This window comes from Phascolarctos cinereus, unplaced genomic scaffold, assembly GCF_003287225.1.
Source record: "Phascolarctos cinereus isolate Bilbo 61053 unplaced genomic scaffold, phaCin_HiC Scaffold_5;HRSCAF=322, whole genome shotgun sequence".
In the NCBI taxonomy this organism is placed as follows: Eukaryota; Metazoa; Chordata; class Mammalia; order Diprotodontia; family Phascolarctidae; genus Phascolarctos; species Phascolarctos cinereus.
In genome coordinates this window covers 33,302,531-33,590,888 of record NW_027555958.1, presented here as the reverse complement: position 1 = coordinate 33,590,888, position 288,358 = coordinate 33,302,531, and the positions used below count along the sequence as shown (strand labels likewise).

Here is a 288,358-nt window from a genome sequence, read left to right as displayed (position 1 = left end):
TATTATTTTTTTTAACCTGTCTTTGCTTTCATTTTCTGTATATTTCTTTTAAAAATTTAAGTTGGTTGGTGAACTCACTGTGCATCCACATCAGTCTCTTCCATTTTTCCTCCTCAATGGAATTGTGTCTTCATCATACGTTGTCTTTTGCTATTACCTTTGGTGGGCACAAATGCTGAAATATCTCTCTAATTACAACCTAAACTTAGAAGTAGTATAAGGTATTGTTGTTTGTCCTCATTCTCAAAGAGGACCATGACATCAGGGAGGTGATGCCATGATATGCAGGTGAATTGGATTTAAGTGAGGGAGGGCTATGCAAAGTCACCAATCTTACTTTCTCCTCTGGAGCCATCTGGATCCAGTGGCAAGATATAGATCAGGACAATTGGCAATGGCCTGGATGCATTGGAAGACCTTGGCCTTTTTAAGCTAAGGTCTTTAACAGGTCTCAGTTTGACTGAGACAGTGCCCAGTCGGTGAATGAGACTAGGTAAGAAAAATGAGGCAGAAAATGGCCTTTAATACTAGAAAAAATAATCTGTGAGGGGAAGACCCTCAGGGTTTCTGGCCAAAACAGAAACAATTGCTATTTGTAGAGGGCCGGCTTTAGGGAGTTGGAGAGATTAGGCCAGCCCCGGTCTTGCCTGTGGATTGTACTAAGCCTGACATCTGTGAAACTCAGGATGTCGGCTCACCACCCCCCTGTTCCGTCTGTTGAGAACAGGATGCAGGAAGGGAGGAAAGGGATGGGGTACAGGACAGGACGCAGGAAAGCATGTAACAGACAAGGTACAAGGAAGTAAGGAAATCACTTAATTAGGTTTGTACTTTTCATGAATAACAATGTTACTGTTGCTTGATCCAGTACTCTATAAGCCTGAGCCCTCAGATCAATAAACAGAGTTTGTTCTTCACTGCTCTCACCTGGCCCGTGATTCTTTCTCTCTTCACACTCTGCCAGCATCAGATCACAGCTGGGGACGAAGGCTCTCCTGGCAGCTATTTACATTCACTCTAAGCCAATCAGGGCTCAGTGACCAAATGGAGCTTGGTCTGAGACCTATTACTGACCAATTAATGAGAGCCAAAGTGATTTGAGTTGAAGGCATGGACCTTAAGAAGGACATCTAGCCCATCAACCCCAAGATATCTTGCAAGGTTTCAGTGATCTAAATTTACATTCCTTTGGGCAGAGCACCTACAGGTAAGGGTATGATACTCTATGTGGACAAGATAAGGCATACCACCTAAAGGAAGGCAGTAAGAATTGAGTCGGCAGAGAAGAAGAGAAGGTATTCCAAGTGGGAGAAAGCAGTGTGTTACAAATATGGGGAAATACTGAAACATCGGAAAATATTGAAAGTTGCAAAGAGCAGGCTTCTGCTCCGTGTAAAAGAAAATCATTAGGGCTATCCAAAAGTAGAATGGTGTACCTCAGGAAGTAGTGAGTTCTCCCTCATTGAAGGTATTCAAGCAAAGACTTGATGACCATTTGTCAAGGATGCTAAGGAGAATATTTTTGTTCGGGTTTGTATAAACCTAATGGAACTATTTGGCCTTTAAAGTCCCTCCCAGTTCTGCATTTCTGTTATTTGGGGTGACAGCAAAGGAATGAGAAGAAAGGGAATTGAGTTGATCAAGTGGCTGTGGCAAGAAATAGCAAATGAAGCACCCAAGTGTTCTGTAGCTACTCAGGAAATGCAAAAGGACCTGAAGGAGAGCACCCAGCACATGCTGGAATCCTGTGCAGAAGATCTATGGGGCCACATGGACAAGAGCTATAGAAAATCAAAAAAAAAAAGCATGGATGGGTTGGGTTCAGCCCATATGGAAGAAGTGCCGAACTAATGAGATCATGGATCCAGATCCATTGGAATATTGAAGAATTCAAAGGTATGTTGATTATCCAACTAAATTGCATTTTCTCCCAGTAGAATATAAGTTCTTTGAAGGCAGGGATGCTTTTGTCATTGTGTCTCTGCCTATGGGTAGTAAGCCCATCCTAAGCACTTGAGAAATGCTTGTTGATTAGTCTAGGATTGATCTTCAAAGCCTCCAGCACCTTGAACAATGATAAAAACAAAAACAAAAACAAAACAAACTCAAATCTACCCAGGCCTTAAAGTCTGCACATTTCGTTTGAGTTTCACAGTAACCTAACAAGTTAGGTAAGTACTCTTCTGGCCACTTCCAGAGGAGGACAAAGGAGCACAGGGCTAGAGTGATTGTCAAGGGTCCCACAGCTAGTAAGTGCCTGTGACAGGGACTGGCCCCGGATCTGCCTTGCTCTGGGTCCCATGGCCTGTTCACTGTCTCAATGCTGCCTCAGAATCTGTTCACGGTAGTCAGCCAACAAGTGATTAATTATAAAGGCAGCCCTTACTTTTCCAAACGGGTCTTTAAACTCAGAAAATAAAGAAGCTCCTATTTTTCTTCTAGGAACAACGTTCTGATATTGTAGCGTCCTAAATAGATTTGCCAGAAAAAGGGATTGAATAAGTTTATCCCTAAGGTCACTTCCAGCTTGAAGTTCATTTATAATTTTATGTTCTTCATCAATGACCCCCACATCTGATAGATCATATGCATAGCTAATAACATGTCATAGGGGGCAGCTAGGTGGTGCAATGGATAGAGCACGGGCCTTGGATTCAGGAGGACCTGAGTTTAAATACGGCCACAGACACATAACACTTACTAGCTGTGTGAGTCACTTAACCCCGTTGCCTAGCCAAAAAAAAAAAAAAGTCATAAAAGCAAAGCCACAATGACCTTAAACCTCTGTAATAATTTAAAACAGTAAAATTGTGGTCTAAGTTCCATAAAATAGTCACAAATATAATATATACATTGAATCTACAGAGTATGTGTACAACCCATAAAAAAATTGAGTTTGGCTAGCACAAAGTTGGTGTAAAATGGATTGCCTAGTTCCAGCCAAGCTATTGATCAATAGCGTCATCTTGAACAAGTCACTTCACCAATTCTGGACCTCAGTTTCCTCAGCTCTGAAATGAGGGAGATGTACTAGATCAGGAGCCTCACCTTTTTTGTGTCCTGGATCCCTTTGGCAGTCTAGCAAAGACTATACAGTTTTCCCTTCCACATTGCGACTTTCCCCATCACAGTTTCACTATACCGTGGGTGGCATAATATTAACAACCATATGAACAATTGGTGCAAATCACTAACAATAAGTGAAATGAAAATCAAAACTTCTTCGAGATTCTACCTCCCAGCCAGCAAGTTGTCAAAGTTCTGGAGTGAGAGGGCTTGGGTTCAAATCTTGTCTCTGACACTTATTACCAGTTTGACCTTGGGCCTCAGTTTCCTCATCTGTCAAAAAAAAAGAATTGGCCTAGATGGGCTCTGAGGTCCTGCCTACTTTAGAACTATGATCCTATGATTACTAGATAGTTTGAGTACTTTTTAAAAGTGTCTATGAAAAGTCTGTGTTTCTTTGAGAAAAGTTTGTGTTCCTTTGATTTTTATTCATCAAGGAAGTGGGTTTGAATGGGTATATCAATAGGTTGGCCACCATGATGAATTTGTCAACCACAGGTTCTCTGAAAGATGATCTTAAAAACCATAGTGGGCATGTGATCTCTGTCAGTGGGGTCCATGTCCATATATACCATTGTAGATCTTTAATGCATCAAAGATATATTTACTACAAAGATCCCTTTTCAGTCTGTTTCTTTAAGTCTTAAATTGTTTTTTGCTGTATAAAACTCCTAATTATAGTATAGTCATCATATCACAGATATGAATCTGACATCCAAGATACATAGGGAATTAATACAAATATATGACAATTCCCCAATGGAATTCAAAGGAAGAATTATGAACTATTAACAACCATATGAACAGCTGGTCCAAATCACTAATAATATGCGAAATGAAAATCAAAACAGCTCTGAGATTCTACCTCCCAGCCAACAAATTGTCAAAGATGACATTGAGACTAGTCAGTGTTGTAGAAAGACAGTCACTCTAAATTTCTGCAGCCATCCTGGAAAACAATTTGGAATTATGCTAAGAAAGTGACTAAAATGTCCATACTCAAGAGAATTCACTGCTTTTTACACCAAGGAATTCAAAGACAGAAATGTCTCTTATATACAAAAATGTTCATAGTAGCACTTTTCCTAGTATCAAAGAAGTGGGACTTTATCAGGTGCATGACAGTTGGGGAATGGCTAAACCATCATGGTGCATGGATGTATTAGAATGATACTATGCTAAAAAAATTTTTTAAAAACCCCACTTACTAGCTGTGTGACCCTGGGCAAGTCACTCAACCCCAATTGCCAAAAACAAAGCCAAAACAGTAAATGTTAGAATTCAGAGAAGCATGGGAAGACTAACTTACATGAATTGAAACCAAGGAAGCAAAATCAAGAGGACGAAATGCACTATGATGGCAATAATAATAACAATAATGTAAATGCAGGGGAAAAAGTGAACACTAGATAATTGTAATGACCAATCTTGTCCCCAGAAAAGAGTTAAAGAATTATATCTCATTCCATTACAGAGGTGGAGAACTATGGATATAGAATATTGCATATACTGTCAGACAGAAGTTGAGGTTTTCATTTTGCTGAGCTGCTTTTTTTTCTCTTTCTTTTTTAATCTTTGTTGTGATGAATGGCTCTCTGTGTAGGGGGCTTTCAGAAATGAATTTATATAAAAACAAAAGGTTCAATCAAAATAAGATAAAATTGAAAACACAAGGCAATTACAGTGTAGTGAAAGCCATCAGTTTTGCTTTTAATTATTTCTTCCATTTATTCCATAGATAATTTTTCTTTCCTCTGCAATTGAGATAAACATATTATTCCATTTTTGTGGTTGTTTTTTATATTTTGGTCATTGATGCTCTTGGATTTTGTGGTATAAGACTTCAGTCTAATCCCATTTTCTGTTCTACTGCTATCCATTTTTTCCCAACCCTTTTTATTGAAGAATGTTTCCTTTCCTCTGTCAAACAAAACTCTTTTGTATGCCTTAGGTTCTAATTATGGATTTTCTGTTTTGTTCCATTAATATATTTTCCCATTTTGTATCTAGTATCAGGCTGTTTTGATGATTACTGCTTGCTCTACAGTATAATTTATAATATAATAAATGATCTAATTGCCAAATCCAATAGCCTTATCTCAGTTCTCATCCATCTTACCTCTCTACAACATTTAATTCTGTTGAGCAACCTCTTTTCCTAGATACTCTCTCCTCCCTGGGTTTTCCTGACACCTCTCTGTCCTGGTACTCCTCCTACCTGTTTGACTGTTCTTTTTCTCTCTCTTTTGCTGGATCATCATCCATGTTCCACCCCAACCTCTCCCTTCTCATGGGTGGATTCCCTGGCTCTGTTCTGGGCCCATTTCTCTCCTCTCTCTACCTTCTCTCTCAGTCATCTCATTAGTTCCCATAGGTTCAGCTATCCTCTCTATTGGAAAGACTGCCACATCTGTATGCCCAGCCCAAGCCCTTCTCCTGAATCCTAGTCCTGTATCATTTAACTGCCATCATCATCTACTTAACTGGATGACAACAAGCATCTCAAACTCGACATGTGCAAAATGAACTCATCTTTTTTCCTTAACCTTTCCTTCTTCCAAACGTCTCCATTTTGTTAAAGGCTCTACCATCCTTCCGGCCAACCACGATTGCAACCTTAGAGTCAACTGGTCACTCTCATTCACCCCTAAGTATCAATGAATGGCCAAGTCTTATACATTCTACCTCTGCAATATCACTTGTATCCTTTCTCCTTCTTTCTGCCCAGAGTCATAATCCTATTTCAAGTCTTTATCATCTCTCCTATGGAATATTACATTAGCTTCCTGATTATTCATCCTGCCTCCTTTCTTATTTAAGTGAGAGAGAGGACACACTTGGTTCCATACTCTTTGCCAGATCAACTCCAGAAACTCAGGGAGAAAGAGAAAGACTTTGGAAACCAGATCCCCTACAGCTTACCCCCTAGAGACTCTGGGGGAATTTCCTCTTGGGTGACCTTGGGGTCTCATGCCATACCAGCTCCTTTTTCCCATCAGTGAGTTCCTTCCTGGGCTTCCATTTTGGGAAAAGGCCTGGGCCAGCCATGCTTCATTCCCCTCCCTGTCATGCTTCTGATTTTCTGGGATTTTGCCACCACAACTCAGCTGCCTCATCACCCCATACCTTTTCTCAGCTGAGAGATCATTGTGCACCTACACCTTCTCCCCTCTCTGATTGTCAGCTTCCTTTTTATGTGTTGTGCCCCTTTTAGAATGTCAACTTCTTGAGGACAAGAACCATCTTTCTCTTTGCTTGTATTTGTTTCCTCAGCACAGTGCCTGACACATAGTAAGCGTAGCATAAGTGCTTGTGGCCTGTTGCCTACCTGCAATGTCTCCCCTCTCCAGTCCATCCTCCACATAGCTGCCAAACTGATTCTCCTAATGCGCAGGTCAGTCCACGTCGCTGGCCTTTAGTGAAGCTAGGCTCTGACCTTACTCTCCCAACCCACATCAACAGGTCAAATTCCTCAAGCACAGCTGGCTATAGCCAGCTCTCTCAGAGTTCTAGGGATACCCCTGAGGGGGCAGTAAGGTTATTCTAATGCTATTGGCTCAAGCACCGCTTCCAGTATGTTCCCCTAGTGTCATTGTCTTTTGTCAGTTAATATTGCCTTGATATCATGGACACCAGTGATTTTTCACCCTACCATCAACTTAACTAACGACAAGAAGCTTTCACAAAGTGCTGTTTACTGAAAAGGTATAGCAGGTACAAAAATGCTCCCTCCCCCTCCCCAGCCCAAACCTGGGCACAGTCTCCCTTCTTCCACCTGGGTCCCTGAGGAGAATGGGTTCAGATTTTAAAAAACCACAAACATTCTTCCCACCACCAAGTTTACTCCCTGGTGTAGCATAGCTGACCCATGTGTCACTCCTTTGTTTCCTGGTAATGGTGTCTCAGATGCAAAGTAGGTTTCACTACTAGACTAGGTCAGGCAGGTTACTCCTCAAAGTTGACTCCCTCTTTGGGCTGATGGACCTCTGGTGGTTCTTCCAACCTCCCCCAGCTTTCACAAAGCCCTGTTCCTAAGGAAAGAAGACATAAACAAGTGGTGACCCCTTTCCAGATACACACTTGCTTAGGAGGCCATGCTCATGGGGCAACCTGGCTTTATTTATCAATCCTTTATTTTTCATATCATTTTGGCTCAAATTTTTCTTATCTTCCTTGTATGCTTTCTTTTAAAATATTCCTTTTTTAAATATATATTTTTTATATTTTTTTTAGGCAATTGGGGTTAAGTGACTTGCCTAGGGTCACACACCTAGTAAGCGTCAAGTGTTTGGTCTGAGGCCGGATTTGAACTCAGGTCCTCCTGACTTCAGGGCCAGTGCTTTATCCACTGCACCACCTAGCTGCCCTATAATTTCTTTTTTCAAAAATTTATTTATTTATTTTTATTTGGGGGGGGCTAGGCAATGGGGTTAAGTGACTTGCCCAGGGTCACGCAGCTAGTAAGTGTCAGGTGTCTGAGGTCGGATTTGAACTCAGGTCATCCTGACTTTAGGGCTGGTACTCTATCCACTGAGCCACCTAACTGTTCCTATAATTTCTTTAAAGGCAAATTCAACTCATTAAGTTTTTCTTTTTTCTCTCCTGTTAACATAAGCATTCAGGGCTATAAATTTACCTCTGAGTACTTTGGCTGTAGCCCATAATTTCTGATGTTGTAGTTATGCTGTCATTATCTTTGAAGCAATTCGTTATTGTTTCCAATAACTCATTCTCTAACCCAGCTATTATTCAACAAATCATTTTAAATTTCCATTGTCAACCTGCATCTTTTGATTGCATTATCATTGCTCAGTTCTAGTTTTCTTACATTATGAGCTGTAAATGTGGTGTTTACATTTTCTTTTTAACTTTACTTATCACTTCTCTATGATATAAAACAGGATCAGTTTTTGTGAATGTCTACAAGAGCAATCACGACAAATATTTATTGTGCATCTACTGTGTATAGGGCGTTCATTGTGTTGGGTTTTAAGTTAGATTCAAGGTTTGCATAGGATGGGACCCTAAATATGATCTAGTAGGGGGGTAACAAGCAAACAGGTAATAACAGTAATATTAATAATAGTTAACATTTATATAGGGCTTTAAGGTTTGCAAAGTACTTTACATATTATCTCATGCTATCCTCATGACAACCTTGTAATATCATTATTCCCATTTTGCAGAAGGGGAAATTGAGGCTGAGATTTGAGCTGTAATACAAAACTGTAAAACAATGATTCGTGTATACTTAAGGGGAGTGAAGAATACATCCTCTGCTTTCCCCATGAAGTTCCATTAAGATTGTTTCCATATGTGTATGCTTGTGTCAATATGGTCTTTGACATAATAGACCCAGGTGCAGTTTGGGGTGAGGGGGAGGAATCTCTCCTAAAATCTATCTGGATTGTACCCCAGCCTAAAGAAATCCTAGTAATACTCGTGTCTACCTGCCTCATCTTGCCTCCCACAAGGACCCTCAGCTCCTCTGTAAGCACTCAAGATAACAAGACATTAAATATGGGAAAGATTTTAGGTACACAATAAACATACAGAAAGGTTGGACCTGAAGCTATAGATAGTTAAGGAAACTTTCCTACCTTTCCTATGAGGAGTGTGTGTGTGTGTGTGTGTGTGTAGCTTCTCAGGGATGAGACTATTTCCCTTTTGCTACAGTGCCCAGCACAATATTGGAGAACTTAATAAATTCTGGTTGATTGATTGATTGATGACTCATAGTACCAGTGAACTGATAGGGCTGGGCTGTTTCTCTGTGCATGTGATGCTTTGCAGCACCTAACTCTCTGGAAAGGACAAGGTCCACAGGCTGGCTCTTCCCATCATGCCTCTTTGCCTCATTGCCTCTCTGGGCACACTGATTCTGTATTGCACCAGCGTTTTTCTCTCTGCTCTCCCTCCTGTCACATTGCTCATGTCCAGGCTCCATCTCTCTTCACCAATGGCTCCCATCCAAGCATTGTCTGGCACTGGCTCCTAGGTGCAAGATGGCTCTCTCTAAGGTCCCTGTAGGTATGCAGACCTTTCTTCAGGGCCCTGAGGTCTTCGTGCTCCTTCTTATCTGAAATTGGCCCCCTTGAAGTTCCCTGTGAACAAGGGAAGAGGAGCTTCCCTGAATGAAGGGGGGAGGGGCTTACCTGTACATCCACTATGGATCACCTTTAGTCTTTCTAACAGAATGTCTATAACTTCTTTTTTTCTTATCTTTTTGTTTGCTTTATCACAATCTGTCAGCTGTGTGCTGAAAACTCAAAGGATCACAGATTTAGAGCTGAAAGAGGCCTTAGAAACCTTTGAGTCCAACCCCGCTCATTTAGCAGATGAGTACACTGAGGACTGGAGAGGAAATGACTTGTCTAGGGTTATGTAGATAGTAAGTGTCAGAGTCAGGATTCAAACTCAGATTTTTGTGACTCTAACTCCAGTGATCTATCTACTAAGCCACCCAGCTGCCTTAACTCCTGCTACTAATAATTTCCATCAATTGCTTTGTATAAAACTAATAGCTTTTCTGTTATAAGTTTAACATACTAGGAGACAACAAACAAAAATTAGAACATGGAATATATTACCTATCAGACCTATGGATAGGAGAACAATTTCTGAATAAATGGTGGAAAGAGAGCATTGTGAGGTATAAAATGGATCATTTCAATTACATTAAATAAAATGCTTTTGCACAAATAAAACCAATGTAGCCAAGGTTAGAGGGAAAGCAGAAAATGGGGGGGGGTTAATAGTTACTTTCTCAAATAAAGGTCTTATTTTTCAAATATATAAAGAACTTTGTCAAATCTACAAGAATATGAGTGATTCCCCAATTGATAAATGGTCCAAGTAGATAAACAGGCAGTTTTGTGATGAAGAAATCTGAACCATAGATAGTCATATGGAAAAATGCTCTAAATGACTATTAATTAGAGAAATGCAAATACAAATAACTTTGAGATATCATCTTACACTTATCAAATTAGCTAAAATGATAAAAGGGGAAAGTGATAAATGTTGGAACGGATGTGGAAAAATTGGGACATTAATTCACTAATAGTGGAATCATTTTGGAGAACAATCTAGAATTATGCCCAAAGAGTTATGAAACTGTGTATACCCTTTGACCTAGCAATATCAGTATTCGGTCTGTTTCCCAAGGTGATTAGGGAAAAAAAGGAAGAGAGCTTATACATTCTAAAATATTTACAGCAGCTCTCTTTGTGGTAGCAAAGAACTAAAAATTGAAGGGGTGTCCTTCAATTGGGGAACAGCTAAATGAGTTGTAGTATATGATTGTGATGGAATACTACTATTCTGTAAGACTGGATGAACCAGTTGATTTTAGAAAAAGATGGAAGGACTTGCATGAAATAATGGAAAGTGAAATAAACAGAACCAAGAGAATGTTGTATCAGTAGCAGAAATATTGTCATAAGAATAACTTTGAGTGACTAATTCATTCTGAATATCATAAATACTGAAATTAACTACAAAGGACCTATAAAGGAAGATGCCATCTACTTCTAGAGAAAGAACTGATATAAAGAAACATGTATAGTAAGTGTGGATTTGCATGTATATTTTATTACAAACACATGTATATATATACATGCATGTATATATACAACATATACATGTATTGCATATATTTTATTAAATATCTATTTATCACATATATATACACATACATACACACACACACACATACATATTTGTGTCTAATGGTAGCCTTCTCTAGGGCAGGGTGGAGAGGAAGGGAGAAAAAAAAATAAGCATACAGCAGAGAACGAAAGAAAACTTAGAAGGAAGCACAGAAAAGTAAGGTAGCTTTGAAAATGATTAATAGTATTTGTTGCATAATTTTTAAAAAGTAAACAGTATAAAATAGAAATTCATGGTTTTATATTGAATCCTCTTTTTAAGTTATGCTGTGTACATGAAAATATTCTTTCTTGTGTGTCTTTTTGTATTTAAATTCAAAATGGATAAAAAATCCTAAGATGATAAAAAATAAATTTAACATACTGTAATATCATTTCATATATAACATATTATATCACATTCTATCATATTGTGTTATATTGGGGCAGCTAGGTGGCACAGTGGATACAGTGCCAGGCCTGGAGTCTAGAAGACTCATCTTCCTGAGTTCAAATGTGGCCTAAGACACTTATTAGCTATGTGACCCTGGGCAAGTCACTCAATCCTGTTTGCCTCAGTTTCCTCATATGGCAGATGAATTGGAGAAGGATATGGCAGACCACTCCAGTATCTCTGCCAAGAAAACCCCAAATGGGGTCACAAAGAGTCAGATGTGATTGAAATGACAACAACAAATGTTACATTATATTTTGTTACATTACATTATATTCTATTACATTATTTGGTTCACAGATATTCCAGATTTGTATGCTCTTATTATCCATGGCACCTTTAAGCATAATATAATTATAGGGATTTCTAGTGAGAATTCAACTTCATCAAGTATCGCAGCTGAAACTGCAGATTTTTTTTTTGAGTTAGCTGTAACATAATAAATGCTAGCTCTTGCTTTCAATTTAATCTGTGTATCTCTTAGATCACTAGATGGATTTACTGAGGACCACATTTTTATTGGATTCTCTTTTAAAAAATTCATTCTGTGATCCATTTTCTCTTTATAAGAGAAAATTCATTTCAGGCATCTGCAGCTAGTCCGGAAGCCTCAGGGTTGGCATATGGAGAAGAGATGAGCATTCGCTGTCAGCCTGGTGTCTCCTGGGACTTCTGTCACCACCTGAGTGACATCAGACCCCTAGGGTGGGGACAGGCATGTGAAGTCCAGCATTAATGTTGCTCAGGGTCAGCTCCCATCCACATAGATTGCAACAGACCTGCTGGTTTCTCCTAAGGTCTTTGACCTGAGCACCAACCTCATGGGACAGGACATACTGGCAAAGATCCTTTTACCTCTGGGGCCACTTAAAGTCCTAACTAACAGTATGTAAAATTGTGAATGGGCCTGTATGACCTCTTTGCTAGTCTATCACTATTGGGGCAGAACACAGTCTACCACACCTCACAGGAAAAAATTTATAGGAATAATAATAATAATAGCTAGCATTTCTACTATACTTCAAGGTTTGCAAAGTGCTTTACAAATATTAACTTTTTGTATCCTCACAATAAACCTGAGAGGTAGGTACTACTGTTATCCTCCTTTTACAGATGAGGAAACTGAGGCAAAAAGAGGTTTAGTGGGTTGCTCAGTGTCGTGTAGCTGGTAAGTGTCTGAGTTCAGATTTGATCCCAGGATCTGGAAGGGACATTAAAAGTCATGTGGTCCAACCAACCTCATTTTCTGGATGAGGGACTGAGGCCCAGAGAAGCTAAGATATTTGCCGAAGATCAGACAAGTAGAAGTGGCCAACTTGGGATTTGAACCCAAACCCTCCGACTCCAAATCCAGGGCTCTATCTACTGCACCCCAGCATAAGCAGAAGGAGAGGCACCTACGGGAGACCCACCCTCCACTGGGGACCTCCAGGTGTCATGCCAGTTTGGAGTGGGGACAACTGTACTCAGGTATAGACATCTTAGAGATCGGCCCGAATGGGCTGGTCTGGGTCACTGACCCTCTTGATTTCCAAATTCTGGCTTTTGTGACAGTCCATCATGGCAGCCCAGCCAGAATGCTTCGCCACTCTGGAATGTGGGAGATAGCAAAGGCAAACCTACCAACAATAATTTGTGATGGATGTGACTTTAGTTGGTCTGGTTGGTGAACTGACAGTCCTCTGTCTTTATCCTATGGTCAGTGTAGACAACGATGGGCTGCCCTACTTTCTCAAGACCATCCCTCCATGCCTCAGAGGCATGCTCTATGCTTTAGCTGTTAGTTGGCAGTTCCTTGTCACTGCAACACTCCCTGTACTCTCCCACCTCCCTGCCTTTGCTCAGGGCATTGCCTGTGCCCAGAATATCTTGCCTCTCCCCTTTCACCTGTCAAATTGTTATCCATCCCCTAAAGTTTATCTCTGATACTGCTTCTTCCAGGGAGTCTTCAGTATTCCCTTCACAACTTGTCTTTCCAGTCTTGCTATGAATGAATCAGTGAGTGAGCAAAAAAGTATTTACCAAGCACTTGCTATGGTACAAAGCACCATGCTAAGTGCTGGCAATATATAGAAAAGTGGGTTTTGTATCTGATCTCAAGGAGCTCACATTCTAATGTAGGAGATGGCACATATAAGAATATTTGTTATGTAGCTTTTATAGACTCTGGGAGTTCTTATCCTAGCTCCCACTCACACTGATAAATTGGGGCCCCCGAGAGCTCAGAGCTCCCCCTCCCCCAGAGTTATAGGGATACCCCTGAGGGGCAGTGAGGTATGTTTCTAAAGCTATCAGCTCAAGGCCCCATTTTGCTATGTTGTCCCCAATATCATTGTCAATGCCAGTTAAAATCTCTAAATCCCTTATTGGCACCCCAGTATGTTAACCTCAATGACCTTTTACAAAGGGATATTTATTGAGGAGAGAGCAAGAACAGAGATTGTAAGGTACTCCCTCCAATACCCAGGGGCACCTCAACGCACTGGGGAGAGTGGGTTCAGACTTGAGGCAGTTGGCATCTGTGTAGTAGTCACCCTGTGAGTTTACTCCCAAAGGTAGCAGAGTTGATGGAATTGCTCTCTGTGGGCCATTGCTTGGCTCCCACTCCTCAAGGCTGCATTGATACCCTCCCCTGGTTTGGCAGCCAGCAAATTCTGTCATTGACTCCTGTCATTGGACCTTTGACCTTTCAAAACTCACAAGGTCATAGCCATTTCCAACAAAGCAAAGAAGAGGTGCCATGTCTTCGTGGGCCATCTCCCATGAAGAGGCCTCTTTCTCCACCTCCATTGCCCACCACCATTCTCAGTTTTGGCTCAGCAGCAAAGTGGTGTTTTCTTTTTTTCTTTTCTTTTTTTAGGCAATTGGGGTTAAGTGACTTGCCCAGGGTCACACAGCTAGTAAGTGTCAAGGGTTTGGCCTGAGGCCGGATTTGAACTCAGGTCCTCCTGACTTCAGGGCCGGAGCTCTATCCGCTGCGCCACCTAGCTGCCCTCAAAGAGGTCTTTTCTTCACCATCAGGAAAACAAGGGAGATAGTTACAGAATACTTGCCTAGTCTCTGACATCTACATGGCACACTGCAGCAAGCCAGGCATGTGCTACATGCTCAGAAGGGCTGGCCTCCATTGGCCAGTCCTCATTATAGCCCTATCTCATTATTGTAACATACATTACTCTCCTCCCCTTAGTCGACTCTACAGTCAAACTGGTGTTCTCTCTGTCCCTCACACACAGCTATCTTCTGTCTCTGTTTGAGCTGTCCCTTGTGCTCAGAACATTCTCCCTCCTCCCCCCTTAACTCATAAAGCCAAACCCCTGACTTCCTTGAAAACAGCTCAGACACTAATCCTGTGTGGAACTTTTCCTGATCCACCCAACTGCTAGTGCCCACCTTCCCTAAATACTTTGTGTTGATTTGATATATAGTTATAGGGGTACATATTGTCCCCTCTAATAGATTAGAAGCCTCTAGAATCCTCCCTTTCCTTCAGACTCAGAACTAGCAGTAAGTGTCAGAAAATTTTCCCTGTTCCCCTAACTGGCTTGTTTTTAACTACCTTGTATTTATATGGTGTTTATTCTGTATATTTTTGTTCTATATATATTTACATATGTATATATTGTCTCCCCCATGTAAGCTCCTTAAGAATAAGAACTATTGGGGGGCAGCTAGGTGGCACAGTGGATAGAGAACGGACCCTGGAGTCAGGAGGACCTGAGTTCAAATCTGGCCTCTGATACATAACACTCACTGGCTGTGTGACTCTGGGCAAGTCACTTAACCCCCATTGCCTCACCAAAAAAAAAAAAGAATAAGAACTGTTTATTTTTTATTTGGTTTCTCAATATGTAAGTAGATGTTTAACAAATGCTTATTGTGACTTCCACTTCCGGGAGCCAAGATGTTGGAGTAAAAAGGTAGTCGCTCTCACTCTCCCCTATCTACCTCTGAAAACCCAGAAAATATCACCCCAGAAAAAACCCTGGAACAGCTGAACCAGAAGAAAGACGGGGAGCAGCAGTGCAGTACCCCAGGTAACTTGAGGGATTAACAGGAAAGGCCCCTCTTACCCTGGAAATGGGGAAGCATCCCAGCCAGCTAGCAGAAAGCCACCCTTTAGCACACCAGGAGGAGATCCTGGTGCTTTGGCATTCTACAGCAAATGGGTCTCCCAGTGCTTCAGCAAAAATAAGAGAAGCAGCACTACAAAGGGCCTCAGGTGGATAAGCACCCTGCAGCATTCATCTGAAAGGGGGCTGAAGAAAGCAACCTAGAGTCACCCTAAAGTTCCAGCCTTGCTGATTCCAGCCCAACACCAGGTAAGCTGTCAGAACCCAACAGCCTCCAACTGTCAACCAGGAGGAGATCCTGAAGCCCAGGTGGTAGAGCAGGCAAACACCAACACCTGGACTTGCAAGTGCCTCAGTGAGGGCGGGGGAACTGGTTGAAACCAGCTCAAAAATCCATCAGGTGCCTTGGCACTCTACCGCAAAGAAATAAAGGAGGCAGCACTGCAAGGGGCCCCAGGCAAATAAACACCCTACAGCACCCATCTAAAAGGAGCTGAAGAAAGCTAATGGAAAGGAAAAGCAGGCAACCTAGAATTTCCTGAAAGTTCCAGTCTTGCTGATTCCAACCCAACACCAGGTAAGCTGCCAGAACCCTACAGCCTCCAACTGCCAACATAAGAGGCCCCAGCACACAAAGCCAGTGACCAAGATCTAGGCTCCCAACACAAGAAGCTTCGGTCAGTGCCCTCTGCTCCCCAGCAGGAGAGCTCAATCTCTTTAAAGGCCAGGGAATAAAGAAACACCATAAGTAAAAAGAAAAGTACCATAGATTCATATTATGAGAAAAGTGAAGATCAAGACAGAAATTCTGAAGAGGACAACATTGTCAACAAACCCATATCTGCAACATCAAAAGGGAATATGAACTGGTCTGAAGCCCAAAAAGCCTTCTTAGAAAAGCTGAAGAAGGATTTTTAAAGTCAAATGAAAGAGGTAGAAGAGTCCTTAAAAAATACAATTGGCCAATTGGAAAAAAAGTACACTGAAGAAAACAAGTCCCTAAAAAACACAATTGGCACACTGGAAAAAAAGTACACTGAAGAAAACAAATCCCTTAAAAATACAATTGGCCAATTGGAGAAGGAAGTACAAAAACTAACAAGAAAACAAACTCTTAAAAACTAGAATTGGACAAATGGAAGCTAATGACTTTATGAGAAAGCAAGAATCATTCAAACAGAAACAAAAAATTTAAAAAATAGATGAAAACATAAAATACCTCATCAGTAAAACAACCGACCTGGAAAATCAATCCAGGAGAGACAATTTAAAAATCATTGGACTACCTGAAAATCATGATGCAAAAAAGAGCCTGGACAGTATCTTTCAGGAAATCATAAAGGAAAACCGCCCAGAAGTCCTAGAACCAGAAGGTAAAATAATCATAGAAAGAATCCACCGCTCACTACCTAAAAGAGTTCCCAAATTGAAAATGCCAACGAATATTATGGCAAAATTCCAAAATTGCCAGATGAAAGAGAAGGTGCTGCAAGCAGCCAGAAAGAAACAATTTAAATAGCATGGAACCACAGTCAGGATTACACAGGACCTTGTAGCTTCTACATTAAAAGACTGCAGGGCATGGAAGATGATATTCCATAAGGCCAAGGAGCTTAGATTGCAGCCGAGGATCAACTACCCAACTAAAATGAGCATGATTTTTCAAGGGAGGGGATGGATATTCAACAAAATAGGGGACTTCCAAACCTTCCTGATAAAAAGATTCAAGAAAGGTAAATGGGACAGAAAGATACGATATGTTAATAAGGGTGAACTGTTTACATCCCTACAAGGAAAGATGATACTTGCAACTCTTGAGAACTGTATTGTTATTACACCATGTTAAAGGAGTATACATAAAGGGGGTGGATATTGGTTGACTTTGATGTAATGATAAAAAAAAATCTAATCAAGTGGGTTAAATGGATCCAAGTAAGTGGATTAGTCTGATCTAAGAAAATGTACTGAGAAAGGAGGAGGCAGACAAGGTCAAATTACATTACAAGAAAAGACACAAAATCCTATTACAGCAGAGGGAAAGAAGGGAGGTGGAGCGATCATTGTTTGAACCTTACTCTCATCAGATTTGGCTCAAGAAGGGCATAACATAATCAGTTAGGTAGAAATCTAACTTGCCCTATAGGCAGTAGGAGGGAAAAGGGGAAAGAAAAGGGAGGGAAAGAAGGGAGGGAAGAAGCAGTAAGGTAAAGGGGAAGAAAAGGGAAAGGGATAATAAAAGGGAGGAGGGACTGAAGGAGGTGGTGGTCAAAAGCAAAACACTAGTGAAGGGGGAAAGGAAAAGGAGAAAGAAAAGCATAAATGGGGAAAAAGGATGAGAAAAGACACAGATAGTAATCATAACTGTGAATGTGAATGGGATGAACTCTCCCATAAAAGGAAAGGATTGCAGAATGGATTAAAAACCATAATCCTACAATATGTTGTTTACAGGAAACACATTTGAAAAAGAGTGACACATACAGGGTAAAGGTAAAAGGCTGGAGCAGAATATATTATGCGGGTAAAAAAAGCAGGGGTAGCAATCCTGATCTCAGACAAAGCAAAAGCAAAAATAGATCTAATCAAAAGAGATAAGGAAGGAAACTACATCCTGCTAAAAGGCACCATAGACAATGAAGTAATATCATTACTAAACATATATGCACCAAATGGTATAGCATCCAAATTCTTAGAGGAGAAGTTCAGGGAGTTACAGGAAGAAATAGACAGCAAAACTATACTAGTGGGGGACCTGAACCTCCCCTCTCTGACTAGATAAATCTAACCACAAAATAAACAAGAAAGAAGTTAAGGAGGTGAATAGAACATTAGAAAAGTTAGGTATGATAGACCTCTGGAGAAAACTGAATGGGGATAGAAAGGAATATACTTTTTTCGGGTACATGGCACATACACAAAAATTGACCATGTACTAGGGCATAAAAACCTCACAATCCAATGCAGAAAGGCAGAAATATTAAATGCATCCTTTTCAGATCATGATGCAATAAAAATTATATGTAATAAAGGGCCATGGAAAGATAGACTAAAAAATAATTGGAAACTAAATAATCTAATCCTAAAAAATGATTGGGTCAAACAACAAATCATAGAAACAATCAATAATTTCATTCAAGAGAATGACAATAATGAGACAACATACCAAAACTATGGGATGCAGCGAAAGCAGTTCTTAGGGGAAGTTTTATATCTCTAAATGCTTACATAAATAAAATAGAAAAAGAGGAGATTAATGAATTGGGCATACAACTAAAAAAACTAGAAAAAGAACAAATTAAAAATCCTCAACTAAACACCAAATTAGAAATATTGAAAACCAAAGGAAAAATTAAAAATTGAAATTAAGAAAACTATTGAACTAATAAATAAAACTAAGAGCTGGTTTTATGAAAAAACCAATAAAATAGATAAACCTTTGGTTAATTTAATTAAAAAAAGAAAGAAGAAAACCAAATTACTAGTATCAAGAATGAAAAGGGTGAAGCTACCACCAAGGAAGAGGAAATTAAAACAATAATTACGAATTATTTTGCCCAACTATATGCCAACAAATTTGACAATCTTAGTGAAATGGATACATATTTACAAAAATATAAATTTGGCCAGATTAACAGAAGAGGAAGTAAAATACTTAAATAACCGCATCTCAGAAAAAGAAATTGAACAAGTCATTGATGAACTCCCTAAGAAAAAATCTCCAGGGCCAGATGGACTTACATGCAAATTCTATCAAACATTTAAAGAACAATTAATTCCAGTACTATATAGACTATTTGGGAAAATAGATGAAGAAGGAATCTTATCAGATTCTTTTTATGATACAAATATGGTGCTGATACCTAAACCAGGAAGAGTCAAAACGGAGAAAGAAAATTATAGACCAATTTCTCTAATGAATATAGATGCAAAAATTTTAAACAAAACATTAGCAAATAGATTACAGCAACCTATCACAAGAATAATACACTATGACCAGGTAGGATTTATACCAGGAATGCATGGCTGGTTCAATATTAGGAAAACTATCAGCATAATTGAGCATATCAACACCAAAGGCAACAGAAACCACATGATCATTTCAATAGATGCAGAAAAAGCTTTTGACAAAATTCCTATTAAAAACACTAGAAAGCATAGGTATTAATGGAGTCTTCCTTAAAATAATAAATAGCATCTATCTAAAACCTTCAACAAGCATTATATGTAATGAGGACAAGCATTTTCAATAAGACATCAACAAGGATGTCCACTATCACCACTGTTATTCAATATTGTACTGGAAATTAGCTTTAGCAATAAGAGAAGAAAAAGAAATTGAAGGCATTAGAATAGGCAAAGAAGAAACAAAGCTATCACTCTTTGCAGATGACATGATGATAAATTTAAAGAATCCTAGAGAATCAAGTAAAAAACTACTTGAAATAATAAACAACTTTAGTAAAGTTGCAGGCTATAAAATAAACCCACATAAATCATCAGCATTTCTATATATTACCAACAAAGCCCAACAGCAAGAGATAGAAAGACAAATCCCATTTAAACTTACTGTAGACATTATAAAATATTTAGGAGTCTACCTACTGAAACAAACCCAGGAACTCTATAAACACAATTACAAAACATTTTTCACATAAATAAAATCAGATCTAAATAATTGGAAAAACATCAGTTGCTTATGGGTAGGCCGAGCTAATATAATAAAAATGACAATTCTACGTAAGCTAAGTTACTTATTCAGTGCCATACCAATCAAACTACCAAAAATTATTTTATAGAGTTAGAAAACATAATAACAAGATTCATTTGGAAAAATATAAAAGGTCCAGAATATCAAGGGAACCAATGAAAAGAAATGCAGGGGAAGGTGGCCTAGCAATTCCAGATCTTAAATAGTGGTTATAAAGCAGCAATCATCAAAACTGCTTGGTACTGGCTAAGAAATAGAGTGGTGGGGACAGCTAGGTGGCGCAGTGGATAGAGCTCCGGCCTTGGAGTCAGGAGGATCTGAGTTCAAATCCAACCTCAGACACATAACACTTACTAGATGTGTGACTCTGGGCAAGTACTTCACCCCATTGCCTAATCCCCCCCCCAAAAAAAAATAAATAGAGTGGTGGATCAGTGGAATAGGTTAAATATGCAAGAGACAGTAGTCAATGACTATAGTAATCTATTATTTGGTAAACCCAAAGACCCCAGCTTCTGGAATAAGAACCCACTCTTTGAAAAAAAAACTGCTGGGAAAACAGGGAAAGAGTATGGCAGAAACTAGGCGTAGACCAAAATCTCACACCATATACCAAAATAAAGTCAAAATGGGTTCATGATTTACATATAAAGACTGATACTATAAGCAAACTGGGAGAGCAAGGAATAGTTTAGCTATCAGATCTATGTAGAACAGAAGAATTCATGACCAAACAGGAGATAGAGAACATTACAAAAAGCAAAATGGATAACTTTGATTACATTAAATTGAAAAGTTTTTGCACAAAGCCAATGCAACTAAGAAGGAAGGTAGAAAATTGGGAAATAATTTTTACAACCAGGCTCTCTCATAAGGGCCTCATTTCTAAAATATATAGAGAATTAAGACAAATTTGTAAGAATACAAGCCATTTCCCAATTGATAGATGGTCAAAGGATATGAACAGACAGTTCTCAGATGAAGAAATTAAAGCCATCTATAGTCATATGAAAAAATGCTCTAAATCATTATTGATTAGAGAAATGCAAATCAAAACAGCTCTGAGGCACCACATCACACCTATCAGATTGGCCAACATGACAAAACAGGAAAATGATAAATGTTGGAGAAGATGTGGGAAAATTGGAACACTAATGCATTGTTGGTGGAGTTGTGAAATGATCCAACCATTTTGGAGAGCAATTTGGAACTATGCCCAAAGGGCTATAAAAATGTGCATACCCTTTGACCCAGCAATACCACTTCTAGGGCTGTATCCCAAAGAGATCATCAAAATGGGAAAAGGACCCGCTTATACAAAAATATTCATAGCAGCTCTTTTTGTGGTGGCAAAGAATTGGAAATTGAGAGGATGCCCATCAATTGGGGAATGGCTGAACAAGTCGTGGTATATGAATGTAATGGAATACTATTGTGCTATAAGAAATGATGAACAGGCAGACTTCAGAAAAACCTGGAAAGACTTGTATGGTCTGATGCTGAGTGAAGTGAGCAGAACCAGGAGAACATTGTACATAATAACAGCCACATTATGCAATGACTAATATTGATAAACTGAACCCTTCTCAGCAATACAAGGATCTAAGACATCTCCAGAGGCCTCGGGATGGAAAATGGTATCCATATCCAAAGAAAGAACTATGGAAGTTGAATTGCTATCTTTTTTTTTCTCTTGTGTTGACTTTTGTTTCCTCTTTCCAATGGTTCCTCCTATTGGTTTTAATTTTTACTTGTAACATCACTAATGTGAAAATATGTTTAATAGGAATGTATATGTGTAGCCTATATCAGATTGTGCGTCATCTTGGGGAGGATGGTGGGGAGGAAGGGGAAGAAAAATTTTAAACTCAAAAGCATATGGAAGTGATTGTTGATAATTCAAAATAAATTAATAAAATAAATTTAAAAGAAACAAATGCTTATTGTTTCTTTTTCCTAAAGTTATTGAATATTGGGTTTTTTTTAAATTTTTAGGCAATTGGGGTTAAGTGACTTACCTAGGGTCACACAGCTAGTAAGTGTCAAGTATTTGGTCTGAGGCCAGATTTGAACTCAGGTCCTCCTGAATCCAGAGCCAGTGCTCTATCCACTGTGCCACCTAGCTGCCCCTCGAATATTGTTCTTGAGATGGGCATGTCTAAGCTTAGAGGCAATTTCCTAAGTTCAAGAGGTCCCGAAGTCCTGAGTCCCAATAAGCAGAGATATTGGGAGGCGAGAGAAATTTCTGTATCATAGAAATCAACCACTGACAAGACAAGGAGCTCAGGTCCCTAGAGTGGCATGACAAAAGACAAAGTCTGAAGGAGACAGTACAAAGCCGAGGTAAAATGTAAAATGATTAATTATCAGTATTGTGAATTGCTTCATGTTTAAATGAGGTTTCCACCTCCTAGAAGATTATTACAGGAATTATAAGTTAAGTTTTGGTATTTTTTTTAGTTCATTTCAGTTATGCACACTTTAGCATCTTTGTGTGTATGAAAAAATGTTTTGGGCAGCTAGGTGGCACAGGGAATAGAGCTCTGGCCTTGGAGTCAGGAAGACCTGAGTTCAAATCTAGCCTCAGACACTTAACACTTACTAGCTGTGTGGCCCTGGGCAAGTCACTTAACCCAAACGCCTCACCAAAAAGCAAAACATATATATAGATGTAGATATATAGATATAGATATATATTTGTCCCATACCTGATCCATATGGTACATGGAGGACCTTAATTAACCCCCTTTGGAGAGAGCTGGGCATAGGCCAAAACTTAAACTGTAGGTAAATCAATGTTGGGGTGCCAGGATGGGGATTAATTGAGCTGAAGAGTATGAGGAAAAGGAGCCTAGCCCCTCCCTTCTCATTAGATGTCAGACTCCCCTCATTAACCTAGCATAGAGCTCACATGATTGGCTGCTTGGTTGATGTATGTCCTCTGTTCTCAAAGAGGACCGAAATGACATCACTATGTTGGAATCGAGGTACAGTGTGTCCAACTCTGGCTGCTCAGACCAATACAAGCCCAGAAGGCTCTACCGCAGGTCGGGCACAAATAGTCTACATGAACATTTGGAGTGGAAATGTCTAAATTTGTACATTGTGTGTTTTTTTAAGCTAATGCAATCCTCCTTCTCTCACAGAGCACAGCACCTTCTCTGAGGCAAGCACACCCTTCTGGGAAGTCCTTTGCCAGTGTCTCCTGTGTCACAGAATGGATTCCAAAGTTCTTCAGAGAGACCTTGAGAGTGTCCTTGTATCACATCTTCTGACCACCAGGGGAGAGCGCCTGCCTTGTGAGAGTTCTCCATAAGCCTATGCCAGCTTCACAGTGCTCTCTTACACTGCTGCCACTCCAGAAACAAAGCTTCCAGCTCCAACTTCGGTAAGCTGGCTTTCATTGGCCGACCTTGTTTTACTCAGGGCTGCTAATTCAGTGTGATGCCTACAGCAAGAGCTGTTTGTCTTTCAGGTCTACTGGAGTTAGTGTGCACACATTCTGATGGTGAGTGGAATCATCTTTGCAAAAGCTTTTGTCCTGTTGGGTGAGATCCCCACCTGCCATGGTAAACAGGCCAGGTTTGGGGGAAGCAGACAATTTTAGGGCACCATTTCTAGCCCCTTAATCACACCAGAAGGTAGGAAGTGGGGTCCTTAAAAAAGGTTGCTCAGACCCTAGAGGCTGCCAAATCACACTGCTGCTTCTAGTAAGATGACCCTGTGGCCTGGGTCACCGTGTGCAGGGTTATAACTACAGCTCCCATTGCATCGGTGCCTACTGCTTCATCATTTGCCTATCACCACAGGACTTTGAGGTAGGTAAAAATGGTAAAATGGTATTGGTGATATCTTTTGATTCATACACAATCTGGATTTAAGTGAGGCAGAGTTGCATGAAGTTGTTGGCCTCTCCCTGCTCCAGAGTCTTCAAAGTCCAGTGACAAGACAAAAGTCAAGAGGACTGGTGAGAGCTCGGGATACAGCAAATGACCCTGGTGTCTTCACTGTCTAACCAAACTCTAAGCACTCCACTGCCTTCATGGCTGTTGGAGCAAACTGTCATCATCTGCAAGGGAAAGTCTTCGCATGCTTGGGGTAGATGCCCTCCTAGCTCACTGAGCCTGTTGGTTACCTTCAACCTGGTTTAGCCCATCTGCCCAAACTGTTTGCCCAGATGCAGCCTGTGCACATGCCACAGCTTCGTGGAGCCACAGGGGAGAGTTGGGTAGATCAGGTGGACACCAAAGGTGGTTGAGCGGCCCTCACACCAGAGGTGCTAGTCCTCCCCAACACACTCTATGCCCCAGCTCTGTACATAGTAAGCCCTTAGCAGACAACTGGGTTTTTGTATTTGTCTTTGCATGAACTCCAGCTTAATTCTCAGTGACTTTTTGTTTACTCTCTTTCCCCTGAAGAAAAATTTCCCTTGGACTTTAATCACGTCCTAATCATGTTATTGGTCTCATCCAGAGAACATAAGCTTTTGAGGGCAGAACCAGTATTATTTTTTTTTCTCTTTGTATTCCCAGAGCCTCATAGACTACCTGACACACAGTAGGTAACAACCAAAAACCGTGGTTGAATTTGTTGAGTTAAATTCTCCTACGCCCCCTCCTCACTTATTTGTGTTAACATCTACATTGCTGTAGTCCTGAGCAAGGTCACCAAACTTTGACTGGAACATAGAGTATGAAAAGAAGCCACTTGGCAAATGAGTCTGAAATGGTAGGTTGGACCCAGATAAGAGAGGGCCTTGGCTAAAGAATTCCAGAGTATTTTATGGCCCTTGCAATTAGGGCCTTTTGCATTTCACATTACTTTCTTTTATGTATTCTGTGTTCCAGTCAAACTACAACACCCTGACAAAGCTGACATTCCGTTTTCCACCTCAAAGTCTTTGTACAGGATGTCCTGCGTGCCCTGATTACATTTCTTCCTTCCTGCTTTTTAAAAACCTTAGATTCCTTCCTTCTCAAGTGTTTTTCTCACTTACTGATCTGTGCAAATGTTGTACCCCCCACTGCCATCCTAGTAAAACATCATTTTCTCATCTGCAAAGTGAAGGGTTTGGACTCAATGACTTCTAAAGCCCTTTCCAGCTCAAAATCTATGGTTCTACAATCCTGGAGGGCAGGAATTGGTTAGTTTCTGCTTTGGCTTTTGTATCTCTTGTACCAAGCACAGTGCCTTCAACACAGCAGACACTTAACAAACACTCACTGAACTGAATCAAATGGAGTATGTCATGGGGAGCCAATGAAGGTTCTGAGTAGAGAAATGGCATGATCAGACTTGTGCTTTAGGAAAATCACTTGATTAGGCATGTGGAAAAAGAGGTTGAAGAGGGAGAAACCAGCTAGAAGGTCATTACATGAATCCAGGAAGAAGGTAATAAGGGCCAAAACTAGGGAATGGCATTATGAATGGAAAAGAGGGGAAATGGAAAAAAAATGCCACGAAGATAGACTAGATAGGACTTCACAATAGAGTCACTGGGGAAGAAGGAAAGAATTGAAGATTGAGATTTTTAGGCTAGGTGATTAGGAGAGTGAGCAATGATAAGAAATGGTGAGCGGGTAGATTTCAGAAAAACCTGGAAAGACTTACATGAACTGATGCTGAGTGAAGTGAGCGGAACCAGGAGAATATTGTACACAGTAACAGTAACAGCACATTGTGCAATGATCGTCTATGAATAACTTAGCTTTTCTCAACAATACAATGATCCAAGACAATTCCAAAAGACTCATAATGGAAAATGTTATCCAGAAAAAGAACTATGGAGTCTAAATGCAGATCAAAGCATATTATTTTCTCTTTTTTTTGTTTGCTTTTTTTTTGTTTTTCTTTCTTGTGGTTTTTCCCTTTTTTTCTGATTCTTCTTTCACAACATAGCTAATGTGGAAATATGTTTAATATGATTGTACATGTATAGCCTATATCAGATTGCTTGCCATCTTGGGGAAAAGTAAGGGGAGGAAAGGAGAAAAAAATTTGAAACTCAAAATCTTATAAAAGTGAATGTTGGAAAGACAAAAACAAAAGAAGAATGAGCAATAGAATTAGGGAAGTTAGGAGGGCCAGGTTTTGGAGAGACGGTAACAAATCCTATTTCATACTTGTTAAGTTTAAGCCTGAGGTTTTGTAGGAACTCCAATAATAGGATGTCCAATAATAACTGGACTTGGAGCTCAGGGGAAAGTTAGGGAGTTACAGATTTGGGATTATCAGCATAAAGGAGAAGAGATTGCTAAATGAGAGAATGTAAACATGGTAAAAGCTTAGCAAATGCCCCACCCCCTACATCCAAGCTGTTGCCTAGGCCTGTCAATGGCACCTCTGCAACATCCCTCAAATTTGCCCCTTTCTCTCCTCCGACACTGCCATCACCCCATCCCCTGGTAGAGAATCTCATCACCTCACCCCTGCACTCTTCCAATACCATGCCCGGCTACAGGTGTCTTCCCCATGACAACCCATCCTCCATTCAGCCACCAAAGTTCACATCCAACCGTGTCACCTTCCTACTCAGTAAACTCCAGGGGCTCCTTATCCAGGCTCCTCTTGCTTGGTGTTCAAAGCCCTTCCTAGACCCCTTCCACCTCCCCAGTCTTCTTACACCTTATTCCCCACAACATTCCCTTCAATCCAGTGGCATTGACCTCCTGGCTGTTGCTTTAGCCAAGACCCTCCATCTCTCAGCTCCCAGCATTTTCTTCATTCATCCTCCATGTCTAGAAGGCTCTCTCTCCTCACTTTCACCTTCTGTCTTCGCTGGCTTTCTTTGAGTCCCAACTAAAATCGCATTTTTCACTAGAAATCTTCCTTAGCCCCACTTAATTCTAAGTCCTTCCCTCTGTTTATTTTATTTCCTTCCTATTTATCCTGTATAAAGACTTGTCTATAATAGCTGTTTGCTTGTTTTCTCCCCCATAAGACTGTAAGCTGCTTGAGGGCAAGGTCTCTCTTTGGGCTTGTTTTGTATCTCCAATTCTTATCACAGTGCCTGGCATATAGTAGGCCCTTAGCAAATGTTTATTGACTGATTATTATTGACTGAATCAGATAAGGGCCAAGGACACAAGGACAGACCCTTGAGGGATGCCCATACATATGGGATGGGAAAAGAAAGGGGAATCAGTGAAGGAAACTGAGAAGGAACAATCAGAGAGGCAGGACATGTTGTTGTTGTTGTTGTTTGTCCTTCATTCTCAAAGAGGACCAGGTTTCTTTCTTTTTTTTTTTTTAAGGCAATTGGGGTTAAGCGACTTGCCCAGGTTCACACAGCTAGTAAGTGTCAAGTGTTTGGTCTGAGGCTGGATTTGAACTCAGGTCCTCCTGACTTCAGGGCCGGTGCTCTACCCACTGTGTCACCTACCTGCTCCCCCCCCCAATTTCTTTTAAGGAGCACATTGAGAGAACTGACAGAGCACCCAGCAAATTAGCAAAGAGAATAAAACATGGGAATAATTACTGTTGGAGGACTGCAAAAAGCAGGCGCTCGAATACACTCTCGGTTCAGCTCTTCTGGAAATCGACTTAAAAGTGTATTTAAAAAGTAACTAAGGGTTTGTTTGCTGTCTTGGGGAGGGAGGAGGAAAGGGAAGGAGGGAGAAAAATTTGGAATTCAAAGTCTTACAGAAATGAATGCTGAAAACTATCTTTACATGTAATTGGGGAAAAAAATACTAAGTGAAAAAAAAAAGTAACTGAGGGCAACTAGGTGGTACAGTGAACAGAACAGCAGCCCTGGAGTTAGAAGGATCTGAGTTCAAATTTGATTTTTTTTTAAAATTTTCAGGCAATTGTAGTTAAGTGATTTGCCCAGGGTCACACAGCTAGCTAAGTTCAAATTTGACCTCAGATATTTATTAGCTGTGTGGTCCTGCGCAAGTCACTTACTCCCAATTACCTCAAAAGAACAAAACTGAAATGTCCATAGCCTTTGACCCAGAGATCCTACTGCTAGGCATACACTTCAGGGAGCTATATGTGGACAAGAGAAGAGAATACCAAGGAGCAAGGCATCAGGGTTGTGTAATACTGCAGAAAGGTCAAGGAGGCAGAAGAGGCCACTGGTTTGGCCACTGGGGGATTACTGGTGGCCCAGGAGACATTTCTTCTAGCAGAGTGGAGGAAATTAAAGCCAGATTGAAAGGACTGAGTTGAGTGTCTGAGTGGACATATAATGGGGTCAAGATGAATACTAATGCTTCCAGAAGCTTAGGAGAGACAGACAGGTTGACATCTGGGGGGCAAACAAGATCAAGAGATTATGCAGGAGACCCAAATGTGTTTATAAATGAAGGAATAAGAACAGTAAGCGGGGAAAGATTAAAGATAAGATAGAAAAAAAAAAGATGATGAGTGAACAAGGTCCCAGAGTACTATGATCCTATGGTCCTTCTTGCCACCTCTCTGACCTTGGCCAAATCCCTTGACCTTTTGGACCCTGTCCTCACCCTGCACCCCCAACCTCCCATGTAGAAACCTTCAATGGCTCCCCGCATTGCCTCCAAGACTAGAAACAAAATTCTTAGTCTAGCATGTAAATCCAGTCTTACTGCACAGTACTCCCCTTCACATACTCTCTGGTCCAGTCAGATTGGCTTTCCCACACTATTTCCCAGACAAAACACTCCATGCTTTTGCCCAAGTGGTCCTCTATGTTTCCTAGCTTTCCCTTGGATGCCTACCTAAGGGCTTTCCCCCAGTTACTTAGCATTCCCTCCTTGAAATGACTCTGTTTACACACTGTGTTTACTTCTATGTGTAAATGTATCTTCTGTAGTAGAATGTAAACTCCTGCAGGACAGGGACTGTTTCTTTTTTTTTCATGTATCTTGCCCCTAGCATAGTACTTTGCACGTGTTATGTACAACAAGTAGAGACAGCTAGGTGGCACAATGGATGGAGCATTGGGCCTAGAGTCAGGAAGACCTGAGTTCAGACCTGAGTTCAAACCCTGCCTCAGATACTTACTGGTTATGTGACCCTGGACAAGTCACCTAACTCTGCTTGCCTCAGTTTCTTTAACTGTAAAGTTAAAGAAACCTACCTACCTTGCAGGATTGTTGTGAGTTGAAATGATCAAATGAGATAATATTTGTGAAGTACTATATAAATGCTTATTCTCTTTCCCCACCAATATATACTTAATAAATGTTCCTTGAAATCAGTTGAATTAATTGTGACGATCAGTGCTATCATTTATCTCTTGTTTTGGAGCTGGGAAGACTCAATGGAGGTTAAATAACATAAATTTATCTTGGTCCTGACCAGCATGATCTCAAACATCCTATTGCTGAGAAGAGGAATGGAAATGGGAGTTATTCAGAGTTTGGAGACTAACTGGAAAGATAAGGGAAACATGTGATGGTCAAGTTGGGGAAAGTCTAAGTTAGAAATAAATGACCCAGGGGAGGGACAAGACTGTGAAAGGAAACAAGTCTCCATCTCTGTTCCTTTTCTCCTGCTATTACCTCCCATGTAAAATGGTCTGGTCTTCAGAGACCCAAAAATCTATACTTCCTATACAGAATTCAAGTCTCTAATCCTTTATAAAGATTAACCCTACTACGTATATAACACAAGACTTTTTAATGAGAACTGTCAGTAATTATTTGTTAAAGGAATGATCAGTTAATTGGCTACTAGAGAAGGAATTCTTAACCCATAATCCACAAACCCTTCAGGGAGGTCTGTGAATTAGATGGGGGAAAAAAATTATATCTTTATTTCAATATACAGTTATCCCTGATACATTGTGACTTTCCCCAATGTAGTTTTGATGTACCATGAGTTGGCATGAGAAATTAGATAGGAATTTGAGGGGAATTTTGTGGAAGCCACAGACGACACAGAGCCTATGACCAAATACTTAACCCAAATTTTACAGTAAGGTATTATAAATACCCCATAAAAGAACAAGAAAAAATTCAGACTTCTCTGGTATGAAGGAAAGACCAAAAAATTATACTCTGCATACCCCTAACCCTCTCGATGTGGAAGGGATAACTATTGGTTTGCTTTGCAATCTATGCATTTTGTTTTATATAGGCGATGCACTGTACCTGGAGTAGGGAAGCCCTGAGTCCAAATCCAGCCTCAGACCCTTACTAGCTGCGTGACCTTGGGCAAGTCACTTAACCTTTGTCTGTATCAGTTTCCTCAACTACACACACACACACACACACACACACACACACACACTCTTTAAGTTTCTTTTTATGTGGTCTTTCTCCATTAAATTGTGAACTCCTTAAGGACAGAGACTGTCTTTTGCTTTTCTCTGTATCTCCAGTGCTTGACAGAGTGCCTGGCACATAGTAGGTGTTGAGAAGTGACTTTTGCCTTTCTCTGTATCTCCAGTGATTGACACAGTGCCTGGCACATAGTAGGTGTTGAGAAGTGACTTTTGCCTTTCTCTGTATCTCCAGTGATTGACAGAGTACCTGGCACATAGTAGGTGTTGAGAAGTGACTTTTGCCTTTCTCTGTTTCCTCAGCGCTTAGCACAGTACTTGGCACCTATTGTTGTTGGGTTGTTTCAGTTGTGTCTGACTTTTCATGACCCCATTTCTGGGTTTTCTTGGCAAAGATCCTGGAGTGGTTTGCCATTTCCTTCTCTAACTCATTGTACAGAAGAGGAAACTGAGGCCAACAGGGTGAAGTGACTTGCCCAGGGTCACACAGCTAGTAAGTATCTGAGGCCAGATGAGTCTTCCTGACTCCAGGCTCAGTACTCTATCCACTGAGCCATCTAGCAGCCCAGCCTGGCACCTAGCAGGTGCTTAATAAATGTTTACTGACAGACTACTTGACTTTCAAAGTTCTCTATAACCTGGCCCCTCCCTATCTTTCTAGTCTTCTTTCACCTTATTCCCTCCCTCCATGTACTCTTCAATCCAGTGATAACTTCCTTGCTATTTCTCTGTTCTCCACACACAACACTCCATCTCTCTGGGCATTTTCCCTGGCTGTCCCCCATGCCTGGAATTCTCTCTCTCCTCTTCCCTGGCTTCCCTCAAGTCTCAGCTAAAGCCCCGCCTCTTCCACAAGAAGCCTTTTCTAATGCTCCTTAATCATAGTGCCTTTCTGCCAAGATTATCTCCAGTTTAACCTGCAGTTTTGTTCTCTCCGTAGGTGTTTGTGTTCTGTCTACCCCAGTAGACGGAGATCCTTGAGAGCCAGGACTGTTTTTGTTTGTTTGTTTGCCTTTCTTTGTCTCCCCAGTGCTTGGCACAGTGCCTGGCACCTAGTAGGCACTTAATAAATATTTGTTGACTGACTGAGAGGGAAAAGCATTCCCAATAAAGAGAATCCAGATACATGGATCTTACAGAGGTGACAAGAAGTGTGGCTCAGTGGAAATAATGCTACCTTTGGGGCTCCACTGCTTACCATCTTAGTTGGGTAAGTCAAGTCATTCAACCATTGTTGGCCTTGGTTTTCTTATCTATAAAATGGGGGAAGGGTAAACTGGCTGACTTCCAAAGTCCCACCCCACTCTAAATCATCCTGAAGGCAATAGGGAACCACTGGAGTTTATTAAATGGTGGTGGGGACAGTGTGACGTGAACAGATCTATGATTTAGGAAGATCAATTTGACAACTGAGTTGAGAATAGACTGGAGTAGAGAGAGACTTGAACCAGAGAGAGACTATTGAAATAGTCCAGGCATAAGGTGATGAGGGTCTGCACTAGGATGGTGGAAAGGAAAGAAGGGGACATACACAAGAGATTCTTCAAAGGTAGAATAAACAGGACTTGGCAACAGACTGGATTTGAGGCTGAGTAAGAGTGAAGACGGGCACCTATGTGGCGCAGTGGATAAAGCATGGGCCCTGGAGTCAGGAGGACCTGAGTTCAAATTCAGTCTTAGACCAGACACTTGACACTTACTAGCTGTATGACCCTGCGCAAGTCACTTAATCCCAATTGCCTCGTGCAAAAAAAAAAAAAAAGAGTGAGGAAATAAGGATAACCCCACAGAGGTTTTGAGAGTGTTGTTGTAGTGTCCTTCATTCTCAAAGAAGACTGTGACATCAGGGAGATAATGCCATAACATGCAAGTGAATTGGATTTAAGTGAGGCAGGGCTAGAGATGGCCCAGGATGCAGTGGAAGACCTTGGCCTTTGAGCATGAGTGACTAGGAGGATGGTGGTACCCTCAGTAGTGCTAGGGAAGCTTGGAAGAGGAGAAGGGTTGGGAGAAATGATTAATTCAGTTTTTGCATGTTGAGTTTAAGATTTCTGTGGGCCATCCAATTTACCTATAGGCTATCCAATTTGAAACATCCAGGAAGCAGTTGGAGATTTGAGACTAGAGGTATAATATTCTTTTTTTTTTTTCATGAGAAACTCTTTTTTATTTTCAGATGAAAGCTAACTTCCTCTATCTCTCTTTAGAGAACGTGGAGACAAAAAGTATGAGATCTGCTCCCCCCACAAGCCAAAAAAAAGAAAAAGCAATTTCATAATGTGGAACTAGATTTCTTCGCCTAGGTGTTAGATCCCTATACTATAACATAAATGGAAGTATTTTTCATATAGAGGTGATAATCGACTCCTTGGAAGCTGACGACATCACTAAATAGAAGTGAGGGGGCTTAGAACCAAGGCTTGCAGGACACCCAGGGTTATTGGGAAAGATGGGGAGGAAGATCCAGCATAAGAGATTAAGGAGTGGTCAGACAGGTAGGAAGAGAACCAGGAGAGAATGTCACAAAAACCAACAGGGAAGAGAGATGCAAGGAGAAGAAAGTGATCAACAGTCAAAGGCTATGGAGTGATCCAGAAGCATGAGGACTGACAAAAAGCCATTAGACTTGGCACTTAAGAGATCAATGGTAACTTTGAAAAGAAGAGTTTCAGCAGAATGATGAACAAGGGGACCAGAAAGATTAGAAGAAAGCAAGAAGAGATGAAGTAGAGACACCAATTATAACCAGCTTTCTCAAGGAGTCTAGCCATGAATGGGAGGAGAGATACAGAACCATATCTAGCTGGAATGCATAGATCAAGTGAGGATTTTTTTTTTAAGGATCTGAGAGATATAAGTATATTTATAGGCTATAGGAGAAGCAGCCAATAGGCCAAGTTTGAAGATTGGTGAAAGAATGGGGATAGTAGGGGGACAATCTGCTGGAAAAGATAGAATGGGATGAGGGATGCATCTAGAGGGGTTTGCCTTCCCAAGGAGAAGGGCCATCTCTTCATGTGAGACTTCATGTGAGAGGAGATAGTGGGGGAAGGGATCAAAATGTTGTGAAATGAGGAGAGGTGAAGAGAGAGCTCTGATTCACCATCTTTTTCTGTTATATTATCGATGAGGATGACTTCTTGCATATAATTTGAACTTTCTTAGTTTCTCTCTGGGGCGGAAAGTCAGGAGAAGTCAAGTGCAATACAACCCCTGGTTTTCTGATTATGATGAAGGGTCTGAAGGGCTCCTTTTTTCTTCCTTTCTTCCTTCCACCTTCCCTTCCATCCTTGGAAGGAAGAGGGAAAAAATTCTGGTCCAGTAACTGTCAAAATGAGAAGTTAGTCTGGCATAGATGAGACATATGATTGCAGTGGTACAGGGAACTCCCAACTGAGGAAACTCTTTCTACTAAGGCCAGAGGGAAGAAGGAAGAAAAGGAGGAAGGAGGAAGTAAATGTCTTCCTCTTCCCCTCCTTTTTTCCCCTTCTTTCCTTTCCCCTTTCTCCTTTCCTTTTTCCACCTTCTATTCTCTCTTCTTTCCACCTTTTTTTCTGCCTCCCTCCCTCTTTCCTTTCCTTTTTTCTTCCTTCCTCCCTTCCTTCTTTCTCTCCCTCTCACCTCTCTCTTTCTCCCTTCCTTCTTTCCTTCCTTTCTTTCTTCCCTCTACTCTCCCACCTTTGAAGATTTGTTAATTGCCTTCCAAGGCAAAGTAGTATGAAAGCAATCAGAGACATTATGTAAGGGTGGGGTCTGATTGTTCAATTCCATCAAAAAAGCTTTAACTACTAGTCAGGGCACCTGAGACAAAGAGTGGCTTCAGATCCCTCCTTATATTCAGATTCAGAATTCTTGGTTTGTTTCACCTTTCTTGCCACTTGCTAGCTACAAGATTTTGGCCAATAACCTTTCTGAAATCAATTATCTCATCTATAAAATGGAGGCAGTACTGTCCACTTTATGTGCCTCCCAGGGCTGCTGTAAAGATCAAATAACATTTCATAAATTGTAAAGAGATTGGAATCGAGTGTAAAAACCCCTGAACCTGAGGCCAGGTCTCCTAGACTAGGTTGGGGTGCTCTATTCACTGTGCCACCTAGCTACCTCTAGGCATGAAATGACAGATTTATAGCTTTGTTCAGTCATTTTTCAATTATGATGACTCTTCATGACCCCATTTGGGGTTTTCTTGGCAAAGATACTGGACTGGTTTGCCATTTTCTTCTCTAACTCATTGTACAGAAGAGGAAATGGAGGCAAACAGGGTGAAGTGACTTGCCCAAGGTCACACAGCTAATAAGTATCTGAGACCTGGCACTGTAGCCACTGCACCACCTACCTGTACTTTTTGATAGTAGCAAATACTTAAAAACAAAATAGGTGCCCACTAACTAATTATATTGTATGAAGGTAATGGGATATTCTCATGCAATAAGAAATGATGAATATACTGGATTTAGAAAACTTAGGAAGACCTGTAGGAACCGATGCAGAGTCAGGAGAATGGGCAGGACTGGGGCATCTACTAACTGCAGCAACCACATTGTAAAAGAAAATAACTAAAAAGCCCCAGAACTCTGACCAGAATGTCATAAACCAAAGAGGACGTGAGGGCAGGGACTCTGCTTCTTTGTGTCCTCAGGGCTTAGCTCTGTGCCTGGCATATAGTAGGTGCTTAATAAATGCTAGTTGATTAACTAACTGACTGATGATGGAACATACCTGTGCTTCTTTGCAGAAGGCTAGCAAACAGAGAGAGACAGAATGAGATGCATTCTCAGGCATAGCCAAGTGCTGTCTTATGTTATTGGTCTATGCCTATTTATTACAAGAGAGGGCTTCTATCAGGGATGGGGGAGGAAGTGGTGGCAACTAGGGATTAGTGATAGAAACACATAAAAAAGAACACTAACTAAGCTTTTTTGATACACAGAAGAAAACTAAAAAGTGCAAAAGGACACAAAGCAGTCCCTCTGCTCTCTCTTCTAGTCCTTTGAGATAACTAGGCAGAGTTCTAAGATGGGAGTCAGGAAGACCTGAGTTCAAATTCATCCTCTGACACTTACCAGATGTGTGACCCTGGTCAAGTCACTTAACCTCTGTTTGCCTCAGTTTACTCAACTGCAAAATGGAGATAATAATAGTACCTACTTCTGTGCTATAAGGCTCAAATGAGATGGTAATTGTAAAGCATTTAGCACATTGGCACATAGCACCTTTGGGTTTTGTTATTATTGTTATTACTATTATTATTATGTGTAATTTTCAAATATTTCAGTCATGCTCTTTTGCTTCTTTCTTTCTTTTTTTTTTGGCATCACTATTACTACCCACCAACTCTATCCCCACCCCCAGCCAGCTCCAATGAAAGCGTTCCCTTATAATCAAGCTAAACAAAACACATCGTCACATTGGCCACGTCTGAAAATATGTCTCCTTCTAAACCTCAAGACCATCTGCTCTTTACTAAGAAGTGGGAGGTATGCTTCATTGTTAGACATCTAAAAAATCATGATTGCTCACTTAAGAAGAGTTCTGAAGTCTTTTAAAAAGTGTTTTCTATGAAATTATTGTGTCAATTCTACTGGTTCTGCTCACTTTGCTCTGCATCCATTCATACAAGTCTTTGCTAGTTTCTCTGAATCTCTCACATTAGTTACCGCCTATGGAGCAACAATATTCTATCATATTTGAGTATCATAATTTGTTCAGCCATGCCCTAGCTGAAGGGTGCCCATTATGTTTTCAGTTCTTTGCTACATTAAGAACAAAAACATTTATAACAGTGTTTTTAATTGTAGCCTGTTGCTGTTCAATTGTTCCAGTCATATCTGACTTTTTGTGAACCCTTTAGGGGTTTTCTTGGCAAAGATACTAGAGTGGTTTGCCATTTCCTTCTCTAGCTCATTGTACAGATGAGGAAACTGAGGCAAACAGGGTTAAGTGACTTGCCCAGGGTTGCACAACTAGTAAGTGTCTGAGGCCAGATTCATCTTCCTGAGTCTAGGCCCAGTGTTCTATCCCACTGCACCACCTAGCTACCCCAGTTGTAGCCTAGATATGTTTCACAGGACAGACAATTGTGTTTTTCAAACAGATAGCTGACCAGGTGATCTCTGGAAGATTCCATGACTAAGAAATTCAAATCCCTGTGCTCTTATCTACAACTAATATTCATTAAGTACCTAGTGTTTGCGTATTGCTATTCTGATGCTACAAAGCTGACATAAGAAATGGTCCCTAATTTCAAGGAGCTCATAGCCTAGTAGAAGGATGAAACACCAACACAGAAAGCTATAATATACAAGATTATGGTAATAAATGCCTTAGGGAGTTGTGAAACAAAGTCCTATAAGAGAGCTGAGGGAGAAGGGAGATCAAAGCAAGCTTCCTGGAGGAGGTGGAATTTGAGTTGGTCTTTAAAAGGTAGATAGGATTGTGATAGATTAATGTAATGGAATATTGTTGTGCCATAATAAATGATGAGCAGGTAGGTTTCAGAAAAACCTGGAAAGACTTACACGAACTGATGCTGAGTGAAGTGAGCAGAACCAGGAGGACCCTGGTCACAGTAACAGCAACACCGTGCAATGATCAGCTATGATTGACTTAGCTCTTCTCAGCAATATAGTGATCCAAGACAATTCCAAAAGACTCAGGATGGAAAGCGCTGTCCATATCCAGAGAAACAATTGATGGAGTTTGAATGCAGATCAAAACCTCTCCCTGCTTTATGCCTTACATAATATCAAAAATCAAAGTGTCATTGACTGAAATTATTTCTCTTAAATTTGTCAATATTTGACTTGTGCAAGGGAAGAGAGGAGCCATTAAGGAGGCATTTTGCTTGATCAAAGTAAGGACCTTTTTATAGTCAACAAATAATGAGCAGAGTGGGAGCTTGTACCCTCTACAACTTTGAGTCAATTGGGTGGCTCTTTTATTTTTTTTCATAGTTTTTTTCCCCTTTTGTTCTGTTTTTTCTTTCACAATGTGACTGATACGTGATGAATCCAGGGTCACATAGCTACTAAGTATCTGAGGCCGTATGTGAGCTCAGGTTTTCCCAACTAGAACTTCTTTCCCAGTCATCTAACTCTCTGCTGATGATGACATCTTTTATGCTGTTTCTCTTATGTAGATCTTCAATGCCTGCTCATACTCACCAGGTACCTCTCCACTGTCTTTTTTTTAGATAACCTTCAATTCTTTGGAGACTGTAGTATTTCATAGCCATACAGTATCCCCAAAAGAATGTTATTATTTTTTAAAAATGAATTTCTGTTTTAGTTTGCTAAAACAGTGAAAAGCACTCTTCATTTTCCCAGGGTAATTCATTCTGCTTTCTTCCTCCTGTTCAAGCCCAGGATATTACCTATGCACAATCTCTGTCCAAGGTAGATCAGTTCTATGATTGTCCATCCGATGGGATGACATGGATTGGACAACAGGCATTCTCAATGCTCTGGGTTTTTCCTGGGTGGAAAACATAGACACAACTCTCTTGGTGATTATATATTTCATTCTGGATGCTCTTTAAGTTTTCTGGGACTTGATGTTGTCAGTCCAATATCATCCATAAATAGGAGCTTTGGGAGGACTTTACTAGCTGTAGGAAATCCCTCTTCCTCTTGGACTTTGTTCTAGCCATCCTTCAAGACGTCAGCAAATACTTCTGGTGAATGTACCTCTCCCTGCTTTATGCCTTACATAATATCAAAAATCAAAGTGTCATTGACTGAAATTGTTTCTCTTAAATTTGTCAATATTTGACTTGTGCAAGGGAAGAGAGGAGCCATTAAGGAGGCATTTTGCTTGGTCAAAGTAAGGACCTTTTTATAGTCAACAAATAATGAGCAGAGTGGGAGCTTGTACCCTCTACAACTTTGAGTCAATTGGGTGGCTATAAAGATGTGGTCTGGGTAACTAGGTGGTACAGTGGATAGAGCTCTGGGCCTGGCCTCGGGAAGACTCATCTTCCTGAGTTCAAATCTGGCCTCAGACACTGACTAGCTGTATGATCCTGGATTTGTCACTTAACCCTCTTTGCCTCATTTCCTCATCTGTAAAATGAACTGGAGAAGGAAATGGCAAACCACTCCAGTATTTCTGCCAAGAAAACCCCAAATGGGGTCACGAAGAGTCAGGACTAAACAACTGAACAATGAGGACAGCTTTCTGACTCCCAGGCCTGCTACTTATTCTCCTTTCTGTGGGCCACTTAGCCGCCTATAGATATGCATATGGATCCCTGAGCATAATTCCAATGTCTAGGATTTTTTTCCCCCAAGCCTTTGGTTTCCCCTCTTTTCTCAGAGGCCTTGAAATCAAGCATTCAAAACCCTTAAAACTGTTTCACCTTCAGCATAGACCTACCATCTCTATAACAGGTTGAATGAGTCTTTCTTCGTAGTTTTCTTTTACCGTCATTTCTATTTCCTCATGCTTCACGTTATGCACCGTGATGTTAAAGTCCAAATACAGTGGCTTCTCTGTCATTGATGCTTCCAGTATGCTTCCAGATTGGAGATTTGTTTTGTACCAACTTTACCATTGTAGTAAATATTTCTTTCTTTTTAAAGGCTAATTAAGTCTAGATGGATTTTTTGTAATAAAAATCTTCACATACGCACATTAAGAATACCAACTTAGCCAAGTGGAAGTGGTCTAAAACAGATGTCAAACTCATGGTCAGCAGGCCTCATTTGGCCTGCAAAACCTCCTACCAGATTAAAACATAATTGGGAATATTAATATAAATAAATAAATAAATAAACCTTTAATAGAACATAGATAATGTTAAAGTCAATATGCAGGCCTACAGGGATCCATTTCTAATTGAGCTTGACACCACTAGTCTAAAAATTGTTATTCTGAGTAAACTCAATCCTATAATTTTAAAGGGAACTTTTATTTTTAAATCATCTTCATTTCTGGACATATCCCTTCCCGACCCCAACACGTGAATCATGCTTTGGGTAGCACTTGTAAGCACTAGATTCTATCCCAATCCCACTCGGTCCCCAGAACTCAGCTGCTACTTGACACTTCAGTGTCAAGGAGTAATCCTGAAGCATTGGAAGGTGCCTTTTCTAGTGTCATAGCTCATGAGCCCCCACCAGTGTGTATCCTTCATAGATCATCAATTGATTTCAATTAGCCATCTAACTAATTAGCCTTTAGAAAGATACAAAACAAATCCTCAATCTAAGAGCGTACTCTCTCACAAGTATATAACAGAGTCCAGGATAAAGTGGACCCAGGCTTATAGAGCACACATGGCAAATAAGTAACTCACAGTTCTTGATTACAGGACATTCTTTTTTTACCCTTCCTAGGGCATTCATGACATTCTCCTTAGGCATGTCGTACCTGCTGAGTTCCTTGTAGAGCCTTGGATCTACCTTTCCTCACTGCATCCAGTCTGTTTAAAATGTCATTGAAAGTCACTGGAGAAAGTAGAGGGACATGGACAGGAAGTCTGTTCCAGTTGGTCTAGGGACTAGGGTATGCCCTGAGGGCTTACTTAAAACAAGGAACATCTAGCAGCTTAGTGGTGGAAGCCATTCCAATCTATGTCTCCAGAAGAAATTGCTTGGTTGGGAGAGGAGATGAACAATCCTGTTTCCTCTTCCCCTTTGCTGTAGCTACAGGAGGACCTGTGAACTACAAAGGGTCATAAGGATTTGGGACTTCCTATATTCCCACTGGTGTCCTAGCATTGACCCTGTTACAGTAGTAATTGGCGGTAGTATCTACATCAAGAGCTGAGAACAGACTTCAACTTAAAGTCTTTGTTTGAGATATATTCTCATGTGGTTAAAATATCAGAGCTTAGCATATTATTACTTACTTTAAGTGGGATGGGGTAATTGTCTAGGGCTAGGCTGATCCCTGACATTATGCTTGAAGGAAAAAAATTAGGGGGAAAGAGAAGCAAAAGCAAAACAAAATAACAGTTCAGCAAAACTAACCAACACAGCAATTGAATCTGACAGCACATGTAATATTTCATACCCCATAGACCTCTACCTCTGCACAGAAAGAAGGGCATTTAGTCATCTCTTGGGGCATATGCTTGGTCATTATAATTACAGGACATTATAATTCACAACATTTAGTTGCAGTTTTTTGTTCTTTCCTTGTATATTATAATAAATATGTACATGTACACACATGCATGCATACGTGTATACATATGCATATTACACATATAAGTGTACATATATACATGTGTGTATATATGTACACACATATATGACTGGTTCTGTTACCCTTTTTTTATATCAGTCCATATGTCTCCCCATACTTATCTAAATTCTTCATATCCTTTTATTTTGGTGGTACAACATTTCACCACATTCACGTTGCACAATTTATATAGCCGTTCCTCAATATATAGGCATTACCTTTTGTTTTTCCTTCTAGTTTTTTACTACCTCAAATACTGTTACTCTGAATATTTTAGTATGTATTGACCAATCAGGAAGCATTTTTTAAGTGCTTACTATGTGCCAGGCATTGTGCTACATGGGGCATTTTTTATTGTTGTTGACCTGTAGAAATACACCTAGCTATAGAATTGCTGAATCATAGGGCGTGTATAGTTTAGTCACTTTCTCAACATAATTCCAAATTGCTTTCCAGAATGGTTGGATCAATTCACAATTCCACCAACAGGGTATGAGTATTTCTATTCCTTTTTCTGCCACTCTGTCATCATCATTGATGAAATAGAAGGGGCTGCTCAAAATCAAGGAGCATTCCATATTTTTTTTTACGACAGTCTAGGTAGGAAAAGATGCTCTATAGGAATTGAGAGGAGAGGACAGACGGGAGAAATGTTGCAAATATAGGATCAACAGGACCTGGCAAGTGATTGGCTGCAAGAGGGTTAGGAAGAGGAAAGCAGTTCTAAAATTATGAACATGAGAAACTAGGTGAAAGGTGGACAGAAAGAATGAAGTCAGAAAAAAGGAAGAAACTTAGAGAAAAGGTACTAAGCTCAGTCTCCTACATATTGGGTGTCTCCCTAGTAGAATTAAGCTCCTTGAGGGCAGGGATTATTTCACTTTTTTTTTAATCTCTCACCCAAAACAATGCTTGGTACATAGTAACTATTTAATAAATGATTCATTGATTAGTATGGGCAGTTGGAAAGACTTGTGGCTCTTGAGTTTGATCAGGTGGGGATGATTCATAGGCCATCCTTGAATCAAGTGAGAACTCTGAAAACCACTGTGGAAGAGACTTGGGGAAATAGTAGTCATTTATTTGGAAGCTGTCTCATAAAATGGGTTTGTAGGGCCTGTGTTTAATTTAAAATTAGAAAGACTGTAATTAAAAGGGAATGAAAACCAATCCTTTGGTTACAAATTCATTAAAACATATTTATACAAATGAGACAGTTTGCTCCACATGCAACATAGATCTTTTGGGGGATTTGGCATCCTAGCATTAACCTTCAAAGACATCAGAATATGCATACGTGTGATCTTTGGACTGGAAGCAATCATGATAAGTCACCTCATCCATTCCTTTGCTTTCATATAGGCTAATAGCATATACCAGAAGCGTACACACAGGGTCATGTACATTGACCCTACTCTGCTCTGAGACCCCATCTGAAAGATTGTGTTCAATGTCAGACATGCCAGTTTAGGAAAGACATTGATTGATAAGCTAGAGGGTGTCCAGAGGAGGGCAGCCAGGGTTACCAAGGGCCTTGAGGGTCAGTGAAGGAACTCAGGGTGTTTAACCTGGAGAACAGAAGGCTTAGGGTGGAACTGAGAGCTGCCTTCAAGTCAAGGGCAATCCAATGGGAGAAGTCAGTCAGTCAATTAGCATTTATTAAGCACCTACTGTGTGCCGGGCACTGTGCTAACCATTGAGTTTACACACAACAATAAAGATTGAAAACGTAGGAGGGGGCTAGGTTATGAAGGACTTTGAATGCCAAACAGAGGCTTTTGTATTTGATCTTGGAGGCGACAGGGAGCCATTGGAATCTGAGTAGGGTGGTGGGGACACAGTCAGACCTGTGCTTTAGGAAGTCACTTTAGCAGCTGAATGGAGGAGTAAGGAGACAATAGGGGCAGTCAGAGACCCACCAGCAGGTTATGGTAATAGCCCAAGCATGAGGTAATGTAGGCCTGCACATGGGGGGATGCCAGTGTCAGAGGAGAGAAGGGGGCATATTTGGGAGATGTTGCAAAGGGGAAATCAACGGGCCTTGGCCCTAGCTTGGACATGGTGGGGTTGATGGGACAATGGGACCCGGACCCTGAACTTTCCCCAACCCAGCCCCTAAATCTAGTCCCTGACATTGGCCTGAAGCTTCTCACCCATCCCAGTCTACCTAGATAACTCAATAATCTTTTTAACTGTCCTTTCACTGTGTCCCTCTGACCCAGCCCAGACCACTTAACTCCTTTCATTTTCTGTACTTGGCCCATCCCAGGCTATTCACCACTTCTTAATTCCATCCAGATCTTCTTGCAGTCTTTTCTTGTATATAAATACCAATCTTACCCCCATTAAATTGCACAGATTCTTGGAATCTCACCTGTTTTTATTGGCATTACAATGTCACAGATCTACTAGAAATCTTGACCTCCTAACTGGTGTTATAATAAAACCGCCCTACTTTGACTGAAAGAAGGCTCGAGTGGTCAAATTCTTTCGGGGCAGACCCCCTGTACTCTTGCATTTCGAGGTTCCCAGCACCCCAACGGAGAGATAGTGAGGAGTCCAGGATAACTGCTAGGTTGTGAGCCTAGAGCCCCTGGAGGATGCTGGTGGCCTTGACACTACTAGGAAAATTAACAAGAGGAGAAGGTTTAGGTGTAAAGGTAATGAATTCAGCTTTAGATGTGTTGAGCTTGAGATGTCCACAGGACATCCAGTTGGAGATGTCTGAAAGGCAGCTGGAGAGGCAAAGAAGGTTAAGAGTGAATGGGATGTCCCAGTGAAGACTTCTCAGTGTAATGAAGGTGATGAGTTCAGAAGGTAGCGTGAGAAACGAACTCTCAGAAGTGAAGGTTCCTCAAAGGGTCAAATAATTCTTGATTACTACTTTCAAAATCCTCCCCCACTCAGACCCTGTTTTTAAGTGCTTAACAAAGAATAAGCCCTGCCCCACCCCCAACCTGAGCCGTTTGTCCTTGGCTTTGAATTTCGAAGCCTGGAATGTAAGCCCCACCTCCCGGTTAAGGGGATAGGAAGAAACTTTCAAGCTTAGAATGTAAGCCCACCCCCAGTGAAGGGGGTAAGGGCTAGTGGTGGGTGGAGACTTGTTTTCATGGTGGGCGGAGATTTGCTTTTATAAGGCGGCCCCTGTTAGGTGGTCTATATCTCTCTCTCTCTCCACGTGTACCGGAGGAGCAGTCAGCCATCTCTCTAGATTGTAATAAAGGTAACCTTTGCTTTCCACTTTGAGAAGTCTATGAGTTTAATTTGGGTTGGTGTCGCTATCCCACACAAGAGGTTCCTCGGTTTGGCCCCAGAGGGTAAAATCAGGATCAATAGATGCAAATTGCAAACAGGCAAATTTAGGTTTAATGTCAGGAAAAGCCTTCTGGCCATAAGATCTAAAAGTAGAATGGGATGTCAAGGTAGGTAGAGAGAAGCAAGTAGGTGGTGCGGTACATAGAACACAGGAAGTTTGAGGATTCAGATCTAGTGTCTGACGCTTTCTAGCCGTATGACCCTGGGCAAGTCACTTACTCTCTTCCCTGAAGAGAGCCTGGAACCATAGGTGTCCTCTTTCAAAGCCAGAAGAAGAAAAAAAAACTTTCTTCCCCAGGCCCTCCTTCAGGAACAGAAAGCCCAGGAATCATTCATTTCTCCTAAGGGGAGCTATTCAACCCAAATGCTCAGGCAGAAGAAAGAATTCACCCAAGCCCCTCCAGGTACTAAGCATCTAGTAATCATTCTCTCCATTAAAAAGAGAGTTTTGTGCAGAAGTAAAATGTGTGGGCTTGAGCCCCAGGTTATATTCTTATATTTGTGCATAAGAGTGCGCGCGTGCGCGCTCACACACACACACACACACACACACACACACACATAATGCTATCTCCCCTAGTCTACTATAAATTCTTTGAAAGGCGAAACTATTTCATTTTTGTCTTCGTGTTTACAGTGCCTAGTACAGTGCTTGCCACATAGTAGTATCTTAACAAATGCTTGTTGGTTGAAAGCATTTTATACACATTATCTCACTTTATCCTCCCTCGAACCCTGGGAGGGACCTATTATTATTCCCATTTTACAGATAAGAAAACCGAGGCTCAGAGGCTGTGAGTTGCCCAGGGGTACAAAGATAAGAAATGACCAGGATTAAAGCCTCTCTCCCCTACTGCAGCACGCTACCATTTCCAGCAAGCTGGCCCTCCTTCTTGCACACAGGGTTGGCCAGGAGGACAATCCCACATTTCCTGGTAGCCTCCCAGGCTAAATTGAAGGTCCCAGCAGATCTTGGTAGTGTTGCTAGAATTGCTTTCAGGAGTGGGAGGCGTGGGCAATCAACTGAGCAAAAAAACAGCCTTCAAAGGCTCCCACTTCCTATGGTCAGTGAGCTTTGTGCAAACACTCAGCCCCATGGCAACAGCCGTTCTGCTCTTAGCCGCACTGGTATGCCACAGAACCCGGGCCAGTCCGGATGGCTATTTCCATCACAAATACCTGAGGGGAGAGGTTGGGGCTGGGGGAGGGGGAGGGGAGGAGTCAATTTGGCTAAAACTGAAACTGGAATTTCAGCTCTGGCTTTAAAAGAAAACGTCATACCGAGGAAGGTCTTAGGTCATAAAACTAGCTTAGATGCTGCTGAACGCAGTCAGCCACTCTAGGCTGCAGAGGAGTGACTGGATCTTGGCTCAGAGAAGATAGGGAAGGGTCACTTTGCCACAGAGTGCTGAGTCAATGGCAGGAAAGACCGGTGACCCAAGTTCATTAGCGTCAGAGAGGAAAGTCTCTGAACCGTGCAAATGTGGCTAAAACTAATCAAGGTCATTGGCCCAGAGTCTCACTGTTAACTCAGCCTGGGAACTGCTGTCATATGGAGCCCATCAGAGTAGATGGACAGCCCTAAGACCCGGATGTTAGTTGCAGGAGGATGGACTCTTGGCCAGGGAGGGAGAGAGGTGAGATTCTTGCCCAAAGAACCACATGCTTTAAGCCTCCCAGTCATTCCTATATCTGAGTAATTGCTTGCTGGCTATAATGTGAATGATGAAGAATTTATGAAAATTGTTTCTTCCCAATCTTTCCTCCAACTTTCTCAGTCCCAGTCCTGGAGAGCAGAAGAGAGAGAGGTCTGTCCTTTGCAGACTTGTTGAAGAAAACCGATGCCCTGTTTTGAGTGAGCTGTTTTATTCCTTTTTACATATTTTTATTTTTTATCATTAATTTAATGATTAGCAAATGCAAACATTCCAATTTACAAAGGAAAGCAAAAGACAGGATTGTATGTGAAACTGAGCTCTTCTGTTACATAGTTAGTGGCTGCGATAGGCCACTGAGTCCAACCCCTTCAGTTTACAGATGAGGAAACTGAGGCATGGAGCGATTTAGTAATTTGCCCAGGGTCAAACAGCAAATCTGAGGTTAGATTTGAACTCAGGTCTTCTTGATTCCAAGGCCAGTTTCTCCCCACTCCAATTCATCAGCCATCAAAGTGATTTTCCTAAAGCACCAACCAGGTGAGGGAACTCCATCTAACATCTAAAGATCTGACTAGGTCATGTTGCTCTTACTCTACAACCTTCAGTGTCTCCCTATCATCTCCAAGATCAAATACAAAATCTGTTTGGTATTCAAAGCCCTTCATAACCCAGCCCTTTTACAGCCTTTCCAGTCTTCTTATACCTTATACCCTCCTCAGGTTCTATCCAGTTCTTCTATGCTTGCTACTTCCAGAATGAGATAATCCATCTCTTGACTGAGTATTTTTTCTAAGGCTTTTCCTCATGCCTGAAATGCTCTTCTTCCTCATCTCAGGCTCCTGGGTTCTCTGGCTTCCTTGAATCCCAACTAAAATTCCATCTTCTACAGAAAGCTTTTCCGAAGCGCTCTTAATTCTAGTGCCTTCTCTCTATTCATTATTTCCTATTTATCTGGCATGTAGCCTGTTCTAGCAAATTTGTTTACTTATTTTCTCTCCCTTTAGACTGTAAGCTCCTTGAGGGCAGAGACTGTCTTGTCTTTTTTTGTGTGTCCCAATGCTTAGCATGGTGCCTGGCATACAGTAGGTGCTTAGTAAATGTTTATTGACTGACTACCTCTCCAAGTTTTGGGGGTTTCTTTTTAAGTATACCTTACATTTAACAATGTAAAGTTATTTGTACCTCGGTACAGACTTTTTCCCTTGCATTTTTTGTCAAAATGGTCTGAGTTCAAGTCCTGTCTCTCACACATCCTGACTGTGTGACCAGCAATGACCTCTCAATGCTCTCAGTAACTCTCTGAGACTATACATTGCAAAGAAGATGCTAGGATTCATTGGTAGAGGGAGTTCCCTCACCTGGGTGTTTTGAAAGTCCAGGCCAGTACCTGTTTTTCTATTTTTTTTTTAACTGATGTTCTTTTATTTCATCCTTTCTCTCTCTCTTCCTTTCTTTCTTCATCTTTATTGTTTTTCAGTCATGTCCAACTCTCCATGACTTCATTTGGGTTTGTTTTTTTATTTTTTTATTTTTGCAGATACTGGAGTGGTTTATCATTGCCTTCTCCAGCACATTTGACAGATAAGGAAACTGAGACACACAAGGTTAAGTGACTTGCCCAGGGTCACATAGCTCATAAGCATCTGAGGCTGGATTTGAACTCAGGTCTTCCTAACTCCAGACCTGGCACTCTAGGCACTGTGCCATTTAGCAACCCCTGCACTTTTATTACTTCCTACTAACTCATCCCTTCTCCCCCAGTAGGAGCTGTCCCTTTTTAACAAATTAGTATCATCAAGAAAACATATCCACTAGGGGCAGCTAGGTGGCACAGTGGATAGAACTCTGGCCTTGGAGTCAGAAGGGTGTGAGTTCAAATCCAGTCTCAGACATATGACACTTACTAGCTGTGTGACCCTGGGCAAATCGCTTAACCTGATTGCCTCACCCAAAAAACAAAAAAAAACCCCAACACATATCCATGCACTGATCATGGGTGAAAATAACATTTCTATTCAGCACCTTTAGGCCACCACCTCTCTGACAAGAATCTAGGCCCTAGACTCTGGGGTGTGGCCTTTTGACTGAGTCCAAGTCTTACAGAACAAATCCTTTTATGAAGGGGATTTGTTCTGTGAAGGTTGGATTCAGTCAAAGGGCCGCACTGGAGGACCCAGAGGGACACACATGGCCTCAAGGCAGCAGGTTCTCCACCTCTGGCTAGGGAATGGTTCCTCATCAGTCTTCTGAAGCCATGACTCATCACAATTGGGATCTAGTCAGCTGTTTCTAAAGAATTGAGTTTTTAAGATCCGTCTGTCCAAAAAGTTCCCTTTATTTACCCTTTCCTTGGGGGCAGCAATGTTGATTTTTGCCCCTTAGAGAGGCCCGCTCAAATAGGGTCACCATCTGGCTGCCAAGCTGGGTGTCTTTGGAACGATGATGGCACGAACAAGACTAACGAGGGTCCCTAGGGAAGGGACAGGGTCACGGGCAGGGACAGAGACAGAAGGGCGCACAGCTCAATCTGGGGAAGTCTGACTGTCTGGGAGACAAATAGCCGTGACATTCAGGCTAAATCGCCTCCTGTCCCTCAAGAGTCATAGAACTGGATTTCAACTCTTGCTTATTCTCTTATATGACCACTAGAGGGTGCAATGAGAACAGAAAATTGGCTTACCTCCTCCTCTATCCCACTGGCAGTAATGGGATTTTAGGTTTGGGAGCATAGAATGAGGTTACAGATTTTAAGCCTCAGAGGTCATATTAGATCAGCCCCCTCATTTTACAGATGAGGAAACTGAGGCTGAGATTAACAAAACGACTTGTCCAAGGTTGCACAGCTAGTGGGATTTGAACTTCTCCTGTCCTTGCTGATGACTTTTTGTATTTTAATACCATGACCTTGGCCCTCCCTCTCCCACCCCCCACACACACTAAGACGTGCCCATCCAGCAGTTTTTGAGCTCTCTTTTGTGCATTGTCTCTCTCATTAGAATGTAAGCTCCTTGAAGACAGGGACTGTCCTGATTTTTGCCTGTTATGTATCCCCAGAGCTTAGCACAGTGCCTGGACCATGGTAAGGGCTGCTTTTTTGCCTCGCCTCTAACTCCAGACCCAATGTTTGATAAGCAAGGAATCTTAGAGAACATCTTATCTAAGCCCTTCGTTTTGTAAATAATGAAATTGAGGCACTGAGTAGGTAGTTGACCAATCCAAAGACAACCAGCTAGGGAGTGGCAAATAAGGGACTTGGTGCTCCATGCCCTGTGTTTGAAGAGAACGTAAATACCTTGAGAGCAGGAGCTATTTCTTTTGTATCTTTGTATCCCCGGCACATAGTAGGTGCTTCATAAATGCTCATTGAGTTGAATTATTGATTGGGGAGTACATACAAAAGATTCTAGAACAGATTTTAAGCCCCCATATCTTGTAACACCTCTCTGGGCTTACTGTTCCAAACAACACCAACACTGGTAGGGTGGCTTTAACTTTTCTCAGGGCCAAATCTGTGGTTATCTATCCTTATAACACTATAGCTCTCAAGCCCCATCAGTGTGCTTCCTTTAACCATCGGCCAATAGATTGAGTTTATTCTTAGCAAATTCATTTATTCAAAGGGCATGGCAAAAACAGTAGTTACAAAGGATGTCCCAAAAACCCCTAGGGCATATTCTTCTGCAAGTATACACAGTTCGCCAGAAGAAAAGTAGACACTGGCTACAGTATAATAGTGGTGAAGCACTACTGTAGGCACCTTTGTGGCCAGGACATGGTAACTCTAGGCAAGCAGTACTTTAATGGATATTCTTTTTCCAGAGGATCCTCAAGAAGTTTGCTGCAGGGTGAGGAGTCAGTGATGAATGAATTATTCTGCTGCTCCACTGGGCTGGCTCCTCACAGGGCAAGGCACCTTACCTGGATGGGTTAAGCCACTTTTAGGCTGGGCCAAGCAGGTGTCTCAGCTGCAGAACTGGGTCTTCATTGGGCTCAGCTGCTGGTGGGCTGGACTAGGAAGGTCATTAGGTCACTGGACTGCTATTGCCAGACTACTTTGGGCAGGTTGCTTGGCCAGTGGGAGGCGGCTGCCAGACTGGCCCAGGCAGATCATTCAGTCACTCTTCCAAGGGTGAAACATCTCTGCTGTATGGGTCAATTCACTGTGCTAGCTCTTTGATGAGCAGCTTCAGACTACCTTCTTCAGCTTCTGGCTTGACTGGATATTACTATGCATTCTTCAGCTAGAGTGTCAGAGTATTCATTTTAGCTGAGTGCTACTATGCTCATTGAGTAAGGGCAAATACCCTCAGCCTAGGATTACCAAAGTCTTTCCTCTTTAATTCCTTGAGGTTTGTTATCTCTAGGGTAGAGGTAGGAGAGGCTTAGCCTTTTCTGGTCTTCAATTCTTATTTCCATACAAGTTTCCTCAGTGAAGGACTCTCCCTTACTTTACTTGATCGGCCAATTAATTATACTTGTCAAGATTCTTTTTGGGATCTTATTCAAATGGGTGCTCAGGGACAAAGAAATTACCTGTGTACCAGAACAAATTCATTGCCTTTGCTGGCCTTTTCATATGCAAAACAAAATTGAAATAGCTCCAAAGAAACTTGAGAAGTGAAAACCTAAAGAATCCACCCTACATGTGCCCATGGGCTATTTGTGCCCGCCTGTGGTAGAGCATTCTGAGTTTGTATTGGTCTGCTTCGCCCCAGTCAGACAAACTGTAACTGGACTCTAACATAATGATGTCGTTTTGATCTTCTTCCAGAGCAAAGAACAAAAACAACCAGCCATAGGCATTGATCTCTCCAAACTTCAGGCCCATTCTAGGGCATAGGATGCTTCCTTTACATCTGAAAAGCCTTTCCTTTTACATTTCAGTATTTATGTTTTCTTCAGTGTTCAGTATTTAACCAGTATTATTCAACTAGCCTGAAGTCTAAAAGGGACAATTTCTTAAAATCGTATGTACATTAAAAAGTGTGGAGTCGATAAGAAGATGCAGTTAGTGCTTGACATTTTATTTGATCCTCACTATAACCCTGCAAGACCCTTCACTCCATTTGGAGTTTTCTTGGCAGAGATACTAGAGTGGTTTGCTATTTCCTTCTCCACTTCATTTTACAAATGAGGAAACTGAGGCAAACAGGGTGAAGTGACTTGCCCAGGGTCACACAGCTAGTCAGTGTCTGAGGCCAGCTTTGAGCTCAGGAAAATGAGTCTTCCTAACTCCAGGTCCAGCACTCTATCCACTTGTGCCGCCTAGCTGCCTTCAGTGATACCCATAAGTGATTTTCTCATAGTTACCCAGCTACTAAGTGTCAGAGGTAGAATTCTGACCCAGGTCATCTTGATTCCAAGTCCAGTCTAAAATACTCTGATGCCCGGGATCTAGAGGATCACAAAGATACTAAGGGAACCCTCCTTCACCATTCTTTATTGGCTTCCAGCATGTCAATTAGACCATTGGTCTGGGGTACCCTAACCCCACACCTAAAGGGCACAGGGTGTACTTATGGTGAAGTTGGGGCAAATTTGGGCAAATGGAGGTCAAGTAGGAGATGACCTTGATATTGGCCTAACCACCTTCCCCGGGGGATGATAGGGTACCTAACAGTTTCAGCCCTGGTTTCCAAGAAAGGCCAAATCCTCAAGTTCCCACACGAGCAAAAGGAGATGAAGTACAGACCGATAATGTAAACTTCAGAGTATCCCTGAGAACACTAATGGTTGGGAGAAAGGACAGTTTCCGTGATTAGTTGCTGAGAAAAGGCATGTCTGGTATCATAACTGTACTTGGTAGCTGGGTGACACAAAGGATAGAGTGCTAGCCCTCAGCTCAGGAAGACCTGAATTCAAATGCTGCCTCAGACACTAGCTGAGTGACCCTGGGCGAGTCACTTAATCTCAGTTTCCTCATCTGTAAAATGGGGATAATATTAGCACCTATCTCCCATGGTTATTGTAAAGACTAACCAAGGTAATAACTGTAAAGCACTAAGCCCAGTGCCTAGCACGTGATAAGTGCTACATAAATGTTAGCTGTTATTACTTCACCTGGTATAAGGGATTATTACGAAATCCCAGTGCTGGAAAGAGGGAACTCTAACTGAACCCAGATCTGAAGGGGATTCCCACCTGGTAAGTGGTCATCCTCTGTTTCAATAAGCTAGTGGCCAGAAGATTAGAGCGCTGGGAATTAAGAAGGCCTGAGTTTAAATCCCATCCCAGACATTTACTGGCTGTGTGACCCTGGGCAAATCACTGTAGAATGGGGAAAATACTAACAATCTCAGAGTTATTATGAGAATGAAAGTCAATAATACTTAGCACAATGCCTGGGACATAGTAGGAGCTTATAGAAATACTTATTCCCTTCTCCCCCTCCCCACCCGCAATGAGAGGGAACTCACTGTCTTCCAGAGCATCCCATTGCACTTCTGTGAAGCTCTCATTTCTAAGGAGGTTTTCCTGATGTCAAACCTTGTTTCTTTGAAACTTATATCCCTTGCTCCAGTTCTGCCGTCTGGGGCCAAGCAGAGCTAATCTAATCATTCTTCCACGTGATGGCCTTTAAGATACTTGTAGAAAGCTACCATGTACCTGGAGTCTTCTCTCCAGGCTAAAACATCCTCATTCCCTTCAACTGATACTCATATGGCCTGGATTCCTGGCCCTTCATATTCCTAGTTGCCCTTCTCTGGTATCTATCAACCTTAGCAATATCGGGTTTGTTTTTTTTTTTTGCTTTGCTTTTTGGTGAGGCTATCGGTGTTAACTGACTTGCCCAGGGTCACACAGCTAATAAGTGTCAAGTGTCTAAGGCTGAATTTGAACTCAGGTCCTCCTGACTCCAAGGCCGGAGCTCTATCCACTGCGCCACCTGGCTGCCCCAGCAATATCATTCTTAAACTGTTGTTCAGTTGTTTCAATCATGTCCAATTCTTCATGACCCCATTTGGGATTTTCTTGGCAAAGATACTGGAGTGGTTTGCTATTTCCTTCTCCAGCTCATTTGACAGATGAGGAAACTGAGACAAACAGGGGTAAGTGATTTGCCTAGGGTCACACAGCTAGTAAGTATCTGAGGCTGGATTTGAATTCAGGAACATGAGTCTTTCTAATTTCGGACAAGTGTACAAGATGCACTATGGCACCCAGAATTGAATGCAATACTCCCAGATGTGGTTAGAACGGGGCAGAATACAGAAGGACCACCTGGCATTGGAGCCAGGAAGACTCAGATTCAAATTCTGCCTCTGATTTCATACTGCTCGTGGGACCCTGGATTTAGTCTCTCAGTGGCCCAGGCAACTCTTTAAGACTACAAGTTGCCAAGAAGGTACTGGCCAGTATTGGTAGAGGGCATTTCCTCACCTGGGAGTTCCCTATTACCAATGAAAGCCCAGCTCCAGTCTTCATAATGAAGCCTCAGATCCCATTAGCTTTTCCAGCTCCCACTTCACACTGTTGACTCATACTGAGACCCCTCTAGTCCGTTCTGTCTCTCAAGCAAATTGCTCTCTCGTGCCTCCCCTATCCTGTACCAGGAAACAGATTCTTTAACTCAATCATAGGCCTTCACATTTATCCCTATTGTCACAGTGTATAAGGAACTGGCCTCAGTTAGAAAGACCTGGGTTCAAGTTCTGACCTGGACACCTCACTTTGTCTCCCTGGGTGAGTTATTTAACCTTTCAGTGCCCCAGGCAGCTTTCAAAGACTTGAAGTTTACAAGGGAGCAGGAACCAATCTATGTTAATAGACAGAGTTTCCTCTTTGGGAGTTTCCTATACCAAAAAATCATGAGTCTAGTAGCAACAACCAAAAACAAAAAAACCCATTCAGCCAATACTCCATCCAGACATTTTGAGATCTCTCTCTCTCTCTCTCTCTCTCTCTCTCTCTCTCTCTCCTCTCTCTCTCTCTCTCTCTCCCTCTCCTCTCTCTCTCTCTCTCTCTCTCTCTCTCTCTCTCTCTCTCTCTCGCTCTCGCTCTCTCTGTCTCTCTCTCTCTCTCTCTCTCTCTCTCTCTCTCTGTCTCTCTCTCTCTCTGTCTCTCTCCTGCTTTATAGCATTTGAACATGTGATGAGCATCTCCCTATGTCTTTGACTATGTCATTGATAATGATAATGCTACTTAACAGGACCAGTCCAAGCATAGATCACTGGAGATTCTGTGCCAAGTTGACATTGAACCATTAACATTATTCTTTGAGTATAGCCATCCAACTAGCTCTAAATGCCTCTAAATGGATCACTCTTTAGGCACATCTCTCCATTTTTTTTTCCCCAGGGGAAGCTAGGTGGCACAGTGGATAGAGGCCTGGAGTCAAGAAGGTTTATTTTCCTGAGTTCAAATCTGGCCTCAGACACTTACTAGATGGGCAACCCTGGGCAAGCCATTTAATCCTGTTTGCCTCAGTTTCCTTACTGTCAAATGAGCTGGAGAAGGAAATGGCAAACCACTCCAGTATCTTTGCCTAGAAAACCCCAAATGGGGTCATGAAGAGTCAGACATGACTGAACAACTCCATCTTTTTACACAAGAGTAGCATGAGGTAGTTTAGCCAGTGCTTTGCTAAAATTTAGGTAAAGTCTGTCAGTGACATTTCCCCTGATCTATTGTCAAAACAAGAAATAAGAGCTGTCTGGCATGGCATGGTCTTGAAGAATCTGTGCTTTTCCTTAGCAACCAGCCACAAAATGGACAGTCTTCCCTAAGGCTGGTGCACCAATCCAGAACTGAAAGGAAGTTTGCCAAGGGCTAAAGTGGGGACGAGAGGCAACAGAGGATGGTGGAAAGAGAGTGGAATGTGGAGTAACAGGACCCAATTTGAAATCCTGTGACCATGGTCCCCGATCCTGATACCGAGGCTCAGGTTGGATTCAGTGGCCTCTAAGGTTACTTCCAGTTCTAAATCTATGACCTCACAATCCCATGGACTCTTGCATGATGAACAGCTCAAGTCCATCTCCTGCTTTCTAAAGCTGCCATAGTGTCTGAAAGCCAGTCTTTGGGGGACCTTATTTGGTGGATGATTGGGACTCAACAGGAAGTAAGAGTTCTCTGAGGGAAACCTGTGCCTGAGAAGAGATAGAGCAGAGGGGAGTCATTTGTGTAGGCAGCCAGCAGCTGCTCTAAGATTGTGGGTGCTATCCAGTGAGGTCTGCAAGTGATAAAGGCCATACCAGTGCCAGAGCTATACATCATCTCTCAGTCTCACTTCAAACTTACTGCTCCTTTCTCTCTGAGGCCTGGGTAACCCAGGAGAAGAGAGGCTGAACGAGATCTGAGGAGGTCAACTGAATGAAACAATGCCTGACTTCACAGAGTTTATATTCTATCAGGAAAGACAACATGTAGATATGTAAATATAGGAAAAATAAATATAAGATAATTCCAAGGGGAAGGCCCTTTGATCTTGGGGGATCATGGCTGGCTTCATAGAGAAAGCGGTACTTGAACTGAGCTTTGAAGACCACAAAATATTCTAAGAAAAGTAAATATAAAATATTGTCTTCACAGACTCTCTGCCCCATTCCTGGTCCACTCTCTCTCTACCTCTACCTTTTGGAATCCCTAGCTCCCAGCTCAAAGGTCAGCCCGAGTACTACCTCCTACAAGAGGTCTTTCCTGATTCTCCCAAGAGTTAGTTTTCTCCAACCCCCAAAATTGTTTCAATTTTTTTTGTGTGTATTTGTGTTTACTTATCATAAAATTCCTAGTTTCCTTCAAAGGTCAACCCAAGTATCACTTTCTAAATGAAACCTTTCCTAATCCCCCAAAATGAGAGTTTCTTCCCACCCCCATCTCCCTACCAATCCCATCCCCCCAAGAAATTACCTTGTATTTATGTTAGGTTATGTTGGGTTACAACTTAGGCAAAGCTGAATGTTGGAAAAGTCAAAGATAAAGATGTTAAAATGCAAGGGAAAACCCTTCTGGGTATAAAAGAAGGATCCTATACCTTGGAAAAGATCTTGGGTTCCAAGAGATCAAATGTATAATAGGTCAGCAAAGCAGAAACTTCTCCCTGGGCACAGACTGCCTTCATACCTTTGTCCGCAGCGTCACGCGCATACGACCCCAACAGGAATCAGGGAAATGTGATTAACTGGTCACCATTAGTAAGGGTCAGGTCCTTCATTGAGGGAAATCGGTTTTGGATTAGAAAGAATTGTCAAATAAGGCAGGCTCCCCCTTCTACCTCCTTCTTAAAAGAGAGCAACTTTAAGCATTGAGAGAATCAAAGAGGGTAGCCTTCAGACCTGGTAGCTTCTACTAAAAATCAGAAGAGATCTTGTAATATAACATTCCAAAAGGCAAAAGATATAGAACAGCTTACCTTAGAAAGCTGAGTATAATCCTAACTAGGCTTTCAATGGAATAGAGGATTTGAGAGTACTTTTGATGAAAAGCCCAGAGCTAAGTAGGAACTTTGAAGTGCAAACACAAGAGTCAAGAGAAATCTAGAAAGGTAAATTTATTTGAACAAATGGAAGGGTTGTATGATAATGTAGTGCTCACATTCTAATGAGAGGGAAAGAAAGAAATATCTTCAAAGGGAACTGAGGAAGTTAAATAAGAAAAAATTAGGTCCTAGGAGTGAGTGGAAGGGAAAGAAAAATAAGATGAAAGAAATGCATTAGTGTAGAAAGGAGGAAGAAAGGAAGAGAACTTGGTATTTAAGATAATTGGAGTGAGTGAGAAAAAGAATATACAAACATGGAGGAAGGGATAGGTGAAGTAGGCATCAGATCAATTTCACTCATCTGAAAAGCATTAAGGAGGGTGAAACACACACACACACACACACACACACACAGAGTTTAGTCCAATTTAATAGAGAAGTGATGGATAGACCCATTTAGCTGAGACACAGTACCTTGAAAGGAGTCATCGAAGCAGAGAAGTAGACTCATCCATTGATTCGATGACCCACAGTGAACTTTGTGATCACTCTCAGACAAAAAAAAAAGGACATCAAGGTCAGTCTAGAGTTGTGAATTACCTTGGCTATGTGGATTCTCTACATAGGTGCCTCACCACCTCTGTACTTTGAGCCTGTGCCTCCTCTTCCCTGCCATTGACTCTGTGTATTTGTGGGAGACTGCACCCCAGCCTTGGGAGGATGATTTGTAATTACTGTTCTTGCTATGGCATTTGAATAAATGTTTTTGCTAAAGAGCTAATTATATGAACAAAGTTGCAGAATGAAGTGATCGGAACAAGGAAAACAACAATGTAAATGGAAGGAAATAGAACAAAACAATTGGAACTGAATGCTGTGAAATTATGATGATCATATCTGGCCGTAAGTCAGACATATGAGAAGACATCTCCATCTACTCTTTTGTAGAAGTGGAGATCTATGGATGTGAAACATTGCACATAGTGTCAGACTTCTTGATGCATTGGTTAGTTTTGTGGAACTTTTTTCCCCTTCCTCTCTTTTTATTTTTTATTATGGGGGGGAGGGAGGACATAGTTGGAAATGAGGGTAATGTGAAAAACCAAAAGATATCAATAAAATTTTTTAAAATAAGTGGTCACTGAACTGAAGGTGCATTTCAGTATAACTGCTTCAGTATGGGGATTGAAATAAGCTTTAGGTTTGGCAGGAAGTGTGTGGGGAGGGGGAGAAGCAGTGAGATCTGCCTGGCCATAAGCAAAATTCACTGGGGAGGTGAGTGATATTTTTGTTTGGGATGCATTCCTGAACCCACTTCCTGGTGACACAGCCATATGGCTCTGGCTGCCATCCTCAAGCTACCGTGAGCCTTCTCCGTGCAGCTACCGCTCACAAAGAACCATCCCTTCCTGTGCTCCCTTTCTTCCTGCCTCACCCCAGTTCCATATCACCAGTTCAAAAACAGCAAATGAAGAAGCCAGCTATCTCGTCCTGTCCTCCTTCCTCTTAACTGGAGCTGCTGTCCCGGGTCTCGAGCTCTGGCCCCCGCCTGTCCCCTCCCCTTTCCTCAATGCACTTCCCCAATTCCAGGCTCTTCTCCCAAGGGCAGGAGGCTCCAGTGGACCACAGCTGACTCTGCCAGGCACAGACATTGAGTCATCTCGCAGTCAACAGGGCTGTTAGCAACGGTTCTGCTGATCTGTATGCAAGCCCAACGCCCTCTCCAGTTCAGAGTTTTGAAGCCGTCTTGTTCGAAAGCAAAGAACAGAACACAGATGGCTGGTAACAGGATCCCACTGGGGCCTCCTTCCCCACTGAGCCCCTTCTTGGTAATCTTCTCACAGGGAAAGAGAAAAGAATAGTGAATGGATCATCACACTGGAAAGAATACCCTCCCTTCAGGGCTGCTCCAGGGACCACGGGCAGTGAAAGGTCTCTGAGAACAACACCCAGCCATACATTCATCTCCCATCTAGCTCATCCTCTTTTCCTCCCATCTCCTCTTCCTTCGATTTCCCCATCCCCCTATTCTCTGTTCCCCCTTCCCTGGAGATGGCCTGGGTCTACTGCTTGCCTGAATGCTTTGTCTGAGCTGGGCTATTATCTGCAATTCTAATACATGCACGTGTAAGTAAATACAATTAATGAGCTCTTTGATTTAGAGCTGGCAGCAACTTCAGAAACCATCTTGTCCATCCTCCTAGTTTGATAGATGAGAAAACTGAGACGTAGGCAAGTCAAGTGACTTGTCCAAGGTCATACAAAGGAATCAATATAAACTCTGCTTTTTGGCATTTACAGCCCTTTACTACTGTACCCTCATACTTTCACAGACTTGAAGTAAATAGTGGAGACACAAGTCAGAAAAACCTGACTTCAAATCCTGCCTCAGATATGTGCTAGATATATAAGCTCAGGTGGCTAGGGCTACCACAGTGCACAGAGTATTGGGCTTCGAGTCAGGAAGACCAGAGTTCAAAACCAGCCTCACACATTTGCTAGCCATGTGACCCTGGCCAAGTTACTTAACCTCCGTCTGCCTCAGTTTCTTCATATATAAAATGAGATGGTTGGACTTTATAGCCATTCAGGTCCCTTCTAGCTCTAAGTTTGTGATCCTATAATCCCATGAGTCCTGAGTACATTCTGCCTCCCAATAAATGATTAGATGTTGTTTCTAACTCTGAAGCATCTATGTGGAAGCATCTATGTGTCCCCTTCTCTCCACTTAATGAAGCATCACCAGAGTTTAGGCCCTTATCCGCTCTTGCCTGCACTGTTGTAATAGCCTCCTCATCAGTCTCCCTGCCTCTGCTCTCTCTCAGTTGATTTTGTTTCTGGTCTGACCACATTACTCTGCTACTCAACAAACCCGTGGCATCCTTCTTCCTCCCAGGAAGCAATAGAAACTCTTCTGTTGGGCATGTAAAGACCTTCACTACCTGGACACCTCCTACCTCTTCTGCCTTGTTACACAATAGTTGCCTTCACATACCCTCCAATCCAGTCAAACAAGCCTCTTGACTATTCTTCACATGCACTACTGCATCTGCAATCTTTGTGCATTCTTCCATGCTTGGATTGCACGTCCTCCTCCCCTCTGCCTTGTAAAGTCCCTCAGTTCCTTCAAGACTCACCTCAAACAGTAGCTTTTACCTGAAAGTTGACTTGATTCCCACCCCCACCGCCGCAGCTGCTAACGGCATTCCCCCAATATTTTGTATGTGGATAGCTAGGTGGTGCAGAAGATGAGAAGACATCTTCCTGAGTTCAAATCTGGCCTCAGACACTAGTTGTGTGACCCCGTGCAAGTCACTTCACCCTGTTTGCCTCAGTTTCCTCATTTGTAAAATGAGCTGGTGAAGGAAATGGCAAACCACTCCAGTATCTTTGCCAAGAAAACCCCAAGTGGGGTCAGAAATAGCTAGAAACAACTGAACAACAACAATATTTTTCGTACCCATATACCTACATGTTTTCTCCCCTCATTAGATTGTAAGTTCCTCGAGGGCAAGGACTATTTCCCTTTTGTCTTTGTATCCCCAGAGCCTAGAACAGTACCTGATGAATAGCAGGTCTTCAATAAATGTTTGTTGGTTGTTTGATTGAAGGTGAAAGTGACTAATAATTTTCCTAGGTTGAACCCCTGAGCTGTTTCTGTCTTATCAGAAGGTGACACAGTATAAAGATAAAGCACTAGATTTGGAGTCAGGAAGATCTAGGTTCAAATCTAGCCCAAGACACTTACTGGCCATGTGACCTTGGTGAATTCACTTAACCTGTGTGTGTGTTCATCTGTAAAACAGGAATAATAGCCACTGAGTGTTGTTGCAAAGATTAAATAAGATAATTTATGTAAAGAAAGAACTTTGCAAACCTTAAAACTCTGTATAAATTTTATTATTATTATTATTACTTGTCAGAATAACAGAATGCCAGAGCTGGAAAGGTCTTAAGAGATCACAGAGGCCAACTCCTTTCCTTGATAGATGAGGAAGGAAGTTCAGGATGGTTGAGTGAGTTGCCAAGTCACATTGTCTGATGCTGGGTCAATCACTTAATGTCTCCCACACTGTTTCCTCATCTGTAAAAGGAGGAGATGGACTCCTTGGCCACTAAGGTCACTCCCAGTTCTAGATCTGAGATTCCATGATAGGTCTTGTAGCTACTAGCAGGTGGGTGACGAGGAGTAGAATCCAGACTCTAGACTCTCAATTCAACAATCTTTCCATTCCTCCACAGGCTGCTAGGTGGCATGATGGATATGCTGGGTTCTGACTTCAAAATTTGCCCCTTACATTTACTGGCTCTGTGAACCCAGGCAAGTCACTTAACCTATCTCAGTTTCCTCATCTATAAAATGGGGATAATAATAACACCTACCTCACAGGGTTGTTGTGAGAATCAAATGACATTATACTTTTAATGAACTTTGTAAACCTTAAAGTGCTATATAAATGCTATTTATAATAATGATGATAATAATAATAATAATAATTATTATTATTATTATCATTATTATTCTATGCTATATCTCAAAATGGTTCCTTTCCTTTTCTTGACTTCCTTTCCCTAAATGTCTGGTCTCTCCCCCCTCACAGTTTACCCTGACTTGCTAACTACAGAACCTAATTTCAAAGCTCTTGTTATCTGAGCATGCATTCAGAGAAATTAAAAAAAAACCACACATGACAAATCTTGAAACCTGATCTTTTCCCTAGGGTTGCTGGAGGAATTATGGGGAAATGAACTTTTATACACTCACTCATTCATTCATTCTTTACGTGGTCCTTAAGTATCTATGAAGTGCTTACTATATGCAGAGCAATGAATGAGGGAACACGATGGATCAGAGGGCTTTGCTGTCTCCCATCCCTCCCCTCCCACCCCCCTCCATCTATCATTCCCTCCCTTGTTACCTCTACCTCCAGGCTTCACGCTGGAGTCTTTTTTCTGAGATTAGGGAGAGTCAACATCAGAGAAGCAGCCCAGGGTCAGTCAGTCAGTTAATAAATATTTATTAATTATCTATGTGCCAAGTATTGTGGTAAGCTGATCAACAAGTGTTTATTAAATGCTGACTATGTTCTAGAAGCTGTGTTAAGCCCGGGGTGATTCAGGGTGATTCAAATGACACTTTGAAGGATGGGCTATTGTTTACAGTATCAGGTGTTGTTCATTTCTAATCATGAGTTTGCACTTATTCTATACTATACCCAAGGGCCACTAGGTGAGTAGAGCACCAGGCCTGGAGTCAGGAGGATCTGAGTTCAAACGTGACCTCACACACTAGCTATGTGACCCTGGGCCAATTACTTAATCCTGTTTGCCTCAGTTTCCTCATCTGTAAAATGATACTCCAGTATCTTTGCCATTTTGTTGTTCAGTTGTGTCTGAGTTTTCGTGACCCCACTTGGGGTCTTCTTGGCAGAGACTGCTGTGAGCTTTCTCTTCCACCTCAAAGCATTTCCTATTTACTTCTCTGTAGTATTCTGTCAGTAGCAGGTAAGCTCTTTGAGGGCAGGGACCTTGGCTCCTTTCTGTGTTTTAATCTCCAACACCAAACATAGCTGGAGGAATTCTAGGTACTCCTTGTGGTTGAACTTGATTTCATTGAAATGTAAATAAAATGAGGTATCTTCCCCCTGACAGGTTTACAAACTAATCAGAAAGATAAGACATATACAAAAATAAATATAATACAAAATGGATTGGGAAAAGTGTTTGAGAGAGGTAGAAAGTGCTATGAGAGCGCTTGGGAAGAAACTGACCATTTCCCCCCAAAAGTCTGCATAGAAGAAACAGCTTTCTTAACACCCAGGCCCACATATCCTTCTCTGGGTAACAGTAACCTGGAAAACCTTCACATCCTAGTATTTCCAAGGCTTTCTTACCATTCCAATAGCTTGCACAGTATCTCTCTCTCTTTCTCTCTCTCTCTCACTCTCTCTCTCTCTGCTCTTGTCTCTCTGGTTGTCTCTGTCTCTGTTTCTCTCTTTTTGGAAGGAAACCTAACCCATCTTTTTTTTTTCAATTTTTAGGAAGTTGGGATTAAGTGACTTGCCCAGGGTCACACAACTAGTAAGTGTCAAGTATTTGGTCTGAGGTCACATTTGAACTCAAGTCCTCCTGACTCCAGGGCCAGTGTGCTATCCACTGCGACACCTAGCTGCCCCATGACCCATCTTTTTAAAGTGTCAATTGTGGTCAAAATGTCAAATGATTTAGACATAAAGGGTGATACCATAAGCAAATTAGTAGCGCAAGGAATAGTTTACCTGTCAGATCTATGGAGAAGGGAAGAATTTATGACCAAACAAGAGATGGGGAACATTATGAGATACAAAATGGATCATTTTGATTACATTAAATTAAAAAGGTTTTGCACAAACAAAACCAATGCAACCAAGAATAGAAGGAAAGCAGAATGATAGGAAACAATTTTTATAGCCAGTGTCTCTGATAAATGCCTCATTTCCCAAACATATAGAGAACTAAGTCAAATTCATAAGAAGTCAAGTCATTCTGCAGTTGATAAATAGTCAAAGGATATGAACAAGCAGTTTTCGGGTGAAGAAATTAAAGCTATCTATAGTCATATGAAAATTGCTCTAAATCACTATTGATTAGAGAAATGCAAATCAAAACCACTCTGAGATACCACCTCATACCTATCAGACTGGCTAATATGACACAAAAGCAAAATAATAAACGTTGAAAAAGATGTGGAAAAATTGGAACAACAATGCATTGTTGGTAGAGTTGTAAACTGATACAACCATTCTGAAGAACAATTTGGAACTATGCCCAAAGGGCTCGAAAAGTGTGCATACCCTTTGATCCAGCAATAGTGCCACTAGGTCTGTATCCCAAAGAGAACACAAAAAAAAGGGAAAGGGCCCACATGTACAAAAATATTTATAGCAGCTCTTTCTGTGGTGGCCAAGAACTGGAAATTGAGAGGATGCCCATCAATTGGGAAATGGCTGAGCAAGTTGAGGCATATCAATGTAATGTATTGTGCTATAAGAAATGATGAATGGGCAGAGTTCAGAAAAACCTGGAAAGACTTACACGAACTGATGCTGAGTGAAGTGAGCAGAACCAGGAGAACATTGTACACAGTTACAGCAACATTGTGCGATGATCAATATGATTGACTTAGCTCTTCTCAACAATACAATGATCCAAGACAATTCCAAATGACTTATGATGGAAAATGCTATCCATATCCAGAAAAAGAATTATAGAGTCTGAATGCAGATCCAAGCTTACTATTTTCACCTTTTTGTTTGTTTGTTTTCTCTTTCTCATGGTTTTTTCCCTTTTGTTCTGATTCTTCTTTCACAACATGACTAATGTGGAAATATGTTTAATATGATTGTACGTGTATAACCTACATGTACAATTTGGAACTCAAAAGTGAATGTTGAAAACTATCTTTACATGTAATTGGAAAAAATAGAATACTATTAAGTGGAGAGAAAAAAAAGAAAAAGAAAATTATATCCTCATCCAGAGAAAGAATTAGATAGTCTGAATGCAGATTGAAGCACACTATTTTCACTTTTTATGTGTGTGTGTATGTATCTTTTCCCTTTCGTTCTATTTCTTCTTTCACAACATGACTAATGTGGAAATGTGTTTACATAATTGTATGTGTATAACCTATATCAGATTGTTTGCCATCTTTGGAAGGGGGAGATGTAAAGGAGGGAGAAAAAATTTGAAACTCAAAATCTTATAAAAAATGAGTGTTGAAAATTATTTTTACATGTAATTAGAAAAAATAAAATACTGTTTACTAAAAAAAAGTGTCAATTGTGACCTTATTTTTTTTAATTTGTAATGATAACTTTTGTTTATACACCAGTCACTTCCAGATACACTTCCCACTGCCACCCATCCCTTCAATCCCAGTGGGCCTTCCCTTGCAACAAAGAAAAACAATTAAGCAAACCAATATAATCTCTAGCTTCCCCAAAGAAGGAAGTAAAGTACCTTTCTTCATCTCTTTTCTGGTGCCATTTGTTACCTATAATAACAGCATTTGATTTCTTTTAGTGTGTTAGTGGTTTTTTTCTTTTATGTATAGTCATTGTGTATATTGTTTTCCTGGTTCTACTTTCATTCTGCATCAGTTCATAGTAGTCTTCCTACATTTCTCTGAATTCCTCACTTTTTTTTTTTTACAGAAGAACTCATTATCTTCCCACTTCTCAAATCCATCCCTCTTTCAAATCTGTATAAAACCATCTTTCTAAGCATCCAGGTTCTCAACCTTGGAATGATTTTCACCTCCTCAGTAGCTAAGTCTTGTCAATTCTATCTCCCCAACATCACTCTTCTTTGTCTACTCTCTCCTCACATGACCACCACCCTAGTTCAAGTCCTCCTAGTCTCTGAACTCTTCCTCAAGTCTGTCTTCCTTCCCACCCATTCTCCACCCAATCACCAAAGTGATATTCCTAAAGCCCAGGTCTGACCGTGTCACTCTCCTGCTAAGTGCTAGTGACTTCCTCTTGTTTCTAGTATCCAATAGAAACTCCTCTGTTTGTCTTTTTTTTTTTTATGAGACAATTGGGATTAAGTGAGTTGCCTTCGAGTCACATAGCTAGTGAGTGCTATGTGTCTGAGGCTGGATTTGAACTCAGGTGCTCCTCACCTCCAGGTCCTCTCTGACACCACAGCCTGTGCTCTATCCACTTTGCCACCTAGCTGCCCCCTTTTTGACTTTTAAAGCCCTGATAAGCCTTTAAGTCCATTCCTCCTTTTCATACATTCTTTGTGGTTCAGTCAAACTGGCTTTCTTGCTGTTTCTTATCCACAACATTCCCTTGCCTTTTCATGGCCCTTCTCCCAAGCCTGGAATGCACTCTTCATTCTTCCTAAGCTTGAGCTTATCTTCCCATATGAGGTATTACCTGACCCCCCACTCCCACCCTAGCTGCTAGTATCTCCCCCCTGGAAATTACTTAGAATTTACTTTGTATGTATTTTGTATCAATCAGTCATCATGTATTAATCTTATGAAGGGTCAGGCACTTTGCTAAGGGCTAGGTATGCAAAAAAAGCAAACAAATAAATAAATAAATGGAAACAGCTCTTTTCTTCAAGGACCTTACATTTTAATGGGGGAGACTAGATATTTACAAAGTAGTTACAAGTAGATAAATAGCTCACTTTATACACACACGTATCAGGTAGATGAAATACCCTGGATCCTATCCACCCAGTCTTTTCCAGCTGATTACTTGTCCCCCTCATCCCTATTCTCTAATCTTCAGATTTCCTTTCTACTGGTTCTTTTCCTATTGCCTACAAAGGCATTCAAATTTACCCCGTCCTTAAAAAAAAAAAAAGCTCTCACTAGATCTTAACCATGCCTGCTAGCTTTTACCATCTCAGATAAATACCTTGAAAATAAATTTATGTAATCTACAATTAGTGCCTCCATTTCCTCTCCCCCCACACTCTTCTAGACCCTCTGCAATCTAGTCTCCAACCCCATCATTCAAATGAAAAGGACAACTCCAAAGCTACTAACAATCTCATGATCACCAAATCTCTTGGCCTCTCCAATATTCTCAAACTTCTTGACCTCTTTGAAGCATTTGACAGTGTTGATCACCTTCTCCTGGTTCTCCTAGATACTCTCTCTCTCTCTCTCTCTCTCTCTCTCTCTCTCTCTCTCTCTGAGTTTTCGTGATTCTACTCTATCTTGATTTTCTTCCTATGTATTTGACTCATCCATTTCAGCCTCCTTTGATGAATACTCATCCATATCACTCCTATTAACTGCTGGTATACCCCAAGGCTCTGTGCTGGGCCCTCTTCTTCCTTTAGAGTACTATTTCTCTTGGTGATCTCATCAGCTCCCATGGATTCAATGATCACTGCTGTGAAGATGATTCCTATATTTATATATTGAATTCATAACCTTCATCACCTAGCTCCTTCCTATCTTTCCAGTCTTCTTATACCTTACTCCCCAACACAAATGTACTCTTTGATCCAGTGACACTAGCCTTCTGGATGTTTCATGAACAAGATCCTGTATCTCTCAGCTCTGAGCATTCTTTATGGCTGTCGGTCATGCCTGGAGTGCTCCCCCTCCTCTGCTCCACCTTTCTTTAACTTGGCTTCAAGTCCCAAATCAAATCTCACAGTCTACAGGAAGTCTTCCCAACCTCTCTTTGTTCCAGTGATTTCCCTCCATTAATTATCTCTTATTTATTGTGCATATAGCTTGCTTTGTATATATTTGTTTGCACACTGTCTTCCACTTTCGATTATAAGCTCCTTGAAGGCAGAGACTGTCTTTTGCCTCTTTTTGTATCCCTAGTTCTTCTTCTTTTTTGTTTTTTCATGGGGCAGTCCAGGTTAAGTGACTTGCCCAGGGTCATACAGCTAGAAAGTGTCAAATGTCTGAGGCTGGATATGAGCTCAGGTCCTCCTGACTCCAAGGCCAGAGCTTTATCCACTGTATCACCTAGCTGTCCCTGTATCCCTAGTTCTTAACATAATGCCTGGCACATAATAGGTGCTTAATAAATGTCTATTGATTGATTAATTGATCCAGCCCTATCCTCTCTCCTGAGCTCCAGTCCTACATCACCAATTTCCTGTTGGACGTGTTGAACTAGATATCCCACGGGCAATTTAAACATGTCTAAAACAGAACTCATCTTTCCCCTAGAACTGTATCTCTACTCCTCTAAACTTCCTTATTACTTTTGAGGGCACCAACATACTTCCAGTCATTCACTTTTGTAACCTAAAATGTCATCTTCCACTCCTCTCTCAGTCATCCCATACATCTAACCAGTTAGAAAATCTTATACCTTCTTTCTCTGCTACGTACCTAATACAAGTTTCCTTCTTTCCTTGGACACAGGTACCTCCTTAATATAGATAGGTCTTTATCACCCCTCTTCCCAAATATTGCAATAGCTTAAAATTTTTTTTTTTGCTTTTACAAAGGAATATTTACCCTGAAGATACAGCAAGAACAAGCATATAAACATTCACCCCAACACCTAGAGGCATAATCTTCTCTACATCCCTCGGTTTCTGGGGAGGAGAGAAGAGGGTATTAGTTTGGCAGTTTTGCTCCAACCTTTCACCCTGGTTTTGGAAACTGGGTTCTGGTCTAAATAATTTCGATCAACCCCCCTCCTTAGGTCCTTGTCCTGTTTACATGTGTCCAGATCCCTGTGTGGGGACCCAACCTGCATCCCATTTCTTCAGTTCAGCTCAACAATTTTTTATGAATTATTAGTTGTATACAGAGAGCACTGGGCTAGGTACTGAGGATGGAACAAAGTTTAAATAAAGCACAATGGCTGCCCTCATGAAGCTTATAGTCTAGTATAGATGAGGGTGGTAAGGAACCAACATAGCTGGCCATAATACACAATAATCAATGATAACTGAAACAGAGAGCTAGAAAACAAAGTGCTGTATGATGTTCCAGGGTTTTTGGTTTGTTTTTCATCTTGGATTTAATAAATACCAGGTAAAATGAGCACTCCATATATGCAGTAGAAGACGAAAAGAGGATTATATATGAAACTGCAAATTTTTTATGTACATCTTGTTTTTTCTTCTAAAGCATATAATAATAACTAAAAATATTTATTTATATGCATTGTGTATGTATTTATAGTGTGTATAAATGTAATGAATTCAGCATGTAACTTTCAGAGTTGTCCTACTTGTCAATGATCTTCCTTATATTCTGTGCATTTTTTTTTAAAAAAATGCTTTAATGACACCCCTCCTTTACTTTCTTTTTCTTTTTTTGGCAACCCTATTCCTAAACCCCCTTTCCCTCTCCACTCCTCCCCCACCAATTAAAAAAAGAGAAAGAAAATAAAACCTTTTTTTTTTTAACAAATATGCGTAGTCAAGCAAAATTCCCACATTGGTCATGTCCAAAAATGAGTGTTTCATTCTGCACCATGAGTCTATTAACTCTCTTTCAGAAGGTGGGTAGCCTGCTTCAACACTGGTCATCACATTGATCAGAGTTCTTAAGTCTTTCAAAATCGTTTGTGCTTACAGTGTTATTGGTATTATGTAAATTTGTTTTTCTGGTTCTATTTACTTTACTCTTTATAATTCATACAAGTCTCTCCTGGTTTCTCTTACTGGTAGGGGCATCAGTAAAGACTTCCTGAAGGACATGGCATTTGAATTGAACTTAAAAAGGATAGGATTCGACAGAAGAGAGGAAGGGATGGTATTCCAGGCACAGGGCACAGTGTGAGCAAAGGCACAGAGTTGGGAAAAGGTAAGACATATTTTGAGCACAGAGAGAAGTCCAGTTTGTTTGGAGAACAGAGTGCACAGAAAGGAGAGAATAATATGAGAGAAGACTGACAAGGCAGGGTGGCATCAGAATGTAAAAGACCCTGAATGCCAGGCAAAGGAGTCCGATGTTTACTTGGAAAGCAATAGGGAGCCTTTGAAGATTTTTGAGCAGAGGAACAATATGAAAAATTGTACTAGCAGCAGTTTGGAAGCTGTACTGGGAAATGTAGCAAGGATAAGTTATAAACAAGTTACTGTAGTTATCTGGAAGGATGGAAGCATGGTGGGGTGCTAAGTGTTGATAATGGGAATCCAGTGAATTGAATAGATAGTAAAAACAGAATTTAGGTACAGAGACCTTACCTTGCTTGTACCAATCCTTCCAGGTGTTAGAATTGTGTCTTAAACCACAGCTCTTGTGGTTGAGTCCCCACTGCCTGTTTCCAGACATCTCAAATGTAACTGAGATTACCAGTTACCACCTGGAATTTTGGATTACTCCTACCAAACAACATCCCCTGTGTATCTTTATACAGACTTGGTTCCCCAAGCCTGGAATGCTCTCTCTCCCTCCCTCACTGCATCTCTGTGAATTCCTGCATCCTCTTAAGGCTCAGATTAAGCGTATTCAAGACACTTTTACTGATTCCCCCAGTTATTAGTCTACTCCGCTTGCCCCACCCACGCCCAATCATAAAATGGTAGATTTAGGATTGGAGAGATCATTTAGACCAACTCTCTATTTTACAGATAAGGAAACTGAGGCCTAGAGTGTTTAAATGACTTGCCTAAGGTCACACAATTAGTAACAGAGGTAGTATTTGAATGAATACATTAAGTATTAATAATAAGAACACATTAAGCATTTACTCTGTGCCTGGAACTGGGTTTAAAAATGAAAAAGAGGAGCACTTTCTGCATTCAATGAACAGGCATTGCAAAAAAGAGAGACAACACAAGGAGAATAAGGGGGAAGGAAGGGAGTTTGGGTCTAGGGAATGGAATCCTAGAGCAATCATTTGGCACGCCGTTCAGAAGCAATGGTGGTGTAGTAGTAGTATTGTAGAATTGATGATTATTGATTGAATGATAGAGTTGATTGTAGTGCAGTTTCTAGAGAAAGAGGTCAAAGGTGGGGACAATACATATGTAAAGCAATGGTTGACCTAGATTTGGTAAGTTCTGACCAATCAGGATGGCATGGGTCCCAGAGTGGGAACTGGTGGTTGGGTTGAATTGGAAGGGGCAGCAATGGCAGCAGCAGAAGATCATGGCAAGATGACATCCCTAGTTTCTGAGGCCAGGCCTGTGCTGGGGAAGGAGAAGGATAGACCCTTCCCAAACCTCAGTTTCCCCAGCTATAAAATAAGGGAGTTAGAATGGGTGACCTCTGAGGTCTCATGCAGCTCTGGATATATAATAATGCAATTTCGTGGGAAGTAGCCCAGGCAGAGGCAACATGATATGTTCCCCTGAGCCGAGGTACCCCTGTCCTGCTGGAGGCGCTGTGGGAGGCCTCTGACTCCAAATCTAGTGTTCTTTCCATTGACTGTACCAAGCTGCTCCTCAAGCCATTTGCATTTAAATCTGTATTGACTTATCGGAGAATAGGCTGAGCTCCTCAGATAAAAAGAAAGCTCCTGGAGCGCAGGGACTGTCTCGTTTTGTTATTTGTATTGCCAGAGACAAACGTAGTACTTGTGTATATAGTCCGTCTATATAGTCTACCTCATAGTCTTACTCTTTTAAGATGTAGCTCAAGTACCATTTTATACACCTTTTCCCAAATTCCCCAATTGTTAGTGACCTCTCTGCTAAACTATCTTGTATTTAACTATTTTGCATTTATTAACTCTCTATATAAATGTGTGTGCATATACACTTACAAATATACACATGTATACACGTCCATAATGCATATATATAGTATATACATACACACATACATATATAGGTACATACCTTGTTGTCTCTCTCATCAGGAGGGAAGCTCCTTACAAATGCAGATTACTTTATCCTTTGAACTTTTATCCCTAGAGCCTAGCACAGTGTCGGCATAGAGTAGGTGCTTAATAAATACTTCCTGATTGGTTGATTTAAAAAAATAACTGATTGATAGAATGTAAGCTCTTTGAGAAAAGGAACTCTTTCCTTCCTTCTTTCCTTCTTCCTTCCTTCCTTTCTTTCTTTCTTTCTCTCCTTCCTAGCACAATGCCTGGTATATAGTGGGGGTTGATGAAATGTTGATTGATTGATAGATATTCAAATGCTGTGCTTTGCCTGCCTTCTGCAGTACAAAGGTTGCTAAGGCACTAGCCTGCCATTGCTGAGACTTTGCTCAATCAGTGGTACCTCTCTGACAGAGATCTTGTCTGTGGGCCCAGCTGAACCCAGTCTAGTCCATCCCTGACTCTCCCAGAATCCTGGTACTGGCATGCTCCCCCTCATTGCAGGAAGGTGTGGAAGTCTGCTAGAGTTTACCAAGCCTCCAGAAGAAAAGTTAGGGCAAGATGGTATTATCCCTGGCTCAGAGAATACAGGAAATGCTTGTCTCATCAGGTCAATGCCCCAATTCATTTATCATGGTTGCCAAAGACTCAGTTGACAGAGGGATGAGGTTTGACATAGTGTCATTGTTCTAGATAATAAACATATGTAATGTGAATTGTATGAATGTGTCCTGCTATAGCTGAAACCAAAAAGACTCTCAGGATGGAGCCAGTATGGCATACCTCATGCTCTGCGACCCCAGCTCTCTCTCCATAACCTGTTTTTCCTTTCCAGCCTGGTGAAATTATAATTAAATTCTCAGCTGAACTGTAAGAAATCATGCTGAGGGATTTCACAAGCCCATCCCCACAAAACCATTCATAATTCTTGACTTTTCACAGCTGGCCTCCAAGCCCCAGGGAGTCCAAGAGTCTACATCCTGCCATTCAAAGAGGATGGGCTGTGAGCACAGTTAGTTTCTTCGATGTAATAACTAGATCCAAAATAGTAAGGCTGTCTCTTTGATTTGAGGGTAAGAGAAGGAAATGCTATAATTGTAATATTAATAATAATTACCAATTGCATTTATATAGCTATTTGTTTGCCATATTCTTTACACAAGTCTGTGAAATTATGGATATGCATTATCTCCTCTGAGTCTCACAATAACCTGTGGGATGCGAGCTATTATGATCTCCATTTTGCAAATGAGGAAACCGAGGCACAGAGCACTGAAATGACTCGGCCAAGAGTTTTTGGCAGCTAGGAAGTATCTGAGGTAGGAAGTAAACTCAAGTTTTCTTGACTTCATCTAAGTCTGCCACTCGGTCTACAACAACAGTCAGTCAATAAGCATTTATTTGGTTTGGTTTGTTTTTTTGGAGGCAATCAGGGCTAAGTGATTCGTCCAGGGTTACACAGCTAGTAAATGTTTGAGGTCAAATTTGAACTCAGGTCCTCCTAACTGCAGGGCCAGTGCTTTGTCCACTGTGCCACCTAGCATTTATTAACCACCTACTATGTGCCAGGCACTGTGCTAAATGCTGGGGATCCAAAGAAAGGCAAAAAACAGCCCCTGCCCTCGAGGAGGTCACAATCTAATGGAGGAACCAATGCACAGAAGCAGTACTGTACAGCGGAAAGAACACTGGCTCCTAGAATTAAAAGCTATGGGTTCAGATTCTGTCTCTAATACTTAAGAAACTTTGTGACTGAACAAATCACTTAAATCCTTAAGCCTCAGTTTCCTTATCTGTAAAATAAGGGGGTTTGGGCTCCATGGACTTTGGTATCTCCTGTAGCTCTAGTCCTATGATTCTATAACCTCCAAACCAACCCTTTCAATAGTTGGTGAAGTTTGTCAGCTTACGAAGGTTGTTTTTAAATTTTTGCTTCACAAATGGAACTACAGTTATCCCTTCCACATCATGGCTTTCCCCATCATAGTTTCACTATATCATGGATTGACATAAGAAATAATTGGATATTTTTGGGAATATTGAAGATGCTGCAGATGGCACATGAAGGTCAGCAGATGACAAAAAAAGTTTAGAAACTCAAAAATACATAAAATATAGGTATAGTATTACAAAATATCCAGAAAAAAAAGAGAAAGAAATCTGCAAAGCTGGAAGATTTCTTTTCTGGTATGGAGGGCCAAAAACTTCTTACCCAGATTTTTTTAGATTGTAGGTGCCTCCCCAGCCCCAACATCCCTGTGATGTGGAAGGGATAACTGTATTCTACCCAAGTCACTCAGAGCCAAAGACAGTGTGTGGATTTTAACATAACCTGACACAGAATCTCAAAATCTAATAGAAGGGACCTTGGTGGCCATCTAGTTCCATCCAACTACCAAAGGAATTCCCATTATAATATGCCCAGCACATGGTCAACTAGTATCAAACAGGTGCTAAAAATGTACTCACTTGCAACAATTTTCTTTCTTTTTTTTTTATTACTTTCCCTTCCACCTCATCTCATATCAGAAACTTGGGAAACCACATGCGAATGGCTAATGGAGAGGCTCGTGTAGTAGGGAGCTATACCATGTAGAAGTGCAACGTGCTACAGGCCATTGCTTGCCACTGCAATTGCTCCAGCAGCAGGTGTCTGATGAATGGGCACTTCCTTTCCTAGGCTGTTGCATTTGCCAGATGCTTCAGGGTGGCAGATGTTCCAAGGGGTTGCCTCATGTGCCAAGTGCATCTGGTAGACACTTACCTCCTGTGCTGCTACTGACATTTCACTCTGACAAATAGACCAGGCGCTCTTGTCTGCTGTGGTACCAGAGGCCTTGCTACTTATCCTGTAAAATAGGTATTCTATTCATGCATGCCCTGCCTACCTCTTGGGGCTGTCAGAAGGATTAAAAATGATCACACATGTGAAAACACTTTTAAAAGCATAAAGGACTGAAGAGATAATAAAATCATAGTTTGGGGTTAGAACGAACCGAAGAGATTGTAGCCCAATACCTTAATTTTACAGATGAAGAAACAGCTCCAGAGAAGTGATTTGTCCAAGGCTACTTGGGAAGTAAGGGGAAGATTTGGATTTGAACTAAGTTCCTCTGATTTTATTGCCAACACCCATTCCCCTACACAACATAAACGCATACATGAATATATGCCACATTTGTTCTTTTCCATTTTAGGTGAAAGGATGGGTGACTACAACCTCATGAATTTCAGAATGTCAGGAGAGTGAGTATATGGGCATCTAGGCCTCCCAGCATTCCAGCACCCAGGTTTTGTAGCCAGATCAGCAAGGAGTGATCTTTATTTATTTTTTCTTTTTTAAAAAAATGTTTAAGATTTGATTTCTCCCCTAATTACATGTACAGGAGGGATCTTTAGAAGCAATCTTGGGCACCCAGCCCAACGGTACCTAAGGCGGGAGCTCATTCAGTAGTGATGCTGCATTTGGACATGACCTTGGTGGAACCAATGCTAATAATAGGAACTGTGCTGAGTCTCAGCTCAATATCCTCAGGGACTGAAGTTAGTATAGGAGAGAGTGTGTCTGAAAGTGTTTAGGAAGATGTTCCTACTTTTCTTCTTGTTTATACCTTCGAAGTCAGTATCCCTTTACAAAAGCTGATTGACCTTAAGTGGTTAAAAGAAACTGATGTGTTAGTCATTGGCACTTCAGGGACAGGGAGAACAACAAAACAGGTAGGGGACTTGAGCCAATGTCATGAGCCAAAAGATCTGCAGATCCTTAGGGTTCCCCTTTAACTCAGAGGAGATGACGAAGTGACCGTGAGATAGTAGGCCAGAGCATACGAACTGCACAAGGTAGTTTATAGAGAGGCAACGGGGTGAGGAAAGGCTACATGTAGAAGGTAGTGCTAAAGCTGTCTTGAAGGAAATAAGGGATTCCATCCTATGAAATAGAGATAAGGAGGGAGAGCATTCCATATATGGGGCCTAGACAGTGCAAAGACAGAGATGGAGTGCCTTATGTGAGGACAATTTGCTTAGACTGGAGAGTACAGGAAGATGGGTAATGGAGAATTAGTCTGGGAAGGTAGGTTGGCACCAGTTGTAAAGGGCTTTAAAAGTCAAACGGGGCAGTCAGGTGGCACAATAAGTAGACCACAGGCCCTGTCAGGAGGACCTGAGTTCAAATCAGGCCTCAACCACTTACTAGTTGTGTGACCCTGGGCAAGTCAATTAACCTCATTGCCTCAAAAAAAAAAAAGTCAGAGAGATGATATTTGATCCTAGAAGCAATAGTGAGCCATTGTAGTTTATTGAGCAGAGGAATGACATGTGTTAAAAGCAAATCACCTTGGGGCAGCTAGATGGCACAGTGGATAGAGCACCAGCCCTGGAGTCAGCAGGACCTGAGTTCAAATTTGACCTCAGATACATAACACTCACTAGCTGTGTGACCCTGGGCAAGTCACTTAACCCCTGTAGCAGACGACTGTGTCCACTACAATGTTTAATCTCCGGTGGGGTGAAAAAGAGAGAAAAAGAAAGGAAGAAAGAAAGAGAGCGAGTGAGAGAGAGAGAAAGAAATAATGCAGACCAGGGGGTAGCAAGTTATGAACAAGCTCCGTTTATTGATCTGAGGGTTAGGATTATTATACCCCATTTGTGGGAACAGAACCCAGAGTGGAAAAAGCCAAGTATCAACAACTAATTTTTCTCATGGTAACAGTAACTGGGGGGGGGGTTTCCCCCCAGAGTCGTCTCCTCATTTCCCAATTATCTTTCAAGGTTTATTGAAAATCCTTCAGCCTCTCAAGGGACAGACAGCGCCTGGAAGAGGTCGGAGAGCCTACGTTCTGACCTAGAGGGCTCTTAGATAATGGACAGGAACAGGAACATCCCAACGTGACCTACATCCTCAAACCCATCAGTGCAAGCCCTCAACAAACCCCAGTTGCCCCACCCAAAAAAAATCACTTAGGCAGTGTGGAGGATTGATTGGAGTAGGGAGAGACTTGAGGCAGGGAGAGCCACTAGGAGAAGATAAGAACAGCCCGGGTGAGAAGCAATGAAGGCTGAACTAGGTGGTAGCTATGGGAGTAATGAAAAAGGGATGGTAGTAAGAGCATTTATGAACCTAAGTGTAAATAGGGGTACAAAGACAAGTAAAAGGTATAATCCTTGCCCTCAGGGATTTTAGATTCTAGTGGGAGAAGACAATAAAAGGGTCCTAGAAAGAGGAGCATATCCACTAGGGTGCTCAGTGAGGTAAGGCCCATTAAACAGTAAACAAATGTTCCCCTTTGAAGGCCTGGCAGATAGGGTGGAGTCTCAGTGGTGTCTAGTGGGGTGAAAATGGGGCTCAGAGTAAAGAAAGTAAGGAAAGGAAAAGCTGGGAAGGGAGAGATGTGGAGTTAGAAAAGGCAAGATATGGCAACTGACTGGATGAGTGAGAGAGAGTGTAGAGGCAAGGACAGTGTCAACGTTGTAGATGCAAAAGATGTTCAGCCCACCTTCTGAGATGGGGTACTTCTCTTTTGGACATGCTGAGGTTGAGATGTCTATGGGACATCTGGTTCGAAATGTTCTTTAAACACACATTACTGGGGCTAAGCAGAGTTTTTATTCAATCTACTTGGCAGCTCTACCCAAAGGAGGAAAAAAAAAAAGAGAGGTTCCAAAATAATTCTAGACCTACTCAACATCATATCATCTTGTATTCTCTTTGCCATGTTCTGTTTGTCTCTTGAGATACATGGCATTGGTATGACAGGGATTTGGGAAGAACTTTTTGTGTTGGCAGAGCTGGATCCAATCAAGGACTTGAATTTGCCCGGAAGATACATTCCCTGGAACTCTCAGCTCACAAGCATGTTGCCCAGCCCTTTTCATACTTACTAATATCCTGCCCATGATACAGCTGAAGGCAGAGAACATGAGTTGCCTATAAAAATAGAATGCCAGGGCTGTGGGTTTGCATATTTAAATTCTTATCTACCTGCCCCCTGATTTCTTTTAGCCTCAGGTTCATGAGCATGATTACTTTAATTTATTCACCTCTTGCCTGGATGCTTATCTGGTAAATACATGAGATTGAGCGAATTCTGGGTAAGGAGTCACTTGTGGGTCTATTGCTCTTAAAGGCACACTGGTTAAGTGTTCACTGTTCATTGAGTTTTAAAATTTATGCATTCCCAGATGCAGGGTGGTTTTAAAGGCTCTCTATCACCTTTTCCCAAGCCAGATAGTATTGTAGAGAAATCCAGATCCGAAAAATAGACTTTGCTGCTGATTGGCCTCACTGGCATGTGGCTGGCTTTACTTTTGTGTTATTAAAAGCAATTAAAATGTCAGGTGGCCCACTACAAACATGCCTGGGAGATGTGTGACAGCCAAACCCTGAAGAATGATTGCCGGCTTAAAGGCTAGGTTAGGAAATTCACCTTCAGCTGATTGGTCCCAGCCGTAAAGACAAAGTCAGATGGAGACGATGTATGGACTGATAAATGCTTATGGCTAGGGGAGCTTCTAGTAATTTTTCTGATGGTATCATTCCTTCAGAAAGCCTCACCCTTGGTTTCTAAGCTGGGAATTCAAAGGCACACATTTCTCACCAACTCCCTTCCCACACACTTGACTCGACTGGGCGTTCAGCTCTGTGTGGATGGGATGGCGATTTTTCTCAACATGGTTTCACAAAATGTGTGTCTAGCTCCTTGCTGAATGTAGGTACTTCCACAGGCCATCAAATTATTTTCCCAGTTTAGTAATTAGTTCCAGGGAGCCCCTGGGCTGAATTCAGTTTACCCACTGCCTATTTGCACATTAACCAGTTAACTTTTAGTGGTTTCTAACACTCTGAATGAGACCTGACAATAGAGCTTTAAAGTTTGTGAGAAGTCTTATAGACACTATCTCATTAACTCAACAAGCCTATGAGGGAGTTACTACAAGTAACAAGCATCTCCTTGGTATTCTTTCCTCTAAGTTTTCTGCATTACTCTATCCTGGTTCTCCTGTGTATCAAACATTCTTTTCTGGACTATCATCTTGACCACTGCTAAGGGCTGTGTCCTGGGCCTTCTTTTCTCTACACACCAGGGCTAGGGAATCTGTGGCCTTGAGGCTACATGTGACCCTCTAGGTCCCCAAGTGTGACCCTTTGACTGAATCCAAACTTCACAGAACAAATCAGGAAGACTTATCTTCCTGAGTTGAAATCTGACCTCAGACACTTACTAGCTGTGTGACCCTAAGCAAGTCACTTCACTCTCTTTGCCTCAATTTCCTCATCTGTAAAATGAGCTAATGAAGGCAATGGCAAACCCCTCTAGTATTTTTGCCAAAACCAGCCCCAATTGGGGTCACCAACAGTAAGACACGACTGAAACAACTGAATAACAACATAACTTGTTTGTACATAATTTTTGCATGTTGTCACTCTATTAGATTATAAACTCCTTGACAGTAAGGACTGGTTTTGCTTTTCTTTTTATCCCCAGTATTTTGCACAGTGCTTGCAACATAGTAAGTGTTTAATATATGTTTGTTGACTGACTGAATGATTATGTTAAAAATGAAGAAACTGAGGCTGAGAGAGATGATGAAGTACCTTGGCCAGGATCTTGAAGTAATGTCTTGGAGACAGATTCAAACCCAGGTCTTCCTGACTTCATATCCAGCACACTCCATTATTTCACGGTGCCTAGACTTTTAGACCTCAAAGACACTTTAGAGATCATATAGGCCAATCTTCTATTTTACAGGGAAGGAAAATGAGGCTCAGAGGGGAAAAAGGCTGTTTTGCTAGCTGTATCAACACAACAGTATGCCACCTGTGATTTCTTAGTATGGAAGTTTCCTCTACCAGTGTCAATCCTATGACCTCCAACCTACATATGACTTAGACAGATTAAGGCACTTGTCCATGATGACACAGCTAACATGTAGCATGGGCAAGGCTTGAACTCAGGGCTTCTTGCTCCATTTTACTATTTCCTATGACACATATTGTAGGTACCCAGTAAAGAATAATTGATGTCAATTCATAAAGCTCTCTTGTATGGGAGACAAAGGCTTAGGTGGTATAAGGAAGAAATGAATACTACTTCCTACCCACAAATACCCACATACGCACAGAGTGATGTATGCCCATCAATACATTCCTACAGAGTATAGGGCCTATATCCACAGACAAATACACATGTGGACACGATGGCATTTTCATGGACTCTCTGTCTGTGTCTTTCTCTCTATCTCTCTGTCTCTCTCTATCTCTCTGTCTCTTTCTCTCTATCTCTCTGTCTCTCTCAATCTCTCTGTCTGTCTCTATCTCTCTGTCTGTCTCTTTCTCTCTGTCTCTCTGTCTCTCTCAATCTGTCTGTGTCTTTCTCTCTATCTCTCTGTCTCTCTCTATCTCTCTGTCTGTCTCACTCTGTGTCTCTGTCTCTGTCTCACACACCTGCATTTGTGCACACCTGAATTCTGGTTTATTGACTTCCCTGGATTCTGTCCCCAGAAATGTCCTGATATTCAGCTCTCTTGTCTCTACCCAGATCCCTTTTTTGTGTGTGGTGATCCTTCCTGTCCTTTATTAAATCTACCGTCTCTCTAAAAGCACGAACATCTCCATAGTCTTCCCACTATCTACTAGAGAATGGTGCAGGGGGAAGGTGGGAGTCAAAGGACCTGGCTTACGTCCTGTCTTCGCTGCTCACTTAGTGATCTCAGACATCTTCTCCCCTCTCTGGGCTTCATTTTCTTCTTCATATATAAAATAAATTCATATAGGGTTGGATTACACAATCCCTCAAGTCCCTTAAGTCCCTAATAGTTCTGAAGTCTAAGGCCACTATTGACTTGGGTGTACATTTCTAGGTCTTGCCTTTTTGGATGCATAGCATATAAAAAAATCCAACTATTTTTTCTTTACTCTGAGCCCTACCTAGGCTCAAGGGAGTTAGGGAAGCTAGGTAATAGATAGAGTAGATAGACCTGAAGTCATGAAGACTTGAGTTCAAATCTTGCCTCAGACACTTAATAGCTATGTGTGACCCTTGGCAAGTCATCTACCCTCTGTTGGCCTCAGTTTTCTCATGTGTAAAAGGGGGATAGTAATAGCACCTGCCACACAAGGTGTTTGTGAGGATGAGATAATATTTACAAAGTGCTTTCGAAACCTTAAAGCTCTATATAAATGCTAGTTCTTATTATTATTAGAGATGACTTTTCATAGAGGGGTTATTCTGTTGCGGAGGCTTATGTTCTAAACCAGACGACAATGCAGAGGAAGAGAGAACCATATAACCTATTTAAATAAATAAAGCAGTTTGCATCAAGAAATGAATCATTGTCAAAATCAAGGACAATCAACTTTCAATTATGTGTAGTGAATATGATATTCCCAATGGAAAATCTCCCCACCTTCCAGCATAAACATGCTAGGTTACTACCGTTGCCTGGGATTTAGGATGATAACCTCTTTCAATATCATAGGTTTAAGTAAAACAAACTGGAAGGGAAATTTGTAGAGCCAAATAAATGTGGGAAGCCATGCAATACAGTGGAAAGAGCATTGGATTTGGAGTGAGGAGACCTGGGTTCAAATCCCAGCTCTGCCACTTCCTGTATGACCTTGGGCAAGTCACTTAACTTCTTCAGGCCTCAGTTTCCTCATCTGCAAAATGAGGGGGCAGTTGGGCTCCATAACCTCTAAGGGGTCTCCCAACCCTAGTTCTGTGATTTTAGGATTACCCACACAATTACTTTCATCTACTTACAAATTATAGAGAGCTAACTCTGTACAGATCATCTCAGATTAGAATGAGGCAACTTTTTACCGATAATACCTGTCTGTTCTAGGAATATCTGCCCAGCTATATATGGAAAGGCTCATCACTCGCTTGGTCCCAGAGTGATGAATTTTTCAGTCATATCAGTCAATCCATCAATCAACAAGCATTGATTAAATGCCCTCTCAGTCAAAGATCTTTTGCCAGTTATAGGTCATTTTGTATCCTAAGGACCATGGGACTTTTCCATTTGAATTGCAGCTAAGATCTTTTGTCTGTGTGGTCTCCTACGTTAGAAATGGGAGCTGGAATTTTCTTATTTTTCTATTTGCATCCCCAGGACTTAGCATACTTCTTTGCACATAACTTAACAAATGCTGTTTTATTTATTCATAGAAGTGTCTGTGAGGATTCCAATGGAATGGAATCAAGAGCCAACAGTCCACAGCTCTAGAGTTGGAAGTTACTTCTGAGGCAATCCAGTACAATTCTTTCATTTTCTAGATAAGGAAGCTGAGGTTCCGAGAGGTGAACTTCCCCAAGATTACAAAGGTAAAAACATCAGGGGTGGGATTTGAACTCAGGTCCTTTACCTAGCTAGCCAATGCCCCTTCCATAGTACTAAGCTGTATTGCAGTATAAGCTGTGATTATAAAGTAATGAGACCAGAAATGCCTCATTATTCTTTAGTCACACATACTACAAACATGGCCAGGTGGGTGGTGCAGGGGAGAAGGGAGGGAAATAATGAAGGAAGGAAGTGAGAGGATGAAATGTGAGGGAGCAAAAGTTGGATCTTCTAGCTCAAAATCCTGTAATTGCATTGATTGAGGATGCTTGTGCAAAAAGGATTTGTGGATTAGGGAGAGTGTTGGTTATCAAGGGCCTTTCCAACTCTAAGACCGTGCACATCTAAATCTGTAACTTAACCACTACCAAATCCAAGAACGCTACTTGTAATGATTGAATTTTAGAACATGAAGGGGTCATCTAATTCAATACCCTCATTTTTCAGATGAGGAAACTGGAATGTAGAACAGTTAGGTCACTTGTCCTGGGCCACACAGCCAGTGTGGAGGACCTGGGTGATCCTGACTTTTAAGCCTGGGCTCTTCACAGAACTTCAGGACATCCCCTTAGAGGATGCAGCATGGATGGGCAGGGGGCTAAACTGAGGTCAGAGGACCCAGGCTCATCTCCCACTTCTGATATCCTCAATGTGACCTTGGGCAAGTCAAAGTAATGACTTCATCTCTTTTTTTTTTTTAGGCAATTGGGGTTAAGTGACTTGCTCAGGGTCACACAGCTAGTAAATGTCAAGTGTTTGGTCTGAGGCCCAGTTTGAACTCGGGTCCTGCTGACTTCAGGGCCGGTGCTCTCTCCACTGTGCCAAATAATGACTTCATCTTTTTAGGCCTCATTTTCCTCTGTCTTTGCTGTGTCAGATTCTTTGTGACCTCATTTGGGGTTTTCTTGCCATCTCCTTCCCCAGTACATTTTATAGACGAGGAAACTGAAGCAAATAGGGTGACGTGACTTGTTCAGGATCACACAGCTAGTTAGCATCTACAGCTAGATTGAAACTCAGGTATTCCTGACTTGAGACCCAGTCCTCTCTTCACCGCCCCCGTGCTGCCTAGCTGCCTGGATTTTGGGGCCTTAGTAAAATTCGGAGGTTGAAAATGATCTATAAAGTCCCTTCTAGGTCTAAATTTACACATATATGATTATCGTAGCTCTTTGTTACTATTAAATAAACTAAACCATGGGTGGTTTATCAGTTAATCTCCCTTCCCCTCTCCATAAAGGGGATGGTGTCTGAATTTTACAAGCAGCTCTGGTTAGTTTACAAACCTCTTGGGCCCTCAGTATCTTCAGGCATAAAATTGGGCCAATCATTCCTGCCTCCTAACTTCTGCCTGTGCAGTGAGGATACATATTATCACAAAGCAGTAAATAGATCACATCGATAATGGTGCTTCCAAAACATATTCTTCCTAACTGGTGAAGTAGATGGTGAAAGCATCATTCCTCTCCCTTCCCCTCCCCATTTTACAGAATAGGAAACTGAGGCTCAAAGGAGTTGAGATACCAACTTTTAAGGAAATGTCAGAACCAGGACTTTTGAATCCAGGTCCTCTGACTCAGAGACCAAAGCTCTTCCCACACTAAAGTGCTGCACCTTAGAGGCTTGTGAGAGGCTTGTGAGAAAAGTAGTACATTGATCTAAGGTATTTTGCTCTTAGGTCCATGATTTTTCCTTTGCACTTTACAATGCCTGTAGTAATTTCTAACGCAGGATGTTTTCAGACTCCTGTAAGGCCTGGGGTATCTAGCTTATCAGAGTGCAGAAGTAGTTAAGTTCCAAATCTTTTGGGGGGCAGTATCTCTGGAAATCCCTCCTTAAGAAACACAAAAGGTTGGGAGAGGTTTGGAGATATTCAGGAGACTGTCCATTGCCCTCAAGACAAGGAAGTGGAGGAGGGGCCACTTTCCTGTCCAGGGAGGAGATAGTAGCAAGTCCTTCTCCTCCCCCCCTCCCCCCCATCTAGTTTCCCCGAGGATGCAGGTCATTAGTGCGCTTTTGACCCCCTCCTCTCCGTTTAAAAACCACTTGGTTCCTCGCCGTGGGAGTGGATCTGTGAGCTGGCGTCCATCAGTCAGTCAATCAGTAAGCATTTATTAATTGCCTAGTTTGTTCGAAGCACAGAGATAGAGCTGGGTTAGGGTTAGAGAAACGGAATTAGGGCTCGGGTCAGATTTAGGACGTGAGTGGGGGTGGGCATGGGGGCGGAGAGGGACTGTTGCACTGTCGAGGCAATTACAAACTCTCCGAGTCTGGCGCCTGTAGAGTTGGCATGCCCACGGTTCGTGGGACAATGATGGGCAGATGTGTGACAGCAACCCCTGGGGCCCCAGTGCGGCCCCGGGACTTTATCTGAGCGAGCCAGCGAGCGAGCTGCAAGCACCTGCTTGCTGCTCCAAGGTGGGACTGGGACTAGGGACTATGGTGGGGGAGTACCGGTGCCTCCAGCGGGGAAACAGGCGGGTGGGGTAGGGGGAAGCCGTCAGCCAGGCTGATTCTGGCCTCCGCTCGCGTGTGTGTGTGTGTTAGAGAGAGAGTGTATGTGTGTGTGTGTGTGCGAGCGTGTGAGAAAGAGGGAGAACGCAAGGGTGTGTTGTGTGTTGTGTGTCGCGCCAGGCCCAGACCGGCAGCCTGGAAATCTCGCGAGAGCGGCCTCTGGGGTGACTGTCGGGGAGGAGGGGGAGGCGCAGGAGGAGGGGAGTGGTGTCGGGGAGGTGGAGGGAGGGGGGAGGGGAAGCCTGGGCAGCACCCGGGCTCTGTGGCTTCAGGGCTCTGGGACACAGGGAGAGAGACCGAGAGAGAGAGGAGAGAAGGGAAGGGAGGGGAGGGAGGCGGCCAGCGAGCCAGGGAGCGAGCGAAAGCGCGAGGGAGCGCGCGAGCCCGCCGGCGCAGCCGCCGCCGCCGCCCGAAGCGAGGAGGGGGCGCGAGCCCGCCCCGGCCCGGCCCGTCCCGGCCCAGTCCCGGCCCAGTCCCGGCCCCCGGCCTCCTGGTCCGGGCGCAGAGCGCGAGGCGCCCGCGAGCCCGTCGGCCTCGCCGCCCCGGCCCGGCCCGGCCCCGCCCGGCGCCCGCGGCCTCCGCTCCCTTTGTGAGCGCCCCCTGGGCCGGCGGCGGCCGGTGAGGCGGCAGGGCCTCCTCGGCGCGGCCCGGCCCGGCCCGGCCCGGCCCCGGCGCCCCGCGCCTCCCCGCGCCATCTTTGCGGAGCCCGGCAGGGCTGAGGGCGGCCGCCACCCGGGCCGGGCCGGGCCCCGCCGGGCCCCGCCGCCGCCGCCGCCGCCGCGGCCCCCTCCGGCCCGCCCCTTGTCGCAGAGCTCGGGCTGGGCGGCTGCCGGGGGCGCCGGAGGGGGGGCGGTGGCTCGTCGCCGGGCCCCCTCCTCCTCCTCCTCGTCGTCGTCGTCGTCCTCGCCTCCTCCTCCGGCGGAGCAGAGCTGATCGGCTCCGGGGGGTTGCGGCTGCCCACCGCACCCCGCCCCGCCCCGCCCCAGGCCGGGCCTGGCCTGTCGCCGAGAGGGTAAGCGCGCCTGCGGGGCTCGGGGAGGGGGGTGCGGCGGGCTCGGACCCTGGGGTCGGGCTGGCAGGAGAGGCGGAGGGCGGGGGCCGGCCCGAACCGTCCGTTTCCCCTCGGGCCTCGGCGGGCGCCGATGTCCTGGAGGGGGAGGCGAGGCCGGGCCACGCCGAGGGGGAGGGTCGCCCAGGCTTCGGGGGAGGGGGCTCGGAAGCCAGCCCAGGCCTCCTTTGGCGGAGAAGGGGGGACGGGGGGGAGGACCCACGAAGGAAACCGGCACTGTCCTTACCACCCCTACCCCCACCCTGCACCCCCCCACCCCCGGCTGGGGGTCTTGGGTATGTCTTAATGAAGGTGTGTCCTACTCCAGGGGACGGGGTCGAGGTCTCCCCGCCCCAACTGTAGGTTTCAGGGCCCTTTCCTTCTCGTGGTCCCCCTCCCCTTCCTCCTCTGTCGCTGCCCGTGTGTCCATGGGAAGGGAGAATGCATCGGATTTGCTTGGATCCGCAGGCAATTCATTTCCCTCCCCCAACCCCCAGGGGCTGTACCCCTCTTTTGGAAGGGGAGCAGAAGGATGTCTCCCCACCCCCCACCCCATTCTCTGTACTGCAGTGCTGCAGAAGTCCTGGGCTGCTTCTCCACACAGAGACCCGTGTCTACACTGAAGGGAGGGGGAGCTGGGAGAGGGAGGTAATGGCGCTTCCCTTGGAGAGGTTACTCCTGCCTTTTGATCGATAACTGGGTGCCCCCCCCCACCCTTTCCCCTAGATCTGCGGTGGGGAAGTATGCCTGTGCTGGGGCTCCCAGTGCAGAGACGTTAGGGTTAGTGAGGCCCGACTCCCGTGTCAGGGTAGTTCTGCCGTTGTCTCTTATTTATTGTTTTTAGTATGAGATTGACGTCTTTGTGAGCAGGTTGGATTTGAGGCATAAATTCGAATGAGACAGCTTTGTCGTTTTCTACCCCCAGTAAGAATGACTCACTTTTTTTGTACTTAACAAGAAATTCTCCAAGACTTTAGATTTCAGGGTGACTTGTGAGGTGTTGGGTGTTCCTGGTGATTTTCTTTTTTGGGGGGTAACTGAGTCTGTAAAGTATAAAAAGATGGGAAAATTTACATAAGAGCAATCCATGTCAGAAATTATATTTCTGCCGTGAGTGCCTGTTTTTAGGAATAGCATTTACATGTCAGTTTGTCTAATTAAAATACCCTGTAAGGTCAGTTTTATTCCATATAAGAGGGTGAATTTCCCTTTTTTTCCTTTTGCTTGTTAATTTTTTTAAAAAACAAACTATCTTTGATCTGATTTTTCTGCAACACTTGTTGGTTGGCCTACCATTGTGTATTGCCCTCCATAGACCAGACATTTATTTTTAAAAGGCAAAATTAACTTTCTTAAAAACTTCTTTTGCCAAGAAAGCTGCATTGATTAATAATGATTAGTCTTGAATGTTAAGGCTGGTAATCTTTTCCCTAGCCTCAGAAGTGTTGATATTTTTGACATTTTCATATCTCCTGAATATTAAGGGCTAGGATATTTGAAAAATAGCATTCCAAGAGGAGTAAACGCATAATACACTCTCCTTTGAAAACTGCTAGAATAAAAAAAAAGATTTCCTCTGGATGTCAAGGAGTTAGTGAATTATTAATGTACTCTCTAAAATGCTACCTATAGTTAGTATTATATCTTACAAAATGTTCATGACCAGAAAAATTTGTGGTATTTTAAATGTCTTGATGTGTGATGTGTTTTGCAGTGTGAAAGCTTTTTTAAGGCAATGGAATATCAGGATGTTGTTGGCAAAGTTGATGGTAATCAGGCTGTAGTCAAAATCCAACTCGTTTTGATAGTGATCCTCATTTTAGGCAGTATATGTTGCATCAAGTGTCTCCATCCCCTAGCTACATTGAATCTACTACTCTTTGCTTTTAGTTAGCTTGGCTATCTGAAGGCCAAAAATAATTAATTGGTTTTAGTATCTCTTTTCTGAGTTCTTGATACATTGTTCAGGCAGGTTTCTCATGTAGTCTTTTTTAAATAAAAGTTTGGGACTCTGCTCAAAACATGGTACAGGCTGAAAATATGAATGAATAGGTTCAGTGAAGTTTCAGATGGGGAAGGTTACAATATAGCTCATAGTGTTGCTATAAAAGACAAACAAGGCTAGATGGACTGTAGGTCTTATGTTCTTAAATAGTTCATGAACAAAATGGCAACGTACATCACTTCCTGCTCTCCACAACTGCTTCTTTTCTCAGAATTCCCTTTTAATGACTTAATTTTTTGGCATTCTGTTATCAAACTCTCATTCAGCTATAATTCTCATGTTGTATAGATGGAAGAAACTGTAAGGATCAACTGAAATCTTAGCAAAATGTGGTTGTTGTGAGATTATCTTGAAAGGTCTGGAATATCATTTATATCCAAAAGGTTTGGTTTATTTTTAAACTTACACTGAAGTCTTTAGGTTGAAAGAATGTTTAGAAGCAGTACTGCAGGGTGGAGCACTATATCGATATCTGTAGCATGAATGAGATGAAAATAAAGTGATGGTTGTATTTTCTGAAATAAGGATTTGGGGAGAACAATGGACACAACAAAGAATTATGAATGTGTGTCACTTCTGACAAAGGGTTTAGTTGTATATATGTTTTTAATAAATGTCAAGGCAAGTATGAGGTAGGTCACTGACCCATATTGTAATGCTCTTCCACTATTAAGGAAACAACTTTTTTTGTTCACTACACACCAAAAAAAAAGCTGCACATAGTTTCCTCTTGGTTCTGCCCTTAACTAGCCACAGAGTATGTAACTCATTTTAAGAATTTATTGATTCTTAGTAAACATTAATATTTAGTAAACCTCATAGTTCAGCTGTCAGCTGTTGAAATGAATAGCTACTGGGAATGTATCAAAATCAACAATTATAAAGACATATTAAAATTTTATTTCTAGGTTGCTTTACTCTTGTTTGTTTTAACCAGGAGCCCTTTTTTTATAGGTCTGTGTTTGTCAGCATTCTCTTATAAGTGACCTCAAATAATTCACTGCAGTATCACTAATTTAAATTTGCAGAAATGAGACACTGTAAAGAGATCTTACAAGCACTTAACTTGGCAGCATAGTTCAGGGTTATGCTTGAATAAACCTAACCTCTTCCTTCTGTAAATGTTATGTAGTTCATAGAGTACAACTTGCATAAAATTGAAAATGTTGTAGTATTTCATTAAACAGAATCCTTAGAAGCTGCTAAATCAAAATACATACCTTCAAGTTCTTGTACTTGTTTTAGAAGGTCTGATGTATCAGAAAGAGTTTGAGGCCTGGAGTCAGAAAGACTTATTTCAGACATTTAGCTGAATGGCTAGCTAAGGGCCCTTGGCAAGTCATTGAAGCCTCACTTTCTACATCTTTAAAATGAGAAGATTGAGCTTGGTGACCTTGAAGGTCCTTTCCACCTTTAATTCTATAAGCTTATGATCATACTTTATTCTAAGTCTTCAGAAAATAAATACTAGGTTGAGTGAAGAAAGTATAGACCATTATGATTCAATAACACTTTTCTTGTTGAGTGAACATATTGTAATTTATATTGATGAACTTGAAGTTACATTTTAATTTAAAATTCCTGTTACTGTTCTGATTCCAAAGCTTATTTATAGGAATTAGGTTTTTAAGGGTCTAATAATGAAAATATGTACATAAGCATACCCACCACTACTTGAAATGACTATTTTGGGTACTTTTAATGACTATCAACCTAGGCTAAAAGAACCTTTTATGGTTATAATTTCCATATCATAGCATTGGTTTAGAGCTTAAAGAGGAATCTTAGAAGTCATCTATTACACCTTCCTCATTTTTTTTCTATTTTACTTTTTATTCTGAACTTAACCATAAGTTAAAATTCTGAACCAAATAGAATGAGCATTTCCATAACCATTGTGGAACAGAAAAGGATTGTGTATGAAACTGAGGATCCTTACCATGTAGAGCTTGATTTTCTTTTTGGAGCACTCTCATCTTACAAGTGAGGAAACTGAGGTCTAGAGAGATGAATTAAGTTGCCAAAGCTCCTCCAGGTAGTAGTAAATGGTAGAACCAGGCTTTAAACCAGGCTGCTCTGACTCCTGATGCAGGGCTCTTTCACTTCTGTGTCCTCTCATCAGAGTGATAAACCCCACCCTGAGATCTGATTGGGCATAAATGAGAGGGGGAGTCCTCTTTAAATTATACATGGTGCCCTGTTTTTGCCATGCCAAGAATTATGCTTTAAATAAAATGCGTATGTGGAATTCTTATGTCGCCACTTAATCATTACATTTTTCTGTTTTGTTAATTTTTAAAGGCTACCCTTTGGAGATGGGGTAGAGAGAAATGTTTCTTTTGTTAAAAGTAATTTATTTAGAACTTAATAAATATACCCATTATGTATGCATTTCAAAGACATGAAAGCACAAGAGATCAAAGTTAGATCTTTAGTTGAGGACAATGTGGTACAGTGGAAAGTGTCTCTGCCATGCAGGTGACCTTGGGCACCTATTTTACTTTATCTGTCTAGGTTTAGTCTCAGTTAAGGATTGGACTACACCTCTCATATCTCATTTAGCCCTAAAATTTATAATCCTAGGATTTAGACTATTGCTAGTCATAGTAAAATATAGGCATTTCTCAATTTAAGAGTGAGTTGTGTTCCAGAATCCCATTTGTAAGTTTCATTGTGTATTCCTGTAGAAACACTTACATGATAGTAAAGTTTGCAGGATGGTCCAAAAATGCCCCCTTTAACTTGTGCTATAGTTATGTGCTAGTACTAATGATCTTAGTTTTGAGTTTTAGGCTATAATGGTCCACATCCAGTAGGGAGAAGAATATGAAAGCTGAAAACTTCTTTTTCTGGGTGTAGGCCAGTGCTAGGCAATCCTTTCTGCCTTTTCTAGGATCAAATCCTGCTTCCAACACTGATTGTGGGATACTGGGCTGACCTTTCTGAGCTTCTGTATTCTCAAATGTAAAATTAGAGTAATAGTGATAGGATGATGATACTCCTTGATACCTTCTCCCCTAATGCACTCACTGTAGTCCAGGCCTACCCTGTCACTGAGTACCAGAGTTAAGTATTGCTCCCGTTTTTTCTTCCTTTCTCTTTTTTTCCCCCTTCCTCTCTCCCTGTCCCCAATATTATAAAAACTCCCCATTCCCTTGGTGAAGCTGATGTTGACTAAGTATTAATGGGAAAGCAGATGTCTCTCAGAGGTAGATGTGTTTAAGGGGATGATTGTTAGCTCAAATGGATCATAATTTGTGCAGTAAAACTTAAGACAACATAACAAGTGAAAAGTTTCAGACTGTATGTGTGTGTGTGTGTGTGTGTGTGTGTGTGTGTGTGTGTGTGTGTGTGTGTGTAAAGGGTGGGAGAAGTGGTGGGGGTAGATTTTTGGGCCGGTGGCTATCTTACTAGTCCTGCCTTAGAATCTGTGTTTTTCATTCAAGGCCTTGAATAACCTGTCGCCATCTTGTCTTTACAGCCTCATTTATGCATTCATTCAAAAGTCATTTACCAAAAACTTTGTTTTTCACATTTCCTTATGAAGCTTTTTCAAAGCTCCATTTTTTTTTCATAATCCCTTCTTTGCCTGTCCCTGGCACATGTGTACACCCAGCATCAACTTGTCTGCCCAGCTTTCGTATTCACATTTCTAGTTTTCTGCGATTACATTGTCTAGGGGGAGGATGGCAGTCCACTGACACCTTTGTGTTGAGGGAGGAGTGATGGTAGCAGTCATTCTTGGTTTTTGAATTCTAGGTTGAACACTACCTGTATGATAGACCTTATATGACATTGTGTATATGGAGAATTCTTAAGGGGATGTTTAGAAAATTCAGGCTGAGCCCTTCTGGCTCTGACTGCCATCTTGAGCGAAGTCGGTTAACCTCACTGAGCCTCAGTTTCTTCATCTGAAAATGAAGACATTTGGGATAGATGATTTTCGAAGTCCCTTCCAGCTCTAAATCCTTGTTCCTTTAATCCTCTAAGTATTAGAGTAGTCAGTCGATAGGTTTATTTATTAAGTGCCTAGTCTGTGTCAAGTACTGTGCTAACTGCTGGGGAAATAAAAAAAAAAGGCAGAAAACAGTCCCTACCCGTAAGAGGCTCACAGTCTAATGGGGGAGATAACGTGAAAACAGTTGTGTACAAACAAGCTATATTCAGGATAAATAGGAAATAGTCAACAGAGGGAAGGCACTAGAATCAAGGATTGAGAAAGGCTTCCTGTAGAAGGTGGGATTTTAGCTGGGATTTGAAGGAAGCCGGGAGGCAGAGAGGAGGAGGAAGGAGAACATTCCAGGCACTGGGGGACAGTCAGAAAAAATGCCTGGAGCTGAGAGATGGAGTGTCTTGTTCTTGGAACAGCCAGGAGACCAGTGTCACTGGACAAAAAAGTATGTGGTGTAGTGGGGAGTGAGGTGTAAGAAGACTGGAAAAGTAGGAGAGGTCCAGATTAGGAAGTGCTTTGAATGCCAAACAGAGGATTTTGTGTTTGATCCTGGATATGATAGGGAGCCACTACAGTTTGTCAAGTAGGGGGGTGACGTGGTTGGACCTGTACTTTAGGAAAATCACTTGAATGGCTGAATGGAGGATGAATTGGAGTAGGGAAAGACTTGAAGCAGGCCAGCTCCCCCCCCCCCCAGCTGTTGCAGGGTGAAGTGGGACTGTACCAGGGTGATGGCAGTGTCACAGGAGAGAAGGAAGCATATTCTAGAGATGTTGCAAAGGTTCAAGTTGACAGGCCTTGGCAGCAGCTTGAATGTGGAGTGTAAAAGATAGTGGGGAGTTGAGGATGACTCCTGGGCTGCAAGCCTAGGGACTGGGAGGATGGTGGCACCATCTTTCTCCATAAATCTGCCTTCTGGTTTGGTTGGTGGCAACGCCATTGATCCAATTTCCAATGTTTGGAAACTTGGGTGCAGTCTCTCTCTCTTATGTATCACATCTAATTTGTTACCAGCATCATTTACATTTTTCCCCTTTTTTATTGCCACCACCCTAGTGCAGGCCCTCATTCTTAGGCTTTTGGGCCATTGTTGTAGTCTTCATTTGTTTCTTACCTCCTGTACATCCTTCGTTTCACTCCTAACCTTTCTCAGGTATAAATCTGGTTGTGTCACCTTTCTCTTCAGAAGTCTTTGGTGGCTACCTATTGCCTTCAGAGTAAAATTCAGACTCCTCCTATATCTGGCATTCAAGGCCTTGAATAACCTGTCACCATCTTGTCTTTACAGCCTCTTTTATGAATTCATTCAAAAATCATTTACCAACCACCTACCGTATGTTCTAGCACTGGGTACACAAAGAGAAAAATGAAACAAGCTCCGACCCTCAAAGAAGTCATGGACATCACATGATTGCCTCTACATCCACTGAGCTCTGGTCAAATTGGATTCCCTATTTTATGACTATGCCTTCTCTGAGTGTTCCCATTTCCATGTAGTTGCACATACTGTTCCCTGTTCTAGAATATTCTCTTCCCCTTCTTTGACCATTAAATTTCTACTCATCTTTTAATTCAAATTCAAATACCTTCCTTCTCCATTTCTAGGGAGTACTTTGTTTTGTACCTTTCCAGTGTACTTTTCCCCTTCTGGATTATAAGGATAATGAGGACAGGGATCCTGTCTCATTTATGCAAACTTTGTATCTTCCCAAATGTTTAGCACAGTGCTGTATGATTAGTAGTTACTTAATAGAATTCTGGAAATGTAAGGGAACCTCACAAACCATCTCTGGTTCAACTGGACCCAGATAGTAGTAGTCATCCAGCTAGGTCTGGTAACAGGGGGACCTCATAATAAATATTTGTTCATTTGGATATGTGAAAGTTCTTTGCATGGATTTATTATAATTTATATGGATTTAACTTTAAATAATTACCATATACTTTTAGGATCTGTGATTTTGAGCTTCTTCCACCAACCTGCTTGAATTAGTACCTTAGTTCTAGAGCATTGTCGTAGTCTCATAGGCGTTAAATGTCTTGCCCAGGGTCACTCTCAACAAAGTACTAAAGGCAGGATTTGCATCCAGGTCTTCTTGACTTTATCTACTACCCCATTCTGCTCCAGAACTTAAACTCTGGAAGGTTAAAGTTGCTTGAATGTGTATTTGCTTAAAGCTCTATTTTAATTTCATTATGTTTCAGTTGACTATAGCTGACAGTGAATCTCGAATGCGTTTTTTATTCTCCTGATAACAGCAATGCTAATTTCTTTTAGTTTGTCTTTTACTGATTTTTGTTAAGGTCATGAACAAAGTTCCTAAAAAAGTTGAAGGTGAATAGGAATTGTTAACAAGATGTTGTCCGGTTGAGGCCCTACATTTTTGCCAAAATAATTTGTTTCCTTGTTTTTCCAGGTAGGTGGTAGGATGGATTGGGGTGGGGGTGGGAGCGTAGGGCAGAGCACTGAGTGATTGTTTTAAGGTGAAAGGGCTCTTTGGCATGGATGTCATTCATGTGTAAGGAACTATGACTCTTATCTTTGTGAAGTCATATTAAACAATCACTAGTGAATAACAGATCTGCATCACATAGGCAAAGTATGACCTTTCCTTCACACCAAATCTCAAGATTAAATAGCATTTAATCCCCCTGATTCCATATAAAGGCAAAAATCAGTGGGGATGTTATGGTTACTTCTAGGTGCCATCAAAGCAGAAGATAGTTCAGTATATTCGTCTTCATGGGATTCAAGGTTTCTGAATCTCTCATCTTTTTTTTTAAATTTTATTTCATTTTTTCATAAATTTATTTATTTATTTTTATTTTTCATCATTCACTTTTATAAGATTTTCAGTTCTAAATTTTTTTCTCATTCCCTCCCCTTCCCCAAGACAGCAAGCAGTCTGATTGTATATGTATGGTAAGCAAGGCTATACATGTACAATCATATTAAACATATTTACACATTATTGATATTGTGAAAGAAGAATCAGAACAAAAGAGAAGAACCATGAGAAATAAAAAACAAAAGAAGTGAAAATAGTAAGCTTTGATCTGCATTCAGATTCCGTAGTTTTTTCTCTGAATGTGGATAGCATTTTCCATCATGAGTCTTTTGGAATTATCTTAGATTTGTATTGCTGAGAAAAGAGCCAAGTCTATTAAAGTTGATTATCACACAATGTTGCTGTTACTGTGTACAATGTTATCCTGTGAACCTCTCATCTCAAAGAAATGTAAGATACTTACACTCTGGTCCTTGACCACCTTTTTAGTTGTCCTTGAAAATAACATTAAGTCCTTCAGCCTTTAGAAAAGCAGAGATGATTTCAGTGTACATATGTATACTGTTTCATATGTCTTTGTAGGATGTCTATAATTTTGCTTTTTTAGTTCTGTAGAATAATACCAGAAATTAGTACCCTTTTAAAAGTCCTATTTAGAAAGATTACGTAAAGGAAAGTGGTTGGGAATTGTTTGTCTTGTTATATTTCTCTTTGGCATACGACCATGGTCATTTTTAATTTGTAGGAGTAGAGTATTATAATATTTACCTGTTTCTTGGATATGTCTTTGATTTATAATGAGTTGAAGTTAACACAATGGTAAAATAAAATTGGTAGAGAGACCTAACCCACACCAGATTAGCATTCTATAAATAGTATACTTTTAAAGGAGAAAAGTCTTGCCAGCACACATTGTTTATAAACAAACAAACGAAAAGAGGTGATTAATGTCTCTGAGTTAGAAGAACACAAGCTTCAGGAAAGAGTCAGTATTCTATAATGAGAAAGATTCCTACAGAACCTTAAAGCAATGGACTTGTTCTCCTTTCTATAGGAGAGGCATTGTGAGATGTGGACCTGGTCAAGAGGATCTGGATTCAAAGCTGGCCTCTGGCTCATAGAGGGTATATGACCCTGGGCAAGCTAATTAACTTCTCTCTCAGTGTTTGAGGTAACTCTCGAAGATTCCAAGTTGCAGAGAAGATACTGATCTGCACTGGTAGAAGTAGGTTCTTTATCTTGGTGTTCCTGTATTAATGAAATCACAGGTCCAGCTTCTATTCCCTGGATGCCAAAGCAGAAGTTGTAGTCCTTGTGTCTGTGACATGGATGTTGCTTATCATTTAGTAATAATTATGTGAGTCATTAAGATCATTAAAATATTGCTAGATTTTGGTTATTAATGGTATCACTGGGTATTAATGCCTTCTTGTTTCAGGAAACTGGTGGTCATAGATTCGAGGGTTTAGAACTGCAAAGGATTTTGTAGACATCCTCTAGGCAATCCCCTTTTTTTACTGATGAGGAAACTGAAGCCTACAGAGGTTTCTACTTTGTTCAAGGACACACAGGTATTAAGTAGCAGAGTTGAGATTTGAATGGTCAGCCTTCAGGAATGGATTCCCAGACAATATAAAATAATGAATGTGTGATGTCACAGTATACTAGTAAGTACTGAAATCCTGCAGTTTCATCAGTGTGGTACGTATGGAGACCCCTCCTCGCCTTCCTTTGCTCTGTGGAGCTTGTTGAGGTCCTTCCATAAATTACAGAATTATGGGTTCTATTTAATGACCTATAAGACCCCCTTCCTCTTTTATTGGTACCTAGCTACTCCTACAACAGTCAGGTTGTCCTTTTCTTCTCCCTTGGTCTTGTCTAAACCAGGCACCTCTTCTGTAATGTGTGTCAATTTTTTATTTCTTTTATGCTGTTTGTAGTTTGCAAGTTATCCTTGGTAATAAATATTCTGCAATATATTCTGAATGGACTTGAATGAATTTTGTATAGAAAGGAAGGAGGAAATGGGATTGAACCTACCAGTAACAGTTAATAGATAGGCTAGAATGTAATCTTTTTGAGGGGGGAGGGGAAGGGAACTTTGATTTGTGGTTTTACGTGCTCAGTGCCTGGCACTTCCCATGATAGGCTTTTACTAGATAATTATTTATTGAGTTAAACTGAACTTATTTTGAAGGATGGATGTTTTGAAATACACAATTACCAACTGAATTTTGAGGAAATGGAGAAGAAACAGGACTGCAAGAAAGATTTTATTTTCATTAAACAAAAGTTTATTCTTTTAGAATGCAGCAGTTTTGAACAATGTGGCATTACTTTTCTGAAGTGGTGTAAAAATTTACCTTTTAAAATGCAACATTAACCTAACCCTAACCCTAAATTAAATTTTACCCTTTATTTAAAAACAGCTGAATTTAATGAAACATATTTGTAATTTAGGAGTCTTAAAATGCAGGTTTTCTCTCAGCTTCTTAAGTGAGGGGGGTGGAATAGTTGCATAGAATGCTAAGACTGGAGGGAACTTGCATTAGTCTAGGAGTAGTGAGTCACGAAGTAGAGGTAAAAATAGGAAATGTTTTATGTCATAATAATTCCTTTGTATTGGAAAGCCACATTATTGATAGAATAGTTAGTATTGATGAGACCTGTAATAATCTGTACCCCAAATAAACCTTAGCCAAGTATATTACATAGGAAGGTCTGAAGTGTATAATCCTTTGTGCAGTTTATTTCTTTCTCTCTCTCTCTCTCTCTCTCTCTCTCTCTCTCTCTCTCTCTCTCTCTCACACACACACACACACACACACACACACACACATACACTCACGTGCTACATTGCCACCATCTCATATCATTGAACATCAGCAACGTAGGATTTGAAGCTTGTCCACAATGGCATTTCAGATTTCAGGAAGCTGTATTTAATTTCTCCTTCTTTGTCAGTATTATGATATTTTGTTTTTAAATTTTTGCATCGGTGATTTCCTTTTGAAAATTGAAAATGTGCGTGGTCCATAAACTAGTTGGATTTTTCACATCAAGTCAGTAAACATTTAGTAAGTAGCTACTGTGCCAGGCACTATGCTAAGTGCTGAGGATACAAATAAAGACCCCCCTCCCTCCAAAAAAAAAACCAACCCCAATTCCAAAGACAAACCCTTAAACTTAGTTGCTGCTTGCAAGGAACTCCAAGTCTAATGGGAGGAGACAATGTGCAAACAACTATGTACAAAAAAGTTATAGACAGGATAAATTAAGAGAACCTCAGAGGGAAGGCACTAGTGTTAAGGGGGCTTGGGAAAGGCTTCTTGTAGAAGGTAGGATTTTAGCTGGGACTTGAAGGAAGCCAGGGAAGCTAAGGAGGTGAAGACGAGGAGGGAGAGAGTTCTAGTTATGGGAGACAGCCAGTGAAAGTGCCTAGAGTCTGGAGATTGAGTGTTACTGAATCACAGTACATGGAAATCAGTAAGCCGTAAGAAGCCTGGAAAGGTAGGATAGGGCCAGGTAATGAAGGGCTTTAAAAGCTAAACAGCATTTTATATTTGATTCTGAAGATAATAGGGAGCTACTGAAATTGATTTGATGGTTATGGGATGACACTCTGCTTTATTTAGAATTTCACTGTGACAGCTGAATGGAGAGTGGACTGGAGTGGGGAGAAACTTGAGGCAAGGAGGCTGACTAGAAGGCAGGGGTGAGGTGATGAAGATACCAGGGAGGATAGTAGTTCTGGAGACAATAATGGAAAAGTTAAGAAGGGGAGAACTGTGGAGATAACCAGTCCATTTTTTGACATGTTCAATTTAAGATGTCTATAAAATTCAGTTCAAGATGTCAAGTAGACATTTGAAGACTCAAGAATGGGGGTCAGGAGAGATGTTAGGACTGTACAAAGACCTGAGAATCATCTGCATAGAGATGATCACTGAAGCCATGAGAGCTGATGAGATCAAGTGAACTAGCATAGAAGGAAGAGAGAAGAGGGCCCAGGACTGAGCTTTGGAGTTAGTGGATAAACCCTGGATGTAGATACAGCAAATGTGACAGAGGGATTGGTTAGAGGAGGAGAACCAGGTGAGAGTAAGGTCATGGAAACCTAGAGAGAAGAAAATTTCAAGGAGGTGGTTGTTTCTCTCTTTCTTTTCTTTTCTTTTTTTTTATTTTGGATAGGCAATGGGGTTAAGTGACTTGCCCACAGTCACACAGCTAGTAAGTGTTATGTGTCTGAGACTGGATTTGAAGTCTGCTCCTCCTGAATTCAGGAGGTCGGTGCTCTATTCACTGCACCACCTAGCTGCCCCCATTCTTTTTTTTTTCCCAGCAGTTGGGGTTAAGTGACTTTCCCAGGGTCATACAGCTAGTAAGTGTCAAGTGTTTGGTCTGAGGAGGGATTTGAGCTCAGTTCCTCCCGACTTCAGGGCCAGTGCTCTATCCACTGCGCCACCTAGCTGCCCTTTGTTGTTTCTCCCACAAGACTGTTGTAGAGCTTGAGGTGCTATATGTAAAGCTATATGTAAAGCTCCTTACAGTGATTCTAAGCAGTAGAGACAACTTGTTAATGAATATCAGAGACTGACACCATCAGAAAAACGAACACAATCTCACTTAGCCGTAAGTGTATTTCTCCCTCAAACTTAGCCGCTGAAGGTGAATTTCCCAACCTGGCCTTTAAGATGCATGAAGATCTAGTGAGGAAGACTGTAAAGGAGTGGTGAGATAGATAGGAGGATTTGGAGCAGTATTGTAAGCCAGACTGCAGAAAGTTAAGAGAGTGAGAGGAAAGAAAGTGGATGTACTGATTGATGTGCTACTTTCTCTAAGAACTTAGCCAGGAAAAGGAGGAGAGGTAAGGAAGATTGCTAGGAGGGGTAGACTAATCAAATGAGGGTTTTTTGAGGATAGAGTGACATAGGTGTGTTTGTAGGCAATAGGGAAACAGCCAAGAGACAGGGATAGATGGAAGATTAGTGAGAATGGTGATCATAGGAAGGACAATCTTCTGGAGACGATTGGATAGAATAGGATCACTTGGGCATATAGAGAGATTAGCCTTGGCCAGAAGGTCTACCTCATCATGTGAGACAGGTGAAGGAAGAGATAGTGGCAGAAGGTATTCTGGGTAATGTGAAATGAGAAGAGGGAACACTGCATTTTTTCATTGAAATAGGAGGTAAGATTCTTAGCTGAGAGGTTTGGGTGAGGGGATGTCATGGGAGATTTTGATGAGTGATGAAAGGGTGCTGTGGTGAGTGAGACAGTGAATTGATTAAGGAGGTGTAAAAGGATCATTTGGCCCAATGATTCAAAGCAGTCACATAGAATAAAAGATGTTTTAATGTGAAATTTGGGTTTGGGGGTAGTGATACAAACACTTTTTACATTGTTGTAAAACATTACCTAAACTGTTCTAAGTATTATAAAGTATTAAAAGGTTCAAAAAATGAATTCTGGAATTTCATTGTTTGGGTATTATACTGATAAAACCTAGCAATTTACAAAAAAATTCTTAGGATAATTATTGTCTAATATAGTCATCATGAACTTGTACTCTTCAAGATATAAATGTGAAATTTCACTTATCAGTACCTTCTTAATAATTTAAGGTAATTTCCCCCATTTTTTACATAAGAAACTTATGGCCACAGGTCTCCTTGTCTTCTACCCATATTACTGTACTGAAACCGTTCTCTCCAGTGTCACCAATTTGCTAATTCATTAAACATTTATTTACTGCTGTGTGCATAATATGATGGTTGGGACTAGAAAAAAAGAAGTCAATAAGGATATGTAAGGAGAACAACTCTGGACAAAGTTCATCTCAGTCCTTTTTATTCTTCTTATCCCTGTAGCATTTAATAGCATTTTTCATCGACTTGTGTTGTGAAACTTTTTTCTCAGCTTCTATGATATATTTTTCCTTATTTACCTACTTATCTGAGCATTCCCTTTTTTTTCTTTTGTTGATTATTATTCTTCCTCATCCCCTAGACCAGTGATTCTCAAAAGTTTTGGTCCCAGGACCTCTTGACACTCTTAGAAACCTATGACACCCACCTCACCTCCCCCACGAGCTTTTGCTTATGTGGGTTCTATCACTTGATTAAGAATTAAAATGTCTTAGTATCACTTAGTGAATTTTTGTAATACCTCAGTAGTGCTGTGGAATACTGTGTCCTAATATTAGTATATTTTGGTATTACTTAGTTTTGACATATGGGACCACATGAAGGGGCTTCAGGGGTTCCATTTTGAGAACTGTTAGTTCTAGTCCCAGACTATGGTTTTCATGCAGGGCTCTTTTCTGTCTCTTTTTCTTATTTTAAAAGCTGCTTTATTCTTGTTACCTATATGCTAAAGTCTCCTCATTCTGTCTGTGTCTCTGACTTGTCACATGTGTTCCAGGTCTATATTTCCAGCTAATTATATATAGACTGTCTCTCCTTGGCTGTACTTGTCATGTCAAACATAAAAACTAAAAGCTCATCTCTGCCCCCCAAATTGGTTTCCTTACCTAATCCCACATTACTGGTCATTTCCCCCTTCTCCCCCCCCCAAAAAAAAATCCCCTAGGCTAGAAAGTTTAGACTCATCATTAACAGTTTTTTCTCCTTCCTCTGCTCTGTCTAGACTATCACTGAGTCTTGAATTTTCTTTTCTTTTTCTTTTTTTTGGGGGGGGGCCTAGGCAATGAAGTTAAATGACTTGCCCACGGTCACACAGCTAGTAAATGTTATGTGTCTGAGGCCGGATTTGAACTCAGCTTGTCCTGAATCCAGGGCCAGTGCTCTATCCACTGCGCCACCTAGCTGCCCCTTGAATTTTCTTCCTATTGCATTTTCTCTCAGCTTTGCTTTTTATTTCAGATTCTCCTAATATTTTTGTGAAGAAGAGCTACTTTTTATTCTCTGATATGGGTGGGGATGGGGACCCTGTAGTTGGGAAGTTCCAGGATGTGCCTGGGGTAGAATATTGATAATGAAATCAAGGAGTTGAGGTCGTTGCTGTATTCTCCTTGCTGGAAATCCCTGCAAAATCAAAAGGATAGTGATAGTAGTAGTAACTGGTTAGGAGGCAGCTGGATGGTACAGTGGATAGCACCTTGAATGAGAATTGAGTTCTTTCTTGTCTTGCCTTGGACACTTAAAGCTATATGACCTGGGACAAATCATTAAAACTTTCAGTCTTATTTTCCTCATTTGTAAAATGAAGAGACTGGAAACATTCTCTAAGGTGCCTTCTAGATCTAAAACTATGATCCTATGATTATAAATTAATCTGAAATCATAATTGATAAGTTCTGCAAGGGATCTTGGAGGTGAGGCTTAGCAAGCTTAAGTCACTCTCTCAAGGGCACAGAGCTCAGTAGGTAGCTGAGTTGGGACTTTCACCATGTCCTTGGCACTTGATAAGGACCCATGCTTTTCTCCACTATTCTGTGCTGCTGAGAAACCTATTTTAGACAACTGTTAACACTTTCCCATTTTCTAATTCGTACTGTGCACTGCCACCAGACTGCTTCTCTTGATCAGACATCTGTAGTGATACTCTGTTGTCTACTTCATGTGGATTTTCAAAGTCCTTTGTAGATCTGATTTGTCTTTCAAGGCTTTCTACAATTTGATTCCATCTTACCTTTTTCTACCTGATTTCCTGGTGCATCTTAACATACACTCTGCTTTTGTGCTCATTTCAGCCTCTGAGCTGTATTCTGCACTAGGAGTGCCTTTTTCTATTCTCTGTGCCTGTCCTAGATCTGATCCATCTTTCAGATCCTTTCTTAGTTCCAAAATGTAGATTTAGCACAACTCCCTAATTTTATGCACAAAGAAACTGAGATCCAGAGAAAAATGACTTCTCCAAAGTCACACAAGGTAGTAATAATTAGCAAAGCTTCATTTGAATCAAGGCTCTCTAACTTGATATCCTGTAACTTTTCTCAGTCATTGTGATGTCCCGTGGATCAACTAGCCTAACTTTTGTCCTCCAGTTGAGGAAAATGAGGCCCAGTGTTTTGAAGTCACTCAGCTTAGTGTCTCCTTGAATTTGTAATGAAGATCTAGAGTATCAAGAAGCAATGTGTGAGATCAGAAAGCTTTCCAGTCAAGAGCATTATAATAAAAGAAGTGTTAGTGCTTGCAAGGAGAAGCACTTGGAGAATTAATTGGTGTGACATACACATTTCTGACATTGCTGGATAAATGAGGTTTTACTTCATACTTAAGTGCCAAAATGTGTCCCGGAGCACATACTGAATTAAAAACACCCTAAATAATGGTGGGTAGCTAGGCCAGGTCTAGACTTAGGAAGACTTAACTTTCTGAGTTCAAAAATGACTTCAGACACTTACTAGCTGTGTGACCCTGGATGAGTCACTTAATTCTGTTTGCCTCAGTTTCTTCATCTGTAAAATGAGCTAGAGAAGGAAATGGCAGACCACTCCCAGTATCTCTGCCAAGACAACCCCAAATAGGGTCACTGAAAGTCAGACTGAAATGAACAAACAACAACAAATAATGATGAAAAAGTTGTAGTGCAAATAGGGAGAAAATGCAAGTTTGGAGTTGCCCTCTGCCCAAAAGTCTATATAGTGTCCAGAATCCATTTTTTAAATGTATATATTAAGTGAAATAGAATTACAAAGGAAACAAATGAATGAAATATGGTTATCAAAATATAAAAGAAAAGAAGTTCATGAACCCTAGATTAAGAACTTGTTTCATAGCCTCACCTTTCTTGAATTATTTTAATGTAGATTAGAAGAAAAGTGAAAAGCTTATTCTTTCTTTGAAGATTGCAGTTACTGATTCTGTATAATCAGTTTTTATTTACAAGATCACTTTTCCTCTCAAATTAGTGAGCTATATTATCAAACCATAATGTTTTGTGTTCTTGTTAGAAGATGAAGTTTGTTTTGGTCTTATTGATAAATTGGTCCAAATTTTTGATATTATATGATTTATTTATCTTGTGTTTTTAAAAAATGTAAGCAATAATTTAGAAAACTAAGCAAATCTAATCTGGATTCAGTTACTTTTAAATTCTCCTATGGTAGTTTACTTAGTTTTGGCTATTTGTCTTTTGGTCTTTGTATTTAAAGATACAGTGTTAACATGATATAGCATGTCTTGTGGTATTGAGCCCTCAAGTTGGATATATTGCTCTGGGATTAATTTTCTTTTGTTCCAGTAAATACCAACAAGATAGGAAATCTCTCTTTTCTGAAAACCTAATTTTCTCATCTGCTTTGTAATTACTTTGGAAGCTATTTATGCAGTCATCTGTTACTGACTGATCAAGACTTTCCTTTTTTTTCCTGAGCAGGTATGCTTGCTGCTCATGTGTTGCAAATCGTGTTTGGGATATTGAAAGTAGAAGTTGAGCTTTTACATCAGCTTCTAAGCTCCATAAGGTTGGGAATTCTATTTGAAATATTCCTCTACCCCACTCAAAGTCCCCTCCCTCAACACCTAGCACAGTTGCCTGTATAGAGTAGTTGCTCAGTAAATATCTGAAAGACTACTTACATTATGGTTGTTTTGATATACACATTGGTTGTGGTAGTTACTATATGAATTTTTTGAATAATTAAGCTGTTTTCTTGAGTGTTTTTTTAACCAGTAGTTATCTGCTCATGTTAGAACATAGACTGTTATAAATTCTAAATATGTTGATGATTTGACATTGAAATCATGCCTTCTTCAGCTGTTCAAAATTGGTATTTTCTTCCTTTAATCTTCTTTTGGTGGAGAGGTGATTGAATATATTACTAAATTAGGAACTTTTTCAATCATGTTTTCAAAAAAAGTTCATCTTGTAACCTACCTTCTTAAGTTTAGAATATCATACATATTTGTTGCCTTCAAGCAAATGAGTTTTGTTAAAATGTGTTACCACAAAATTAAATGTAAAAGACAAAGGAGTTGTTTGAATTAACTCAATAAGTAGGTCTGTATATTTGTGGATTAATAAATCTACAGAATGTAATTACAGAGATTTAACTATTCATAGCTTTATACAACAAATAAAATATCTAAGCAGTTTACATGTGAAGTGATTAAAACTTTATTCTTATATAATAAACATACACTCTTACCTACTTACACACTTTAAAAAAAAGTAGATGAGTTCAGATAGGAACATTTGAGATTATACTTCATGCTATTTAGTTAACCTTTCCTTGGATCAGTTGTATGTGCCTGTGCCTTTCTATTTATGAGATAGGTAGTTTGGAGAATTAGGGACTTGTGAAGTCTTTTGCAGGATTTTTAGATATTCACTAGAATAGAACAGCTCTGTGATATTGCAGGTGGCATGCATTTATGAGAAAGGACATTCCTGAACTTCTTGGAATCCTCAAATATAGGAAAACTACAGGAGGGTATAGAAGCAGGCGAGCTATCACTGGATTAGAGACATTTAATTAAGTAAACCTTTATTATTAGGTACCTGCTCTGCAGTACTGCAGTATTCAAAGTACATGAAACAGGAAGAAAATACAATTTTTCTCCTTCAGAACTGAGAGTATGGGTTCAGTGAAAAATTACAAAATTATTCAGTCACTTGGACTTAGTTGTAGTATATGATATGAGGTTCCTTTTTTTGCTCAGTGCTATTTATAAAATTAAACAATGTGTTAATACTGTGCCTGTAATGTGCTCCCACCTCACCTGCCTCAGCATCTATAGCTTCTTTCAAGACTCAGTTGAAGTGCCAGCTGTTTCATGAAACCTATGTTGATCACCTGCCCATTGCTGATCATCTTCCCACCCCATGTACTTCTTCCATAGTAGAACACGAAATACCTCAGGGCCAGGACTGGTTTCTTGTTTTGTTTTGTTTTTTAGTCTTTATATGACATGTGGCATATGGTAGGTGCTTAATAAATATCCATTGAATGAATGAACCAGATAGTTTTGGTAACTATTGTTTTGAAATTATCTGTTTTGAAATCTAGTAGAACAAGTTATAGAATCATAGACTTAAAACTGGCATTGTTGTACAAAGTTGTACAGGGGAACCTTTTTCTGATACAATTAGACTAGATGGTCACTGAGGTTCCTCCCAACTCAGATGTTCTGTGATTCGTGACATTTCCCTTTAGAAGTCGTATTTGATTCCTTCTTTTGTATTACAATACTGTCATATCTAGTTAGTCAGTAATTTCTTTGTTTTAATTCCTCTCCATTCCTATTGCTACCACAGTTTGGTCTTAACTACTTCACTATGGGGCAATTGTCATTAAATTCCATAGATATTTATTAAGCATCATTTATTTGCAAGACAGTGTTAAACAAAATTGAATAACAATACAATTTTTGCTGTGAGGAAACTTAGTTTAATAGGGAGATACCATTTATACACAGATAATGCAGCCTAAAAGAGTTGAGAGAGAGCCAGATGAAGTATTAAAGAAAATTTTAAAAAGAGCCAGATATTAGTGATCACATTCATTAGATAAGGGTGACGAGATCAAGGAAACCTTAGTGGAAGAGGTTCCTCTTTTTTTTTTTAAGGTAATACATGTACCATCACGTACACATTAGTCATGTTGTGAAAGAAGAATCAGAACAAAAGGGAAAAACCATGAGAAAGAAAAAACAAAAAAACCAGAAAAAGTGAAAATAGTATACCTTGATCTGCATTCAGACTCCATAGTTCTTTCTCTGGATGTGGATAGCATTTTCTGTCATGAGTCTTTTGAAATTGTCTTAGATCCTTGTATTGATGAGAAGAGCCAACTCTATCAAAATTGGTCATCATCGCATAATGTTGTTGTTACTGTGTACAGTGTTCTGGTTCTGCTCACTTCACTCAGCATCAGTTCATGTAAGTCTTTCCAGGTTTACTGAAGTCCACCTGCTCATCATTTCTTATAGCACAATAGTTTTTCATTACATGAAGAGGTTCCTCTTGATTTAGGCTTTGAAGAGAAGGATTTTGACAGGCAGAAGTGAAGAGCAGATGTCTTCCAGACATGGGGAAGACTGTGAGAATATACAAATCAAACTAACAACATCTGGTTTGTTGGAACTTTTGAGTTTGTCTAGGCTAGCACTGCGGTTGGCATTTCAGCCACTAGTCAATTGTTGTTGTTTGTGTTTCATTTTTGAAAAGGATGATATATTGACTTGTGGATTTAATTGGATTTAAGTGAGGCAGAGTCACCCAAAGTTGTCAGCCTCACTCTCCCAGAATCATTTAAGTCCAGTGGCAAGACAAAAGTCAAGACAACTGGCAACGGCCTGGGATGCAGGAGATGACCTTGGCATCTTCATTGTCTGACCAAGTTCTAAAAACTCTATAGCTGCCTTCATGGGCTTTGAAACAAATTGTTCTCATCTGCCCATTCTACCAGGGATGTCTTAACATGCTTGGGGTAGACATCCCCTAACTCACCAATAGGTTTGAGACCTGTTGGTTACCCTTAACCTAGTTTAGCCCATGGACCAAGATGGTTTTACTGGGTTGTGGCTGCTGGGTGTGCTACAGCTTCTTGGAGCCACAGTAAGTGAGTGGTGAGTATAGGGCGGATGAGTAGCCCTGGAAAGATCTTGGCAAGCCTTCACACTAGAGGTGCTAGTCCTCCTTGAATACCCATGTACCCCAGCCAGCAGTCATTTGGAAGTCACTGAAGGAAGAAAAGCATATTGAATGGGGTCTTTAGTGTTTTGTCTACTTCAGTCTTTCCTGTGTTTGCTGCCAGATTAGGTCTCCTATCATTAAGAGGGATTGTAAAAGACTTCTTATAGAAGATGTGATTTTAGCTGGGACTTGAAGGAAGGTAAGGGAGGCCAGGAGATTGAGATGAGGAGGGAGAGAATTTGAGGCATTGGGATATCCCACCTTCTACAAGAATCCTTTCTGGATCTCCCTTGGTGTTTGTGCCATCCCTGTGTTCATTATCTCCATTTTATTCTGTGTATATGTTGTTTGTATGTAGTTTTTATTTGCATGTTATCTCCCCCATTAGACTGTGAGCTCCTTGAGAACAGGACGTGTTTTTTGCTTTTTTTGTATCCTCAGTCCTTGGTTCAGTGCGTGGTGTGTAGTAGACAAACATTAATAAATAAATAAAATTAGCCAGTTTGACTGGCTAATAGCCAGTGAAAATGCCTGGAGTTGGGAGATGAAATAAATGTTTTGTGTAAGTGACAGCCAGGAGGCCAGCATCATTGGATCACATAGTACAAGAAGGTTGCTAAGGAAGACTAGAAAGGTAGGAGGAGAACAAATTATGACCAGAATATGCAGGACTTTGAACACCAAATATGATTTTATATTTAATCCTGGAGATAATAGGGAGCCACTGGAGTTTATTGAATAAAGGGGTGAATATGGACCAGCTGCACTTTAGAAACATTAATTTGACAGCTGAGTAGAGGCTGGGCTGGAGTGGGGAAAGACTTGAGGCAGGAAGACCCTTCAGAAGGCTGTTGTAATAGGCCAGGCTTGAGGTGGCTAGCAGTTTCCTACTTCTCATATATCACACAAAGCAACTTTTACCAGGTTTTAAGGAAATTAGGTTGATGGCCAGAAATCCATCTCATTGTATTTCATTAGGGTCCTCTGGGGAGCTAGAGTTTTGCCAGTAGCTTAATGTTATGTTGTACTGTGTCACTACTGGCTAAGTGAATGGTGAGAACTGGATTCTGTTCTGAGTTGTACTTCATTTTTTTTTGGACTTTCTCGCAGTTTATTCAATCCCTGAATTTCATTTGTTCCGGAAGTGGCATTAAGCACAATGGTAAAAGAAAGAGTCCTGGATGAGGGGCTAGCAGACCATGATTATTGTCCTGTTTCACTAAACACTGATTGAGGTCATTTCTTGGAGTTTCTGTTTCTTTATCTCGAAAGTGAAATTTGACTATGATTTCATCTATAAGACCTTTCTAGTTAAAAAAAATTTTTTTCCTATCATTCTAAATCCTAGAGAGCTAAAAATTCAGGTTTGGGACAGGATTTGGCCTTGCTAATTTAGAAGATGTTATGACCATAAAAAGTGTATTTTTCCTCAGTAGTTATTTTTGAAAGTCCAAATAACCAGAGTAAAGAAGCTTGTCAGAAAGCAAGAACATCAGACCAATTCAAAGGCATCAAACTTGCAATTATTTTTGCACTTGAGTGACCAAGTTTTAATAAAAAGCCAGGAAAAAAAAAAGGAAAGAGCCTTTTAAATTTATAGGATTTTTAACTACTATTACTATGGGGGGGGAAATGATACTTTCTACCTCTTTTGGAACTTTCACTTTGTAAATACTTTAAATTTTAAATACCTAAGCACAGAGCCCTTTTACTTTGTGAGGCAGCTGTGTATAGTGAAAAGCCCTGGCTAGATTTGTAGTCAGGAGAGCTGAATTTGAGTTTTAGTTGTGTGACCATGTGAGAGTCAAACAGCTAGGAACATGTTTCTGGGCTTTAGTTTGTAAAATAGGAATAATCATCCTTGCGTTTCATGGGAGTTGAAGTGGTGGTTAGGTTTCAAAATCATTATGTTAAGAGAAAATCCTAATCTTGTATAGTTAAAAGTAACCTTAAAAAGTCAAAATCACCTGTAAAATACAGTGCAGTACTTTCAAACCTTTAGAGCTTGGCAAGTATTTTTAAAAGAAGGAGCCAATATCAGAGAGCAGATGGGTCAGAGATGGTTGCTATGGAAACATCAGATGTAAGTTTTATTTGTCAGACCCCCCAGTGAAGTTGTTGATTTGGAGAGAGGTAGACTCTACAAATTTTTACTCAAATTTACTCCTTTCCTAGAAGAAAAGAAAAGACAGGCAAAGACTTAAAAACCTAGATGATTAGGAAAGATAAAGTATTCTTGAAAGAGCTTCATAGAAAAGTATAATTATATTAGAGAGTGATCACTCTACTACATGACTCTTCCATCTTCCTGTTTCATCATGAGGCAAGAAATGATACAAGAAGTCAGAGAGAATAATGAAGAGTCAGGCCGTCATCATGACCAGGAATTCTAGAAAGGACCATTAAGTTTCTCTCTCATGAGCTCCATCAGCCTTAGTAGAATGAGTAAACTGTCTCTTGTTATGGCAAAGAGAAAATTTTAGAATCACTCAGTGGGGAAGATACTTAAACACACACACACACACACACACACTCTTGAGAGGCAGCAGGAACTAAAATCAACTGAAGAAACAACAGATTAATTTTCCCTTATCCTGTTCACTTCAGGGCATAAGGTCATTGAGTAGAATGGAGATTGGTGCCATACTGTTTAAATTGTTATTTTCTTTCTGGTTTTTTCCCCTAGCAGATATAGTTGAATTTAATAAGTTGTGTGTATATGATAGGATTCCATTGGTGCCTGTTATTTTGAAGGGCTATGGAGATAGTCTATGGTTGTTGTTATTACTATTAATGGTTATTACTAATCACTATGATGAGAGAATTAATCATTCAATAAATATATTTATTAAATACCTACTATGTGTCAGACATCGTGCTCAGCACTGGAGATGCAAAGAAAGGCATGAGACAGTACTTGCCCTTGTGGAACTCACAGTCCAATGGGGGAGACCATATATAAAAAGAAACCGATGATGAAATCCTGCCCCAAGGAGGTGAGAGTTTTGGAGTTGATTCTGTTTTGCAGAATGAAGAGTTATTGGAGATGATAGAAGTCCAGGAAAATTGCTGGGATGGGAAATGAGGAAGAAAATTCCCCTACATGCCATCCTTAAGGATTCCATTTAAGTGGAAAAGGATCAAGGTGGGGGAGGGTGGGGGAGGAGGATCTTTGGGAGACAGGGTGAAACACCAGAATCAGTGGTAATGAACAAGTATAATCCAGGTGTTTTGGGTAGAGCTAAATTCCTACCTTATATACTTTTTCATAGGATCTTGTTCATAGGTATGGGAATGAACCTTAGACCTCATAACTTATATAATGTATGTGTTTCCTGTGTCATTAGTTATATAGGTGGTTATCAATCCTCTGCTGGGACATACTTCCTGGGTGCTTAGGCTAGAGTTGCTTCCAGTTCTGTGACTAGAAATTTCCAATACCTCCAGGATTGCTGTGTGCCCGTAGAGTTAAGTCTAACATTGTCATTTCAGAGTTCAGAAGACTTGAATAATTCGTTACACTAGGATTACTGAGTTAGACCTTTAATAGGATGTTTCTTTATGTATTAGAAATATAATATACTTTTAATTTTCCATTTTATTATTAACTTAATCATCAACAAACACAAACATTTCAATTTACAAAGAGCAATGATTTTAAAATGGTATGTGATCCTATAAATTTTGGGATAGTATAGTGTTGGAAGAGTTCTACAGTGCATTTTATAGAAAAGGAAAGGGTCTGTACTGGAAAGTAAGAGAATTGCATTTTAAAACTTGTCAATTAACTTTTTTTTTAAATTTAGAGAGACAGCAATCTGTATTTGATAGAGTGAACAAAACACTGCATATCTTGGTTCCAGGTATTTTCTCTAGCTGTCCCCCATGCCTGGAATGCTTTCCCTCCTCCACTCCAAGTCCCGACATCCCCCCCTCCAAGTCCCGACACCCCCCCCTTAAGTCCCATCTAAAATCCCACAGAAACCTTTCCTAACCTCTCTCTTAATTCCAATGCTTTTCCCCTTTTAATTATTTCCTATTTATCTTATATATAGTTTGCTTTGTATATATTTGTTTGCATGTTGTCTCTTCCCCATTAGATTGTAAGCTACTACAGAGTAGAACTATCTTTTGTCTCTTTTTGTATCCCAGTGCTTAGCATGGTGCCTGGCACATAATAAGAATGATTGTGTTGATGTCTTTTAGCTTTCTGTTTCTACCAATTCAATTCAGCAAAGGTTTGTTAAGCATCCTTCATGTCCACAGTATTGTGCGTGGCACTGTGGGTATAAACAAAAATGAAACAGGGCCAGATCACATAAGGCTAAGAAAAAGCTATCACATTAAGTAGTTAAAAGAGATTCTTGTTAATATTTGAGATACCAGTTTCAGTAGTATGGTCAAAAGCCAGATTGGGTGTGATAGGTGAGAAATGTGATAGACGTGATTTAAATGGGGGTGATAAAGTGGAGAGAGGGAATATAGCTGCCTCTTTCTAGAAGCTCTTCAGTAAAAGGGAGGAAAGATTGATCTGAGGGACTGACAGGGTTAAGTGATGTTTTTGGTAAAGGATGAGAGAGATCTGAACATGTTTATAAAGGGAATTGGAAAGTGAAAAGGAGCTTGTAGGCAGATTCAGAATTGGGGGAGTGTTGATCTGTGTTCAAGGGCACAAATGGAGGGGGTAGGATTGCCTTGGCAAGAAGAGCCATTTCATCTTCTCTAGGAACTAATGCAGAGAAGAGAACAGGTAAAAATGTAGAGGGATTCTGACATGTGAAAGAAAGAAGGGGAGGGAACTCACCATTTATGGGCTAGATTTTCTCAGCCTAGTAGGCCAATGAGGCATCCTCTGGGGTAGAGGAGGGAGGGATGACACTTGAGAAGGATATTTGGAACAGTTGAAGGCGTACATAGTAACTGCTTAATAAATGTTTGTTCAATTGAACTTTTATTTGAATGCATGTGTTATCTTTGTTATTGCATTATGAGCTCCTTGAAGTCAAGGACTGAATCTTTTATTCTTTTATTCATCTCTGTGGTCCCTCCTTTCCTCCCTACACCTCACCTTGTGGGTTGCATCAGCACTGTGGTACATAGATAATCTGATAGATAATTTATGCAGGGGTGGGGGGAGTGTGAATTAATATAACTGAGTGGTAGAATAAGAGTAGTCTGTTAAGCCAAATGATTTTTTGTTTATCCTCTACCTTCAAGCAAAACACTGATCACAGGTATTTAACAGATTCCATTTGACTAAAAATGAATGCATACTACATATGCAGTGTTCTGTACTAGTCACAAGAGACACAAAGATGAATGACATATAGGCCCTTCTCAAGGAGAAAAGATGAGGGTGACAGGTAGGGCAAAGAAATAATGCAAGGAAGTGTTCTAGGCCTATCCTTATGAGATATTTGAGGAGTGAGAAGTCACTTTAATCTGGGGAGGTAAGAGAAAGTAGTTTTTAGAGGAGGTGCTGCTATCTTGAAGGACTAGAGGAACATCTAGGGACAAATTGGGATGTGAGTGTTTTATTTCAGATATAAGGGACTTCATGAGCAAAGGACAAAATGAGAGAAGGCATAATAAAAGAACAGGAGATGGTTAGTATTCTAGTTGGCACAAGAAAGAAATTAGTTGGAGATTAAGCTAACAGATAGGTTGAAAGCAAACTACAGACATTTGAATGGTGAAATCAGAAGTTAAATTTTCTTTGGTAGGCAACAGAGAACCACTGAAGAGTTTTGAATTGATGAGTGACATGATAAGTGGGAGGGTTGCCTAGGTACAGTGTGCAAGATGGATGTGGGAAGGGATATACTCAATGCTGGAAGATTTGGAATTGTTAATGTAGAGAAGGGCCCAATAAACAGATATTGCAGGAAGAATAAAGAGGATCAGCCAGGTGTAAGAAACTTCAGAGGTAGAAATGGCAGGATTTGGCAACTGTTATTTGTGGGGATTTATGGTGTGAGGAAGAGAGGAGGAGTCAGAGATGATTTCAAGGTTACAGAGCCTGGGTGGATGGTTGGATCATTTGCAGAAATAGGGAATTTGGGAGGAGAGCAGTGGAGACAAGTTTAGGGAGGAAAATACTTAGTTCAATTTCAAACATGTTGAGTAATAGGTTACTAATGAGAGGGGAACATTTGCTTATATACAAAGTGATTAAATATGGGTGCCCTGAATGTCCACCAACCTCACTGTGAAATGACAGTGATGTGGCTTGCAGGGGCTGAGACGTAGAGGAGAACAGGGAAAGAGGAACCTCACTAGGGATTCTTTGAATGGAAGGTATAACTTTCCTCCCGGTTATCTATGACAGTGCCTCTGAGAGGTGGTACATAGGGTCAAGTGGGCCTACTTCTTCCAATAAAGGACCGAGTACTTTGTGTCTGGTATATGTAACTTGCTTTGCCTTATTATTTCTGTATGCTTAAGCTTTGGCCTAGGCAACTTTTGAGAAGGTCATAATCACAATCTCTTAAAAGAATTTTTAGCTTTGCCTATTAAATATGTTCAGCAGCTAAAGGCCACAGATGACTCAGATGATGTGAAGCAACGCTCACTTTTCTAATCCTTTCTTGACTGTCATTTTCAAAGACTTCTGAGCTTTCAGAGTTTCAATGGAAAGAAAGCATACTGACGTGATGAGCTGAAGCTACTAAGGACCCTGGGCAGCCATTCTCCTTTTCTTCCCTACTCTCAGTTGAAGAATTTTAAAATTCCCGGAACATTTCCTTTAAAAATGTCTGCTTCATTGCTATACAGAGTACAACAAATACCATGTGAATGCAAATATCTAAAGCAGGACACACCCAGAACTCTTGGGCGCTACTGCATGTGCTCTTTACAAAGAGTCTGATGAACAAACTCAGTGAGGCAATGCTGAGTCACATATTAATAGAGCAGTAAGCACATGAGTGTTGGCACTGAAACACACAACTTTATTATGAACTAGAGGGCACTCCTTTTGATTCATTAGATAGTTTAGCAGAACTCTTATGTATAAACAGGAAGTAGGAAAAACGGGAAGCTCCAACGTTTTTACAGCTTTCTCATTATAGATAATCGGTTGCTGTAGGGCTGAATCAGGAAAATGGACCCACATATTGAGTGAATGAGCAGTAATATTATTTTCTAAAATGTATCAATACCATTAGGGAACTACTTAGTTTTTAAACTAATTCCTCATTCTAGTATAAAGGAGATTTTTGAGTACTTAAGAGATCCCAATTTGTTTTGTCTTAAGCTTCTTTATGTTGTAGATTTCTTAATTTACCTTTATTACTTTAAAAATTTTAAAACATTAATTTATTGCCAGTAGTCTTTCTCCTTCAGCTAGTCAACAAACATTTTTTAAAGCCCTTACTGTATGCTAGGTAGTATGCTAAGCACTGGGGATACTTAAGGTTAAAAATTAAGATTAGATATTTCCATCTGATATTTCACTAAAGAATTCTGTATTCCCTCATTTAATCTTTATAACTCCTTTAGGTTGGCATGGATAGGTTATTCCCTAGTTTATATATGGGGAGGACAGAGGCCCAGAAAGTTTGTGACTTTTCACAGAATTTCAGAGTAGGAAGATACTCTGTATAGTCTTCTAGCACATCACAGTTTGAGAAAAATCCTTCCCTCTTTTTTTCCCTATCTTAAAACCTACAAAATATGACAAAATCACTTCTCAGATCTTGAGTTTTTTTAAACTGTTTTTATTGCTATTTTCTGTTTCTTACATCACCACAGTATCCCATATAGTCTTCCCATTTCTGCTGCCAGAGAGGTATCCCCTATGACCAATTGTATTTTTTGGAGAGGAGGGAAAAGTCAGCATAACTGGTTGGTACAGTGAAAAGAATCTGAAGACAAGAATAATTTATAACACCTCTGGACTTCTTATCGCCATGATTTCTTCACTCTAAATTCTATTTGAGCTTTTTAATTTTATTACATTTACTTCCCATTTTTGGGGGGAGGGTATCATTCTTTCGATTTGCATTGTTGTAGTTGAAGCCATGTTGGCTTTTTGTAATTGCTGCTTCCTTTGCTGCATGTTCATTGACTATCCTTTTAATAATACGTTCTAGAATTTTTCTAGAAATTAAAATCAGGCTTATTGTCTTATGGTTTAAAGACTTTTCTTTCCTCTTTTTTGAAAATGAGGGTATTTGTCCCTTTCTAGTTCTGTAGTATGTCTCCTAATCTCCATAATCTTTCAGAGATCACCAACAGTGGTTCATTCAACAAGAGCAGCTTCTGTGATTCTTCTATCATCTAGGGAGAGAGTGGAGAGAGAGAAGAGCTTCCAGAACAGAGCCTTGGTGGACACATACTTAGAGGATAAGATATGACTAATATCTAGCAAATGAGACCTAGTTAGAGGTTAGATAGGTAGGAAGAGAGCTGTGAAAAAGTAATGTCATAGGAGCCAGTGAAGAAAAGATCATTCAGGGTGATTGATGAAAGCAATCAAAAAGTACATAGAGGTCAAGAGGACTGAGAAAAGGCCATCAGATTCAATATTTATAAAATGTAATTGAAAGCAGAGATAAAAAATGTTTTAAAATGCTATGAACAAAGTGAGGAAGAGTAGATAACTTTCAGTTGTTAAGAATTAGGAAGTTCTGCATGGACGAGCTGGCATCTGAATTGGGTCTTGAGGAATGGGGAACTTTTTTGTAAAATGGGTTTTGAAAATATTGGTGTTGGCAAGGGCTAAAGGTTCCAGGTAGCAAAATGTAAGGCTTTTTGGAGGAGTGCCAAGTGATCAATCAATCAGCATGCATTTATTCAGACCGTATTTTGTGCCAGGCACCGTACTAGACACAGTGAATACAAAGACAAAAGTAAAACAGTGCCCGACCGCAAGAGGCTTATGTTCTATTAGGGATGAGGGTAGGGGAGCACAACAACATGTACGCAGAAGTATATTCAAAACAAGTGCAAATACAAGGTAGTTCATTGAGGGGTGAGGCCTCATAAAGAAGATGATGACAGGGCTGAGTTTTGAAGGAAGCTAATGAGGAGCCAAAGTGCGCTTCAGGCAGAGGTACAGAGATGGAAGATGAATGTGTCAGGAACAGCAAAAATGTCAGTTTGGCTGAGCTGAAAAATTTGTGAAACAATGTCTAGTTATTGCTGTTGGTGAGTTAGGAAAGTCTAATGTGTAAAGAGCCTGGCAACAGAAGTTGGAACCTGATTCAGAAGAGCTTTAAATGCCAAACAGAAGAGCTTGTATTTTATCCTGTCAGCACTTGGGAACCACTGGAAGGTTGGGGGCCATGAAAATGATGTGATAAGACTTGTTCAGTAGGAAGATTATTTTGGCAGCTATGTGAAGAAAAGCTTAGCGTGAAAGAGAGACCCATTAGGAGGCTGTTGTAAGTAGTCTAGGGGAAAGGTAATGAGGACCTGGACCAGAAATGTCTTCTTGAGTGGAGAGATGTTGTGGAGATTGTCAGACTGAACAGAGTTGGAAAGTTACCGGATATGCATAATCCAGTTTGACTGGAGGGAGGACATTTGAGCAGAGTCTAAGTGTTATTGCCAAAGTTAGAAAGAGGAACTGTTTTTAGGGTGTGGAGACATGTTGCATTTGTAGTGTTATCAGTGCAGATTGGAAATAGGGGATTTGGCTCTATGTTTTCCTTTGATAGAGGAAACTGCCTGGAATATTGCAGGTGACCTAGAGCACTGAGAAGTCAAGAGGCATGCTGTAGAAGGGGCAGAACTGGAACTCATATTGACTTTTTCTGGCTTGAGGCCAGTTTTCTTAGGAATGTGCCCTGGCTGCTTCTGCCCTATCCAGATATGTAGCTGCAAACTCAGGATTGGGTTCTGAATCAGGGTCCAGGGTGGAAATAACTTGAGTGCCATAATTTCATATTTCAGGTGTGACTGTAAATACCTCAGATCAGAGGCAAGTTGCATGTTTTACTTTCAGCCCCCTTGGCAATCTGTATGCTTATTTTAATAATGTCTCCACTGAAAACAATTAAAATTATATGTTCATAAATTTAGTTTTATCAGAGTAAACAAATATTAAAAATGATGAAAGTATGTCCTCCCAAAATAGTTAAGCAAAAATAATTTTAAAAATTTTGATTTTATAAATGAAACTGTGTAAATGCCACTGTTGTAATTTGCCCTACCCTTCAGGTTTATACCATAATACCAGCTCTGTCCATTGTAGTTAATCTGAGGTGGTGTGGTTTTGTTCTTGTTTTTGTCAGTTAATGTCTTCACCAGCTGTAACTTCATATGTTGTTTTCTTGTATCCGCTTTCCTTGTTCTGCATCATTTCAATCCATTCAGTTCAATTTAATTATTAAGCATTATTTTTTAACTGCCTAGAACATGCAAGGTACAGAACTTCACATGTCTTTCCCTATTTCTTTGAATTCTTCCTATTTGTTTCTTAGGTGCAGTAATATTCCATGACAGAGATTGCTTGAAATGTCTTTCAGAATTGCTATAAGAGTATGTAGCAGATTTTAAAATATAATCTGTTCAGTGGAAAGTTTTTCTCCTTTGAGGGAGAATTGGACTCTGGAAACTTCCACAAGTGATTTGGAGCTCTCCAGTTAAGGTGCATTCTTTTTGGAGATGTGACTGTAATAAAGGTACATTTTCTTTTGTTGTTCACAAACTGACTCAGAAAGCAATTTTAGAGGAAGAATCCCCTCAGTATTTTGGGGTAGCTTTTGTGTTTAATGGCTTTTTTTTTGACCATCACAGTCATTTTTTGATACCTCCCTCTTCTCTACAGTCGAACCCTCCCATGTTACACAGAAAACTGACTGACGTCGGAATGAATGTCAAGCCTTTGCATCCCACCTCTCTACCCAGGAGGACGACACTTGGTTTTATTTTCTGTTCTTCACAAACAAGGTTTAGCTGCTGAGGCTAAGCTGCCTTTTGGTGTTGTTTTCATTGACATCGTATTAATGAGTTCTCTTGGCTCTTCTTATTTTATTTAAGTGGTGAGCTTAGAAAGCAAAAAAAGTCACTTGATTCATCTGGTCAGAACCTCACACAAGACTTCCTATGTGTCTTAGAATTCCCCATATCCATCCTTTCTTAATGCACAGTCATGTTCCATTGTGTTCTTATACCAGAGTTTATTATTACCTATTTGATGGGCAGCTACTTTGTTTCCAGTTTTTTGCTAACAAAAAGTATGTTGCTATGAATATTGTGTTACATTTTTTCTGTCATTAACTTCCTTGGAGGAATAGTCTCAGTAGTGGGATTGATAGATCAAAAGGTTTAACTGCTCACTATGTGCCAGGCATTTTGCTATTTGCTGGGAATACAAAGAAAGACCAACAAATTAGTCTCTGCCCTCAACAAGTATGCCTTCTAATGAGAGACAACATGTAAATAACTAGGTACACACAAGTTATATGCAGAGTAGATGAAGATAATCCAGAAGGGGAAGGCATTAACAGCTATAGGGATGGGGAAAGGCCTCCTGTGAAAGGTGGGATTTGAGTTGAGTCTGGAAGGAAGTCAGTGAAACCCGTGAGTTGGAGGTAAGGAGGCAGAACATTTCAGGTGCCCGGGACAGCCAGTTCAGAAACATGGAGAAGCTCTGACATGGAACTTGGAATTACATGTTTGAGGAACATGTATTTTTGAGTAGGCCAGTCAGTAGAGCTAGATGGTAGACTGCATACAGTCAAAAAGCATTGCTTATACACTTACTGTTGTAATAGGCATTGTGCTAAGAGCTGGGAATAAAACTAGAGAGATAGCCCCTGTCCTCAAGGAGCTTGCATTCTAATGGGGGAAGACAACACATAAAAGGAAGCTGAAAAGTTGGAGTACTCATTGTGGAGGCTTGGTAGGTAAAGTTCAGAGTATAGCTGGAGAGAAATGAGACATGGTTGGCCAAGATCCTCTCCTTAAATGGAGATTCTAGGAGGAGCCATCCGATGAAAGGCTGCTTGTGGGAAGGGTACTTCCAGTGTGTGAATTTTAGGCCTAGACTGAGGCTCAGGATGAAGAGCTGGGGCTTAAGAGAGGAAGTCTGGTAAAGGAAGAAATAATAATAACTAATAATGATAATATGTTCAAGACCTGAGTTCAAGTAAAGTCTCAGATACTTACCTGGGCAAGTGAGTGGAGTTGAGATAGAAACCGTACTTGTGGCCATGGTGACTGTGAGGATGGTTGAACTCTCAAAAGTACTAGTTACAATATTGCTGTTCATCATAGTTACAATATTGCCATTACTGTGTACAGTGTTATTCTGATTGTGCTCACTTCTCTTAGCATCAGTTCATGTAAGTTTTCCCAAGTTTTTCTGAAACCATCCTGCTCTTCATTTCTTATAGCACAGTAATATTCCATCACCAATCATGGGCCACAACTCATTCAGCCATTCCCAATTGATGGGCATACCTTCAATTTCCAATTCTTTACTACCATAGAAAAAGCTGCTATAAATATTTTTGTACATATAGGTCCACATCTTTTTCCTTTGGTCTCTTTGCTATGCAGGCCTATTAGTGGTATTTTTGGGTGAAAGAATATGTATAGTTTTATGGCCCTTTGGGCATAGTTCCAAATTGTTCTCTAGAATGGTTGGACCAGTTCATGACTCCACCAACAGTGAATTAGTGTCCCAATTTTTCTACATTCCTTCTAACATTTGTCATTTTCCTCTTTTGTCATGTTAGCCAATCTGATAGGTGTGAAGTGGTATATCTCAGAATTGTTTTAATTTGCATTTCTGTAATCAGTAGTGATTTAGATTTTTCACATGACTGATAGATAGCTTTGATTTCTTCATCTGAAAACTGCCTGTTCATTTTGTGGTTGGAAACCAGATAGCAAAAGATTTAGAAGAGAGGAAGAGATGAGGAAGTGCAAATACTGACTGTAGATTGCTTTTTAGAGAAGTTTAACCACAAAGGAGAGGAGAGATACAGCACTATAGCTATCAGGGATGGAAGAATCAAGTGAAGTTTTTTTCTTCTTTCTTTCTTTCTTTCTTTCTTTCTTTCTTTCTTTCTTTCTTTCTTTCTTTCTTTCTTTCTTTCTTTCTTTCTTTCTTTTCTTCTTTCATTTGTTTGTTTCTTTCTGTATGGGGGAGACATGGGCATGTTTGTTCTCAGTAGAGAAGTGGTCGGTAGATAGGAAGAGATTGGAGAGAGTGGGAATGTTAGGGGAGGCAGTCTGCTGGAGGGGAGATAATCTCAAGAGTGCACATAGAGAGGTTTGTTATGGCATCTTTTTATGTGCAATTGGCATGGAGGTGGAGCTAGTTGGGAAAGATATCTGATGTGAGATAAAGGAGAGGAAAGCAGTGCTAGAAATGAAATGGTCTTGGTCTTGGTAAATGGTTTCAACTTCTTGGTGAAGTGTGAGGTGGCGGTTCTCATATGATAAGAGTGGGGAGGCTTTAGGAAACACAAGAAGTTTTGAAACAACTACTGTGGAGAATGGGATAGTAATTCATTTAGGGACTAATAGAACGCTTGCTTTGTTGCAGTGAGGGCTCAGTCAGCATGGTTTTGTGATTTCCTAGAGTTCTGTTCTGTGACACCAGAATAGGATCAAAGGAAGAGAATGGCAGGAGATGGAAAAATTCTTTAAGGGTTATACCAGTGAAATCATAAATCCAATTCTTGTCTCTATCTCTTCCTTAGTCCCTGTTTCCATCCCATTTCCCTGTCCTTATTCTTTTTTTTTTTTTTGGTTAGGTGATTGGGGTTAAGTGATTTGCCCAAGGTGACACAGCTAGTAAGTGTCAAGTGTTTGGTCTGAGGCTAGATTTGAACTCAGGTCCTCCTGACTTCAGGGCCAGTGCTCTATCCGCTTCTCCACCTAGCTGTACCTGTCCCTATTCTTCTATTGTGTTTGAAGTACCTAGGGGATATATAGTTGGAGGTGCTGAACTGGTTAGGCTATTAGAAACTATACTGTTAGGTCTAAAGCTGTAGAAGAGGTCTTGGAACAGTCCTGCTTTGAGATGATAATTGGAATGAGTGTGGAGGAGATTGCTGAAGGAGAAAAATAGGGAGAGTTGGTATCTTCTGTAGCTTGAGGAGATAACATTTAGAGTTGAGGTTGGCTTGAGGACTTTTGTCAGTTTGAATATTAAAGTTTGGTATAATTAGTGTAAGGAAGTGTCTTAATCAGCAGCAATAACCCAGGTGACATTAGCGGGAAGGCTTATTTTGACTTGGTTTTTCCAGTAATGTAACCTGAAGATGACTCAGTAATGTAAACTTCTCTTGTCCAGGCTCTTGTGACCTGCAGCATGCATTTGTGAAATGATAGGCTAGGAAATTGGCCTATAGGCTAGGAAATTGGCCTATATGGAGATATGTAGTACAATATGATATTTCGTATCATTTGAGATAATTAATCTTTGTATACTAAGATGGAGTGGTTTTTTTTTAATCTAGTCTTCTGATCTGTTAAATCATTTAAGAGTCATTTATAGGGTTTTTTTGTTCTTGTTTTTGGTTTTTGGTGAGGCAGTCAGGGTTGAGTGACTTGCCCAGGGTCACAGAGCTAGTAAGTATCATGGGCCTGAGGCCGAATTTGAACCCAGGTCTTCCTGACTCCAAGACCAGAGTTCTATCTACTACATTTATAGGGTTTTTTTTCATTTATAGGTTTTTTAAAAAGGCAATATAAACCTAACTAGTCAGTAGGGTTTTTATAGGCCAAAATTTTCAGCAATACAAGGAACAAAGAATATAAAGTTAAATTCAATAATTATATTAACACACAAACACTCTGCTGTTCCTTCTTTCTTTTCTCTCTCCCCCCTCCCTTTTCTGTCCTCTTTCTTTCTCCTCTTTTTCCTCTCCCTTTCTCCCCTCCTTTTTTCCTACCTTCCCTCCCCCTCCTCCATCTCTTTTCCTTCCGTGTCCTCCATTTTCCCCTCCTTCCTCCCTCTGCCCTTATTATAGCTAGAGACAGAGGGAGAGAGAATAGAAACTGAAATAGAGTATACATCTGTTTATCCGGTTCACGTTCTACGTAACACCTCTTTCACTTCCCTTTTTACTTGTGTTCTTGCCTTGTCATAACTAGGGTAATTCTAATTCAGTTCAATCTAGCTAGCATTTATTAAGTAGCTGTAGGGAATACAAAGGTGAAGAAAACAAGCAGGTTGCTATCAAGGAGTTTGAAGTCCATTGGGGGAGGGGACAGTAAAAGGATATACACAAGGAAATAGAATACAAGGAAGAGGTGGGGTGGGGAGGGTACTACAAAGTACTATGAAAATTTATAGGAGGGATAGATGGTTTGCTTTTGGCTTAGCACATAAGTAGAAAGTAGGAAAGACTGGGATATATGCTGTAGAGGTAAGATTGACAAGGTTTGACTGATTGGATGTTGGAAGTGAAGGTAAGGCATGACTTGAGGATCACTCTGAGCTTCCTCACCTGGGTGACTGGATGCCCTTGATAGAAATAAGGAAGTTGGAGACAAGTTAATAAGTTTCATTTTGTATATGTTGACTTTGAGGTAGAATATATAGTTGAGAATGCACAGTGGGCTGTCGGCATATGAGATGAGCTCAGGAAAGAGACCAGAGCTTTGGTAGTTATTTGCAAAGAGATGCTAACTGAACCCATGGGAACTGATGAGATCTAGGGTGAGTTTAGGGAGGGGAGAGAAGAGGGGAGGATGGGAACAGAGCCTTGAGATGCCCTCAGGGAAAGGTCATGGACTTTGTTTCCTCGAAGGATACTGAGAAAGAACCTCTTAGACTGGGAAGAAAACAAACAGACAATAGTGTCATAAAAGCTTAGGGAAGAAAGAACATTCAAGGAAGAGAACCTGTATGTTCTAAAATATTGATAGCAGTTCTCTTTGTGGTGGCAAAGAACTGGAAATTTCGGGGATTCCCTTCAGTTGGGGAATGACTGAACAAGTTGTGGTAAGTGATGGAATACTGCTGTGCTACAAGAAATAATGAGCTTGATGATTTAGAAAAACGTGGATAGACTTGCACAAAATAATGAAGAGTGAAATGAACAGAACCAAGAGAACATTGTATACAGTAACAACACTTTTTTAAAGAACAGTTTTGAAGGGGCAGCTAGGTGGCTAAGTGGATAGAGGTCTGGCCTTTGAGTTGAGGACCTGAGTTCAAATCCTGCCTTAGACACTTGACACTTATTAGCTGTGTGACCCTGGGCAAGTCACTTAACCCAGATTGCCTCACCAAAAAAACCAAACCAAAACAAAAAGAACAACTTTGAGTGACTCATTTTGACTATTGTAAATACTTGAATTAACTATAAAGGGCAAATGAAGAACGACAGTATTTACATCCAGAGAAAGAACTGATAAATAGAAGTATGTATAGAATGTTTTTACGTGTGTGTGTGTGTGTGTGTGTGTGTGTGTGTGTTATACACACATACACGTATTTGTGTCTTATGGTAGCCATGCCTAGGGGTGCAGGAGAGGGAAGAAAAAAAGGGAAAAAAAGTTATATGATAACTTTTATATATTTAAAAGTAATAGTTGTACATAATAAGATTTGCAGTTTCATGTACAATCATCTTTTTTTTCCTATTCTACTATGTTATGGAAATGCTTGGTTTTTTTTTTAATTCAGAATAAAATAAATAAACTTTTCAAAAAAGAGGAGAGGGTGGTCTATGGGGTTAAGTGCTATAGAGCTTTGTTTATTAAGAGATCTTTGTGAAGACCTATATGAACTGTTGCAGAGTAAAATGAGCAGGACCAGGAGAACAGTTCATACAATAACAATATCATAAAGAAAAACAGCTCTGAAAGACTTGAACTCTGATCAATGCAACCGCAATTCCAGAGGTCTGAGAGAAGTGAACTCAAGTTGTTCAATAAGATACATTTTTGGACACAACCAGTGTGGGAATCTGTTTTGCTTGACTGTGTATTTGTTACAAGGGTTTGTTTTTAATTTCTTTTTCCAATGGGGTTAGGGTTGGGGGTGGGGAGACAGTAGAAAAAGGAAAGAATAAGGTAGCAAAAGAATAAAGAAAAGAGGGTCATTGAGGCATCTTATTTTTTAATAGAAGAAAAGTACAGAAAAGTAAAGACAAGTTAAGCAGGAGAACTTTGAAAGCTATAGATTGATTTTATGTAGGTATGTGAAAAGAAAAGCAAGTTGTATGTCATAGAGACCTGTAGTTTCATGTACAATCCTTGCTTTTTTTGATCTATTATGTATATGCAAATGCCCGTTCTATTTGATATTTGTTAAGTTCAGAATGAAAATGAAAATAAAAAAGATCATTAATAACTTTGGAGAATGATTTCATTGAAAGCCATATTGCATGAGTTTGAGAACTGAACAAGAGGAGAGGAAGTAGAAGCAACTGTGCAGAGCAGGGGTGGAGAACTTTTGGCTTCAAGGCCACATGTGGCCCTCTAGGTCCTCAAGTGAGGCCTTTTGACCAAATCCAAACTTCACAGAACAAATGTTTGGATTCGGTCAAAGGGCTGCACTTGAGGACCTAGAGGGCCACATGTGACCTTGAGGCCTGAGGTTCCCCACCCCTGATATAGACACTTCCTTGAGCTTGGCTGAGAGAGGGGAGATACAGGTTAAGCACTTGAGGAGATGGTTGGGTAAAGTTAGAGGGTTTTTTTTTTTTAAATGATGGGAGAGACCCTGGCATGTTTATAGGCAGTGGCAAATGAACAAGTAGATAGGAAGAGGTTGAAGATTAAAGAGGGTGGGATGATTGTGGGGCACTTGGAGAGCCTGGGATCAAAGGTACAATTATATGGGTTGGTCTTAGTGAGACAGGTCATCTCTTCATCAGAGCCTGGAGTAAAAGAGGAGAGAATGCTGATGCTGGCAAGAGGTTTTGAGATCTGAAGTTGGGGAGAAGAAGCAGCTTGTGGTTGAATACAGGAATTTGAGAATTCTTGATCGTAGAAGTAGGACACTGGGTGAGTGTTAGTGATATCTAGGGTATCACCCTTTATTGTGTGCTTAGGTGTGGCTGAGGTTTATAAAGGTTGTAGTATTGGGAGTTAAGGGGATTAATGTTTGAGAGAAGTTTCTTAGTTAAAAGGGTTGAGGGAGAGAGAAAGGCTAAGTCTAGTACTGTGAAAGGAGGGAAAATGACCTAGAGGCCTGTAGATAAACTGCCTGGGAGAATTTGGATGGAGTGAACCTCTGAGGAGGAGAGGCTGTTAAGTGATGGTATCAGAGGAGGGTTGAGAGATGATAATGGGAAGCAAGTTTGGCTACTCCAGGTCCATTGTTTCAGGTTGTATCTAGTATTTAAGTGGGTGCTGAAGTATTGTACCTTCTGGGGGAGACAGAAACCCTTGAAGTTTATCATAGGTAGAATAGGGATTTCAGTGGGTACATTGGAATGTCAGTTCTCTTTCAAATAGTAGGAAATTTAAAAAGAAAAAATAATTTTTAAATACTGGGAAAGAAGGGATTCTGAACTTTGGTGTTAATGGCCTTTCCTGAGTCCTTGAGGTGAGAGATGGTTCTGGAAGTAAGGGGCCTAGTACTCAGGGCTCTGATCCTCTATATCACTGGTTTTTCAAGTGTGGTCCCAGAACCCACTCTAGGAGGTCAATGAAGACAAAACTAGTTTTGTAATAATATTAATACTTTTAACATTTCTAATAGGGTAAATATCAAAAGCGATAACCCACATAAACAAAAGGTGTTTTGTGGAAAGTTTCTCAGTTTTTAAGAATGACCTCTTTTAGGGTCCTGACACCAAAAAGTTTGAGAACCGCTGCTCTGTATGAGAGGTCTGGTGTCTAAAGTTCAGGTCCTGGCTTGATTTTGGAGAAGAGAGGCATGGTTTGGAGCTAGATTCAGTCCAGCAGGAGCTTTTATCTTGGTCTCTGCACTGTTAACAATGGAGAGCTAAGCAGTGACATTGATGTTCCTTAGGAAAGTAGAGACGGCTCATGATGGTTGATTTGAGCTGGTCCTTTGCTCTCTGCCTTGCGTTTAGGGATGGTGCATGCATGCATTTGAGTGGGTGGTAACTTTTCTCTTCTCTTTTCCTTTATCCTGACATTTGCCCCAAGAGGTTGGTTCCCTGTTCTGCTAGGTTAGTGGCCTTGTGTCAGGATGTTTGCTCAGGCCTATTATTTCTTTCCATAGGGCAGAAGGATAGATTCAGCAGGTGGGCAGGGGGTGGGGACTTAACACAGTATCTGGTGCATACATACTTATGGATTGACTGGTATGGAAAACTAAGGCTGGCAGATTCAGTCTTAGAGAGTTGCTTGGGGCATGAGAGGTAAGTGACTTGCCTAGGGTCACAAAGCCAGGATGGATCTGAGGGAGGACTTGAACGGGGTCCTCCTGATCTCTCCCCAGATTTCTGTCCATTGTTCTGTGCTGCTTTTACAATTTGAGAAATAACATCTTAAAAAAAACCCAAAATCACAGTAATTGTTGCAGTATGTATAGATGGGACAACCTTCCTTTTTGTTTGGAATTCTTATTTACCTTATGAGATAGATCTTTCTACTCGAGAGGATTTTACTAAGAGAAGACAGAAGTGCTGTGAGGAAAAGAAATCCTGAAGTGCAGAGTGCTGGGCTTCAAGTCAGGAAGACCTGGGTTCAAAAACCTCATTACACATTTATGTTACCCTGGGGGAGCCACAACCCTCTGAGCCTCTGTTCTTCATCTATAAAATGAGGAGCCCCCAAGGTCCCTTCAAGCTCTAAATTGATGCCCCTAACCCACTATAACTCTTGAAAGTGTACATCATCGTGTTGCTTCAGAAAATTGGCTTTAGTCTTCTTCAAATGTACCTGATTGGATTACATACTAATTAGGCATAAATGGTTGCCTCAGATTCCTCTAGTTTTTTGTTGAAAGGAATATGTCTTTATTAATGAAAAAAGTTGTATTCTTTTGGTGTGAAGTTACTATTTTTCGTTCTTAACTATTCTGTGACAGAGAACAGAGAAAAACCAGTTCTTTCATTAGAACTGTAGTCAAGGCCTTCACAGCAGAACCAGATAAGCAGCTTTTAAAGTTTCCAGCTTCAAAATGTTGGGGGAAACTTGCCCACTTGTTTATCCAGAATAGTTGGGTTTGGACGCAGTATTCTATATAATAAAATACATTTCAGTTGAAAATTTTTCTGAATATAATTCAAACTTCAGTAATTTGGAAGGCACGTCAGGATCTGCTCATGCTTCATGATATGTTTGTAGAGCTTTGGGAACCTTAGAACACTATATAAATGTTGATGATGATGACATGATGTCACTTAACCATTATACTTATAGTCCCCTGACTCCCGCGCCGATGCCTGCTGTACTTTGCGGAACCCTCCCGTAACATCTCTCTCTAGCTTCTCCTAGAGCCCTACCCTGCTGTTGCTGCAACCTTCTCCTGGAGCCTTCTCTTTTTCATTGTTATGAGAGATACCAAATACAAGCAATTCTGCTATTGCTGACATTGCATTGCTAAAATGCAAAACCGCAACAAAAACTACAGGGCTTAGGGGAAAAAGTTTAAGGGCATAATTTTAAGGGTAAAATTAATGTGCAAAAACTTAATTAGTGATACATTAAAAAAAAGATGGGAACCCAATGAAAACCCAGCACAGTTTTATACATGTTAAATGGTTAAGAAATACATAAATGCTATAATAAATAGTGGCTGCTGCTCTATCTGTGCCCCAAGCTGCAGGAAGAAGTTGGGCAGGCCATAACACAGGAGGCCAAGGTGTCAGGTGGTTTGAGGGGTCGAGATGCAAATCCAACTCCTACTGTACTGGAGGACAAGCTAAGTACAGTCCTTTGACAAAGACCTGAAGTTGGCTTGTGGAGGTGGGCATCTGAAGAGTCGTTACTGCTGAGTTACTGTGAAGCTATTGTGTAGTTTTCTGTATTCTCACTTTCTTACAGAAGAAATCATGCAGAAGGAAACTCAAAATGTTCCCTAATGTATCAGTAGTGTTGGAACAAATTCACATTTTTGAAACACCCATTGTAGCAGAATTGACTGTATTTTGCTATCCCTCTCTTCTGTTCTTTGCTTAAACCTAGAACTTGTCTCTGTGCTTTATGGGGGACTCTGCGAAAACCAGAGAGTTCTTCCTCTGGTCTCTTTACTCCCTTTTCCCTGGCTCACAAACACTAGAACTCTCCTCAGATCCTATTATTGTTTCAGCAAGGTTGTATGAGAGTGGTGCAGTGGATAGAGCTCTGGCCCTGGAGTCAGGAAGACTCATCTTCCTGAGTTCAAATCTGGCCACAGACACTTACTAGCTGTGTGACCCTGGATAAGTCACTTAACCCTGTTTGTCTCAGTTTCCTCATCTGTAAAATGATCTGGAGAAGGAAATGGCAAACCACTCCAGCATCTTTACCAAGAAAATCCCAAATGGCATCACAAAGAGTTGGACATGACTGAAAATAGCTGAACAGCAATGTGTGAATGAATGGATGTGTGTGGGCTGGTCTGAAAACCTAACAGGTGTTAATAATTGTTTGATGGAAGATATTTTAAGTGCCAGACAATCAAATTTCTCTCTTTTTTCTTTGATATTTGATTTACCTTTTGTTTTTCTATCAACTTCATTTATAAATATAGCTCTTTCCTCTTCCTTATTATAACGGAAAGGGGGAAAAATAGTTGAGCAAAATTAACCAAACTGATAAGCTATGTGATGTTTGATAACAAGCTTCATCATTATAATTACACAGCATTGTTTTTCTTTTCCTTTTCTTTCTTTTTTTGTTCTGTCCATTTACATTTGTAGTGGTGTATATTGTTTTCCTGATTCTGCTTGCTTCACTTCACATCAGTTCATATTGGTCTTTCCATACTTCTTTGAATTCATCATATTAGTTGTTACTTATATCACAGCAGTATTCCATGACATATTCTTGTACCATGGCTTATTTGTCCATTCCCTAATCAAAATGTACTTCTGCTTTGTTTCTAGTTTTTTGCGTACTGCAAAAAGTGCTGTGATGAATATTACAGGGTTTATTAAACTTTGCTGTCTTTGATTGCCTAGTCATTTTTGCCTGGGGGTAGAATCAGAGGGGATGGACATTTTGGTTACTTTTTAAAGTATCATTCCAAATTACTTTATAGATTGTGTCAAGCCCCAGCCTCACAACAGTACCCATCTTTTCATAGCCCCTCAATCATTGACTGTTTTCTTAACCAGTTTGTCAGGTGTTGGGGGGAAAACTCAGAATTGTTTAGATTTATATTACTCTTATTAGGGATTTGAAGTATTTTCCATATTGTTTTAATAGCTTGAATTTCTTTTGAGAGTTGTTGGTTCATATTCTTTGAACCATTATCCCCTGGGAAATGGCTCTTAGTTCTATATACTTATATTGATTAACTTGATATTTTGGATATCTGACCTTTATCAGAGACACTAGATGCAAAGACTTTTTTCAAAAAACTTAGTCAGAAGCATCCCTCCTTTTCCTATTTGCATTGATTTTGTTCCTCCACGAGCTTTTAAATTTCAAGTTATCAGAAAGATTAATTTTATCTTTTTGTGATTTCCTCTCTCCCTTAAAGCCAATTTAAAATACAAAAAACTTTTGACTTAAAACTTGTACCATATTACATGAAATGTAGGCATAGATTATTAGGCCAAAATAATTAAATTCAAGATATTACTTTTTAAAATAAATCCTGTATGTCAAATAGCTTATTGTCATTTTCTCTTTAAAATTAATCTCAGCAAATAAAAATTGGTTATTCTTATTCCATTATCATTATAAATTGAAAAAATTTAGATACTTCATTGAATTTCATTATGCTAATGACCAAAAAGTGTTTGACAAGGTTGTTCAGTGAAGATATCCAAATATAGTAACAGTTTTGACAGGTTTCAGTTGTGCTTCAATAAAGGCATAGCATATTTAAAGATGCCTCTGATAAAAAATGTATTTGATATTGAATATGCCATGCATAATGATTGCACATGTATAACCTATATCAAATTGCTTACCATCCCAGGGAAGGGGGGAGAAAATTTGGAATTCAAAATTAAAAATAAAAACCAATGTTAAAAATTATTTTTACATGCATTTGGGAAAAAATGAAAATATTTCATGAATAAGGGAATTTCTTGCTTACCTGTTTTTATGGGTATGTGTGTCATTCTATCTCATATGCATCTAGATATAATTCTGGGCTGAGAAAATAGATTGACTGAAATGCTCCTCAGCCTGCCTTCACACTCTTTTTACTTGATCCTTTATTCTGGTATGCCCTTTTGATTAGGCGGCTAAGCACATCCAACTTTACCCCTTTTTTCCTTTGTAGGGTCTGTCTTCATTCCTAGATGAATTTCTTTTTCTTGTTATAATTTGATGACTTTTATCCAGTTTAGCTTCCAAAACAGTAAAATGCCATGTTACTTAAAGGCTATTAAAGCAAAGATCTAAATCAAACCAAATTTTCTTATTGCCTTGGCTTACATGTAAGCCAAGTAGTGGTACTTAGAAGTAATGGTACCAAGTGACTAGTATTTTCTGTGTTAGATTAAAATTAGTGCCACATTTGGAAATTATTTTCAACTTAAGATTATATAGGAATTATAAATTAGCAAGTAAAATTTTAAGATGAACAAGTTAACATGTAACTGTGACCTTCATTGAAGAAATTTTAATATGGAGATAGAACAAAGCATATTAAATAAATAAAAAACTATTAAACGGCTCTATTTTGAAACCTACAAACACTTTTTGCTGGTTCCCCTCAGGTCAAAGATGGATCCAATACTGTGCTCCATAGATGAGATTGATTGTACAAAATTGTGTTGGCTTTAGTAATTTAAGCTTTGCATTGAGGGTGCCTGACTTATAGGAGGAGTTGTAAACAACAAGATCCAAATGGTATTTTTCTTTTCTTTTTTCTTTTTTTTGCAATTGGAGTTAAGTGACTTGCTCAGGATCACACAGCTAGTAAGTGTCAAGTGTTTGGTCAGAGGCCAAATTTGAACTCAGGTCCTCCTGACTTCAGGGCTGGTGCTCATTCCTTTTCTTAGTATCTATTTCTTTTTGCACTGTTCTCTTCTTCTTTCCCTTAACTCCCTTCTCCTCACCCTCCCCAGCCCCACAACTCAGTCCTTGGCCTCATGTAAGCCTATCTCCTATGTCTGAATTTGGCCTTCACTTTTGTCCTTGGTTTTCATCATCTAGTATATGTCTTAACCTCTGTGTCTCTGTCTCCTCTTCCTTCTGATGTCATGTCCCTTTCCATGCCCTCTCCTTTGGCTGTTAAACTTCTTCAGATCTAGCTCTTACTTATCCCTGACACTATCCCAGATCTTCCTTTCTGTCCTACCTTGCTTCTGTCCTCCCACTGCATACTATATCCCTGTAGTTAACCCTGGCCATTTCTTTTCATACTTTTTTTCTATTGTCTTGGAGAGACAGTGGACTCATTTCTACCTTTGGTGTGCAGGAAAGAGAGAAGTTGAGGGGAAGGTATAGGAATTAGATGTATTTTGTGGTAAAATGCACAGGCTGATTTCAGAAGGGTAAAAAGAGTAGATAATGTTTAAGATTTCTTAGAGTTTGTATGAAACCTTCCTAGCCTCAATTTGGCTAAGCATGCTAAAGTCTTTCTGTGCTCGACCATTTTTGAAAATTATGGTGGTTGGAAAACATTTTTAAAGAAATAATGCTTCTTTTATAGAATTTGAGAGACTTGAAGCAGTGCATGTCATTATCACCAGCATTAACAAGCATTTATTAAATCCTTATGATGTACCAAGCACTGTGCTGAGCCCTGGGGATACAAAGAAAGCTTAAAAAACCATAAGCAAACTGACATTAGGGTCATGTGTAGAGAATGAAGGACAGCAGGACATCCAAGAAACTGTAGGTGGGCAGGTACCAGTGAGGACGGAGGAGAGGAGACCATACTTGGGACATTTGGAAGCATAGCTTTAAGCATTTGGAAATTATTTTCACTTCAAGGTTTCAGTTCAATTCAAGGAGGAATTTTGAGAAACATCTTCAGGGCATAGTGACTCTGGGCTAAGCAAATACTTCTAGGATATTGATTGGAAAAGCAAAGCAGCTCTGCAGATAGGTGTTATGCAGATAGTGACTGTAGTAATGACAACGTGTTTGCATATAGTTCTGTGGTTTACAAAATGATTTCACTTATATTATCTCATTTATTCCTTACAATAGCCATATGTAGTAGGTAATAATAGAGCGTTCCTTACAAAGTGCTACAAGGTAACAGGGTAGTGATTTACCCATCAAAGCTGTAATATGTAGGTAAGGAACCTGCAGCCCACTAAGATGAAGAGACTGAGGCCCCTCAGTTCCTCAGTCTGGTTAGTGGTAGAGCCCCAAACTTGTGATTATAAGCACAGTGTTCTTTTGACTATACCTTATTGCTTCTGTAGCCAAAAACCAAAAAATGGCCTTGAAAGTTGGGAGTTGGGAAGATGGGCTCTTGGGCAGAGCATTGTTTTTTTCAATCATGCTTGTATATACACAGGAAAAAAAATCACTTTCGAGATTGTAACAGGCTTTGAACATGAAGGATAAAAACAATATACTGGGTAGTAAATACCTTACTGCAATTCATAATTCTGGAATTTTACTTTGCACTATCCATCAGTATTTTTCTTAGTAAATTAAAAGTTTCAACAAGATCATAATGGGAATTTTTAAAAAAAGATACTTTTAATTGTGCCCTATACATTTTAGGAATTCTACACATTTAAAGAACAGTGTTTATAAGCCATTCTTACCTGTTAAAGCAGATCTGCCATGTAAAAACCTTCCAAGTGTGCTGGGTTCTTGACATAGTAACAAAGTGTAGTATACAAATACTGAAAAGTTACAAAGAAAAGTGAGCCTGTATATTTGTCTTATGTAAAGTCTAAAAATCTGTTTTCAAGATTTAATAATTGTCCATACACTGATAAATGTTTAGAGGACTACATTCATATTTGTAATGTGATTTTAAAGGATCAAAGCCATTTGGGCTTATATTTTAAAATATGTTATTCTAGTAACACCAATATGCTTTTAAGTGTCATTAGCATTACTGGGACAAAAATTATTTTCAAGTGTTTGTGAATGTCACTGCAAGAATTTTCTTTTGGGGGGGGGCTAGGCAATGGGGTTAAATGACTTGCTCAAGGTCACACAGCTAGTAAGTGTTAAGTGTCTGAGGCTGGATTTGAACTCCAGGGCCAGTGCTCTATCCACTGCGCCACCTAGCTGCCCCAAGAATTTTCTTTAGGTTGAAGTTTGGCACATTGTGTTTCATCTTGGAGTAGATTTGTTTTGAAATTTGGTGTCAGTGATATACATTGTAGTGTATATTCCTGTGGTATGAATTGTAACATTTCAATAAATAGGCATTATAGTAATCAGGAGTATAAATCTGCTTTTATCATTCATAAAGTTGTTCCTCTCTGAGGTATTTGAACTGTTCAGCAGTAATTATCAAGGTTGAACCAAAATCTTAGTTTATTCTATGATAAATAAACCATTTCTCATCGGGTCAGTCAGAAGTAATTCTGAATGAGATGAGAATAGAAATGACTTAGTTTAATGTTGTTCAACAAACTTTTATTAGAACAACAGTGAAGAACTATTTCCTGAGGACAGGAAATTGTATCTGGAAGTAAGTATAGCACACTTCTCAATAGAAATTGGGTTTAGTTCTCATGTGTGTGTGCATCAACAAATATAAATGACTCAAAAAGAGGAGGTAGTTTAGGTTTGCCTTTTAATATTTAATTGGCTGGAGATTTCAGGAGAGCAATCTAATGGCAACCTTGTCAAATCGCACCATCTCCACTAATTAGTTAACTTGTTTGTATTTGAAAACCTCTAGTAATTGTGCACTCATGACCTGTGAGGCAGCCAGTTCCATTTTTTGGACATCTCTGATTGTTGAGATGTTATCTCCCCTGAACGTTTTCCACCCCAGTTCCTCTTCTCTTTGTTCTCTCACACTGGGTGACAGGATTGACAAGCTAGAACATCAGATTAAAACTAATAAGATGAAACAATAGGGATAAATGTAGGCTTAAACTAGGTAGTTCTTAAAAAAATAATTAATTTTTAGTTTTCAACATTCACTTCCATAAGATAATTGAGTTTTACATTTTCTCCTCCTCCCCTCTCCCCAAGACGGTGTGCAATCTGATATAGACTCTATTTACACATTCATATTAAGCATATTTTCCCATTAGTCATGATGTAAAGAAGAATTAGAACTGATGGGAGGAACCACGAGAATGAAGCAATAAAACAAAACAACAAAAGAAAAGGAGAGCAAATAGTCTGCTTCCATCTGCATTCAGATTGCATGGTTCTTTCTCTGGATGTGGATAGCATTTTCCATCATGCGTCTTTTGGAGCTAAGATCATTGCGTTGCTGAGAAGAGCTAAGTCTCAGAGTCAGTCATTGTACAATGTGGCTGTTACTGTGTATAGTGTTCTCTTGGTTCTGCTCATTTCACTCAGCATCAGTTCATGTAAGTCTTCCCAGGTTTCCAAGTTTTTCTGAAGTCTGCTTGCTCATTATTTCTTATAGCACAATAGCATTCCAGTACATTACCACAACTTGTTCAGCCATTCCCCAATTAATGGGCATCCCCTCAACTTCCAGTTCTTTGCCACCACAAAAAGAGCTACTATAAATATTTTTGTACATGTATAAACTGGGTTTTAAAAACTCAGTTTAAGGACAGCATGGGGAAGGAGGCAGCTAGGTGGCACAGTGCACATAGAATGCTGGGCCTGGAGTCAGGATGACTCATCTTCCTGAGTTAAAATCTGGCCTCAGATACTATCTGGGTGACCCTGGACAAGTCACTTCACCCTGTTTGTCTTAGTTTCCTCATCTGTGAAGTAAACTGGAGAAGGCAATGGCAAGTATTTCAAGACCACTGTATCATTCTTGTAAGCTGTTCCTAATAAATGAAATATGCTGTGTAGGCCCTTTCACTTTGCTTATCTATCTCTGGATGTACACTTTTGGGTGGCTGAGTGGTTAACCAGGAGAGCCTGGCAGCTAGCCCCATATACCAAGATTTTGAATTGAACCAGGTGGAAACAGTGCCCAGTGTTCAGATGAGACTGATTCCTTAGAAGGGGAAAGAAAAGGGGGATTATCGTGATGATCGACATATACTGTACAACAACAAGGGAAATGTTTAACTTCAGTATTTGCATAGAAGGTATAATATTTGGGTGAAGAGTGACTGTGGGTAGGGTATCAGAAATCTGGGGTCTGGCTACTTGACTACTTGAACACACGAATACAAAGATGCAGGAGTAAGAAAAGCATCTTGTTGGCTTTTCTGGGATTGGCATATTTTAACGGGTCAGCATGTTACTTTGTAATGATAGTTTCTTTTGAAATCCTTCTCTGATTCCTCATTGATGTGAAGGCAACCTGGGGGGTTGGGACATAAGTACTTATTCCAAGCTGCTTGCTGGTGCCTTGTCCTTCCATTTTATGCCCCCAAATTCAGGTCATCTTTGCACCACAGCTGATTTGACTATATCCTGAGGGGTAGAGGGGTTACATTCTTTGTGAGGAGGGAGATTTCCAACTGATAAAATTAGGAATCTTTGGAAAGGATAAAAGTATGTAGAAATTTTAGATCACAAAATTTTGATTTGTGATTAATAATGGAGTGATTATAATGTTATAAAATTGAGTTCTTTTTAAATAATTGACTTTTCATTTTAAACTTCAGTACCAAAAAGAACATTCCCATGTATACAGACCACAAAGAGTGTTGTAGATAAAATTGTGAATCTCTATATTGTATTGCTTAAGTTTTTTTAAAGTATATAATCAATTCCATTCATTACTTTAAAAATTATCCAACATGTCTGTGCTTACTTGATGAGATGTTTTTAAAGCACTTGACACAGTGCCTGGCCTATAGTAGGTGTTTAATAAATATTTGTTCCCTTCCTTTCCCCTTTCTTCAGAACTTCCTTCCATTCTCTTCTGTGCAGTTTTAGAAATGTTTCATTGATCTCTGTTTTTCCCCCATCAATATTGCCAAAGCCTGCCCAACTTAAAAATCAACGAAAGGGAAAAATCCATTGTTACAGATAAGCACAATGAAGTGAAAATATGGTGCTGGCCAAAAATGTGTTTTTATTCCTTGAGACCATCACTTTTCTGTCAGGAACTGGAAAAAACTGCTTCACTTAGGTCCTCTGGAGACATGATTGGTCATTGCATTTATCAGAGTTTTTAAGTCTCCCGAAGTTGTTTTTCTTTACAATTTTCTTAAATTTGTACAAATTGTTATCCTGGTTCTGCTCTCTTTCACTCTGCATCAGTTCATATTACCCAGAATTCTTGACAATCATCTTGTCTCATTTGTTACAGTGTAATAATATTCGAGTACATTCATATGCTACATTTTGTTCAGCTATTCTCTTTTTGAAGTGCAATTCTTTATCTTCTATCTTTTCCCCTCCTTTAATTTGCCTTCAAAATCTGGACGTTTGTTTTGCTTGCAAAAATATTCCTTCCCCTTTAACACCCCTCCATCTATCCTCACTTATTTCCTTGTTAAATTTGATATAGTTCTACAGTGTGTGTGTGTGTGTGTGTGTGTGTGTGTGTGTGTGTGTGTGTTTCTTTACTTTGTCCATTTCAGATAGGAGGGAGGTTCATCAGCTCCTCACTTTCCCCGTCCATTTTTCCACGTTTGTATATTTTTCTTATGTGCCCCAGTTATGGGAGATAGCAGATACCATCCCTCTCTTCCTGCTCTCTCTTTCTCTCTCTCTCTCTTTTTTTTTGTCGAGGCAATTGAGGTTAAGTGACTTGCCAGGGTCACACAGCTAGTAAGTGTCAAGTGTCTGAGGCCAGATTTGAACTCGGGTCCTTCTGACTCCAGGGCTGGTGCCCTCTATCCACTGCACCACCTAGCTGCCCCCTTCCTTTCTTTTTACTCTCAATCCAGAACCTCTTTTTTTTTTTAACTCTGTCAATATTCTTCGAAGACATTAAAGTTCTCAAAGGACATTGTTTCTTTTCCCCCATTAGAACCATTAGCGCTGTCATACCTGTTCCTATTAAGTGCTCAAATAAATTCCCTTTCTAGGTTTCCCTTGGGACTTGTGTTGCATTTGAAAATTTCTGCTCAACTCTAGTTTTTACATCAGACATGCTTGGAAGTTTGCTATTACATTAAAGGTCCATTTTCTTCCCTGTAAGATTATACTCAGTCTTTTTATAATATTGTGTTCCAAAATCTCCTCATTTCTAGTGTTATACTGGCTGTGACTCCTTGGTACTTAGACTGCTTCTTTCAGTATGCATATAGTACTTTTTCTTTGGGAACTTTGAATTTTGCTATAACAGAAGTGTGATGTGAAACTTTTCAGGGTTTCTTTCAGGAAGTAATTGGTGATTTCTTTCTTTCTTTGCTTTGTCCTGCCCTCTATTTCTAATAGTTTTCATTTATGATTTCTTGAAATAGAGTATCTAGGCCTTTTTCTTTTTTCTTAGTTGTTTTCAGGAAATCTGAAGCTTGTTAAATTATGTTTTGACCTTTCCCCTCCCAGTTTAATTGTTTTTTATAGCAGAGCTCATTTTTTCCTTTTATTCTAAGAATTTATATTTTTAGTTTTAGTTTTCAGGAGTCTATGACTATAAGGTTTACCATTTTTTCTAAACTATTTCCCCAATTCTTTTTTTCAAGAGCTTTTATTTCATACTTATTTCTTGCTTCAACTCCTTTTTTCTTTTTTATACCGTAGAATACTATCTTATTTTTCCTAATCACATGTAAAAATGATTAACATTTAAAAAAATTTTTTTGAGTTCCAAATTCTTCTCCTCCCCCCCTTCTCTCTTCCCCTCTCTGAGAGCTAAGCAGTTTGATATAGGTTATATATGTGCAGTCATGTAAAACACTTCCATATTAATCATGTTGTGAAAGAAAACACAGATAAAAAAAAACCCCACAAAAAATAAAGTGAGAATAGCTAAGTCATTCATAATTGATCATCTTATTATACTGCTGTTACTGTGTACATTGTTCTGGTTCTGCTTACTTCATTTTGCATCGGTTTATGTAAGTCTTTTCAGGTTTTTCTGATCTTACTTCATTTCTTCTAAGTATCCATGTAGGCCTTTTGCAAAATCATTTCTTCGTTGCAGTCTTTTCTTGCAATTATTAGAGTTACATGCTTGTTCTACTCTAGATTTGCAATAACTTGTGAAAGGAGTCAGTATTTTCTTTGATTTTCTCATCTATCCAGTTTTAGTTCCTGAACTGGGGCTTTGCGCTCTTTCCCCTGTGCACTTTGGGGTAGGGTGGTCAACCCTGTTTGGTCTGTGTCCCCAGGGGTCTTGCATTGATTTCCTTCCTGAATCTTTGAGGTTCAGAGTACTGGTTCTTCAGTGCTTCCTATTGTATTTCAGTACAGAGTGCTAGAGAGAGAACTTGGGAGAGAACTCAGGGGATATGGATTTAAATTCCAGCTCTGCTCCTGCATGACCCTTGGTAATACCTTTACCTCTTTTGGACTCTGTTTCCTCATCTGTAAAATGAGGAGACTAGACTAGATGCCCAATGAAGTACTTTCTGTCTCTAAATGTATAATCTAGTGATCCTATTTATGGATGTAGTTCCTGTCCTCAAAACATTTATAACTATCTAGTTTTTGCTTAAATAGTTATAGAGAGAAGACAATTGGACATAAAAAATATTGAATTTGACCAAGTTTAGGGGTAGGGAGTAAAATGAAATAATGACAAAGAAAAATTGTTCTGGCTGTTATCATTTGTCAGGTTGGCAGAGAAGCAGGTGCACCCTGTCTTTTTTTCCTAAAGGAGGTCTCCACCAGTGGATTGAATCCCAGGTTAGTAAGGCAAGGCTTGGGTGGTACATCCACCATTTGAAGGCTTCTTAACTGGCAGAAGAGTGAGGTCAATGGCTTGAATTTGGCCACTGACTTTTTTGAGCCCTGTATAAAGTTGTCTCCCCATCAGCCTCTTTTCCCTGTTGCTTGATGACATTTATTTGCTCATTTTTCCTCGTGAGAAAGTTGTCTGAGGTCTGGACCAGCTTGTACTTTCCCTTTTTCAACTTGAAAAGGAGAAAAGTTTTCTTCCTAGCCATATTTTTTTGGGGGGTGGGGCTAGGCAATGGGGTTAAGTGACTTACCCAGGGTCACACAGCTAGTAAGTGTTATGTGTTTGAGGCCAGATTTTGAGCTCAGGTCCTCCTGAATCCAGGGCCAGTGCTCTATCCATCGTGCCACCTTGTTGCCCCATTAAGGTATCATTCTTTTAAGAAATGTTTCACAACCTAAATAAGCTTATGTTAGCTTTTTCAACTGCCATGTCATACTCACTAAACCCCATATCTTTTTCATATGAATTATTGTCTAGCCATGCCTCCTTCACCCTATATTTGTGTAGTTGGGTTTTTTTTCTAGTCCAAGTGTGGGTTTATTTTTATCCTTATGCATTTCATTTTACAAGATTTTTCCTTTTCTTCTAGTCAGATCTTTATTCTTTGATTAGGAATTCTTCCCATTCTTGGCTCACTCAAAGTTCTACGTGACTTGATATCTAGCAAAAGGACACCAGAAATGTTTACCAGCAAATGATAGTCTTTCCTTCTCAAGTTACTCTCTGACCATTTAGTGCCAGGTACTGAGAGGAGGGATCTAAAGATGAATGACGTCCTTTGTCTTCAAGATGCTTACAGTCTGATAGGAGAGATAAGAAATGCAAATAAATAATGGTATTATTAGTTAATATTAGCATAAGAGAAATATAAAGAGAGTCCTATCTATGGTGTTTCAGTGAAGGCATACGGGGAGAAATTAGGAAAAGCTGCATCTCAAATGAGATCTCAAATGCTTAAGGAGGATCTGACAACCTTTTCTAGACATTTAATTTGCTTTTATTAGACATAGCCATATTTCAGGCAGATCACTTCACACATCTTAAAACACCATTTAAATGTTAGTTATTTTTATTAATATACTTCAGGCAGCACTCTCAGTGTAGAAGTTCATTCTAAGAGCGTTGAATAGTGCACTTTGCACATTGGCATAGTGTACAAAGCACATTGGCGTCCTGGGGCTGACTGAGGAGGAACAGGAAAGAACGAGGAAGCTGTTTGGTTACTGTGTGACAATGTTAGAACTTCCTAATTTCCTCCCAGATATCTTATCAGGTGGGTGAGGTGACAGCCATGTGACAAATTTTGCTCTGTGGTGCTTATTATTAGTAATACTAACCAGTCTGTAAAATCCCTTTTCTCTATAGTTTCGGGGAATAGCAGCAATGCCTATTACAGAGGCTTCCCATGGAAGAATCATCTTTTCTGGCTCAGACCTGGGGCAGGCATCAAGGAGGAGGAGACAGATTGGCTTTGACCTCATTGGCCCTAGGGCTCCATAATATGATCATCATGGTGTGAGGGGAACCCCTTGTAGGAGAACCTACTTTCAGTAGGCGTGGACCAGAACAAGAACTGGTAGAAGCACATGGACTAAGGCAAAGAATCTGTCAAGAAAAGTTGAAAGAACTGGGGGATTTCAGTTTGGAAAAGAGAAGGCAGTATGGGAAGGAGATGGTCTAATTGCTCCCTTCAGGTATTTAAAGGACTATCTTGTGGGAGAAGGATTAGATTTGCTGTGTTTAGCCCTTGAGGTTAGAACCAGGTGGAAACTTCCAAGAGACAAATTTAGGCTTGTAAGGGAAAAAAATTCCTAATGATGAGGGATGCCTTGGAAGGACGTTGTTTCTCTCCTTTGGAAGTCTTCAAACAGATGTTGTAGGATTACTTTGTGGTATAGTTTAGACTAGATAGCTGCTGAGGCCTCTCCTACCCCTAAAATCCTATGAAAAGACAGGTAGAGTTTTTCATTAATAAATTAATCAGCAAGTATTTATTATGTGCCAGTTATTTACTGATCAGGGGCTTAGGGATACAAAAACAAAAATGAAAGTTACTTGCCTCCAGGGGGCTTATATTCTATCAGAGAAGACATTATGTATACAGGGCAGTTAAGGTGGCTCAGTGGACAGAATGCTGGTCCTGGAGTCAGGAAGACCCGAGTTAAAATGTGACCTCAGATACTAGCTGTGTGACCCTGAGCAAGTCACTTCTCCCTGTTTGCCTCAGTTTCCTCATCTGTAAAATGAGAAGGAAATGGCAAACCATTCTAGTAGCTTTTCCAGGAAAACCGCAAATGGGATCACAAAGAGTTGGACATGACTGAAATGACTGAACAATAACAACATGTACGTACAAAGTTCATAAAAATAATACCCAAGATAAAATTTGTAAGGGTAGGGATGAGTTTGGCTGGAGTCTAGTGTGCAGACAGAAGAGTAATATGATATATAATAAGTTTGGAAAGCTGGATTATGAAGGCCCTTAAAACTCAACAGAAGGGATTATATTTGCTCCTCGAAGCAATAGGGAGTCATTGGTGGTTATTGAGTAAAGGAGTAACATGTTCAAAAATGTGCTGTTTGAAAATCAGTTGGCCGCAATCTGGAGGATAGATTGGAGTGGGGAGTGACTTACTGCAGTAGCTTCCCAACTGGGGAGACTAGGAGACAGGGGAATAAGGGCTTTTGGTGGTGGTTGTGTCAGCTGCAGGTATTCCAGAGGTTGAAATGACATCTGGCAGTTGATTGGATTTTGTGAAGTAGAAGGGAGTGAGGAATCAAGGAAAATGCCAAGTTATCATAGAAAAGATGATGGTGCCTTTAACAAATAAGAAGTTAGAAAAGGTGTGAGTGGAGGGGAATAAGGAGCTTAGTTGTAGACAAGGTCTAAGTGCCTATAGGACATGGAGTTTGAAATATCCAATAGATAGAACTCGAGAGAATGAGGCCGTGTATATAGATTTGGAAGTAATCTCTAGGCAGACAATACTTCTTACATCTGTGACTCCTATGAAGTAAGAGAGGATGGAAAAGATCTCAGCTGTTATTTAGGTAACATGGCATGGATAGAGACTGAGAAGTCAGACAGGTGGGAGTAGAACCAAGAGAAAGAAGTTAACAAACTCAAGAAGGGAGTGTCTGGAAAGAGAAGGTGGTGAGTAGTTGGTTAGATGCTATAGAGTGGTCAAGCAAAGGCCAATCAGATGTGTCTCGTAAGACATCATTGATAACTTTGGAGAGAGCACTTTCAATGGAACCTTTGCAAAAGGTTGGAAACTAGAGGCACCAAGTAGAAATAGCCTTTTCTAGTAGGTGGCATTTGCTCCCAAGACAATCCGTGATTCTAACCTAATACCAAGTTTTAACTCCACCTCTCCTGAGTCCTGAGAGAAGCATTTACTTAGCAATTCTGGGTAGTTCTACAGTCAGAAATTCAGGGGCAGAAAAGGAATTTTCTTCCTGGGAATATAATTTGGTAACATTTTATAGCACACCAGAAGTTATCACTTGATACAGTATTACAGTAAAGAAATAGGCTGGCTGGGCTCAAGTCCCCAGTAACCCAGTTGATTAGTGCATCTCAAATGTACAGTGAATACTGTGTTAGGATTACTATCTTTTGCTTTGCCCTTACACTGATCATCAGAAAAAGGATGCAAAGCCAGCTAACACTGTTATCAAGGATAGGGAAAGAATTATATATGAAGTCTGCTCAGCTAAAATACCTGTGATAAGAGAAGGCCAGACCCAACAACAAACCCTTGGAAATAAATGAAGGGGGTGAAGGACAAATTTAACTAAGTTCAAATAAAAATCGTTTTATAGGTCTGTAATGTACTCTTTCTTTAGTAACCAGATGAGAGTTTGCTTATCTAAAATGTCTATTACTTTTTTCATATTCTCCAGGTTTTGAAAATAATTATGGTGAAAGCCGAATAGTATTTTATTAGCCTTTGAAGTTCCTTCAGTAAGCCAGTTTTGTGTTAATAACATGATTGTGAAGTATGTATGGTCCTAGCAGCTTCTTCCCCTAAAGTCACTTATTACATATTAAATGCATTTTAGAAATCAAGGTGTCATACTGAGATCTATTTAGCCCATATCAACAGTCTGGCATCTGAAAAAATACATCTTGTGGTTCTTGAATAAAGTGACATATACCTTAAATCAAGAGGAATTCAGATGAGCATTTGAATCAGGTCAATATAACTTTAGGTATTTTTGAAGTTAGTATTGGTGAATTATAGGTTCTTTTCTTTGTTTTTAAACACAAGTGAAAAATAAGCCTAAAAGCTATCTTTGTGTGCTGCAGTAATGATGCTTTACATTTAGAAACTTTTATGAGTCAGTCAACAGATATTTATTAAACTCTCACCATGTGCTTACCATGAGCTTGTTAGCTTTAGGGATACAAATAAAAGATCCTGCAGTCAAGAAGCTGACATTCTAATGGGGGAACCTGAAAGGGAGAAGGGTGGGGGTGAAGGAAAGAGTGGCATGTAGGCAGAGTTGAGAGAGTTAGAAACAAAGCTGGAAGAGGAATGAAGGATGGCTGTCCTTGGTGGGGGGGGGTATTTCCCCCAAATGGAGCCACTTCTCCCTACATTGCCCTCCCCAGTTCCCCATTGTGAGAAAAGATTACAAGCACTGAGGGAAGTTTCAGATGAGAAGGCAGCTTAGGCACAGTGCTGGGAAGTATGGAGAGCCAGAAGCAAAGCCAAGAGGACAAAGTACCAGCACTGAACTGTATCTTTAAATAAGGTATCCCCTGAGTAAGCAATTTCCCATTATTAATGCATAGTACTCATTTGCAAGATGATTCCTTTTCCCCCAAATAATTTTTAGATTTTGTGGCTTTTGGAAATAGCCCTGAAATAGTTAGAGTCCTAATTAGATTTATATTGCTAAATAATTAATGACTGGAAAAACAAATGCCATGTGATATTATTAAAGGTAAACAACGTTTTGATGTCTATGCATTTTTAATCATTCAGATGAGAATATCTTCCTATTTATTGCATAATACGGTGTTTCTCATGGGCCCTTGGTGATCCAACTCTTGTCTGTTGTGGTAGACATTAGGTTTGCAGAGATATGGAAAACAGTGTCCCTTCTTGCTATTTTTTTAAAAAGAGTCATTTTTTCGTAAAAATGTTATTTGTGTTAACAATGGATTTATTATTTTTAAATGAAGGTTTGAAAATTTTAACAGTTTTAATTTTTAATACAGTAAATATCAATAGATATGAATAGACAGAAACAAAATCTCTAAGGGGGGAATCTTCAATAATTTTTTAAAATGTAAATGGATCCTGAGATCAAAAAGTTTGAGAACTATTGCTGTAATTCATTATGCTGTCATATTGAGACATAATGTAATAAAAGCTAAAGCTGCGTGTGTGGAGATGTGGGGGAGGAGGTGGAAGCAGGGAATGGGAACAACCAATAATAGAATTAAATAATAGTAAGGGCACTGTGCTAAGTGCTTTACAGATATTATCTGATTTGATCCTCACATCAGTCCTTTGAGGTAGGTGCTGTTATTATCCTCATTTTACAGATGAAGGCACTGAGGCAGTCAGAGATTAAGTGACTTGCCCAGGGTCATACTGCTGGTGTCTAAGGCTGGATTCGACTTGGGTTTTCCTGACCTAATTAATAATAATAATAATATGATAGCAATAATAAACAAGTAGCATGTATGTAGCTCTTTAAGAGTTTCAGAGTGCTTAACAAATATCTCATTTGGGGGCAGCTAGGTGGTGTAATAGATAGAACACTGGCCCTGGAGTCAGGAGGACCTGAATTCAAATTTGACCTCAGACCAGACAGTTACTATCTGTGTGAATCTAGGCAAGTCACTCAACCCCAATTGTCTAAAAAAAAAAGGAAAAGGAAAAGAAAAAAAAATCAACAAATATCTCATTTGGTCTGCACCACAACCCTGGCAGATAGGTGCTATTATTATCCTTATTTTACAAAAAGCAGAAACTGAAGTAGACAGAGGCTGTGACTTGCCCAGGATCACATGACTAGTAAGTGACTGAGACCTGATTTGAACTGAGGTCTTCCTGATTTCAAGTCCAGTTCTCTGTCCACTATGACACTTAGCTACCTAGCTTGGCAGTTGTAGCTTGCATTAGAAATACTCAAAAGTATCTGTTGACTTTTTATAGAGAACCTTGTTATTCAGTTGTTTGCAGTTGTGTCCAACTCTTTGTGACCCCATTTAAGTTTTTTTTTGGCAAGATACTGGAGTGATTTGCCATTTCCTTCTCCAGACAGGTAATACACCATAATATAAAATAAAGTATTTATCTGAATAGTCAGAGAATGGGATTGAAATAATCTGTCTGCCAACTTCATTCCTCTTTCCTAAATGCTACAAATTCAATGGCTTTTTCCATATTTATAGAAGACTAAAAAGATTGAAAATTTCTACAATTTGTGTGCACTCTTACTACTAAAGAATTACCTATTAGGAATTTGGGGAGGAAAGATAGCATTTATTTAATATCATGCTCAAAGTATTATTTTATTTTTTCTCTCTTCTGTTTAAGTATATTAAAAACTTCATCATGTAACATTCATAGCTTGTCCTGCTTATATGTGTTTTCTTCTCTACATTTTTTGTATTTTTAAACATTTAAATTTATTTAAATGAAATTTAATGTATTTGAGTTCCAAATTCCATCCCTCCCCTCCCCCCTCTCTGAAATGGTAAACAATCAGATCGAGGTTATACATGTGCAGTTGTGTAAAACATTTCCCTGTTAGTCACTTTGTGCAAGAAGACTTGAATAAAAGGGAAAAAAAGTGAAAAAAAGCTTGCTTCAGTCTGTATTGAAACATTATCAGTTCTTTCTCTGGAGGCAGATAGTGTGCTTTATCATTAGTCTTTTGGGATTGTCTTGGATCATTGTATTACTGAGAATAGTTAAGTCATTCACAGTGCTTCATCAAACAATATTGCTGTTACCATATACAGTGTTCTGTTTCTGTTCACTTCACTATATGCATTGGTTCATGTAAGTCGTTCCAGGTTTTTCTGAAATCATCCTGCTTGTCATTTCTTATAGCACAAAAATATTCTGTTACCATCATATATCACAGCTTGTTTAGCCATTCCCCAATTGATTGGACATCTTTTTGATTTCCAATTCTCAGCCACCCACAGTAAGAGCTGCTATAAATATTTTTGTACAAATAGGTCCTTCCTCCCCCCCTTTTTTTGGATGTTCAAAGTATTATTTTTAAAAATCTGAAGATTGAAGAGTTCTCTTTTGTCCTCTTAGAGACTTGATCAACTATACACAGATTTATTTTATTGAAAAGCTTTTGTAGCTCACCTCTCTCTTTTCAGATAATGAAGCCATCAAATTAACAAATAATAAATTCCTCTTATGAGGTGTATTATATGGAACTCTGAAGAGATTTGAAAATTTTGATACTACTGGACCCTTGTCCTTTTGCAGCTTGGAATTTAGTAGTGAATGAAACTCAAAGATAGCTGACTATATTTCACAATAATCTGAAATTATTAGAAATTGTAAGAAAAAGTACTATGTGAGGTCCTTAGGAAAGGTTTCTAAATTAGGAAGTAGAATTTGAGTTGGGCTTTAATAAAGGAATTTTTTTAGGTTTTATTAAGGTATTTTGTTTTTTTTATAACATCATCACCAGAAGAAATTCCTCTGGTATCCCTCCACCTCACTCTCTCCCAGAAAGCCATCTTATATAACAAGTAATATATATTAAAGATAAAAAGAATATGAAAAAAATCAGCATAACCTATCAGTACATTGAAAAAGTCTAAATATGTGTGCAGTGTGTGACATTTGTGGCCCTCCCACCTCAGCAGAGTGGTGCAGTAGGAATGTCTTCTCCTATCTCTGCTTGCAATCCATGCTTATTCTTTATAATTTTGCAGTATTTTTTTTTAAATGTGAGGCAGTTGGGGTTAAGTGACTTGCCCAGAGTCACACAGCTAGTGAGTGTTATGTGTCTTAGGTCAGATTTGAACTCAGGTCCTCTTGACTCCAGGGCCAGTGCTCTATCCACTGTGCCACCCAGCTGCCCTAGTATTTACTTTTGTGTATGTGGTTTTTCTTTCTATTTACATTGTTGTAGTTGTTATGCATATTATTTTCTTGGCTATTTTTTACTTCACACTGAATCAGTTCATGTACGTCTTTCCATGCTTCTCTGTCTTCATCACATGTATCATTTCTTACAGTGCAGCATACTCCATTACATTTATCACCCTTTGTTTAGCCCTTCTCCAATCATTGGGCATCTACTTTGTTTCCAGTTCTTTGCTATCACAAAAAATGTTGTTGTAAATATTTCATGTGTGTGTCTGTGTGATAGCAAAGAAAAAAAGTGCTGCTATAAATATTTTGGGTGCAGCTAGGTGGTATAATAGATAAAGTGTCCGGCCTGGAGTCAGGTAGACCTGAAATAAAATCTGGCCTCAGACATTTCTAGCTGTGTGACCCTGGGCAAGTCACTTAACCTTGTTTGCCTCAGTTCCTCTTCTGCAGAAGGAAATGGAAGTATCTGCCAAGAAAATCTCAGATGGGGTCCAACAAAGAGTTGGACACAACTGAAATGACTGAACAACAACTAATCAATATTTTGGGGAGCGTCTTATCAGTGGCTTCCATGGTGTGAAGATATACCCCAGGGATATACTGGGTTTATAGTCTCCAGGTCAAAATGTATGGACAATTTAATCACTTTATTTGCATAATTCCAAGTTGCTTTCCAACATATTTGCAGTGATTTACTGCTCCACTGACAATGTACCAGTATGCCTGTCTTCATACAACCTCTCCAACATGGACTATTCCACATCTTTGCCAAATGTGCAGACTGTGAGGTGAAACCTAAAGGTCATTCTGATTTCCATTTCTCTTTATTAGTGTTGTAGAACATTCTTTCCTCTGGTTGTTGGTAGTTTGTAATTTCTTTTGAGAATTGCTTGTTCATATTTTTTGACTACTTATCTATTGGGGAATGGTGTTTAGTCTGTCTCATGTATATGTGTGTGTGTATATATATATTCATTATATTCATGTACACATATATGTATACACATGCATACATATATATATATATATATATATATATATATAATATTAATTGTTCCTGTATTTTGAATACCAGACCCTTATCAGAGCAATTTATTAAAAAAAATTTTTTTCCCATTTAACAATTTCTGTTCTTATCCTAGGTGCATTAATTTTATGAGTGAAGAAGCTTTTTCAATTTCATATAATTGAAGTTATCTATTTTATTTTTTGTAAATGCCTCTATCCCTTTAATGTTTAAGGAGATATATCCTATCCCAAATTGAGAAGGATATGGTGTGTTTTTTTTCTGATATTTTTATAGTGTGATCTTTAATATTAAGGCTATTGTATTTAGAATGTATTGTGCTATGTAATGTAAGGCGTTGATATCTGAGCCCAATTTCTGCCAGACAGTTTTCATCAAATTAGTTCTTTCCTAAGTAATTTATGTTTTCTGGTTTATTGAACACTGGGTTATTATGTTATATTGTTTCTGTTTTCTTCCTTGTTTAGTCTGTTCCACTGATCTACCTCTACAAGATAGGAGTTTAAAAGATTCCCCTGACATTTACAATACCCAAAAAATTGAACCAGAATGTGAAAAATTTTTAAATAAAGACTAAAAATTTTGGGGTGGGAGAGAAGAAGATAAATAAATTATAGTTTGGATGGACTTAGTGATGTTTTTCCTTTATTTTTTGCATTGTTCCAATATGTTAAATTTTGAAATTTTCCTATTAGGTTCATTATTATAGTTTAGTGCTGCTGTCATATTTATTAAAAAAGCTAACAAGCAGAAAACCCAATGTGGTGGCAAAATGCATCGCTACAAATTAATTTATATAAATTGACTTGAAATAATCTTGTTAACCATCATATTGAAAATGTTTAGCACACAAAACTCTAGTACCCTCCCCCCCAACCCCCTTCACCTCTCGCCAGTTTGAAAGAGTAAAAGGGGAGGGAGATCCCAAGTTATAAATTATATATAAAGGTTTGTATGTACAGTCAAATCTCATCCCGTTCTATCACCATTCCCAATAAGCAGAACTTTGCTGTATATTCATTTATGTATATATGTAGATTTATTTTACTGTATATTCATGAATGTCAGGCAATCAGTTAATATTGTGCCACAAAGATCATCCTTTTTGCCAGACTAAGTAACACAGAAGATAGTCTCAGGCATACTTTCCTAATTTAATTTTATTTGGATATCAGGTAGTGTGTATCATATCAGTTATATGATCTCTCCTGGAAACTATCAGATTGTATAGGTAGTGTTATACAGCAAAAATGTTTGTAAATCTAAAAATCTTAAAAATTATTTAATAGAATTATAACATTATGTAGCTAAATTATTGTAATGTGAGAAGTAGAGAGAATGCTAGAGTCAGTAGATCCTGGGTTCAATTGTTTTTCTGTGTGACTCTGGAGTAAAATCACTTAATAGCCTTTTTGTGTTTCAATTTCCTCATCTGTTAAAAAAGTGAAGGGGAGGAAAATCCTTTACTTTCTATCTCATACTCTTTATGCAGGCTTTGTAGCCAAGGGACTGATGTTTTAGGGAGAATAAAGTTTAACACACATATTCATTCCTTGCAGATAGAAGCTACTATAGTAACTAATCTCCCTTATTTGACTTTGCCTTAATTGCTTCTTGTATTATTTTCACAGCACGAATTACTAAGTAGATTTGAGGAGCATTTGTTGCTGCTTGTCTTAGGCCTACTGAGTACTACTTTAGTTCAGGCCTAAAATTGCAAGTTAAGGCTGTCATTCAGGAAATGTATGATTGGGAAAGGAAATGACCTGACCATGAGACACCTTGACTATTGATTGCACAGGTATCCACAAAATGTAAAAAGTATCCATCAGCATGTTCAGTAGATCAGAATAAGGGGGTTTCAGCTTTCCCTACCACCACTCATGTTTTTCAGACTAAAGCTTCCTAGTTCTTTTCTATGTGGACTCAAGGCCCTTTGCCAGTCTCCTTGTGTTCTTGAGACACTGGCCAAACTAGCAAAGACCTTAAACTGTGATGCTCAGGACTGAAGACAGTACTCCAGAAGAGGTCTGATACAGGCAGAATATAGTAGGACTATCGCCTCATTTCTGGAAACTATGCCCCTCTTAAATCAGCCCGAGATCAAATTAGCTTTTTTTTGGCTGATAGATCATGTTGCTGACTTGTATATGGTTTAAGACAACTATATGGTACAATAGAGTGCTAGAACTGGAGCCAGGAAGATGACCTGAGTTCAAATGTAGCCCCTGACCCTTGTTAGTTGTATGAACCTGGGAAAGTCACTTAACCTTTAACTGCCTCAGTTTTGTCATCTATAAAATGGGGGTAATAATAGCACCTACCTCCTAGGGTTATTGCAAAGATAAAATGAGATAATATTTGTAAAGCTCTTGGCACATATTAGGTAGTATATAAATACTAGCTAAGTTGTGCGGTAGATAGAGCGCTGGGTTTGGAGTCAGGAAGACTCATCTTCCTAAGTTCAAATCTGGCCTCAGATTTGACCCTGAGCAAGTTATTTAATGCTGTTTGTCTCAGTTTCCTCATCTGTAAAATGAGAAGGAAATGGCAAACCATTCCAGTGTCTTTGCCAAGAAAACCCCAAAGAGGTCATGAAGAGTCAGACACGACTGAAAAACGGCTGGACAGCAAAGATTATTATTATTTGGCCACTAAAATTTCCAGATCCTTTTCAGAACAGTAGCTGTCTCTCCCATGGCTCCTCATCTTACACTTTTTTATATGCTTTATCATTTCCCCCCAATTAACACATATAAAAACAATTAACATTTAAAAAAAAATTTAGTTGCAAATTCTTTCTCCCTTCTGCCCTTCCCCCCTTTTTTGAGAAGGCAAGCAATTTGATATAGGTTATACATGTGCAGTCATGGGTAACATTTCCATATTAGTCATGTTATGAAAGAAAAAGAGAAAAACAAAATAAAGTTTTAAAAAAGTGTGCTTTGGCCTGCATTCTGACTCCGTCAGCTCTTTCTCTAGAGGTGAATAGCATTCTCTATCATGAGTCCTTTGGAACTTTCTTGGTTCATCGTGTTGCTCAGAATAACTAAGTTATTCACAGCTGATCATCATTGCACAGTATTGCTGGCTTGCCAGGGTCGCCTGTGCTGGTCTGGGCTCTACTTTCACCCTGTTGTGATTGACCTTTCCTGCTGACCTTCTAAGTTATCTTAGGCTGGAAAATTGTTTTATCCTGTCCTCTTATGGGTTCTGCTGCTCCAGAATTCCCTTAGGGTCATTAAAGTTGTTTGGAGGGAAGAACTCAAGCCAGTCCCTACCTTTTCCCTGCCATCTTGGATCTGCCTGCCATGGTCTCTCCCCCACCCTGTCATACACTTGTGATGTGGATTTTTTTGCACCTGAGTGCCAGACTTTACATTTATCCCTATTGAATTTTCATCTTATTAGATTCAGCCCAATAATTAAACTTCCCAAGATCTTTCTACATCCTGAATTCATCACACAGTGTGTTAATTATCCTCATCTTTTTGGCACTGTGTATTTGATCAATTTATTATACCATCTATGCCTTTATCCAGGTCATTCATAAAGATGTTAAACAGTACAAGGTCACAAGATCAAGCCCAGATCACAGAGCACTCCACGGAAGGCTTCTCACCACCTTGACCTTTTGAGTGGCTGCCATTCGACCACTATGAATCCATCTGATTGTACTAGTTAATATCTCTCCATATTCTACAAACAAACAGTATGAGATACTTTATCAAAAGCTTTCCTAAAATCTAGGTAAACTCTGTCCACAGCATTCCCTTCATCTAGTTTAGTGTTAGTGTCAAAAAGGAAAATGAGGTTATTTTGGCATAACCTGTTCTCGATGGAGTCATACTGGTTCATTGCAGTCACTGTTTCTAGTTTTGGATATTCACCAATCATCTCTTTAATGATATATTTGTTCTACAAAATTTCCCCAATCACATTGATTGTCTTATAGTTGTAGACTATGTTCTCTTCCATTTTTTGGAAAATCAGGGCATTTGCCCTTCTGCAGCCTTGTGGCCTCTTGTCTCTTTTCTGTGATTTTACATGTATCATTGTTGGTAGCTCAGCAATTGCTTCTTGCAGGTGAGTTGGATTTATTAAGGGCAGTCAGGTGCTCCCTTGGTCCTCTTAGATTCTTGCTCCCTGTTCAGTATGACAAAATAGAATTGAGTAGCTCTACCTTCTTTTGTGTCATCCGCTTCAAGCAAAGGTCCAGCTTTGGTCCTCCCTTTTCTCCCTTTCCTAAAGAAAAGCCAACATTTCCTGCCTTCAAGGACCTTAACATTCTGCTGACGCGTGCATTGGCAGTTACATGACAAAATGTACAAGGATCCTAGAGGCAAAGGACCTTAAAAGCTATCTGGTACTGCCCCTTCATTTTGAAAATGAAGAGCCTGATCTCCGGAGAGTTTCAATGATTTGCCCATAGTGAAACAAGAATAGAGTCAGGGTTGATATTTCTCTGACTTGAAGGCAGTGCTTTTTTCTCTATACCAAGGCTTTCTGTGCACAAGCAAATACAGTGTATCTTTCCATCTGTATGGCTGGTGCAGGGGAACTCTTGGTAGGGAAACTAACTGCTTCTACCAGTGAAGTTAATCAGCTGTTCTGCAGCTTTGGTGTCTTAGAGAGTTGCCATATATAAAGCAAACACAAGTACTTTATTGGAGGGTAGGAGGAGGAGATTCAGGAAAGACCTTGTATAGGAGGTGGCTCCTGAGTTGAACATTGAAGGGAGCCAGGTTTTCATGAGGTCTGAGGAAGGGGAGCATTGTGGGCAGAGGGGGATAGTTTTGGCAATGTCACAGAGGTGGGAGATGTAATGTTTTCTTTGTGTTGGAAGGAGCAGGGGATGGATACAGAGAGGCCAACTTGACTTGAATCTAGACTGAATGAGGGAGAGCAGCTTGAAATGAGTGTGGGAAGTTAGCCCACTGCCAGATGGTGAAGGGCTAGAAGTACTAAATAGAGGATTTTCTCTTTTCTCCTAAGAACTTGTCAGATAGAGAACACTGAAGATACTTGAGCTTGGCCAGGCTCAGACTGGGGCTTTTGGAATATCAGTTTGGCAGCTCTGTGGAGAATGGCTTGGAGAGACTGGAAGTGGGTGGGGGGTGGGGGAAACTCTTGGGAAGCTGAGATAATCTGTGGTGGCACGTACCACAAATGCACATCACAATGTGTAAGATGGGGAGTGAGGAGAGAGGCCACAGCCAGTGGAGCCAAGATGGCAGGGAAGAGGCAGTCGTGAGCTCTTCCCTTCACACGTGTGATAACGTGAGCTATGTGAGATGGAGATGTCATTCACAAGACCTGGTGAGGGGAGGATGACTCAAGGATAGAAGGCTAGTGGTACAGTCCTTGGCAGGAGATAGAGATGTGAAGAAGGGCAGGAAGAGATAGGCATCCCTTTGAATCCCTTTGAGCTTAAGCATAGTTTGTGTACTTGATCCTTGTCATTTCTTTGTTAGAGTGCAGCTGCCTGAGAGCGTTCGGAGCCTGTATCCAGTCTTCCACGCAGAGCATGCCCCAGTTGGATTGCACTGGTGGAAGAGAAGCAGCCCCGGTTGGACTCTGGGACTAGGAAATGTCACTGCCTTTTGCCTGTCCCTCACTTCTCGTGTGCCTTTTCCTGTTTGGAGCCACCCTTGATGATGGCTTTCTTTTCCTTTTTGGAGGAGGAGCTTAGCTGAGTGGAGGAGATAGCAAATAAAAATGAACAAAACTATTTGATTTGAGACTCCACCCTTCAGACTAAAATATTCAGATTCTTCACCTAATCTTTATTGGTGGTATTTATTTTTGCATTGGTTTGAATACATTCCCCCCCCCCCTTGTAACAAAGAATAAAAAGAGCAGTTCAGTAGTTCAGTAAAACCAACCTACGTGTCAGCAGTGCTCTGTGCCACACCCATAGTAACCCACCTCTTTAAAGAAGAGGGAGAAATGCAGTTTTCCAGCTCTTGTCCCAGGCTAAACTTATTTTTTAAGAATTATTTTTAAATGTGTTTGCTTTTTTTTTAAAATCAAGAAAACTGTCTCCCCAAATTCAAAAACAAGCAAGCATATTATTCAATGTTAATTCTTGTTTCAACTCTAGCATTCATTTTAGGTAAAATACATACATAAGTTTTTTTTGGTAGCTTTATGTACATTTATCATATATTGGGTGTGCAGTGTATTTGTCCACTTGTAAAGGAAGTAGTGTGATATACATAGTGGGGAAGGTCCCTGCTTTGCCTCTAGTTAGCTGAGTTTTATCGGGTACCTCTCTGAGCCTTAGTTTCTTCTTCTAAAATGAGGGGTGTGGCCCAGATAGTATCTATAAGTTCTCTTCCAGCCCTGGCATTCTACACGTTTAATTTAGAAAGCAATTTCACTTTTAAAAAAGATGTATTGCATTTCATAAATGCACTTTAAATGTTTTATAAATGCATTTTAAAATGCATTTGTGTTTTATATATTTGCTTCTGTGGTATCTTGCTGGTTGTGTATGTATCTCAATCCATGTTTTTATATACAAACATATATATGTTATTATGATATTTAGAAAGAAAGCAACCAAGTATAAATAATGCCTTTTGAGCTAAAGAAGGGAACTGCTTCACTAAATGTTTGATCTAGGAAAAGTGTTGCCTGAAAAACACACTCTGTAATTCAGAAAATTAAGTTACTTTATAAGTGAGTAAGCATAAGTTAAAAGAAAAAGCAGGTAAAAAGTCAGAAAACAAGGAAGGCTTAAATATAATATGTGCTCTTTTGGAGAAATTGGCTAACCTACCAAAGCATAGTTGATGTTGCTAAATACAGAAGAGGAGGAAGACTCAACTAAACAGACCTAATATGCCAAGTGTATGAATTAGTATACAGGTCAAAGATAATGGCTTTCATAAAGGGAGATACCATAATAGGTCATACTTCAAACATAATGATGTCTAATTGACCCCCATCTCAGGAGGGGCCAAAGATCTAAGCTGACAACAATAACAGATAATTTATCTACATTTGATGATCTCTTGTAGAGTTTAAAAAAAAAAAGAACCATTAGTTGCTTAACTAGCCTGAGGTTAATCTTGAGATTGTGGCACAAATCAGAAAAGATCTCTCCCAAATCCAGGACTTCGTTCCAGGAGCTCTGCCTCCTTTACTTTGTGTTCTTATGACACCAGGTGACAGTTTCTCATTCATTTCTTAGTGTTTTGGGGCTGGAACTTAGGAAAGGCCATGCTGAAGAAGTAGGATTCTTTCTCTCAATTTCCTTTAGGCTTTTAACTGTTTATAAATATCTTACCAAAATTTTCAGTTTTCATTCAAGATACTAGGTGTGTTAGGTATGTACCCTAGAGACATCATAGCGTGACTAGAGAGCCAGCCTTGAAACCAAGAAGACCTGGGTTTAAGCCTTGCTTTTAGCGTGTACTGACTGATACTGGGACAAGTTCCTCAGCTTCTCAGTGCCCCAGGCAACTCTTTAAGACTGTCACTTGCAGGAAGATGTCATCCTGCATTTGTTAGAGGGAATGTCTTCATCTTGGAGTTCCTAATACCACTGAAATCATAGGCTCAGTCCCTATCCATGCCAGACTAACCTAATTTCCCTGTTTGACAGGTTTCATGGAAAAGTACATCAGGAGAATGCCTTAGACATGATGGATTGGATTTTAGTAAGGTCCTTGATAGTAGTTTCAATGCCAACCCTGTGGACAAAATTAGTTTGCTCATACACTAATTATAAATAGCATTAATATGTATTTAGCATATGTTTCCTATGCTAATGAAGTCAGAGGCACAGTGTCCATCCCTTATACATATGTGCACATGCACATACACAGTTGGTGTCGTGAGAGCACAGTGCAAAGTCAGCAGAATTCCTGGACCAAAGCATGGAGTTGGTGGTTTTTTCTCTAGTACTGATTCACCAATTACTTTATAGAAGTTCATACACCTGGCATACTTCTTTAATTTGAAGTATTGAAATGATGCCGGATAGCTTAAGTGAAAACTGGAAAATTCAGTCAAATACCTCATCAAATTTCAGTAACATAGAGACTTGTGACGCTTTCATTGGTATACTGGATTCTGGGGGAGGGAACTCCCTCTACTGAGACAAATCTGTAACTTGGTGGTAGAAAATGGCCTGAAGCAGCAAGAGTTTAAATGATTTAACAACTCCTATTTATATGTCATTTTGTGGTTTACAAAACAGTCTTTTACAACCCTGCTAGGGAGTAACACAAGTATTCTCTGGCCTCTTAAAGTAGTGAAAACTGAGTCTCAGAGAGGCTCAGTGAGTTATCCATGTTCACAAAACTAGGTACCTCAGTTTCCTCATCTGCTTCCTGTGAGTCCTTTTTTCTTTGTTATTGACTCTAATATTTCTAAGATTTCCCCGGTCTCTCTTCTGAACTTCAGTCCCATATCACTCATACCACCATTCCTATTGGACACCTCTACCTAAATATTTCATAGGCATCTTAAATTCAACACATCCAAAATGGAACCCATTATTTGCCCCCCCCCGCCCAGACCCACCCTTCTTCTCCAAACTTCCCTTTTTTTTTTTTTTTTTTGGCTAGGCAGTGGGGTTAAGTGGTTTGCCCAGGGTCACACAGCTAATAAGTGTTATGTGTCTGAGGTCACATTTGAACTCCTTCTGACTCCAAGGCTGGTGCTCTATCCACTGTGCCACCTAGCTGCCTCCAAACTTGCCTATTTTTTGTGGAAGCACCACCATGCCTTCAGTTACCAAGGTTGGCAAAGTGATCCTTGACTCTCCCTATTCCCTTGCTGCCCCCACCCTCCCCATATGCAGTCTGTTAAGTCTTGTATCTACCCCCTTATCTCCAATCTCTGAGGAGCCTCTCCATGTTAAGCCCTCAACAGTTCTTTCCTAGATTCTTGCAACAAACAGCCTTCCTTGTAGGCCCACCCTATAGGCTGTCCTCCACACCCAGAGATCTGATTTCTTTCCCCTGTTCAAGAAACTTCAGGGGTTTCTTTAGTAAGATACAGATGGAGTAAGATACAGATAGAGCTTAGCATTTTAAAATCCTTTGTAATGTGGCCCCCCACCAGCACAACACTCTCATTCATATATTCCGTACTCCAGCCAAATGTGAACCTGCCTATTTTTCTTTCCTTGAACCTGGCACTTTCGTCTCCCATTTTTAGGCCTTTGTACAGATCATCTCCCATACTTTAAAGTTCCTTCCTCCTCACTCAGCTTCCTTGCAGGCTCAGCTTTTATGGTACCTCTTATGGGAAGCCCTTGATGATTCCCTTATTTTTGTTAGTGCTCACACCTTCCTCTTATTATCATGTACTCATATTTGTTTACATTTTGTGTGTCCCCCCAGTAAAATTTAAGCACTCTGCGGGCAAGGCATTGCCTTTTGTTTTATCTTTGTATCCCCAGGGCCTAGCATTGTACAAATGAAAGTTAATTTTATGGTTGTCAGATTGCATTCAATTGAATTAAATGATTTCTAAAGACCTTTCTCAGCTATAACATTTTTTAAAATGTTGGAACTGGAATTTGAACCCAGGTCTTGATTCCAAGTTCAGTGCCCTTTCTGCTATAGTTACTGCTATTCTATCTTGAGTGTTTCAAATCTTAGGGTTCTGGTTTTAATCAGAGACTTAAACTTAATTAAACATTCATGCACAATATTTTTAAATTGGACTAAATGCTACTTATAAATTTTCTTTTTCAGGCAGTTGTACCCAGCAACCCTATATACATAGTTTTGTTTATTAACAAGAGAACAAAACTTATGGATCACATGAAGAATTGCACTTATAAAATTGACATATCATACTTGAGTTTTCAAGGAATAATGAAGACTGAATTTGCTACCTGTTTTATCAGTTCCTTATGACTAGTGTGTATCAGATACAGCAGGATATGTAGGAAGCATGTGTTCCTTTTCCCATTTGCTGAATTTTTGTATCTTGAATGCATTAATAGAATTCAGTGGGGAACTAGGAGAATATTTGGAATTTAATTTTATGTCCCACTCTACAAAAACTACCCAATTTCAAGAATCTAGCAAAATTGATAGCATGTGATCACAGTTTGGTTATTAGAATTTTATTATGAAGAATATACTAAACTGACTCTGGTAGGCATCTTCAACAAAGTCCTATTTTTGTGCATTGAGAAATAGAATTGACTCAGAATTCTCTTTTGCTGACAGAGCACAAGTTCAAATGAAAGGTCCTACCAAGTTGAGGAGGATTGGTCCATCCACAGACTGTTTTTCGGCAAAAGACCAGCCTAGCTAAGTTTGGAAAAGCTCCAGAAAGTTGACTTTCAGGTGATGACTTTTTGGCCATAGAAACCCAGAAAACATGGAGCTTTCCCTTACTGATGAAATCTAGATCCTTTGAAGTCCTGAAATAGGATTTTTAGTCATTAACCAAGCATTTGTTAGGTGCCAGGTGTCATGTTAGGTATTGGGATTATGAAGACAAAACTGGAATAGCCCTTGTCCTCAAGAAGCTTACGTGTTCTTCTTGGGGAGACACCATGTAAATGTATAAGTACATGTCAACTAAATGTAAGATAATGAGAGCAGGGCATTACCACATTAGCAGCTGAGAAGGCCAGGAAAGGCCTCATGCAGAAAGTAGCTGTTAGGATGAGTTTTGAAGGAAAACAAGGATTCTGGGAGATAGAGATGAGGAGGGAATGCATTTCAAGCATGGGGGGTTACAACAGCCAGTACAAAGGCATGGAGGTGAAACAGGAACAAAATTTAAAAGCTTATTAGACTATAGTCTTTTAAGGGCTTAGGGGAGAATCATGTATAATAATCCTGGAAAGGTAGATTGGGATCAACCTGTAAAGGGATAGACTTTCAGTATTTGATCCTCAAGGCAGTAAAGGGGCCTTTGGAGCTCACTGCATAGAGAGTGGGGCATGGTCAGACCTTTCTGTTAAGAAAGTCACTTTGGCAGTTGGAGGTTGGATTAAGAGAGGGGACCAGTTAGGATGCTGTTGGAATAGTTGAGGTCCGGGGTGGGGAGCCTGCAGCCTTGAGGCCACATGTCGTCCTCAAGTGTGGCCCTTTGACTGAATCTAAACTTCACGGAACAAATCAAGTTTGAATTCAGTCAAAGGGCTGCACTTGAGGACCTAGAGGGCCACATGTGGCTTCGAGGCTGCAAGTTCCCCACCCCTGGTCTAGGTGGAAAGTGATGAAGGCCTCAGCTAGAATGGCCCAGTGTGAGTGAAGAGATGGCAGTGTTTCAGACATATTGTGGAAGTAGAAATTACATGCATGGCTGAAGTGAATATTTGATAGGAACTTATTAGAAAACTGCAATTGTAGCTCATTTTAAGACAATTCAATTTTTAAATAATTGACGATTGGATATGAGATGAATGAAATGAGGAGTCCAGGATAACTCTTCACTGTATTAGTATGCAGTATTTAGTTGTTTAATATAATTGATATGCTTAGAAAGTATGTTTGTATTTGTACATTAAGTACAAATTATACTTGAGAAGAGTCATTCAGTATATTTTAAATTATGATGAATTAGTCCTTCAAGGTCTGGCTTTTTTTGGTAGTAGAAATTAACTTTCCTTTGTCATTTGAAGTCTGGTGAAACAAAGCAGTAAATTGCCTTATTACTGCTTGTTGGTAAGCTGGATACCTATGCATTTCTGTATTGGTAAAAATTGTGGCTTCCTGGTCCGTTTTCAAGGGCATATACAAAGTCAGAAAACGAGGGACAACTTTTTCTTTGGGGGTGAGTGATTTTTTTTCCTTTCAAGGATATTATAATTTGTGATCATGGCTGATTCCAAGCCTGGATTCTGTCTGATTAACAGATGTAGGGAACAGGGCATTGTGGGATTGAAGCAGTTGCTTTTGAACAACAATGTCCTTTTTGTAAGAATTTGATGCTTCTTAAAAGATGAACAACATGACATCATAACTGCTGATCCAAGAAGCATTCCTCTAGTCATACTGAGTGCACTCTGGTTATTAGTTCCCTTCCCCCATCTCCTTTCAATTGCATTTGACTGATGTCATTGTCCATTGTTAGGCTTCATGCTGTAAATGTCAAACAGTTGCCTTTTTTTAAAGTTAAAAAATCTATTTATTCATTATTTTGATCCGAGATGAAAAACAATTGTTCTCTCCCCCCTCCCAGCTTACTTCAACTAGTTTTCTTAAAGTTGATTTACTCAGGTATTGACAAAACTACCCAGCTTTTGCCCAGTTTTTAAAAATGTACTTTGTTGTTGACCCTTCCTATTTTCTGCCACCAGAGAAATTCAGTAGAGCCTTAACATTTCTACTTCTACTCATGATGTTTCTTTAATAATTCCAGGTGGATTCATTCTCCTTTCCTATTCCCTTTTAGAATAAAGTAATACTGTACTTAACTAATGGCTTTTGGCCCACTGCATATTAAGTATTTGAAATAACATATATCTTAATAGCTTGTATTAATTATGTCGAAGTTTGCATGTGCTGTAATAATGTAGATGCCTTTCAAATCCAATTCAGATGCTTCCCTTCTGTGGCCAGGCCTCTGACTTGAGGGTTTGGGGCTGTGATGGTGCTATATTTTCTAAAGTCACGTTCCTCCCCTGCCCTTCATGTGAAAGGAAGGATGACTATGGAGTTTATAGTTCACATTGTCCCAGGAGCACTTCTCCTCCAGCGGGCTGTGGCAGCTGTTTAACTGGGTGAGCTCCGAGTGCCTTTGGCCGTGGCCTGGTCTCACTGCTGCCGCGGCAGTGCTCTACCCGGGTGCAGTCCTGGCAGTGCTTCTTTCACTGTGCTTGTCTCTTGGAGTAGTCAGGAATCAGAAGCTGCAGGTATTAGAGTGGATTGTGTTAGCTGCTAGAATGCATGGCCCAAATATTTAGTGGCTGCAGTTAATTCTCTGTCTTTTGGACATTGCTACTACTGCCCTCCCAAAAGATGGCCACTGTGTGCAGATAGGAAAAAAGTAAAATACCATATTTTTGCTCTGCCCATTGAGGTCCTTAGAAAATATTCTTGTATGTTTCAAACACAAGGCTAGAGTGGAGAGCATGATAATAAAAATTGAATTAGAGTAGGTTTGCTCAGATCTTTCAATTTTCGCTTCACAGTTAATTTGGAAACCTTATGGAGACTGAAACTGTCCATATTTATAATACAGTAGACACCTTGTCCAGAGAAAAATAGGAAGAAAAGAAGTAAAATGATTTTGGATAAGATTGCTTTTGAATTTAAAAGGAAAAATATGTGTAGCTGAGGTGAATGTTTGATAGGAATTGGTTAGAAAACTCCAATGGTAGCTGATTTTGAGGCTATTAAATTTTTAAATAATTGTTAAAGGCTGGATTTTTCAAGAACCAGAAAGTTTTAGGTGGAGTGGTGGGTGACGCAGAGAATGTCATTTTAAATAGTCACAGAATGATAACTGGGCAATTTATCCACGGTCTGTTTGCTTCAATTTCTTCATCTGGAGGGATGGGATTTGATGACCTCTTCCTCATATGCCATTCAGAACACTTGTGGGCCTGATTTTATAGGTGAGGAAGTAGAGATCCCAAGAGATTCAGCAGTTTGCCCAAGGTCATATAGTCAGGTAGTGGCAGAATTTAGGCCATATTTCAGGCCTCCTTGACTCCCCATTCTTTCTTTTTTTTTTTTTCCTTAGGTTTTTTTTTTCTTTTTGGTGAGGCAATCAGAGTTAAGTGATTTGCCCAGGATGACACAGCTAGTAAGTGTCAAGTGTCTGAGGCCAGATTTGAGCTCAGGTCCTCCTGAATCCAAGGCTGGGGAGCTCTACCCACTGCGCCACCTAGCTGCTCCACCCCATTCTTTCTGACATACCATATTATTTCATGAATACAAGCAGTACATATTAGCAAAGGAATTTTAAAAATAAACAGCAGTATTTTAAATATTTTTATGTTTGGTATATTTCTGCTAATTTTTATTTTTACATAGGCAACGTGACTGTGGATAGAGAGCTGGCCTTAGAGTTAGCAAGATCTGGACAGCCTTTGACACATCCACTGTGTGACCCTAGGCAGGGCATTCAGACTCTCAGTGGGCTGGGTAGTTCTCTAAGACTATAAGTTGCAGAGAAGGTGTCAATCTGCATTATTAGAGGGAATTTCCTTATTCCTGAATTTTTTCTACCAGTGAAATTCCTATCTAGACCCCATCCCTACCATAGAAAGTAGAGGAAGAAGTAAAAGGTATTCTTAGTTACTTAGAACATTATATGACTTGGCTGATGGACTGAAAATTATGAAAGATTAGGGTCCCTTCCCCCCCCCCCGTAAGAGAAAAGAACAAGGTTCTTTTTATTGAAAGGGCTTTTGAATCATAAAAATAAGATTGTTGATAATCAATTTAGAGAGATTTCATCGTTTTAAGTTAGTTGATGTACGCACTTGCTGGATTTAAGAATAGGTAGTTTTATGGCTACCTATACCTAGGCAGTGCCCCCCCCAACCCTGCTGTTAGGGAGTTTGCATTCTTCTTGTGGGGGACATTGAGGGGGTGGTGGGGAAGGGGATGTACACCATATATACAAATACAGTGTACTAAAAGGAGGAAAGGAATACTGAGAAACGCAGGGATCCAGGAAGGCTTTTGGGAGGTTTGGGCACCCAGTCTGAGAGCAGGTGGGCGTGCACTCACCCCAAATGTTGGGAAAGGCCTATGTGGTTCTTGACTGTTGTTCTTTACCAGGTAATTTCTTTCCTTTTTTACAGTAGTCAATGCAGAAGCGGCTTCATCCATACAGATGAACCAAGGATTGGGACAGCAGCGTAAGCCCAGATAGTCAGACAGCTGACTGCCCAGCAGGATGCCATCAACTAGCCGAGCGGGCAGCCTGAAGGACCCAGAAGTTGCCGAGCTCTTCTTCAAAGAAGATCCAGAGAAGCTCTTTACTGACCTAAGAGAGATAGGACATGGGAGCTTTGGAGCAGTGTATTTTGTGAGTAATCACATAATCATACTAGTCAGTAGTATTTACTGAGTGGATGCTTGGTGGAGGGCATTCATAATATGAAATGATATGGGAATATAAAGGGAATGCAGATGTATCATATGACTGGGGAATGTTTTGCTTTTCTTTTTTTGATATTTTATGTATACAGGCACCCTCAGTGGTATTGTGGATGACCACAGTAAAGGGAATAGCACAACAAAGCAAGTCACACAGATTTTCTGTTTTCCCAGTGCATATAAAAGTTATGTTTACACAGTACTGTAGTCTATTAAGTGTGCAATAGTATTATGTCTAACAAACAATGTACATACCTTCATTAAAAAGTATTTTATTACTAAAAAATGCTAACCATGGTCTGAGCCTTCAGGCAGGCATCATTGTTTTGCTGCTGGAGGGTCTTGCCTTGATGTCCATGGCTGCTTGATTAATCAGAATGGTAGTTGCTGAAAGTTGGAGCACCTGTGGCAATTTCTTAAAACAAGATGAAATTTGCCGCATTGATTGACTCTTCCTTTCATAAAAGATTTCTCTGTGGCATGAGATGCTGTGTGATACTATTTTGCCCACAGTAGAACTTCTTTCACAGTTGGAGTTAATCTCTCAAACCCTGCCACTGCTTTATCAACTTAGTTTGTGTAATATTCTTCAATGTTGTTGTGTCTCAGGGAATAGGGAGGCCGGGAGACAGGGAGAGAGATGGGAGAACAGTGGGTAGTTGGAGCAGTCAGAACACACACATTTATTAAGTTTGCCATCTTATATGGGCACAGTTAATTGCGCTCCAAAACATCAATAGTAACATCAAAGATCACTGATCGCAGATCACTACAAGAGAGATAATAATAATAATAATGAGAGAATGGCCAAAGCATGATACAGGGACACGATGTGAACACATGCTGTTGGAAAAGTGGGCCAATAGACTTGCTTGACACAGGGTTTCCACAAACCTTCAATTTGTAGGAAAAACAACATCTGTGAAGTGCAATAAAACAAGGTATGCCTGTATGTAACAATGTCATGAAAATTTTAAAGCCAACTGGAGAGAGGATTTTGTTTTGTTTTGTTTTTTTGGTATAACCTAGATATTTCAGCTTATGTAGTGAATGTGTGATTTTTCTTTTCCTAGTAAGAGTATTTCCTCCACCAAGTCTTGCTCCGATGCCATATTTGGATCTAGAGAAGTCACCCCAGGTTCTTCAAAGCTCTAACAGCAGAGTATAAACTTAGGTTTTATCAGTGTGGAAAGGCTTAGAGTTTCGGAAGATTCATTACTGGGCTGACTGCTGTGGGATGAGTCTTTCAGCAGCAACAGCTCTCCAGAGTCTGCTGAGTCAGGGGGGATTGCAGGTAGGATCAGAGGAAAGTGGGCTCTTGCTGTCCAAATGAGAGACCCTTAGACTAGCATAGTAATGTCATTTCTTAGAATTATTTTATGATGGCATTGAAATCAAGTGCCACCCTTAACAGGGATTGTCGTCAAAGCCCCCTGTTTAGCTCAGAATTAAAATGAAACAATCTGTCTTTATAATGTGGAAACTTGAGCATATGACAACTGTGAATAACGAAGGCTTTGTGCTGGTGTGAGGTAAACCAAAGGCTGTGCTTACTTACCTTCTTTGGGGTCAGATTTGTAACATTAACCAAAATACCATCAAAGAGAACACATAGATCAGCCAGTCTAGTCTTCTCATTTAAACAGAAGGAAACTGAGGCAGACAGAGGAGAGATGACATGGACTAAGTCCCGCAGCCAGGAAGTAGCAGAGCCAGGGACTAGACTGTTGCCAGCTGGGTGACGCTGACCAAGCACCTTCTCATCTCTGGGCCTCAGTTTCCTCAGCTGCAAAATAAGGATGATAACAGCCCTTACCTCCCAGGGTTGTTGTGATGATTAAATGAGATAATGATTGTAAAGCACTTAACACAGAGCCTGGCACGTAATAGGAGCTTAATAAATTCTGTTCCTTCCCTCACTTTCCTTTCCTTCCTTTCTCTTTTAGCCAGGACCCAGATCACTTTCTTCTACATTATTTGTTTTCTGATTCGAGGCTTTTTTTTAAGTAAATTTTTTTTGTTTAAAGTGAAAAATACAATCACATCAATCATTTAACAGTTGTTTGCCTATTCAGGAAAAATCTGTAGAATTAGTTTACAAGAAGCATTTCAGTATAACATTAATTCAGCACAGATCAGCTGGTTAGTGAAGGCGTCTTGCACACTTAACCAGCCCTGAGCTCTGACAAAGGATGGGCCAGAGACCTTCTGCAACCAGAAATAAATGACCAAGTCATTATTTTCTTCAAATTTTACTGATAAAATGTGAATGGTGAAGATAATGGAAATGGAGTGGTGGTGCCTTAATGCTCCGGATTTCTGCCTCTATTACCTTGGGGATACTAGAATCAGGTTACTGTTCTTCATTGTCCTCCTGGGTGTCATGGAAGAGCTGATGGTGTGGCCTAAGGAAGCTCCTCCTGGAATCTTAGTTTGCCCAGTGAGTGGCACTGTGTGCACCCTTTCTTTTAGGGAGCTGAATGTTCATCAGAAAAAGAATTTTGTGTTTCCTAGCTTCAGATTCCAGAAGAGTGGCATTTATTGTCTCAATTTTGTTTTCTTTAATTATCCCTTATTTTTCTAAGTTTTATTTATTCTTGGCTTTTCTTCACCTTCTTTTTTTAAAGTGTTTCCCCCTCTTTACCAGAGGAGAACCATAGACAGGCTCCTAATGCTGATAGGGTTGTAAGAAGTCTTCATATTCAGTTTGCTCATGTTGCAGATGAGGACACATAGTCTAAATAACAGTTACGTGACCTTCCAAAGTCATTTGATTTGTAAATAGTAGATTCCAAACTAGGACCTTATAAGAAAACAGTCATTGGGGCAGCTAGGTGGCGCAGTAGATAGAGCACCAGCCCTGAAGTCAGGAGGACCTGAGTTCAAATGTGGCCTCAGACCAAACACTTGACACTTACTAGCTGTGTGACCCTGGGCAAGTCACTTAACCCCAATTGCCTTAAAAAAAAAAAAGAACAGTCATTGATGGGCATCAACTATATGCTATGCAGTGTGCTAACCACTTTACCAACATTACTTCATTCGATTCTCCGAACGACCCTATGAGGTAATAGTTGCTATTATTATCCATTTTATAGTTGAGGAAACTGAGGCAAATGCACCTAAATGATTTGCCTAGGGTCACACAGCTAGTAAGTATCTGAAATTAGATTTGAACTCAGAACTTCTTGACTGCAGGCCCAGTGCTCCATCCACTGTGCCTCCTGGCTGCCTCCAGTCCAAAGCTTTTTCTACCAGGCCAGTGTATCTAAGATCATGTCTCTGGGGGAAAAAAGAACGTTATGTGTCTAAGGTCGGATTTGAACTCACATCCTTCTGAATTCAGGGCCAGTGTTCTATCCACTGCGCCACCTAGCTGCCCCACCAAGAAATACTTCTTGAAAGCCAACTATAGCAGACCAGTGGGCTAAGAAAATGGTTATTAAAATTAACTCTAATATATTTTGTACTGCTAATAATAAAGGAAGTATTACTTATTCCAGCTTTGGTTTACATATTCCTACTGAGTTATTGAAGTAAACGTGCTTGACGGTATCATTGTATTCTGTTGACTTCTCTTCCCATCAGATTTTTCTTTCTAAAGATACAGAATGTTAGTATGTATTTTTTTTTTAAGATAAGGAAATTCTATTTATCCACTCACATTTTCCTCTGGAATAGTGAACCTAGATCCCAACAGGTTAAACCAAATAGCATTAGGAGCCATTGACTCGTCTCCTAAGCTTTTTGTAGAATTAAGTCCAGATGGAAAATGGGCCCCGTACTGCTTATATTTTGTTTTATAACATATATAATTTCTTACATAAGGCCAATTTTTGTACTTTCTCTCTTACAGCATTGTGGGAGTTTGCTATTGAAAGCAATCCTATGAGTGATTCTTTGGATAAATTAAATTTTACAAATGGTGATTTTTTCATGTGTTGAATGTCTTTACAGAGGTATACATTTATAGTTCTATGTCCTAACCCGTGATGATTTGAGACAGTGGAGAAGGATGACCCTATCAGTGCACGCATTTTCTCATTTGTGAAGGCTTGACGTAAAAACTTAGCCTAAATATAAACAGCAAGTCTGTGCTGGGATCAGAGATCCTTCGGAAACCATCTTGTTGTGCTTCCCTTCCTCTCCCCTTGTGTGCTGTGGAACCCGTCTTTCAATGGACGGTGAATTACTACAGCATCCATACAGTCCATAGCCTGAAACATCTTGGCCAGTGTCCCCATCACACCAGAGTACTCTTCTTCTTGGTCTTGTAGTTTCTTTGTGGACACAGGTTTGCCAAGGCAGTGAATAGAATGACCTTGAGTGAGTTGATGAGCAGTTATTTGTTAAGCTCCCGCTTTTTGCTTGGCCTGGCGATATACATCGATGGTAACAGAGACAAAACTAAGAATGAAACAATCTTTGCCTTCAAAGGAACTAGCACTCTCCTGGGAGAGACAACACAGTCATGGACCAGTGTATGTACAGTGAATTCAAAGTGATTTGGGGTCAGGCGAGAATATTAGTAACGTGTGGGATGAGGAGAGGCCTGATACAGGAAGCTTGCCTGAGCTGAAATTGGGAAGAAACCAGAGATTCTAAGAGGTGAAGTCCAAGTGGGCGTGGAGGACAGCCACTGTGCTTACTAGCACAGAGAGGAGAGATGGAGTAATATCTATACAGAACAACAGGAAGACCAGGACAGTTTGACTGGACGGTATAGTGTATGAACCATAGAGGATATAACGTACAATAGGCTGGAAGGGCCAGTTTATAAAAGCCTTTAAATGCCAAACAGGGAAGCTTTGTAGATGATTCTGGAGGCAATAGGGAAGTATTAAGGATTCTTGAGCAAAGCAGTGACGTGGTCAGAATAGGGGATTATCCTGAACAGTGGAGGATCAGTTCTTGAGGTGGGGGAACAGTGTAGAAGAACCAGTAGAAAAGTCCAGGCAAGAAATGATGAGGGCTTAAACTACAGTTGCAGTTGTTGCCTCAAGGGAATTTGGAGGTGAGGGAGTGGACAAGTGGGCGAGAATTCATCTGTTCCATGTTAGCACCCTGGAACAAAGCTCTGATGGCCTTATTCTAGTTCTGCCTCTGATCTCCTTCTATTGGCCACACAGCTGCTAGATATAGCTTCATGCACAGATCAAATTATGGTACTACTGTGATCGAGATTCTTCAGTAACTTCCTATCAGTAATGTACTTGTTGAATTGAATTTTTGCCTGTGGAGTTAAGTCTGGACTCGCTGGCATGAAATTCAAGGCTAAGAAGGGTTGAATTGAATTGATTGTCTCGCCCTTGCAGGTACTGTAGGGTAATTTGACTAAGTGCTAGGCTCATGATGGGTGCTCAATAAATGTTTATCATTTGAAAAGATTACTTTGAAAACATCTTTTCAATTAATATCTAGCTAAAATTCTTAAGTGGCTTTCATAGCAGTCCTAATAAAATAAATTCAGCCTCTCAGATTTGAGTTTTACTCTTGTGAGCCTTAGATGGGTGTTCCTTCTGTATCAGCAGTTCTTTAGATCTGTCTCTTCATGACTGGCAACTGAAGCTTCTAGTTTGTATCTGCAGCTCTTAGTAGTACTTTGGATACAGTAAACACTTATTACTGTGCTTTTTCCTTTATTTAAATCTAGCTAGTTGTGATTATATCTAGTTGTGATTATAAAATGAGGAAACAAATAGAAATTGGTATTCACATGCCTTCAAAGCCTAGCCTATGTCTGTGACTAAAAAAATCCATTACTCCACCAGCCGGTCTGATGATGAATCTCTCATGATTAAGCTAGACTGGTGGTTTGACAAGAGACTCCCACCACACCCATATTCCATGTCTTTCCAGTGTGGTAGAATTGTGCAGAGCTTGTGCTCCATTGGCAGAGTATATGAGAACATAGGGCTCACTGCCATTCTCCCCATTGGGCAACAAAGGGGCACTTTACTGGATGTTTATATTTCAGTGTTTAAAAAAAGGGGGAATGTTTTGGGAAGCAGTTATTAGGAAAGTGGTTATTTCTGTGCAAGATGTAGCTATTTGGAGAATGTAAGTCAGAAGATCTGCATTTGGATGCCAGCTTTGTCACTAGCTTTGGGCAAGTCAGGTTGAACTCTCTGGGATGAGCTCTGACATTAAGTACTGACTTGTTTTTAGTAGCTTGAAGGAGAAAAGGCTCAAATGCTTCTAGAACTGCTCCTTTGTCGAATAAATCATAAGGCTAGATAGAGTTCTTGCAACAGCTTGAGTCATGGCTAGTTTTCTCTTTAATTCTAATTCTAAGAGCAGGAAGGTAGAATGTCTAAAAGTGTAGAAAGTATGTTCTGCATTGTTCACAGTTGTTTAAAAAAAACTGTAACAGTGTAGGTACAGGTACAATAGTGAGACCTGTAGTCCCAGTAAATTAGAAGTAGTTGAATCTTAGCAAGATTAGGAATCTTTGTGGCCTACTTCAGAAATATTTATTTTGCCAAAATATTGTGGTATTGTGAAAATGGCAGCAGTCTCTGAGGCATGGGTTTGACTTTCAGCTCTGCCATTTTTACTGTCTGTGTGACATGGGCAAGTTACTTACCTTTTGGTGCCCATTTCTTTATCCATAAAATGAGGGTATTGAACTGTTCTATCTTGAAAAGTACTTTCCCCTTTTAAAGCCTAGAATCCCTTGCCTTGGATATTTAGTAGAATGAAAGGTTTGAAAGTTTTTAACCAACTGTATGAAGTACTTAGAGCTTGCTAAATAATTTTGTACTGGTTTCTGTATTATTGATAGCTTGCTGGTGTTTGTATATGCATGTTTGTATGTCAGATTAACTTCGATCACAACAATGGTAGTGTACACAGCTCATGTTGACTTTCTACCTTATTACTTAATAGAATTTAGTAATAATGTAAAAGTTTTTTCATTTCTGCCATTGAAAATTAAACACTTTCTCCTGTTTTTCAATTCATATTGTTAGTTTAAATAATATATTACTAGGTCATTGTTAAAGAATTCACTCTTTTAAAACATTCCTTCTGTTTAGTCTTTACTCTTGCCCTACCAATGTTTTTTGATCATTGTGTCTGTCACCACATATCTAACTGCAGGGAATTGTGCTTTTTGTCCAACCCATTTTTTTTTTGTTGTTAATTAGGAGAGAGGATCACCTTTGAATGAAGTGTGTTCCAAAGGGATATGAATGCTGCTTTGAAAAACAGAACTGTTTTCAACAAGGCAGAGTAATCAAGAACACAGTATCAGAATATGTCTTTGAAACAGAACCCAAGAGTCTTATATAACAGAGGAGACTGCCTCAGTAGATCAATAGATTGAGAAATATGACATTGAGTCTGGTTGATAGTAGGTAGATGGCTGTGAGATAATTAGGTAGTTAGAGCACTAACCCAGGAATCAAGTGACCTATTGATAAATGTCACAAGTCTTGTGTGACTTTGGGTAAGTCACTTGATCATTTTGTGCTGTTGATTTTCCATCTTTAACATAGGAATAATCTGGCCCCCTGGTTACTTCACTTGAAAGGAGGTGGGATGATGCATGTAATAGATAAACTCTTTGGAGAAAGAATGTCCATTTAATTGGAATCACACCACCAAGACATACTTTGCATTGTTTATCAATAAAGCAAACTAATTATCCCCTTATAATATTGTTCATGCCAAACTTTTAAAGGTATAGATCTAACTAGTCTCCAGAACCCATTGGAATTCAAATAATATGTGCATTAAAAACCATTCTTATTTTATTCATAATTCAGTTTTCCCAAGGACCTCCATCCTAGGCCACACAATATGTAGGTAGTCATCAAGCTTTGAATACTTGACTTGCATATTTATTATACATACTAATAACAGATGCCTCCCCATCTCCTGAGCCAGCCTTTCCCCTGACTGCTCTGATGGCTTCCAACCCAAAGGCCTTCTCTGCTGTCTTAGGCCAGCAGCATCGGCTTATAGGAAGGTCCAGCCTCCTTTCTTGTCCTCTCTGGAATGCGTCTATACATGTCTCATAGCAAATTCTTTAAAGAAATTTAGAGATTAATGTGGATTCTCCAAATGGTTAAATGGTTTGTATGCTTACCTCCCATTTTTTTCTGTCTTTAGTACTCACAGTTTAATTGTACTTTGAACAAGCTCTCATGATGCAACATTCTTTATAGTTTCCTTTTCTAGAGGAGGTGATGTTATGGTTTGGAAGGAGCCCTGTGCTCAGTGTTTTTTGTGTGACTTTGGGTAGTTAGTTTACCCTCTGAGCCTAAGCTTCCTTTTGTATGTCATAAGGATGTTGCAAGAATCTGACATTTATGGTCTGATTCTAGTCATTTTAAGAAAACTCACTTGTATCTCCTTCTACTTTATTCTATTTGTCTTATTCCATTTGTGAGCCCTTTAGATCTCAAGGTCTTAATCATGGCTGATAAACATAATAGTAGTTCTAGTGATATATTTTTATCAAGGAAAAAGGAAAGCTTCCTGTTTTGAAGTCAAATTAGAGGTAATAAAAATTGTTATCATGCCTTAAATAGAAGCCCCTCTTAGAAGTTCCACAAAAGTCTCCATCCATCTCTCTCTCTCTCTCTGTTTCTCTCTCTCTCTCTCTCTCTCTCTCTCTCTCTCTCTCTCTCTCTCTCCTGTAATTAAACCTGCATTTCTTGTGGAAATATGTTTAATATGATTGTACATGTGTAGCCTATATCAACTGCATGGCATCTTGGGAAGGGTAGGGAGGGGGAGAAAATTTAGAACTCAAAATACTATAAAAGTGAATGCTGAAAACTAAAAAATAAATGAAATTTAAAAAAAACTTACATTTCCTCAGTCAGTGGCATTCAAGATCATGTCAAGACAACCAATGTTTACAAAGTTCCCATTATGTGCCTGGCACTGGGGTAAGCTCTGAAAAAAAGAAAGGCAAAAACCAAGCAAACATATAAATAAAAGATAAATAAAAATACCACTTTCAATTGTTTTCTCTATTTTACTCTAAGTATATCATCAGTATTATTTTTTCTATGGCAAATCTATGGTATAGCAACTGCATTATGGTTAAAAACTCAACCACTGTTTTTCACAGTGTTTCAGTGGAACTAATCAATGAACTTTTGGAACCCAATCCTTTCATAAATTGGAGATTGCCCTATATTTGGAAGATTTTTTTCAGCATTATTATATTTAGAATACATTTCTTAATTTAAATACACATTCATAATTTAGACTTGAATACAGATTGGCCTTTTCCCCACTTGATCTGAACTAATAAAATTTTATTTCATTTTTATTTCTGTTTTGGCCATTTATTTGGAGAGGAAAGGAAACGATAAAATAGGGGAGAATTTTTGCCACCCAGGGAGAAATCAGCAGAGCTGTTTAGAGCAGAATGCTTTTAAACTCAGAACCTACCTTATATTTAGCAGTTATGTTGGGGCATTGTTGAGTGCTGCCAGGGGATGAGGGGTTAAAACGTGAAAAAGAAGCACATGTTGACAATACTGTACACATCCCTAGAAACCTCATATTGTAATTTGTGTGGAATGCCATCTTGGGCTTGCCTGGTAATCACTACAGTTTATTTGTGTTCTTCTTTAGTTGGTGTGTGCTCCTTCTTCTTCCATCTCCCCTTATGATTTATCCCTTCCTCGAGGTCTGTCTCCCTTGGATCTCTCAGGGGTTTGTTTCCTACTTGCTGTTGGTATAGCAGGTGTGCTCTCTATTGTCAAAAGGATCTTTTAAAATTGTTGGAAATTGGTCTTTCCTTCACTACCCCTAAAGCAGGGTTGGAGTTTTTGAGAAAAGAGTATATCAGTGACCCCACCCACACATGCTAATTTCTGAGAGAAAGGTTTTAGGAGTCCCTAAGACATCTACCAGTAAGAGAGGCAGAAAGGAAAAGTAGGTATAGCCCTCTCTTCACTTGTATTTTTTCCTCACTCTTCTCTCCTTTCCCCCACTAGAATTGAATAGTGACACACTGAGTTGAACTACAGACTACATGCTAGAAAGTTCATAAATCCTTATGAATTTCTAACCGGTAGAATGCCCCCCCTCCAATAGTATTTTTTTTTCCAATTACATGTAAAGATAATTTTCAACATTCATAGATTTTGAATTCCAAATTTTTCTTCCTTCCCCCTCCCCAACACAGCAAGCAATCTGATATAGGTTATATATGCACAATTGTATTAATCATATTTCTACATTAGTCATGTTATGAAAGAAGAATCGGAACAGAAGGGGGAAACCATGCGAAAGAAAAAAACAAAAAAACCTGAAAATAGTATGCTTGGATCTGCATTCAGACTCCATCGTTCTTTTTCTGGATGTGAACAGCATCTTCCATCAGGAGTCTTTTGGAATTGTCTTTAAGCATTGTGTTGCTGAGAAGAGCTAAGTCTGTCAGAGTTGATCGTTGCACAGTGTTGCTGTTACTTTGTACAATGTTCTTCTGGTTCTGCTCCCTTCACTCATCATTAGTTCATGGAAGTCTTAACTGGCAGAATATGAGGAGATACTTTTATTCAACTTTCTCCCCTCCTGACTAGTCTTTCAATGAATAAAATAGATGCAGTTATTGTAGCAGCTACACTGACCGACTGACTCACTCACTCAGACTCTTCTCCCCCCCCAACCCCCCACCCCCACCTTCCTTCAGTTTTTCAAAAGCCTTAAAATAAAACTACATCATCTCCTGCAGTAGGGGAGAGTGGGTGGGTTGGCCTAGTAGGCAGACTGGATGTTTGGAACCTTGGAAACAGGAATCAGACTAGGGAAGGACCACTGTTTATGGTTAATTTGTAGTGCTTTCACAGACTCCATTGTTTGGAAAAATGTACGAGATGGCATAGTAACCCTTTTCTTTATGATGTTGCAGGCACGGGATGTGCGCACCAATGAAGTGGTGGCCATCAAGAAGATGTCTTACAGTGGAAAGCAGTCCAATGAGGTATGTGAGAGAATTTTTATTTGTGCTACACTCTGACATGGGATTGATCAGGAAAGGATATCCTGGGGGTGCTCATATGATTTGTTTAACCTAATTTTCAAAGGCTAGAATACTGTAGAATAACCTGATAATGTAGTGACAAAAACCCTGAATTTAGGGTCAGGGTTCAGTCTCTGCTTTTAGCTCTGCAGCTTTGTATGGTTTGGGTTAAGTTACTCCACCTCTACGGGCCTGAGTTTCCTCCTGTGTCAAAGAGAGTTGACCTAGGTGGCCTCCAGGGCCCCTCTCAGCCTGCACTGTGATTCAGTGATCCTGCAAGCACACTGACCTTTTGAATTTCGTGTTTTTCTTGATGGCTCAGCTAGTACTGTGAGGTTGCCTTAGGGTCACCCTCGTAAATGGTCACCCACTGTACTGCCAGTGTAACACTGTGTATAGTCATAGACAATCCCCATTGACAGAACGAAGGCGGCCTGATAAGTAAGCTCTTATTGTAACCTTAAAATGAGCAAATAGTTGCTATCTTAGTTACTTGATAGTGAAACAAACACATTTTAAAATTAATGAAGACCAAAAAAAAATTAATGAAGGCAAATCTGTCTCCATTTCCTTATTTTAAAACCCACTGATTCCTTCAAACCCTTTTACTCTGACTTCTCTTTCCACCACTGCTCCACTGAAACTGTTCTCCCTGAAGTTGTTAATTACTTCCTTACAGCCCAACCCAGTGGCCTTTTTCAGTCTTTGTCTTCTATCAGCATTTGACACTATGAACTAACCACTCCCTGATACTTTAGCCTCCTTTGACTTCCATGACATGGCACAAATGTATTTCTCTGCCTAGCTCTTTTTTTACTTCTTTGGCTTCTCATCTTCTTCCTTTCTCTTGACAAAGTTGTCTTTGAAGGTTTTGCCCTTACCCTCTCATGTCTCTTAAAAAAATAGTAAAATAAATTTTATTGATATCTTTACTTTTATACCACAGTTGTAGTTTTAGGCAAGCCTCTCTTACCACCCATCAATCAAATCTTCCCTTGTAAAAAGAAAAATAGTAAAGCAAAACCCAGTAAGGCTAACAGCATGGACCAGTGGATGAAACATTGGATTTGGAGTTAAAAGAACCCCAACTTGAATCCTGTCTTGACCACTTGCTACCTGTGTAAACTTGGGCAAGTCATTGCATTTCCTTGGGCTTCTGTATTGTCATCCATGAAGCTGAGGGAGTTGAACTTGATTGGCCTAGAATGTCTCTTTCAGTTCTAATTTTTTTACCTCATGATTGTGTCTGAGATCTCTGTCTCTCTGTCTCTCTCTATCCCTCTTTATTCTGTTTTCTGTTCAGAGTTTGGCTTCTTTTTGTTATTCTTTTCATTTATATTATTATTGTCTTTGTATGTGTGCATGCATTTTTTATTTCAGTCTTGATCAATTCATGTTTATCAGAATTCCTCATGTTTGTAATTTCTTGTTACATAATAATATTTCATTACATTTATTTGCCACAATTCATTCAGCCTTTCCCCAGTCTATGGGAGTGCCCATTATTTGGGGTTTTTTACTGTCACAGAAATGGTGTATATCGTTCATTCCCTTCTTTCTTTGACTTAATTGAGGACGTAGGCTAAGTAGTGGAATTGGTCCGAAGAGGCCAATTCACAGCCCCACCAGCAGTTCATTAGTGTTCCTGTCTCACCATATCCCCTCCAGCATGAACTGTTTCAGCTTTGTTATTTTTATCGACTTGCTGGGCAAGAAGTGAAATCACACATTTATTTTGATTTCCATTTCTCTTTTTTTTCATGATTTGGAGCATATTTTCATATAGCCTTTGATTGCATTTCTTTTTTTACACACTGTTCATATCCTTTGACTACTTATCTATTGGAGATTTATCCCCTCTTTCTCTTTCCCCTCTCTCCTACTATCTCCAGCCTTGTACATTCTAAATACCTAATTAGGGGCAGCGAGGTGGCCCAGTGGATAGAGCACCTGCCCTGGATTCAGGAGGACCTGAGTTCAAATCTGGCCTCAGACATGTAACACTTACTAGCTGTGTGACTCTGGGCAAGTCACTTAACCCCATTGTCTAGCAAAATACAAAAACAAAAAAAAACCCTAAATACCTAATTAAATGCTCATTTGAATTTAGCTCATTCACTTCCAGGGCTTAATTTTTAACCTCTGTTCAGATGACTCCCAAATCTCTCTTTCCCATAGACTTCTCCCCAGAGATCTGTTCCTATATTTCTGTCTGCCAAATAGATATGGCTTTACCAAGATGTCTTGTTCACCTCAAACTGATCATTTCTAAAATTGAACTCATGGTTGCCTCCCCAAAACAAAACAAAACTCTACCTCTTCCCCTATTTTTAATGCCACTACTACCAATTCATCCATTTGACCTGACCTGACACTTCAGAGTAATCTTTGACACACTGTCACCTTTCATATCTAGTTAGTTGCCTGGTCCTCTGTATTATGTGTTAGGTTCGTCCTTTCTGCTTCTGCTGTAGCCGCTCTATTTCAGACCCTCCTGTGTTCTTACCTGGATTTTTGTATCAGCCTAACTGGTCTTCCTGCCTTTAGTTTTTACTTTCTTCAGTCTTTCACATTACTGCCTTTGTGACTTTTCAAAGGCATTATTTAGGCCACTGCTACTCAGAACCCTTCTGTGACTTCCAATTGCCTAATAAATGTTATAAAATAAAATATTTCATAACCTGCCTTTCACCACCCTACACAGTCTAGTGTCCTCTCTTTCTAGTCTCCCCTTTTCATTGCTTGTACTTTCTTGTACTGCACTTTCCAATCAAATTAAACTGTTTACTCAGTGTCCTTTGTGCTCTGTCTGCCTGCCCTTCTCTCTGCTTCATACCATCCCCTGTGCCTGGAATTGACCTTCCCCTTTACCTCACCCCCCCAGCCGCCTCACTCTCGTTCTTTACCTTTTCATTCAGATGTCACTTCCTGATTCTCCTAAGTGAAAGTCATCGCATCCTTCTGAGATTACTCACAGCATTTTGTCTGCATGAACTTTCTCCATTCTGCCTTGTTGTCAATCTCTTACCCTGGTTCCCACTCCATTATCCTTAATGTTGTGCACTCTTTTAGGGTAAATACTGTGTCTTGCTCTTGTCTTTGTCTCCCAGTCGTCTAATACTATTTAACAAAGCTTGTTGGGTCAAATTGAATTAAAGAGAGTATGTTCTAGAGCAATTCATTAAAATTCTGACTAGTGCTGATTAAATTCATTTCAACTACTTAAGTAGTATCTTGGTTACATAAAAACCCAAAGTGAAAAAACAAATTAACATTTATCTTCATCTAAAAATGGGTTAAGTTTTCATCTTAAAAAAGTGAAGGCTTAGCACTAGAATTTATTTTATATTTTTATAAAGTATTTAATTTTATTATGGATAGATACTTGTTAGGAATGATCACAATGAACGTGGTATTTAGTTTGCTTACCTGTAGTATTTAATAAAAGCAGACCCCATCACATCCTGAAAACTGGCAGAACTAAAAAAACAGAAACAGTCATTTTCTGTAAGGCCATGGGAAGACAGGCACCATATACATGGTTTGTAGATTCTTGAATTAGTCCAGACATTCTGGATGTCAAGTTGGAATTATGTAAGAAACGTATCTAAACTGTTGTTGTGACCCAGCAATTCCGGTCCCAGGTATATACCCCCTAATAAGTAAAAAACAATACCACGATATTCATAACAGCCCTTTCTGTGGTAGCAAAGAATTGTAGACAACATAAATGCCTATAAGATGGGTGAATTCCTTTTTTTGAAAAAAATAGTATATGAATTGATGCAATATTTTGGAAGAGTAAGAAATAATTGATAGGAGGAATTCTGAGAATGTGGATTTTTCCTCAAGGAGTGATTTTAACTAAAACAAAATATTTACTCTGCATTTATGCCAGCACTGAATAACTGAGTTGAATTCTATGTCAATATGATGTTTTACTAATAAAATTTTGTTGTCTTAGGCCCATTGAAAAATTGAGAAGAGGTTTCATATGTATCTCCCAGTTAACTTTCAAACTATGTATACATCTGTGTGCCATGCCAGTCTCCAATCTAAATTTCATGATTAAATGTTTGTATATTTTTCTTTTTCCCCCTCCATCATATCTGCTTTATAGCATCAAATTCATTTACTAATACTATATTAATAAAAATATAATCTGTACCTACTTCTCTCCTTACTGTTCTAATTACTGTGGACTATAAATAATCTGTTCCCAAGAATGAAACAGTTTATGGTAGCTTTTGTCTTTTTCCTCAAGTTGTGTATGCATATTTATAATACTTTGTGAACTTTAGAACAAATAGGCCAGGTCCATTAATTGACTAACAGTTATAGAATGTCCCTTGATTTCTAATTCTTCAAGCCTTATAGATTTGGAGCTGAGAGGGACTTCTGAGATAGCCTGTTCCAACCTCCTCATTTTACTAGGGGAAAAACAGGCCCAGAAACAGTGAAGCTCAGGATTATCTAAGTAATAAGTAGAATTACTATTTGTATCCCGTTCCTCAGACTCTAACTAACCTTAGTACTTTTCTTGCTGTACTCTGCTGCCTCTCAAAAGTAATGCATGATTTAAACAGAGAGCCAAGGGAGTGGTGCAATCTAGTCCATATTGCAGATAGAACTGTTAATGACATTTTATTCTGAGTTGTGCTTTTGTTACAGTTGGGCCAAATTGAATAGGATGTAGTTTTAAAAGTGAATATGAATGTTTCTGTCAACATATTTTTTAGTTGGAACCTGGGTTTGATTGACTTTGGTTTTACCATTTCTGCAATTGGAGGTTTAAGTAGTTAAATTGTAGCTAATATATTTTAAAAGGAAGGATGTGGAATTTCTAGGGGGGCGATAAAAAACTAAACCAAAATTATGACACATAGCCTTTTTTTGGATGGTAAGTTGCAATACAGATGGAAATAAAGTGACAAGCTGTTTCAAAAAGAAATTTCAAGTATTTATAGGCTTCCAATGATGAAAAAGATTGGTAAATCCAAAAGATTTGAGTGTCAAATTAGTCAGCCAAGGAAGATTTGAGCTTTAGTTCCTTGAGTACCTGAGTTTAACATGTGTTGAGAAACTAAAATTCTGAATATGGCCTATAAGAAGAAATTGCTTCCATTCTGATTCTAGACAAAGGTATTGATGGATTTCTGGTTCTCTTTTTAGAGTCTGTTTCAACATAGGTAAGTGTAGTTTTTGCTTGACTAGTCAACTTAGAATATGCTGAAAATACTTTAGATATTGTTTTGTTTCTCACTTTTTTATTATTTGAAGTCATCTGCTTTTAGAAAACAGTTGTCATGCCCCAGGTTGCAGTTACCCAACTGCTTACCCTCCAGTACATGAAGACAGAGAAGGAAATAATTTCTGCTTTCAGACAGCTTGTATTCTAATGGAAGAAACAACAGAGACATAGATAGAATGTGCAGAATGGACATGAAGAGAGTAAATACAAAAATTATTCTGGTTAAATAAAAGTTAACTTCATAAGTGCCAGAGTTTTGACCAAATCATCTTTTGGCACAAACAAATTATTGCTTTTCCAAAAGAGTCCTTGTGTTTCAATGCTCATAATACTTCAGTACTAGACTGAACTGAAGATGAATCTATATTTCTGTGTACATAAACACACATTTTGTAGTCCTGGTACTTTTCTACCCTCAGCTAAAAATATAGGTTGGTAAAAACTATCCGTGCTAGATACAAGACTAAAAGATCTGATTTCTAGAGAGGCAAAACCAAAGTGTCATTATAGCAGGAAGAAGTACAACAACAACCCCCCACCTCCCCCCAAAACAAGCAAACAATATTTCAAATAGATCTAGAAAATGTTCTAGACTGAGTTTTGATCAGGAAATCCAAGAGGAAGTCACAATTATTTTCTGTCAGCATAAGAGATAAGCAAGAGAAGTGTGTGGACACTGTGGATGGGGTCTGGCCAAGAGCTCACTGCACAGAGCTTCCAGAGACTGAAAGATGTCAGAGGCTCTACACCAGGGCAAGAAGAGGTCGTCATGTCCAGTGCAGGAACAGATACCAGCTAGCAGCTTTGTCTCTTACTGCCTAGCTCTAGGTCACATTTCCAGAGTAGACTGAGCAGAGAACAGCTTTTAACATATATCTATATATATTTTAAATTTCATTAAATGTTTCCCAATTACATGTAAAAAAATTTTAACAATTTTAAAAATTTTGAGTTCCAGATTCTCTCCCTCCTTCCCGCCCCTGCCCCCTCTTTGAGAAGGCAGGCACTTTGATTTAGATTATACATGTGAAGTCATGCCAAACATTTTCATGTTAGCCATGTTGCAAAAGAAAATACAAACAAAATAAAACAATAAAGTTTTTAAAAAGTATGCTTCAATCTGCATTAGAGTTCATCAGTTCCTTGTCTGAAGATTTCTTTTTTCATCAGGGATCCTTTGGAATTGTCTCGGATCATTGTCTTGATTGGAATAGCTAAGGTTTTCACATCTGATCATTATTACAGTGTTGCTGTTACCGTGTGTAATGTTTTCCTGGTTCTGCTCACTTCACTTTGCATTGGTTCAGTCAAGGGTGGGGAACCAGCAGCTTCAAAGCCATACATGGCCTTCGAGGTCCTCAGGTGCGGCCTTTTGGCTGAGTCCAAGTCTTACAGAACAAATCCTTTCATTAACGGGATTTGTTCTGTGCAGTTTGGATTCAGTCAAAGGGCTGCACCTGAGGACCTAGAGGGCCACATGTTTCATCAAGTTCCCCACCCCTGGATAAGTTTTCCCAGGTTTTTCAGAAACCGTCCTGTTTGTTATTTCTTATAGCACAATGGTATGCATTCCATCCCAATCATAGATCACAACTTGTTCATCCATTCCCCAATTGATGAGTATTCCTTCAATTTCCAATTCTTTGCCACCACAAAAGAGCTGCTATAAATATTTTTGTACAGATAAGTCCTCCAGGGGACGACTTCTAAAACAAGCAGCCACTGTGTGGCTCTGCCCTGAGGAGTAGAGTGAGATCTCAGTCTAGAGCCTGAAGAGAAGTATCCAGGGCAGGCATCTCAGACCAGAAGGAGACATATAGTTCTGTCCCTTTGAATCACTAAAGCTTTCCAAGTAGCTGAGAGCAACTGAGTTCTGCAGCTGTCTTGTGAAATGTGTAAGGGGACAAGTTCATGGGCCTGTTGCTTAGACCCAAATCCAGGTCAGGATCTTGTAGAGCTCAGACCAGTGAGGCATTGATCAAACCACTTTGGGAGCCCTGAAAGCTTACAGGTCGCCAACCTGAGCTGTCTCTGAGGTCCTAGGATGACACAACACTGAGAATCCTTAAGAAAACAGCAGCAGGAGCAGCCCAGACATTCCCTTCAGAGTGAAGCAGAGCCTAGCCCCGATATCAAGTCAGGAAGTAGGATGGAACAATGAGCAAACAAAAAATAATCTCACCATAAAAAGCTGTTATGTTGACAGGGATGGTCAAGATACAAACCCAGAAGAAGGGAATGGCTTTAAAACATCTATAAGCAAAGCCTAAAAGAAAAATATGGCACAAATTTAATTAGAATTTACATTAGAGATGAAGAGTTAAAAAGAATTAAAATTTTTTTCATAAATAAAATGGGAATGCTATGGGGGAAAAATGGAAAAGATTTGAGAGCTTTGGAAGAACAAATTGGAAAGGAAACGAGTAGCTTGGCACAAGAGGGGAAAAAACCTTCCTCAACCAACAAACTCCCTGAAAATTGGAACGGAAAAATGGAAACTAATGAATTCGTAAAACAAGAAATAATAAACCAAAATCAAAAGACTTTAAAACAAAGGAGAAAAATGTACAATTTCTCATAGCAAATGCAACTGACCTTGAAAATAAATGAAGGGGAGAAAATGTAAGGATCATCCCAGTGATAGCCATGACCAAAATGATAATCTGATAGATACCATATTTCAAGAAAGCATAAAGGAAAACTGCTCAAACCTCTTTGAACTAGTGGACAAGGTGAAAGTAGAATCTACTGGTTATCTCCTAAAAGAAACTCCCAAGTGAAAATACCCAGGAAAGAGCTTCCAGATGAAAGAACAAATATTAATTGAAGCAGCCAGAACAAAAGAATTCAGGTACCAAGGAGCCACAGTTAAGATTACACATCATTTAGCAGCTGTCACCATGAAGGAGCAGAGAACTTGAAATAGAGTGTTCCAGAAGGCAAAGAATATAGAGCCAAGAATGACTTGCCCATTAAGACTGAGTATAATTGTTTGGGGGCAGGGTATGAACCTTTAATGAAATATGAAAATATTTTAAACATTTTAAGTGAAAGGACCAGAGCTGCATAGAAACTTTGAAGTTACAACACAGGAGTCAAGAGAAACATAAAATGCCCTTTTTGTGGTGGCAAAGAGTTAGAAACTGATTGAGTGACCAACTATTAGGGAATGGCTGAACAAGTTACAGATTTATGTGTTATGTGATAGAGGACTACTGTGCTGTCAGAAATAATGAAGGGGACGATTTCTGAGAATCCTGAAAAGACTTGTATGAACTGATGTAGAAGGAAGTGAGCAGAACAGGAGAACAAAGATGATACCGTCAGACAATTTTTGAAAGATATATGAACCGTTCAATGTAGTGACTAATTATGATTACAGAAGACTCATATGAAACATGCTACCCACCTTCCAATAGAGGGGCGAAAGGATCAGAGTGCAAAGTGAGACAGATTTGTTTTTGGGCATGGACAGTGTAGAAATTGGTTTTTTAAAAAGTTTTGATTGCTGTTACCGCTGGAGAAAAATGCAAACTTGATTTAAGGAAGCCTTTGGTGGATTGATCAGCTATAACACTGAAACAATATGATAATGAACTGCAGCTAAAACAGCCTCCTCATTAGTAATCTATTCTTCTTAAGGTAATATTTGGATCTGCTGCTGATTTATTTATAATATGTTACTTTATTTACATTCAGATTGTAAAGTGTCTTTCAAAGAATGCTAAGAAATCTCATTTTTGTAAGCCAAGTTGCTATTCAAGTGTTATTACATCGTATGAAATCTAATTTTTTTTTCTTGATTACAAAAGAAAACTGAGGGACAAGGCAAAGAAAGGTTACTTAAGATCAAGGTTAAGCAAGATGCCTCAGATTCCTCAGGCTTTCTCTGCATCTGATCACCCCAAAAAATCTTCCAAAAATAATCCAATAGATTCCACATTAGAGAGTCATTCTGAGAGACCATTCGTTGGGTTTCTCTATAGATACTCTAAAACCATCCACTATTCATAGTCCATATGCTAGTGGAAAATTTAACCTCTTAACATTTTAAGAAAATAATCTTCCCCCTAATCTGGGTTGTTTTATAAGTTCCATTGAGTTATATAGCATCCATTTTTAATTAGGTCTGCATCTCTACCAGTTTCAGATACTACATTGTATGTGGTAGAGAGGCTTAGAAACTGTCTTTGCTCTTGCTGAAAGCAGAGATCTGCCCATCCCTGTTTGCCCAACTAAATAGCAGGTTGATCTGGATGCCAGATGAACTCACATCCTATAATATATTGCACAGAACTTGAAATAGCCTATGAAAATATCTGTTTACACTAAATCTGTTTACATCTGGTTTCTAGTAACCCTTTGAATTTTGTGAAAACAATGAGTGGCTGAATATCAGAACAGTTTCTTTAACAGTCAAAGTAGAGTAGAGACATCTTCACAGAACATTTCTTATTAGAGTTAATAAGAACTTAGAGAGTTCTTTTTGGGATACATTAAATATCAGCATGATACAGTGAGTTAGGGTGGCCTGAGTTAAAACCTGAACTCAGAGACTTACTGGCTGTATGGCCCTGGACAAGTCACTTAGTCTGTCCCCCTCAGTTTCCTCCTTAGTAAAGTGGAAATAATAATAGCATTTACCTCCTAGGATTGTTACTAAGATAAAATGAGATAGTAATTTGTAAAGGACTCTGTAAACTTTAAAGCACTATAAAAATGCTAGTTATTATTATTAGACAATTTTAGCTGCATAATCCTACTGATGTAAGGTATCTCGGTGATGGCATGGTTTAGTGTGAATGCCAGTAAAGTCCTTAAAATAAGGTAGAATGCTAAAAAGGATCAGGACCTTGAAGCAGATGCTGGTCACTCGGTTTCAGGTGTAGACAGATGGACTCTAGGTTTGGTGGCCGTGACTAGTAGAAGTTAGCTCTGAAAAGTGAATTTTAATTTCTTATTTTAATATCTGCTTTTAATATCTTATGCCCAAATCTTAGCCAAAGGAAATTAGCTTCTCCTGATTGTTTTCTTTCTTACAGAGCACTTGGTTTTAAAGTTTTAATTACTTAAAAGTAAGTTTACCTGAATTTAGTATCTTAATTTTTGGCATAGTAAATCAGGAAGACCTGTTGAGATTATGTTAGGAACCTGTAAATTATGGAAGGTATAACTTCATTTACATGTAAAAACTTTGATATTTTGCAGAATTTTTTTTGTATCTTATTTTTTCCCAATTACATGTAAAGATAGTTTTCAGTATTCATTTTTGTGAAATTTTGAGTTCCAGATTTTCCTCCTTCCCTCCCCTCTCTCCAAGACAGCAAGCAATTTGATATATTTTATACATGTATTATCATGTTAAACATATTTCCACATTAGTCATGCTGTGAAAAAAGAATCAGAACAAAAAGGAAAAACACGAGAAAGAAAAAAACAAAAAAAGAGTGAAAATAATATGCTTTGATCTTCAGACTTCATAGTTCTTTCTCTAGATGTGGTTAGCATTTTCCATCACTATTCTTTGGGAATTGTCTTAGATCATTGTACTCCTGAGAAGAGCTAAGTCTGTCGTAGTTAATTGTCACACAGTGTTGCTGTTGCTGTGTACGGTGTTCTCCTGGTTCTGCTCATTTCACTCAGTATCAGTTCATATGTCTTTCCAGGTTTTTCTGAAATCTGCCTCCTCATCATTTCTTATTGAACAATAGTATCGCATCAGATTCATATACAACAGCTTGTTCAGCCATTCCCCAATTGATGGGCATCCCCTCGATTTCCAGTCCTATGCCACCACAAAAAGAGCTTGCAGTATTTGTTTAAAAGAGATGGCGGTGAATTAAAGGACTAGATTGGTCTTTGAGGGGAAAAAACCTAAATGCCCAAATGCTGACATTTTCTTTCTTTTAAAAAATTTTTATTTATTCTTAACATTCATTTTCTAAAAATAATTTGAGTTACAAATTCTCTCCCTCCACCTGCCCCCTGGTCTTGAGAAGGTAAGTAATAATATCAGTTATACATGTGAAGTCATGCCAAACATTTCCATATTAGTCATGATGGCCTTCCCTCTCAAAAAAATCCCAAGAAACATAAAGTGAAAAGATTATACTACAGTCTTCACTCAAAGTTCATTAGATCTGTCTCTGCAGGTGGATAGCATTTTTCATCATGTGTCTTTTAAAATTGTCTTGGATCATTATCTTGATAGAAGTAGCTAAATTTTTCACATTTAATCATCTGTACAATGTTGCTATTTGTTTGTATAATGTGTTCCTGGTTCTGCTTACTTCATTTTGTCTTAATTGGTTTCTTAGAAACCATCCTGCTCACCATTTCTTATAGCATAGTAGTGTTTCATCACAATCATATACCACAATTTGTTCTGCCATCCCCCAGTAGATGGACATCCCCTCAATTTCCGATTCTTTGCCACCATTATAAAGAGTTGCTATAAATATTTTCATACAAATAGGTCCTTTTCCCTTTCCTTTGATCTCTTTGGGATACACACCTTGGGTCAAAGGGTGCACACAGTAGTTTTATAGGCCTTAGGGCATAGTTCCAAATTGTTCTCCCGAATGGTTTGGACCAGTTTAAGACTCCACCAACAGTGAATCAGTGTCCCAGTTTTTCCATATTCCCTCCAGCATTTATCATTTTCTTTTTCTGTCATGTTAGCCAATCTGACAGGTGTGAGATAATGCCTCAGAACTGTTTTAATTTGCATTTCTTAATAATTATTGACATAGAGCATATTTTCATATGACTGTTGATAGCTTTGATTTCAGAAAACTCCCTGTTCATATTTTTTGACCTTTTATCAATTGGGGAATGACTCTTATTTTTTTTTTATAAATTTGGCTCAGTTCCTTATATATTTGAGAAATGAGGCCTTTATCAGACAAATTTACTGTAAAAAATGTTTTCCAGTTTCCTGTCTAATTATTTTGGCTGCATTGGTTTTTTTGTGGGTCATTTTCTTTCAGTGTTTAGTGCGTGTATAAAATTTTAATCAAAATTCTAGTTGCTAATTGATCTCCTCTCTTGTAAGACTTTCTTTTATAGACAGAGTAAACATTTTACTGAGGTAATGTGCCCTCCATGGGGCCAATTTTAGTTGGACATTTTAAAACTTAAGTTTTAAACTCTATGAAGAAAATACATTGTTATGTAGTTGTGTCACTAGTATTCCTTCTAGGGAAGTTTTGTTGTTTTTGTTTCATTTTAACATGCTTTGAAACAGTGACTGTTGACACTTTCTATGGATTCTTTTTTTACAGAAATGGCAGGACATTATTAAGGAAGTCAAGTTTCTACAGAGAATAAAGCATCCCAACAGCATAGAGTACAAAGGGTGCTATCTGCGCGAGCACACGGCATGGGTGAGTGTTCTCTCTGCCTCCTGTCCTGTTAGGTGGCTGGGTTTAGGTTAATTCAGAATGTAGTTTGTTCAGCAGAGCTACTTGACAACTCAGTCGTTCTTTTTTTATTTTTTATTTATTTTTTTAAATATAAATTTATTTTTGGTTTTCAACATTTACTTCCACAAGATTTTGAATTCCATATTTTCACCCATCTTGCCCCTCCCCCCACCCCAAGATGGCATGCATTCTGAATACCCCTTCCCCTAGTCTACCCTCCCTTCTATCTCTCCCCTGCCTTCTCTTATCTCCTTCCCCTTCTATTTTCCTGTAGGTCAGGATAGATTTCTGTACCTCATTTCCTGTATTTCTTATTTCCTAGTTGCATGTAGAAACATTTTTTTAAACATGTGTTTTTAAAACTTTGGGTTCCAAATTTTCTCCCTTCCTCCCACCCCACCCACCCTCAATAAAAAGGCAAGCAAGTCAATACAGTTATGCAAAACACTTCCATAGTAGGCATGTTGTAAAAAACTAACTCTATTTCCCTTAATCCTATCCTGTGCCCCACCCCCATTTATTCTATTCTTTCTTTTGACCCTGTCCCTCCTCAGAAGTACTTCCTTCTAATTACCCCCTTTCCCAATCTGCCCTTCTCTCTATCATCCCCCTGCTCTCTTGTCCCCTTCCTCCCCTATTTTCCTGTAGGGTAAGACAACTCAGTCATTCTAAGAAAGGGAGGTTCAGAACCTTTAGATGTCAGAGGAGTAGGGAATGAATTTCTGGGATGTTTCGAACTTAACCAGAATTGCTATAGTTTTCAAAAATTCAAATTCAATTTATGCACAAATTAGAATTTTTTATCTTGTTGTCTTAGAAATGAGTTTTTCAAATGATTCTGTTCTATTCAACAAGAATGTATCAAGTGCTGAATATATGTACCAGATACTGTGCTTGGTGCTAGGGAAACAGACAATGAGAAATGGTCTCTGCCCTCAGGGAGCTTGTATATAACATCACACATGTCTGTATGTGCAGAGTGATTTTGATGGGAGTGTAGAATGATCGGGATAGGTGCCTGTGGAAGGCGGCAGCTCCCGAGCTGTGCAGCTCGACAGGGGCCTGGCAGAAGGTGCAGAAAGAAGCAGGAGATGGTGCATCCTCTATGAGGAGAATGAGCCAGTCAGTGTAGCTGGAGTGGAGGGGAGGTGAGCAGGAGGAGGTGAGCATAGAAAGAGACTTTGGAAGCAGAAAGTGGAGGGCACTAAGTCATAAGCAGAGAGGTTTGCATTGTTTTCTGTCAGACCCAGGACAGTGCGTCTCACACTTTCTTGTTTTATGCCGTTGAATGTGAGTGAATTGAAAGCACTTGTCATCCGGTCAACAGTCACCATTGAGTAGAACTTTTGGCTGAGGATCATTTCTTGCCTGTATCATTTTTCAGGATAAGTGTAGACAGCTAGGTGGCATGAGTGCTGATGTCAGGAAGACTTGAATTTGAATCCTGCCTTTAATACTTATTAACTTTGTGACCCTGGGCAAGTCAGTTAACAACTTCTCATCTGTAAAATGGGAATCATGATACATACCTTCCAGGGTGGTTGGGAGGATTAAATGAGATAACGTTTATAAAGTGCTTTTCAAATTTTAAAACACTGTGTAAAAGCTGGCCATTATCATTATTATTATTATTATTATTATTATTATTATTATTATTAGAGAAAAACTTGAGTGTAATATCTAAAGCTTAGTATTGGTAAATTTTGTCCTCTTGTTGCCATTGAAGTGTAAGGGGTTTTTGCTTTCTGGATTGGCCCAGTCAGTCACTGTTGGAGGTTTACCAAACAAAGATTCTGAATTTGAAAAGTTCTGTGGCAGAAAAGAAGTGTGAAGCAGTGTCTGGACAGGCAGGTTCAAAACCAGAAAGCCTTGCCTCAAATCCTATCCCCATCACATCTTAGGTATGTGACACCAGGCAAATCACAGAACTACTCAGTATCCAATTCAAACAGAAATGATCCGCTTGAGCTGCAGATTGATTTATTGAACTACAAATTAACATTATCTGTCTTTGTATTTCTTATTTAGTTTGCTAAACACTTTCCAGTTATATTTTGATCTGGTTATTTGGGGGCCATGCTGAAGTGAGTTGTGAGTTGGACACATCTGCTCTGTGCAGAGGGGTTCATTACCTGAGAATTCCCTGTACAACAGAAATCACATGCCTCAACCCTGTCATCCATTCCCTGAATCTGTAAGCCATTTGAATAGAGGGTGTCATTGAATAATGTCCAAGTTATAACCCATACAGCATTGCTGACCTCATCATAGAGTGTCCTGGAAAAACAGGACGGTAGCAAAAGGCCACTGAAAATAGACAATCTTATAGGAGAAGGGATAGTTTATTCCAGAGGAACGGTGTTATAAATGGACAGTTAGCTGTATGATATTTGATTAGGAGCTATTGGACTTCACTGAAGAATACTGGTCCAAACGGGCGCTCTCTGAGCTTTTGTAAAAGCTGTACCCATGGGATCAGGAGGCTGTACTTAGGGCATCTAAGAGTTTCTCTTATATGTAAAAACATTCAGCAAACCTTGGAAAGGCTTAAAGAGACATATACTCCCCACTCCTGCCATCCCACCATTATATATATTTCATTTTTTATGTTAAGCTTTGACTGGCCTTGAAACCTTCACTCACAGCTTAAACCATTCAACTGCTTTGAGTATTACCTTTTTTATTTTGAGCATAAACCTGTTTTACTTTTTATGTAGTTTAAGAGGTCTTACAATGTTTTTATGATTATTTTCATGCAGCTTGTAATGGAATATTGTTTAGGATCAGCCTCAGACTTACTAGAAGGTAAGTTTCTTTTTATTCTTAAAGTGATGAAATTGGAGAGTTCCATTGGAAGATTTCCCAAAAGTGAATTTTTAATTTAGTGAAATAAAAACTACAGAAATGATGGAAAATAGAGAAAACTGTAGCTTTTCTTTTTCTAGATTTACAGAATGGTATATTTTAGTGCCATAAAATTGTACTATTTAGAGCCATTACTTTCCATTACTGCCATTGGGCTAGGTTCTTCTCTTACACTTTGAAGACCCTATTTTAGCACATGGTACCAGTAGCAGAACTAGGTCTTTCCTTTGAGGTCAGAACTTGAAGGGATTTTTGCTGGTACTTATATTTCTTAAGAACCCTAGCACTGTCCTGGCAAGTAAAAATTTTGAATAAGAGCTACAATTTTACAAACTGAACTTGGTGATTCTCTACTTATATGCTTGTGTGGTTATGCTTTGTCATGTTGGAAATGCTTAGTTTTCTCACCTCCCTCTCTTGCCCCACCATTTTCAGACTTCATTTTTTTGGGGGGGTACTATCAAAGAATGTGAATTACATAGGTACTTTTAATAATTCATTTTCAACAAATTCTTTTAAGTTCACAAAAAGCCGTTACAAGAAGTGGAAATAGCAGCGATCACACATGGTGCTCTCCAGGGATTGGCCTACTTACATTCTCACAATATGATCCATAGGTAAGTGTTTTGAGAACCAACTACATATCTTCCCCCCCCCCACGCACACACTCATGCATGCACGCACATGTGCACACACACATACACGATTAGTTTGCTCAATTTACCATAGCTTAGTCACCCTTGTAGTGAATTTCTTGTTGTTATAGCAAATTCAGTGTTTTACAGAGTTAAAAATTTTAAGTTTAATTGTAGTTTTTTATAGAAATAGCATGTTTTAGAATGATGAACTAAACTGGTATAGTAAAACAGCAACACAACAGTTACCTCATTTCTGCCTTGTGTTTTTGTTTGCAACTATTGGGATTTCTTGAGTGTGTGAGACTTAGGAACTTAATATGGTAGAAATTTGCTCATCATTATTCCTTGCTATAAACAATTTAATTACCTTTGAATGTGTGGTAATTGGATCTTTGAAAATTAAATTTTAAAAAAAGAAAATTAATTAGAACCTTATTCAGAAGCCATTTATGGGGATTTCCCCCACTATTTAGATTACTTTGGGAGGCAGAAATGATTTCCGTGTAAAGCTTTGGAAGGAAGCTAACTCTTCTTCAAGATTTTTGAGAACATCCTTGGGATCTATTAAGTGATGGTGTTTGTGTGCATGGGACCTCATAATTGTTTGATTTTTATAATAGAGTACATTATACAGTCCAGTGTGTGTACCATCCAATTAGAATACACTACCCATGGAAGGACAGTGTATTTGCAATAGGATTCTGCCTTCCTAAAGAAGTAGATTGGAATGTAACTTGGTAGTCAGAGCAGTATTACATCAGTAGGTTTTAGAAATTATGGTTTTAATTTCTGTCTAGGACTTAGGAAGTAATATGATGATGGCTTGTAGAGACAAAAAATGTTTTACCTTTTCCCCGTAGAGGTTTTTTGCAGTTGTGGGCATGCATTTTTTTAACTCCTACTTAAATTTATTCTTAACCATTATTTATACAAATAAACTGAAACTCAAAATATAAATCTTTATCTTATAATTAACTAATTATCTGTAGTTCTTTTCCCCCTCCCTTGTTTTTTTTTTCTTTTAATTCTGAAGCTTTTTTTGTTTGTTTTAATCTCTACCCCGAATGTTTCATAGAACATAATTATTTTGATTTTTTTCTCCTTTCTTTGGAGAATTCTTATTTGATCCTTATCATAATCTGAGAAAAGCAAGATATGTAATTATCTTATGTTCCTTAATCAGAGATATCAAAGCAGGAAACATCCTCCTGACAGAGCCAGGCCAGGTAAAACTTGCTGACTTTGGATCTGCTTCCATAGCATCTCCTGCCAATTCCTTTGTGGGGACACCATATTGGTAAGAATGTTTTTCTGTTGATGGTGGTCTTAACCGGACTAGTCAGTGTGTCTAGTTAGTATGACAAGTTGAACTTGATTCAGTTTGGAATTATTTTCATTTGGAAGGGAGTGTATAGTGAGAGATGCCTGAGAACACCTAGGGGAAATGGGTAATATTTTTTATCTTTCCTCAAAGCATACCATATTGAAGATCCTTACACTTTTAAGGGCTGGCCCCAGAACACCTGATTGCTGTCCACTCTCAGGTATCCAGGGTTAGAGCAATGCTCTTCTCAGACCTCAGATGGTCTGCTTCTTTCCTCATTGTTTTACTTGACACTTTCGGGAGACTTTGGGGATGGGAAGGAAAAGTAAGTGAAGCAGGTTAGTAAATTGCTTTGACTCAAAGTTTGTTCAGGGAGGAGATGGAAATGCTAGCTGAACAGGGTGGGTTATTTTTGGATCCCGTGTTCTTGTGCTATAATCTGTGTTCATTTTTATTGGCTGTATTAGAGTTGTATTTTGTGAATATTTGTGGAGTAAGTTTTTTAAAATTATGCAAAATAACATATATTCATCATTCCATCATGCTGTGGTAATGATATTTATGTATTAAATCCTATGTGAAGCATTTAATAATAATAACTGATGTTTATATAGCACTTTAAAGTTTCCATAGCACTCTACTTTCTTAATTTCATTTGACCCTCATTCCCAAACCCGAGAGGAAGGTGTTACAAGTATAATTCTCGTCATTCTATAGGTAAACTAAGATTAAAGAGAGGGTAAGTGATTTGATCTTGGTCAGATGCCTTCTGTGTATCAGAGGCAAGATTTGAACCCAAGTCTCTCCTGAGATCTGTTTTAACTACACCACACTGCCTTCTTATTTGAGTGGGCACTGTGAGTTCTCTACATTGGGCTCAGGGCTGTGGGGTTAAGAGTATCTAGATTTCAAGCGGGTACCAGGCACAGTCTCTGCCATAGAGTCCAGTTCAGGAAACCAAATAAATACATGGGAATGTACTTCTTCTGCATGTAATACTGGAGTTAAAATATTGTCAGTTATGAATAAGCCCATGGATAGTGACATTATTTTGAGTGGCTAGGAATCAAAGTCTTACAGAATTTTTTTTTCTACATGCATGCTACTTGTGGCCTAATAAAAGCTTTGGGAGTTGGTATACTTTTAATTTTGAAGAAAAAGCCAGATTTTTTCATCAAGTTGCTTTTATATTATTGGTATTATATGATTTTGGTTTTTTGCCTTTTTTAAAGGATGAGATCGTCTGAGGTGATCAAGCAACTTGCATGCAACAATTATAAATCAAATTATTCACATTTTTATTTGCTATTCTTTTTCAAGTCTCTCCAAACAAAAGATAAATATCACTATTCAGAACCTAGGGAAAAATTGAGGGATCAGCATAGATTGCCGTATATTTGCTTTCTGGTTCAGATATCTTATTTTATAGTGTGTGCAAGTCAGAATCTTCAAATTTTAATACCTGAGCTCCAGAAAAAAGAATGAGATTGATTATTAGACTGGTTTTAGCATTAAAAGTGTCCCCAAATGAAGTTCTAAGGTGATTATATTTATCTTATTTCCCCTATACATTCTTTGCTCATCATAATATTTCTTCTGTTAAGTAATTGGGCCTAAAGTTTAAGACAGTATTCATTCTTACATGTAGGTTATATAGTTAACATGGAATGTTTTAACAAATTTATAGAGTTTTAAGCAGTAAAAATTAATGTTTTGTATTTTAGGATGGCCCCAGAAGTAATTTTAGCCATGGATGAGGGGCAATATGATGGCAAAGTAGATGTGTGGTCTCTTGGAATAACATGTATTGAGTTAGGTAAGCAACATTTTTATTTTGATATGTGATAGGTTGACCTAATAGATGTTTTAACCTCAATTCTATCTCTTGTATATAGCCTTCTGTGTTTTATACAATTTCTTTAGGGGAGCAATTAATGAAGTTTCTGTCAGAAGTCCCATTTTGGTTCTCTATTTCATACTTTGGCATGTCAATTAGTGTAATGGACCTAAAATAACTTTCTAAACTAATGATATCTGTGTTTAGGAACAATCAACAAATATTTATTCAGCATTTAATGTGTAGGCAGAACTGTGGTAGGATTGTCTCACATGTAAGTTGATATATGTGTTAAACCCTCTGATGGAATGCTATTTTCGTTAGTTGGCACCTAGTTGCCTGGGGTGAACCAGGTGATTAAGATGTCCATTTGCTCACTGCCTTTTACACCAGTCTTGGTACTTGTCAAGGTTGTCCTAGCTTAGCTTCTCACAGACATGCCACAGACAGCAAGCCTTTATTTTAAGAGTAAAATTAGTAAGGCTCTTCTAATTCCCCAACGTCATCAACTCTACCTCCCAACCTTTCCAATGTAGAGTTTTTCATTTCACAAAGTTTCTCCATAAGAATTTATTTAAAATAAAAAGAAATATTTACAAGTATTTGGGAAAAGGTATGCTGAAAGTGCTTTAGAGAGACACCAAGGACATGAACAGGTCACAGTGCCTTGATTTGAAAAGAATCATTACTGTTGGCTTTGTTCAGATGGGATCTTGGTGACTGATCAAGCCTAGTTTCAGCGAAAAGCTATACATCTGTGTCTAGTATACTGTCTCATGGGGATAGATGTGATTAGAACTTTATTACTGTATAGTTAAAAGTAATTTTGCATTGATTTTTCTAAAGAAGTCATCTACCAACAAGACTACTCTTTTGTATTTCTAGCATTGGTACTGAGGTTAGTGATTGATAATAGAAAAAGAGTCATTCCTATATATTTTTATTTCAGAGAGACAAAAACAAATTCTTAGTAATCTTGACAACATCTCCCTAAAATGGGTCATAAATAAACAAGGAAATTGAGGGACAGGTGAAATAGAGATCTCACAAATGGATTAGTTTTAGCATTAGAAGATTGATGTCTTGGCACCCAGTGTCTCAGTCCTTAAAGTGGGCTTCCATTCATAGTCAGAGTTTTTATCCTTAGTTTTTCTCAGAGGGGACTCCTGGACTGTCCCACTGTCCCGTATCCATCATCAGCTCCTGTGCATTCCCCAAAATTACAAATGTTGCAGTTTGTGCAGCAAGAAACATTAGCAGTTTCATTAAGATTTTGCAGTACCATATGCAGTACCGTTTACCATCACTTTAAGGAAAAAGACTCAGAGTTGATTGGACAACACTCTCATTGGATATTTATCTACTTACCAGTTCATTCATTTATATGAATTCAATGAGTTTTTGTGTGAAATTGTTCTTTAATAGTCTAGGCCATGGATTAAATAGACTATATTTATAATAACATGGTTTATATTTGCAGTAAAACAACTTTAGTAAGTGTGTGGTTGTCATAGTATTCTCAATGAGAATTTGGATTGGCTTACCCAGTACCCTAGGAAAGAATTTAGCTGATGGTGCCTGAGTCCCCTCACCTTATCCTCCCACTCCAACATATATACTTCATTTTTATTCCATGCTGGATTTTTGTTTATGAAGTGTGAGATCAGGGGATCTGTTTTTTAACCTGGCTGTAACTCATTGGGAAAGGCCTGGTTGGAGTGCTGGTTAATTGTCAGTTGAAGTTGGGCATTATCTTGTGGGAAATATCTGATTCCCATTTCTAGGTTAAAATAGTACTTTATCATGAAAGTGAACTCTTTTTCCTTGGTACAGTAGCCTAAAGGGTTGTATCTAAATCTTTTGGGGCCTCTACTGGGTTTTGGTAACTGAATAAATAGAGTCTTGGCTATTGTGGCATCATAAGATATTGAAGCCAATTGGTATTTCCTTATGTTTGCCCCAGGAAAACTGAGGTTGGATATTATCCCTAATAAGCTGGTTTAGGAGTCCTCCCTGTTGCTCTGAGTTACTGATGAATGAAGACCTTTTTTTAAAGATCTTTTGGTCTTTCCAAATAGATTATAGCATAGAGAGAACTAGAATTTTAGCATTTGACAGTGAGGTTCTGGGCTCACCTGGGTATTAGAGCAGAGAGGTACCACATCAAGTTCTGCTCTTCTCCCCTCTCCTGTGCGGGCCCCAAGGACTTCCTTCCTTATCTCAGCCTCATTTTTCTTTGGATGAGACTATTCCATGGGAAGGAGAAATATTTATAAATTATTTTTTATCCTGTGACGGGAGAGTTCCAGGTCTCCCACAACTCCCAGGACACGGAGCAAATATTTCTAAATGTACTCTTTTAGTTACTACTGCTACTACTAATTTGTCATCTTCAATCAGCAGTTAGCATCTACTTTGCAGCTACTGCAATGTGAGCTACTCTGAGGATTACAGAGCGTAGAAAAGTTGCTTATTATGTCCTAAACTCATTCACCAAACAAATGGGTGCTTTTTAAAACAATCGGCATTAACAACAAGAATACAGGAAGTGATTTTTTTTACCAGTTGAAACACAGTCCTAGAAAAACAGGTTTTCATTATGCTGCAAAATACCACAGCCACAAAAAAGCTAAAATTTCAACCTATTCACATTTTTAATTGCTATTCTTTTTCAATATGAATAACTTCCAAGATGGCTAAATTTTTTTCAGTAAATGTCAGTCTTCTGGATTATACCTGATGAATTTTCTCCAAAAGCCTTTAGCTCTAATATTCCAATTTGATTTTACTTTCCATGTAGGAAAGTTTCATGTTGGTTTTATTAAGAATTTTGCAGACTGAGGAAAAGACTAATTGAGAACCATAAACTCAAAGTCATAAGGAATGAGTTCCCCATACCCATCCTCATGTGGCATATGGCTCTAGTAGCTCATATCATAAACACTTTGCATAGTTACTATAAATTTTAAAGATATGGAATCTCAACTAATTTCACCAACAGAATCATCACTTAAGATTGGAACTTAGCGTGAGTCTTGGTTAGGAGGTGTTTGTAATGAATGCATGTTATCCTGCTGGTTCAGAGTCACTGTGCTGTGTTCATTTTCTCATGAAAATTTTCTTTTCTATTCAGCGGAAAGGAAACCTCCTTTATTTAATATGAACGCGATGAGTGCCTTATATCATATAGCTCAGAATGAATCTCCTACATTACAATCTAATGAATGGTGAGTATTTCTGATAAATGTGTCATTAGAAATTCAGTTTAGTAAAACAAACATTCATTGACGACCTCCTCTGTGGCCAGCACTGTGTTGGGCATGAAGTATGTTGCATATAATGAAGATCTTTTACATCAGGTATACTGTGTCCTTTACTGAGTTACACTTACCCTTTTAAAAAGTGGTGTTGCATAGCATATCTACAAAACAGAAGGTTTAGAAATAGAATATGCTAAAATCAAAAGTTGAATGTCCCTTTCATAAATGACAATATATTTACTATTATTTTGAAATTGGACTGTAATAAGAATTGTTAATATTAAAATGAATAGAAACTACATTTTAAAACTATGTCTGAGAAAACCTGAAAGCCTAAGATTGGATCAGCTTATATGAGCAGTTGGAGAAATGCCTATTAAATACACATGAAGGATCGCAGTGTTTTGGTTGTCAAAAAGATGGGCTCCTTGAATTAACATGTAGAGCTACCTGTTCAAATTAAAAACTAGAGAACAGATCACTCTAATTGAAATACTGATATTCATGGATGTTCGTATCACTCTGATCTTCATTCCCCTAGATTCTTAGATTTTATATAATTATGTTCACTGGTAGAGAAGAACAGTTTGACCATTTTAGAAAGCAAACACTTCATTAGTATTAGAAATTTTTAACAGAAAAAGAACACCTCAAATGTACTTGTATGTTTTAGAGAGAATGATCATCTAGCCCAGTCCCTATTTTACTGATCATAAAACTGAGTCCCAGGGAAGTGACCACATGACTTACCTAAGATGTCGCCTAGGTCATAAATCAAAGTCCAGCATATCTTATTTGTATGTATTTGTGTAAACTAATCTATACTTACGAAGAATCTATGATTCCATCCATTTGAGTCATCCTCTTCCCACTAAAACAGGTCACAAATCCTTCATTCTATATCAGTTAGCTTTCAGGAAATGCTGTGGGGAAAGTAATTCGTTGCCTCGTGGCCACCCTTCTGATAGATACTAGGCTCTCTGAGCTAAGGACTGCTCCTTAGGTAACAGACACATCTATAGCTAATCTCCTTGAGGCTTCTCCGGCCTAGCAGTACCTGCCTTAACTTGTACTGCACTGGTAGTGGCTTCTAGGAGCCCATGATCCCTCCAATGCTGCGGGGAGACATCAAAAGAGAACTAGAGTGGAGGATTTTTTAAGGTAGAGATCTTAAAAAAAGTAACTAAAAGTATCTTTTGTTAAAGGTGGTACAATTAAGGTATATCACAGGTTTCACTACCAAAGAGATTTTCAGATAGCTTATAGAATCTGTTTGGAATTCTTTATGTAGAGAAAAGAAAAGCAGAATTTGACAATTCATTTAAATCATTAAATACATATTGAATACCTGCTCCTCACACTGTGCTATATGAGCATGAGTATGGTCCCTGTTGATAAGGAACTTAATTTCTAGTTTAGGGGGTCACTGCAAATCTACATAAAATAATTAGGGAACCAGGCATTCTGTGCTGGATGGGGCAATTGTGAAGTATAAACTGCCATACCAGAAAACAGTACCTGATAAGATGCATGTTGGGGAGTATGTATAGTGTTACTCTTGGCCAACGAATCTCTTGAAAATTTATAGTAATGTCTTTTTCCTAAGTTTAATGCAAGTCTTGTAATATTTGCCAGTATCACAGTGCTTAGGAACTTAAGAAGAATACTCTTCCTGGGATATATGGCATGTTGCTTAGACTAATGAGGCTTTTGGAAGCTACAAGAGGAACAAAAAGGTGGGAGGAGAAAGAATCAGAAAAAAATATACTTGATGATTATAGACAGTTGCCAGGTCATGCAGATGTATTCAAAGGATTGTGCAATTGCATTAAAATGGGGGCCAGCAAATGACGATGTTCTCAAGTCATTGTTTACCCATCCCATGTGCTCCCTAGGAAACTAGAGAAGAGTCCATGATTATGCACAGGTAGGTAGGTTTTGATTCTTAATTCTGATTGTGAACGATTGACTATATCTTCTCAGAGGAGGGTCTTCCCTGTTTTGATGCCTCCATACGTAACCCTTTCTTCTCCTACATATTGGTATCTTGGTTAATGGAGATTATGTTAAAAGTTAGCATCATGGTCAAAAATTGTGTTTTGGTTTTTTCTCCCCTTGAAATAGGTCTGATTATTTTCGCAACTTCGTAGATTCTTGTCTCCAGAAAATTCCTCAAGATCGGCCTACATCAGATGAACTTCTCAAGGTCAGTTTTCTCATCTTCTCAAATGGTAATAACTCTTACCAATCAAGAAACATACAAGATGAGGATTGTACATGAAACCACCTCTTACTTTTCAGAAAGCATCTAATAAATTCAGCCCATCACTTTCAAAACTGCCCTGCTTGTCCAGGCTTCTTTCTGTACCTTTTTTTAAAATTTGTGTATAACTGTTGCCATCCTCTCTTCACTTGCAGTTAACAAGCAAAACTGAAACTCTTGTAACAAGTAAGCAGAGGCCATCCAAACCAGTCCCTACGTTAGACAGATCAGTCTCTGGCCGTTTGCCCCTGACACAGAACCAGCCCTGTGCTGGTTCCTCATTGGCCCTTTGGTCGTTGTTTTGGCCAGAGCTTTCAGAGCTGATTTTCTTTCCCATGTTGTTTCACTGTACAAGTTGTTCTCCTGGTTCTACCCACTTCATTCTGCATCAGTTTCTATATGCTAAGATTCTCTTTCATCCTTTCTTATAGAGCAGCAATAATCTATCTCCTTTATACACCGTGGGTCATTCAGGAGTCCCCATTTAATGGGTGTCTTCTCATTTTCTAGTTCTTTGTTTTCTCTTTTTCCCTCCTTTAATCCCATCTGTTCTTCTCCTTAAGCAACACTAGGTACTCTTACAGAGCTGATTAGTTAATTTTACATTATTAATTTCTAACCTGAATATAGAGGCACCTAGGTGGCTCAGTGGATAGAGTATTGGGCTTGAAGTCAGGAAGACCCGAGTTCAGATCCAGCCTCAGACACTCACTAGCTGTGTGACCCTGGGCAAGTTACTCAACCTCTGTTTGCCTTACTCCACTGGAGAAGAAAATGGCAAACCACTCCAGTATCTTTGCCAAGAAAACTCCATGGACAGTATTGTCATGCTGTGGTCTATGGAGTCCCAAAGAGTCTGACTTAACTGAATGACTGAACAACAAAAAGACAGAATATATTCCTGAATAATTCAATAAACCAAAGCAGCAGCCCAATTTTTATTTCTTTACAACGATGCTTTGTGTTGATGTGATACTAACCCTAACAAAAGAACACCAGAGGAAAGAATGGCTTCTTTTACTCTGATTTTTATTTTTTCTACCTATCAAACCTTCTATAGTGGTCGCCTTTAGCTAAATATGAAAGAGAAGGGAAAGTAATAACTAGAGAGAATGGTCCATCCATCTCTTGATATTGTATGTTACAAACATAGTACAAAGTGATTTTATTAATATTTTCCTCCTTTCTCCTTTTGTGCTACTTGTACATCTACCTTCCGTAACTGTAGGTGGGGGGGGGCTTAAAACACGTTGAGTCAATAGTGTTGGAAAGGATTTGATGGTCATCTTTTTTATCTGTAATTCTTAAGGGATTTGGGGGTCTTTTTTCATCTTTTCTAGAATTTTAATTAGTGTAAGATTTAAGTGTCAGTTTTTAGAGCACTGTGTAAAATTTCTGAAGTGGATCCCATTTGTTTTTAGTGGTCTATCAATCTGAATAAAACTGGTAGCTGTATTACCTTGGATGCCTTTTTTTTTTAACCTCTCTAGAGTTTCCTCATCTGTAAAATAATGGAAATGGACTAAGTGAACTCTAAGAGCCCTTCTAGCCCCAAATCTCAGACCTGAAAAATAACTTTGAGAGTCTGGAGATTGTACTAATTATGACAGTATTGCATTGAAGGGCCCGGTAGAAGAACTCATTGGAAGTAACTCTGGCAAAAAGCAAGAGGGCTTAGAATCAGAAGAGGGAGGGCCCTTCGCCTCTCCCTCCCCCGATGAAGCTTGATCTCTCCCCATTAGCTGTGGGACCTGGGTCAAGTCACTTCACTTCTAAACATCAGTTGTTTTTTCTCTGACTGTTAACATAAAACCAGTATTTTCAATATAGGGCCATTGTAAGGATTGAATGAGAATATATCAGTGGCACTTCATAGTTTTAATATGCTGTATACCTGGCAGTGTTTTATTATTGACGTGTAATAGAGGGAGGAGGAGCATTCTGGAAGTATAATATCCAAACCACTTTCAGAAGTAACTTTAAAACTAAGAAAGTTGTTAAAATGCTCTTTGTCTGTGTGAGTAGCAATAAAGGGACCAGAAAGCCCAGACCTCCGGGTCCATGTTACTGGTCAGATGCACGGCCAGATACGTGTGCTGCAAGTCCAGAGATGTGGAATTATGTAAAGAATGGATGGAATGAATGCAGAAAATCTTAGAAAGAGCTACATAATCTGATGCAGAATGAAGGAAGCATAGTCATTAGACACAGTGATGATAACCGTATCAACAGAAAGAGCAACCATAAAAAATTAAAGTGAATGTTGCAAAATTATAAAAAACAAGCATATGTTGAAAGAAGAAATATGAGAAGACACTCCCACCTCACCATTTCCAGAAGTGGAAGGTCCACAAGCATTACATATTATACATATTTTAAACTTTATAGTGTATTGGTAAATTGGGCTGATATTTTCCGCTTTTTTTAATCTTAAAAAAATACATATTCTATGGGATGGCTCTCTGAAAGGAGAAGAGAAAAGGATACCGAAGGAAACTGATGATGTAAGAAAATGAATGAAATGAATAAAAATAAATGAAAAAAATTATTAAAAACTTATTTTAAAAAATAAACAGCGCAGATAAGAAAAAAAGATTTCAGAAGGGACACTAACAGGGAAGTTTGTTTATTACAAAGTTTTTAAAAAAGAAGTGACTGTACCTTCTCATGTGTTATATGGTTCTTTTTGTCAGGAATCTTTATTGAGATTATTAGGAACTTTGGGATATTAAGAATCTTTGTCATGAGATTCCATCACAATTGCTTATATTAAAAAAAATTTTTTTTCATCTTGTTTCCCTATGTCTTTAACACAGCACATGTTTGTTCTTCGTGAGCGCCCTGAAACAGTGTTAATAGACCTCATTCAGAGAACCAAGGATGCAGTAAGAGAGTTGGACAACCTGCAGTATCGGAAAATGAAGAAACTCCTTTTCCAGGAGGCACATAATGGGCCCGCTGTAGAAACACAGGAGGAAGAAGAGGTATGAGGAAAGAAGGAGAATAAATGATGAGATTTGGTTCTTCCCAGAATTTTTCTTCTTAGGAATGCAAAACTTTAAAGCATTATGGCCTGCTCTCAAAACCTCTTGTGGCTGGGACCTCTGAGAAGAAGGCCTCCTGACCTAGTGGTAGGCAGTCCCCTGTTAAACTGTAAACAGTTTTCAGTTCTGTTTGCTCTAATAGCATGGAGCACACAGGATCCCCGGCCTGTAGTTGAAGATTGCCGGGCCTTTGCTTTCAGCTAATATTTGGTAATTTACGCCAGACACTATGCCACCTTCTGAGGATACAGAGGCAAAAAACAGGGCCTGTTCTCAAGGAACTCACAATCTCATGGGTTAAAGAATGCATATGATTAGCTATTTAACGTCACATTTTTTTTGAATTTGCATCTTTATTTCCCCATCTTATTCCTTATTAAGATCTTAAAGCTCTTAAGTCCTTTTTGTGGAGAAAGTGGCCCTAAAAAGTGATGGGCTCTTTAATTAGCTACAATATTGTTTTTCTGACTTGCTTATTCTGGGGAATAATATAATACTCTGGGGAATTGAGGAATGAAGTTGGAAAGTGTAATACATTTTTAAATAACTGCCAGTAACTTTGAATTTCTATAGAATACCTGTGGAATCAGAAAATGGTACCAATAGGGAAGAATAGGTGATCTGAGGATTTGGGGTGAAGGAGTAGCATGGAAAAGTTTAAGTATTAAAAGTATTTATGGGAGGGGAAAGTCTAGGGGTTATCAACTAGGAAACATGGAATAAAGAGCAAAGATTGTAAAGGTATTATTAAACATGAATAGAGAAGAATGCACATACCAAAAAAAAAGGTAAGCCACAAACTTTTAAATATAAATTATTACTGTTGCAAAGATGATAATGATGATGATGATGATGATGATGATGATGATGATGATGATGTTGATGATGATGTCTGAGGACCAGCCTCATGCTAGATCTTGAAAATAATCCAACCTTTTCATACAAATCGATATTTTTCTTAACAATGGAGAGCTGATATTTGGGAAGTTTTCAAATCTTAGTATTTCTTTTTATTTTTTTATTTTTTTGCTTGTTTGTTTTTGTTTTTGTTTTGCTAGGTAGTGGGGTTAAGTGACTTGCCCAGGGTCACACAGTTAGATTTGAACTCAGGTCCTCTTGACTCCAGGGCTGGTACTCTATCCACTGTGCCACCTAGCTGCCCCAAAATCTTAGTATTTCTTAACAAAGCAAACTTCTTTTGATAGGTCTTTCCAAAGAACATGGTAATTAGGCAACTTGGGATCAATAGTTCATTAGTAATGTAAAGATTTTAACTGAATATTTTCTCATAGGAGCAAGATCATGGTGTTGGCCGAACAGGAACAGTGAATAGTGTTGGAAGTAATCAATCCATTCCCAGTATGTCTATCAGTGCCAGTAGCCAAAGCAGTAGTGTTAACAGTCTTCCAGATGCCTCAGATGACAAAAGTGAACTAGATATGATGGAGGGGGACCATACAGTGATGTCCAATAGCTCTGTCATCCATTTAAAACCCGTGAGTATATGTGTTTCAAAAAGACTATAATAAAAAGTGGTTGTGGTAGGGATTTAGTTTACGTACATCATGTACAAGGGGCGGGATTTCTGATACTTTTTAGGCAGTCATTGGCGGCAGCCCTTCATTTAACTTGCTTCAAATGTGGAGATGGATAAAATTAACTTCCTACTTGGTAAACTGAATTTGAAAAAAGGGTTGCTTTACATAGTGATGAGAATTTGTGGCACTAATTTAATCTGTTGGAAGTTAAGTTTCACTTTGCAGTGGTTAAATTCTATTTTATCTTATTTTTTTTTAAGTAAATCCACTTAAATAATAAACAGAAATCAGAACTATTAGAACACACAGAGGGAATTAGCTCTGCTACTGAGAGTGAGAGTGAGATATCTCAGCTAAAACAAGAGGGGGAAATTCCCCGAATTCTCTGGGGAAGCCAGCTAGATATCAAGGACATGTCTGCTTGCAAAGTCTTTTCTATCTCAACGTTCCCTAAAGAGAACCTAGAAGGTGGTTAAATTTTAAAAGGGCTTTTGGGTATTACTTCTGTGTAAAGTTGCATATAGTGTGTTTGAGCAAAGGCCCTTGGTTTCCAGGGCAAAATTAAGCTTTATCATACTTCTCTTTTCACCTCTTTTGTATGTATTTTCAGACACTGGTGGACTACAGCAATGAAAGATTTTATTCCCTCCCTACTAAAATGTTTCTGGTTAAAAATCCCAACTCATTCTTTTGAAAGAGACAACACTTTGTAAACATTCCATTGTTTGAAACTGTTTTGCAAACTTTTCTTGGGGAGAGGAAAGTTGTGTAACAGCCATGTTACTACTGAGACAAAAGAGTCCTGACATATGTGGCAAATCAATTATATTTCTGTTGGTGAAGAGAGTGGCTCACATGTGTCAATATCCTGTGTGAAATGATGAGGTGCCTTTTGGAGGCATTTGAGTAGCATGACAGCATCCTGAGTTGCTGTTTACTTCATCGTGACTCACAGATTCATAGTGTAAAGGATAGACCGACTGCACGTTGCTCTAACTATTGACAGTCTGGCTGTATTAAAAGTGAACCTGCTTCATGCATGGTGGGAAGGATATAAATGTAGCCATTAAGTATTTTAGTATCCTGGGTCTGCTTCCTATACTATGTGTTCAGTGAAGTTTCCTTGGTTTTTAAGTTGATTGTAGATGAAATACAGGAGATTCTTAGTTTTTAGGCTTGCAGCTGTGTTTTTGTTAACAAGTGCTTATTTAAGTAATTCATTGATCTAAGTTGTCTTTGATGGAGTCAAACTCCAGGCTTTTGTTTTCCTCAAAGGTGCAATTGAGTTATGTACCTATGTATGTGTGTTTACCTGCTGTACTCTTGCTGTCATCCTCACTTATCAGGAGGAAGAAAATTACAGAGAAGAGGCAGATCCAAGAACAAGGGCGTCGGAACCACAATCTCCACCCCAACAGGTGTCTCGACAAAAGTCACATTACCGTAATCGAGAACACTTTGCTACTATCCGCACAGCATCACTGGTATGTTCTTTCTCGGGTTCTAAGATTTTAAACATATGTACGTCTTACTTTAGGCTCGGGCGTCTGTAGGTATACCCCCAAACATGAATATAAATTCATTTCTTCAACAGTTCAACAGTGCCTACTAAGTACTTGGCACTTTATTCAGTTGTTATATGCAGGATGCAAAGTTTAATGAATCTAGTGATGTCAAACTCAAATAGAAATGGGGCCACTAAACCACATAACAACTTATGAAACCACATATTAATATTATGTATATTATATTGTATTTTTACTTATTACGTATTTTCCAATTATATTTTAATCTGGTTCCAGAGTCTTCCTCAGGGGTGTGGGACACCTGAGTAAGACCCAGCCTCAGGAAGCTTGTGATCTAAACATAAATGTAGCATCATGTAATTAATACAAAGTAGACTAAAGTGACCATAAAAAGAGTCTCAAGTGCTGCTGTAGTTCTAAGAGATTAAGAGCTCAAGGAGAGCTTCATGAAGAAGGGAGCATCTGAAATGGACCTGGAAAGTGAGGTGGGTCTAGAAGTGACGGTCTAGGTAGAAAAGACTGGAGCATGTTTAGGAAATAGGGGACATTACAGTTTGTTCTGTACCTTCTGTGCCTGTGTCTTTAATCTACCCTTTCCCCAAATGAACATTAAAATGCATATTTCTTTGTACTTTATAAGGATAGTATGAGACTAAGTGAATTCCTTTATAAAGATGTCATGCAACCTTCCACTGTGTTGGAGTATTTTAGATTTTTATAAAGTTGAGTCCAAACCGTAAATTTCAGCCGAATCAAATAAAGCAAAAGTGCGTTTCCTTGTCTATCTTATGCCAAGAGCCCATAGATGCTTTGCACATGTTTGTTTGTTCATTTTTTAAGCATACTAAACTTTGGAATTTTGTTTATATCTCTTATGGATTTCATGGTAAACTCATACTTTCCCATTCAGAAAACAAGAAGGCATTCCTATTCTATAGTTTCACCCCGGGGCAGCTAGGTGGCACAGTGGATAGAGTGCCGGCTCTGAAGTCAGGAGGACCTGACTTCAAATCTGGCCTCAGACCAAACACTTGATGCTTATTAGCTGTGTGACCCTGGGCAAGTCACTTAACCCCAATTGCCTAAAAGCAAAAACAAAAAACAAACAAAAATTTCACCGAAAAAATACATTCTTTAAGAAGGCCATTGGTAACATTTATTTCCCACAGACCCCCTGGGTCACCTGGCACTATTTTTATACTGCCTTAAATCCAAGGAATCTTTTGCCTTTTGATGAGAGTTTATCTAAACTGTTTGAGACGTGATCTAAGTCTGGGGACCCAAACCCTGCCATATTACCACTGCTTTGCTCCCCACTCCTGGATAGAGGGATCAGTGCATAGATGGTAGATCCTAACACATTTATCAGCCCTCTAGTTGGGTGCTTCTTATACTCTCCCTACTATCGGTATAGAAATAGCAAAATTAAATCCAGGAGCTTTATCTTTTGTTCCATGGGGATATGTAGTGTCCCAATAAACGCCTGACCAGTACTAAAGTGCCCGATCAGTGCTAAGCATTGCAGGGTAATGGCCTCAGTGTTCTCCAGGCCCCGCATGTTTATTTGTGTGAATTTCAAGCTTTAATTTCTTTCTCTTCTTGTCATCTCACAACATTGTTGATACACATTTAGCCTGGGGTCTCCTAATTCTTACTTCTCTTTCTGCCATGTTTCCCAGCAGTCTGTTCTTTCTCATCTGGGCCATTTCTTTTTTCCTCCAGTTATTTTTCCAAAGCAGTTGGCCCTGTTAATATTCTGCCTGTCTGTTTGTTAGCCAAGGTGCTAGCCAACTCACTGAACTCATGTGCTGACCAAGTTTAATGGATATTCTATCTCATCTAGTGTAAAAGGATATAACTAGTGCAAAACCCAAGGCAGACGTCCATAGAATGCCACTGTTGTTCTGGACTGGAAGCGATCTGCAGCTGTCTGGTCTAGACCTGCCATTTTACGGATGTGCAGACAGAGGCCGGGAAAGGAGCTGGGGGCTGGGGTTTCATCTTGGGTGCTTCGGCCCCACAGCCAGCGCTCCTGTTGCCTCCGACCCAGGCCAAATGCCAGCGTCTACTTGAGGCAGACATCGGTCTTGGACGAGGCTTTCCAAGCAGGTCTGAAACTGGTCTGTTTCCAAAGGACTAGGAGGGAAAGCTCATCTTCTCTTATCCCTCTTCTTGCCCTGACACACCCAGGTTACAAGGCAGATGCAAGAACACGAGCAAGACTCGGAGCTGAGAGAGCAGATGTCTGGGTACAAGCGCATGAGGCGCCAGCACCAGAAGCAGCTGATGGCGCTGGAGAACAAGCTCAAGGCCGAGATGGACGAGCACCGCCTCCGCCTGGACAAAGACCTCGAGACGCAGCGCAACAACTTTGCTGCGGAAATGGAGAAGCTTATTAAGAAGCACCAAGCAGCCATGGAGAAGGAGGTAGGGAAGCCAAGACTACCATTTCGACCTGACGTGTAGCGTTTTGCGTGTCGATTCCCAGGAGCTGAGCAAATTGATAATTAGGGGGAAACCCCTTACTTGTGTGGTATCTCTCTCAAGGAATTTCTGTAACTTTGGGAACATGGTGTTTTGCTTTGTGCTGTTTGGTTGCAGATGAAGGGCGGAAAGGTGGGAGTGGTTTTCTTGTGTGTTCTCCCTTCATTTTAGATGACGAGCAGTGCTTGTGAGTAACTGTCAATGGCAGCAGTGAAATTCTCTTTTATAGCTTTCTTAATTTTTGAGGATTAAAAAATGGCTCCCAAAGACTCTGCTCAAGTTTTCTGGGGCCTGATCGTTTAGACCAGGGCCTGGGGAGTCCCTTTCAGTCCCTGGCACTTCCAGTGTTTTACTTATCAGTTTTTCAGTAAGTCATTCAAACTAGTCTGTGCTTCAGTTTCTCCACTTGTCAGATTGGTGTGGTATTACCAGCATATTATTCTACGTTGGACTTTTCTTTTTCAAATTGATTGTTAGTTGCAAGAAAATAGCTTCTGCCTATGTGATGTTAGAGCGTGGTGACTGATTAGTCAGTAAACAACTAATGATATGAGTAGAAATAACTGGTTTGAGTCTTTCACTTTTCCTTTTGTCATGTTGGCCATTCTTCATATAAAGGTGGTGACAGAGAAATGGTAGCTTTGTGTAAGCAACTTAATCATATGTAAGTTGAGATAGACATTGCATCCGTATAAAGTGAATGAAGCTGAAGGTGTGTGATTCACTTCTTGCTTTTTGCTAGGCCAAGGTGATGGCCAACGAAGAGAAGAAATTCCAACAACATATCCAAGCACAGCAGAAAAAAGAACTGAATAGCTTCTTAGAGTCCCAGAAGAGAGAGTACAAACTGCGCAAAGAGCAGCTTAAGGAGGTATTTCTCTTTTCATGCAGATGCTTGGGCCAGACCTAGCTCTGCAGCTGGGTGAGCTGGGAGGAAGGAGGGTGCTTGGGTGACCGCTTCCTAATTGGGATCACGGGTCATGGGAAGTGTTCCTTGACTGTTGGTATTGATGCTTTTCTTTTACTTTTGATTGTTTATCCATTCCCTTGTACTAAGAAATGTAAGTAAGTATGGTACATCAGGAGTAAAGCAAGCTTTTTAGAAGAGAAAATTAAATGGAACATGGGGAATAATTTCTTAAGATAATGCTGTAGCTATTTTGCATTCAATGATAAAAAAGATTCAAAAGTCAGACTACCAATTGGTTTAGAGAAGACGACCTATTATTACCCCAGATATCATTGAATTGATGTACCTCAGAAAACCCAGGAAGAAGAGAGAAATGACCATCTCTGTATAAAGTTGTTTATATTCTTTGGGCCATATGCAGAGTCAAAGGTGTCTGCTCTTTTAAACCACCTCCTGGTTTACAAAGAGTCTTCGACATAGACTCCCTGTTTCTAGATTAGATGCCAATGGTGCTTTTAGCTTCATCTATCCTTGCCTCCTCCCCACCTTCCATGTCCTTTGAAAGGCGAACCAGCACTTCAGCTTCAAACCTATACGTTCTTACAGACTTATTAATTTCTCCTATGGGCAGAAACTCATATCCTTATTAATAATTAATAGTAATGTGGTCAAATGTGACGTACATAACTTGGAATAAGTCAAAAGCCACTTTTTTATTTTAGGAAAGAATGTGGATTTGTGCTAATAAAAGTATAATTTTTTTTTTTTACTCTAGTAAGGACAGCTGGCTTTGGCACGTCACCTTATCAGTCATCATTTGTGTTCTCTGTCTTGTTTGATCAAGCCTTTTATTTTGTCTTTTTGAATTATTAAGCCAGCATTTAGTTAGTTTTCAAGGTACTTGACATATGTTATCTCTTTTTATCCTCACAACAGCCCTGGGAGGAAGTGCCTTTAGTAGAATGGCAGTGAAATTAATTGTTCATGAGAATGATTATTTAAATGAAGTCTCTAGATAGAAAAGTGATCTAATTGTATACTTGAAGCATCAATTAATAGATAGTAATAACACAACTCCTATCATTTGGGAATCTTACAATATTTTTTTTAATCAAATGGGATTTTCCTACACTAAAAGGTTGAAAATCACTGTTGTTAGAGCACTTTCAGTGGCAGATAATTTTTTTTCCTTACAAACTGATTACCTGAAATATTTCGGAAACCCACATAGTTAACGGTATAAGATGACATGATAACAAGATGTGGGTATTCTGTATAATAGCTTATATATTCCTTTTCACGTGTTCATCATCTCATCAGAAGATAGCAATCTACATGTTGCTGCTGGTCAAAGACATATTTATTTTATTTTAATTTTTTTGTGTGTGTGAGGCAGTCGGGGTTAAGTGACTTGTCCAGGCTCACCCAGCTAAAAAGTGTCAAGTGTCTGAGGTCAGATTTGAACTCAAGTCCTCCTGACTCTAGGGCCAATGCTCTATCCACTGTACTACCTAGCTGCCCCTGGTCAAAGACATATTGCCTGTTCTGCCAAGCACAGTTTTAGTGATTAGGCTTTTCCAAGTGAATGTCTTATATGATAATTCTCTGTTGTAAATGAAAACCTGAAATTCTAAGATACATTTCTCAGATATATTTGCAATAAGAGTGTTATTAGATATCTGTATTTAATGACAAGTATATCTGGGTTATCTGAGTTTGACATTAATAAAAATTATCATAACAGTGACCACTCTTCAGGTAAATTGGGTAACAGAGAAATGGTGTTTTTAAGTAGCTATCTAAGCAAGTCAGATTTGATGATTTCCCACCTGTATTTTCTTTATAGCTTAACCTATTAACTGATTTTGTTTTTAGAAGCCATGTTTTTTTCTGTTATTCATATGTCATCATTTTGGTAGAAGATAGAGTGATACTGAGAGCTCAAATTTTGTAGTCATCTTGTTGGGACCAGCATTATGTGAATTTTATTTAAAGCTTGTCAACTCCAAAGAAAGTTCAGTCATATCATCATGGCTAATTTTGATATTGCGTTTAGACTGTGGAAACTACTGAAGACTTTAGATCAGTCCATTGGCCATTCTGTCATTCACATTATTAAGTCTGTTGCCCATTTTTGCCCTCTTATTGATTTAAAAGCATTTTTGTTGGGATGGGTGGGTGCAGTCATGATCGGACTAAGGTAAGAAACCGTGGGGCTTGAGACTTTATCTTAGAGCTCTGAAAGGTGTAAGGCCTTTTACAGTGGTCTCTACTCTGCTGCCCATTATTGCTTATTTTACCACTTCAAATTCTCCTACACTGACTTCAAAATTTTACTTAAACCTTCACATCACTAGTCTTTATAATCTGTAAAAGCAAGAGATATGATGTCACTTCATAACTATTTCAGCCCCACATTTTATGCCTTCTAGCATTCTTGAAGAGGGATCTCTTAGGATATTGCCACAGGACAGTGTGGGCTTTCTCAGCTATTACTCCTGATTCTGCAGCTTTTTAAAAATGGAGCCATTTGAAGCTAAAAAGTGTATGTGCTTCCTGGTGCCCGGGCCAATTGTCCTTTCCTCGTTGACTATCAATGCCAAGAAGGAACAGAACACTGTTCTGGGGCACTCTGGGGATCGAGGTTGTCTAATGCCGAAATAGCATCTTAAGGACGGTATTTGGCCACTGCAGGCAATGTCCTGAGTCTCTTTTTTATCGACACAGGTGGGCAAAGGTATAAATACCATGACAACCTGCTAGGGTTGTTGCTGACTTTGCTTGCACATGGCTAATAAAATTTGGTCTGAATTATTTTGTCAGGAGCTAAATGAAAACCAGAGTACCCCAAAGAAAGAAAAGCAAGAATGGCTCTCCAAACAGAAGGAGAACATTCAGCACTTCCAAGCAGAAGAGGAGGCCAATCTCCTAAGAAGGCAGAGGCAGTACCTGGAGCTGGAGTGCCGGCGCTTCAAGAGAAGAATGCTGCTTGGCCGTCACAATTTGGAGCAGGACCTTGTCAGAGAGGTGTGTTAGGACGGGGCAAGAAGTGCTTAGAGAAGGCCTTCCACATGTGCAGTATGAGTAAATGAATGGAACCACGTGGAGAGCTATCTTCTAAGTTACAAGTCATGAGTGTGTGGGCTGGGTCCAGTTTAGTACATTTTTTTGAATCCTAATCCTTTTAATTGGTCTACTGTTGTAGAAATCAGAATGTCAATTAGATATTCACCCTCAATATCTCCTAGCCTCTAGCAACTCTGACTTTCACTTTCATTGGATAGGATGGGTTAAAAATAAGCTTTAGATATGGTGTAAACCTATTAATAATTTGGTGAATAGCAGCCATAATAACCAGGAAGATTAAGAAGTGTATAGAATGCCCCAGAGTTATAAGGAGATGTGTGCTACCTGATGCCGAGTAATGCCTATTCAACTCTAGCAAAAGACCCCAAATCATTGCATCTACTCTGTGGCCATACTTGTCAGAACTGCATTTTTAAAAACTCTTTCCTATTCACGTATCTTAGGATGTGTGTATGTAGTCCGCAGTAACAGTTCATACCCCACTGTCTTTCATATTCTGGATTAGGAGTTAAATAAAAGACAGACCCAGAAGGACTTGGAGCATGCCATGCTCCTTCGACAGCATGAGTCCATGCAGGAGCTTGAGTTCCGCCACCTCAGCACCATTCAGAAGATGCGCTGTGAGCTGATCAGGCTGCAGCACCAGACGGAGCTCACCAACCAGCTGGAGTACAACAAGCGGCGGGAACGCGAGCTGAGGCGCAAGCACGTCATGGAGGTTCGGCAGCAGCCCAAGAGTCTGAAGGTAGGTGAGCCAGGAAATGTGTCTTTCCTAGGCCTTGAATCTTTCTTGTCACGACACTTTCTGTGGCCCATTCCCCTCTCCCAAACAATACCATCTTTGTATCATTCCTCTGATGTGGGTATGGTTCAGGAAGAAAGGCACACACCTAAGTGAAGGTGATTGCCACTAACTCAAGAACAATTCCTATCTCTGGTTACTACCATGACTGTCTCAGAGAAAAGGAAAGGAGCTCACACCCACCTGTTCCCATCCCTACCTATGTACCTCTTGACCCTAACAGTCCATGTCATTAAAGGCTTGTCACAAGTGACCAGAAAGCAAACTTAATTCACATATATATGACAACTTTTTTTCATAAACATTTTCCAAATAAAGCAGCTGTTTTGGTCTGGCCTGTAAACAATCGAGCCTTATTCAATTCTGCTCATTTGCTAATGCATCAATATGGACACTTAAATTTTTTAAATACTGCTGATTGGTGGTGTCTGATATGAGAAGAGAGGAATAGAATAAGCTGCTTATTAAGTAACTGAAGCCTCCCTCCTCCAGTCTCCAGAGGAGTTACCCAGGAGAGGGTAGAAGGGTAGAGTAGATCAGGTACATGAAGGAAATTTCACTCTCTTTTGATCTCATCACACCAGTTTGCTGTTTCCATCAACTTAAATTATGGACTTTTAACCTTCTAACGTATGCTGAAAATTTTAGGTTCGGCACTGACTTGACCAGTTTGTTCTTTGCACTTTCTGTCTTCTTTGTGCTCTGCTGCTGAATGAATGGACGCTCTCTGCAAGAGAAAAGGTTTCCAAAATAAGATGCGTTTTGTTTGTGATTCTAACATCAGCAGCCCCTAGAGGGTCGTCTGACTTTACAATGCCTGGTCTGTTAGGGCTTTGTCATTTCTTTGGCCATTAGACCACCAGCCTTTCATTCCCCCAATGTCCAGGGAATGATGGACCAGCATGTAGTAGTCACATGGTTAGCAGTGAACTTTAGCCCTCCCCTCTGTATCCGGTTGTGACTTCTTTCAGATTTGGAAGAAGTCAGTGGGGTTGGCTCTCCAAGAGACCCTTCACAGAAAGTTAGGAAAAAATCATGGTTGTTCATTAATTGTGGCTAGACTTTTAATAGAGAGAATCCCTCCCCCAGGGGTAGAGGGGTGCCATAGACTCAGCATTTCTATTTGGGAAATGGATATATTAATTTAATAAGGAGAGTAATCAGTATGTTTCCCTTCATGTTGTAATTTACCTACTTGTTTTATGTAAGTAAAAATGCCTTTTTGTTCTCTATTGAAGATGATTCTTCCATCTAAAGTAATCCAGCTTTTATTTAGGGGTTTTCCCTCTCTGCATTTTAAACTTAGTCCAAGTTAAACTTTTTATCCTATCTCACTTGCATCCCTGCTGATTTGGTAGCATTCCATCATTTCTCTTTTCCTCCCTTCCAAGTAAACTCCCCTCCCCATAAGTGCTTGGAGAGTCCTCCTTTTCTACCCTCAGGCCACTGAGATAGAGAGACTGGATACTTTTCATCCTATAGCATTTGAAATACGAAAACTTGTTAAAGAGTAATGCATGATGGTAACAGCCTTTGATTCTTTTCTCAGCCCGGTTTCTGATTGGAAGAAACAGGGGGATTCTAAAGACTAGGCATTCTGCTTCAGAGATATGGTACCACATATATATATAAGACCTCCAGTAGAATCAAGACATGTGACTGTGACATGGAGTCTCAAGAGAATGGGTGTGAATAAGGACACCGTGCCAGAAACCAGGCCTTTAGAGTGGGGGTGGGAAACAGCCTAGGCCAGTCAGATTGCATATCAGCTGAATGCTCACAATTATAATTTTCTTTCAGTGGAGAGGAATACTCCTTAGAAAGATCAGACTCCTAGTGGAAAGAATTTAGGAACATATCTTCTCCAAGTGTAACCAAAAACAAAAAAAATATTCTTTTCTTACCCAGTATGTATCGCGTAACTTTTGTGTTTCTATATACTTGATGTCCCTTGAATCAGTGTATGGATATATGTAGGTGCGGTTACAGAGAGTAGACTACTTTTAGTCTGGTAAGTGTTTGCATCCTCATGGGGAAGTGTCTGCAATTTAAAATTCAGCGGTCAATCAACTTGAATTTGTTGAACACCTATGTTGTTCCATGAGGGTAGGGAGACACAAATGAACCTGGCCCTCTAGGAGCATGCACTCTATTGGAGGAGACAATGTGTATGCTCATTAGTATATGCCAAATGTGCAGTAATTTGGGGGGGAGGGTGCACTAGGAGCTGAGAAGGTGAGAATGGGCTTTATGTAGAAGGCAATATAGAGCTGAATCTTGGAGAGACTGAACTCCAGGCAGGGAAATGGGGAAATGGCCAGTACAAAAGATTGGAAAAGGGAGAGGGAATGTTATCTGAGAGGCACAGCACAGTGGCCAGTTTGGTTGGACCGTGGTGGGTAGCACAGGGAATAATGGGGGATTGGTAAAGTACAAAAAGTAGCTTGGACATGGCTAATGTGGACATATGCTGGGCACAACTTTCCATGGATAATGGGTATTGCATTGCTGGTTTTCTCAGTAGTTAGGGGAGGAGGAGCTGGGAGACGGAGAGAATTTGGGAGTGAACATTTAAAAAATAAATGTTTAAAACTTTAACCAAAAAAAAAAGGAAAGGTAGCTTGGGGCTAAGAAACCAGGGTAGGGACAAATCAGAGACAAGGGTCCTTTTCTATCCCTAAACTCAATTTACTCTTATCTTCAAAGCAGATCCCAGAAGAATAGTGACTATTTCTGTTCTTGAGCCTCAGCTGGATATGACTTTGTGTAACTGTTTCCAGTCAGTCAGTGAGCATTTGTTAAAATGCTTACTGTGTGCTAGACACTGGGTGGGAATACAAAGAAAGGAAAAAACACTGGTCTTTGGCCATAGGAAGCTCACATTGTAATGAAGCAGAAGTATGCCTAGAACATGTATGCAGTATAAATGGAACGGAATTCCAGAAGGGTGGCATTAGCAACAGAGGGACCAGGAGAGATCTTCTGCTGGAGTTGGGATTTGACCTGACTCTTGAAAAAAGTCAATGAAGCAAAGGAGGTGGAGGTAAGGAGAAGCAAAGTATAAAAAGACTGGAAAGGTAGAGAGGGTTTTACATGCCAAGCAGAGGATTTTATTGGAGGATTAGATTCAATCCTGGGGTAATGCATAGCCAGTGGAGTTTATTGGGTAGAGGATTTTAAGGTCAGATATGCACTTCATGAAAATCACTTGACAGCTGAGTAGAGAATGGATTGGGGTGGGGAGTGACTTGAGGCAGGGACACCAACTGGAAGGCTTTTCTAATAATCCAGGCGAGTGGCAATGACCTAGCCTGTAGTTGTGTGAGGTGGAGAGAAGGGGATTTATAAGAGAGACATTGTGAAGTTAAAATGACAAGACTTGGCAGCAAATTAGATCTATTTGAGGGGAATGAGGGGAGTGAGGGTTGCAAGTATGAGTGACAGGGAAGATGGTAGTGCCCTTGACAATAATAGGAAGGTTGAGAAGAGGGGGTGGTTTAGTGTAAAGATAATCAGTTTTAGGGGGACCTGTTGAGTTTGTCCACAGACACCTAACTTTTATTAAGTACACCATGCTAAGTTTTAGGGATACAGAGGCCCCCAAATCCCCCAAAACAGGCCCTGTTGTCAAGCAGGTCTAATGGACGTCCACTTGGAGATGGTAAAAAGGGAATTGATTATATGAGACTGGATCTCCAGAGATAGATGAGGGATCGATCCCTAGAGATGGCAATTGAATCCATCACCAGGCATGATAGTACAGAAGCAGAAGAGAAGGCCCATTACAGAACCTTGGGGATGTCAGTAGGCATGGCTTGGATATAGTTCCTGCAAAGGAAACTGGGAAGGATCAAGTATAAAGAAAAGTAGGAGAGAATAATGTCATGAAACTTAAAGAGAAGATGCTGCTTAATGGTACCAACAGCTACAGAGATGCTAAGAATGAGGAGGAATGAGAAAAGACTCTTCGCTTTGGCAATTAAGAGATTATTGGGTAACTTTGGAGGAAGCAGTTTCGGTTGAATGGGGAGTTTGGAAGCCACACTGCAAAGGGTTTATTAGTGAGTGGGATGAGAGGAACTGGAGGTACTGAGTATAAGCAGCTTTCTGCAAGAGTTAAACTGAGAAGGAGAGGAACACATAGGACTCTACCTAATGGGGATGGACAAATCGACTGAGACTTCTTTGAGAATGGGGAAGACATGTAGGGGTAGAGAAGAGTGAGGTTGATAATGTAGGGACAGTTTACTGGAGATGAGAGAGAATGAGATCAAGGGTACACGTAGAGGGATTTGTCTATAGGAGGGAAGGAGAAGATAGTGTGATGAGATGAGAAGAGACGTGTGTGTGTGTGTGTGTGTGTGTGTGTGTGTGTGTGTGTGTGTGTGAGAGAGAGAGAGAGAGAGAGAGAGAAGTATGAGGCGAGGTTCTCAGCTGAGACACTAGGTAAGAGCATGAGAATGAATGAAAGGATTTAGAATAACTGTTATGGTGAATGATGGGACAAATAGACTCGGGAGGGGTAAAAGGATCACCTTGCTGTGAGGGCCCAGCTGAGATTATTTAACATTAGTTTGTAGTGAGCCTAAGCAGAGCGGCTTTAAGATTTTTCTCCAGCTTTATTCAGTAGCACACAAATAGGAATGAAGTTTACAAGATGGTTAGAGTAATCCACTGTTAGAGATGGGCAAGGTGTGATTGGAGATAGGACAGGGACAAGGGATTCAAGCGTAGAATTGAGCCAATTTGGCACAGGGTAGAGATAGGAAAATAAAGCCATTGTAGGGTCCATGGCCTAGGAAGTAACTGAAAAGTAGAGAGAGTAGAAGTCACAGTGAGTAGCAGAACAGGCTTAGGAGTTGCAAAGCATAAGGAAAGAGGGGGTGGTAAAAGATTATGCTCAAATAAAGGGATTTGGGAGTTTGTGAACATATGCACACATGTATGACCATCTTGGTGTGTAGCTGAGGTAAAATGGAGGAATAAGTCATGGAAATTAATAGACTGAGCAACTGGCAAGTTAAAGCCCTTTAGTATGAGGGGCAAGGGGTGAGGTGGAAAAAGACTATGAGTCAGGTACTGAACTCATTGAGGAAAGGACATTGTCCCAGAGTCAGTGGATAATGGCCACCAGGATCTTGATTGGTGATAAATTCAAGTAGCAAGGCCCTACAGGAAAGATGATCCTGAGTGATGGTAGCAGAGGGAGCCAGGAGTATTCCAGCTCTACCAATACATCAGTGAATCAGGGGTTGTGAGTAAAAGTACAACCAGTACTAGAAAAGATGGCCAGAGAAACTGCCTCTCTCATCAGGAGGGAGGCAGATTTCAGAGCCAGAAGATGGGAGGACTAGGAGAGAGAAAGATTTAAGGAGGAAAAGTCAGGGTCAATAAACATTGATTAAGCACTTACCATGTGCCAGGCACTGTGCCTTTAAGCTCTTGAGATACAAAGAAAGGCATGTGACAGTCCCAAAAAGAGGCTGAAAAGTCTAGGGGGATGACGAGAAGGGGGGTGGGCAGGTGCCCATTGTGGGGCTGCCAGGTGGGAAAGTATGAGGTCAGAGCCCTCCTTTAATGGTGGAGTATCTGAGAGGAACTTTCCAGTGTGCCCCCATTAGCCACCCTCTCCAATGGGGGGTGGAGCTAAGGAGGCAGGAGTTTCAGAGTTGATTTCATCTTGCAGAAAGCTTATGGGGGGGTCATGAAATCCAGGAGAGCAGCTGATTGGGAAATGATGTAATTTTGTTACCAAGGGAGACAGCTCTTAGTGAGTGCCAGAAGATGGAAGAAGTGAGAACAGCAAAAGTGTCAGATGAAAGGAAGTGTGTGACTTACATAGGGTCAGGGTCCCAGAGAGTACAGTAGAAAGAGTGGGCAGGGGGAGATGGAGCTAGATGGGAGGGAAGGAAGGGAGTGGCGGGTGGAGTGGGTTTCCATATTTGTAGCTGGGGGTTCCTAATCACTGAGATGAGGATAATATGAGGAAATATGTATTATGCTAATCCTGGAGAAAGAGTCCAAGCAGTCTGGGGGTGGGAGCAAATAGAAGGACTCTGATCAGGAGACAGGAGATAGCAGTGTGAGGCGGGTTAGCTAAAGCAGGGGGCAGGCCATGCTCCCAGGGGCATTCTTCACAGTGCTTGTGAAGGATGGGGTCCTAAGAAGGAGGCAATCCACTGATACCTTATAATTGCTTTTATCTGTGCTATCAGAGAGTAAGCCATTTCCAAAGGAACATTATACTCAGCTTGTCCCCTCAAAGAGAAAGACAGCAGCAGTATTAGTGGAATAGGAAAAACTTTGCAGTTAGCTTCAAGTGTGCCACACTCCATTTGTCTTATTCCAGGTGTGTGGCCAATCACATAACTAGAACTGAAATTCTACCTAACATCAGAGGAAGGTCAGGGCTGAGCATCCTGCAGCAGAGATGGTGTGGTTTCCTTCTGTGAAGCCTGGCTCACAGAAACCTTGACGTTCACAGCATACTAATTCATAAAGGTCCTTTGAATTTGTACCTCTGTGGGCATCATGAGGATTATCATGCCAATCCAGAGTCCACTGAATGAATCCCTGACCAAGTTGGCCAGAAAAGGCAAGAACACTGTTGAGAGCTGGGTCATCAATAGGATCTTTGTGCCCTGATGCATGTTGAAGCTAGAGCTTTTCTGATCCAGATGCCAACATTCCAAGTGTTGAGTGAAGGCAGCTGTGGCCTGGGGTCCCATCTGTCATTTGTGTTGTTCCCTGCACTTCTCCATTCTTTTCCTTTAGGCTTGTATTAGAGCATCCTGAGGTCTCAGACTCTCAAGATAGGAGTGACTTGAAAACTTTCTAACTGATGCTCCTTTCTCTCTTCTCGCAGTCTAAAGAATTGCAAATAAAGAAGCAGTTTCAAGATACCTGCAAGATCCAGACCAGACAGTACAAAGCCTTGAGGAACCACCTGTTGGAGACCACGCCAAAGAGCGAGCACAAAGCAGTTCTCAAGCGGCTCAAGGAGGAGCAGACGAGGAAACTGGCCATTCTTGCAGAGCAGTATGATCACAGCATTAACGAAATGCTCTCCACACAAGCTGTGAGTGGCTTTATCTGTGCTGGCTCTGGCAGGGTCTGCCCTTCCCCACAACCACCCAAATGACACGAGGGCCAGAATAGCCTTAGGAAACAAAGGGCCTGGACAGTAGTGAAAGTGAGCTTTGCTAGCCCCTTCCTGTAACCCTGAGCCACCTCATTTTCTAAAGAACAAGATTGGGTCTCTTCTAACTACCTACGGTCAGTAGTTTTAGCTGGGCAACTCAGTGAGCCAATAAGCAGTATTACATTGAGAGTTCCCTCCATTATCCCATTTGAATGACATGCTGCTGCTTTTCTGTTCTCTCCCTTCGGTGAGTGAAAAATAAAGAAGCTTGCATCATTTAGCCTGATTCCAGATTTCTCAAGCACTGTGCAGGCTAGCTTAGAGAACTCTTGTCTTTGTTTACAAGGGTTAATAATTGCATGCTTAAAAAAAAAACCTTCCCTATTCTCCCTTTCCCTTTCCTTGTCCCGCCCTCAAGCGGGTCACTGGGGCATGCCCCTATGTAAGTCGGGCCTCTTTTCTCCCTTCTCAGCTGCGTTTGGATGAGGCCCAGGAAGCAGAGTGCCAGGTCTTAAAGATGCAGCTGCAGCAGGAGCTGGAGCTGCTCAATGCATATCAAAGCAAGATCAAGATGCAGGCTGAAGCCCAGCATGACCGGGAGCTCCGAGAACTGGAGCAGAGGGTCTCCCTCCGCAGGGCACTCTTAGAACAAAAGGTACGTCTGATTGACTCGGTCTGACACCAGAGTGTCTTAGAAGCAGTTTTTTTGTTTGCTTCTGGTCATAAGTTCGTGCTGTTGATGCCAGTGAGCAACCTCACAATTTTAAGGGCTGACTGTAAAGGAAGGGGTGGGACTCTGAGAAGAAGGGCCCTAGGACTGGGAGACAGCAGTCACCAGAGCGCTGGGATAGCTTTAGGAGCAGAGAAAGGAGGAGACAGTGCCGTTCAGCTACAGTGGTCAGGAGCAGGTGTCTGGCTACCATTGTCTTTGTCTCAACCCCCAACAGATTCTTTGAGTTAAAGAGAATTGTTGCCCCTACCAGGCCCTTTGCTGTTCACACAGCTGAAAAGTTGGGCAGAAGAATTGACATTTTGGTAGGACCCATATCATTGTACAGCTTGGGCAGCATCAACACGTGTGATGGCAATGATTGGGAATTCTTTTCCCCTATTGGATCCAACTAAGCAATCCCCATAGAGTGAGTGAGTGAGTGAGTGAGTGTGTGTGTGCGTGTGTGTGTGTGTGTGTGTGTGTGTGTGTGTGTGTGTGTGAGGGAAAGAAACCGCCTGGGTCTGAAGCCAAAGCAACAACAAATGGATGCCGTTGGAAGAGACTGCCAGTGGTTGTGGACACAGCGTGGTAGATCTGCAAGGGACTTAGGGGGCCACCTAGTCCTGTTCCCTCATTTTATAGAGCAGAAAAGCCAAGGGATGGGGAGCAACTTGCCTAAGACTGCAGAGCCAGTCAGTGACAGTGTCACGATTAGAACCCAGGTCTCTCCCTTTCTCTTTGGAGCATGCTTCAAATGCGGCACCATCTCAAGTGCTCCTTAGGAGGACGTTCCAGGCTGCCTTGCATTCACTGGGCTTCAGCCGTGTGTTCGGGCATGGGAAATTCCCTGCAGCCCTCCTTGTTAGGTTTCCCCTTTTTCCCATGGTCAGCATAGACCATCGGTCCCACTGCTTCTCTTAATTCTTGCCTGCTCTGCTGTCCTCACTGCTTCTGTACAGTGTGTGTTCCTTCATCACATCTCCTCCTGCAGCAGGTGGAGTAAAGACAGAATGCCTGGTTAAGATAAAGTACAACTTCTCTTTTAGCCACCTAAGTTCACTTTTGTGACTTAGTGGTTGACACAACTGACCGCTTCAAGAAGTCCATTTCCTTTACTATTCAGTGTAGTAAAACCAAAACCAAATGCATCTCTTTAAATTGGGGGGGGGGATCTGTTTGCAAACAGGCGAATCTGTTTGCTGAATGTAGGCTTTTAGATTCAGCATAGAGTTATAAACCTCAATGTAAATTCTCTTTTGCACTCATGAAAAATGAGCAAAGGGGACTCCTTCCCCTCTTCCCAGCTCCTCTCCCCAAATAATTAGCCAATCTTAGCAGCAGAAAGAAATGGTGGCGTGATTGCTATGTTGTGTTTTAGCACCACCTAGTGGCTCTATGCCCTCATTATTGGATTAGCATCTGGTTTTTGTCTTCTGTTGGTATCCAACTGAAAGTCTACATTTGTAATGCCGTGGTAAACATGGCCTCCTGAAATGCAGGCCCACAATGGCTCCTTGAAAATCAGTCAGTATAATAGACATGTCAGATGTTTTAGAAGTATCTGTTTTCAAGTATGACTTGGTTTTCCAAGGATAGTTTCCATATTTTAATTCTGTAATGTTATAATAAGATTGTTACACAATTACCTAATTGTCACACAGTTGCCAGATGAAAAGAGATTTAGACTGAACAAACGCCAAAGCAGTATTTTTTAAACTATCTTTCACTTGGGTTTACAAATGAAAAATATTCCCCTAGAAATGACCCAGCAGAAGTGGGTTTTAGTTGTTTCCAGATGGATAATTGTTTGTGGCATGGAATTGTTTTAAGCTTGATGTAAGTTCTTACAGACTAAGCCACCAAGCAAATGAACCACGTAAGTTCCCCTGTGAATGAGTCTATACTTTTACTTTTCTCAGCCTTCACTTAGATTCAGCTTGCATCTACATGATCCAGAATGTTACGTGCCAATGGGAAGGATCCTGAGTTGTCCTCTTAGCCCATTCTCAAAGTAGCCTCACTTCCAAAAGGCAAGTGAGCTTTGTGGTGCTCTCTGCCAGGATAGGGTTAGGGGAGGAGGGAACGGGGCTTCTGTCAAAATAAACATGCAGTGCTCTTAGCATCCTGGCCAGAGACCTTTGCTCTGGAAGCTTGTTTGCTTTTCTTTGGAGCTTTCGTAAAAGTCAGCATTTCCTGAGAAATTGTACAGTGGGTTGGGAGAAATCGGACCATAGTGACCCACTTGGTGATTTTCTGATGAATTCACTCTCACCTTCAACTTAAGGATGTTTTCAAAAAAGTGATTACTTATGTGTAATGCCTGTCGCACGTGAATTTGTTTTGGCTTAATGAAGAGAAGTGGTTAGTGCCTTTTAAAAAGTGTTGTGTTGATGCTTCTTTGATGCTGCTGTCACTTCACAGCGAGCCTGCCCCGTCTAGAGCCCTCTCTAACACAGAAGTACAGTTAAGCAGGACACAGCAATCCATTGGGTGTAGCTGGAAACATGCAAGGATGTGTATTTTTGCCTGTAGTCTTCTGAGAGGCAGGTCTGTTCTGGGCTTTTCATGAGCCACACTGTGCTCTTGGCATCGTGTGAGGAGAATTGATGAGAACTAATGAGAAATCAATGAGGTGTTTGGGGAAATAACAAGAATGAGCATAAAGGCACTGAATGCCCTTAGACACCAGCCTTCGCCCACTTGACAGTCCAGCCAGCTTGGCCTCCCTGCTGCTCCGCGCACGAGTGCACGGACAGACGGACACACACACGTGCACACACACACCCCACCCTCTTACCTCCCTTCTCTGTGCTGTGTTTGAAAGGCAGGTCCTCCTCCCCTCTGCTTCTCAGAATCCCTCATTTTTTTTGGACTGGACTTATGTGCAGCTAGCTGCAGGAAGCCTTTCTGGATCTCCCTGGGCACTAGTGCTTCCTCCAGAAAACTCCCCTGTCTCTGATATACATGTACTTACTGGTGCACGTGGTGTATTACACAAGAGAGTGTGAGTGAGTTTCTGACAGTCAGGGACTATTTGATTTTTGCCTGGCACATAATCAGTGCCTTAATATTTATTGGCTGAGAGCCCCCATAGTATTGCCGGAACCAGTGTTATTTTGTGATGCTTTCATTGATACTTTATAACCAAATTTCATGCGAACATCAAAGAACTGTAAGAACCAGTGAACAATTTGAGAGTCATGTGTTACGGACTCCTCTCAGGCTAGAAACTGACATTGGCAAGAACATATGCCACATATAAACCTGAATTGGCACCATTGTCTAGCAGCATCTTATGTCCTCTAGAAGTGCTCTGAATTTGGTTTTTAGTTTAAAATAAAATGAATATATGGAAGTGAAACATTGGATAAGATTTGGGAACAATTAAGGTACTGTAGGAGAAGTACTTACAAGTCACATTACCGGTTAGAATATGTTGCAGGAGCAGGGTACCATGCAGCTTCAGAGGATGAAGACATCCTGAAGAGCCAAAGTTGACTTCAAGGAAGAGATGGCATTTGAAAGGGATGAAAAGTATTTCCATAAGTAGAACAGGGAAGAAAAAGGGCATTCAATTGTAAGGGAATATTAGGACGGCCCCAGAGGGAGGGAAAGTGGAGGTGATGTGTGGAAGATGAAGGGAGAGTTGACAAGTATTTGGTCTCTAAAAGCTGCTTTTTTCCTCCTTTCCAACCAGATTGAAGAGGAAATGTTGGCCTTACAGAATGAACGCACAGAACGAATACGAAGCCTGCTCGAGCGCCAAGCCAGAGAAATTGAAGCTTTTGACTCGGAGAGCATGAGGCTGGGTTTCAGTAATATGGTCCTTTCCAATCTCTCCCCTGAAGCGTTCAGCCACAGCTACCCTGGAGCTTCGGGTTGGTCCCACAATCCCACTGGGGGGCCAGGCCCTCACTGGGGTCATCCCATGGGCGGCCCACCTCAAGCTTGGGGCCATCCAATGCAAGGGGGGCCCCAGCCATGGGGTCATCCCTCGGGGCCTATGCAAGGGGTGCCTCGAGGCGGCGGCGTGGGAGTCCGCAACAGCCCCCAGGCTCTGAGGCGGACGGCTTCTGGGGGGACGGACAGAGCAGGGCATGAGCAGGAGCACAAGTGTTACTTCACAGATATCCAATGGTTCACACATGTCTTATACATAACTCCGACAGTAATCGTGCGTGGCAATTCCACTGGAGCTGTCTGCCAAAAGCAACTGCCGCCTCCAGACGTCATCACCACAGCCACGTCACATGGGCGCTGCAGTGTGGGAGCCGAGTGCATATGGGACAGTTTGTTCATTTTGTGAAGCTTTCCGTTCTGTGTTTACTAATGGGCTGCTGGGTGTGGTTTTTTGTTTTGTTTTGTTTTATTACTTGGGGGGGGGGAACATGGTATGGGTGAGCGACCCCTCTGTGTGTAATGGAAGGCATTCGCCAGAAAGGGGCATTTTTTGAATGCAGTCCAGTGGGCTTGCGTTACCACTTCCTGGGTGCCTCGATCCTCAGAGGCTTAATGGAAGGTTTGGAGCCTTCCTAGTTTCCCACAATTCTGCAGAGCTGCTCGTGGCAGGCAACGTGTGTTTGCTAAGCTAGATTAGCATGTGGGCCAGACCTATGTTCCTTCCCCACGTTATAATTCTTATTAAATTGGCCTGGTCCCTCAGTGTCCCTAGAGCAGGAAGAAAGGGGGCACCTCCACAGACACCAAAGGTTTCCGGGGAGCAGAAGCAGGTTTGCCTGGTTTTTCTTTATTTTGGGGAGGAGCTGCATGGGCTCCTTAGTGGTCCAGACCATCCTGGTGTTCTCTGTGTCCAGGTGTTTCTTAAATCAGGAGACACCAGATCTTTGAGCCTTCAAAGGGAAGAGACTCAGTTCTCTTCCAGTCCATGCTGTTGGTTTTCCAGCATGAACGGGGACAGGTAAAGGCTGCAAATACTGCACATGGGCTGCTCTTGCCATTGTAGCTGAGGACCCTAATCACTGTGGAACCCCAGCTCATCCTCGTGCTCCCTTGAAAACAAAAGATGCCCACGGCCAGATGTATTTGAAGGACGCCATGTTTGCAAACTGCCGCCTGGTGGAATTCTTCCCACACTACACACACCCAGATGTGATCTCCCCTTTTGGCTTGTTGCAACGTCCTGTTTACATGTAGCGTAGCCAATTGTTGCGGCGTCTAGTGGCCATACAGAGTGTCCCAGGAGCCGCTGAGCCAACGACTTTGACCAGCTGCTGACCGACCCCCGTCACCACTGTAGAGGGGCTGCATGGGGCAGCCCCCTTTGTGCTCTTCCCCATTCGTGGAGGCTTTGTGGTCTTTTGGTAGCGGGTTAGAACCCCTCCCCTAGTGTAGGAGACACCACTCCCAGAAGTCTCTGTACTCTTATGTCAGCAGTACTACTGAAAAGGAGCTAGGAAGCTTGGCTCAATTTTAGAGGTAAATTACGCTGGTCAGGGAGTCTGTTGACAAAACCTCTTTTGTTGGTTTTTCTATTTGTGTTTGTTCTTCTGTTTGTTTTTGTTTTTATGATGAAGGATCAACCTTTAGGACTGAGAAGGGAGTTTCCTGTTACTCTAGTCAGTGCCAGGTGGCCAAACTGGTACTGGGGAGTCCTTGAGTTAAAACCAGCTCAGTCAAGTTTGACTTGCGGTAGATGTTCTTTCCCATCACCAAAGTTTCTTGTAACTTATTTTTTTCTTCCCCTTCCTAGCTTGTCTTGAAGAGAACCCTAGCTGCTAACTCCAGAACTTACCTTACAGAGATTCCTAGGTCCTTCTCTCTCCCCCATCCCCACCAACTTCATGACCATTTGCCGATGTGTCCAGTTTCTCACAATCTCCTTTTAAAAGCTATTGGGCATCTTAATAAAGCCAAATGAAAAGAAAATTACTTTTTATGTAAACTGTTTCAAAGCCCTTACCCCAGGAGGTAAAAGGGGCATTCCTGAAAGAAGGGCGGTGATCCACAAAATAGAGTAATCCAGTTAGAAATGTACCTCTCGCTGCAGCTCTGGGTCCAAAGATAAATGTCACACCTGCTTATTGAACAGACATGTAGTCTGTTAGCCATTTTTTGCAGTAAAACATAATTCAGATGCTTCCAGAAAATGAGATTGATTGTCAATGTTTTCCTAATTTGAGAGGGTTACAGTTTAATCAGGAATTCTCACATACCCACTGGAATATAACATGGTAGTGGCAGCTGAGGGTGGGGTACATCCAGAACTTGTGTGTGTATAAGGGCTAATGGCGGCAAAATCAATCCTGTTTAACATGCTCCAGACAACTGAAAATCCCCTGGTTGCGCCAGTGATCCATTTGGGGTTGGTTATTTGTTCTCTCCCTGTTGTAGACTTGAGTGAAAAGGGCTTTGGCCTAATCAGAGCGTGGGTACTCGGACACTTGGCATCACTGACCCGCAGAGGTCTTCTCCAGTAGGGCTTTGTTGCCAACCTGATTGTGTGGTCACCAGCTTTATGTGTTAGTCATGTGCAGACCTGGATTATTCCATTAGGTTAATATTTTAATTAAAACGGATAGTTTGCAAAAACTGATTCAGATTTTAATTGATTTGTGTTTGTGTGTGTGCGTTTGAAAAAATCTTCTTTAAAATCTTCTTCATGGTGGGAATCATCCCAAAGAAAAATTTATAAAAGGAATCTCAGATGGCTGTGAGTGAGGCAAGCTCTTTCTGACTCAGTTTGCAACGCCACCCTGTAATCAGATCGTACTACCTCTCCTGAGTTCTGATGCATGCCTAGTTCCTGTGTGTTTGGGGAAAACATACAGCCTAGCAACGATGAGGAATTTGTCAAAGATATATCAGCGATTTGCAAGTGCTGCATCTGGTGTCCAGAACCTCTGGTGGTAGCAAATGGCATGAGTTTTCTGTCCTTCATCTTTCTTTGTCAACGTTGAATCACTAACTTTGTACCTTAAAATGTTTTATTCCCCCTCCCCTGCCAGTCTGCACATTTAACTCTTCCCAGAGTTAAAACTAGCCCCAAGTTGCAATTTACAGATAATACTTCTTACTTGCTGAGTAGTGTCACAGAAGTGTTTGTCTTTTGGGGTACAGTGGGAAAAGCACTGGGCTGAGAAGCCTGATGACCAGGGTCCTATCACCAGCCTAGTCACCGGCCAGCTCTGTAAGACTTGGGCAATCTCTTAGTCTCTTGGGGTTGCGCTTTTTCTGTCTGTATGACCAGGAATTCAGGCTGATGTGACCTCACAGGTTTCTGCCAGCTCCCAGGATGCTGTGGAAGCCAGTTGCCTGGTAGGAAAAGGGCAGTGACTGAAGAAGCCCTACCATCATTCTTGCTGTCTCTTCTTCCCCTTTCATTTAAAATGAAAACTCTGGGCATCTTTGTCAGGTTGGAAGGCAGATTCTACTAACCCTATTTTCACTCTAGACCTATAACTGCAGTAGTTTATGTAAGTACCAGGTGTCTGGTGTGTTTAATTCTTTGCAGAATGCATTGTGTTGGACACTGGAATAATACTATTTATTTTCACCTGTGAAGATAACTTTATGATACTTGAAACACCTCCTTTGCATTCCTCCATGTGTGCCATTCACTAGTGGAAATAAATTGTATTATACCATGATCTACTGGCTTTTAAAGAAAACACTATGTCAAATATGCACATTTCTTGGGATAGCTCTATCATTTGTATGTATATATTGTATATACATATGAGTGTGTACATATATATATATATATATATATATATATATAAATAGAGAGAGAGAGATAGACATGTTGGCAGTGCTGTACGTTTGCATAAAAGCACTTAGGGTCCTGTTCTTTTTATATATACATATACACACATATGTATACATATATAAGTGAGTGTGTGTGTATGTGTGTATATATATTTATAAATACATATATATATATATTTTTCCAACTCTCTCAGTTAAGGCAAGAATGCATAGGTCCCTCACAGAGTGGTCAACGTCACTTAGTAGCGTATGCTCTTTGGATTGGTCTTTTTGAGAACATGGATGGCTCCAGGCAGTTGTGAGTCCCTCAGCCCTCTGAGATCAGAAATGCCTCAGGCCCTTGAAGAAAGGGAAACCAGGCCATGGGGACTGAGAAAGGGAAGGTGCAGTGTGGTACTCATCTGCAGACAAGCAGGAGAGTGCAAGGGCAGAAGCCAGCCCAAGCTTCTGCTCCTCAGAGGGATGTGGTGTGGGGGAAGTGAGACGGCCCAGAGCAGAGAATCGTCAAGAGAAAAGGATCGGGCAGGGCTTCCTCTCCAGAGACCACAAGGACCACAGCTGTGTTGCACAATTACCATGAGCCTCCTGTGTCTCTGGGCGGGGGTGGTGCCACTGACCCTTAGCAAGAATCCTTATGCTGAGGGCCCACACCAGTGCAAGGGCTTCAATGTGACGCTTTGGTCTTCTTGCCCGGTGAAGTGGCATCCACAGGGAGGGAGCGAAGGGGTGGTAATGCCTGGTGTCACGCATGGTCCTGACAGGATCAGAGGCTTGTTCACTCTGTTGCAGTAACCCTCTGTTTCTGTAAGAGAGTTGTTCCCATTCTGCTCCTTCAGCTCCCAAGGGATAGACCACAGGTGCGCAGCTTGAGGATCCTCTCTGCGGTGGGGAGGGTCGGATTTGCTCGAGGACTCCTGGCTAGGAGAGGCTGGCCCAGGCAGCAGCAGGCCCTATCGCTCTCAGGTCATCCATTTGCCTCAAGGTTCTCACCCACCAAGAATCCATTTCCCTCATCGTTTCAGAGTCAGGCTCGGCCTTGCTTCTTTGAAGGCTGCCCTTTGGGTTGGGAGGAACTGTAAACTTTCCCCGTCCTCAGTTGAATACTCAAGAAGAATGTGCTGTGAGCTTCATAGAGCTTCCTCTTGTATGCAGGGACTACTGATTGAAGTCTATTTTGCTGTGTCTGGTTACATTGTCTGCACTTTGATGAAATCACTACAGTTAGAGCTACGTTAGGAGTGTTTGTAGAGATGTTTGTGGGCTCTGTTTATAGCTGTTAATGCTGTAAAGAAGGAAGTTGTCTTGTTAAACACTGTCCAGAAGAGGTGAAGCTGAGAACTCCTCCTGTTGTGCATTTATTTGTATGTTCTACTGACTCCCAATGTTCCCAGACTGTCTACAAAGGCCACGTAGAACAGTTTCCCCTCTAGTGAATGTACTGCTTCCCAGACCTCCATTTACCTGGCAGAGAGCATCTGTGGTTTGATGGCTAGTCCTAAGACGGATATGAACTGAGTAGACATCAGACTCATTGTGCACCTTATCTGTTACCTTGTGGGTCTCTGAAAGCTTGCCTCGCCTGCTTTCCCAAAGAGATGGGCAAGTAGAATTGGAGAGCTGTTTGCCACGATTGCTACCCTGCTAACTCTTTGCCAGACATCAACATTTCCTGAACATCTTCTCCATCCCCATCCCATCCCACCCATGCACTTCTCCCCACCCCTTTTATTTTTATACAGAAAATGTTGAACTCTCTCTGAAGCCTCCCTTTGAAAGTAACAGGATGCACACTGGACAAGGCAACCAGATCATCTCTGGGTAGTCTGCCAGGAAAGAGCAGAGAAGAGCTGAGACTGAACTGAGAATGAACAGATTAAAAGGGCGTCTTCACATCCAGTAATGCCTACAAAGTACGGGTACTTCCACCTGCACAGTTTGACTTTTTTGCTGACATTTTAGCAATTGTGAGTGAAAACCGTGTAATTAACTGTAAATATGTAGGTAACAAATTGACCTAGTTTCTGTAATTTTGGGGGGGGTAGTTTTTTGTACTAAAGTTTATAGATCTGTGCCAGCTAGAGAGGAGTTGCTGTCATTGCCCATTGTGGCCCTAGCATCTAACTCTGTAACCATCCTAGGCAAAGCTTAGAATCAGCACTTCAGTGTTGTATGCAGGGGGATGTGAGGCTTAATCGTGTGTCAATTTTACATACTTTTGAAGCAAAGTAATTTTCTTTAATGATTCCATGTCCTCAATCACAAGTGAGGTTGGGCGAGCCCCCTTCCCCAGTGCCCATGTTTGTCTCTCAGATGTGTGTGTTTTCATGTCCCCTCAATGACGTAAGCAGTAGATTTCTCATGAGTTGATGCTTTTGTTCCTTGGGCTCCCTTACAGCTGGAACTTCAAGTGAAACTAGTGGAACTCTTTGTTGGCGCAGAGATCGCGTGTCTGCAACGCTTGGGTCGTTCTGCCCTTCCTTCCCACCATGTGCTAGATAGCTTGGGTGCTCATAGGCCAATGAACTGAAAGGAGAAAGGAAGGAAGGAAAAAAACCACCTAGCCTATCCACGAAGCCTAGTTTGTATGCTTTTAGTGCCCACATGACATGTCTTCATGGTGGCAGCTCTGAGGTTAGCCACATTTGGAATTGAGACATCAGTGTTCATGAAAAGTTAACATCTTTGTGTTTGAATACTTTAGCTTTCCATGAGATATGTATTAGGGTCACTTGAAAGAAAGAAAGAATCAGTGAAGATCAGTTTAATGGAAACAGGTTCTCACTTTCTGAGCTTAAGAGCAGCACACTCTAAATTATACAGGTTTAGTTGAAATATGCAGTTCAGAAGACTGTAGCTGCCAAATGCATGGACTCTAGATAGTCCCTGTGGTCGTTCTGCCCAGACCATCCTCAACTGAGAGTGAGGTCCATTCTCTTTTGTCCTTAGTGTGTTGTATGTTAGCTTCAATTAGTGTGGACATCCTACCAGATGGCTCGTTTCAGTGCCCATTCCAAATGCCGTGTTATTCCTCAGTGAACCTCCTCCCTTCCCTCCACCACAGTGTTGTGTGTTAAACCTCCTATTCCGTATCAGGTGGTGGTTATGCCAACTTAGTGTATGTGTCTCCTCCCACCCTCAACCAAATACATGTCCAAGATGGAGCCCAGCCAGCCAGAAGCACGATGGGGGAGAGTGTCTCAGTAAACATGGAAGAGACAAGAAGTAGATCGCAGGAGTTTTACCAAGTTCCCTTGAAATTTGAAATGAGATAGGAGCCCATTTAAAAAATGCAAGCAGTTTTCATGGAGTGAAGGGATAGCAGAATTGGGGAGGGAAAGAAGAGGGATTTCTGGGAGAAGAGAGAACTTTGTGGTCCTGTTAACTTTGCTTTTATGAAGACCCTTTTCTTCTAGGTTAGAGAATTAAGGACATTCTCCCAACTCTTTTTTTTCTTGAAAACAAAAACAAAACAAAAAAAATAAAACAGGATGAGGGTCTGATGTATATAAGTGACATTTTACAGTATAGCGTGTATAATTCACCCAGACTATTTCAACTTCATCAATTGTAAATGCTTAAGAAGTTTTTATTAACACTTGTTTTGCTAAATCCTATTTATGTGATTATTCAGAAGTCAAATAACCCATTTAAAATTTAAGGCAAACATTTAGGTAATAAATGGTTGGGTTACTTTGAGCAATTTAGCTATAAGAACCCCCTTGTTTTTGTATACAAGAAAGATAGTATAATGTGCATTAACGAGGCTGGGAGAGACTATGAGAAATGTGTATAGTGTATATTTTAAAACAGCTTTGCTTGTATTGTGAAGATTTAAAAACAAACTTGAGATTTCTAACAGAACTGTTAACACAATTTTAACATAAGTTATCCCACTGGGTTTAAGAGCATCTTGAATGTATAATCCTTTTTGTAACCCAGATTGGTTTCTGCTTCTCCCCATCATCCAGATAGCCTATTTATGTTTTTCATTTTATACAGTATATTCACTTCCCCTTGAAGCTCTTCATCTCCAGCATGATTTTTTTTTTGCACAGGTATTGTAGAAGTTTTAAAAAGGAAAAAAAAATCCATTTTTCTCCATCTTAGATTTTCATCATTTCTTTCTTCCCCTTTCCCCATCTCCTTTATTAAAGGCCATTTGATTACATTTGCATTATCCATGCAAATGCTAGGGGTTTTTTAATAATTATTTTGCCATTCATCAAAAAAAATGCTCAGTCGGTTGCCTTTTTACAAAAAAAAAAATAATAATAATAATAATAATAAAGGAAAGAAAAAAAAAAGCTGTGACCTTATCAGTTCTGAGTAGGCCATTGGGAGTGGATGCACACATGTAATAGTCCAGGACCAGCTCTGGTGACCACTCAAGGGGAACTACTTTTAACAGCTCATAGGGCCTTTCTTTATTGGAGTATGTTGCTGTCTAGAATGTGTTCCAGTAATTTCCATGAATATTTAAAGAAGATCAGTTGTGGGGAATCTGGGTAAGACCAGGTGCCCTGAGTTGTCGATACCCTGAGACGGTCTAGCTGGGCTTCATCAAGAATGCCTTTGTGACTTGTTAGTTCCCTGTGGTGAGGAGGAGAAATTAAGGATTCCACAGGACTCAAAATTTGGTTAGATCACTTGCCTTTCTTGTGGCAGTCACCATATTCTCCTCTCCCCCAGCCCTTGAGCCTGCCACATTTTCATGGTGGGTGAAGGACTTCTGGTTCTGGAAACTAGGACTGATTTTTAGAGTGAGAGAGAATCGTGTTGAAAGGGTGATGTGCTGCCGCCATACTAATCAATATTTTTTTAACTCCGCCTTTTGTCGCGTCCTCTGAGTTTTCAGACCAAACAGACGCCCGCAGTTGAGGCTCACCAAGGGTTGCAGTGGGGAACGAGGCCCTGCCTTTGATACGAGCGCCAGTTGGTATGGGTGATGCAAGTGTGCATTTTCTCTTTAGTAAAGATGGTCCACAGCACTAACTGGTGAGGCTTATTGTACAGTATATTGTCAGTATTCTTCTGGTTCTGCATACATTATAGTTCATATATAACCTGTATTAATTGTATAGATTGTGCATTTAAAGCTGTTACCAAGTTGTCAGAAAATGAGAGAAAACAAGGTCATATGTAATATTTTGTTTGTAAGTATCCTTTGTATCATAGCAAAGGAAAAGTTAAAAAAAATCAACTGTAATAAAGTAATTTTAGTACACACAGTCTCAATGAGCTTTTTAAAAAAGTTTTATTCCTGTACCTTATAGATATCCCTGGTCAATCCCCTATAGCTTGATATGTTTCCCGTGTAATGCACTTCCCAACTGTTGCTACCACACTCATCACCAAAGGAATCACACAGCCTCTTGGGCTCTTCATTCTGCCTGAAAATAGAGGCTCTGAGTGGATCTCATCCATCAGTTGTACACTATAATCATGACTGCCCAACTTATGCAGTTCATGGACCCAGCTGCAGAACAGAGGGCTTATAGAGACATCAGCGCTGCCTGCACTTTTCCCCTGGATTTGAAGTCATAGAATGTCCAAGCTGGAAGGGGCCAGAGTCATACATACCTAGTTAATGGCAGAGCCAGAATTAGTCTGTATGTTCATTCCTTTTTCTGTAATACGCTGGGTAGATGGCAACCCCATTCTTTAACCCAGGAGCTGAATCAATAAGATGGCAGTGTAGGAGAAAGATTTGGAGCCAAGTCCTTGGTTCTAGTCCCTGCTGTGACACCAGGCAAATCATTTCTCTGCTTCATTGTCCTCACAAAATCTTACACTGCCTTTCTCAATGTTGTGAAGAGAGCAGGTTATAAACTGTCAAGTGCTTACAGATAATGTCAGTGTTAGGGCAGAAAAAGACAGTGGAGCAGCATGGTGCTTGGAATGGTTGCAGAGTTTAAAGTTGGAGGAGCCAGGTTCAAATCTTGGCTCTACCTGTTTGACTTTAGGGAAGTCACCCAACACCTCTGGGCTTCAGGTAACATCCCTTCCATCTGTATGATCCAATGAGTCAAAAATCTAAAGAAATTCTCCCCTTCCTCTCGATGGCTCAACATACCAAAGGTTAATTGGGTCATGCTGAAGTGCCTTTCACCAGAAGGTACACTTAGGGGTACAAATCCAGCAGGGCTAGGTATTCTCATCAAAGTGGTAGATAAGTGCTCCCCAGAAGGGTCTATTTACATTATTGGAAGCATGAGAGATCACTGACCTGGAGGCAAAAGACCCAGGTTTCTAGCCCTGCCTCCATCATTTAAAAGCTGTGTGAGCCTCTGGGTAAGTCATTCAACGTCTCTAAAAATATTTTCTCATTTACAGAAACAAAATAGAGATAACACCTGTCTCCTGAGGTATAGCTTTATAAATTACAATAGGATTCAGAGTTAGAAGAGACTTCAATCTTCAACCCTCTTGTCTTATAGGTGAGGAAGCCAAAGAACACAGATATGATGTGACCTTCCCAGTAGCACAGGGGAAAAGAGGATTTGAACCCAGGTCCTTTGATAAAACTAGGCTATTAAATGTGGTTTCAAAAGAATAGCATCAGAATGGACCCCAAGTTATAAAACACTTTCCCACCCAAGTTCTTAGGGACATTAACTCAAGCATCTTTACTTCCCACTTGATCAGACCAAGCCTAAAGAATCTCAAATCTCTGCCTCATCCTTAAAGATTCTGTTTCCTGAGAAGGAATATGTTGTGTTTGTTTTGGAATCTAAAGCAGTGCTTGAATGGGCGATTCATTTGAAGCTCCTTGGACATGCTTTATAAGATACCTTCATGTTTATCAGCGTGGTGTGTGATGAGAAAGGGAAGCACTTTGGTAAAGGAGTGAGAGACGATAAAAAAGACTGGTTTTAGTTCCCCAGGGGGAGAAGGCATGGATTGGTTGACTCTACATCACTTGGAAAGACTGCATCTCTGGAGGAAGTGCAGTGGTAGGTAGGACCAGAACCCAGGTTGCCAAATTCCTTATCCGATGTTCTTTTCAGCACAGCACACATCATGGCAAGAGACAGGGCTAGGTCCCCTGTACTACACACCAGGCATTGTTGACAATTGGGGAAATTTTCAGACTGCTAGGAAATGATTAACTGAAGCAAGAGGTCTGGTTATTAACTAAACAGAAACACTAGGTTAGGGTTCTGAAGAGAGAAATTGGAGCTACAAACCACAGGCAACAGCCAGTGTTTGTAGATGGAGGCCATAGGACAAGGTGTCTCAATCCCCAGGTGGGTATGTACATCCCTCTGCTCCAGCCCCAAATGACGGGGGATAAATGTCCTGGATTTGTTTCTGACTGGAAATTTGTGGGGGGAGGGGGACACACCAAGAGACAAATCTTTCTATTCCAAGGCAATGAAGTAAAAGATATTTTTCCATCCAACCACATGGTCGATGAATACAATGATGATAAATTGGCTTTTTCTTAAGTGGGGGTGGGCGGTGGGGGATTTGGAGGAACAGACCTGAAAGGCTTTTCTGTATGATTGTTAACAGCTAGTTCAGAGACTTGGTCGAAATGCTAGGTGCTGCAGTGTATAGGATGCTGGGCCTGGAGTCAGGAAGATCTGAGTTCAAAATCAGCCTCAGACACTCATTAGCTGTGTGACTCTGGGTAAGTCACTTAACCTGTTTGCCTCATTTTCCTTATCAGTGAAATGGGTAATAATAGCACCTACCTCTCAGAGTTATAAGAATCAAATGAGGTAAATATTTGTAAAACCCTATATAAATGCTGGCTATTTTCTTGCCTGTGAGGCTTTCTCAGCTACTCAGAATGTAAAACAGTCATTGAATATTTTTCATACGCTGTGCCTACTTTCATGGGGCAATAGTCCCATTTTAAAAAAAATTTTATATCCCTTCACTGGTTCTAGAATCATGCTGTAGAGCAGACTTTTCAGCTTTCTAGAAGCATGTTTTATTTCCTAAAATATCTTTAGGTTCTTCTATATTTCAAAGCAGGAGACATCTGACTGGTTTCCCATTTCAAAACTCGAGCCACAATCACCTCTATAGGAAGCAACCTTGGGAGAATTTTTTTTTTTTGGCAAGGCAATTGGGGTTAAGTGACTTGCCCAGGGTCACATAGCTAGTGAGTATCATGTGTCTGAGGTGGGATTTGAACTCAGGTCCTCCTGATTTCAGGGCTGGTGCTCTATCCACTGTACCACCAAGCTGCCCCAGGATAATTAATAATAATATAATAGCAGTTATATAACATTATAAAGTTTGCAAAATACATGTTAATTCATTTGATCAGTGATCATCACAACCCTATGAGGTAGGTGGTATTATTATTATTTCCCATTTTATAGGTGAGGAAACCGAGGCATAGAAAGATCTTAGAGACTTGTCTAGGGGTCACAGCTAAGGAGTGTCTGAGGCAAGATTCAAACTCAGTTCTTCTTGACTCTCAATCCTCTATCCACTGTACCACCTGACTGCTTTGATATTAGGTAAAGTGTGTCTGAAAAGGCCTCCTGAAGCTCTGGCTGAGCAGTCTTTGGAGGGAGCCATAGGGGCAAGGCCTCTGGAGCTCTCATATCATCTTCGAGTTGACCCAAGGGTAGCTGGACACAAATGATCCCTAGCTGAGCCTCTCAGAAGTCACCAAGACTGGCATGGCTGATAAGTAATTGGTGAAACATAAATCTAGACTCCAGCCTTTTGACTCTTAAGATGAATGTTCTTTCCATTTTCCGACCCTTTTCCATAAAGATAAACTTTCTCTGAAGAGGGATTCCCGTCATAGGCAAGGAGGTAAGTTGGATCAGCCAGTTTTAGGGGGAAAGCCTGTGCTCTCTTTTTACTGAGGTTCGGTAGTGAGCTTGAAACCTGTGGGTTCCTGGGCTTTGGGAAATAAAAGATATTAATTCTTGGCTTGGGGAGAGACCAAGGCTTGGTAGAACTTGGAGAGGTTGTCAGAGATAATTTTCCACTTTTTAATTCAGCCAGTTCCCCAAGTTCAACGGGCAGTGGAGGGGAAGCAGACATCCAATCAAGTGACCTTCACTTCTAGGGCTTAAGGCATTGCTTCCTTCCCCCACTCTCTTCATTTTAGTTTTTCATTTTCTTTCCCTCTTCTGCTTATAAGCTTCTAAAAGAGGTCTTACAAATGGGTCACATGGACATCAGGCCCCAGGTGCATTGAGAATTAACTCTGAGTTGGTGACTTTTCTGTCTGATGTTTTTTTTTTTGGTCTGCAAAATGCTTTCATACTCCAGTTCCCCCAGGGGTCAGACATTCAAAATTATCTGCCTCAAGCTTGTCCAACTTGTTCCAAGGTGTTTACTCAGGCAGGGTACAATGAGGAAGACCTCTTTAGAGCGAAGGACAGAGTCACCCAAACTTCATCTAACTGTGGGCATTGCCCTGGCTGCTAGCCAAGAGGTCACACTCTAAATTAGCACTGGGTAGACTTGAATGCCTCGATCTCCATATAGAGCAGGGGTGGGAAACCTTCCTCCTTGAGACCACATGTGGCCTAGATCCTTTAAGTGAGGCCTTTTGACTAAATCCAAATGTGGCCTCAAGGCTGTGGGTTCCCCACCCCTGCTCTAAGGTATCAGGAACCTGAGATATGGAAAGGAGATAACTTCCCTGAGTAGTGCAGTTGGCAGGCTGGTGTGGAGGGTTTTGGGGTCTGAGGCGTTCCCACTTCCTTTCTCCGGGCCCCAGTTTTCTCCTCTGTAAAAATAAGATGGTGGAACGAAATAGGCCTGCAAATAGCTCTTAGCTCTGTGGTTCTGACCCATGTCCTGACTCCCTCCTGAGAGCTGCTGGTGTTTGGGCCACCTAATACTGTCTTTGGACTTTGTCCTGGTCACTTGTCACTGCAAATACCTGAGAAACCTGAAGGTAGTTATAATTGTTTCTTTTCTGTTTTCAGCCTCCTCTCCTGCCTTCTCTCCTTTTCTCCTATGCTCTCCTCCTCCTTCTTTCTCCTTCTCTTCCTCATTCTCCTCTTCCAAAAAACCTAACAATTGGAAAAAAACCCTAACTACAGCCCTTGGAGATGGGGCACAAAATCGGCATAAGCTCTTCTTGCTGCTAAAGCCATCAGGCTATTTCTGACTTTGCACCCAGCTCTGAATTACTGGTTGCCAAGGAGGAAAAAAAAGTCTCAAAAAGGGAAATTCTGATTCATTCATTCACTGAAGTATTTGAGCACCTGCCCTGGGCACAGAGCTGTGCTGGATTGGGCATGACCGCCTACCTTCTCACCCAGCCTTTTGTCAAAGCGACATCTGTGCCCCAGAATAGTTTGATTTATAGTTCAGCCTTTATTGGCACTGGCCAAAGGTTAGGAGATGACAAAGCAGAGGGAGAAGGGGGAGGAGGAGGAGGAAGAGCAAGGGCCCACATAATCCCCAAACGAGATTCTTCTTGAACAATCGAGCCTTGTCTACATCTCAACCCAGGAGGTGTTTCTTAGGCCTAGACAGATTAGACCCAGCCTCCAAATAGCAGCAATACTGTCATCTGCAGATGCTAGGCCATGTGCCATGCGTGACTTTTGGCAAATTTGTTTCCCTTTTTAGAACTCTTTTGTTGCATATTAGACCAGGATGTGGCTTGTCACATCTGAACAAATACTCTCCAGCTCGGTGTGAGTACATGGGCAGGTTCAAATAAAGTCATGAGTCATGAGACCTTGTGTCTTAGTCAAATATGGAGCAGGACACGCTTTGATACACCTTGTGGGCTATGCTCCTCGTCATGAACAAAGATGTCCTCACATCTTTGGTCTAGGACTCATCTCATTCGGCCTTCCCCACAGAACTAACCATCCCTTAAGGGATGAGTGATTAGAAATCAGAGGAAACGTAGATGCCCCTCCAAGCAGTCCTAGATTCGGTGTGAATGGACTTTCAAATAACTGGGGCAGGGGAAAAAAATCGAGTATTAATAAGACACTGGGTAGGCTGCAACTCCCTCCGGGTTTCTAGCTTTTCCATTCACAGTACATGTGATATTTCTCCCTTCCTCCTGACCCTGGAATGGAGGAAAGTTTCTAGTGTCCATGTCTGGAAATAGGCTAGTGGTTCAGAAAACTCTGGGGAGAAAAGACATTCCATCCTTACAGAAAACAATATGGTCCTTAAAACTTAGCCCAAAAGACGAAAATGGGAGCCTCCGGTCTAGCTTTCTTGGAGCATCCCCGGATACAGGAAAAGGTACTTAAAAACATATCAGCATCTCTGAGAAGCTAGCTCAGTTAAAGAAGTCCCAGCTGTCTTTGATCCTGAGGATTCCTTAGCCCTGGCACAATGCCAGGGACCTGCTCAGAACAGGCCAGGGTCCTTGAGCCTGTGGTTAATGGTACCAAACAAGGCTTTCTGATGCCTCCTCCCCAGCTACTGAGACAGGCACCCACATTCCCTACTCTATTCTCCTCCTTGTCAGCCTCTTCATGGACAATTTTCCAGGAAGGGAATGGCAAGAAAAAGTCTGACCTAAGGAAAAGATTCTTGTCTGTGATTTTCATCTCTCCTCTCGCTCTTCATCAGGTTCAAGGCTTAGAGGAGATGGTCTACAGGCCAGAATTCATGACTGCTCATAGACTCTGTTACCATTTGAGGGGAGCCCGGCTTTCTCTGATACTGATAGGAATGAGGGACTCATCCTGTACACCAGCCTGAACCAGCTACTGTTTTCAGAACAGTGCTTTCCAGCCAGAGGGAATGGGGTGGGACTTCATAAACACAGGATGTTTGCATTTAAGGCTCTGTAGTTCTCTCTACCAAGTGGCTAAAGGGCTGAGTCCTGGTCTCAAACTCAGAGTTACAGGACACCACATGTGCGATATGACATCTATGTGTATCCTTATGGCTACTTCTAAGAAAACAGCTGTTTTTGCTGATGCCTGGGAACTTTACCTTCACTTTCCTATCTGATAAATGCATGCCTTTCTTTGGCTTTTGAAATTCATAATGATGGGAAAAGATGGCGGCCACGATAGACATGTTGTGTAGACCAGGATGAATTGGAATGACCCAAGCAGGGACTGCTACCTCATTGAGGACATAGGAACAAGCCCCTGCAGATTTTCTGTAGGTTCCATCCCTGCTAGTAGACAAGGTCGCTAAACAGAGGGATGGTGGCTGCCCACTCCAATGGTTCCTTTCCATGCTGGCATAATTCTTCCATTTGAGACCTGAGCTGATGAATGGAAGCAGCCAGCTTCCTTTTCCCATGAGGCATTAGAATCAGGGACAGGAACAATGTGGGGGCGTCTCCGTGGACCTCACTTTGTATATGACCGCTTCCAGCTAAACATCTCCTCAAGTCGAGGTGAGGTTGGCGCTACCTCTCGCTTTTGCAGAGTAAATCGTCGACGGCGGCCTGCCAAGAATGAGGAGCGGTGGCGGGACAGCCCCTTCACCTTTTCTTCTGATCGGAAGAATTCAGTCAGAGCCTGGAAATACTCCAGGGTAGCTTCATGGCTCCAGGCTGGGGAAGAATGTTCCCGGAGGAAGCCACAGTGGCCCCCATGGCGGCTGAGCAGGAGAAAGAAGTAGGGGTTGTTCTGGAAGAGTTTGGTGGGCAAGGTTTGGCCTGGAGGGCCCCGCACGGGGTCATCGGCGCTGCAAATGCAGAGCACAGGAACGGCAGCCTCATCCACGTCCCGGAGGGGATCATTGTCATCCCAGTAGGTGTCCCAGCTGATGGGGAGGTTCTTGGTGTGGCAGAAAAGGGCCTCCTCAAATTCACGCAGGGAGCGGCTCATAAAGAGTTTGTCTGTGTCCACTATGTCATCTAGGGCTGTAGCATATCTGTCAACAACAAAGACTGTAAACTGAGGCAGGGAGAGGGTGAAGAAGAGGAAGAAAAAGAACTTACAACATGACTAATGTGAAAATGTGTTTAATAGGAATGTATATTTATAGCCTATATCAGATTGCAAGCCATCTTGAGGAGGGAGGTGGGGAGGGAGGAGGAGAAAAATTTAAAACTCAAAAGCTTATGGAAGTGATTGTTGATAAATCAAAATAAATTAATTTTAAAAAAAGGAAAAAAAGAACATCATAGTGGATTTTTGGAGATACTGTTCCTTCGAATGTGGGGTTTCTCCCTCTTTCTTGGGATATTATTCTAGAATAGGAGTAATTAACCCAGAGTCCATAGACACCCAAGGGAGATAAATTTCAGGGAATCTGTAAAGTTGGATGGGAAAAAATTACATGCTTAGATTTGGTGTAATTGGTTTTCTTTATAATTCTATTTTGTGCACATAAAAACATGATTATGAGGTGTCCAAAGACTTTACCAGATTGCCCAAGGAGTCCAAGACACAAAAGGGGGTAAAAACCCTTATTCAAGGGGTTTTCAACGGGGTTTCCTGATTGCCCAGAGCCATGCTTCTGGTCATCCCAAATAGCAGCGATGGAGAGATCATTTCAGTTTGGGCTGGCTTGGCGAAGGGGAGAAAGCTCCAACGTGCACATAGTGTTTCCCCCCCCCCAAACCAAAGCAAACCAAATCAATGTAACCTTGGTCTGTGGTGGTTAAGTATTGTTCGATTCTTATCTTTGTGGCACTGTTGCCTAACATCAGTTCTGGCCCATTGGACAGACTCCTTCATTGCTCTGGCCTGGAAATCAAGGAACGTAGTTTTTTAGTCTTTCTTGCATAACTCACTGTATGACCTTAGGCGTCACTCCTTTTTTTATGATTTCCTTCTCTACAATATGGTGTTGAACTAAATGATCTCTGAAAATCCTACCAGCTCCAGCATTCTATGAATTTATGATCTTTTTGGTAGCAGATCCATTTTCCTCGTGATATTTTGCTTGAGCTAATGCTAAAAGTCATTTGCCTATCTTGATTGCACATGGGTTGGACATGGAGGGAAGGCATTCCAAGAGGGTGCTTGGTGGCAGAAGAAGCTGGGGAAGAATTTAAAATTCACTGCAGGTAGTCTAGGGAGCGGATCTGAAAGCGAATTTTCAATGAGATGTGCATGGATGGATGTTTGGGGAGATTAGCTTGTATTTGTTTCCAATTCTGACTCCAACAGTGTGACAGCCAGTTCTCAGGCATGAATTAAGGGCCAATAGCATCTCTCCTCATCATGGGATTCAACTAAGCTGAGACTTCCCATGGACCGTGAATGACAGCCCAAGGTAGATGATGTCATCTTCTTGGCCAAAAAAGATTTGCATAGGGTCTTCAACCTTAAACTCCCTGACCACTAGGTACTTCCCACAGCTCTGGATTTCTCCACCCTATTTCCTCACCCCTGATTTTGGGATGCTGTCTCAGGGTCAGGAGTGGTTGAATCATGGTGGTAGTGATGGGGAAGCACAGAGTGGTCTCTGTCATCAGTCATTTGGGCCTGGAAAACCATGGCAACCAAAACCAAATGTGGACACCTGGGCTCCTAGACTGGATTTTCTGTTACCATGGCAGCTCTGCTGAGTACAAGGTTTGTTCTTCTCATTATTGGGGGGAGAGGGGCAAAGAAGAGGAAGAAAATGGGGAAGAGGAGGAGGCAGAAATATTTTTTTAAACCTCCTCATCACCATACTGACAACTGAGACCTGGGTTATCTGCTGTGGAAAGTGCCACTCCCCTCCCCCAAGGTTCAGGTCATATGCCTCTCTATTAAGAAGCACCCCCCCCCAGCTCTTCAGGGTTCAAAAGACTCAGGGGAATCAAAGAACAGTAGAACCAGAAAGGGAGCTTGGCAACCATCTAGTCCATTCCTCTCCTTTTCCAAGGTAGGATCTTAGGCTAGAAAGAAAAAGTGACTTACTCAAGGTCACACACCTCAAGTCAGTGGCTTAGCTGGGATTCCCTGTCCAGCATTTTCTTTGACATCTGCCTAGGTCTAAGGACGCTTCAGCTTTTGCGTGCCCTATTTCCTGTCTTCCTTTGTTGCCAAGCTCAGTAAAAGTCCTCTATTTGGGTACTGGGATACAGTTCCTTCCAGGATCCCTTTTTGGACCTATCCAGCTTTGGACCAAGAGACAATGTCACATTGGATAGTACTGGCCTCTTTCCTCAGCATCCAGGCTGCTCAGGGGTTGAGACAACTGTGGATTAAGAAAAGAAGGAAGCCAGCCCAAACAGCTGTACCCATCCCATCTGAAAAGCATTTAACACTTCGACTAAAATGGGTTTCTTTCCCGCGGTGGGATTACGTAAGAGAACTTGGCCCGAACTTTTACTAAGGCCTGACATTTGTTAAAGACTTCCCAGGCAGCCCAGATTGGGGGAGGGGGAGGAGGATCACATCTGCTGCTGCTCCTCAGGGCTGCCCCAGATTGGGGTGGGGGTGGGATGGGGGATCGCGCCTGCTGCTGCTCCTCAGACTGCCTTCTGCGCTTTTTGCCCAGGGTACCCACCTGCTAAGAGTGATTTTCTGGTACAGCAGGAAGGCCCTTTCGTAGAGCCAGGGCAGCCCATCCTCAAACCACTCCCGGCAGCGGAGCACGGGCGAAATACAGGCTGCCCCCGTGGCATAGCTGGAGGAGCCACACTCGCCCAGGTAGGACAGTAGCAAGGCCGACCCCGAGCCCTCGCTGACCAGGAACAGTGGCGCAGCTGGCTGTCTGAAGCGAATGTAGGTGACCGCCTCCTTGAGATCTGAGGGGTCCCCGAATGTCTGAAGCTGGGTATTGAGCAGCGGACTGCCCTGATGGCCCCTTCGGTGGAAGATAACAGGGTAGTAACCCTTCTCCAGGGCCAAGAGGCAAAGTTGCACCACGTTGCGGGTCAGGCGACCCCAGGAATTGGGGATGACCAGCAGGACCGGCGGGGAGCTGTAGGCGTTAGTCACTACCTGAGGGCTGGGGGCCCAAGGTCCCACTACCCAGTCCAGGGCCACCAGCCCATTGTCCGCCAGCTGTAGGTTCTCCCGGGCCAGCTGGAGCCCCTGGCCTGCCGGGAGCATGAAATGGTAAAAGGTCTGTACATGGGGTCCTGAGAGCCACGAGCTGTGGGCAGGCTCGCTCAGGGCCACCGACTTGCGGAAGGTGCGCAGGAGACAGTGTGCCAGGGCAGAACGCTTAAAGATGAGGCGGCAGCCCCCGGGCACCAGTTCCTGGCCCTTACTGAAGCCGTCCCAAAAGGCTGGGTTTTCCTCCTCCTCTTCATCCTCTTCCAGCTCGTCCTCCTCGTCCTCCTCGTCCTCCTCCACCACCTCTTCCTTCGCTTTCTCCTCTTTCCTGTGCTCTGGCTTCTTTCTGGTACTGTCAGTGAATCGCCCCAGCCATCGGGCCAGGAGGCAGATCAGGCTTAGGGCAGTCAGGGCCAGGGAGAGGGCGGGGCCCCAAGCAGGCATGTCGAGTGCAGATCGGAATCGGGGTGGGGAGGATAGCGGGGGTCCGAAGACGAGAGAGCGAGCTACAGCAAAGAGCGAGAGGTGGGGCTGCGGCAGGCGAGTGTCCGCCCCCTCGGAGATCTCCTAGCTCTGCTCTGGGCGCAGCGGACTGCGAAGGCTGAGAGCCCTCCCGCTTGGGGGCCGTAGCTCCCTATTGGCCTGGCCTCTGGAGCAGCAGCCAGTTCGGGGCCGGCCGCCCTCCCTCACCCACCACCCGTCCTTTGTACAGTGATTGCGGCTGGAGGGAGTGAGGGCGGAGAGGGCACCCAGAGCTCGGAGTTGGGCGGGGCAGAGTCTCCCTGCCTGCATGCCGGAAGGGGCCTTGGGAGGAAGGTGGTGCCAACCGGGAGGCGTAGGGAGAGGGCTCTGGCGTGCAGCCCTGCTCGTGCCTGTACCTTTAGGGATCCCAAACAGACCCTGGGGAGCTGCGGAAACACCTCCTGCCTCTCCCAGCGATCCTTCCCGTTGTCCCACATGGGTTGGGCAGTCTTAGTCCAGGATCAGCCGTGAAGGGGAGGGGAGAGGAAACAAAAATTTCGAAGGCTGCGTCCGCGGGGCCCGGCCCTCCTCCGACTCCAAGGAAAAAGTGTGGGAGCCCAGGCTCTGGCGGCGGGGCTGTGGCTGGCTGGTACTCCGCGCTCTCCCGCTGTCTGAGCGACTGTAGAAACTGGACAGTCTTCCTTCCCTCCTTTTGCCCTCCTTCCCCTGCTAGTCCTCTCCGGACCCAACTCTGAGTTCAGGATTTGGGCTCGGCCGCCACGATCCACAGAGCGAGTGTGAAGCTAAAGAGCTTAGAGAGGGAAAGAGGCAAACAGAGCAGGGACAGAGACGGGCTGGAGAGTTAGTTGCCTGCGTCTGGGGCTGAATGGGAGAAGGGGAGGACAGCGAGGTAGGAGCGCCGAATGTTGTCTAAGAAGGGGTTGGGGCTATGAAGGTAACAGAAGGGGTCCTTTCCCACAGTCGCCAGAGAGACCTTGACCTCAGAAAGAAAGCTCCCATACAGCCTTTGGGGAGAGGGGATCCCCACCCCGGCCCTGCTGTCAGAAAAAAGCCCCGAAGACAGATGCCTGTCGTAGAGGGAGGGTCTCACACTACGAACCCGGCCTCTGAAAGACAGTTCCCAGTCAGACCCTTGTGGAGAGGACCCCACCCAAACACCGTGCAGTGAATGAGTTCCCAGACTCCTCTGCGGAGAGGGTAACTCCGCAACGAACCTGACCTCAGAAAGCACTCCCACCGCCAGACCCTTGCGGAGAGAACCCTCCCGCAGAAACTGGGATCTTACAGACAGACCTGTGCAAAGAGGGCTCCCGACAGAAACCTTGGGATCCCCTGCAGAGAAAGGGCTCCTCTTTGAGCAGGAGATCACCCTAGGATGGGAGTGCAGAATTGCTAACCAGGGTGGAGAGGGCAAGGAGTCTCTTGGCTTGGAAGAATCTGGTTGCCTTCCCGTGGATTTTTTTTGGTTGAACCCAGCAATCCACCACCATGACTCCTTTAAATTCTAGTGGAATGTTGTTGGCAGAACCAGGGTCCAAGAGAAAGGAGAGAGGAGGTAGGCCAGAGGTCCCTGCAAGCTCTCCTATTTGGGGGCGAGGCCAGCTGGCTACCTCCATATCGCTATGGATGAAAATCCAGCTCTCCCCATCGCTAACAAACATCTCATGTCCACAGTAATAGGGCAGTGTGTGTGCTCCCCCTCCCCCTCCCCCTCCAGACTGTGGATCGGTGGTCTGATGGAGGGATTCACACTGGGTGCAGAAGAAAGTTCAGCTGGGGCCAGGGAATTTGGAAGTGGGTGGCTCCTCGGGGCACGATTCCTAATAGGATCAGCCCTGGTCAAGAACGCAGTGATTGCTTCCTTTGTTCCCTTCATCTTTCCCCTCCACACCCCTGCCCTCACCCAGTTCGTCAGACCCGATTTTGCAACAGGAGAGGGGGAGTTGGAGACCTGTGGTTTGGGGATTGGATCCTGGGCTTTGGGGAGGATGGGGTGGGAGCCCAGGAGGCTCGAGGTCAGAGTTTCACTTCTGAAAGCTGGGACCTGACCTTCAAGGAGTTGGAATAACAATGCTAAGAATGACATAACAGCTTCGGCTGTAATAAGTTAACACTGTACTAAGAGTTTTGCGACTCGCTGTACAGCCAAGAACGTCCTCTTATTAATTATCTCATTTAAACCTCTGGATAAATCAGTGAGATAAGTGAATTTGAATATATATGTGAGCTTTGAATATCTAGTGCTTTGAAATGCTTTAATAACGATAGCTAGCATGTTCTTGGCACTTTAAGGTTCTTAAGGCGCTTGACAAGTATTATCCCCATGACAACCTACTGAGAAGGTAGGTGCTATTATTATTTTACTGATGAGGAAACTGAGGCAGACAGTGGTTAAGTGACTTACCAAAAGTCACACAGTCAGTGGCCGAGACCACTGGAGGATTTGAACCCAGGTCTTCCTGGCTCCAGGTCCTGCTGGAGTAATAATAATAATAATGATGATAACAAGCGACATTGATACGGCTCTTTAAGGCGTACAAAGTGCTTCACTCGGCTTATCCATGTTTCACTAGAAGCTCAGAGCTTAGGTACTGCTGGTATTATGTATCCCCATTTTATAGAAGACAAAACTGAGGCTCAGAGAGGGGTCGGGGTTGGCCCGGGCTCCCAGATGTCTCTCCCCACAACTCTCTCCCAGGAGGCTCCTAGAGATTCGGGCTTAGTTAAGGATGCTCAAAGCCGTTTCTGGTGCCTGCGGGGCTCGCTTCTGGGCAGCTAGAGTGCTTCTACTCATTTGCCCCGAACCCCGCCCAGCGCGCGATGCCAACTGTTACCTACCAACCACTGGAGACTGCGCGTGCGCAACCCCCTCTATAGACACCCCCCTCTTCCATTGTACCCCCCAGCTTCTGCGCAAGCGCCAGTTTTCTCAACTAGCGCTCCTCTCACGCTCCCTCACAACTCCGCGGGCCTCGTCTATTTCCCCTCAACGTGACCTCGCCGAGCTGGCGTCACTGAGCGCGGCCGGCCGGATATTTTGTTGCAATTCGCCTCTCCTCCGACCCCCCCGCCCTCACGCACACGCGCTCGCTCATCCCGGCGCGCACGGAGGAGGCGGAGCCTAGAGGGCGGGATCTGGATCCCAGATCCAGCTGGGGGCGGAGCCAACTCTAGGGGCGGGGCCAGGAGCAGAGACTCTCAGACAGCCTCCTTGATTGACAACGCAGGCCAGGGGCGGGGCGGAGGGTGGGCGCGTAGGGGGTGGGGCGAGGAGCGAGGAAGAGTCTGTCCATTACATGGGCGGGGCGCGAGGGAGGGGCGGAGCCAGCGAATGGGGGCGGGGCCAGAGGCCGGGCCGGCGGGGCCAGCTCCCCGCCGGGACAGTCCGGGGCTTGGGCAGGGGATGGCGGCGCCCCGCTGGCCGCAGCTGCTGCGGCAGCCACCGCTGCTGCTGCTGCTGCTGCTGCTGCTGCTGCTGTTGCTGTTGCCGGCGCTGTTCTGCCGGGCGGCGCGCGGCCCCAGGGCGGTAAGTCTGCCCCTTGCCCCGCCTAGGGGACTGCACTCTCCTCCTCCGAGATCTGCAAGCGCCCCCAGCACTTGGCACAGGGGCTGGAAGGGAGGATCCAGGAGCGCAGTCCCGAGTCCCCGCCTCCTCATCTTCAACCTTTGTCTTGCTGGCTCCGCCAACCTGGAACCCCATTTCAGAGAGTGGGGAAACCGAGTCCAGAGGCAGACAGGAGGAGGGCGCCCTCCCGCTAGGCTGGGAGCTCGCGCCTCCGGGCAGACAGGGAGGAATGCAAGGAGGGTGGAGGGCTTGGGCGGGAAGAGTAGGGATCCCTTCCAGACGAGTCGCTCTAGCTCTCTGCTTCTGGGGTTTGCAGGTCCTGACTGAGCTGGCCCAGGACAGGGTCCGATGCCCTGGGGAGCTGTGGCCTCTATCCCAAGAGGTAGGACTCTTGCATTGGTGTATAAATGGGGCCCAGGCTGAGCCCACCCACCCACAAATCCTCTGCGCATGTGGACTGAGGACTACTTTGGGGACTTGAGAGGCGTCTGCCCCTAACACCTCCAGGTTTCCGGTCCAGATTCCCAGTTCTGCAGTGACACTCCCTGCTGTCTCTTTTTGAGAACCCCAGATGTCCCTACTGTCCTTCAGATCTACAGGGATCTCACAGCTTGCTCCCTCTCCCTCTTCCCACATAAGTAATTCATTGAACAAAAACAGTTCTCCAGAGCATACTCTGTACAAGCACTGGTGTACAAAGATGAATAAGACTTCAGCCTTAAGGAGCTTTTCCTCTACCCCCCAGCCTGCTCCTGGTTTCCTGGAATGTGTTTCCCTGCCCCCTCCTCATCCCTCCCCTTACCCCCATCCTGGCCAAGAGTTAAAGTATTCACTCCTTCTCCCCAACCAAAACCTCCATGGGTGCTCTTAAGTCACTCAGACTTCCTCCTTTCCCTACCCACAGGTGTCTCCAAGAGTAAGCAAGACTTGGATGGGCCCAGGGCAGGTAGGGGCCACATACAGCATGGTGGTGATGGGGAAGGCTGATGTTGCTTCTTTTCATCTTGTGTCACTAACTCTATCACCCATAACTCTGGGGTTTAGACCATTTACTCCAGCCGAACTAATTTGCTTGCCATCAGCCCTCCACCCAAAATGACAGGTAGGAGGTATGGGGCACTGGCATGGTGAGTGAGTGCTTCCTGACTGACTGGCCCAGAGCTAGATGGTGGGATGCTGTAGGCTGGAAAGAGCATTGAAACTGGGCATCAGGTAGAGCCGGGTTCTAGTCCCAATTCTGCCTCTCACTTGTTGTTGACAAGCATCTGCCTGGCATATTAATATGGGCATCAGATGAGATAATGTGTGTGAAAGTTCTTTAAAAAGAACCCTATCCATTACTTTGGGGGGGTGTAAATGTAAGTCACTCAGACCTTATACCTTGGAACCATCTTGGACTCATCTTCTAAATCCAGTCAGTTTCTTCAATCTTTTAGAATGTTACCTCTCCAACCCTTCCTCTCCATTTATTACAACAGTCCTTTTGAGGGACTCTAGCTCTTCCCCCTCCTATCATGGAGACTGTTGCCTTGAGGAATCTTCCCCCACATCCTTTCATCATATCATTCTTGTACTCAGACAGTCCATGGCTCCCTATTTCTTGCTGCGTCTTTGCTTGGCCCAGTATGATCTGGCTTGATCTGGCTACCCATCCAGTCTTATATTAATTTCCACACAAACCCTCTGCCTAGCCTAGCCTAGCCAGGCTCATATACCTATGCAGACTCATTTTTGTCATGCTGTCCTACCTCCTGATTTTTGTGCACTACTGATCCTCTCCTCTAGCTTTTCTCCATCTATCCAAATCTTGACTGTCCCTCAGTGAAGGAAAAAGAATTTATTAAGTTAGCATATATTCTGTGCACAGCACTGTCCTAGCATTTGAAGAGAGGAGACGGCATGTAAAAGAGTGTTGAATTGTAGAGTGGAAAGCCTGGTGCATCCCTGATCTCAGTTCCTCCACTGGTCCTCTGCACTCCACCCTGCTCTTTGTTTGAACCCTGGAAGCATAACAGAGTTTGACACACCTTCTGACTCGTCTATACCCTCTTATTTCATATGTTTTAACTTTGTCTTCTTCACTAGAGCCTTCTTTTCTGCCTGAGGCAGGGACTGTGTCTAATGCGGCTTTTCTCTTCTGTAGTTCAGGGTTGGCTCATGTGAGTTGCTGAGTAAATTAGAATTTATTGGGGTGTTTAAGTCAACACCAGGGGTTGGGCAACCTGATGTCTTGTCGAGCCTTCTGTTTGAATACTGTTGGGACTTTTGAATAAATACAAGATAAGCCTGGCCCTACCCTGAGCTGGTAGCTTTAATTCTTAATTTGTGCAGTTGCAAAGCTCTGGCAAGTCAACCTTGCCCATATCTCTGGGCAGATCTCACCTCCCCTGGGCTAATGCAATGATTTCCTAATGGGCCTTCCTGCCTCCCCTGCACCCTTCAGTCTGTCTTTCCTACAGGGGCCAAATTAATCTTCCTAATGTGCACACTTGAGCGTGTCACTTATCTCATCAAAATTCTTCAGTGGATCCCTGTAGCCTCCAGAATAAAGTTTAGATGAGGGGTGGGGAACCTTCTGCCTATGTGGCCTTCTAGGTCCTTGGATTTGGCTTTTTGACTGAATCCACGTTTTACAGAACAAATCCTTTTATTAAGGGATTTGTTCTGTGAAGTTTGGATTCAGTCAAAGCGCCACGCCTGAGGACCTAGAGGGCCACATGTGGCCTTGAGGCAGAAGGTTCGCCACCCCTGGTCTAGACTCAGTGACATTCAATATCCTACATAAGCTAATTCGTCCCTAGCTTTCCAGTTTTCTCTCTCTCATCCTTCCCTCCACCACATGTCCTGTAGCTTCAGTCAATGGAACTCGCCTCTATCTCCTGTGGACAGCATAAGCTTTCTTGCTTCCTAGATTTCCACACCCCTCACCCTTCAACTGGAATGCCTTCTCCCTGAAATTCTTCCCTTCTTACAAATCCCAACTCCAAGGCTGTGGGCTTTATGAAGCCTTCCTTGGACTCACCCACCATTCGGCTTGTGGCTCTGTTTTTCTGCTTTTCTGTGTTACATACGCATATATCATGTCCCTGCTCTTTCTCCTGGACTCTCTGCTTTCTGAAGGCCAGGGCCCAGGCCTCCTCTGTCTTTGTATCTCCCAGAAACAAAGCCTAGCCCAGCTTTGTTCATGGTAGGTGTGCAATAAAGTATTGAATGGAAAAAAATGAGTGAATGCTCTAGCTTAAAATCTAGAGGGAGACACGGTAAGCTAAGCAATGAAGACATTTTATTTGGAATAATACCAAGCACAGGAAAGGTCAAGGAGTGATCTGAGTTTGGTGGGAGCGGAGGGAGACAGCCCGAGAAAGAAGGGGTGAGGGCAGTGGGAAGGCACCACTGGGCACAGGGGTTTGGCTGGGCCTTGGAAAAATAGCTCAAATGCAGCCCCCTTTGTCAGAGGCTCAGTGAAAGGAGGAAAAGCTACATCCTTAGCCAACATCATTACCCATACTTAGCTGGGTCCTAAGAAAGGCAGGGCACTGGCTCCCTGTGTCCCAGGGAGAGGCCAAGTACAGTCGGGCTCGAGCCTGAGCCAGAGCCCTTCCCAGCAGGGCAGCGACATCACCTTCCTCTACCACCCCTGTATACACCCCTGGCTGAAACTCCAGTTTGTCCTTCTGGCCCATGGCTGTGTATCTCAACCCAGACTGATCCCTCATCTCGGCCTCACTCAGCAACGGGTGAGTAGCCTGGGATTTGGCAGTGGTGCTGCTCTGGGTGTTGGTGAAAGAGGGGTGTCTGGTTGTTAACATCTGTGGGAAGAGAGGGTTTCCAGGAGACTCTCACAGGGAGACCTTTCACGACTTGGGGGAGCAGATAAAGCGGGTGTCTAAAATGCTCTGCCCATGACTGTCGCTGGTGCTTCTTACAGCCTCTTGTACTGGTTGCCTGGGGGGCATCACTTGAAATGGCCAGAGTAGAGCCAGCCTGGGTGGCCCGCTGGTTGAAGATGAGGAGAAGGGGAAAAAGGAGACCTTGGCCCACCCCTTCCAGTGCCCCCTGGCTTCACTGGGCAGAGCCCACCCTAGGCAAGGACCACCTGTGTCCAAGCGGGAGTATACAGGTGAGGGGAACTGGTGGTTGGCTGGCACTTTGGGCAGACCTGGACTCAGGGAATGAGGGAGGGGTGACTTCTCTTCCTGACTCTCTCACAGGCCCTGGCTACAGCCTTTGCCCTCCGGAGTTGGCGCCCCCCTGGGGAAGGGATTAAGTCCTGGGGTCCAGAGTACACTCTTGGAGCGAAGAGGAGGGGACTTCGAGCTGCCCTTGGTTCCCTGCCCACAGCCCCTGCCACCAGGGCTCCTCCTCACTCTTTAGGGATCAGCAAGCCCGTCACAGACAGCCCAGGGGAGGCCGGTGATACCCCCCGTGCTGGCATTTGCTCGGAAAGGTGGAGAAAGCAATAACTCCCGACCAGGGCATGGAAGCCCAGGGGGTTGCATCTGCCCGGGGCATCCCTCTCCAGCGCCCCGGGCAGCCCCTTCCCGGCCGGCCCGGGCTCCCACTCCGCGCACCGAGGAAGCGGCGTGGGCAGCCACTGCCTTGACTTTCCTGCTGGTGCTTCTCACGCTGGCCACGCTCTGCACACGGCTGCATCGAAACTTCCGTCGGGGGGAGAGTATCTACTGGGGGCCGTCGATAGACAGCCAGGACACGGTGGCAGGTGACGGCCCCTCCCCCTGCTCCCTCTCCCCCAGGGCCTTGGCCACCCATTCCCCTTGCTCTTTCTCCCCAGGCCCCTGGCCTCTCCCCGCTCCCGCCCCCCAGTTCCTCTTCCTCCGGCTGTCCCTCTCCTTGCTCCCCCCTCCCAAGCCCCTGGCCGTCCCCTCCTCCTCCTCTGGCCCCTGGCGTCCCCAGGGTGCTACTCACCCACCGGCTGCCTGCCTCTCCCCCCCCAGCCGTGCTGAAGCGGAGACTGCTGGCCGCCGGACCCCGAAGACCCAAGCGCTCCCGTCGGAGACCACTCCTCCCGCCCGGCCCCGACCCGGACGGAGGCAGCCCTGGCCCCGACGGCGGGGACGGTGACAGCGACAGCTCCTCGGACTGAGGCCTGGCTGGCCCTGGCCACCGAGGAGGAAGGGAGGGAAGGCAAGGGGCGGCCCCGAGCCTGGCTCCTCCCGGCCTGGGGTCACCAGTCCTGGGGTGGCCCTTGCCACGTGGACGGCGCCCAGCTGGGAGCCCCTGCTGGCCTGTCGGGGCGGTGCAGGCTCCTCCCTGGGCGTGACCCACTCCCTGGATTTCTAAGTAAATTATTTTAGTAGATTCCCGTGGCTTTCTGGTCTTCTTGGGCCCTTGGACACGTCTGCCAACCCCCACGCCCACGCCCACCCCGGCGCCCTCCTTCATCTGGAGCCACACTAGAAACCTGTGTCTAAAGTGAGGTTGTTTTTTGGTTTTGTTTTTTGGCTCAGACCCGTGATTTATTGGTGGAGGGTACTCCTGGTGAAGACAGTCCCTCTGTCAAGGCAGATAGCCAGTTTTTGCCGATTTTTATAGTTGCCCGAGCACTGAGTCAAGTGACCCGCCCAGACTCTCTCAGCCAGTGTGTGTCCAAGGTGGATCATGAACCCAGATCACCCCGACTACGAGGCTGGTGGCTGGCTCTGTGCCTGGGTGGGGATGCAAGTTTAGGTTCCGGGAGCTTCTTGCTACTTTCACAGAATTTGGTGTGGACAGGACCTCAGAGACCATCTGATCCTCTACTCGCCGGCCAGATAACGGCCACTCTTGGACAGCTCCAATTGCTAGAAAATTCCTGTATCAAACCTGTTTTTTTCTGGCTAATTGTTATTTCTATCTTGTTTTTACACAATAGCTAGCATTTCTACAGTGCTTTAAGGTTTGAAAGCCCTTTACACACCATATTTAATCCTCACAACCACACTGGGAAGTAGGGGCTATTACAGATGAGGAACTGAGGCAGGCAGATGTTGTGACCTGCCCAGGGTCACCAAGCCCTAAGCTACTACTGAGGCTGTATTTGAACTTGGTTCTTCCTGAGTCTGGGTCCAGAACTCTACCCATTGGGCCATTTAGCTGCCTCAAAGTCATTTAGACTCCTCCCCTACCCAGAGCCAAGTCTTGTAACAACGAATAAAAAGAAAGGGGAGGAGAAAGTGGGGGGTGGGGTGGGGGTGGGGAGAGAAGCAGTTGAGCAAAACTAACCCATGCTAATACCTAGGGAGGCAGTGTGTGTAATATTCTTCACCCACAGGCCCCCACCTTTGTAGAAAAGTGCACTTTCTCCCCCGGTCTTCTGAAGTTAAGATTGCTCATTCTAATTACTGTTTTCCTTTTTCACTTTTTGGTGGTGGTTTACACATTCAAGCCAAAATTTGCCTCTTTTCGAGGGCCACTCACCCCCAGCTCCTTGTATAGTCCCTAGGGGCCCATAGCAACAATAATTACCATTTTTTCCTCCCTTAATTGACCTGTGATTTCTCCGGAATGCAGATAAACATTTCTCCAGCTTAAAATCTTAGAGACTAAATAAATTATTTAGAATGACAGCTTTCAAGGTAGGGCTTGAACCCAGGCCTTCTGGCATCTGAGGTTAACCCTCTGTTGGTTAACATTCCCTATAGTGTTTGCAAGCTTGCAGAGTGTTTAGAATGTTTTCTTTGGACTTCACAACTCCTGTGACTTAGCCACCACAGGATTATCTCAATTTTACAGATTTGGAGACTGGAGTGAAGTCACTTGCCCTCTCTCTCTCTGGAGTCATTAGTTTTCCACATAATGCCCCTCGGAATACTTCAAGACATCATGTTTCTTATCTCCCCCTTTCAGATTAAACAGTCTGTTCACCCTGTTTTCTGATGGTAATATCTTGTGGTTCTTCACCATACCAGTTACTCTAGTTTATTTTTTATTTTATTTTTGAAAGGCAATCGGGGTTAAGTGACTTGCCCAGGGTCACACAGCTAGTAAGGGTCAAGTGTTTGGTCTGAGGCTGGGTTTGAATTTAGGTCCTCCTTACTTCAGGGCCTGTGCTCTAGCTGCCCCCTCTCTAGTTTATTAAAACCTTTCCTCAAACTGAACCTAGCACCAGAGAGAAAGCCTAACCAGGCCAGGGGACAGCAGAACTATCACCAGCTGCCATAGAAAACCTAGCTGCAATGGAAGGTCCTTTGACTAAGTAGGGAGATGGGGCATTGGGCACCAGGAGTACTCTCCCAGGTGACAGTTTCTGAAATTCTGCCACAATTTAGGGAATACCATGAAAGGAATGTCAGCTCAGAAGAGGTGCTGAGTCAGTCAGCTGACAAGATTAATGGGTAAAGGGATGGACAACTGGAGTGCTGCATTGGAATTTTCTTTAACATTAAAGGTAATGTTATTTTAAAAAGAAAATAAAACAGCTCAGGATCCTTTCAGGTCTAGAGGAAGAAATCTTAACCAAACAGGTAGAGATTATCACAAAAGATAAACGAGGTGGTGCAGTGGATAGAGCAACGGTCCTGGACTCAAAAAGATCCCAGTTCAAATGCAGCCTTAGACATTCACCAGCTGTGTGAACCTGGGCAAATCACTTAGCCTGTTAGCCTCAGTTTGTTCATCTGTAAAATGGAGATAATAATAGCACTCACCTCCCAGGCACAGGGTAATCACCATATAAATGTCAGTGATTATTAGAGACTGGACCTAAGATTGGCATAAGGAGCTCCTAACAAGGAATTTCCCCTCCTAGTACAGAATGTTGGCACCTTCTCTGTGACCACGGTTATAAAAAATTGAAAAGTTTTTGAAGAAAATTTGTGATCTAACAAAAATCAATGCAGCTACCATAACAAAATAAGCTGTTGATTGGAGAAATAAAATCCTGGCATCAGATATCTCTGATATCCAAGATACATAGGGAAATAATACAACATATAACCCTGAAAGCTTCAATAGAAATTCCTCAATGGAAAAGCGGCTAACAGGTATGAATAGTTCTTAAAAGAATTACAACTAAGAACTGCACAAAAGATTGTTCTAAATCATTAATATGAGAAATGCAAATCAATTTGTGGTTAACCTATGGGAAAAGAGCAGAGGTTCTTATCCCAGGATCTGTGAACTTCTTTTAATATTCTGACAACTATTTCCATATAAATGGTTTCCTTGATAAATCTATGTATTTTAATTTATGCCATTAACAACATGATTCTGAGTAGATTTAGACTTCTTTTAGACATAGACTTCACCAGCCTGCCCCCTAAGGGGACCATGACACCAAGAAGGTGAAGGGGCATGGAAGGGGTTCAGATTTGCACTAGCTGAATGTCCACATCAGTAAGCTCACCTGGGAGTCTCCTGACTTTTGTTTGAAAAGACAGTCTGCTCTGGGAGGGGGACTGGGTCACGATCAGTTACTACCCAGTATGCAGTAGGCTTTTTTTTGGGGGGGGCCTAGGCAATGGGGTTAAGTGACTTGCCCACAGTCACACAGCTGGAAAGCGTTATATGTCTGAGACCAGATTTGAACTCAGGTCCTCCTGCCTCCAGGGCCGGTTCTCTATCCACTCCGCCACCTAGCTGCCCCTGCAGTAGGTTTTTTGTTCATGGGATGAGGTGCAGCAGTACTGAAGAGGTGGGCACTTAGCAGAGTGCTCTGAGTGTCCAAACGTTCTGAGCGTTTGGACAGATTTCCAGTGCCCACCCTCCACCTCCAAGTATGAGGCAGACAGAATGGTCACTTATTTATTTTTGATACAAATGTACATGACACACATCTGACAGTCAGCCCACCCACCACCACACAGACATGGCCAGCCCCAAATGGGGTGGAGTGTTTGGGGTGAGGAAGGAGAGGAGCTGGAGAATCTCCACCCTGCTAGGACAATATGGCATGCCTCTAGAGCCCTGGCAAGGGGCAGGTGCCCAGGGGGGGACCAGGTGCCCAAAACTTTGGATCCTGCGCCCCACACTGGGCCCTCAGGATGGTTAGGGGCTTGTGAAGGGACTGAGATGGCAAGGACTTTGGCCGAGCAGATGGGTTAGGGACCCCGGGGGAGCCAGCCCCAGGCTTAGGGTCCTTCACTCTTCTGGCAAGGCAGAGTCATTCAGACATCCTCCTCCGGCCTCCCAAGTGAAGTGGGGCAGGGCATTTCAGCTCCTCTTCACAGAAAGGGATGCTGGGGGGGGGGGAGAGTAGGGTGACAAAGGGGTATGGGGCTGGGGATCGTAGCTGGTATAACCACAGCTCATCAAGTTGGCAGGCTCTGCCCAGGGCAGGGAAGAGGGAGGTTCCAGGGTAGTGTCATCTCCATCTCTGTCCTCATTTGGTCCCCTTCCTTCCCCCCCGACCCCAATCGAAAACTCCAAAATCCCAAAGGGAGCAGGCTTGCAGGACGGCACCGCCGCCCACTCACTCACACTCAGGCACACAGGGACACTCAGTTACCACAAAGTTAAAATTAAGAAAAACAATTTCCAGTGTTTGCTGCTGGGAGCCCCCAGGCAGGAGCTGAGCCCACACCAGGGGCAGGGGCCGTTTGGCATTAGAGAGAGAGAGAGAGAGAGAGAGAGCAGCTGAGGGGCTGGTGGCTACAGGGAAGGGGATATCCACTAAGACTATGTACAAGGTGGGGGGAATGCCCCCCGCTCAGTCCACGGGAGGACTAAACTGGCTCATGGGGGTGGGTGTGCGTGTGTGGGGAGCGGGCCCCAGCATGGAGTGGCCCTTCCCCCTGATCCTTTGCCGAAGGAGCCTAAGGAAGCTGGGGAAGGAGGGGGCCGGGAGCCGGAGGGAGCAGTCCTCACGTCCTCACCCCCACCCCGGAACTCTGCTAGGGAAAGGTCTTATTTACAATTGGGAGGGGGGGGCTGGGCCCCCTGCTCAGACTCTGTCCCTGAGTCCCACCTCCCTTCCAGTGGGCAAAGAGTCCCTTGCCACCCTCCTCACCCCCCAGGCCTTCCTGGGAGGGGGGAATGAGGGAGTGTCGGACCCCAAGGCAAGCACACCAGCTCTAAGGGCACTTGTGCCAGCGGCTGCTCGGGTGGGGAGGAGCGAGTGTGGCCGGGGAGGGAGAGGCAGGGAGGGCCCCTCGGGGAGGGCGGGAGGCGGTCACTGCTTCTTCTCTCTAGTGGTGATGGTCACCAGCTGCTTGGCCGCCTTGGCGATGTCGTAGGCGCACTGAATCACCTGCTGCGTGAGCAGCTGGAAGTCCACGGGGGCGCCGGGGTCAGGGGGCGCCGTCTTGCGGCATTCGCTCTGCAGCCTGCACGCGCTGGCGTTGAGAAGTCGGAGGGAGCTGCGCACGGGCTCCAGAGAGGGTCTCTGGAGGAGGAGAGAGGGTGGGGCGCTCAGGAGCTGCTTCTGGACCACCCGCCCAGCTAGCCTTTCGGCTGGCCAGAGAGACCCCTCGAGATGACGATGAGACAGGCTCCTCCCCAAGGGACTGCCCTACCTTCGGGAAGAGTGAGGCCATCTCCGTCACTGCCACGTGAATCTTCTCTGAACAGGGCACGAAGCTGAGAGGGAGAGGGAGAAGGAGAGGGGAGAGTTCACCCCCGAGAGAGTTCTATTTGTGCGCGTGTGTGTATGTGTATGGTGAGTGTGTGAGTGTGTGCGTAAGTATTGTATGTGTGTGTGTATGTGTATTGTGAGTGCATATAAGTATGTATGTATGAGTGTGTGTATTGAGTGGCATGAGTGTGTGTGTGTGTGTGTAAGTGTGACCATGTGTGCATGTATATTGTGAGTGTGTATGTGTGTATGTGTTCATGTGAGCGTATGTGTATATGTATGTGTGTGTTTTTGTGAGTGTGTATGAGTATATATGTGTATGTGTGTGTATGTGTTTGAGCATGTGTGTATATGTACTGGGAGTGTGTGAGTGTATATGTATGCGAGTTTGTATGTGTGTATATGCGTTTGAGTGTGTGTCAGTATGTATGTGTGTATGTTTCTGTATACATCTGTGTGTCTGTGTGATGTTACCCCCACTTTTTCCCCTCCTTCCCCCATAATGCCACACTGCATGTGCAGGGCGCCACCCCTGTGGTGGCCCACTCTCCAGGGTACCTGTCATGCTTGAACTCCTGGGCAGCCCGCAGTAACTCCTGGATATTCTTGGTGACCTGCTCTGTTTTCAAGATGACATCCTCTGTGCTGGGTAGGCCAGGGTCCAGCTCTCCATCCAGGCTCTCCAATTCAGAGTGAAAATCTTCATCTTTTCCCAGATCCAAGAAGCGTTTTCCTTCCAGCCTACCGACAGGACTACAGGTCAGAGCTCCTCATCCCTACCCTCCCTACAACTTCCTCAACCCTAACCCTACCGCCTCAGGGCCTTGTAATTCCCCACCCCCACCCCCACTCCCCACTTCAAGCCCTGGGCTGGATAAGAAGAGCCCAGTGCTGGAAAGGGCCTGAGAGATCAGAAAGTCCAACTCCCTTATCTTACAGATGAGGAAACCAAGGCTCACATGAATAGTAAAGGTCAGAGGCAGCATTTGAACCCAGGGCTTGCCAACTCCAGGATAGATGGGGATGGTAGGGGTGCTCACCCAAGCAGCGGTTCCCCACTCTGAGTGTTATCATAGTCACTGTCAGCCCCACTGCCATGGCGGGAGAGTTTGCTCTGGAGGACAGAGGGGAAAGACTGGTCAGAAATTGCCTCCCCAACCCCCCACCCCCCCACCCCTGCATCCCCTCCTCTAACAGGGTGGAGATGCTGGCCCGTACTGGCAAAACCAATGGATCCATTACCATGGCCCCCAGGCTCCCCCCAACCAGTGCAGCCACATTACCATGTGGCGGCCTCCGTCCTGCGTGCCGGACATCAGTGGGGAAGAAGGCGGGAAAGGTACAGATGAGGCCGAGACACCCTTGCGGATCTGGAACCCAGATCAGCAGCCGAATGAGTGCCGATTTCTTCTCCCTTTCCAGCGCCTCCCCCGCCCCTCCTCAGCACCACTGCTGCTCCAAGGCCATCCCCACAGCCAATGAGAGCTCTGCCACCATCGAGCCAATCCCTTCATTTTACAGACAAGGCCTGGGGGGCTAAGGTACCTACAGGATCTCAGATTTAGAGCTGGAAGGGACCTCAGAGGCCCCCATGTGACAGATGAGGAAACTGAGGCCCATGACGAAGGCGGCTTGCTCAAGGTCTTACAGGAAACCCCGTAAGGGGGATTTGAACCTGCATCCTCTGACTACAAAGCTTAGAGAAAAGCTCTTTCACTGTCTCCTTTCAAACTCCTGGGGAGGGCCCTGGATTTTAAATTCCTCTAACCCAAGGCACCACTTACCCGGTAGAGGCCCGTAGGGACGTGGACGGAGTACACAGAATCGTCCTCCAGCTCCTATGGGCAGAAACGGCATTGGCACACAGACGCCCGACCCCAACCCTCACCCACAGGGCATTTCCCACATACTCACACTGCCGTGGAAGGGCTGGAGCCGAGAGGCAAGCTCGTCACCGGGCTGGGCCCCAAAAGGCTTAAGGGCAGAGCCTGGCTCATACATGGAGAAGGCCTGGCGATCCCGGCGGTGGGCAGCCACACTTGCACCTCCGTGCGCGTGCTCTGCTCGCTCACTGGGCACGGGGGCTGTCGGGGCAGGGCCTGACTGCTGCCGGATCTGTGAGTTCTCAGACTGAAGCTTGTGGATCTGGGGACGGGAGGGTAGAGGTCACACACATGTCCACACAGGGTGCTAGGCCCCAAAGCATGCCACCCCAGGCTCTCAGCGGGAAGGGAGGGAGTCACCCCTTAGCGGACAGCCCTCCGCATTTGCCCTCAAGCTGGGGCACGGGGCACAGACAGCTCTGTTCCCTGACCTCTCTCTGCAGCCTCCGCAGCTCGTCACTCAGGCTACTGTTGACCTTCATCAGCTGCTGCACTTTGGCCTCTGAGGTGGCCAGTGCCTTCTTGAGCTCCAAGTACTCCTGCAGAGTAACTGCCCCATCTGACAGGTCTGAGGAGTCCATGCTCTGGGGAGGAGAGAGGACAGGAAGCTGTCAGCAGGCCTCCCCACCCACAGCCCCAGGTGCCCTCCCTGGGGAACGGCTTCAAGAAAGGGCAGAGTCCAGCTACGAGGGAGAGGCTGGAAGGAGAGATTCAGAATTGGAAGAGCCACCCCCAGGAGGAATCAAGAAATGTCGGGAAGAGAGGTGAGGAGAGGAGAAAAAGGGAGGGACAATTATCCCCCAGAGCCCTGAGTGGACCCTCGGTCTCCTTGGCCCCTAGGGCTTCCTTGGGCACAGACCCTGGCACGGTTGTTGCGGGTGGCACCGGCACTGCGCAGGGGCTCCTGGTCTGTGTCCTCGTCGGAGGCCACACTGTCGTAATCGTGCTGGTCGTCCAAGTCACTCTGGCTGCGCTGGGAGTAGTCAAGGTTGTCTGAAGAGGCAAGGCAAAAAGCACATGGCCACAGCCCAGTGGCCCTCCAAGCTAGTCTGGCCCCGCCGAGCGAGCAGTGGGCACCGGTGGGCCCAGGCCTGGGTGAAGGGTCCTCGATGGGGGCAGCCCCCCCGGGGGACATGGGGAGCAGCCCCACCTAGTGTCAGGGAGAAGAGACCATCCCAACCTCATGCTATGCCCCCCACCCCCAATGCTGTCTGCTGATCTAACAGAGCAGGTGGTCCCTAGCCCCACCCCCTCCCACCTGTTGGACTGCTCAAGCTTTTGCCCTGCTGTCTTCGCTTGGCCTCGCTGAGGATGTCAATGATCAGGGTGGCAAACTCCCGGGCATTGAAGCGGGCAAGCTTCTGTCTCCCCTGCCAGGAGGAGAGAGACTCAGCATGAGTAGATGTCACCCCAGAGCAAGCTAGAACCTCCAGGAATGGGAGTAGGGAGGCAGTGGAAGAGGCCTGGAGAAGAGACTGGGGGCAGAGCAAAGACATGCCCTGCTGGGCGGGCCTGGCAGACACCCTTCAAATGACTGGAGAGATGGAGGTGGGGCTCACAGGCTGGTACACCCTGCTCCTGGAGGGGAGGCTCTCCCACCAGCCCCACTCCCCTTAAAGCCAAGGTGCCAGCCAGACTGGGCTGGGGAGGCAGCAAGGTTGGCATGACACCAAGCAGAAGCGTGCCAAGTAACGGCTTCGCTCAGGGCTGTCATGGGAGGGGGAAGGGAGAGGGGGAGAAATGCAGAAACCCAGCTTGAGGCTTTTCCCAGACCCCCAACCGCTGCCCAGCCTCCCTCCCCGGGCTCCGAATGCCCCTTCACCTGGTTTCGAGTGGCTGAGTACTCTGGGTTGACTGGGAGGAAAGGGACCGCGCTTCGCTCCGTCACCAGGGTGCTGTGGTTCTGGGTGGCCAGCCACACTGGGGAGGGGGGGGAATATGACCGTCAGTCACTGCTGAGGGCGGGTGGCTGCGATTTTAGGGACATGCCTGTGCTCTAGGGCCAGGATGGGGGCAGGGGAAGGGTGGCAGAGTTAGGCCCCAGAGCCAGGCAAGGCAGAAAAAGATCCGGGTGAGGGTGAGGCTGATGGGAGGGTATATGTGTGTGTGTGTGGGTGGGAACAGAACAGGACGAGGCTGTCCCTCCCTCCCTCCCTCCCTCCCTCTGCCTGCTCCAGCCTAGCATTTGGGTTGGAATGACTGTGGCTAGGAAGGAATGAAGGAATGGGGGGTGGGGTGGGGCAGGGGAAGAGCTGGAGAAGGAGCCAGGGAGAACAGAGGGAGTGGGGCGGGGAAGGCCAGAAGCCTGGCTGCCTGCCCGTATCTAACTTCCCTCTCCTATCCTTGCAGCTGGCCCTGGAGGAGAGCTCCTGGGCTATCTGGAGGCCTCCTGCAGTGGTCCCCAAGGCATCTTCCTTCCCCCCTCGCCCCTAGCCAGAGGTCACCTCAAACAGCAGCTGAGGCAGTGGGGCTGGGACTGACGACCTCTCAGAACCCACATGCAGTGCAAAGTATGTTGGCACTGGAGTCTCAGGGCCTGTATTCAAATCCTTGCCTCTGTGAGCCCAGACTAGTCTCAACGTGTCTGGGTCTCAGTTTCCTCCTTTATAAAATGATATATTATAAATGGGCCCTTTTCCTAGTTCTATGTCCATGATCCAATCTGCTGTGAGGACCAAGTCTTTGGGCCTTAATTTCTTTCTCTAGAAAGACAAGGTGGAGCTATAAAAATGTGCATACTCCTTGACCTAGCAATACCACTTCTAGGGCTGTATCCCAAAGAGATCATACAAATGGGAAAAGGACCCACATGTACAAAAATATTCATAGCAGCTCTTTTTGTGGTGGCAAAGAATTGGAAACTGAGAGGATGCCCATCCATTGGGGAATGGCTGAGCAAGTTGTGGTATATGAATGTAATGGAATACTATTGTGCTATAAGAAATGATGAACAGGCTGACTTCAGAAAAACCTGGAAAGACTTGTATGGACTGATGTTAAGTGAAGTGAACAGAAACAGGATAATGTTGTACACAGTAACAGCCATGTTATGTGATGACTAATACTGATAGACTTAACCCTTCCCAGCAACACAAGGATCTAAGATATCTCCAAAGGCCTCGTGATGGAAAATGCTGTCCACATCCAAAGAAAGAATTATGGAATTTGAATGCAGATCAAAGCATACTATTTGCTATTTTTTTTCTTCTTTTGAGTTTTGTTTCCTCTTCCTGGTGGTTCCTCCTATTGGTTCTAATTCTTCCTTACAACATGACTAATGTGAAAATATGTTTAATAGGAATGTATATGTAGAGCCTATATTAGATTGTGCACCATCTTGGGGAGGAAGGGAAGGAGGGGGAGAAAAATTTAAAACTCAAAAGCACATGGAAGTGATAGTTGATAAATCAAAATAAATTAATAAAAATAAATACATAAAGAAAGAAAGAAAGACACGGTGGTCGCTAAGACCCCTTTCAGCTTTAATCTCTAATCCTGTGAGCTCTCAAGCCCTGGGCACTGGTCTGTCATTCCCTCTGCCCCCTCGCCACCTCAATGCCTGAGCCTCCCCAAGGCCTTCAGCCCCTCTCCTCCCTTCCTCCACACGGACACACCTGCATCATTCTCTCTTCGATCAACCTCATCATAGACGTCCATGGCCAGCTCTTCAAACAGTCGGTTGCTCAGCTGTAGGCAAAGAGAGGGCCCCAGGCTAGAGGGGGCAGAAGGGAGCCCCACCTCCTAACCCAGAGAGTTTAACTAGGAACCTGCCACCTGGCAAGGAGGGAGTAGACTAGATGAGGGAAAGCAAACCTCCTGCCTGGCAGGCATCTTTCCCAGATGCCCTGCAACCCTACTCTGGCAGACTCCATGGTAGTCCTGCCCTGGCATCTGCCCACTGGGCCTTGGGGGGGGTCTGGGTAACTAACTAACTGCTAAGATGGAGGAGGGATGAGGACAAAGAGGGGCATTAGAACCATCACTAGTGGGAGGAGAGGGTGAGGGGGAAAGTACACAGCCAGGAAGTTGAGGATGGTGAAAAGGGCAGGGCTGTGTTTAGAAAAGAGGCCTAGAGAAATAGCTGGGCACAAAAGGAAAGGGAAAAGGTCAGAAAGAAGAGAGGACTCCCAGTTTTGGAGATGCAGGCCATGGGGATGGGGAGCTCAGTAAGCAGGGCCATGGAAGGCTGAGATGGAGAGGACACAGCAGGGCCAGGCCTGGTCATCACTCACGGCTTGAAGTTTCTTCTTTGCTGCCTTTGCCAGCTCTGAGAGGTCCAGGCTTCAAGTTGGAAGGTGGCGGATGGACATTAGGTTGGGGAGAGAAGGGAAGGAAGATAGTTAAGGTACAGCCAGGTGCCCTTCCCCCTGCCATTGACTTTTCCCACATGCAGGTGCCCTGGCAGAAGTGTGGGAGGCCAGGATTCCAGGGAAGGGGGAACCCCAAATACTTTCCTCACCCTTCCACCCAGTCCCTTGCAAGATGCCTGGCCCATGGGCACAATACCTCTGAGACATGCACTTTTGGCGAGATCTAAGTCCAGAGGAAGGCAGCAGAGGAAAGAACAGGACAGAGGCGGTGGTTACCCGAGCGCAGGACAGAGCTGGAGGACGTATGCTTCTCCCATCACACACACACACACACACACACACACACACACGTGCATATCCACTTTACCCCTACCCCCAACACAGAGCTGAGACAGGAGCAGTGAGTAAGATGCGGTAGAGAAAGGGAATCCACCAAGGAGCCCATGGACGCCCCATCCAGGGCAAGCAGGGGGTGCCACTCTCATACACTGAGCTCAGTGCCAGGGTGCTCACATTTGAACAAAAGAATGAAAAAAACCACACCCCCTCATGTCGTGACGGGATATTTTGGGGAAAGATTCCTGTGACAGGGAAGCCCAGGACAACAAAGCCCTAGTCGGCAAACAAGGCACCCTCCTCCCCTTTTCAGGCTCAGCTGCTGACGCCAGTGTGGTAGGGTATGCTGCTATTTTGAAAGTAGCCACAAGAGGGCAGGAACGTCCTCCTTGTGGGCTCGGAAGCAGCCCAGGGGAAGACATGAGCATGGAGCATCTGAGGGGCATCTTGACCACCAGTGACTGGTCCGTGCCCGGTGGGCGGAGAAGAGAGGCTTCTGGGAGCAAATGGAAAGAATCCCACAGACGTTGAGGCCTTCTCCTGACACTGGGACAAGGCAGGAAGAGCCCGATGTGGGGAGAAGCTTCTAGGTTACGAAGAGATGGGATGGAATGTCAGAGCCAGAGCAGGGCTAGGAGAGCGTCACATTGGAGAGAAGGGACCCCAGAGGCCAGCGAGCCTGACCCCTTCACGCTACAGATGAGGAAATGGAGGCCCAGAAAAAGAGGTGACTTGTCCAAGGTCACACACAGGCCACAGGCTCATAGATCCGGAGCAGGAATACATAATAATAGTGACAATAACGATGATGATGACGGCGAGCACGTACTCAGGGCTTTAAGGTGTGCAAAGCACTTTACATACGCTAACTCACCGGATCCTCACGACAACCCTGTGGGGTAGGTGCCAGTATCACCCCCATTTTACAGGTAAAGAAATTGAGGTAAACAGAGGTCAAATGACTCTCCCAGCATCACCCAGCTAATAAGGGTCTGAGGGTGGATTTGAACATAGGTCTTCCTGACTCCAGCTCTGGCGCTATCCACTGTGCCACCAAGCTGACCTCAGAGGCCATCTCGCCCAACCTCTTCATTTTACAGATAAGGACGCTGAGGTCCAGGGAGATTAAGTGATTAGTCCGATGTCATTCAGATAGTAATTATGCCCCAAAGGTGGGATTTGAACCCAGGTCCTCAGACTCTCCAGCCAGGGCTCTTTCTGCTATACCAAGATGCCTCATCTAGGCAACCTAGTCCATAGGGGGCTGAAAGAGAGCGAGTGATTTGCCCCTGGTGGGGCGACAGTGAGTCGGCAAAGCTGGACCTGACTTACCTCTCAGGCTGCTGCCCAGGAACGACTCAAATTTTCAGAGCATTTTCGGGTCTGAATAGCCCTTTACATATATTATCTCATATACTGCATATCACAGATTATCTAATTATGCATCTATAGGGGCAGCTAGGTGGCTCAGTGGAGAGAGCGCTGAGACTGAAGTCAGAAGACCTGAGTTCAAATCCAGCCTCAGACACTTAACTAGCTGTGTGAGGAAAGCACTTAACTTCTCTTTGCCTCAGTTTCTTCAACTGTAAAATGGAGGTAACACCTATTTCCCAGGATTGTTGTGAGGATCCAATGAGATAGACAATGAATTAAAACCCATAGGTTCTAGTCTATAGGTCTCAGGACTCCCCCCTGCATAAGTCCTTTGGACCTCATGGGACCTGCTGGGCCTGAGCTTCCTCCTGTGTAAGAGGCAGGATCCGGGGGCAAGGGAGTACCCAGCCTCCTCCAAGAGGGTGGCCCTTCTCCCAGATAGGGGGAGGGGGGTGACACTCACCTGTCAGCCATCTGTGGGATGATATAATGCCCATTCTTGTGATCTGAGCAAAACCAGAAATGCCAAGTCACCAGTGCGGGAGGGGACAACTGGCCCTGGGCCCACCTCCTGGACTCCCATATCTCAGCCCTGGGTGCTAAGCTCTGGGGGGCCCAACAGGCCAAGGGGAAGGAGGAGAGGTGAGCCCTGAGGCTGGAGATAAGGAGGATGGGGTAGGGGAAAGGTGAAGAAGCTTCAGCAGTTGCTGAGGCCCTGGGCATACCGATATACCACTCTGCTGTGCTGCTCTCCCCGCCCTCCCCGCCAACCTTCAGCCCTGCTCCTCCCAGGGAGCCTGGACCCAAGGCGATTTCACAGGAGCTGGTCGCTGGGCAACGCTGCTCCCCAGCTGGCTCTGTTGCTATGGAGCCAGCTGCTGGGGCAAGGACCAGGGAGGGCATCCCCCAACCTGCACCACCCCAGACTCACCCGGCTTACGTCCACATAGGTAGAAAGCCAGACGGTCAGTCAGCTCGTATTGGCACTCTACCAGCCTTTCTGCCAGCTCCTGGTGCCCAGCCTGCCTGTAGAGGGGGTACACGGAGAGCACAGCTCAGGGCAGAGCCTCCGGCACCGGCCCGGAATCCTCCCTCTCCTCCCAAACGCCCTTTCTGCAGGGCCCTCTAGCCCCGGGCACTCACCTGGCATAGTCAATAGGAGTCCTTCCATTGATGTCAGGGGCCCCTGGGTCAGCCCCATACACCACCAGCAGCTCCGCCTGAAGCGTCTGCCCAGCCTTGGCCGCCACATGCAGAGGGGTTGTGCCCTTCTCGGGATGGAAGAAGTTAGCCTGGGCACCCAGGGACAGCAGGCGCAAACAGGTTTCCAGATTGCCAGTCCTTACACTGGAGTGTAATTGCTACCCAGTGGGGAGAGAAAAGATTCAGGGGACTCTGGGTTCAGGTTCTGGACCAACTCTTTACACCCATCCCTAGGGCGGGACAACCCCGAAGGGCAAACCTATTCTGTCCACCCTCCAACACAGGGCCCCTGGAAAGGATGAGGAGCCAGGTAACTGTGCCTGCTGGGGGAGGGGAACGTGAGCGGGCAAACGGAGCTCAGTGAGGACCAGCCACAGGTGCGAGGGCACACTCTCAACCCTGCCAGCCACCTTGCTGAGACTAGCAGGAAAAATAAACCCTCAAGCTCCATCCTCCTCACCTTGCTGAGGTCCTTGGCGGTGACGCCATCGTCATCCCGACACGGTAGTTTATGAACAAATGCCAACATCTGGTACTTGGCTCTGATGAATTCCGACTTGACGGGGCTGGCGACATCAGGGATGGGAGGAGGAAGAAGGGAGGGGGAGCCAGTGAGGACAGAGCCCGAGCCCACGGCCCGCTCCTCGGCCAATTCAAGTCCCCGGCCCCCCTCCGCCCACGCTCCCCGCCCCCTCCCGCCCCCCCTCGACTCCCACGCTCACTGGACTTTGTCCTGAGGGTTGGCCTTTCGCCGTCCGCTCTGCACCTGAGCAGGATCCAAAAGGGAATGCTCCCAGATGGAATTGGCCCCATTGCTGGCAAGGGTGTGTACCATCTGGGGGGAGAAAAAGAGCTAAGTTAGGCCGCTGCCCAGGCTGGCGCCAGGGACAAAAGACCAGCGTTCAGATCCTGCCTATGTGACCTTGGGCAAGTCACTCAGCCCACCTGGGCCTCAGTAGACTGAATGGCCCCTCAGGTCCTTTCCAGTTCTGCATCTATGATTCTAGGATTGGACACGCCCAGGAGGAGGGTCCCAGGAAACAGGGGGGTGGGCCCATGTTCACTGAGAATTTTCCTGCAGGGGTAAGGAGCGAGGTCCCTGGCACACCTGCTCAGGGGGCATAGCTCTTCAAGAATTAAGGGTGCAAGGGGCAGCTAGGTGGCGCAGTGGGCAGAGCACCAGCCCTGAATTCAGGCAGACCTGAGTTCAAATCCGGACTCAGACACATAACACTCTCTAGCAAGTCACTTAACCCCACTGCCTAGCCAAAAATAAATAAATTTGAAAAACAAGAAGAATTAAGGGCCCGTAGCCCAATGTAGCCCATTCCAGCATCCACCCCATGACTTCCCTCTGACCTAACTCTAATGTCCCCTCCCCCTACTTCCTTGCCTCAGAGGTACCCTCACCTGCAGCAAGGTGGGAGGCCAGGAGCTGTGTCGGAGGTGTTTGACGATGGAGATGTGCCGGCCCAGGCTCCGGTGGACGCTACAACACTCATCACAGATCAGCACCCCCCGGTTGATGGAGGCCCAACCAGGATCTGTGGTTTCCAGAAGTGGTGGTGACAGAGGAAAAAAACCCAAGAGAAGGGAAGGAAGAAGTCATCCCGAGAGCCCAGTGCCCTTTCTTAGCCGGCTCCCCTCTCCCACCATCCTGGGTCACCGCCAACTAGGGCTAGGAAGCAAGGACTTGGATGCCCAAACCCCATCCTTGCAGCCCCCTGGTAGGCTCAGGCTGGACAGTCAATCAATCAGCCTTTATTAAGGGCCCAGCATTTAGGGCTTCTGAGACTGCACCTTCTTTTTTTGTTTTTTGAGGTAATGGGGCTAAGCGACTTGCCCAGAATCACACAGCTAGTGAGTGTTATGTGTCTGAGGCCGGATTTGAACCCAGGTCCTCCTGACTCCAGGGCTGGAGCTCTATCCATTGTGAGATACCTAGCTGCCCCTACCTTAGCACTTCTTAAACTGTGGGTCGTGACCCTAATGCTGGGTGACCCCATATGGGATGACATGGTAGATAAGAGTGGGGATTCACAGCCAGAAAGTCCAGACATCCCGGCCCAACTGTGACCCATACTAGCCATCCAACCTCAGGCAAGACTCACTGTTAGGTGGTAGAAACACCACAATACAAAAATAAAACCACTCAGCCCTCAAGCTTATACTCTGTTGAAAACAACGTGTATAAGTCAATATAAAACACACACAATGTAAATACAAAGGAATTATTGGGGGGGGGAGGTCCAAGTGGTTGGGAAGGTGAATCAAGAAAAATCCTTACGAAGGAGGCAGGTGTTTTAGCCCTGGGACATTTTGAGCTGGGCTCTTCTTGGGACCTCAGTCCTCTCAGATCTTGTCAAGATGGGCTAATGATGATCCCACTTTCCAGACCCCAGCTCTTCCCTCTTCCCTGTCCCCCCACCCAGCAGAATACGTCAATTCTCCCCAAAACTTCCCCAGGAGTGACTGAAGCGAAGGTGTGGGTGGGATGGGCACTCAGGCAAGCTTCCTCCCCTGACATCCCTACAACCTTTGTGCTTCCTACAGTGCCTGGCACACAGTAGGTACTTAATAAATGTCTGCTGATTGACTGGATTAATCTCAAAAGATATTGAGGGCCCTCTTCCCAGCGCCCTGCTGATGCCAATTCTTTGAGTTAACCTCCCGGAGGTATGCCCTCCATGGCACCTTTGCCTTGCCCTGCTCTTTTTAAGTTAGCAGCAGCATGTGGTACAAAAGAGAATCCTGGATGGGAAGTCAGGAACCCTGGGTGTCCAGCTCTGGTTCAGCCACAGCCTGGCTGAGGGGCCCTGGAGAAGCCCCTCCCCCACAGCTTCCTTCTCTGTAATAAAGAGGGGGGTTGTGTGGGCTGATCCCTCCCAGCTCTGGCATCATAGGAGAGAAGCCCCCTCCCCTCTCCTGCTAGTTCCCACTGGGCCTCTGGGGCCTTTCCTGAACTCCTAAGTGAAATGATTAATGAATGCCAATGAACGTCCTCCAAAGTAAGGCCAGAGTCCATCCACTTATCCAGTCTACTCAACATCCCCCTTTGTCTTCTCAGTGGCCTCAGGGGGCTTCTCCCTCTGAGGAGAGATGGGGGAGGAGGAGCCAGCAATCTTGCTCCCCAGTGGTCCCCTTCCTGCCCCTCCCTTGCCAGAGCCCCGATGGGTAAGTACAGACCTCTCCTAGAAGCATCCCCACCCAGTACACCCTCCTGACCCCACACCATGAGCAACGCCCCAAAATGGAGCTCGGGATTTTGGTGGGGCACACCTTCCATTTTCCCCAATGTTTTATTAATGTCTTTTGTTTTTCTGTCAGTCATTTCCGGACATTCTCTTTCCCCACCCTCACCTCCAGTGAGCCTTCCCTAGTAAAAAAAAACAATTAAGCAAACTCAACATAGCAACCACATCTGACTACATACATGGCATTCCCCACCTCTCCTTTCCAGGGAATGGAATTGGGATATGAATTGAGGCGTCTTGATACTTCTGGGGAACCCTCTGCTTTCAGATAGACTCTGACCCAGCAAGAGCAACAGCAACTGTTGCAAATAGACCCTCCACAAGGCACCCTCTACTCCCCCGCCCCTGGTAGCGGCTGGTACACCTTAACCAAGGTGGATTGCTCCCATAGGCCAGGAGGCCTGGAAGCAGGGAGGGCTTCTGCTCAGGAAGGGGCCTGGGGCGGTCACTCCACTGGGACACACAAACACCTCACGCTCCTCCCTTTCTCTCTCTCTGGAACAGACGTGAAGCTGTCACCTCACCTCCAGCTCATCCTTCCGCTCTGCCAAGTTCGGAGGCACCAGCCTTCCCCTCCCCCACCAGGGCCTGGCCCCCTTCCCCTCCCCTCCTCCACCCACTCCCACACCTCGGGCATGCATGGAACAACTGGTACAAATCCAGGACTTATTATCTATGATCTTGACTTACTATCTGTGTGACTTTGGGCAAGGCCTAGCCATGCCTCCGTTTCCTCATCTGTCAAATGAGCTGGCCTCTGAGGTCCCAGCTCTAGCTCTAGAATCCAGAGGGTTACACAGCTCAGGTGCTAAGTCTAGTCCCACCCAGCGCAAACACCACGCCAAAGCCCCTGGTGTCTAAGGCGGGATCCCACTGGCCTGGAAGTAGGTGAATTAGAGACACACCCCTCATCCCCTAGTGTCAGAGAAGAGTCCCCATGGCCCACAAGCAGCATGGAGTAGTGAAGTACTGGGCTTCAAGCTGAGAGGCCTTGGTTTCAAATCTTGTCTCAAACACGAAGCTGCACGACCCTTGGTAAGCTGCAACTCCTCTGAGCCTCAGTTCCTCATCTATAAAATGGCCTCTCAGGGCTCTTCCAGTTCTGTTTCTTTATTCTATGGCTTCCTGCCCACAATCCCACATCCCAGAGAGTTCAAGGGTCTCTACTGGAGCAGGAAAAACAAAAGGAGATAATGGCAGCTGAGTGAGTCATGCTGTGCATTGCAGTACCAGGCACTGTGCTGAGACCTGGGGGCACAACGGACCAATGAGCATTTATTAAAGACCTACTGTGTGCCAGGCACTATGCTTGGGTACAACTGATCGACAAACATTAAAGACCTACTGTGTGCCAGGTACTATGCTTGGGTACAACGGATCGACAAACATTTAATAAAAACCTACTGTGTGCCAGGTACTATGCTTGGGTACAACTGATCGACAAACATTAAAGACCTACTGTGTGCCAGGTACTATGCTTGGGTACAACGGATGGACAAACATTTATTAAAGACCTACTGGGTGCCAGGTACAATGCTTGGGTACAACAGATCAACAAACATTTATTAAAGACCTACTGTGTGCCAGGTACTATGCTTGGGTACAACAGATCGACAAACATTTATTAAAGACCTACTGTGTGCTGGGTACTATGCTCATACCTGGGGACACAATCAACCAATAAGCACCTATGAGAAACCTACTGTGTGCCAGGCACTGTGGAGGGAATGGAGAATATCAAGACCCAGGTGAAATAGTGCTTGCCCTCCAAGAGTTTATACTCTTATCAGGGAAGCCGAGTCCACACATTAGGTTCCAATCCTTTGCCCAGCTCATGGGTATCTAGGTCGCTGGTAGTGGGCAGGAAGCAACCTCTTGTGTAGGGGGTCTTGGGTGGAAGTCATGGGATCACTCTGCTATCTCCCTCATTACCTCTCCCAGTGATCCTGGCCCCCAAGGCCCAGCATAGAAACATGGCTCAGGATGAGAGAGGAGGAAACGCTGGTCTGGGGCCAGAGGGTGGGGAGTGATGTCGCCTCAGAGAAGGCTGCCATGTGGGACCCCTTCTCTGGCCTAGGCCTCCCCACACACTCCCGGACAAAGCATCCATCAGCCGTAAGGACAGTTCACACTCCAGAACTGAGAAGCCCTTCCACAGCCTCTCATCTGACTTCAGCCATGGCACCTCCCTCTCCATCTACCTCTGCCTCCCCCTCAGGAGCTTCTGGGACCCCTCACAGGGGCTGAGGTCCCGGAAGTAAATCCAACCAGGGATCTGAGGGGGCTATCGACAAAAATGTAAGACACGCCAGTATTGGCATCCCCAGAGGTCGTGCTGGTGGGAGGGGTGGGGGTACCCCCTACTTCCCTTTCCAAAGAAGGCCTTCCCAGGCCCTGAGGGAGTGGGGGTAGGGCCAGCTGCACTGAACACAAGCTGAGAAAAGGTCACAGGGGAGAAAGCCACTATTGTGTGCCTGCCCAGAGGAGAGGCAGCGCCTCTCTTGTCCCCTCTCCCCCTCCCTGCTCAGGGTCACCCAACTCTACCCCTGCCCCTCCCCCAGGCAGAGAGCCAATGCCACCCCCCCCCCCCAGCCAAGATGCCCATCAGGGGAGGCTGTATCCTGTCCCTTCTTCCTCTGACTCAGCCATCTCTGAGTGGCTTGGTTAGAGCCTCAGTCCTTCTGCATCTCAATGGGGTAACTAACTACCCAGAAGACAGCAGAACCAGGGAGCCAGTGGGGAGGGGAGACAGGGAAGAGTAGCTCTTACAGTAAGGGACAGTGTGTTGTGATGGATAGAGAGCAAGCCTCTGTGTTAGAAAGACCTGGGTTCGAGTGTTGGTTTTGACACCACCTGGCTGTGTGCCCCTGGTCATCCCTAACCTCTCAATGATGAAAGCTGCCAGGTGAGCACCAACAGACCGGGGCAGAGGGAGCTGCTCCCTACACCAGGGAAATCAGCCCCATTCAGATGAAAAAGCAAAACCACATGTCCCATACTAATGAATCAGCCCTCACATCGCTACTTACAGGTGCTCGAGGATCAAAGCGTAGATTTTGAGTCAGATGGCATCTTAGCCTCTTTTTACAGAAAAGGAAACTGAGGCCCCAGGAAGGGAAGTGATCTGCCAAGAATCACACAGCCAAGAAACAGTACAGCTGAGACTCGAACCCAGGTCATCACACAGTAGGGTGTGATCACACAGGAAAACCCAGGTTTTTCTGACTCCCAGTCCAGTCCTTCATGCTGCCAGATGAAGGCAAATGTTATCACCCCCACTTTACAGATAAGAAAATGGAGACTTGGAAAGGTGAGATGCATTTTGAAGCCTCCCTGACCCCTAAATCTACCACACTTAATTTCCAAGCAAGCCCCATAACCTCTCCAAAGCCTCAGTTCTTTCATCTATAAATGGGGACAGTGTATGTCAGAAGAAAACCTCAGAACCCAACTAGAGCCACAGCTGTTATCACCAGGACCTGTGCTTTTCCCTTGGCCAAATCTGCCTCCTGTGGGACAGCAACCAGACAAGAGAGAGGAAAGTGTTAGGAGGCAGAGGGGCGCGGTGCGGCACAGTGAGGCGCCAGGAGATCTGGGTTCAGCTTCTCCTTCTCTCACTTCCTGCCTTAGGCCCTGGGACAAGTGACTTGGCCTCTCCGCTGAAGTGACTTCATCTGTGAAAAATGGTCCTACAGGAGACGGACGGCTCATGTGCCTTCCAAGTCTCAATCCTAGGAGGCTAAACCATTGATTCCTGCGTCCATGGGAAGGAGACAGAGCAGGCCCTTGACGCCACAGGGAAGACTAAGGACCAGTGAAGGGCCTTCCCCCGCAACACTGGGCCGGGGATCTGAAAGCACTTTCCAGACACACACTATACCAAGGGCTCAAACTCATTTTCATGTCCTGGACCTCTCTGGAAGTCTGCTGAAGCCTGTGGAATGCCTTCTCAGAAGCATGTTTTTAAATATATATGTAACACACACGATTTCAAAGGAAGTCAATGATCAAAATATTAAAGAAAAAAAAGTCACAGACCCCAGGTTAAGAACGTTTCGGGCTTAGACCCTCAAGGAAATGAGGCCTGACTGGGACTGCGGAGCCCTGCTTCCTTGGATTCTCCTTCATTTTGCCTTCAGACTCCCCCCCTTTTCTATCCTCCCTCTCTCTCTTCTCCCCCTCCCTCTCTTCTTCCCTCTTCTATGGTTTTGTCCCCTCTATCTCCTTTCCTCTCTTCCCTCTACTTTTTCTTCTCTCTTGTTCTTTCTTCCTCTCCCCCTCCCTCTCTTCTTCCCTTTTCTCCTATGGTTTTGTCGCCTCTATCTCCTTTCCTCTCTTCCCTCCATTTTCCCTTCTCTCTTCTTCCTTCTTCCTCTCTTCTCTTCCATCCCCTCTTCCCTTTGCCTGTCCTCACCTCCCTCTCTCTTCCACCCTTCTCTTCCATCTCTCTCCCCTCTTTCTCCATCTCCCCCTTTCTCCCTTCTTTTACAATGTTCCCTTACTTGGACTGGAAATAGGAAGTGCCTTGTCCTATCAGCAACCTGGCATTGAAGGGAACACCTGAAGAAGTGACATAGGTCATCTAGGACTGGGGCGCTCTTTGCTGAACACACAGCAGGACGGAGCCAGGTCAGACCTTAAGAAGTGACTCTCAAAGGTTGGGAGCTGGAGGGTCATAGCTCTGGAGTTGGAAGGAATCTCAGAGGCCATCCAGCCCTACCTCATTTTACAGATGGGGAAACTGAGGTCCGGGGAAGTTAGGAGACTTGTCCAAGGTCACAATGGTAATGAGCCTCAGTGGTGAGACTTGAACCCACATCCTCTGCAGAGCCAGGCACTCCTCTTTTCACCATATACAACGCCTCCATGTATGAGGGACAACAGGACAGAGACTGTCTTCTCATCCCCTTTCTTTTTGAGCTGGGTTAGGGTCTTGACTACTTGGAGACCAGGCTAACTTCAAGATTCAGGGTGAAGAGGCAGAAAGAGTCCTCAGCCAGGGGTCAAAAGACTCAGGAGCACAGTCCTTGTCTGCCACTAAATGGCTGGGCAACACAGGGAAGAGCACTTAACCCCCCTGGGTCTGCTCACTTCTTGGTAGAATGAGGGGGTTGGTTAAGATTTTCACTAGAGGTCCCCTGCCTGTTCCCATATTCTACATGGGCCTGGAGTTAAGAAGAGCTGAGTTTAAATTCAGCCTCAGACACTTACTAGCTGTGTGACCCTGAGGAAGTCACTTAACCAATGTCTGCCTCAGTTTCCTCATCTGTAAAATGGGGACAATAACAGCATCTACCTCCCAGAGAAGTTAAGAAGATCAAATGAGATATTCTTTGTAAAGTATTTAGCACTGTGCCTGGCATACAGTAAGCACTTAATAAATGCTTGCTTTTTTCCTTTCTTCTTCCGGGACAGTCTTCCATCCAGGACAATGTGTCCCAGAGAAGCAAAAACTGAAGTGCAACCATGATCTCAGCCCAGGGGGTGGGATGGGGTAGGAGGGAGCAGGTCCTAGTGAACCAGAGTGGCTGAGCCCTATTCTGAAAGCCCCTCTGGGTCAGGGGCCAGCCACCAGCCCATTCTCAGGAAACTGAGAATGACTCAGCCAGAGTTCCTCTGTGCCGGGCTTCTGGAAAACCAGGGTCTCAGCCTCAGGATTACCACCTAGATCCACCTAGATCTGGATCAGCCACAGAGAGTTGGAAGGCATCCCAGAGGCCAGTCAGACAAACTGAGGCCTCAGGAAGAGAAAGTGGCTTGCTCAAGGTCACACAGTGATTATCAGTGGTGGATGGAATTGACTGCAGAGACACTGACGGTCTTCTCCACAGTCACAGTGAGACCTGAGGGATGCTACCAGTCACATGTGAATGACTAAGAAACGTGTCTAGCATCTGCCTCCCACTGCCATTCACCCACCACTCAGATCTTCCACTTACAGTACTCAACTTTCCCTATCTAGGATTTAGGGCAATCCCCCCCCCACCCCTGCCACACCAAGAAAAGTGGCAAAGAATGATGTCATTGGCACTACCTAATAAACATACTCGGTGAAGCCTAATGTCCTGGCAGCTGCTAGGGGCAAGAAAGTTTACTTTTGGTTTCCAAGTAACCTGTGGGACCTCAGTGCCAATAGGTGGCACCTCCTCCCTTCCCCTTCTCAACACTCCTAATACTTGGCAATGCAACGCAGAGAAGAGCAAAACTGGCTGGCACCTATGCCAACCCACCTGGGCTCTCTGGCCATGGCATGGAGCCAAGATGGCCACTGGTCTTATCCCCAGCCCCTGCACCTCGACAGCAAGGGATAGCAATATGTCAGCAGGGAGGTTCAAAATGAAACCCTCCACCCAAAGCATACTCTAGGATAGGAAAAGGAACTGGGAGGGGAGATTTGTGGTCCCGAGTGACCACAGCTTCTACCCCGCTTTCTTCAAGCCAGTGAAAGAGGGGAGGGTAGAAAGTCAAGAGCAGATATGGTCTGTGTCCAAGAGAGGGCACTTCCCAAATCCCCTGAGAATTCTTGCCCCCACATCTACTTTCTGCTTCACATTAACACTAGGTGACCTATAGGTGGACCAGTGCATAAGATGCCTTGGAGAGTGCCTGGGGCCCATTCACGGTCCAGAGGCCTCAAGTCTGGGGAGGGACGGGGGTAGGAGAGGGAGGGGGCAGAACAAAGCAAAACAAACAATAAACACTGGCTATCACCACTCTGAGTAAGGACTTTGGGTGGCCAGGGGGAGGTCTCTGTGGTCCTTCCTGTTCCCTCAGCCCTCAGCAAAGGCTGATGGGGGGAGGGGGACTCAATAGGGGGACATAAGCCTCAGGACTGAACAATGGTGGCCAGGCGGAAGTTCTGGTCTGAGTTCATTGTTTGCCAGTTCAGTTCTTTCCAAGCAACAGAGGCAAATGAGAAATACACACACACACACACACACACACACACACACACACACCCTTCAGTGCCTCCCCAGTTCCTGTCCCCAACCCATCTCTCTCATCTCATTCCTACCCCTGAACAAAATACCCTGAGCTTGTAGACCCTAGCTCAGGAAACATTAAAGAGGGCGAATCTGGGATAAGAACTGGTATTCTGGGTTCTGAAACTGGAGTGTGTGTGTGTGTGTGTGTGTGTGTGTGTGTGTGTTAGTAATAGTAAATATTGTGTTTTGAGGTTTTCATAGGGGGTGTCACATTTAGCCTCTCTGTAAATCAACATTTCCTTCCAAGTGAAGTGACTTGCCCAAGGTCATAGAGCAAAATGTAGGGGTGTGTGTATGTGTATATGTGTATACATATATATACACACATACATATATGGGTATGTATGTATAGAAAGTTTCTCCACTAACTCAATAAAGCTAGACATGACATAGCTCATAGGGGGCAGGGAGAAAGGGACAGGAAGGGAAGGAATTTCAAGGGGAAATCTGGGAGAACTGCTAGTGCCATTCCCCAGGACCCTCCCCCCCCAACCATCCTGTCCTGTCCCTCAGACTAGGCACTCACCTGAATTACTAGAGGGGGAGGGGGAGTTGGGATTTTTTTAATCAGGGCAGGGTTCAGGCTCCTGGGTGTGGGTGAGCTAGTGAGCACCGGGAAAGGGAAAAAGGGTGGAAACCGGAAACTGAATGCAGAGAAGGGCAGGGTCATTTACTGGGGTGTATTTATTAACCACATTCCCCCTTTGAAAACAGGTCCAGGGGATGTGACATGAGTTTAGGTTCCAGGAGCTGAATTCCAAACCTCAGTTTCCCTTTCCTGAGCAATGAGAACAGGAAAGAAAGGGCCACAAGAATCTAACCCCTGAAACTAGGGCGGATGGTCATGAGCACTTCCCCTATGGCTAGAGGAACAGGCAGAAACTGGGCAGTCAGCTTGCTTTCCTAAAGGGGTCCATGCTGGGATAGTCGGCCCTGCCTTTCAGAAGATGGTAAGGCTATCAGTATCAGAGGGGCCTTCAATGCTGCCCAAGGCAGAGCTGACTTCAGCTGTGGGGGTAGGGAGCCAGATAAGCAGATGGTTACAGGAGGACACGGGGTGAACAGCAGGGGCTGGGGTGAAGCAGGGGGTGAGCCAGAGCCAGGCATGTGGTCGAGCCCAGCTTGCTGAGGCATGTGACCAGAGAATGGGCAGCAGTTTGGGCCTTGGTGGTTCCAAAGAGCTGGCCAGTGCCACTCTCTGTCAGATCCAAGACCCACGTTAGAGCAGCATCGAGAAAGAGAGGGAAGGCACATTTTGCCTCCAGGCTATTCCCCTGCCCATCTCCGGGCCACCCCAAGGGCGGACATGGGCACAGATGGCTCCCGAAGAGGTGGCACGGGCAGCTATGCCATGGCCAGCTGCACAGTTTGGCACCGGTGCCTGCTGCCTACTCGCTCTGACGTTGTCTAGGGCAAGATGGGACAAAGGCAGGGCCCCTCTGTGGAGAAAGGGGACAACCGCCTACCACCTTCTCATCCACTCAGGTCGTTCTTTATCTCATCCTGATGTCTGCCCTGCCACCATCTCCACGCATCTCCCTTTGGCCAAGGCTACAGGCACTCTCTCTAGGGGGAGGGGGGGCAGGAGAAGGGGAATCACTGCCCTCAGTAATCAGAGAAGGTGAGGATGAGAGACTGACGGGGGAGGGATACAAGGAGGTCTTCCCTGCAACCGGGGTAGGTAAGACTCTGCCGACATGTTCAGGAGGCTGGACATTGTCAGATTAGGGATCACAGCTGGAATTGACCAGAAACACCTTGACCAATTCCCTCATTTAAAGCAGGGGAAACTGAGGCTCATCTAGGTTAAGTGACTGAGGCTAAGCTTCAGATCTCCAAGTAATCATAAGGCAATCGTGTAAAGCATTCTGTAAGCTTTTAAGTGCTACACACAAGTGAATCTGTTACTGCTATAAAACATGGTGTGTAATATTGAATAACTTCTATTTGCATAGTGCTTGAGTCTCTGAAACACTTTGTATACTTCCTGTCATTTGAGTCTTATGGCTGTCACTCTGTGAGGTTGGTAATACAGGTATTTTAATCTCCATTTTACAGACAAGGAAACTGAGGCAGGCAAAGTGACCTGGGCCCTTAGACTCCAAATCCAGAGCTCCTTCCATTTTCCCAAAGCCCCTTCTTCTTCCCCATAAGCTACCTTGTGGACCATGTGGACCTCTCACATATCAGGACTGATCTGGGCGTGCCAAGGCATAGGCCATGGACCTAACTCAGCACCCAGGCTAGGGAGGAGAGAGAGGGGGCATTGGAGCAGCCCCCCTGGACCAGCAATGACAAAGATGGGCTTCAATTCCTGCCACGGATGCCAGTGACACCCTGGCTGTACCTCACCCTCACAAAACCATCTCTTCTTTCCTCCATCAAAGCTCCTTCACCCGTGGCACGCCCACGGCGAGCAACCACTGGTACCCCAAAACACAGAAGGGCAGTGACTTTATTATAACCCTCTCTGTCTGTTGGGGCTGCCACTGAGATGGAATGGGGTTGGGAAGTGTGAAAACACAAGTGTTAATAAATAACCAGATACCACAATTCACCATTCATAGGATCCCAGACCTAGATCATCGTCTAGCCCCCTCACTGTACAGAGGTGCAAACTGAGGCCCAGAGGAGTAAAGTCACAAAGCTAGTAAATAAGAGCTAATATCTGAACCTATCCATTGGGATCTTTGGTGGTACAGTGGATAGACTGCTGGGCCTGGAGTCAAGAAGACCTGAGTTCAAATACAGCTTGATCTGAAATGACCAGGCAGGTCATTTCACATATTTGCCTCAGTTTCCTCAATTGTAAAATGAGGATAATAATAGCACCTACCACCCTGAGTTGTCTGAGGATCTCATGAGTTAATAACTGTAAAGCACTTAGCACAGTACAGTACACTGTAGGTGCTAAATAAATGTTAGAGATCACCACCACCACCACCACCACCACCACCATCGTCATGATTAAATGCCTCCAAGTCAGCATTCTTTTTCCACTTTTCAAATAAAAGTCCCCAAACACTATACTAAGAGTACCCAAGGCCATGGGAAATGGGGATAGAAGACATGAGCTAAACATTCAAAGGCTTAGTGGGCGACCCAGAGAGTTGAGAAAGGAGAATCAATGAAGCTCACTACCTGAGTGACCTTGAGCACTGACTCTCTCTGGTCCTCAGTTTCCTCATCTGTGAAATGAGGGGATTAGATAAGATGGCCTTCGAGGCCCCTTCTAGCTCTAGACATCGTTGATTCTGTGATAAAACAGTAATGCCCCACTCATGCCAGAAACAGAGAACTAAAGCATTGGGCTCAGAGATCAGAGGATAGAAAGTTAGGATGGACGACAGAGAGCATCTCACATCCAGCCTTTCCTTCTGTAAGTGACTGACTTACCCAAGGGCACCTAGCAGAGCTGGGATGCCTTCTGACTCCAAACTCCTAATCCAATCTTCCAGAAAAGAACCTGGATCCGAGAGGGGTCTTATTTGAGGGCAGCCATATTGTGCATCTGTGTCGGGGATGGGCCTTCCCCCAGGGCTAGGGTTCCAACTAGACTCTAACTTTGCCTGGAAGAACTCAGTTAGTTTGTCTTCATTGGGCTCTCTGGGGTCTGATACAGCCACCGATGAGGAGCCCTGGCACTTCTACCCCTGTCCTGGCCACCTCTCTTCTACTCAGAGTAGGATGTTAAACACAACCGATGAGAGCTCTTTCTAGGCATCTGTCTGTACCAATGCCAGTGTCCAAGTCTTTGAAAAGACTGTCCCTTGTGCCTGGAATGCACTCTCTCCTTACCTCAAGGCATCTTTAATTTCCTTAACTTCCTTCAAACTTCCTTCCACTAACATGTCATACTACTTTCTCTATAGGATCCTTCCTATGGAGAAAAGGAAATTCCTCCAGTTGCTAGCAATTCCTTTCTGAAATTAATTTGTAAATATTTATATGATTTCCTTATAGAATATAAGTTCCTTGAAGGCAAGGCCTGTTTCAGGGTTTTGGGTTGTTGTTGGGTTTTTTTTTTGGTCCTTATATTTCCAGCAGCTAGATCACATAGCAGGTGATTAATTAATGCTTGGTGATTATCTCACTTGAACCTAACAGCCCAGCCAGTAGGGACTACAGGCATTAACAGCACGACTTAATAGAGAAGGAATTGAGGTTCCAAGAGATTGCCGTGACCAGGGTTAGAGGTAGTTAGTGCCGGAGCCAGAATTGAAAGCTTTTTCCAGACTCTAAACCCGGGCCTCTATTAACTATGCCAGGCTACCTCTCCAGAAGAGATGAGCAGGGCAGAAGAGGGGCCCTGAGGGCATAGTTCCATGCCAACCTGGGGATATCTCATTCAACAAAGAGACTAACACTCTGACACTAACAGGGTCACCAGAGGGCCACAGAGCTGGGCAACCACAGAGATACCACCACCAACTTCCTCTATCCCTCGACTGGGCATTCACAAGAAACTAGAAAGCTTGTCCTGATGTCCCTCATCCCTATCTCAAAATGATAATTGGAGCTGACAGAGCAACACTGGAGAGGTGAAGAGGGGGCAAACACCTAGACAAGCCCCCCCACTCAGATCCTTTCTGCCCACCTGGAGAGGGCATATTGGAGCACCAGCTGCCCAAAGAGTTCAAAACATGCCTTCTGGGGTTCTCTGGAAACTTCCCAGAGGGATCTGTAACCCAGAACCTAAGTGGGAATAGGAGGGGGGGCTGGCACAAGGCTGAGGAATCACAGGGGTCTCTGGGGTCATCTAGGCCACTTTCCTTCATTTTACAGATGATGGAACTATGGCCCAGAGAGGTTACCTATGACCATCAAGACTTCCCTAACCCATACTGCAACAGGCTGCTCAGATCGAAAAGGCCCCTTCTGCCTCCTGAACCAACCCTTCCACACCAGAAGGAAACAGCTGCTCTGCTCTCTGTCCACTCATTTCTTCCCTGGGGCCAAAGCAGGTAGAGGTGGGGAGCTCCCACATAGAATGGAACTCCACACCTCTGGGGAGAAGAGGAAACACCAGTTAACATAGTAGCAGAGGCAGCTGACCCTCAGACCCTAGGTTTCCCTGGCATTGAGCTAAAGCTGGAAGGGACCTCAGAAACCATCAAAGGCCAATCCCTTCATTTTCCAGAGAAGGTAAGGGGCTCGTGGACCCACAGAATAAGTGGCTGAGGCAGGATTTGAATCTAGGTGGGATGTGAGTCCAGTATCCTATACAGTAACATACTCCCCCTACTTGCTTGCCCTGGATTTTATCCACAGACTCTGGGCATCCATGTCCTAGGGTCTGTCCTGTGCTCCCTGCCTGATACCACTGGCGCTGGGATTTCCCACTTCCCTGTCAAGTGGTAGTTGGGGAGAAGGATAACCACATCTCAAGACCCAGGCCCCAGGCCTGCCCACCCTCCCCCATCCAGCAGGCTTTGTTTATGGGGTTGAGGAACTGTGTCTCAGGCTTCCATTTGGCCTGACAGAGTAAGTCTGAGAGCCCCTAGGACCTTAAGAGGCCTAGGAATCAGTCACCACCTCCTGAAGAATTAACTGGAATCTAGGGCCTGACCCCAGCCCCTTATACAGCTCTAACCTCCCCAGAAGAACAGCCTTACCAGGCCTGGAGCACGCCAGAATGCCTAAAGACAAGCATCCCTTGGGTAACCCTTGCCTTCCGAGTACCTTTTGTGAAAAATATCCAGGCCAATGGATTGAGAGCTGGGGTATGTGCATCCCTGAACAAGGTGAGGGCAGGAGACACCTGCCCACCCCCTTTGCCCACAGATGCCCTCTGCAGCTACAGCAATCGTGGAACGTGTGAGCAGCAGGTGTAAGACAGAAGGAGGCAGCCGAGACTCCATGACACAAACTAAGAACACACGCTTCCACCCCCCTAAGGAAAAATCCTTCTCGCTTCCCCCACAGCCCTTCTGCCGCCTATGAGCTGGGGGGGGGCTGGCTCCCCCCATCTATACTCCGTCTGGGGGGATTGGGCAAAGGAGAGGTTAGCAAAGCGGCTCACAGGGTCTGGTTTCCCCAGACTGCCGAAGGAAGAAGGCACAGGGAAACGTCCTTCCTGAAGCACGGACCCTGGTGGCCTGAGGGGTGGGGGTGCCGTAGAGGTGGGGGTGCTAAGGGGACAAGATGACCCATGACCGAACTAGGCACGACTAGCCGCCCAGCCACCGCACGCTGCGCCCAGTCTGCGGGCTCCCCCCTCCCCTCGTAGCTCGGGCCCCCGTGCACCCCCTTGCCCCTCCCAAGGACACCTGGCTCTGCAGTGGCTGCCGAGGCCGCAGCCCCCAGCCTCCCGCCCGACCGCTGCGAGGCAGGGATGGAGGAGGGGGGGTTCTACCGACCGGACCTGGAGGGGGGGCGGCGCATCCCGGCCCGGGTCCCGTCCTGCCCCCGGCCTTCGGGGCGCTGCCGTCTCGGCCTCCTCCCCCCCGGGCCCAGTGGCCCGTCCTCGGTCCCCGGTGCCCGCCCCCGGCCCGGGCCTTACCCGGGGCGCTGCAGTCCGCACACACCTCGGCCCGCGGCCCCTTCCGGGACATCCTCAGCGGCGAGGCGGCCGCAGCCCTCTGGGCCAGCGTGGGGGGCGCGCGGGGCTGCTGGGGGGCCCGGGCGGGGGCGTCGGCTGCAGGCAGGGGCTTCCCGATGCCGCCGCCGAGGCTGAGGCTGCTGCCGCCCGGGCTCTTGCGGCGCCCGCAGCCACGGCCACTGCTGCTGCTGAGGCTGCGGCGGCCGCGGCGGTGGCGGCGGCAGCGGCCGCTCCCCGCCGCGAGTCCGCCCCCTCGGGGCCCCGGCCGGCGGCGCTCAGATCGCCCCCCGACCCGTCCTCTCCGGCCGCCCCTCGGTCCACTTCGCGGGTTGGCCCGCCCGGCTCGGCTCGCCTCGGCCCGGCCCGGCCCCTGGCTCTCTGGCTCTCCGCAGGCTGCTCAGCTCGCTCTCAGCTGCTTCTGCAGGAAGCGACGCAGGCCCGGCCCACCGGGGGAGGGGCCCGCGCGCCTCCCGACCCCCAGCCCGGGCCCGGACACGCCCCGCTCCCAGCTGGAGAAAGGAAATGGGAAGGAACACAGGAAGAGGCTCGAGGTGCTGGGGGTGGGGGGGCTTTAAAGGGCCGGGAGAGCCGGGCTCTTCCCGGCCCCCCCACCGCCCCCCGCCTCCCCAGTCTCAGCCCTGGGAACCTCCCCCTCCCCAGCCTCTTCCCATCCTGGACTGAGCGGAGGAGGACTTTGCCTGGATTCTTGGCCGCCAGCTCGCCTCGGGTCCTGGCCTCTTGCCTCAGTTTCCCTTTCCTGCCCCCAAAGCTAGAACAGGGCGGAGCTGGTGGTGAGCCACTCCTACAGTTCCTCTTCCTGGCGTCCCCATTCCCTTTTCCTACCCCAGCAGCGGGAGGAGGAAGGAGAAGGGGAGCATTGGGGACAGGTGGTGAAAATGGGGGCAAAAATGGGAGGTGAGGGATTAAGGGGGCCCACGGAACTACCTCGCTAAGGTTTATTTGTGTGTGTGTGTGTGTGTGTGTGTGTGTGTGTGTAAATAGGCCAGTTTAGGGGTGACCTAGCGAGCCACCCCATACGAAGGAGAGGATGCCAAAGATTGTTGGGGGAAAGGTAGTCATTCTCTGTGTGGGGGTCACAAGTCCGTGGGTGTCAGGCATTCCTTTAGGGAAGGAGGGATGGGCCAAGATTTCTACAATCCGTGTTCCTCGGATCTGTCTATGTGTAGAACACATCTACTCATGTCCACACTCTGGTGTCTGCGTTCGGGAGAACGTTCTGTATATGTGTGTGGATAGGGGCGCACGTTCCTGCAGTGAGCCACACGCTTGTATGCTTGGGGGGAGGGGGGCACGGGGACTAACGATGCCATCTTGATGGGTAGAGAGCCAGCATCAGTGTGCTCTAGCTCCCCTTCTGACACCTTCTGGCTGTGTGACCCCGAGCCCCTGACAACGCCCTAAAGCTACAAATTTGGGCTTCTTTTCTTCCTGGGGTCCTTTCCAGTTCCATAGATTATCTTAGCTTGCTGCAGGAATTCCAGACCCCCAGATTTCCCAGGGAGTGGGGGGAGGGCAGCTGAACACCCACGTGAAGAATGTAGACGAAGTTTCCTGAAGAAAGGAACTCGCTTGCCCAACTTTGTGTCCCCACCCCCACCCAGCTAGCACGCAGAGACGCTCATTTAACCCGGGAGGTAGGGAGTGAGTATTTTATCCATATTGTGCCTTATTATATACTTTAGCTATGTGACCTTGAACAAATCCTTCTCAGTTTCCTCATCTGTGAAATAAAGGGGGTTAGACTCCATGACCTCTAAGGTCCCTTCCAGCTGTAAAGATATTATCCTAGTAGGTGCTTATCTTTGTATTGAACTGAAGGAAAATGTTGACTTCTAGGGTGCCAGAGAGGTCACCCACTGCCTCTAGGCATGACCACACCTAAACTACAGCTCCCGATGGCTAAGAATCAAGCCCACTTCTAAAGATGTCTGGGGGAGGAGACATGTCTGTATGTGTAAACACACCCGCCTACTCATGTGGGTACTTTCCTGTATTTTGGCGTGTACTCATATATCTGTGTTTCTGGAGGGGAGGAGCAAAGTGTACATGCAGTCCCCTCCTGTTTCGTTTCAAGGCCATGTGTGCGTGTCTGGGGTGTGTAAATGCATATGTACACACCCAGCATATTTCCTTGGGATGGTTTTTCTTTGCAGGTCATGAGCAGAAATTTTACATGAGGGAAGCCTTAGGAAGCTCAGAACCTGTGGCCCCAGGCTGCACATGTGCATTATCATATATGTGTCTTTGTGCCTGCCAGTTTGCACAAAATGCCCTGCCCTCTCCTGCCCGCCCCTCCCCCCTTCTGCTTTTGGCTATGCCTCTGGGGAGGTGGGCTTGAGTTGGGAAAGCTGCTGGGAGCGGAAGGTGTTAGAAGCCATTCCAGTGGTGAAAAGGTTGCAAGTGGATTGTCTAGAGCCTAGACAGAGGGGATTCTCCTTGGCATCAGGAGATTCACTCACATGAGGAGAGGTACCAGAGATGTTCAGCGTATCTGTGGCAGAGGACCGTGGGTGGGCAGACTCGCTCCCTCCCTGAAACAGCAGCAGCCCATGAGTCATGGCGCCCCAAATACAGCGAGACCTGCCTCCTTCGACTTTTATTTCTACCCGGATTGACAAGTTTGTTTGAAAGTGTGTGTGTCCACTGAGGATATTTATAATCACACTTAAGAAACAAAGCAAACTGCCAGCCACCTCCCCCAATGCGGTCCCTCAGTCGTTAGGCGAGAGCCAGGCAGTTTATCACCTGAGTTAGCCTGTGCCTGGCTGGCTCCCACGGCTCCTGGAGGAGCCCCACCTGCCAACGGCTGCCTGTGAGGTGCCGGCCCCTCCCCCCCAGGATGGGCCTTCTCTTCACCGTGGCATTCAAGGCTAAGGATGCTGAGATTGGCTCTCTCTCCCCACCCCCACCCCCACCCCCCTCCTCTGTCGTCTTCCAGCCTCGTGGTGAGTGAATGCATGTGGAATGAAGGCTGGGGGTGGGACTGGAGCTGGAGATTCTGCTCTTCAGCTCTTCTCTCAGCTATGGAATTTCATTTATTAAATGTCTACTCGGCTCTCAGCTGCTTGGTCTGTTTGTCTTTGTTTCTCGGGCTATGTGTGGGTGAGTTTGAGAGCACATGGCAGCCTGGGGCTGGCAGGCATGCAGGAGAACAGACAGGTGCCTGGCATGCCTCCCCCTACTCAATCTAAACCTCTCAGTTGGACTGTGTCTCCTGGGGAGGGCTGGGGGCTGAGGAGGCTATCCCAAGAACCACGATGAATTGACTCCCTAAGCAAACTGGGACTATGGAGGACAGCAGAATCACAGAACCATGGATCTAGAGCTGGAAGCCTTCTCAGACACCATCTAATCCAACTCCATTTTACAGATGAAAAAACTGAGGCTTGGGGAGAGTAGTCATACAGTGTCAGAAACAGGATTTGAACCCTCATCTTCCTGACTCCAAGTCCAACACTCTACCCTACAATCCCACTATGTCCTCTTCCTTCCCCAAACTGTACCTTGTCCTGAAATTTGGGGAAGAGGGTTCATTTAAGTCAATAACCATTCATTCATTCATTCATTCATTCATTTGCTTTTTGGTGAGGCTATGGGGTTAAGTGACTTGCCCAGGGTCACACAGCTAGTTAAGTGTTACGTGTCTGAGGCTGGATTTGAACTCAGGTCCTCCTGACTCCAAGGCCTGAGCTCTAGCCACCGAGACACCGAGCTGCCCCCTCAATAACCATTTATTGAATGTGTACTAGTGGAAGACACTGTGTGAAGCAAAAGACAAAAACAGGTCCTGCCCTCAAGGGACTTACAATCTCTTGGGGGAAAACACAAATACACCCATCACTTACTAAGCACCTACTGTGTACTTAGCTTTGTGCCCAGTGAAGGTATAAAGACAAAAGCAGTCCCTGTCCTTATGGAACATACATTCTACCAGGAAGGAAATAGTATATATACACTGATACAAAATATACAGAGTAAATACAAAGTAATTTGGGGAGAAGGCATGGAGGAGCAGATGATATTTGCAAATCCCCACACTCCATTAGCTGTGGATTTGAAGCAGGTTTCAGTCTTTCATCTGTGTCTCCACCATAAAGTACTTAACAACATCTCTACTCCCAGTCATACTTGCTGGACAGGGGCACCCTTCCCTCTTCCTCCGTTCCCCAGCCCCTTCCCCTAGCTTAGGCTCCAGGTCCAGGTATAACCCTCTGGTGACCCCTTGTGGTAGAGGTAGGGAGCAGCATACCTGGACACCAAAGTCAGCCAACTCTTCTGCCGGGGAATAGGGATGGTGAGGCTGACTGCTCCCTCCCTCCCCCTGGTGGTGTGGCATCCTGGGATGTGCAGGGCTTGCCATGGGGGTGAGGTATGGAACAGCAAGGGAAACATGATGGAAAGGAGGATGAGACTGTCATTTTCTAGCAAGTGTCAAACCATCATTGCTCTGAATGAGATGCTGGAAATGGGGACTGATTTGTTCATCCCATTTCATTCAATTGACAAAATTTAAACTCTTGTTATGTAAAAAGCAGCTTTAGGCACTGGGAGAAGAAACAGGACAGAAACAGGCAAAGTCCCTGCCCTCAAGGAGCTTGCAATCTAAAAGCAGAGAAGGCTAACTAAAGCGCAGTGCCTAGCACCCAGAAGACATTTGATAATTGCTTGCTGATTGGCTGACTAAGACACCTGAGGTGGACCTCCAGCCACCCATCTCTATTAACCTTTTATTCCCAGCCTACCCAAACCCATTTCTTCTCTACACTCCAGTAACCCCAATTTCTCCACCCACCACCCACCCCCAAGAGGCTCAATTGTGACCAAATTCTCATTCCCTCAACCCTCTGTATTTGACTGGCTTTGCCACTTTAGGGAATTCACAACCTCTTTGGACCTCAGTTATCTCATTTGTAAAATGTAGGATTTGAACCTTCTGACCTTTAAATTCCTTTCCAGTACTAAATCAATGATCTGACTTGTCCCTAAACGTCTCGATTACAATGACTTCTATGGTATTCAGTTCAGTGTTCAGGGCAGGGCATACAGAAAAGGGTTGGATTTGTGATTTCATAGGTGATGGGAACTCCCAGGGGAGGAACCTCCCTCCACAAAAGTAAGTTGGCCCTTTCTCTGCTACATGTAGTTTGAGAAAGTTGCATAGCCCTAGAGAATTGATAGGTGAAGTGATTTGCCCTGGGTCACACAGAAAGCACACGTCAAACATTTGAACGCAGGGCTGACTGACTCAATGACTCTCCCAGTAGGCTCAAAACTAATTGACAAAGATTCACGTGCCTTCCACTTCCACTAAGGAGGAATGTGTTGTTTGCCCTCAAAGGCATGGAGCATGCCATCTCATACCAAGAGGTCCTGGAATATTACTCCGATACTGGGGCCTCACTTAGTTTATCCATCCTGGGTAGTCTGCCTGAAAGCTCCATCCCCACTTCTGTGGGCAAGGCTTCAGGAGGGCCTTTCCTCCTGAGGGGAGGAGAGGTTGGCATGGTAGGGATTTCCCCTGCCCACCCCCGCACCCCCTTCACCTGCCAGCCTTTGAGATGAGCTGGGGGGGTTGCGGACTACAACTCCCATGATGCAGCGAGACCTCAGACTCTTGGTTCTGACTGGCTATGCCTCCAGCACCAGGATCCCCCCCCCCATCACTACCACACACGGGGGCTCCCGGGCCCCCAACTGCTTTGGGGAGAGGGGGTGAGGAAGGGGCTGGCATTTGCGCTGGCCATGCCAAGAGGAGGTGTGCTCCTGGGAAAAGCGAGGAGCTGCTCTTTCCTTTGCCCGCTGGGATGCCTCCACTGCCCACCAGGGCCGGGGCCCCGGCTTGCCTCCTCCTTTCTTCTCCTCCTCCACAGGGTGCCTGATCCTTCTCCCCCCT

At 42.5% G+C, this 288,358-nt stretch overlaps 5 protein-coding genes across 8 annotated transcripts in view; 3 read left to right on the top strand and 2 right to left on the bottom strand.

The window, feature by feature from the left end:
- The first annotated feature begins 83,653 nt into the window (after window positions 1-83,653).
- On the top strand, window positions 83,654-231,357 carry TAOK1 (TAO kinase 1). Its single transcript, XM_020963378.2, has 20 exons — window positions 83,654-83,869; window positions 161,015-161,241; window positions 172,192-172,263; window positions 184,837-184,938; window positions 187,737-187,782; window positions 188,363-188,459; window positions 189,664-189,777; window positions 191,529-191,620; window positions 194,775-194,868; window positions 197,026-197,107; window positions 199,981-200,148; window positions 201,501-201,704; window positions 203,093-203,230; window positions 205,463-205,699; window positions 206,499-206,627; window positions 209,490-209,693; window positions 210,259-210,498; window positions 217,421-217,633; window positions 218,169-218,351; window positions 222,106-231,357. The coding sequence occupies exons 2-20, from the start codon at window positions 161,110-161,112 to the stop codon at window positions 222,712-222,714; spliced, it is 3,156 nt and encodes a 1,051-aa protein (XP_020819037.1). The 5' UTR covers window positions 83,654-83,869; window positions 161,015-161,109; the 3' UTR covers window positions 222,715-231,357.
- A 3,725-nt stretch (window positions 231,358-235,082) lies between these two features.
- ABHD15 (abhydrolase domain containing 15) lies at window positions 235,083-243,069 on the bottom strand. Its single transcript, XM_020963340.2, has 2 exons — window positions 241,506-243,069; window positions 235,083-238,931 (listed from the first exon to the last, which is right to left on the bottom strand). Exons 1-2 carry the CDS (start codon window positions 242,441-242,443, stop codon window positions 238,403-238,405), a joined length of 1,467 nt encoding a protein of 488 aa, XP_020818999.1. The 5' UTR covers window positions 242,444-243,069; the 3' UTR covers window positions 235,083-238,402.
- A 2,757-nt stretch (window positions 243,070-245,826) lies between these two features.
- TP53I13 (tumor protein p53 inducible protein 13) lies at window positions 245,827-251,366 on the top strand. The gene is given in 8 exon segments (XM_020963370.2): window positions 245,827-246,008; window positions 246,364-246,429; window positions 246,952-246,993; window positions 249,656-249,784; window positions 249,976-250,167; window positions 250,259-250,455; window positions 250,457-250,767; window positions 251,003-251,366. Coding segments are annotated over 8 exon segments (1,209 nt in total). The 5' UTR covers window positions 245,827-245,885; the 3' UTR covers window positions 251,152-251,366.
- Window positions 251,367-254,775: 3,409 nt separating this feature from the next.
- On the bottom strand, window positions 254,776-282,840 carry GIT1 (GIT ArfGAP 1). 3 transcript variants are annotated; one of them, XM_078154780.1, is made up of 21 exons: window positions 282,406-282,840; window positions 267,074-267,207; window positions 266,386-266,498; window positions 266,124-266,229; window positions 265,604-265,821; window positions 265,392-265,486; window positions 264,924-264,966; window positions 262,947-262,973; window positions 262,673-262,721; window positions 262,055-262,127; window positions 260,263-260,360; window positions 259,699-259,810; window positions 259,300-259,433; window positions 258,872-259,024; window positions 258,472-258,702; window positions 258,342-258,395; window positions 257,841-257,927; window positions 257,598-257,671; window positions 257,116-257,298; window positions 256,499-256,562; window positions 254,776-256,368 (listed from the first exon to the last, which is right to left on the bottom strand). In XM_078154780.1, the coding sequence occupies exons 1-21, from the start codon at window positions 282,455-282,457 to the stop codon at window positions 256,156-256,158; spliced, it is 2,313 nt and encodes a 770-aa protein (XP_078010906.1). In that variant the 5' UTR covers window positions 282,458-282,840; the 3' UTR covers window positions 254,776-256,155. The 3 variants fall into 3 exon arrangements, with proteins under 3 accessions (XP_078010906.1, XP_078010907.1, XP_020818981.1); XM_078154781.1 differs by having other exon boundaries at window positions 282,431-282,666; XM_020963322.2 differs by lacking the exon at window positions 262,947-262,973 and having other exon boundaries at window positions 282,406-282,548.
- A 5,294-nt stretch (window positions 282,841-288,134) lies between these two features.
- ANKRD13B (ankyrin repeat domain 13B) overlaps window positions 288,135-288,358 on the top strand; it is a 29,537-nt gene continuing 29,313 nt past the window's right edge. Inside the window, exon 1 of one of the 2 annotated variants that reach the window (XM_078154777.1) lies at window positions 288,135-288,358. This exon is cut by the window's right edge and continues 638 nt beyond it. In XM_078154777.1, the coding sequence (XP_078010903.1) occupies window positions 288,208-288,358 (151 nt within the window). In that variant the 5' untranslated portion in view covers window positions 288,135-288,207. The other variant, XM_020963285.2, reaches the window with a different exon arrangement.

Excerpts from the sequence above, each read along its gene's own strand:
- TAOK1 (XM_020963378.2), top strand. The coding sequence starts at position 161,110 with ATGCCATCAACTAGCCGAGCGGGCAGCCTGAAGGACCCAGAAGTTGCC. Across the intron at positions 194,869-197,025 it reads ACATTACAATCTAATGAATG|GTCTGATTATTTTCGCAACT; the intron begins GTGAGTATTTCT and ends CCCTTGAAATAG. Across the intron at positions 209,694-210,258 it reads AGCAGGACCTTGTCAGAGAG|GAGTTAAATAAAAGACAGAC; the intron begins GTGTGTTAGGAC and ends ATTCTGGATTAG.
- ABHD15 (XM_020963340.2), bottom strand. The coding sequence starts at position 242,443 with ATGCCTGCTTGGGGCCCCGCCCTCTCCCTGGCCCTGACTGCCCTAAGC. Across the intron at positions 238,932-241,505 it reads CAGAAAATCACTCTTAGCAG|ATATGCTACAGCCCTAGATG; the intron begins GTGGGTACCCTG and ends TGTTGTTGACAG.
- GIT1 (XM_078154780.1), bottom strand. The coding sequence starts at position 282,457 with ATGTCCCGGAAGGGGCCGCGGGCCGAGGTGTGTGCGGACTGCAGCGCC. Across the intron at positions 266,230-266,385 it reads AACCCTCAGGACAAAGTCCA|CCCCGTCAAGTCGGAATTCA; the intron begins GTGAGCGTGGGA and ends TGATGTCGCCAG. Across the intron at positions 258,396-258,471 it reads TCCAGCCCTTCCACGGCAGT|GAGCTGGAGGACGATTCTGT; the intron begins GTGAGTATGTGG and ends TTCTGCCCATAG.